This window comes from Emys orbicularis, chromosome 1, assembly GCF_028017835.1.
Source record: "Emys orbicularis isolate rEmyOrb1 chromosome 1, rEmyOrb1.hap1, whole genome shotgun sequence".
NCBI lineage: Eukaryota > Metazoa > Chordata > Testudines > Emydidae > Emys > Emys orbicularis.
Window position 1 is genome coordinate 30,667,298 of NC_088683.1, and position 288,358 is coordinate 30,955,655.

At 42.4% G+C, this 288,358-nt stretch overlaps 4 protein-coding genes across 4 annotated transcripts in view; 3 read left to right on the top strand and 1 right to left on the bottom strand.

Moving 5' to 3' along the window:
- The first annotated feature begins 661 nt into the window (after positions 1-661).
- PIK3CG (phosphatidylinositol-4,5-bisphosphate 3-kinase catalytic subunit gamma) lies at positions 662-36,517 on the top strand. The gene is made up of 10 exons (XM_065397542.1): positions 662-2,665; positions 5,011-5,076; positions 5,170-5,395; positions 9,990-10,093; positions 19,609-19,755; positions 20,601-20,691; positions 24,641-24,771; positions 26,423-26,534; positions 28,767-28,924; positions 36,236-36,517. Exons 1-10 carry the CDS (start codon positions 662-664, stop codon positions 36,515-36,517), a joined length of 3,321 nt encoding a protein of 1,106 aa, XP_065253614.1.
- A 34,135-nt stretch (positions 36,518-70,652) lies between these two features.
- Positions 70,653-229,775, top strand: PRKAR2B (protein kinase cAMP-dependent type II regulatory subunit beta). The gene is made up of 12 exons (XM_065419895.1): positions 70,653-70,943; positions 119,251-119,260; positions 134,421-134,456; positions 189,201-189,253; positions 190,644-190,727; positions 217,545-217,651; positions 220,090-220,243; positions 223,352-223,453; positions 224,148-224,222; positions 225,454-225,519; positions 225,709-225,847; positions 229,642-229,775. The coding sequence occupies exons 1-12, from the start codon at positions 70,653-70,655 to the stop codon at positions 229,773-229,775; spliced, it is 1,251 nt and encodes a 416-aa protein (XP_065275967.1).
- A 10,715-nt stretch (positions 229,776-240,490) lies between these two features.
- HBP1 (HMG-box transcription factor 1) lies at positions 240,491-275,063 on the top strand. The gene is made up of 11 exons (XM_065401890.1): positions 240,491-240,554; positions 248,514-248,706; positions 249,991-250,225; positions 251,493-251,625; positions 253,059-253,170; positions 253,258-253,370; positions 260,274-260,430; positions 261,989-262,133; positions 266,335-266,661; positions 272,460-272,601; positions 273,956-275,063. Exons 1-11 carry the CDS (start codon positions 240,540-240,542, stop codon positions 273,971-273,973), a joined length of 1,590 nt encoding a protein of 529 aa, XP_065257962.1. The 5' UTR covers positions 240,491-240,539; the 3' UTR covers positions 273,974-275,063.
- Positions 275,064-275,295: 232 nt separating this feature from the next.
- Positions 275,296-288,358, bottom strand: part of COG5 (component of oligomeric golgi complex 5) — a 367,764-nt gene continuing 354,701 nt past the window's right edge. Inside the window, exon 22 of the mRNA XM_065401879.1 lies at positions 275,296-276,058. Coding sequence (XP_065257951.1) covers positions 275,944-276,058 — 115 coding nt within the window. The 3' untranslated portion in view covers positions 275,296-275,943. The remainder of the gene's footprint in view (positions 276,059-288,358) is intronic.

Sequence of the window (288,358 nt, forward strand, 5' to 3'; positions counted from 1 at the left end):
AATAAAAATATCCTAACGCTTCATCATGGAGGGGGGAAATAATCAACAGTTTCGCTTTCTGTGGGGTCCACATAGAAACAATATTTGTTTCCTCTGCTACTATTAACATATTTTTCTCCGGAGCTTACTATGACATCATTCTGTGATACTGGCTCACTAACAGCAAAATGTCTTTTAATTGTTAAAATCCATTTGTGTTAATTTCAACATCATCCAAAATACAGGAGGGGAAAAAAATCAATGTTTGCCAAATTCAAAAGAGAAAATCAGTCGGAGCGAAAAAACATTGTCAAGCTTCTAGAGATCACAGTTTCTACTGAAGTCTGGGAGTTTAGGCCCCTGACGCCCTCACAGGATCAGGTTCACAATTCATAAAATGTATTTGAGTGGATAGTGTTCTGTAAATGCACAATTTTAATTAGTTATTGCTGTACCTAATGTTTGGTTTTAAAATTAATAGATTGATTCAAATAAGCCATCCTGAACAAAAATAGTTTTATATTCAGAAACTTTTGGAATATATATTGTATATGTAAAGGTTATGATTAATGCCTGTAGTTAAACTTAACAAAAAGAGCTAATGTGTCTGTAGAAGTACAAACACAGAAATTAAATGAGAAAGTGATCAAACATTTGTATGTTTTGCTAGATTTCTTCTGGCATGGAGTTGGGGAATTATGAACAGCCTGTTGTAATGAGAGAGGAAACCAAACGAAGGAGAAGAAGAATGAAGCCATATAGTGCAGCAAGTAATTTGTCTTCAATGGAACTGATATCCATTGAGTTCATTCTGCCTACAAGCAATAAACATACTAAAGTGCAGGAAACAATGTTACTTGAAATAGCTGGCAACTGTACTGTTGAGCAAATGAAAGCACAGATTTGGATGCGTGCAATAGAGATGAGCCAAACCACAGACTTTTACCATAAATCCACCCCAGATCAATTTATTCTTCAATATCAAAAGAAAGGGCAGTGGTATGAAATTTATGACAAACATCAAGTAATACAGACATTGGACTGCATACTGTATTGGAAAGTGTTACAGAAAAAGGTAGGCAAAATCTATGTGGTCCAGAAGCAAAAACCAACGGAGGCGGTTCAGGAATTTCAGACGCAGCTTAATGATTTAATTGGCTATGATGTCACTGATGTTAGTAATGTGCATGATGATGAGCTAGAATTTACTCGTCGCAGGTTAGTCACACCACGAATGATTGAAGTAGCCTGCAGAGATCCAAAATTGTATTCAATGCATCCATGGATTACATCCAAGCCACTCCCAGAATATGTGTTTAAAAAGATTACTCATAACAATATTTTTATAATCATACATAGAGGAACAACTAGCCAGAAAATTAAAGTATCAATTGATGACATGCCAGATATGATCCTTCAGAGCTTTTTCACAAAAATGGCAAAGAAGAAATCTTTGATGGATATTCCTGAGGATCACAGTGAACTGGATTTTGTTCTCAGGGTTTGTGGCAGAGATGAGTATATCACAGGAGAGACGCCAATCAAAGATTTTCACTGGATAAGACAGTGCCTGAAGAATGGGGAAGAGATCCACCTAGTACTAGATGACCCTCCTGACCCCAAGGAGGATGAGGTTCAGAAAGAAGAATGGCCCTTGGTGGATGACTGCACAGGTGTTACAGGATATCATGAACAGCTGACAATAGATGGAAAAGATCATGAGAGGGTGTTCACTATCTCTTTGTGGGACTGTAATAGAAAATTCAGGGTCAAGATAGTTGGCATTGATATCCCAGTGCTACCAAGAAATACTGAACTTACTGTGTTTGTTGAGGCTAATATTCAACATGGGCAACAACTTCTTTCACAGAGAAGGACCATATCTAAGCCTTTTACTGAGGAGGTTCTGTGGAATACTTGGGTTGAATTTGATATTAAAATTAAAGATTTGCCTAAAGGAGCACTACTGAATCTACAGATATATTGTGGCAAAGCACAGGCATTATCCACAAAGGTTAGCCTTCAGTCACATGATTCCCCCAACTCCGATTCTAAATGCAAAACTCAGCTACTCTATTATGTAAATATTTTGTTGATTGATCACCGTTCCCTGCTACGTAGTGGGGAGTACGTGCTTCATATGTGGAAGATTTCAGGTAAGGGGGAAGAGCAGGGAAGCATCAATGCTGACAAACTTACATCAGCAACCAATCCTGATAAAGAAAACTCAATGGCTATCTCTATTGTTTTGGATAAATATTGCCACCCAATAGCTTTGCCCAAACATAGGATAACATCTGACCCCCAAGGGGATAGGACAAGAGCTGAAATGCCCAACCAGCTTCGAAAACAACTTGAAGCGATCGTAGACACTGACCCACTTAATCCACTTACTCCTGAGGACAAAGAATTATTGTGGCATTTTAGATACGAAAGCATAAAGCACCCCAAGGCATATCCTAAGCTGCTTAGCTCAGTGAAGTGGGGACAGCAAGAAATAGTGGCTAAAACATACCAGTTGTTAGCTAAAAGAGAAGCTTGGGATCATAGCACTTTGGATGTTGGACTAACAATGCAACTTTTGGACTGTAACTTTTCGGATGAAAATGTAAGAGCAATGGCGGTTCAAAAGCTGGAGAGCTTAGAAGACGACGATGTTCTGCATTACCTTTTGCAACTAGTGCAGGTAAGGTATATTTGCATTCCTGAACATTAGTTTCCTTGAATATTTGCATGATCATTGAAATGTTCCAGTGTTATGAATGACCTACTGTTTGAAGTCTCCAATGTTAATCAAAACACTGCTAGTAAAAGGAATTAATAATATCCTTAATTCATTTACCTTTGTTATCATTCACATGTTGTGTCTACATTAACAGTCTTCTTCAAATTTCCCACAGTCACCTTACTACCAGTGTAGCTCTAATGATGGAAGCACATCCTAACCACTGGGTTTTCTAATCCTGCTCAGAGCAGGTCTAGATCACATGATAGTTAAAGCACCAGTTGTATAATGATCAGCAGAACTGCAGTCAGAGAGCCCATGTTTCCCTGAGGTAGGGTGATCAGATGTCCCGATTTTATAGGGACAGTCCAGATATTTGGGGCTTTTTCTTACATAGGTGCCTATTACCCTCCACCCCCTGTCCTGATTTTTCACACTTGCTATCTGGTCACCCTACCCTGAGGGACTTTTATTGACAGGATACCAGGGAATGTGGGAAGTTTGGCTGGAAGCAACACAGCCACGTGGTCAGAGCAATGCACAGGATTTAATAAAGTTACATCTTCAATGTAACCTGTATTCAGCTTCTCACTAAGTGATTAAAACATCAGTGGCCAGTCTGTACCAGTGCTCCTGCTATTGCTGCCACTGTTGGTAATGAAACAATGAAAAATTTAAAGAAAATGCTAGTTTAGACAAGGCCTGACCCAAAAGTTTTGGGTTGTGCTTAGGTTCTGCTTGCAGAGTTGTGTGAAGAATCTTTCATGCTGCTGTGCATGCATCTTATCTGGCAATACTATCAATCTTATACTTTCATGTACTTGTACTTCTCCTTAAAATTTAAAAAGTATAAAACAGTAAAATAAAAGGCAAGGCAAGGAACCATGGTTCTGAATCCATACATAGGATTTATTCATTCATAGAAAGTTAGAAAGATCAAAATCAGGGTTTTATTGGAAAGTGAGTTACAATCCTATTTGCTTGAAATATCTCATATATGGTCTCTTGCTAGCTGTTGTTGCTGAAAGCTTGAGATCAGTTATACGACAAAGCATTTCAGAGATCTGAGTTTGAAAAGAGAAGTTTCTTTCACTTTCACTATAGTTTGCTTTGGGGTGGGAACACTGCACCATTGCAACTTGCAGAACTGAGGGTATTATTGATTGCAGATTAAATTTGTAATAATGCAATTCTGTAGTGTAAATGCATATCCAGCTACTCTGGTCCTATTCTGCACCTTTCCATACCTGGCAGCTCTTTCTCTGTAAAGGTTATAAACTCCACAGCAGCAGACACAACTAAATATCAAGGAACCTATGAGCAAATTCTGCAGTAACATTGGGCATCTCCGTGGCAAGGGAGCCTGTGGACCTTGTAAGCCACACAGGTTCAGAGGTAGTTGCTGACTCCTAAGAAAGTGAAGTTGGCGCTTCCAAATTTGCAGGAGCAGTGCTTCTGACAAAGCCTCTGTATACTCTCCAGCCTCATCTTCACCCGTCTGGAGGTTGGGCTTCCCAGACAGGACGTATGCAATTCAAGGTTTGTAAATTTTAAGGCCAAAAGTTACCACTAAGATTATCTAGTCTGACCTCCCACGTAACTGCTACTCTGTACACTCTCCTTTAAGACAGCAGAGCTTACGGACAAGTAGTTGTTTGTTTATTTTTAACACATTTTTGCACCCAAATTAGGGGCTCAATTAATATGCAGGCTGACGGATACACGCGTGCATACAATGCAGGATGCTAAAATTATTCTTTGTGCATTTTTTAAAATAATTTGTTTCAAGACAATAAACATTAAAATGATTTTAAGAAGGAATAAACTACTGAGGTATTTTTAGTTTCTTTCAAAACAAAGGGAAAAATTCTGGGTTAAAACTTTTATTAAATTACAATATACACAATAGTTTAATGTAAAACAATATTAGAATGTTTTGTTTTATTGCCCCCGCATCTGAATCTCTGAGTACTGTCACTATAGTGCACCAACATTCATGAGTGTGAAGTTAGACTGGATGGCTTTTGTTTGTTAATCATCTGTCACAATAATAATGTCTCAAAAAAAAAACAACCTAGCATAGAATCATAGAATGCAGTGATCAAATCACATGCAAAGAAACATCAGTGCTTTTTCCAACTTTTTTTCTCTCTAAAGACCTATGCTTTTCCATAACATTTTTACTTTGACAGAGCTCTATTCTGTTGATGTCATCTGTAAATTACACATATAAGAAAATGCAACAAGGTATTATAAATATTTTAAATAAAATATGTATTTCTTTGATTTTTATATGCATTTTTTAGGCTGTGAAATTTGAACCCTATCATGACAGCGCACTAGCCAGATTTCTACTAAAACGAGGTTTGAGAGTAAGTACTTCAAAATGAAATAACATTAAAGTTACAGGCATTGTTAAAATTGACTGTTATGTATATTAATTTTAGCCTTTTCTCTGCCTTTAGAACAAAAGAATTGGTCACTTTTTGTTTTGGTTTTTAAGAAGTGAGATTGCTCAGTCCATGCACTACCAGCAGAGGTTTGCTGTGATCCTAGAAGCCTATCTTAGGGGCTGTGGAAAAGCCATGCTACATGATTTCATGAAACAGGTTCAGATAATTAAGTTGCTGCATAAAGTCACAATGGATATAAAATCAGTTTCTGCTGAAAAGTACGATGTCACCTCTCAAGGTATTTATTCATAGGTATTGCTTCATTTGTTATGTAATGTGTGTGTCTTTTCACTCCATGTGTATTAAAACCAAGGCAGCAAACAGTACTGTTTCTCTGTAATGTCCATAAGAGTAAATTACTACCTCTGCCTCTGAGCATTACAATTAATTCTTCTAAATAGCCACATAAGTTGTGGGTGTCAAAGAAGCCAATAATATATTCACTTGTGGAAAACTGCATTAATGCGGAGTTAAGGTTGGAGGCACTCAATGGTGCGCTGTGTTCCTGGGTGCCTTCCAGAACTCAAACGTTGTAAAACCAGGAAATGCAGAATTCAGGTACTCTAATATTCTTCTAATCTAAGGCATATGTAATGTGACAAGAAAAAACAAAAGACACATGCTACCATGAAATGAAGAGGTAGGATGACACCACACTATACAATCTTAACTCCTCTCTCCTTTGTGTATTACTGCAACACAGGTGCAAGTGCAAGTTAATGCACCTCTCCTGGTATAAACGAGAAGCAGTGTGTTCTCAGTGAGGGGTCCTGGGCTCTGAAATTAATTTTCCTTCTTGATTCATCTGAGCCATGGATGTGGTGTGACCTGCAGGTGATGCTGCAGATGTTTATGCAGACTTTTCCTAGAGAAGTGGAAGGTTAATTGTAGGGATTAATTAAGGAGCTGACTGGTAGGCTCTTGGAAGATGTTGCTTGGAGTTGGGAAAATTATTGGAGGTCTCGCTTTCTCTTTTCATGTATTTATTTATTTTTGAGAGAGAGAGAAATGATCAATTGGTATGAGCCTGGTTAGGTGCCCTGTTTTAATTACAATTTGTATTAAAGTTGTGTATGTGTTTTATTACGTGCCTAGCACCTGAGATAGGCACAGTGGACAAATTTGAGTGAAACCATACTTTTTTATCTCAATTAAAAGTGAATGGATTTTTAATTCAGTTCATTGATTTTATAAAGGATGACACCTTTCTTCAGATTTTATGGTATATTTTGCATATGCTGAAGAAGCACCCATAATAAAACATAATGTGAAGTCATATTTTTCATTAAGCCACTTTCTCAATATATCTCATAAACCAGTTTATGCTCCAAGCTAAAAGTCCTTAAACAGTGTTTTTGATTATAGTAAGTGCGAGGCTTCATTTCAAAAGTCTTGGATTATTCTTACCCAGAACGAAAGAAATGTTTACTTCATTTTTGAATATGCCTCCTGCTTTTTGAACAACTTTCCAGATACTTCATTCCTAGAGGAGAGAATTCCTTTCACTACTATACCTGCACCGTGACATCTTACCAGTTCTTTTTCAGCATTTACCATGCTGAATCAACCACCAATAGGAGCTTGTAACATGACTGGTTCCAACAGTTGGAAAACCCATTGCGAATAGTGCAACTTCATATCAATCCCAGAAAGTGTTCCTTCAGTCCAGAGATCCTGATGTTGTTAATTAAAAAGTAAATTCCAAGTTCCCTTCCATTGTGAATATCAGCTTTGAAATCCCAGTCCAACTCACCATCCTGTAAATTGATGTTTCCAAGATAAGCCATTACCGGGGCAGTCAGTTGTGTGAGTAGACCTGAAACAATGCAGTGTTCACCCTGGATGACCCAGGTATTTTTTCAGGTCTTGCTATGTTTTCACTTTTATCCTGCATTCCTAAATTCAGGAGGAGTTTTGTCATTTTAAAGACTGTAAAATTGGGGCCATAGTATTTAATAACCTAGACAAACCCTCCTGTGTCATGCCCAGTGTTCAACATGGTGTTTGTTTGGTTGTGATGCTGACAAACCCCGTTAAAAACTTCTACATTTTAGAAGAAATTTAATTTTAATTATTTTACAAAACACATAGGGAGGCTTCCCCAAACTTCTTTGATCAGAATATCTACTTTTTAGGAGGAAACTTGAAGCTTCTGCAGCTATATATATATAGAGAGAGAGAGCTTCTGAAATTTCAATCACAGCAATCAGCTTTATGTACAGCAAGTTATCTGTCTTATGTGATTTTTTTTTTTCTTTCTTTCTTCTCTTTTACTCTCTCCAAAAATAGTGTAATATATAACAGGACCTGAAAAGAGTACTTGGGTGACCAAGTGTGACTGCTCTGCATTTTTCAGGCCTACTCACATGACTGTTCCACTAATGACTTATCTAACTTGTTTTTGAAAATATGGGATATGTTGCCTTAACTACTGCCTTTGGAAATGTGTCACTGCCTAGCTACGCTTACTTGTTAAGAAATGTTTCCTAACGTTGTTCCCAAACTTTTTCTTCCTTTAACTTCAGCCTGTTGCGCCTTTTGCCCACCATCTCCATTGACTTCCTTTATTTATATTGTCAGTCTGAATTTGTTGGATCACGTCTTCTCCCTTTGGTCTTCTCTTTTCTAGTCTTATCAGTCTTTCAATCTTATCCCCTAATTCTTGTATCTCTGTTTTCACCCTTCTCAGTACTTTTGTTTAGTCCTTTTTTATCTTCCCTCGGTTTAGGTACACAGTATTCCAGGTGCAGTATCACCATGGCTATATCGGGTAATATTTCCCTCATTTTTCATGTCAGAATCCCTATGTTTACATCGAAATTTTTTTTTCTACAAGGGCAACACACTTTAATCTTATACTTGTTTTACTATCTGCTTTCATCCCTGGGTCTGCATAATTGCTTCCTAAATATCTTCAAAATAGATATCTGTACAATTGTTTCCTCTCTCTAGGTTCTAGTTTTGAGTTCTTAAACTAGATCAGCTGGGAAATCTTATTACTTATAGATACTTATGTTCTTTTTTTTTTTTTAAATCAACTAGTTCCAAACCTTTACTGTGCTCGCTTTAAGTAATTGGTATTCAGTTTCTTAATTATGTGGTTTTATATCAGATAGCTTATTGAAATTGACATGCTATATCCTGAGCACCTTTGTGTAGTAAATCAATAATTACATTGTAGAAAGCTATTAGATTTGAGAAGGCCTATTTTAATAACCCCTAGTTTGCCTTTAAAGAAAGGTGTCTAATTATAATGTTCACATATTGACTCCTTTATCTTGCACTCAGATATCCCAGAATAGGTATCACACTAGTCATCTGGTATTTTCTAGGCCTTTCTTTCCTAAAAGCCTCAAAGATAGGTGTCATTTGTTTTTGTTTTTGTTTTTTCAATTCCTGGGTGACTCTTAATTCACTGAACTTTATAGCAAAGATTTTGAGATTTTTCTCTGTTAGTATTTTAAAAATTCTAGGTGCAGAAATGCTGAGTCTAGCTTCTTCATTTTCCAGTGGTCCTTTGTTTCCCTTCTAATTTTCCTCTTTTTTTGAGGGTATAATTATTTATATAGTGCCATCAAGATGGTGGGGCGCTTGAATAGCTAGAACTTGTGCATATAGAAATCCCTGTCTTATTTTCTTTTTCTTTTAAATTGGTGTCTTGTTTGTTTAATATACAAGAAGAGTACTTCCCAGCATATTGCAGAGAGGGATTGTGACTGGCTAGCTAAGATGGAACAATGTGTATTTATTAACCATTCCTGTTTAAACTGAAGGATCAGAAATCTGGAGGGGCTATGAATGGATCTCCTAATTTACATATATGACTATTCAATGCCTTATTTACATAATCAGCAGATGTTCTGTTTGCTAGAATTTAAAACTGATAGAGCTGCAGTATGGAACATTCTTTAAGAATATAGTAATTGCTTTGCCCCTAGCTGGCTCCAGGTAACTGGTGGCTCCTTGAGGCTCTGCCCCTGGTTGCTTCTTGCCCTGGCCTGGATGGAGGGCTGTGGTCGGTTGCTCACTCCTGGTGCTGGCCGTTGCCCTGGACTGGGTGAGGGATCTGCAGCTGCCTGCCGTCAGTTTGGGGGATACTCTGACTGAGCTGCTAGCCCTTAGTTGTAACTATTCCTTGCATCCTGGCTTGTGAGGATTGGAGCTCTCGCTGTAACTGCCTGGCTGCTGCTGGAAAGCCTCGCGGTCACAGAGAGGGAGCTAAAGCACTGCCCAACATCACTATAGCTGTAGGTCCAAATCTGTGGCCAGGTGTGGTTGGGGGAACTATGCTCTAGGGAGGCTATGTCTCTGGCTAGAGTCTTCATGGCTTCAGTATTATTCACTCTAAGCATCCAAAAATCATGAGATTTGTTTAAAAAGTTGTGTTCTTGTATTTGTCTTCTAGTTATGAACCTTTAGGGGTCATGTTTTCAGGGGGTTTTTTGTTAATGATGAGGGCTAGAAACGTTTTTTAAATGAAAGCTGAGATTCTCATATAATCACCTGAGTCCAGGAGTTGGATCTTTAAAAAAAACACCAAATTCTACAAGACTGGTGGTAACATCATGAAAGTTGGTAACACTGTGACTGGCTCTCTATGGTTAGACACCCGAGGACATTTAACCAGATAGAGCATCTCTACCTATAGAATCTCCTTGGATTTCCAAATCTGAAGAAGCTGCTAGAAGGTCTTAGGAATAAGCAGTTCAAAAAGGTAGCTAAAAATAGGAGCCTTGCCTTCAAATTCTGAGACTTAAAAGGTCTAATTAATTGTAACTTTCTGCTTCTAACTTTTGAACCCAATAATGGTGATTTATTTTTTGCTATTACAGTTATCACACAGCTGAAACAAAAGCTTGAAAAACTGCAGAACAGCAAACTTCCGGAAAGCTTTAGAGTTCCATATGACCCTGGGCTGAGAGCAGGAGCACTAGTGGTAAATATATTTTATTATTTACAAATTCTTCATGGTTTGAAAATCTCTTATCTGCAAATATGTGTGATTTAATATCTGCCTCTTCAAATCATGTACCCAAAAGTCTTGACTTCACTTCTGCCATAGATATCCTCATTTATGGTTTTACCTCAGTTCACTTTGACAACCCTATCTTTTCTGTGGTTACTCCCCTTACCTATGACGGATCACAGACTTCAAACCTGGGTCCATGGGTCCCCAGGCAGCACTCAGGCCATGACTGCCACCCAGCAGCTCACCTGAGAAACTAGGGACAGGTTCAAAGAAGGTCTAGCTTGCAGAGGGCCCTGCCCCAAAACACTGGGGGAAACATCCAGACCCCCAACTGGCTAAGGAGCACAACATAAACCAGGAAGTAACAACAGGAAGCTGTGCGAGCAAGTAGCGGAATCCTTGGCTGGCTGTGACTACCTCTGGATTACCTGACTCCTGAGCCCTGCATTCCTTCCTGTTCCTGGTTCGTGTCCTCCCATCCCAGACCCCTGTCTACTCCCAGTTCCTGCTGTCCTGCTCTACTTTGGCCCCTGCTGCTCTGCCTTATCCCTGACGCTGTCCTCAGCTCTGATCCCTGGCCTAGCACCCGACTTTGTCTCTAGCTCTGACCTTCAGCTTCGTACCTAATGTTGTCTTTCGTTTTGACCCTCTGCTCTGACCATTAGGTCTGATTTCTGCTCCAACCACTAGGTATGACTGCCCATGGCGCAGTCATTGCACCACATCGTTGAGCCATTGTTGATACAAAAGTCTTCTCTGCCATTTAGAATAGCCTTTCTGTATCTCTTCAATATACCAAATTGCTGTTTTATTTCAAATCTCAGCTTAAAAGTTCTTTTCATTGCCTTTTCCTTTCTCTCTGCCTTGAGTTATTACCTTATTTTTGTAAGTATCAGTTAATTCTGCAAAGCATTTTAGGATAGAATTTATGTTGTGGTGATACAGAAAATATTCTATTGCACAGTGTAGGAAGAAAGGCACTGATTGGCTTTGTGTACACAGAAGTGTTACATTTATCCAAATGCAATAAAAGCAATCACAGTGTGGACCTTTCGTCTAACATAACTAAGGCTACATGTACACTACGGGGGGGGTCGATTTAAGATACGCAAATTCAGCTACGCGAATAGCGTAGCTGAATTCGACGTATCGCAGCCGACTTACCCCGCTGTGAGGACGGCGGCAAAATCGACCTCCGCGGCTTCCCGTCGACGGCTCTTACTCCCACCTTCGCTGGTGGAGTAAGAGCGTCGATTCGGGGATCGATTGTCGCGTCCTGACGGGACGCGATAAATCGATCCCCGAGAGGTCGATTTCTACCCGCCGATTCAGGCGGGTAGTGTAGCCCAGGCCTAATTCAGTCTCATAATCTATTTTGTGTAAAATGGCCAGTGGTGTAAAAGTCTCTTCATTCATACTTCATTAATGAAAATGTTGTATACTGTAAATACCTAGATAGACAGTAAAATGCCGGTCACTGCAACATGATCACAGACACGTGTCTACCAAATTAAGAGGTTGATGTGGTATGACTATAGAATCAATTAAGCGGTTGATGGGCTATTCAGATACTGTAGATAGAAGTCACAATTGGCTTGATGGCAATGTGACTTTTTTTTTAGACACTTTGCTGCCACAACAGCATTTGATACTGTCCGTATAGACTGTGAAGCTCACAACTCTACCAACACTTCCCTAGATAAGGGAAATAAGTGAGTTATAGGTGCAAATGGTGTGACATCAGAAGGCAGACAGACAGTTATTCACAAGCTATCCCTTCCTTTTATTCCTTGGACACTAAACTCAAAGTAATCTGTGAACAAAGGAATGTTTATTATAGTGGTTACTTTAGTCCAGTGTGAGTTCCACTTTCCATTCAAACTTTTGGGCTGAAATTTTCAATATTTAGTCTCAGCCCAAATGTTTGAGGCCAATTGGTTCAGTATTTTTAAAGTAATTAAGATTTAAGGCTGGCAGTTTCACACATAGCTGTAAAGCCCAGTTGATTTTGAATATTTAAGGTGCACTGAATTACATTAGCCCCAGCCTTGCATAAGCATGCTCTGTCCACGTGCTGTTCATATAGAACCTGATCTTTACATTCCAAGTTTATCTTGTCCATTGTCCCTAGCATCAGGGTGTTCCAGCTTATCTTAGCTAGCACAGACAACCTGATTCCAGCATACTGCTTGGTAAGCCCATATTTACAACTTAACCTTCCATTCATCTTCCCAATCATGCCCACTAAGAAATGAGGCAGGTTATGGCAAGCCAGGCCTACGTTTCCATTCCTTTAATTTTCTTGTTTTTAATGTTAGTATTTGTTTCATTTGTGTCCTATTCCACCTTTCTGTGCTCTTTTTTTCAAGTTTACCAAGCAGCAACACATCGTCAAAACCACAGTAGTTATAATAATTTGAACCACCGTTAATATTAGGCTCAAAGTACGAAGCAGGGGATGCAACTTCACCTCCGCAGGTAGAACCCAGAAGGATCTAATCCCACATTATAAGCTTGCTCTGCCTTTAAAGCATCCTTCAGTAATTTTAACTTTGCCTTTATTTTAATGACATTATGAAAAACTGGTACAAAATGTAAAAATCTTTCCATTTATCACCACGAGAAATTTAGGTGTCAAACAGAACATAGGCCAATTAAAATAACATTCCCTGGGTCCATACCAGAAGTGATCCTGTTAAGCCACCAAACAATACTTGTCATCACCAACATAGGCAGTTTTTACTTTACCAACTTCCCAGCATCTGAACTGTACTGTGCAATTTGAAGACTATTCCCCCAGATTGAACCCACATGCTGGCAACTCTTACTCTGCACATGTAAGTGCCCCCCTGGTGCAAGCAGCAGTACAAGTCCGGAGCTTTCCGGACTTTGCATTGTTTTGCAACAGAATTTGAGGAAGGAAAATAAAACTTCTTCCACGCCGGACGAGTTGTAGTGCTTTTCACATTTAACTTCATGTTATTGGACCTTGGTTAAATTTCTTACCCTGTACCAATTAGTATTACATCCCTTGTACCAAATTTTTAACATTTATGTGGGGATAAAATAGGGCAACCCTCTTTGTTCTGTCACTTAAGGCCTCTTTTACTTTATATAGTATGTCATTGTTTTTGCCTTTTATCTTTCATGTTCGGAAATTAACTTTATCTTGTACATAAAAAAAAATTACAACATCATACATATAAAATAGTTACAATTTCTTTATCAATAAATTGTTTGCTTTGTTGATTTTCAAAATACAGTACTCTAGATGCTAATTCTGGCTGAAACCCTTGCTCATGTAACGGTTGAAGTACTTCTGCTGCTAGTAACGGTTGAAGTACTTCTGCTACTAGCTTCTGTTCATATGCTTGTTCATGTTCCCACAGCCTTTCTATGTCAACCATTGGGGATGATAGCCTCTGGCCCCACCCCTTGTGCCTGAGACCCACCCCTTTCCCACCGGAGTCCCAAGTCCCCCACCGCAGCCACCGCCCCCTAACCTCAGGCCACCCCGCCCGAGCGCCCCCAGCCTTGGCACTGACCCCAGCTGCCTTGAGTCCCAGGCCACAGGCAGGCCCGCCCTAGTCCCAGCCCGCTTTGGGGAAGAGGAGCAGCCTGCCTGGGCTGGGGCCATGGGGGAAGCGGCAGGAAGCAGGAGATGGCCTCGGGATGGAGGATGGGTGGGGCCAGGCCTGGCTGGGGAGGCTCAGCCTCCCCGGGCCTGGTTTCAAAGTGATATACCAATCCCAAAAAGCTCAGCTCCCATGTCAGGCTCCCTCCAGGTTTCATTGCTTCCTGACCTTGGCAGACTTATGCATTTTAAAAGTTTACTTTTTTGTCCATAAAGTCCTTTCAATAGTTTTAAACCATTTTTGATCAAACCCCTGTGACTGCAGATTGGTGAAATTCAATGACACTTGGCACATTAATAAACTAAAATTTATTAAGCAATAAGACCTTAATTTAACTCTAAGCCATTAGTTGGATTTGTTTCAAATCTAGGCTATTTCAATCTTATATATAATTGCTTAGTTTTCCATTTACAAAACAACCTATATGGAAGTTTTACTTCCCAATGCAATTTATTTTACTCTATAATTAAACAAAACTTTTGGATAAAAGCATTAATGGTTAAGATTAATTTCTTATATTCACTGATCTTTCTTGGTGCTGGGTTGATTTCTGCTTCCAAAGCGCACAGCCATCTGAAAAAGGAAACACAACCTATTGTGGCTCCTATTTGGAGCCTCTATATGGTTTTAATTAAATAGCATGTCTTTACATTTGTTTTATCTCTCTTACAAAACACACTTCATGTACCATGGGAATCTTCCATAGTGCATCTCTCACCCTTTATTTGCCATAAAATCTTGTTAGCCGTATTAATTTTCACGTCAAGTGTAACTGTTTGTTTTGTGAATAAAAAGTTTCCATGTACCCCTATGAAAGCGATTGTCTGATTACTAGAGCCACCTTAAGGCTCAGTGTTCAAAACATTGCTACTCCTCTAACAATGCCTCCTGCCCTCCCATACACGCCTTTGCTGTTGCTCCAGAGGTGTACTGTCTCTTTAATTTTTCATTCTCACCCTGCAGCTCTTTCAGCTGCTGATTCATTACAAGAGGATGCAGAGTCTCTCACTACTTTCTTGGTTCTGGCCATCCCTGCCACAGCTGCAACCATGTCCTCTAGCCCTTATTTAAAAATATGTTGAACTTCATAAAAACATTGAGGTAACAAAGCCAAATGATACAAGCTACGTGTGTTTGGCTTGAGCGGGCGGGTTGGGGGAGAAGGATTTAGCAAAGACTACCAGCAAACCTTGGCAGCTGCTCAAAAGTGCCTGTCCGCTTTTGCAACTTTGAATGAAAGATTGAAATGGATTTTTAGTGGAATCTTTTAAAAGCCAATTAATTTTTTACGTACAAAGTAGGGTTTTACAAACCAGGAGTGTTTGTTTAGGTCCTTAAAACCTTATGTAATTACACAAATATATTTGCATTTCTTTTAAGTATTTTAATCAACACCACTTGTTTTGCTCTAATTATATTTTACAAACTGTACCCTGACTACATTCCCTACTTGTACATTTGGAGGCAGCTAAGTTCAAATGGAAACCCCTTATTTCTTTTTAGTGATTTTGACTAAATTGTTCATAGTCCAATGACTCAAATCAGAGGCCTTGGCTACACTGGCGCTGTACAGCGCTGCAACTTGCTGCACTCAGGGCAGGGCCGGCTCTAGGCACCAGCAAAACAAGCTGGTGCTTGGGGTGGCACATTTTTAGGGGCGGCATGGCCGGCGCCAGAATGCCGCCCCTAAAAATGTGCCCCGGCCGCCCTAGCTCACCTCCGCTGCTGCTGCCGCTCGCACGCCACAGTGCGCGAAACAGCTGATTCGCGCGCCGCAGCCGCTCGGGATCTCCCCCTGCACTCGGGGCCGGGGGTGGGGTAATTAAAAAACGGGGGCGGGGGGCGGCCAAAATTGTTTTTGCTTTGGGCGGCAAAAATCCTAGAGCTGGCCCTGGCTCAGGGGTGTGAAAACGCCTCCCCCTCCCCGAGTGCAGCGAGTGCAGCGCTGTAAAGAGCCAGTGTAATCAGTGCCTGCAGCGCTGCACACTCGCTCGCAGTGCTGCAAGCTATTCCCCTCAGAGAGGTGGAGTACTTGCAGCGCTGCGAGAGAGCTCTCGCAGCGCTGGCGGCGCGACTACACTCGCGCTTGGCAGCGCTGCCGCAGCAGCGCTGTGAATTCTCAAGTGTAGCCAAGCCCAGAGTGTCTCTCTGCCTACAGCAGTCCTTTACAATTGATTATTTACAGACCATTCAATGGCCATTCTCTCTCAAAATGACTGTAAAGATTCCTGGGGACAAAAGCATAGTGGTGGTAGTTGTCACCACCTGACCTCCCCTTGTGTAATTTGTTTGACTACCAGGGTTCCACCAGGCAAGACTGGACCAAGTTGTACTGCTGTAACCAGATTTTGTTATCAAACCAAGCATTCTCTTTTCCCTTACTGAATATTACACCCAATCCCTTTACTATACCGGCCTGCTTAATCCTTTCAGCACTCTAACATTTTTAACATCTGCATAAATATTCCCTTTAACCCCTCACTCTCTTTCCTTAAATCACTTACTTATCTCCCAAAGTGACACATTTCTCAGCCAATTTCTCTCGGGAATACGAGCTTATCTTTGTAATTGTTTGCATTCATTCTTTAGCTACACTTACTGTTGTCTTCATGATCTCCCATTGGTCTTATTCTTTAAAGTTTCAGTAGCATTCAACATACCTTTGCCTGCTCTGCCAGGCATTCCTTTCTATAGGAATCCAAAGTAGCTCCCTCTATTCCCTGTATGTTACTTAATTTCTCTTTAGGAGAGACTTCTGTATAATAATTTAATAACATGGTTTTTTGTTTCTTTTTGTTGCATTTCTTGTCTAACACTATTTATTGGAGTTCATTTATTTAGGGGAGTCCATAGGGACCTCCTTTAGATCTAACCCACTCCTCCAGTGCCCTGGAAAGCTGAAATTTAAATCCTTCCAATACCATTGCTAAACTTCTGGGTTGTGATCCTTGCAAGTAAAGCTACGTATATAATAAACTATACATTACCTGCTCCAGACAAATGGAATCTGAGTCACTGAACTGCTGTATTGGTGTTCTCCTGAGACCTCTTCCACTCAGTTCCCCAAGAACTCAGTTTGACTCCAGTCTCGTCACTCAGGTTCCTTTCTATGGCATACAGCAAAGCTATGTTGACGACAAGTGTAGGGGGTGAGTATATTATAGGGCATACCACACATCCAAAGTTACACAGCAAAACTTTACCTTATACAGTAACTCCTCACTTAATATCGTCCCAGTTAATGTTGTTTCGTTGTTACATTGTTGATCAATTAGAGAACATGCTCGTTTAAAGTTGCGCAATGCTCCCTTATAACGTTGTTTGGCAATCACCTGCTTTGTCCACTGTTTGCAGAAAGAGCAGCCCATTGGAGCTAGCTGGTGGGGGCTTGGAACCAGGGTGGATCGGCAGCCCCCCATCAGCTCCCCTAAGTTCCCTGTGCCGCAGCCTCCCAGCAGGCTATCAATTGCCAGGCAGTTCAGCTGTCCCTCCCCCCACTGTCGTATGCTGCTCCTGCCCTCTGCCTTGGAGCTGCTCCCCGGAGCCTCCTGCTTGCTGTGCAGAGGGGGGGTGGAAGAGAAGTTCTAATGTCAGGGTATCCCCCTCCCTCCCACTCTCACCCCCCCCCTGCTCCTGTACCTCTCCACAGAGCAGGGGGGGACACGACAGGACTCAGGATGGAGGGAGCTTGCTGGCAGCAGCTGCTGTCTCAATTTGCTGATCTACTTAAAAAGGCAATGTACTTAGAGTGGGGTCAGCGTACTTAAAGGGGCAATGCAGGTCTCTCACACACGGTGAGACACACATACACGCGCGCGCGCACACACACACACGTCTCTGTCTCTCTCTGCCATGCTGTGTCTCCTCCCTCCATTCCTGCTGCCTTGTAGAGTGTGAGGCTACATTAACAACAATGTGTTAATCCTCAGCCGAGGGCTCCGCCGAGTGCTAGTTCATCATTTAGCAGTAAGGCATTCCCTGGGAAATATCCCACCCTCTGACTCCACCACCTCAACCAAGCTTCACAATCATAATTGCTGTGTATACTATTAATTGTTTGTTTAAAACTTATACTGTGTATATGTGTGTGTGTGTGTGTGTGTGTGTGTGTGTGTGTGTGTGTGTGTGTGTTTGTATAGAGAAAGAGTCTCTTTTGTCTGGGGAACATTTTTTCCCCTGGAACCTAACCCCCCTATTTACATTAATTCTTATGGGGAAATTGGATTCGCTTAACATCGTAGCGCTTAAAGTAGCATTTTTCAGGAACATAACTACAACGTTAAGCGAAGAGTTACTGTATTCCTGCTTATCTTAGCTAGTACAGACATCCTGACTACAGCATACTGCTTGGTAAGCCCCTATTTACATCTTAACCTTCCATTCACCTTCCCAGTCATGCCCACTAAAAAATGAGGCAAGTTACTTACGTCAAGCCAAGCCTACAGAGAAAACTAAAGCATGAGGAGGGTGACTTGCTGAAAGTCTGTTGCAGAACTAGGAACAAACTTCCAATTCCCAGTCCTATGTTTTATCCATAAAAATAACTGGATTTTTTAATTTTATTTTCTAAAAGGGAAATTACTGAGGTGGTGGGAAAGTGTTACTGCAGTACTAAGCTTGGGAATACAAGCACTTAAAAATCAGGACGATCCAAAAAATTAAGTCGTCTCTTGCAACATTAATTCATCCATATCTTGCATGTATGTAGCAGTTCCTGTTTTCTTTGTGCAGTGTAAACATATTAACATTAACATATGCATATAAGTTTACATTGAAGAAGGCAATCAGGAATAATACATGTTACATGCCATATGTGCAATATGCCTGAATTAACTTTGTTGGAAAAACAGTAAATAAGTTTTCTGAGTTTCAGTGCTGGATTTCACAAGCTTGAAATTGCATTAACATTCTTTTTTTTATTTTTGTATTTTATACATAATTACATTAAATTACTTACCGCTGTCATACTGTAAGAATGTAGGCAACACATGTTTTGAGGGGTGGGTTTTGGAGGTAGGAGTTGTGGTTTGTTTGGGGATTTTTTGTTTTTGTTTTATATACGGTAAATACTGTGGTCCAGATCCACAATGTAACTAACTTACCTCAGCTGAGGATCTGCCCAAATACATGTTTCTGTGTTCTCTACCATAAATTGGAAATAAAATAAAATGCAGTAAACAACTAATAATTCTTAATATTGTAGAGACTTGATACAGATGTGTACTTACAATTGATCTAGCTTCAAATGCCCTCAAAGATGTAATTTTCTTGCTCAAAGTCTGTTCATGCTTTTTAAAATACCATGTTTCACTGATGTTTAAAATAGAATCAAACAGAATCCAGAGACATAGGACCCAATTCACTTACAATGAAGTCAATAGGAGTCATTTTTGGGGGGCGGGGTGGTGGTAATTAAATGTGTGTTTCTACTCTGCAAACTAACAGTAAAACTGCTATTGTGGGTTTCCATACTTATTGTCTCCCTCTGATTTCAGAATCTCATATTCTTGGTTCACAGTTTAGAAGATGGTGCTGTTTGTTTTTTAATGGCCAATTCTATAAATTTAGCCTGTACTCTGAGTCAAGCTGGGTTCTTTCCAGCTCATGCATCATCACTAGTATTAAAAATTCTGCAAGCTAAATTAGGCCTTCTGTGGCAACTGAATAACACCTTTCTCCCCCAACCTTTAAATGTGTTTCCACAGGCATAACGGATTTGAATTTTGTAAACAATGTGTTGATGATGCATAAAAAGCAATAGAATCTGCAGCTAATTCTATGTTAACTGCATTGACTCTGCTGTGCCAACAGGAGTCAAAAGCTTAGAAATGAATTCATCTTTTACAGATTGAAAAATGCAAAGTAATGGCATCCAAGAAAAAGCCACTTTGGCTTGAATTTAAATGTGCAGACCCCACAGCCCTATCAAATGAAACCATAGGCATTATCTTCAAACATGGAGATGACCTTCGCCAGGATATGCTTATTTTACAGGTATGATTGCTAAACTGCTATGTGATATGTATAAGAGCCACGTGAATAAAGTATTGTTTGGGGGAAAAAACCCTTTTCCTGTCAAAAATGTATGTAAATTGTATTTATGGTACACTTGGAACATGAACTTATTATTTATTAAATCATATTATGGTACTGCTCAGAGGCCCCAACCAGGACTAGGGCCTCATTTTTTATGTCCTATTGGTACTTTATATCACCTTTGCACCTCATTCCTCCTTTCCTAGTCCTCCTGCATGCATTTGGCTAGATGGTAGAATTGAGACTCTGAGTTTCTTTCATAAATTTCACACTTTCACTATCCTACAAAATTAATCTGTCATTTTGGCCATTATGATCCATTTCCCACTAAAGGAAAAACATATTTTTTGTAAACTAACAAAGGTAAAAGACACTGACAGATTGCATTTCTCCTGTATGACCTTGCTGGTTGGTCTGATGATGGTGTTCCAATAGACCAGTTTACCAATATTAGCATTTTCTGAGGATTTACATAGAAGTTGGTGTTTCATAATGTGGTCAGTTCTTGTCTGTTAAAATAGGGCATACAATAAATATGTATGTTTTATCAGGGAGAGAGACATGATGTGAAGACAGGACTGAGAGCCAAGAAGTATAACGTTCTAATTCCAGTTCTGCCACTGACTGTCTCTGTGGCCTCAGATGGATCATTTTATTCTTTCTGTCTCAGTTTCTCCATCTGTAAAAATGGGATAATCCTACTGACTTGTCTCACAAGATTATTGATAGGGTTAATCAGTTGTTTTGTAAACTGCTTTTGAAGATGGAATGCTGTAAAAATGTATATTGGTTTTTATGACTAGATTCTTCGAATTATGGAATCTATTTGGGAAGCAGAATCCTTGGACCTGTGTTTGTTGCCATATGGTTGCATTTCTACGGGAAATAAAATAGGTACAGTACACTTGATGAGATCAGTAGATTGCAGAATGTCATGGTGGTAACAAATCACAAAAATTGTACATAAAGTTTATATTGTATGTCTCTGTGTAAGTCATGGCTCTAGGGTGAGCCTTACTTTTGACCCCTCTCTCAGTCCCTCCCTGAGCATTGCTTTCAAGTTGATAGGTCCAGCATCTGCATGTCTCTGAGTGAAATCACCACCCGTGTTTACCCGAACTGGGTTTGGCCCCTGCTATACACTTCCCCTCGGGAGCTGTGATCAGTATGACAATGCAATGACACCAATCAGCTTCTTCAAAGCAAAGTGTTATTTATTTGTCCATAGATACACAGCAATCAGAGAAAGAAGGGTTAAAACAACATGAAGCCCATACACATATTATCTTACCAAAAGCTTCACATTTTCCCCAAGATGTTGGTAGGCCTGACATATCCTTGGTACCCCCACTCTTCTGGGAGCCAGGTTACAGTCTGTTTTTCTACAGACCCTGTTTTTCTCCGTCTCCCCTGAGCTTCAGGGGGTGTCTCTTTTTAAAACCAAACAGGCTTCTTTGTTCTTTCTGTCCATGCGCTGTCCCCCCCTCCCCATTGCCAAGGGAGTGTTGTGTCCAACTTTGACAGGGACAAAACTTCAAAGGCCTTGACACCAGTATTATTTGTTGAACAATGATGATGGGAGCTGTCTAAGGCTTGGTCTACACTGGTGACTTCTCCCGGCACAGCTATGTCACACAGGAGTGGTAAGAGGTGTGACTCCTTACTGACATAGTTATGCCAGCAAAAGCCCCTAGTATAGATGTAGCTATCCCAGCAAAACTGCACGTTTACTGGGATAGCTTGTTTCACTTGTGAGGATGGTTTTTACTATTCCACCACAAAATGCAGCTTCGCTGGTATAGCTACATCCACACGAAGAATGCTTTGCCAGTATACTTATACCAGTATAGCAATACTGGTAAAGTGATCCTAGTGTAGACATGGCCGTAGCTTGATCATCACTTAAAAGTTTTGCCAACTTAGCTATGTTGGTTAGGAGTGTGAGAGAAAAAAAAAGAAGTCACATCTCTAACTGACACATCTAAAAATCCCAGTGTGGACAAACAGTTAAACCAGCAAAAAGTTATACCTTTTGCGCTGGTGTCGCTTATTCCATTTGGGGAAGAGGTTTAAGCTTTGCTGGCAAAAGAAGTCTTTTGATGGTACAAGCTGCATCTCCACTACAGGGTTTGTCAGTATAGCTATACTGGCATTCCTTTTTAAGTGTAGACAAGGACTAAAGTAATTAACTTTGGTTTCCTGGAGACATGCAGAACTTCCCAGGATTGAGTTAACTTTTTGCATCCACATAGCAGATAACAGCATGATAGTAATCAAATAGGCAGAGGTCCACATAATATTCACAAAAAATAATATAGGTGTTTCCCACATTCTTCACAATACACTTTTTTTTTTTTTTTTTTTTTTTTTTTTTTACTTTCCTTTCCCCCCTGCAACAAAAACTGCCTTATAGGCAGAAAAATATGAAAGCAGTACTGCTAAAATTAAGAATTCTCTAAAATATCTCTAAAGTATTTTTTCTAAAAGCTAAAAATATGTGGCATAGAGAATATGTAATGTTGCAGTGGAAGGACTTCATCAAGATTGCTTTGAGGTCACCTGCATTACTCATTCATGACTTTGTGATTCCTGAGCAATGCAGCAGTCCCAAATTCATGCTTATTAAAATGCAGGATGTTGCAATATAAAGGGTATTTCTCTTTCTCGATACATATTATGTTTTTAAAATCAGAGATTACTATTCAAATTATATAAAATGAAAATCAAAGGAAATTAAACATGAATGATATGTGAAAATATTACTTGATACATGTATTTTAACATTAACTGTTAATGTTAAAATGTTTTCAAATTTTGCGGCCTCTTTGTTAGACCATTTTTTTTAGAAAACGTATTATTTTCCAGAAACTATAAGACTTAATTTTATTGCATATAAATTTATCTTAAAACTATCCAATAACATAAAAATAAAATTGCAGGGGGAAAAAATCTGCCATTACTCTCTCTTCTTTTATGGGTTCTTAATAGGCTCCCAATTTTTTATTTCAAGAAAATATATTCTTTTGTACTGTACTTCCTATATTCCCTTTTCCATGTGATGGATCTAAGAATTGTGCACCCCTCAATACCACAAAAAAGGACATTGTTGGTCAAATGAGGGGACAGTCTCAGCTCATTACTGTATGTTTTCTCAGGTTAAACTAGTGTTCTTCAATATGTGACTCTTTGGTGCACCACTTCAAGGTCTCCTGGAGGTTACATTCTTTTGGACCAAAATCATAATAGGCAAGTGGTCTGCCAGAGCATTCACTTGCGGATTTCCCCAAATCTCATTCTTCTCCCCAATGGTATTCAACATATATCTGAAGCTACTGTTTGTGAGCCAACACAGATTGACGTTCCAGCAGTATGGAGACTACTCAGATCTAAATTCCATTAACATCAAATATAAAAAAGAACCATCTTTCAGGTTTTTCAGTACCTGGATGGAGAGCAGCCAGCTGAAGCTGATGATGATTTTGGTGGGAAGAGGGAAGCACTTTGAAGGACTCGCTTCATGTGTAATGCCTCAATTTGCTGAGGGTGTCTTCTTTAAGATTGTTAAGTTTGCAGTCTTGGGGGCCTCTGCATTCCTCTTTGCTAATGAATGCCCAAACAGCCCGTGCTCTAAAAAACACTATCTTTAATGTATTGCTGGCCAGAAAGCTGCATCTTATTGTGTCAGACTCAGATGTGACCAGGGTGATCCATGTGCTTGTGACCACTGGATGTGATTATTGCTGATCATTATACCCGTGAATGAAGCTGCCAACTCTGAAGAGGCTCCATCTGTTACAAAGTGTAGAAAGTACCTGCTTAGCAACACAGGTTACCAGAAGCACATCAACCTGGTGCTCTCCTCTCTGCACTGCCTCCCTATGAAACAGAATCAAATTCAAGTGCTTTGTCCCAGCAATCAACACCCTCAATAGGATTGGCCCTAGCAACCTAAGAGATCACCTCTCCCTCCGACTGACCTCCCAGGATAGCCGTGTTCCACTGGAACCACAAAAGAGTTGACCAACAGAGGGAGGCTTTTGTACACAGGAGAGGGAACCGTCTTAATAGCTGGACTAAGAGACTGGAATTCACTTCCATGAGAGAGAAGAGTGGCTGTGAACATCACCATGTGCAAAGCAAAATACAAAATTCATTATACTTTAACTTCACTGTCTCGTAATAATTGTATTACTTTAAAAAAAATAACTACACACATGCTCAGAATGAAATAGTTATTTCCTCCCAGTAGGAGGATTTGGCCGAGAGTATGGGGGGAGGAAGAGATTGCTATGTTGTCTTTCTCTTATTTGTGAGGCCCTCAGAGACTATGGTAACAAGTGCAGGATAAGAACCTAGACAGATAGAAATGTGTACTCAGGCAGAGCATGCAGGATGCTGAGCACAGGAGTGTTCCCCATGCTGCCAGAAACTTGAGGCAGTGCAGGGAGCACAGCACAAAAGAACTGGCACCATCAGGAACTCTCCCAGGGATCGGAAAGGGAAAGAGAAAAGAAAAATATCCCAATATTCCTTCCTAGTAGCTATGTGTAAGAGCAGGGGTGAGGGGAGATAATGTATCAAATAGTAGCACAGAACCACAAAGCCATGGATGATACCCTGATATTACATTTGCAATATTTGTACTGTAGTGTTGCTTTGAGACATAATGACTTTGAATTGTGACAATGCAACCTCCTAATGTAAATATCTCAACAGAATATAAGACCTTCACTCTGTGACTTTGTGGTTCTATGAAATAATACGCAGACAGCACTGGTTCTATATATATATATATAAAGTGTTTTAGAAAATAAAATTCTTATTTTCTCCTTGTCTTTTGTAGGAATGATTGAAATTGTGAAAGATGCTACAACAATTGCCAAAATTCAGCAAAGTACAGTTGGCAACACAGGTGCATTTAAGGATGAAATACTAAATCAGTGGCTGAAAGACAGATGTGTGATTGAAGAAAAGGTGAATTCTTAGACACTTTTGAATTGGATTATCAAAAGCACCTAAGTGACTTAGGCGCACAAGTCCCATTGAAAGTCCCAAAAGTGTTCTGTAACACACACACTGCATCCTCTTTGTAAATTATTCTGTTTTGTTGTTGTTTTAAATTGGTTCACAGGTTTCATTAACATAGTTTGTTTTTCCTTTTAAAAATAAATTTTACTGTGTGTTGTAGCAGAACAAGAACTATGGTGTGTATGATGGGGTGTCATGTAACAGGGCAAAAGGAAAGCTAACAGTCATAATCCTGAGTAACAAGGTGCTTTTTTATCCCTTTTGTTGATGGTATTTGGAAGTGATGCATGGTGAGCTGATTAAAGCAAGCATTGTTAGGCCTGGTCTACACTGCGGGGGGAGGGAGCTAAGTCAGTCTAAGTTACGCAACTTCAGTTACGAAAATAGCATGGCTGAAGTCAACATACTTAGAGCTACTTACCGCGGTATCTTCACTTCAGTAGGTCGACTGCTGATGCTCCCCCGTCGACTCCACCTACGCTTCTCGCTCCGGTGGAGTACCGGAGTCGACGGGAGAGCGCTCGGCGGTCGACTTATTGTGTCTTCACTAGACGCGATAAATTGACCCCCGTTGGATCGATCACTCCGGAGGTAAGTATAGACATGCCCCTAGGAAGACTGTAAAAGGCAGCATGGTTTAGGGTTAAGCACAGGACTGGGAGCTAACACTGGCTTTCACACTGATTTGCGTGTGGCTTTGGGCAAATCATTAACCTCTCTGCATGTTTTTTTCCTCTGTAAAAGTGGGACAACAATATAAATGGAGCTCACAAATGTGTTGTGGTAATTAATTAATAAGGGCCTGATCCTGCAAGGTGCTGAGTCCAGTGTAGGATCCTGCTCTTAATGCCTATACCGTGATTTGAAGGTGAAGTGTTCTATATAAGCCAGTGGTTCTCAACCCGCGGTCTGCGGGCCACATGTGGTCCAATTAGCACACAGCTGCAGCCCAGCTGTGTGCTAAAGGTCACCAGGCCCTGTGGTGGAGTATGGTTTCCCGGCTGTCTGGCGCAGTAGGGTCCGGGCTGCCCAGCCTGGCGAGGATCCGAAGTCTGGGGCTGCCAGACGGCCCCACGGGGTACGGGCTCTGGGGCTGCCGCCCGGTCCCACATAGCAGGGGTCTGGAGTCCAGAGCTGCCACCCAGCCCTACAGGCTCCAGGGTTGGGGTCGCCAGCCCTGCACAGCGGGGATCCGGGGTCAGAGCTGCCCCCCGGCCCTACACAACAGAGGTCCGGTCCAGGGCTGCCGCCCGGCCCCATACAACAGGGGTCTGGGGTCCAGGGCTGCTGCCAGCCCCACACAGCAAGGTCTGGGGTCCAGGGCTGCCGCTCGGCCGGGTCCAGAGTCAGGGCTGCAACCCAGCCCTGCATGGCGGGGTCCAGAGTCCCTGCCCCCTGGCTCCCCGCCCAGAACTCCGCTCCTGGCCCCATCTGGGGAGGGGTCTCTGCGGGGGATTGAGGGGGTGCACTGTGGTTCTCAACCTGCGGCCCAGGTAACACATTGTGGCCCACATATGTGGCCTACAATGATAAATAGTTTGCGAAACACTGATATAAGCAATAGAATATTCTTACTTTTATTCTTGCTATTAATTAGTTTCAGGCAGCAGTGGAAAGATTTGTTTATTCTTGTTCTGGTTACTGTGTGGCAACCTTTGTACTTGGAATAGGAGACAGACACAATGACAACATTATGATTACAGAATCAGGTGAGGTTTTTTTATGAATGACATACTTAAAATAGGGACTGGGTATGTTTTATTAGATATGTTTTTTAACAGATATTTAATTAATATTTACATCTTACTCATAATTCATCATATTCCTGTACTTTTTATTTATTAACATTAGTATTTAAACTGTCTCACAGATATGTAAGACTGCACTGACTGGAAGTTACGATGGAAATGTTTAATCATGTAACATAAATAGGGTTGGTAACATTTTTATTGAAGTGCATAGATTCTGTGCTACTGGTATAGCTGTATGGACATTTATTTCAGCTGTTTTTCCTGTATATTTTTTTTAAATGTATGTAAAACCCAAATTCCAAAAAAGTAAAACAAAATCAACAACTTTAACACCCTAATTCTACCATCAGAAACATGGATGCAACTCTGGTTGAGCTTAATGAGCATAAGAACATAAGAACGGCCATACTGGGTCAGACCAAAGGTCCATCAAGCCCAGTATCCTGTCCTCTGACAGTGGTCAATGGCAAGTGCCCCAAAGGGAATGAACAGACAGGTTATCATCAAGTGATCCATGCCCTGTCACCCAATCCCAGCTTCTGGCAAACAGAGGCTAGGGACACCATTCCTGCCCATCCTGGCTAATAGCCATTGATGGACCTATCTTCCATGAATCTATCTAGGTCCCTTTTGAACCCCGTTATAGTATTGGCCTTCACAACACCCTTTGGCAAGGAGTTCTGGAGGTTGACAGTGCGTTGCATGAAAAAATACTTTCTTGTGTTTGTTTTAAACCTGCTACCTATTAATTTCATTTGGTGGCCCCTTGTTCTTGTATTATGAGAAGGAGTAAATAATACTTCCTTATTTACTTTCTCTATACCACTCATGATTTTATAGACATCTATCATATCCCGCCTTAGGTGCCTCTTTTCCAAGCTGAAAAGTCCCAGTCTTATTAATCTCTCCTCATATGGAAACCGTTCCATACCCCTAATCATTTTTGTTGCCCTTTTCTGAACCTTTTCCAATTCCAATATATCTTTTTTGAGATTGGGCGACCACATCTGCACGCAGTATTCAAGGTCGGGGCGTACCATGGATTTATATAGAAGCAATATGATATTTTCTGTCTTATTATCTATCCCTTTCTTGATGATTCCCAACATTCTGTTAACTTTTTTGACTGCCGCTGCACATTGAGTGGATGATTTCAAAGAACTATCCACAATGACTCATCTCTTTGAGTGGTAACAGCTAATTTAGACCTCATCATTGTATATGTATAGTTAGGATTATGTTTTCCAATGTGCATTACTTTGCATTTATCAACATTAAATTTCATCTGCCATTTTGTTGCCCAGTCACCCAGTTTTGTGAGATCCTTTTGTAGTTCTTCACAGTCTGCCTGGGATTTAGCTATCTTGAGTAGTTTTGTATCCTCTGCAAATTTTGCCACCTCACTGTTTACCCCTTTTTCCAGATCGTTTATGAATATGTTAAATAGGACTGGGCCCAGTACAGATCCCTGTGGGACACCACTATTTCTCTCTCCATTCTGAAAACTGACCATTTATTCCTACCTTTTCTTTCCTATCTTTTAACCAGTTACCAATCCATGAGAGAAAGCAGAATTGGGCTGTTAGTGAAATGGCTTGGTTTCCAATGACCTCAAGCATTTATATACCTTTATGAAAAGATCCTGCGGAATTAGTGAATATATAATATAGTGTATCTTTGTTATAGATATCTATATGATGGTTAAAAAATAACTACAGAAAGGGTTTTATTATGTATTAAATCCTAAAGGAGTAATTTCTGTGGAACCATGTTTGTTTCATCTCTATTGTATTTTATGGGGGCTTTTCCACAAGGGTATGGGGTGATATGGATTTAAGACACAAGTTTTCATGGTACAACTTTTTTTATCATGTGACTTGTCATGTATATGTTATAAGGTCCCAATAGTAACAATGCCACTAAGAGAAATGGATAAAGATATAGAAGTTCTGCCTGCTTATTAAGGGATGCAAAAAATAAATTTGAACGATAAATATTTTGCTGCGAGGCTATGATGATGTATAAAAAGGAGAACAAATAGTCTGTTCTAGTAAACCAGAGTTCTATTATAGTAAACTAATGTAAGATAAACCATAACAAGGTTGCTATCCATAGTATTATGGATGCCAGTGGAAATATTTGTCTGCTACTTATTTATCAGCCTAATCTTGAATTCTCTTTCTTATAAAGGTAATCTCTTTCATATTGACTTTGGTCATATTCTTGGGAATTACAAAAGCTTCCTTGGAATTAATAAGGAAAGAGTCCCTTTTGTGTTGACGCCAGATTTTCTTTTTGTCATGGGAACTGCTGGAAAGAAGACAAGTCTGCATTTCAGTAAATTTCAGGTAAGGAGTCAATCTTCTGATGTAAATAAGTTAAACAATGTTTTATTTTTTGAGACTAGCATTTGGTGCCTTAGTCTTCAAAATTTAAGACTTCCCTGTTAATAGAATGTATTGAACCAAAATCAAATTCTGGGCTATTTTATTCCTAAATTTATAACTAAATTATCAAATTACCTATATGATTATGGGAACTAGAATTCAAAAGGCACATACGGAGCTGCTTGGCACAGCATTACCCTGCAATGGAAATGAATGGGAAGACCTATTACTCTATTTCATGTTTTGAATGGGATCACCCAGTATCACATACCAGGATACAGTCCAGACTAATGAGCAGCTGTGTCACCCTTGCCCTGCAACCTTGGGTGCCTTACAATGCCTTGCTGAATTAGCTCCCACCTGGGCCACTCACAAACAGCCTTCCAGCATGCAAGCCACACCCAGAGTGTCTATGTGTAACTGCAGCCTGCCAGCCACTCTGGGTAACACTGTGGCTCTCCCCAGCCTTGGTTATACTGCCAGATGACCACAACACATCCCCAGTCCCAGATTTCCCCCCAGAAATGTATGTCCTGTATTGCCCAGCCTTTTCCTGAACAGTATGAAATATTTTAACTCCGTTACTCTTTAAACGGAATGATATGACATTTTATTATCTCAAATAATTATTCAGGCACTTAAGTTTAAACACATTGGATTAGATGATACAGTAAAACAAGTTTATTAACTACAAAGAGATTAAGTGGGTACAAGTAATGAGGTATAAAAGTCAGAAAAATAACTATTTCTGTTTGGGCAGGGCTGTGGGGTTTGGAACATATGTTAAAAACATCATACAGGGCAGTCTTATAACTTTACATATAATGTTGCCACACATTTTATCAGGACGATACTGACCATTACAAGATTTCAAATGATACCTTACAAGACATGTCTTGAACAAAATTATTACAATAGTGTTTAGGGTGTGAATACAGGGGTGTATTCTGTTAGACCCAGTTAATAGAATCATTTTCACTAGACCATTTATGTTTATTATTAAGTTTCAATATATATAAAATTAGAGAAGACTAATGGAATTTGCTAGAGTCAGCCATAGTGTGAGCAGGTGCTGTGCATACTTCTAACTGCTATGCCAGGACAGCTCATTCCTGATCTGCATGCCTATTTCAGTCCTGGAATTCTGTTTCTGAATAGAAATTTCCAGTTGTCCTGAACCATGGCAGGTTTTGTAGTATTTTTTTCATATGTCCTAAGTGTAGGATAGTGTTTCCTTCTCTGCAGTGCTATCACTTTAACAAGGAGGCCTTCCAAAATGGCTAAGCACATGACTTTGTAGTGTTTTATAGGACCTGCAGAAGAAAGATAAGATAATGGCTTCCAGTGCTGCTGCTGTGAGATGTTTAAAATGGGCATTTTTTGGATAAAATCTTCTATATTTGAACATATATGTGTTGTTCCGTCTTCAAATAAGCTTTTCTGGAACAAAATTTTCATTTCTAAACACAAGGCAGCTGCCATTTTCCAACCTGTGCTTCTAAAAGTAAGTGAGGACCCGCTGCTGGTTTTGAGCCTTTATTTTGAATCAAAAGCAGTTCCAGCATCATCTTAGTGTGAAAGGATTTCATTGCTCTAGCAGTGCAGAATTCCAAGTGACCTGCAGATCCACCATATTTGTAAGGTGATAGAACGTTTAAAAGTCAAACTATTGCAAAGCCTTTTATAAAGCTAGGCATTTCTTGGCTGTTGGAAGATAGGAGAGTTGAACCCCCCTCCAAAGAAGGATTTGAACCGAACATAGCTGTGTACCAGAGCAGAAGTGCTGTTGCAGACGCTGTGTAAGCCATGCATGAATGTGGGGTTCAAATGCCAGCGTGAATTGGTAGGTCATGTTCAGTTTGGAAGCAGCAATTAGATAGACAGCAAGAAAATATACCCCAAGAGAACTGTGAGAAGACATTGTAGCTACACTGTACTGCAATTCCCCAGTGTTGATGCACTGAATCAGTGTAAAGTGGCACATGGGACAGTATGACTTTCCCCGGGGTCTGGGAAGCTACACTACTGCAAAAATCCCTAATGAAGACAAACCTGAATTCTGGTGTGGGCCTTAAATCACAATCTTTCCCCCCAAATCTAAATTGCAGTCCTCTCAATCATACGGACATTGTTGCATGTAAGATGGGCAGTCTAATTTCCACTAGTGCCAATAACCAGATAAAAAGTAGTTAACCCGTTCATATTTTCTTGAACTACAATTCTGATAGTATAAACTGGTCAATTATTTATCTTTTCAAAATGTACAAGAGAGGGAGGATTTAGAGAGGTTTCTATAATAGAAAAAAAACGTAACTGCATTTGCAGTTCCGCAGTATTACAGTACTGTCTCAAAATTTCTGTTCTGTCAATGTTTTAAATGGCTTGTTGTCTTCAAAACAATAAAAAGAAAGTTAAAAATAAGGTGAGAACACCAAATAAGATACTTTTCTATACTAAAGCTGTATTTTTAGTTATACAGTTTTTTTAAAATGTGCAATATCTTTTTAATTTCAATAATGCTAGTGATCATGACCTTTTGTAATAGTAAGTGTTTCATTTGTTTGTGACTGTTGACTTTGCTTACTAGGTATTAATGGGAAAGGTTCATTATTGAGCCGTCATTAATTTTTAAGAGTACCTTATATTAATTTGATGTTCAGCCATATTGCAGTTTTATTCTTCAGAGAAATCTTCTGTAGTGTACTGTTCTGGTGTTTATTCCTCTTTAAAACTTCTGATTTTGCCCCTCTGTCAGTTGTTGAAGACCATAGCCACAGGTCATTTGGCAGATCTTAAAGAGGCTGTTAGTTAAAAAATAGTATCTTTGATAAAGAGTAATGCAACATAACATGCAACTAGCTATTACATTTCCAAAGTTACCAATGGCATGGCAAACGTATAAAGCTAGCAACAAAGACTCATGGTACAATATTGTCTTGGTCATTTCTATCAGAGCTTAACCTAAGTTTTGCATTTTGTATTTTCTGATAGTTATTTAGTGAAGTTAAGATGCGAAAGGCTATTAATTGTGTCTTGAAACTCTGTTTTGCTGAAAGCAATATTGACGCTTCTGTGTCTTTACCACAAAAGTTCAATTTAGAAGAGCAGAACTCAGATCTGAGAAGAAGAAGAATATTTTAGTGCCCTTGTAGGTGAATTTTCTGGCTGCCTTCAATGCCTTTAGAATTCTGTCTTTGTTCTTAATGTCCAAGAGGGTGCCAGTGGTACTGAATTTTTCTTTTCCAGCCTTTTTGGCTGGGATCTCACAACTCCTTTTCATTCATTCATTCATTTATTTATATATATATAAATAAAAATGAGGACTTCTTAAAACAAATCAGAGGTTTGGTCCTCCTTTAATTTGCAGAAGCCTTAAGAATGTCCATTTCTGGTTTTACCCTGTATTTCTAGCATCTTGAGCCTTCTGTCTGCCGGGTGTTTTTTTTTTTTATTATTATTATTATTAGCTTAGATATTTCACTCTTAGCATTTTGCTTCGCCCTGCAGACTTGATAATGCTGTGTTATTTTTCTAATATTGCCTGAACAACTTCCTCAAGAGATACCCTGTGGCTACCAAATCATGTAGATGATTGTTAGGAAAAAGTGATAGGGGAAAAATACAACTTGTCTTCATTTAAAAGTACTAATTTGTAAAAGAAATTGTGTGTTGGGAAGAGTGGGTTTGTACAGTGTACATTAGAAAGATGCCAAAACTTCTAAAACAGTGGCCCCCAAATTTTTCATGTCGCGCTTCCCTTACCTCTGTCCACCCCTCCACCACCTGGAGCCACAGTCAGGAGCCAGGGCCAGGCATGTGGCCATGGGTGTGTGGCATGGACGGGGTAAGGATGCCGGAGCCATGACCAGGCGCCAGGGGCTGAGGGTGGGGCCGCAGCTGGGGGGCGGGTCTGGGGCCAGGATTGGAGCTGTGGCTGGAAGCCGTGGCCGTGGCTGGGGGCAAGGCTGGAGCAGAGCTGGGGACAGAGCAGGGCTGGGTGGCACTCCCTCCCCACTTCCCATGGGGGCTGGCCGGGGCCCTGCCACGCTCACCCCCCGAATGTTCCTCTGCGCACCCTACAGTTTGGGACCACTGTTCTAACTAATATCTAACATAGCTTTTGGCCCTAAGAACTATCATTTGTCCCTTTTGTTGTGTGTTTGAGGGGATTTTTTTCTTTCTTGCACTATGTCTGTGTCTTCAGAGATCATGTCGCTTTATTGTGCCTGCAAGGATACCCTCAGGTCTGTCTATAGCCATGTACCTGAGGCAATCTTCTTCATGTCCTCGATGCATACATATGCTGTTTTCACCTCTGTCTGCCTCTCTTGAGAGAATAGATATTGGCATCCTTTGAGAGTGCCAATTCAAAACTCACTTCAGATTATACGTAGACAATTAGCTTTAGTAAGTAGGTGCAGATTCTCAGAAATCTCAGTGTCCTTAGACTAAACGTGAGACCTGATGAAGCAACTGTTTCTTTATGACACCATTGTTCCTCTGCCCCGGCACCAACAATATTGAGATATAACATCCAGGGGAAAATAGTCTCCCTGGAAACCAAATTTCTTTGATTTCATCAACTGATACAACTATAAAAAGTGCTCACATCTCCTTCAAGGGGAAATAAATACACATTAGTTTTTGTGCCAAAATTTCCTTGTTTGAAATTAATATACAAAAGTAGAATTTCCTCCTTTCTTGTGTCACAGAAAGACACTAATCCCCACAAAGTTACAGATGAAATGAGTTTTCTATTATAAACTCAACTCTGACCAACATAATCCACCCCTAACTTAGTCAGCACTAAACCAACTGATCGTAGATTTGACTGAAGAATGTATTTGGAAAAATTTAGGCAAATTGAGAGGTTTGGGAGATGAGGGTTTTTAAATAAATTCTCACTTCTGGAACATCTTCCTAACTTGTTTGGCTCTTGTCACTCCTACAGCTGTGCTGGGATCACTCTTTCCAAGGGATGCAGGGAATGAAAGCAGGATTTCCCCCTTAATGGTCATGGCTCCATAGTTACGTTTATTTGTTAAAATGGGGCAGGGGTCGGCAACCTACGGCACACGTGCCAAACACGGCACGCGAGCCGATTTTGAATGGCACATGGCTGCCTGCCGCGGTTCTGACCCCCAGCCTCACTCAGCCCCCCCGCCCACCGCTCTCCCCTGCGGGGGCAGGAGGCAGAAGCTTTGTCCTGCAGCAGCCAAGCTTTCCTCCTCCCCCGCTTCTTCCCCCAGCCGTGGTGCAGCCTGCTTTCCTGCCCCTCCTCCTCTCCTTCCCTGCGCCGGCCCTTGCAAAGGGAGGGGGGGAGGAGTGGCAGCGTGGCTACTCCGCAAAAGCCCCGTGGCCCCGCTCTCCTGGCCGGAGCTCCAGCCAGCGCGCGGCAGCCCCGCGGCCCGTTGCTAAAGTCGGCCCTGGGTAAAGGAGGCAGAGAAGAGGTAGGGACGGGGCCTTGGGGCAGGGGGTGGAACAGGACATATCCCTTCCAGCCCCCTGCCATGAGTCACTCAGGGCAGGGGGCTGGGAGCACCCCCACGAGCCGAGCACCCCAGCCCTCTGCCCTGCACCCCCCCACACACCCAGCCTTCTGCCCTGCACCTCCACACATCCCCAGCCCTCTGCCCTGACCTCTGAAGCCCCCCACAGCCACCCTTCTGGAGGTGTGGGGGGCTTCAGAGGTCAGGCCCCACTCAGCCCGCTGCCGGCCTAGGTGAACAGAACGCCAGGCTGGCAGCGAGCTGAGCAGGCTGGTGGCATAAGATCAGCATTTTAATTTAATTTTAAATGAAGCTTCTTAAATATTTTTAAAACCTTGTTTACTTTACATACAACAATAGTTTAGTTATATAATATATAGACTTATAGAGAGAGACCTTCTAAAAAACGTTAAAATGTATTACCGGCACGTGAAACCTTAAATTAAAGTAAATAAATGAAGACTCGGCACACCGCTTCTGAAAGGTTGCCTACCCCTGAAATGGGGTATCATGCTGTCTCTTACTAAGGACTAAAAAAACTAACCCTGATTTAAAATGAACACACACTCCAGTAGGATATTGATAGGATTTTGGAGAAAGTTACATGGAAATACTTTGATTGCTTAAGGAGCTTAAAATGACTTATTTTGAAATTTGTGGAAAGCCTAATCTTAAAGATCATTCATACACTTGGAAGTATAGACGTTACCATAAAATTTAACTTTGATTTTTTATTTTCTATTGCTTGGTTTTGTTTTGATTTTTTTTAATAACTATTACTTGGAAGGATTTTTTTACCTCTAAGCTATTGAAATGTACTCTCAATCTTAACTCTAGCATTACAGTGTTTTCTTGAATATGGAGCTTCATTGCATTACTTTGCTCAATTGGTTTTGAGAAAACTATTTCTAAAAGTAAATGTGACACAAATTTAAATAAAATGAAAATGTTTACTAATTAGTGTTTACTAATTAGTCACTTTCTATTAAATAGTCTTTTGATTCATTGTACATTTATCCAACCTATAAGAACTGTTTGCCTTTCTAACCTTTTTAAATGATGTACCAATGTAATTAGATGGGGTATATAGGTAAGTGATAAAGCAATAGTGATAGCAGAAAATATAGTCTTACTCCAGTGAGTTCAGTATGGCAATCAACACACACAACACTCCTTCAGCAAAAATGGTGCAACTTAAAACTAGAGCTGGTGAAAATGATATCTATCTATCAACAAGATGAAACTTAACAGTGTTCTCCATTAAACATGTAATCATCGCTGTAAAGTTTATAGATATATAAAGAATATATAAATATTCCCCCAGAAGTTCTGCTGAACTTGTTACAAAGTGAGCTTGTTTGGATTCTCCCATGATAAATGGAAATGCTACTGAACTTAGAGAAAGATGGTAAATTAATGAGGTTTCTTTCATTGTTACTGGCAATTATCACACATTAGGAAAATTAAACTTAAATCCTCTTTTTCACTAAAAAGCTTATGTTTGATTAATTTATGTAATGCTGTTACAAAAAGCCCTTTAGTTTTTGCAACAAAACACGGACCCATTCCTCAATAGCTACTAGTGCATCCAGAGCAATGGATGGGGAAGTTAGCTTAATGTTTCTGTTAAAATGAATAGTAGGGAAAATAAGTGTTAGCAATTGAACATGGTTGATTAGTACTGTGTATATCAAATTTAAGCAAGTTCCTAAATGAGCTTCCTAAAACCTTTTGTTTCAGTCTTCTCAGTCAGGTAACAACGAAACTTTCTTCCCTCGTATAGGACATTTGTGTGAAGGCTTATCTTGCTCTTCGACATCACACAAACCTGCTGATCATTCTGTTTTCCATGATGCTAATGACTGGAATGCCTCAATTAACCAGCAAAGAAGATATTGAATATATCCGGGATGCTCTAACTGTAGGTAAAAACGAGGAAGATGCTAAAAAGCATTTCCTAGATCAGATTGAGGTTTGCAGAGATAAAGGCTGGACTGTGCAGTTTAACTGGTTTCTACATCTTGTGCTTGGAATCAAACAAGGAGTAGAAAAGCATTCTGCCTAATGTTTCTGTAAAGTAACTATGGATATAACTAGAAAGTTAACAAGTCTGGGTGTTTACTTACAGCTTATTAGTAATTGAACTATCAAAGTTGCCTTTTAATTTGCTAACAGTTTAAATAGGACTTCTAAAAATGGCAAACTGCTTTGCCCTGAACTTCAAGAATGTCAATCTGTTTCTTACAGAAAAAAATGTTCTGGAGTTGCTGACATTGCAAATACTGTTTTTTATTTGTTAGTAGCTTTGCTGATGTGGCCTACAATTTTCCCATTTGTCTTCATTGTAGCTTCAGAAAAAGACAAAGCAGGGAGTGGAGCCTGGGAACTGAAACATGGGTGCCCTGTGACTTTCCCCTAAATTATGCATGATTGTCAGGCCCTTCAAGATATGGAGGATTTTTATTTATTTACTTTAAATAATCTGATTTGTAAGTGCCCCTACAGGATGTATACTTCTTCAGGAGGGCTTTATTACCAAGCATTCTTCAATCTCAGTCTCCTTCATCCTTTCCTTAACTCCTTGTTTCCCCTTGACCAGGCCTGAAAGAGAGTCTACGTTTAAAAATTAGATTGACCTAGCTACGTTGCTCAGGGTTGTGAATAATTTCATGCTAACCACCAGTGTAACCACAGCTAGGTCGACGGAAGAATTTTTCCATTGACCTACCTACCACCTTTGAGAGATGGATTAACTAAATTCGTGGAAAAAACAGTTGGTGGTAAAAAAATGGCTCGGGACCCATTTGTAAATGTTTATGGCTTGTTGTGACCCAGTAAATAGTCTGGAGATAGAGGCCCTGGGATGGTTTCAGTCAGATCCTGTCTCTTGGGGGGTTGGGTCCTACCCAGCACTCACCCCACAGTGGTGGCTCCTGCAGCTCCTGTGCTGTAGGGCTGGCTGAGCTTGGCTCTCGGCGTTGCAACCTCCGAGGTTGCAGCGCCACTCAGGTGTGGCCCCGCCTCCCTGACTGGATTAAATTTGTGTGAGTGGAGTTGTGACTTGGCTCATGAGGTTGCAGTGTCACTCACTCATATTTGGCCTACTTGGACTCCTGTCCTGTTGATAGCTGGGCCAAACCTGAGTGATGCTGGGACCCCCACAGGTTGCAGAGCTAGGAGGAGGGAGGCGAGCCCAGCCAGCCCTGTGGGACTAGAGCCACAGGAGCTGCCACAAAACCCTTTGAAACATTCTGGTGACCCAATTTTGTGTCCTGACCCAAGGGTTGAGAAACTGTGGTCTAGGAAGAACCTTACATTACCATTGGTGTAGCTTCCTGAACCATAAAACCAAAGGCCTAATTGGCCCTTCCACAGAAGTACCCACAGAACATCTCCTTTACCTTAAAGTTCCTGGGTTTGCTCTGATAATTTTCTTTTAAGTTTAAGTGTTTCAATTTTCATTTTTAAGTTTCTTTTTTAAATGAACATCCAATATATTATACTGAATCTTGATGCTTATATAGTTTTCTTGTGAAATTACTAGAATTCTGCCTATACATTAAAAGCTTTATAAAAGTAATTTCCTTGTTCCTCAAAAGAATCTTCTCTAAGAACAATTGACATTTTGCCAAATGTTTAAGAAGCCCAAAGGTTATTTATTCTTCAGTGACATATTTTCAAGTTATATCAATCAGGAACGAAATGTAATCTTTGAAATCGTGTATATTTTGCTATTTATAGTGTTCGTTTTATTTTTAAAGTTCTTTTAAAATAATTGACTATTGCAAAGCTATTTATGAAAGGAATTAAATTGTTTATTTTTAATTTAAGTATAAACTAAATCTAAAGACAAGGAAATACTGGGAGCAAATATTAGGTGTATATTTTTAACTATTTCTCTAATAGGATATCTGAAAATAATGAATTGATTCTATTAATATAAGAAAAAGCAAAACACAATTTATAGCATGAATTTTGCTTCTGACTTAAATTATTAAAATACTCTCCCTGCTGATTAATTGATTTTACCAAAGAGAGAAGACAGCTTACAGTATGGCCTATTTGCACTTGTGCCTATGTAATTGCTTCTTTCATTACATATTGACACGGGTTCTATGTTAAACTCAGATGATCAATTGGATTTGCTAATTTCTGTTATTGTTTGTATCCATCATTTCACACTATTGCTTAGATTTCAACAAGAACTACTGAGTGTGCTCTTAAAGAATTTGTAATAAATGTACTCTAGTTGGTATCTCAATTATGAGACATGTAGAGAATTTTTAGTTTTTAAAATGTAGGTGCTTAATGGGTTGCTCTCCACAAAGGTATTTTTGATGTATACGGTAAATTTTGATGAGGAGGTCCAAAATGCTTACATGTTATGAAATCATTTTCCATTCTGTCACATAATGACCCTGTGCAAAATGGTTTTAAAAGCATGCTGAGGTGTAAAATGTATGATTAGTATTGTGTCTGTAATGTGATATTCTTGGGTTTGTGCTCTATAGTCCTGAAATGAATTGTCTCTTATTTGATGATAAATCATGAAATAAAAAGATTTCTTTCAAAAATAAATAAATAGTCTTCTGTTTCTCCAATAATTCAAAAAACTTGTATGGAACTTCTTGAAGAAATGCTATTCAAAGCCCAGCTTGGAGGAAACTTTTATTCTTAAGTCTAAAACTCTGCAAACAGCCCTCCCCACCCTCCTAATTCTAGGGACTTTGTCAATATGAAACAAAAGAGAAGGCTCCAGTTTCATGATTATCCACCCTGAGGGCAAACCCCCATTTTCTAATGGGATTTTATAAACCCTGGTTCTGTTCTTTAAAGCAAACTTGATTTAAATTGTGCTATGATTTTAAATTAAATTCTCTGCTGTTAATATTAGTACCACTTGAGTCAGCAATATCTGAAACAATGGTTGCAATTTTGCCAGGTAATGCCATTCATAAGCAAACCTGTTCATGTAAATAAAGATCTAACAGCAATCTATCCCTGTGAGAGAAGTTTACAATCTACTACTAAGTTTAAAGCATGTATCAGCAGTTTATTACGTGCTACAAGCTGACAAAGAAGCCTTATCAATTAAAGCAATATATACTATGAAAACAGGATTTGAGGCTAGAATTTAGTAAAAAGAGTTATCTGAAACCTTACAAAATCTGTTCAGGCTATCCAAAGATTATGATAATACAGGAACACAGATCTTTGTTATACACAGACTTGTATGGGGGAGGGGGGAAGGCGGGGAGGGGAGCAGGGACAATTATAGCAGGAACTAAGGGAGAGACCAGAGAGAACATAGGGGAAAATCAAATCGACATCTGAGATGTCTGTATACTGATGTGAGAAATATGGGGAATAAGCAGGAAGAACTTGAAATGCTAGTTAAACAACTATACACGACTGGAATATTGGTATAGAAGGTTACAGCTTGCTCAGGAGGGACAGGCAAGGAAGAAAGGGAGAAAGGTGTTGCTTTATATATTAACAATATATACACTTGGACTGAGGTTGAGATAGAAATAGGAGACAGACTTGTTGAAAGTCTCTGGGTAAGGATAAAAGGGCTTAAAAACATGTCATGATAGGGGTCTGCTACAGACCACTTAACCAGGAAGAAGAGGTAGATGAGGCTTTTTTTTAAACAACTAACAAAATCATCCAAAACACAGGACTTGGTGGTGATGGGGGACTTTAACTACCTAGACACCTGTTGGAAAAATAATACAGCAGGGCACACATTATCCAACAAGTTCTTAGAATGTATTGAAGCTAATTTTTTATTTCAGAAGGTGGAGAAAACTACCAGGGGAGAGGCTGTTCTAGATTTGATTTTCACAAATAGGGTTGAAGAATTTGAAAGTGGAAGGCAGCTTAGGTGAAAGTGATCATGAAGTACATTCTAATACATTAGAAGCAAGAGGAAGACCAAGGACAGGATAGGCCCCTTACTCAATGACGGAGAAAAAACAAAAATAGAAAATGTGGAAATGGCAGAAGTGCTAAATGACTTTTTTGTTTCAGTTATCACCAAAAAGGTTAGTAGCAATTGGACATCTAACATAGTGAATGCCAGCGAAAATGAGATAGGATCAGAGGCTAAAATAGGAGAAGAACAAGTTAAAAATTACTTAGACAAGTTACAGAGTAGCAGCCGTGTTAGTCTGTATCCGCAAAAAGAACAGGAGTACTTGTGGCACCTTAGAGACTAGCAAATTTATTAGAGCATAAGCTTTCGTGGGCTACAACCCACTTCTTCGGATGCATATAGAGTGAAACATATATTGAGGAGATATATATACACACATACAGAGTGTATGTATGTATGTATGTATGTATGTGTGTATATATATCTCCTCAATATATGTTTCACTCTATATGCATCCGAAGAAGTGGGTTGTAGCCCACGAAAGCTTATGCTCTAATAAATTTGTTAGTCTCTAAGGTGCCACAAGTACTCCTGTTCTTTAGACAAGTTAGATGTCTTAAAGTCAGCAGGGCCTGATGAAATACATCCTAGAATGCTCAAGGAGCTGACTGAGGAGATATCTGAGCCATTAGCGATTATCTTCAAAAAGTCATGGAAGATGGGAGAAATTCCAGAGGACTGGAAAAGGGCAAATATAGTGTCAATCTATAAAAAGGGAACTAAGGACAACCCTGGGAATTACAGACCAGTCACCTTAACTTCAGTATCTGAAAACCTAATGAAGCAAATAATTAAACAATCAGTTTGTAGACACCTAGAACATCACGTCCCTGTGGCCTCCCACTTCCCGCAGCTCCCATTGGCTGGGAACAGCGAACTGGGCCACTGGGAGCTGCAGGGGGCCGTGCCTGTGGATAGTCAACATAAACAAAATGTCTCGTGGCCTGCCTTTGGATTACCCTGATGGGCTGCATGCCGAAGGTTGCCGACCCCTGGTTTAGATAATACTTTAGTCCTGTCATGAGTGCAGGGGACTGGACTACATGACCTCTCGAGGTCCCTTCCAGTCCTATGATTTCACCAAGAATATGATATTGACTTTAATGGGACCATCTACATGAGTTAAGGATTGTTAGAGCTAGCCCATTATTTGTAATAAGCATAATATACAGTATCAATATATAATTAACATAGTATACAATGTATTTAATATATTTCTGTACGGTATGAAGTTGCAAACAATTATTTTCCACATCCTTAATGCCACCATCCCTTTATCTAGACGTAATGGTTCCTGGTGGTGGAGGGGAATACTCTGTTGGGCTCACTAGGCAGTAATGTGTAGTCCTCCCTCCTCTCATGAGCTGAGACCCCTGCCTCCAGAGCACTTGGAGCTTCTGCCAGCCTGGGCAATGAGTGACCAGGAATTGAACCCGGATCTCCTCCATACAGACAGACCATGACAACTAGGTTATCTGGCTGGCCTGGCAACCATCTAATTTTTAAATAGTTGTGTATTTATGTGGTTGGATTCTACTGTTGCCTGCCAACCTTCAGCTTTCAGTCTCTCCCATTCAGCCATCCAGTTTGGCAAATGTAATTTTCTGTTTATCCCTGAATGAAGATAAAATATACACTTTGTCTTCTATGGCTTGAAGTGATTCCAACACGCTCAAAGAGATCCCACCTTCTGTTCCATTTAGGCCTCATTGTTGGACTGCAGAAGAAGGTAACACTTGCCACACTACTTTTGAGTTCTAATTATAATTTTTTTAACATCCTGTTTTTCATCATCTTAATACATATAATTGCACTTCCATCCAATACTATGGAAGCTGTAGACTGGTAAGATTCACCAACAACCAGATGAAGACCAGAACTGGAAAATAGAAAATTCTCTCCACTGCCAGGAAACTCCAAAGCAACACTATGTATGTATTGTCATTTTACCAGATTTCACACACATTCCCCTTCTGAGGTTTTAACCAGAAAGGGGACATTTTTACATTAAGGCATTGATATGACCCCCAGTACTATAGTACCTGTGCGGCGGCCGGGGAGCTCCCAGGGAGCAGAGCTACAGCTTCCATAGTATTGGATGGAAGTGCAATTATATGTATTAAGATGATGAAAAATAGGATGTTAAAAAATTATAATTAGAACTCAAAAGTAGCGTGGCAAGTGTTACCTTCTTCTGCAGTCCAACAATGAGGCCTAAATGGAACAGAAGATGGGATCTCTTTGAGCGTGTTGGAATCACTTCAAGCCATAGAAGACAAAGTGTATATTTTATCTCCATTCAGGGATAAACAGAAAATTACATTTGCCAAACTGGATGGCTGAATGGGAGGGTATTTTTCATGGTAAACCTTAAGAGGTGTGTACGAAATTTACTGTCCAGTGGATGTATCTTGCAAATCCACACATGAGCAGTCCCTTTGACTTTAGATTGTGAATTCTTGGTAAACTGGTTCCTTCGCTGGGGTTTCTTGCTGCTATCACAATATAAATACTAACAGTAATAATCAGGAGAGTAAAGCTGCTCGCATGCTTAGGATATTTGCGGGAAGAGGTTCTTAGCACCAGCTGCTACAGAATTGGATAAAGAGAGCCAGCAAATATGTTAAAAACTTTGCTGCAGGCCTATGGAAACAAGGCTTGTGCTACAGATAAGAAGGCCGTTTTTCCAGGCTGACACTGGCAGCAAAAAATGCTGCCCAAAGATGAGAACAAACTGAAAATATGAAGGCAGTTGCTATTAGCATCACATGTGCCTGAAGTATGCATGCTGAACTGTTAGAGGAAAGGGGTGTTAACTGATACTAAAAATAAATAAATAGACAAATAGAAATACATGTTGTTTTCTTGTTTCATAGCAAGAAATACCTTAAAGCAGCCCCAGGAGCACTATCTATTTTATCCAGCTTGGTGCCTTGGAAAGAGAGAGGTGCTGATGGTGAGGAATTACACACTTGATAGGGAAAACTGGTTCTTTGTGTAAAGCCATCCTAACCCCAGGAGGGAGACCTTATTTCAAAGAGTGTTACTGAGGTAGTATTTGAAGTGTCAGAGCCCTCCACAGGACTGTGAAGGGCAAGCACAATCCATCTATTTAATCCAGAGAAATTTAGAGAAAGCTGTAGCAGCTCTAGAGCGATACAAAAGACGAGGCTGCCACTCTGGACACAGCATGAGAACTGCCGGAACCACATGCAGGTCAATTTTAAGTAACAAAAGAGATCTGAGTGTGGCACAATGTGCTATCTAGTAAATACAATTGCACCCCAAACTCTGCTTTGATTTAAAGTTACAAAAAGGCCACAGATGCTTTTTAGCCTCTATGGTAACATCATAATTTACAAGTGCTGGTGGTGCTCCTAGAGCTGCAGTGTAAACAGTATTGGTGAACTTCTTGCCAACTTTATTTCACAAGTGTGTGAAGGGGCATACTGGAAACATGCCCATCTGCAGATACTTATCTGCATGTTTCCACAACATTTTGTTGTTGGCAGCTTAAGAGAAAACTAAACCTAATATTACTAGGTATGACCAGGGTAGATGAAGAGGACCCTTGAAGGGAGGAGAAAATGATTAAAGGTCCAAATTTCAAAACAGGGTGATGTGCTAATGTAGCTCCAAACAACTTGAACATTATTCTTCAAATTTTGCACAGACATTCTCCTTTGTCTTTTTTAGAGTGAATCTGGCTTTTTTCAGGCCGAACTAATTTTCCAATACAAAGTTGTAAGGGGGGTCTAAAAATAAGGTTTCAAAACAGAAACTGGTCACAACTTTGACTACGGGCAAGTTACCATCTCTCCATAATGCAAAGAAATTATTTTTACTTACTGTATAAATAACTTGAAAAATTCACTGCCACAAAATTATATTGAGGCAAAGAGCTTAATAATAGCATTCAAAACATGATCAGAAATTTGTTACTAATAAAAATATATGCAGGTACATTAGCTATGATAAAAATTATAAGGGAATATACAACTTCATGCTTCAGGATCTAGGCTAAATACTGAGTGTCTGGGTATGACATTCCGGGGTGTAACCTGAACCAGTGAGGGGCTGTCACTACCTGCCTGCAACGTTGCATGCCTCACAATACTTTGCTGCTGTAGCTCCCACCTGAGCTGCTCACACAGAGCATGCAGGTAACACCCTGTCTGTGTATAGCTGCAGCCTGCCAGCCACACATCAGTCACACGCTGGCTTCCACCAGCCTTGGTAACTACTTGCAGGGTGACCCCAATGCACTCCCAGACCCGGATTTTCCCCAGAAAATGTGTGTTCTGCACTGTCCAGCCCTCTCCTGTTTTTTTACCTATAAAGAGGGAGGTTTTAAGTGAGTACAAGTATAAGGCATTAAAGCCAGAAATGGTTACAAGAGAAATAAAGTGAAAACACTTTCTAAATTTAATAAACTAGACTTGGTTCTAGGTAAAGTTCTTACCACATGCTTCCAGCAACAGGGCTGACCAACTTTCAGGTCAGTATCTGCTCCTAAAGTCCATAGGCTGTTTCTTTTGTCTTCTTAGGTGGAAAAGAGAGAGATGAGTAGAGAGAGAGAGCTTGGAGTGTTTTTGCCTCTCACTTTTAAAGTTCAGTCAGCCTTCAAAATACATTTTCCTGAGGGTCACCCCTAGTTAAAGTTTATTCAAACAGTAAAGGAGGTGACATGGAGTCTGGTGGTAAAAGGGGCTGCATGCTGTTTCCTCTCACCTTTGTTTGGTGAAATACAGATTTTCCTTGTCTCCTGTTTTCCCCCTCTCTCTAAGACCCGGTTTATAACTTAGATGTAAACAAACACTTTGTTTATGACCTGCTTGACTAGTTCTGCCTAACTGGGGCTATGTGGATTTGAACACGTGCCACCAACATCATTCAGGGGGATTCATAACTTTATATATAATGGTGCTACATATCAATTTTACCATGATATTATTGACCAGTGAGTTATTAGTTTTCAAATAATGCCTCACGAGGCATATTTTTACAGATTATTACAATGGTGTGTAGGGTGTGTATTTGGGGGTACATTCAGTCACACTGGGCTTGGCAAGAAATTCTCCACATGGGCATGTTATTGTATTAATTCCGATTGTGGGGGGTATGTGTCTTCCTCTGAAATGTTTATGCTGGCCACTGTAAAAGACAGGATACTGGACTAGATGGACCACTGGTCTAATGCAACATAACAGTTTTTATGTTTAATTGTCATAGCCCTCATCCATGTCCCTGCAAGTCGCAATGAAATAACCAGGCCTCTTCAGGAAATACTTTTTCTCCACCCAAAGTTAGGCTTCATTCTGATGAATCTCATGACAGTTCATCAGTTGTACAAACATCACTATTTCCTGCTGTATATGCTATGCCTCTCAGCATATATTTTCATGTAGTTTATAAAATGTTCATTCCAGCTCCCTGGGGGGAAACACCCAGAAATCATAACAACATTAAAATATTTGCATTTGCCCAGAGTTGAAATATTCTAGACAGGGCCCCTTGTACTCTGTGGCACAATGGACCCAGAATCCATGGCAGGTCCCCTTCAGTTCCGAGTCCGGGAACCCTCAATTCCTTGACTGTGTTAATTACATTAAATTGCTGATTTTTTATAGTACATTGCTGAGTCTTCTCTAGCGGTGCAGTAACATCTTTTATGGAGCCCCTGGGTAAGGGGGCAAAGTTACTCCCAGTAAGGTTGGATGTTTGGGGTCCATGCAGGTAAAACACCTATCTGCTCAGAGTAGTATGTGGCAAGTGGGTAAAGCTGCATCCTTCCCAGGCTGGTAGGCAAGGCTGATTGGGCCTGAAGAAGGAGGATTGTGACACCCAAGGGCCAAGCAGATGGGCTGCAGATGCCAGGCTGAACGCCATCCTTCCTGAGCCTTGAAGTGTGTCAGGGGTTCTGGGGGAGGTAAGGAAGACAACTGAGTGGTACACATGTATCCATGGCCAGATTAAAACAGAAATACTGTATGTCTGTGCCCAGGGCCCTGGAGCCATGTGATTACATCACACTGTCAGCTTCCATTAGAAAGAAAAATAAGTTCCTAGCCCTCCTGGTTGTGGAGATTTTGAAAACATGACTGTAACCAATGCAGATCTCAGATTGAAGTAATAGCTCATGAGAGCTGTGATGGGGTCATCCTGAACCAGGGAAGGGAGTAGAGCAATACTGGGCTAGGGAGGCCCTGCCCCTCAACAGGTGCCAGGCATGTTCCCAGTGGGAAAACAGTTTAAAAGGACACTCATAGGTGAGGAGACAGGGGGAATGAGCTGAATGTGGCATTGGGAAGCCAGGCTGATGCTGAGAAGTGTTCCAGGAGTGGAAACAGCTTTGTGAAGGCTACTGTATCACCAGGGTCTTGGGATTCCCCTCTTCTTTAGGAGCTGAAAGTCCTAAAATAGATTTACTGGCTGACCAGGACACTAAGATACTGAGGAGAATCTGCTAAGCCAATGACTACCCCACAAACTGAGGAGCTCCAGTCTGGTAGAAAGTGACCTTGGGGGAAAATAATTTGGGGGTAGCCCAGTAACGGGGCTGAACACTTTGATAAACTCCTAGCGCCCTGGGTTGGGGCCTGGTAGAGTGGGTAGGCAGGCCTGGGTCCCCCTGCCTTGCTCCTTTGTAGTGACTGAACTCTGGGGGTTGATTGAGGCTGCAGCGGGGGACCCCACTGGAACAGACTGGCAGAAACTGTAAGGCTGTGAGCTGACCACTAAGACATCTGGACATCAGACATTCCTGCTCCAGAGGTGTAAATTGCTCTATTCATCTCAATGGGGTGTTAACTCTAAAACCCTCTGCTCTGGTGGGCCTTACCAGTAGAGGACTGTGTGTGCAGCAAGGGGGGGAAGAGGGCAGCAGGCCAGGCCCACCCAGCCACACAGGCGATACAATTGTGATGCTGAAGTAATTACTGAGATACCTCTGCCCCTTAGTTCCTGCTGTACTTGCGGCTTCTGAGTAGAGAGTGGCCCCTGCTGCCACTCCTGTGGGGAAGGACAAAAGAAAGTCCTATGCTGCTGCTATTCCAAGTAGGGTTGCCAAACCTCTAGTATTGTCCTGGAGTCTCCAGGAATTAAAGAGTAATCTTTAATTAAAGATTATGTCATGTGATGAAACCCCCAGGAATATGTCCAACCAAAATTGGCAACCCTAATTCCACGTGATGCTACGTGGGAGGTGGGGATGGGGGCCCGGTCATGGTGTGTCTAAGGCCCCAGGCTGCCTTAAACCAGTCCAATTTAACTGTACTCTGCCCAGTGCTCATGGCTCATTGCCTTGGCCCCTGGTTGCTATGTTCTCCCCTCAGGGGACACACCTTTAGAAATAGGCAAGGAAGATCCTGATGAGTCAGGAGAATTGTTCTGCTTTCTAGGGCTCTGTTAGGGCAGCTGCTTGTGTCACACACTCCCCCTTGTGGTGAAAGCAGCACAGAAAGGGAAAGTTGTAGCCAAGTTCCACTGGAGCTGACAGAACAAAGTGTCAGACATCTGGCTGCTGCAAAATTACAGATTCTGTGGCCAGAATATAGAATCCTATAGAAATTTGGCAACATGCCAAATTCTGTGGGGAAAAATGGCTTGAGTAGGAATCAGAAAGTCTGTGGGGCCCTGGTCATAAGAAGCATTTAATATTGAACTCTTGTAGGTCTGTAATAAGTAAAGAACATACATGGGAGCAGGATATTCTGTGCCCAGAGGGAAACAACAAGATGCAAAGTCAGAATCTGAGAAAATCCACCTCAAGATTTCCTCAGGTCCTGGAAACCAGCCTGGATAAATTTCCAGCCTCATCATCGTGGCCATTTTCCCAGCTTGTTGGCTATACAGATTGTCAGTACTAAAAATAGTCCTCATTGGCATGCTAGCAGGAGCTTGTCAAATGAGAAGGAAAGCAATGTGTCATTTCTGAGGAGGTGGATGCAATGTTTAGGCATATGGCACCAAGCCAGAAACAATCCACCACATTATGGCAAGCGTCCCACTATCTGCATCAATCCGATATTTAACTACGCTGACATATCACAGTTGTAAGCTGGAGAATATCTAGGAACTTATAATAATTCCTGTAGAAAAATAAAAAAATACTACCGTGTGATATAATGTTGGGTATATATTGAAAGTTCACTTGGGACTTGCTGCGGTTACTTTTAGACCAGAGAGAAACAAGCTCAGCTAAACTGAGGAACCAATGTAGTCCAAAAGCATGGTATAAAGATGGCAAGGATAGAACTCTTCCTGATCTCTTTAGGGAAAATGTTCTATAGCCCTCGACCTGTTGTTAAGAAAACTGTACATCCAGCTACTCTTAGAGTATATATGAGCTATTCTAGACATAGCATACCAGACAATCATAGCTGTAATGGTGAGTTAGTGTGGGCCTACTCCACAAACACTTTGTAAATCAATACCAGAAACTTGAGGAGACCTATGGTGAGCAAGGCTGGGTTGTGGAGCACCAACATGATATGCTTTGTATAGATCATCTTTCTCAGGAGATGGGCTTCCTCACTGTGAACAAATTAGATGCATCATGAATTTCTTGTCTTGGTGTAAGTACTCGTAAACTGAGTTAAAATGGTCCGACCTAGAGGTAAGTTGGTCATTTACCAAGAAGAATGACCAGAGGATCTGGCCAAAGTCTTTAAAGTTCACTCGAGCACACACATTCTTTCTTTTCAGAGTCCTCCGATCTTCCCCCAAATCTAATTGGTTGTTGCCTTATCCCAGAAACAGCTAGTTTAAACAAAAACATTTACTTTTAGAAATAATACCCTGACCCAGCAGGCACATGCATGGACCTAACTGAAGGATCATGGCCTAGGACAGTAGAGAAAACAAATTAAATCAGGGGAGAGACATTGCAGTGTAATCATAGGAATACAACAAATATATGCACAGATATCCCCCCAAAAAGGCAGAAGACCCTATTGATAAAAAGGGTTATGCATGCTTCCGGGAAGATTGCACGTAGCTTCTCATGAGGAAAGTGTTGTGGTTGCATTTGGAAAATGCTTTGTTCTTGTTCCCAAATAGGGAGTTCAGTTGTATTGAAATAATTAGGACTCGTTTTTTGTATGGTTTGTTTGTAACCTTCTTCATGAAGAAGGTATCCAGATCCTTTTAAGATGAGCAATTGTATCTGGATTATGTTTCTTTTTCCAACATGCAGCTAGGCAGCACCTTGCTACAAATGAGATAAGAAATACATTTTTCAGTGGGCCAACCCCTTTCAAAGGAAGACCCAGAAATATCACTAAGGATCCAAGGGAAGGTTGCATCTAGTGATTTCAAAGATACCCATCAGGATTTTGAAAACCACTTTTTTATTGACAACCATCCTGTTTTGATGGGTACAGAATTATGGCTGTAGCAGTCTCCTAATGTAACACTGACAGACCCCCATCATCAATGGGTGGGATCAAACCTGGGATCTCTAAAGCTTAGTGTATGAGCCTCTACTGTAGCAGACTCATCAAACTCTAGACGGTCTAGGTGCCACTAGAGGGGGACAGAGTGCCACACCAAGCAGGCATGGGTTACAGTCGTTCTTATCTTCTACCTCTGCTCTGAAGCTCAAATGTGGAAGAATAAGAACAGCTTGGCATCCTTCAATTTTCTTTTTAGTAGCTGAAAAGACCATAGGCTGGCTCATCCCCTGTGCTGAGGCCACTTTGCCACAAAGTGACTCTAAAGCTGGTGTATCTGGCTACTGGTGAATTCCCAAGTGAGGTGGGAGGCTTAGGTAGAGATTGGTCCCTGCTTCTGGAGTGCCCCTACATTCTAGAATAGCCTTTTGGAGCTGCATTTTATAGGAACCTCAAGCTGCAGATTGGCCCAGGATCAGAGAACGCAAAGGGGTTAAAATTATGGAAGGCCCAGAGATTGGGGAAATGCAACTCCTTCTCAGCTGGGGATGCTAAAATAGGTAGAATTGCCCCTTCAGTTTCAGTACACTTCAGTCACTATGAGGGATGTGGGTAATGCTCAACCTTAAAGCCTCCTTGGTACACCAACTTGTGAGCTGAGCTAAGAGGAGCTCTCCTTGGGCTGCCGTGCAGGAACTGGGCCCTTAGCCTTATCTCAAGAGCAAGACAATCAGGACTATGGCTTCTTAATGTATTAGTTGAAATTAGGCTTCATATAAGCAATCTGGAACATTTTGATGTAGAAGTGGACTTTGTAAAAGGGGTGTGTGATAGATTATGCATGTGTGTGTGATTCCTACCATGCTACAGATTTTCTACAAGTATAAATCATCTCTCCATGCCAGAGAGACTCTTTATTAAAGCAATGGAATAAAATAAACCCTTCAACACCACACAACTTTATCTACACTGCTTTAAATTCACATTGTAGTTTAATTTGCAATTGCTTTCCCATGTAGACAATCCCTCTAGCATCTTTAGACTGATATAACTGCATCCACATGAGGGGGGTTCTACTGTTTTTAGTTGAAACAGTACATCAATTTTGTGTGTAGACAAGCCCTTAGTGTAAATGAGAATCAGGTCCAAAGAGGGAAAGTCATCTCAGTGCCGAGGATGAATTTCACTCAAAGAGCAATGATATTACAGAATGAAATATTTAAGTGATTTTATCAGTTAAAGTCCCAATCCTTAATTATGCATGTTGTCCTATTGGGGCAGATGATCTTCTCCCTTGTTCACCAGATGCAGAGCCAGCTCATAGGCCTCCCTCCACACAACCACTTGACTTCCATGCAGGGGACATGTTGAGGGCAGGTCTGGAGCAGCCTGATATGCTCTGACCAGCCCCAACTAGTGGATGGTTCCTAGGGAATCGTACTCAGCTGGTGCAAGTCTGAGGAGTCACCAAACTACTCTAACCTGCACTCAGGGCAGTGACAGAAAATCATCCATGAGCCCCCTCCCCAGCAACTCCCATAACTTGCTACCCTCAGCAGAATCTGGACACAGCAGAGATTCTACCCCACTGATGTCAATGGAACTACTTGTATCATAGTGTACAGGTGCTGTGCGTATGAGTGATGTTGCTCTCTCATGACTAGTCCAGAGAGAGAAAAAGGGGCTTACCAGAGGTGACACTGAGGTTGGGGGGCACGTGGGTTTCTGCCTCCCATTTAGGTTTTCAAACTGGGGAATGTGCCCCCCCCAGGGAAGGCACGCCCCACAGTTTGAAAACCATAGCCTTCTGCCAGGAGCCGGTGGATTGGAAGCTGGTGGGAGCCATTTGGGCCCCTGGCCCTCCGCACTGTGGGAGCTGTGGCATTGGCTGGCTGCCCAGCAGCCCTTCCTGCCCTGCTCCTGAGCCAGGCCACCTCTGCACAGGCAGGCACTCCCCAGGCAGGGCAGGCAGCACAGCATGTGCTCTTGCTTCTCTCCTGAAGGAGCCCGGTGCCGGCTGACGGCCCCTGGAGCCAGCTCCTGCCTGCAGAGCCCAGCTGCTATGAGATGCTCCTTGAGGCACTCATTTGATACTTCCTTGGTGCTCCGGGCTCTGCTGCTGCTGCTGCTTCTCAGTCCAGATGTGATGCATGGTGTGGTCACGTGCCCCCCCCCCCCCCCAAACCTTTAAATTGTGCCCCCCCACCATCAAGAGTTACGCATCATCTCTGGGGCCTACTGTTACTGTCAGTAATGGGAGATTTTCTTCACCTCAAGAAGTGGATGAGGGAGTAGGCTGTAGTCCCAGCTGTATATATGTGGCTGTTGTTCTCAAAATATGGATTAATTATGGCATGAATAAGGATTACTTACTGGATTAGGCATTAAAGTGTTCTTGCAAAGTACTCTGAAACTGGAAAAAGCACTCTGTTGGAAATAAGCAGTAGGCACTGGGAAATAAAGTTTGGGCAATTAAACAAAGTATGTGTGTTTCCCATAGAACTGAATAAAAATAGATCTTACAAATGGTCATACTGGGTCAGACCAATGGTCCAGCTAGCCCAGTATCCTGTCTTCCAACAGTGGCAGATGCTTCAGAAGGAATGAAAAGAACAGGGTAATTTACTGAGTGATCCATCCCCTATCATCCAGTCCCAGCTTCTAGCATTCAGTGGCTTAGGGACACCCACAGCATGGGGTTGAGTCCCTGTCCATCTTGCCTAGTAGCTGTTGATGGAGCTATCCTCCATGAAGGTATCTAATTCTTTTTTTGAACCCCGTTATAGTTTTGGCCTTTGCAGCATCCCCTGGCAATGAGTTCCACAGATCGACTGTGCATTGTATAAAGTAGTTCCTTATGTTTGTTTTAAACCTGCTACCTATTCATTTAATTGGGTGACCCCTGGTTCTTGTGTTTTGTGAAGATAGCTTTTCCTCATTCACTTCCTTCACACCATTCATGATTTTATACACCTGAAAACAATAATAAAAAACTCATGGGGCTGACATATAAGGCATGGCTGGCACTGATTATATTCTATTACAGTGGCTAAACTTAGAATTTGAAAAGAATGCTAACATTACAGATGACATGAAAGAAAATGCTTTATAAAAAAATTAAAATCTTCTGTTTCTTATCAAAGTGGTAAAGTAGACTTGTTTTCCATATGCATTATTTATATTAAACAGGGAGACTTGACTGATTGCAAGATTTGAGGTATTTTATTACCAATATTTTCTAGATGTGTTTCTACAATATCAAGTACAACAGGGTTTCCAGATGCTGCCATAAAAAATAATAATAATAATTTCATATTTCCCATCTAATAATTTCTATATATGAAGAAGAGTTTTTCTGTTCCAGAATCTGAAAGGGGTCACTAAATTTAGATGGCTTTTTTTTTTTAAATCAAATCTAGATTTACAAACAATCCGCAATTCTGCATACTTGGCATTATAGTGTGTAACTCTGAACCATTTGTGTTTGGTCCCTTACAGTCTGCTGTGCTGAGTTGTATTGCACCATTTTATCAGGCTTAGGCCTGGTCTACACTAGGAGTTTATGTCGAATTTAGCACCGTTACATCGAATTAACTCTGCACCCGTCCACACCACGAAGCTATTTAGTTCGACATAGAGGTCTCTTAAATTCGACTTCTGTACTCCTCCCCAACGAGGGGAGTAGCGCTAAATTTGACATGGCCATGTCGAATTAGGCTAGGTGTGGATGGAAATCGACGGTAATAGCTCCGGGAGCTATCCCACAGTGCACCACTCTGTTGACGCTCTGGACAGCAGTCCGAGCTCGGATGCTCTGACCAGCCACACAGGAAAAGCCCCGGAAAAATTTGAATTCCTTTTCCTGTCTGGGCAGTTTGAATCTCATTTCCTGTTTGGACATCGTGGCGAGCTCAGCAGCACTGGCAACGATGCAGAGCTCTCCAGCCGAGATGGCCATGCAATCTCAGAATAGAAAGAGGGCCCCAGCATGGACTGATTGGGAAGTCTTGGATCTGATCGCTGTGTGGGGCGATGAGTCCATGCTTTCCGAGCTGCGATCGAAAAGACGGAATGCAAAGATCTACGAGAAGATCTCTAAAGCCATGGCAGAGAGAGGATACAGCCGGGATGCAACACAGTGCCGCGTGAAAATCAAGGAGCTGAGACAAGGCTACCAGAAGACCAAAGAGGCAAACGGACGCTCCGGATCCCAGCCCCAGACATCCCGTTTCTACGAGGCACTGCATTCCATCCTAGGTGCGGCCGCCACCACTACCCCACCACTGACCGTGGACTCTGAGGATGGGATATTGTCGACGGCCAGTTCCTCGGACATGTTAGCGGATGGGGAAGATGAGGAAGGAGATGAGGAGGACAAGGCAGTCGACAGCGCTTACAACGCTGATTTCCCTGACAGCTAGGATCTCTTCATCACCCTTACAGAGATCCCCTACCAACCGTCCCCAGGCGTTAACCCGGACACAGAATCAGGGGAAGGATCAGTCAGTAAGTGTTTTAAACATGTAAACATTTATTTTTAACAGAACAGGAATATTAACAATATTAACAATGGGTTTTTCATGATTACTTTGCCCTAGGCGCTTAACGTTTCGGTCCTTGGCAGTGCAACTACTGAAAAAAAATCTAACAATGTCCAGTTTAGCATGATTGTTTTGCCCTAGGCGCTCTACTGTTTAGTCCCTGCCAGTGCAGCTACAGTAAAATCCGGTCTATATGTCCGGGGATAGAGCAGAAATCCTCCTGGGACATCTCCACGAAGCTCTCCTGGAGGTAATTGGAAAGCCTTTGCATCAGGTTCCTGGGGAGAGCGGCCTTATTGGGTCCTCCGTGGTAGGAAACGTTTCCGTGCCAGGAGACAAGCAAGTACTCGGGGATCATCGCCTTGCAGAGCATGGCGGCATACGGCCCTGGTCTTTGCATGCTTTCCCGAAGCATCCGTTCTTTCTCCGTCTCTGAAATCCTCATCAGAGTGATGTCGCTCATGGTGACCTGCTTTGAATTAGGTAGGGGAATGTTAGTATTGGGACTGCTTGCCTGTTCCTTTACAGAACTGTAACCGACGGTTTAGAGCCACGCGGTGGAGGCGGGAGAGGAGCAGCATACAGGGATCTTTCCCTGGGACAGCCGCGAGGGGGTGGGACGGGGCAGAGTTCATGCTTGCCAGATTGCTGGCAGCAGGGACTGGCATTGCTTTCAATGTGAAAGGAGGCCAGTGCTACTATTAAAGTTTTAAGCAGCCACAAGTCTACGGCTTACCATGTCGGCCTGCTACACAAATTCCGGTGTCCTGCCCCGCTTCTCTGATCTGCACTGCAAGACCCCAGGCACTGAATGCGAAGGCCGAAAATTTGACCTTGTCCTGAGTGCGCATGTGATAGGTGCTGTGCATGGTCTTGTTCACAGAGAAAGACTATGTTCTTTGTTCACCCAAAATTTATCTTTCTGAGGAATTCACTCCCTTTTTCCCATCCCACAGCTGCGACTGTCTCCCGAACTACCCTGGCATCACACTCCCAGAGGCTAGCGCAGATTAGGCGTAGGAAGAAGAGGACACGGGAGGACATGTTCTCGGAACTTATGGGCTGCTCCCGAGCCCAGGCAGCCCAGCAGACCCAGTGGAGGGAGAACTTGTCCCAAATGCACCGATCACACATGGAACGGGAGGAGAGGTGGCGGCAGGAAGACCAGCAGGCGACTCAAACGCTGCTTGGACTAATGAGGGAGCAAACGGACACGCTCCGGCGCCTTGTGGATGTTCTGCAGGACCGGAGGCAGGAGGACAGAGCCCTGCTGCAGTCTATCTCTAACCGCCCTCCCCCGCCACAAAGTCCCATACCCCCCTCACCCAAAGTCCCAAGAAGGAGGGGCGGCAGAGTCCGTGAAAACTCTCACTCCACCCCTGCAGACTGCTCAAGTACCAGAAGGCTCTCATTCCCCAAAATTTGATAAGTCCTTTCCTTCCCGCCTCACCCAAGCCCCTGTCCCAGTTTCACCCCCCAGTTTCATGTGTAGTTGCTAATAAAAAATACGTTTCTGTTAATTACTGTTTCCATCATGTTCTTTTAGAGGAGAGTCTGTTTGAAGGGGGGGAAGGGGGTTGGTAATTGGACAGGACAGTCACCTTTACCAGGGTACAGACGCGGGGGCAGGTTCAGCAGCAGGGCACACACACATTGTATTCACTAGTTACCCTGGTCAGTCTGGGAGGTGGTTTTCATGTTCTCTGTGTGTGTGTGTGGGGGGGGGGGGGGGGGCGCTATGTGACTTTGTGGCAGGGGAGGGCGGTTAGAGACCTTATGCAGCGGTCCTTATCCTGGATCACAGAGCCACGCAGCAGGGGATCTGTAACCGTCCTCCCCCTGCCACAAAGTCACATAGCCCCCACACACAGAGTCCCGAACAGGAGGGGTGGCAGGCTCCGTTGAAACAACCAGTCCACCAGTGTGGAGCCTGTCATTCCTGGAGTTTAGAAGCGTCCTTTGCATCACTACACTACACCCGCTCCCCACCACAGTCTGCGTCCCAGGTTCAACACTTTCCCGCGAAAAGAGTAATAAAGAAAACGGTGTTCATTAACAAATTTCAAGTGATTTTATTTTTAAACGTGTGTTGGAAGGGGGGTGAACGGGGTATGTAACTGCAGAGGATAGTGAACATTTACTGGGTAAAGAAACGGGGGCAGGTTCAGCTTCTCTGTAAACAAACTTAATAGTCACAGGTTACCCTGCTCACTCAGGAACCTAGCTTTCAAAGCCTCCCGGATGCACAGCGCGTCCCGCTGGGCTCTTCTAATCGCCCGGCTGTCTGGCTGGGCGTAATCAGCAGCCAGGCTATTTGCCTCAACCTCCCACCCCGCCATAAAGGTCTCCCCCTTGCTCTCACACAGATTGTGGAGCACACAGCAAGCTGCAATAACAATGGGGATATTGGTTTCGCTGAGATCAGAGCGAGTCAGTAAGGTTCTCCATCTCCCCTTGAGATGTCCAAAAGCACACTCCACCACCATTCTGCACTTGCTCAGCCGGTAGTTGAAGAGTTCTTTTTCAGTGTCCAGGGCACCAGTATAGGGCTTCATGAGCCAGGGCATTAGCGGGTAGGCTGGGTCCCCGAGGATGACTATAGGCATCTCCACATCCCCAAGAGTTATTTTGTGGTCCGGGAAGTAAATACCTTCCTGCAGCCGTCTAAACAGACCAGAGTTCCTGAAAACATGGGCGTCATGAACCTTGCCCGGCCATCCGACGTTGATGTTGGTAAAACGTCCCCTATGGTCCACCAGTGCTTGCAGCACCATTGAAAAGTAGCCCTTTCGGTTAATGTACTGGCTGGCCTGGTGGTCCGGTCCCAGGATAGGGATGTGAGTTCCATCTATAGCCCCACCGCAGTTTGGGAATCCCATCGCGGCGAAGCCATCTATGATGACCTCCACGTTTCCCAGGGTCACTACCTTTGAGAGCAGTAGCTCAACGATTGCGTTGGCTACTTGCATCACAACAACCCCCACGGTAGATTTGCCCACGCCAAAGTGGTTCGCGACTGACCGGTAGCTGTCCGGCGTTGCAAGCTTCCAGAGGGCTATGGCCACTCGCTTCTGGACACTCAGGGCTGCTCGCATCCGGGTGTCCTTGCGCTTCAGGGCAGGGGACAGCAACTCACAAAGTTCAAGGAAAGTTCCCTTACGCATGCGAAAGTTTCGCAGCCACTGTGATTCATCCCAGACCTGCAGCACTATGCGGTCCCACCAGTCCGTGCTTGTTTCCCGGGCCCAGAATCGCCGTTCCACAACATCAACATGACCCATTTGCCACCATGATGTCCTTGGCGCGGGGTCCCGTGCTTTGTGACAGGTCTGTGCCACTCTCAGACTTCAGGTCCTCACCGCGCTGCCGTAGCCTCCTCGCCCGATGTCTCAGCATCTGCCTCTGGGAAAGGTGGATGATAAGCTGCGAGGTGTTGACAACGCCCATAACTGCAGCGATGGTCGCAGCGGGCTCCATGCTCGCAGTGCTGTGGCGTCCGCGCTGTCACTGACCAGAAAAGTGCGCGAACTGATTTCCCGCCGGCGCTTTCAGGGAGGGAGGGCGGGAGTGACGGTTGTATGACGACAGTTACCCAAAACCACCCTCGACACATTTTTTTCCCCAGAAGGCATTGGGGGCTCGACCCAGAATTCCAATGGGCAGCGGGGACTGCGGGAACTGTGGGATAGCTGCCCACAGTGCACCACTTCCAATGTCGACGCTTGCCCCGTTAGTGTGGACTCACAAAGTCGAATTACTGTCCTTAGTGTGGACACACACGTTCGACTTTGTAATATCGATTCCACATATTCGATTTAAGTAAAATCGAACTACTCTCGTAGTGTAGACATACCCTTAGCCTTTTGGAGCTCCAGGGACACAGCTTCCCTCATAGACAAAGGCCTAAAATTCGATAGACATAGCAACAAAATTAGCAACATAGGTAGTCGACCTAACCCCCCTGTAGACGCAGCTAGATAGACAGAAGGATGCTTCCATCGACCTCGCTACTGCTTCTTCGATAGATTGATTACCTACTGTGATGGTTCTCTGGGTGCTCAGGACTGTGAGTCACCTTGTTACCTGCTGCCTCCAGCAAGAAAGAGACTTGCTGGTGCTTAACTGGCTGTCAGCTCCCTGACACCATCAGTGTGTCAGTCACCCAAACAATCTCCGTGTGCTATGCCAGCCCATGTAGTGTTCATTCCCTTATCCACTGAACAATCACAGTAATACCAGATCTGCTATCTCCAAAGGAGCAGTACACCCACTAGCTTGTTCGATTCAACTGAGGATCAGCTCGTAACTTAATATCATAGCACTGAGATATAAACTTATGATCGTTTTCACTATAAATATATCAAAGGATAACACTTAAGAGATAGTAAGGATAATAGGAACAAGTTACACATAAAACAAAAGTATTACTCTCTTTCTACAGACTAAACTTAATGTAAACAAGCTAACCATCAGTCTAAAAGCAGTCTTATCTCACCTACATGTCCTTTACAGTGCTTCCAGCCAGGGCAGGTTGGGATCATATGTTCATTACTATCATTGCACTGCTCCATTACTTCCTCAGGTGCAGGATAAAGAGGTGTCCCTTTGTCTTCTCCTTATCTCCCAAAGTTCACTGTTTTCCCCTCACTGTCAGGTTTATCTGATATCATGATGATCTCATGTCCTCATGTTGTCTTTTGTATGTAAATGACATGTTGACTTACAGTGCTTAACTTACATGTGAACTGAAGTAGACAGGGAACATACATCCTTTGCTGGCAGAAACGTATTTATCAACACGATCTTAATTCAGACTTTTAGAAACATATTTTTAATATTTAACTTTTATATAGTGTCTGTACATACATTTCACAGGGATATCAATGGTCAGTGTGATCTTGGCTTTCATTTAAGATCTCACATGGTATTCTTTATGGATAAATACTATGAAAGCAGTGTAGTGCTCGGTGTAGTGAGTTTGTCAGGCCTGCCAGGAATTGCTGCTACAAACTGAACACTTTGCCAGTTGGCACTGAGGGATTCTTAGGGTCACATTTACATCAATGGAAAAACCCCGTCCACTGATGTCGGAAGTGTCTGTGCTACAGCAGCAGCACTGTAGCTATGCCACTGTAGCCGCTGTAGTGCAGACATAACCAAAAACAAACATCTGAATTTCTGTTGTTTGGCATCCACATGTCTTCTCTTCTAAGTTTTATACTTAATGCACAAAAGCTGTGATATAGCCCCACGTGTTAGTCTCAGAACTATCTAGCACAACATAAATTGGGGTTAAACCAGTAGGGTCGATGCAAGTGTGGAAGAAACACATCCTTTAATAACCTATAGACTTAGAACAGTGAAATGGTTCATTCCAATAATAAGATTGGCAATTTTCACAGCACAGAATTCTGCAGGTTTATGAGTGTCACACATCATCACTGCCCCAGTTCGGGAAACCACTTCAGAATGGGACTAAGTGTTCTGTTGAATTTAGACAGATGCTTCAGTCATTTACTGAATCAGGGTCTAAGACAGCCAAGCACAAATATTAAGTTCAAGTAAGTCATGTGCAGCAATTAAATTTCTAAAGAAAAAGTTAAATTTCCACAGAAAAAAATCTGTCTTCCCTAGGGGAGCATATCACTTAGAACGGCAAACACTTCAGCTCCCATTGGCAAGTTAGCTCCCAAGAAATCAAGAGCAATACCAGTAGTGCAATGGTTGTATGAAGGGAATGCTGGCAGACGATGAGCAATTCAGAACATGCATTGCATGTTTCTCTCCAACAGCTGTTTCCCCTCCTTTGCTCCCCATATTTGCCACACAGCAGATGACAACACGGGGTCCTTTGAAGATCTCAAAGCTAAACCTTGGGCTTTATGTAATACTAACAGACCAGAAGCTCAGTGGATCAGAGCACTAGATTTGCAGGGACAGATTTAATTTTCCATTACTCATGAGATTCCATTCCTCTTCCCACGCAAAACAAAAACTTATTCAAGCAAAACTATTCTTATTTAATGTAGAGAGCTAACTTGGGTTTAAATAGTACCTTAGGTATTTGAAAACAAGTCTGGTGGTGGTGCTGGTTTTGTTTTTTAAGCACATTTTTACCAGCGCTTTCCTCAAAATATTCCCTGATATTTCACAAAATCATAGACATATAACAAAGGGATTTTGCTGTCTTTCTGAAGCATCAGACTAGGTGGACCTGTAGTCTATGGCAAACTGTTATTACAGCACACATACTATTGGAAAATCATGGACTTTTAAAAAACCATACTTGAGATTTTCAGTATGACTAGCAACGTTAGGAGCCCAACTTGAAACACAAAAATGGTGTGATTTTTTTCTGAGAGAAGGTACCCAGAACTTTCTGAAAATCAAGAACTAGATTAATAGATTTTTAAGGCTTTCATTCAACCATCTAGCTGTCTGACCTCCTGTATATCACAGACCACCCCTTTAGTGAGCGCAATAATGTGAGCTGTTGGAACCTTATCTTCCAGAAACGCATCTAATCTTAACTTGAAGACAGCAAGAGATGGAGAATCCACCATTTCCCTTGGTAATGTGTTCAGTGGTTAATCACCCTCACTGTTAAAAATGTGTGCCTTATTTCTAATTTAAATTTGTCTGGCTATTGGTTCCTATTATGCCCTTTTCTGATAAAAAGCCCTTTAATACCTGGTGTTTCCTGCTTGCGAAGGTACTTAGAAACTACAAACAAAATACCTCTGTCTTCTTTTGATAAGCTAAACAGATTGAGCTCTGAGTCTCTCACTGTAAGGCATTTTCTCCAGTCCTTGAATACTTTTTGTGACTCTTCTGCACTCTCTCCAATTTTTCAGTGTCCTTTTTTTAAAAATGTGAACACCAGAATAGTATGCAGTATTCCAGGATCAGTCTAATCAATGCTGTATTCTGGGGTAAAATCACTTCCCTCCTCCCATTAACCACTGCCCTGTTTATACACCCAAGATTTATATTAGCCCCTTTTGCCACACAGCATCAATCTGGGAGTGCATGGTGCATTGTTTGTCCATTATGACCTCTAAATCCTTTTCAGAATCATTGCTTTCCAGGATAAGGTGCACAGGTGTATGGACTGGCTGTGATGCTTCCCAGGGTATCCAGGGTTGTGACGCACCTTGTCTTTAGCATGAGAAATTCTTATCTGTGCCTGCTGTGGATCAACTCCCTGAAACCACCAGCCTCTGGCAACACAAGAACTGCCTTCCAGGCCTCTGCAGGCCTCACTGTCTCTGTACCGGTAAGTGGTAGGGGCACACACCAACTCCCGAGTCCTCCGAGCATCCTTCTGGAATGCTCGACCCCTTTCCACTGAACACTCACAGAACTCTAAAGTCCGCTATTCCTAAAGGAATAGTACACACCAGCTTATAAGATTCAACTCAGATTAGGGTGACCAGACGTCCCGATAAAATTGGGACTGTCCCGATATTTAGGTGTTTGTCCCGCATCTCGACTGATGTTTGGTCGGGACGCAATTTGTCCCGATATTTCGCACTGTGGGTTTTGGGTTTTTTTTTTTGTTGCTCCGCCCGTAACTCTCCCCCCATGTGTCCCGATATTTTCTTCCTCTCATCTGGTCACCCTAACTCAGATGATCACTCCACTTAACACCCAGCAGTTTTATATTCAGTGAAAATAAGAATAAGTTTATTATCAAAGAACACAGATTTGAGTGAGAATATTGTTTCTAATATATAAAACCAAAATCCTAACCTGGTTTTTAGAGCCTCCTAAACTTAACTACCAAGGCATTCCTTTATCTCCTACAAGAGGAGTTGGATCAAACTGGCATTGTAAAAGACATTGTCATGACTGCAAGGAGACAAAGAGAAAGGTAAGGCAAGAGAAGTGGACAGAGCAAAGGGCACAAGATAGGAAGGATTAAGAGCAGAGATGTAAATAGAGGCATAGCAATGTAGAACCCTGAAGCTGAGGACAAACAGTTTAAATGTGATCAATGAACTATATCTACAAGTTTCCAAAGTTGTTGATAGAAGTGCAAAACAATGATAGATAAATTTGGGCTCTATAGGGCTTTTAAGTGGCTTTGGTAAAATTAAAATATCTTATCACAACTTTAGCAGACTAGGTGAATGACAGGATACCTGACTCTGTACAGTTGCTCCTTTTGTTGTTTGCTCGAGAAATATGTGGCTTCATGACTATCACTAGATCTGTTGATGAGTTTATTAGCTGATTCATTTGGAAGCCAGTGAGAGTTCCTTTGTACATCAAGAGAAAAAAAACAAACAAATGTGGTATTTTAAAAATGCTTCAGGAGGTCAAAAGTTACTAAGTGACTATTGTGCTCACTCCAGATGTGAGGTGCTTACAAACAATTGTTACATCATTAAGAGATTGCAAAGAAAAAATCTTCCATATAGCCGAAGAGATTTTGCAGTGCATGTAAAACATTCAGGAATGTTAAGGTTGACCAGTAGTGCCTTGTACCCTTTCAGATTGTGAAATGCACCTATACTTAAACCTCTGAAAATGAGGACATACAGAGTTAAGGTAAAATGAATGTAAACCTCTCTGAAAAATTGGAAATACAGCATTAAGGTAACATCTTGCAAACCATCCTCCCACCCCACGCCCAACGGCCTTGACTCTCCTCCCCGTAGAGTTGGCAATAGGCATGGAGACCAAACAAATCCTGACCTGTGCCTAGCAAAATCTGCCAATTTCTGTGTGATGTCCAACATAATGGTATATTATCACTTCTCTTCATATACTCTTATTATGTTAGGTGTCGACCTGGTGAGCCAGGGATTAGTTGCAGTAAATTGCCAGAACTCTCATTGCCATATGAGGAAGTGGAGCTGCAGCTAGAGGGAACAGGGATCCCTTTTGTTATTCTGAGCTGGTTATGGAGTGGGTGATCACAATGGCCCCTCTGCTCTTAAATTCTCATACTTTGTAGAATTGCAAGGTTGCTAATATGGCTGTCACCTAGTAGAAAGCCAGCAAGTGGAGGTAACAGTATGTCAGGAAGAAAGGGGAATGAATAGAAGTGCTTCACCAAGTTCTAACACTCACTCGGTCAGACACACTCAGTGCCCACCAGAAACCCACATCTGCACTGGCATGCACACAGTGCCATGCACCTTCTCTGCCCTCTGTGCTACACTATTGCTCTGGGGAGTTCTAGCCATCTGGTGGTTCACATCACAGTGTACCCATGGCTCAGTCAACGGTAACTGAAGGTGATGTCCCAGAGGGAAACTTTAGGACAAGGATAAAATGACGTTAACATTTGGCAAATCCTTGGGAGGGCTGTTTGCCCAAAGCCAAGTTGTCAAGTATAGGTCAGGCTTAGCTAGCTCATGTTTACTAAACTGTATGTCTTTCCTAGGATAGATATACAGTTTAGTAAACAAGACCTAAAAGTTTCCCCTCACTCTTCATGCACTGTCTCCATGATCCTCTACATGATCAAAAGAATACAATCCTCTGATCTCTGACAGGGACAGGTTGGGGCATTGTTCAAGGGGAGCAAAGTTAAGGCTGTGTGGCATGGGAGATATTACCTTAATTTTGCATTTTCTCGGTTTTAGACTTTTAAGTACGGGTACATTTCCTATTCTGAAACCTTTCAGATTGCTGGTCATCTTTAACTCCACATTAATGAAATTGTTGGACAGTGAATTTTACTTGTTTTTTGAGGAAGTGGTGGTAATGAAAGGGGCATTATTTGAAGGCAGAAAACAAAGGGTCTTCCTGGGAAATACCACACTGCCATTCAGCTGCCCACGTTAGCCTCGTCGTGGTCCCAGAAGGGCTGGAGGGACCGTGTGGAAGAGGGAAAGTGGTAACTGATGGCCTGTGAGGAAAACATCTACCAAATGGAGGCAATAAGGGGAAGGGGAGACCTATATTCCCTACTCCACTCCAATGGCTACTGTATGGGAAAGGGCCCAAGTCCTCAAATTTATATAGGTATATAGGTGCCTAACTCCTATTTGATTTCTATGGGACTTGAGTTCCTAAATACCATTAAGGATCAGGTCCAAGGTGCTCTGATGAATAGACTTATCGCAGAGGTTTGAAGTGGCCCATTCATTTCAATGGGATGTTCCCAGATAAATCAGAAAATGCCACAGAAATGAATGCAGCCTGCCAAAATAGCTTTGAGAGGTGTGAACTGACTCATTCATCTCTGTGTAGTCTCCTCCCTTCTCTCCCAAAGCCTATTCCAGCCCATGTTGTGGAATACCAATTTTCAGGACAGCCTCCCTATGCATGTGGATTTTAGAGCAGTCTGAATATGAAAATAATCTCTGGGGGAAGGGGAGGCTGTGCTTTAGGAAACCCAGGATCAAATGACTCAAATTTCAACTCTCCCCCTAGCCCTGATGTGGCATAGCAATTTTCGGAACAATCTGAAAATGCATATGAATTTTAAAGCACTTTGAAATATCAGTTCTTAAAGAAAAAGCTCTGCTCCTGGGGCAAGAGTTTCAAAAGATGACTTGCTGCAGTCTCCCACCCAAAGCAGATGGAAAGTGGGAACATGCTCAGCAGACATTCTCAGAAATCTGCGAAGGGCAGGACTCAACCTCGCAGTGAATGAGTAAAGCGAAGTTACAATGGCTGTAGTATATTGCCCTGAACTACTCCATGAATCTGTTGTCAAATGTATTGTTTGCTTGAGCCACCCTAGAGATCTAACTTTAATGCAAAATAACTTTTGAAATATTGCTTCCCAAAAGGGCCAGTGGTTGCCCTTCTCTTTTACGGACAGAGAAGATAGTTACCCCATTCTATGTGTCCAGGAAAGCAACTGAAGCAGTCACTGGGAGAGAGGAAGATGGTCCCAGAGAGCAGTTAGTGTTGGGGAGAGGGAAGGTATAGGGCCATCCCAGACCATTGTTCCTTTAAGGGCCTGGAAACAGTAGCCTTTTAGAGTGGATGGGGCAAGGAGCCAGGCTCTCAAGCAAAGAGCTGTAACAGACCCATATCCTGTGCAGATTTAGTATGGGGGCTGGGGAATATATAACACATACTGAGCAGTGGGTTAAACATAGAACTCCTACTGACATCTATTAGAGCTCCATGCAGGGCATGAGGAAAATATGACCCCTTTTCTTAACTGCACAGAAGCAGAATTTCAGACCTCTGGTATCCTAATGTTTGGACCTCATTGACAGTAAAAGCACCTCTGTCTAGAAATGCAACAATTCTGTTCAGGAGAATTGATTACTTTTAAACCAAATATCCCAAATAATAAGACCTGGTCTACATTACAAAGTTACGTCAATGCAAGGCAACTCACATCAACCTATTTGCGCACTCAAATTTGTTTCTGGCAATGCAGTAAAACCACCTCCCCAAATGGCATTGGGCCATGATCTACCTACTGAGGTCAACGCAATCTGAGTGTAGATACTGAATGACCTGTGGAGACCCTAACAGTCAGCCAGCAGCTGTCCCACAATGCCTCATTCACTGTAACAGTGACTGGTCTAGTCACAATTGTAAATTTCACTGCCTGGGATCACAGAAACCAGAAGGCATTCTGCCCTTCCTTCGCCCTGTTTAACCCCCCATGCCTGTTTTTGAAATGCCTTTTCCTGATTGCCCACCTTGGCAAGAACACCTAGCAACTCTCCCTTGTGTGCATCTGATCATACCAGCTCCATGCACTAGATGTGCTTCTGCTTGGAGTAGACGGGAAGTATTATATCTCCTGGGTCTGGGGGGAAAAGAGTTATGATCCAGCCGTAGAAACATGGACATCTATGGGCAGACTGCATAGGGAATGTAGTCAAAGGGGTATGCCAGGGATCCACAGCAGTGCCACATGAAAGGGAAGTAACTTTGTCAGGCATACCATAAAGCCAGGGAGGCCAGCAATAGTGTGCTGCCCTGCAGACCTGCTGCTTTTACAATGAGCTGCATGCCATAGAGGTAGAGGCCCCACCAGCACCCCACAGACCATTGTAAATACCTTGGAGGAGCCCAAGACAGCGACCCCCACCATGAATATGCAGGAGGAGGAAGAGGAGGAGGAAATGTGATGGGAAACTCCAACAATGCTCCAGATCAGGACCTGTTTGAGATCCTGCTACAGTCTAGCCAGTCCCTCTAGGCAAGCCTGGATGAGCCTGATGAAGGGAAGGACCTTAGGTAAATGTGTGCATGCAATTTTCCTTTCAACGTTTAACTTTGACAATGACACCCATCCCATCCCCAAGTTAACAAGAGAAAGGTATCAACTTTTCATTGTTTTACTGATAGGAGAAGAAATACAACAAACAAGGGTAGTGCTGGGATCTGCTTTTTGTTCCCCTATTGAGTTAGGTGGAGGTGGCCATGCAGAGCACTTTTTTATGTGAATAGGGGACGTCCTTTAAATCCTCCTGAGATCTCGATGAAACTTTCATGGAGATATTCTACAAGCCTCTCTCAAATGTTTCTGGGGAAGGCTGCCTTATTTCTTCCTCCATGGTAGGACACTCTCCCATGCCACTCTGCAATGAGTTCAGCTGGCACCAGTGCAGTAAACGTGGCATATGAGCCTGGGCAGCTTTGTGACGCCAGTAGCAGCTGTGTTCTCTGCCTTTGTGACCCTCAGCAGTGATAAGAGCAGCTAAAATCTCCACTGCCGGTGGAAAGCAGCGCCACTATTAAGTGCCATTGTCCTATTATTGGTTTCTATGGAAGATGGACTGAAAAGCCTTCTCCTCTGTGGGCTGTACTCACTGTGGCTGGGACTGGACAGGGGTCTTGTGCAGAGGTGCTCCAAAGCTGAAGTGTCAATAAGCATTTCTTAGTAAAAGTGTTTATAGGAATAAGGAGGAGGAAGTTTTGAAACGTAACTTTCCCTTTCTGTTGTGACTGTAAATCCAATGGCACATCTGTCTGTTCTTATCAACAGCTTCTGGTGTGATAGCCTTGAGGGATGCCACTTCCATACTTGCAGAAAGTCTGACCCTGATGAGGGGGAAAAGTAGGGAACTAGGGAGGATATGTTCAGCAAGTCATTGCTGCATAAGACCATGAACAAAGAGCTGAAGGAGACCAACAGCATGGAAAAGGAAAGAGAGGACAGGGACTAAGTCCCAGCAGTACAAGGAGCAGGAAATGCACCAGGACATAATGGGTTTTCTCAGGCAGCAAACCCAAATGCTGCAGACTATCTGGTTGACCTACAGGTCCAAAAATCCCAGACTCTTCTCCCTTTGCAGTCCTTGGAGTCCTCCATGGTCATTGCTCCCTGCACCTCCTAATGTACAAGGTGGCATCACAGAGCACATCACTACCTCTACCACTCCACAATGGGGTACAGCAAGGAGAACCTAGCTTTACATATCCTGAGCTGTGGAACAACTGGTGTATGTGTAGCCATAACACACTACAGTTGTTTACTCAAATGGACATAAAATGTTTACTTTCTAATTTTAATTTTTCATCCTATTACATTAAGGGCTTGTCTACACTTACATTTTATAGCGCTTAACTTGCTGGCTCGGGAGGGGTGATTCACCCCCCTGAGCGCAGCAAGTCTAAGCGCTTTAAAGCGCCAGTGTAGACAGGCTCAGCCACGCTTCCAGCGCTCGGAGCTAATCCCCTCATGGAGGTGGATTACCAGAAGCGCTGGGAGAGCTCTCTCCCAGCGCTCACGCGTGACCACGCTCACATTTCAAAGCGCTGCCGCGGGAGCGTTCCCACGGCAGTGCTTTGAAGTTTCCAGTGTAGTCATACCCTTAAAATGTGTAGGGATTTTTTTGCACGGTGATCTTCTGTATCATTATTTTCCACTCAATGTTACATTTTTGAAGAATCAAATCATTTTATCAGTTTGCAACAACTGTTTGCAACCACTACATGTAAATGTACACCAAGCACCCTATAATTAATAGCTTCAGGAACCCCCCCCGCCATCTTAATAAATGTACAGCAATCACTACACCATCCTTAGCAGCGCCCCAACCTCCAGGCTCAGAGAACACTCCATCGCAGAACTCTACTGTGGCTGACTGTTAAAAATGTTCTTTCAAAGCCTCCCTCCAGTGCATACACTTTTGTGGGGCTCTTGTAACAGTCTTTGGTGTCTGGCTATTCAAAGTCAACAGATAGCTTCTCACCCTCTACCTTCCATCCCAGCAGCAGCTTTTGCCTTACAGATATTATGCAGGATACAGTAGGCACCTCTGCCCGTGGGGATATTTTTCTTACCACGATCCATCCAGCGAGTAACACTGCCAGAGTCCCTTCAATCTGCTGAAAGCACATTCAACGAGCTGCTGAGCTCATAGTTGGATCTCATTGGTGCTATCATGGTGGTCTGTGTATGGCTTCATGAGCCGGGGAAGGCTGTGTTCTCTAGAATCACTATTAGCATTTCAATATCACCAATAGTAGTCTACTGCTCAGGAAATGTTCCTGACTTCAGCTTTCATAACAGTCCTGTGTTCTTAGAGATGTGAGTGTCATGCACCTTCTCTGACCTGCCCATTGTGATACTGATGAAGCATCCCCGGTGATCCACCAAAGCTTGCATAACCATGGAAAAGTAGCCCTTTCTATTACTGTACTCTGTGGCAAGGTGAACTCATGCCAAAATAGGGCTATGCATGGCCTCGCCACAGTCTGGGAACCTTAATGTGGCAAATACATCTGCTAGGTCTTGCATATTGCTGAGAGTCACAGTCCTGCATAGCAGGAGACAATTAATGGCCCTACACACTTTCATGATAATGGCCCCTATTGTGTTTTTTCCAACCCCAAAATGATTTCCTACTGACTGGTAGCAATCCTGTTTCAAGCTTCAAGAGTGTGATGGTCACTTGCTCCTCCACTTTCAATGCAGCTCTCTGGTGTCCCAATACTCGAGCACTCGGATAAGCTGGGCATACAGATCCAGGACTGTGGCCTTTCACAGCCGCAGCTCATTTCCCCAAACCTGCATTATGATACGATCTCACCAGGCAATGCTCATTTCTCAAGCCCAAAGGTGGTACTCCACTGTGCATGGGTGATCTGTGAATGCCACCAATAAACTTCAATTGTTCTTCACTATATCTCTCAGCAAGCTGTCCTCAAAGAAATCCTCATGTTCCCTGTTGTTTCAGTACTTCCCGATGGTCTGCAAATACAGGCAGATCGTGTGTTCTGGATTTGCACCATTCACAAGAATAGTGTAGAGGTCTGCTGGCTTCATGCTTCTCTCAGAACTGGCAGAAACCAAAAAGTGCTGCACTGGTTTGTGGAATTTTTAACAAACAGCATGAAAATTTGGGAAACAAATGGCATTATGAGATGGAAAAAGGAGTCAAGCTCTCAGCATGAAACTATCTTCCAGAGATCCCCGGGTGAATCATTACTATCCACAAAACATTGCAAAAATTTCCCCAAATGCACTATGCTGGATGGTGGCACATGGCATGCTGGGATACCTACCCATGGTGCACCACAATTTAAATTGAAACTATTAAAACAAGCAACCCAGTCAGTAGCTGCAGCACCCCCACACAAGCAGCCAGTGTGCATGGGCAATATACAAACTTCAGTGGCTGCATACTGACCTAACTTGCATAGACCAAAGCCTGGAGCACAGCCATGGCTTTACTGTAAGAGGGAAGGTGGAAAGGCCACCTGCCCCAGTAGCTGCACAACCCCTCCCTTTCCTTGGTGCTTTGAGTGGAAGATCAGACCTCCCCCCAAAGCCCCAAAGAGGAGGGCTCCCCCGTGGCTGTAAGCCCCCCTGCATCATTGTGTGCCATGCCCAGCTGCGGAGGAGAGCAAAGGCTGGGGCGGCCCTATCTCCCAATATCCTCCGGGATTAGGTACCTCTCCAGCCTGGCCAAACCCTGACCTCCCGCCGCTCCGACCATCCCCGGCTGAGCCCCCTGCCCTGCCGGCGGCGAGGCAGACCCCGAGCCGCACTGTCCCCGGAGCCCGATCCCTTCCCCTCTCTTGCCCGCCGATCCCGGGCCCGGGGGAAGCCCGGCCCCCGCCCCCGCCGGCGCAGCGCTCCGCAGTCCCTGGCGGGAGGTTGTCATGGTTTCCCGGGTCACATGCGTGCGAGGCCCCCCCCGGCGCTGGGGGAGGAGGCGGGGGCGGGGATGCTACAGTCACCGCCGGGGCTACCGCCGCCGCCGCGCCGAGCGGGCGAACCGAGAGCAGCCGCCGCCTCCCGGGCTCCCAGCGAGCCGCTCCCGGCACCCTCGGCGGCCAGGGCGGGCTCGGACCCCTGCGGCTCCCACCTGCTCCGGCCTGCACCCGCTGCAGTTCCCCGCGCGCTGCGGCCCCCGTTCCCGCCGCCTCGCCCCGGCCGGCCCCGGCATGAGCATCTCCATCCCGGCGGGGCTGACGGAGCTGCTGCAGGGCTTCACCGTGGAGGTGCTGCGGAGCCAGCCCGGGGACCTGCTGGAGTTCGCGCTCCAGTACTTCGGGCGCCTCAAGGCGGAGGCGGCGGAGAGCGGCGCCGGGGGCGGCTCCCCCGCGCCGGGCCATGAGAGGGGCAGCCTGGCGCCCCGCAGGGCCCCCACCAGGGGGGTCAGCTTCGCCGAGGAGCCCATGCAGACCGACTCGGAGAGCGGGGACGAGGAGGAGGAATTCGCCGGTAAGGGCGGGGTCCCTGGTAGCTCCGCGGTCGGGGGAGGGCCGGGCGCCCTCCCGAGATTAGGTGAGACGGGGAAGGGCTGAGTCCTCTCGATACCCCGGGGGCTGCTGCATGGGGAAACGCAGCTGGGGGCGGTAGTGTTTGAGGAGTGACCGGGAGACCCCACCCGGCCTGGGGGTGCCAGTAGTTCTGGTTTCACAGGACTATGTATTGCTTAGCTTGCTTGACTTCTAGATTCATGTCCCCTTCTCCTGAAGAGGTGTTGGGGCGGGGGCATGAAGCCCAGCATCCTTGCGCGCTTCTCCCTTGTTTGTTGTGAGGATGAGTGATGGGCAGAGCAAGGGGAAGGGCTCAGGACACAACTGTTAGTGTGCTTTGAGCCTTGTGTGCTACGGTAATGATGTGTATGTGTGTGAGTGGAGAGCGAGCGAGAAGGTGCAGTAAGTGAATCCCAGCTCACTGGTGCAGCAGGGCTGCATTTGAAATCATAGTTTATGAACCTTGACATGGTGTACTCTACGTTTTTTCTTTTGTTTGTCAAAGCACATAAAGTTGTTGTGGCAGATGCCGTATCTGCCCCTTCCCGCTTCAGCCTCGTTGTATCCCTGGCACTTTCTGGGGCTGCAAATACTAAACATGGTCACAATTGTATTATTTATTGCTGTTGAGTAGTACCATGTTAAAGACTGGAAAAAATCCATTTTCTTAAAAGATTGGCCCAAAAAGGAAACTGGGCAGGCAAGTTGTAGGGAGTATGCTGGCCAGAAGGCTGGAGAATGAATGGGAAGACGCATCCTGTCAAGTTACTGCTATTGGCAAGTTCCACCCCTTCTGTATTTAAACAAAATGACAGACAACTGAAGGTTAGCTTCCTTTCTGTTTGTCAAACTGAACTTTAATAACATGGGTGTCTCCCAGCCACCAGATATGCTGCATGGTGTATGTAAATGTAGCACTGCACCAGATTTTATATATATGTTGTTTATTGTGTATAGGCCTGCATTATGCCTAAGAGATGACATGTAATTTAAAGAGGGACTAATGATCCCTTCTTTGTAGTAGGGGTATTGGAAGGCAAAATCTGTATTTTATTGTTAATCAATCAAATAGTATATTGCTATTTCTGTTTTATGAATAGGCAGCAAGATCTAGTCAGTCTTTTGGTGCTTTCAGTGCTTTAATGCTCAAGGACATGTTGCTGTACAAATGCACTTAAGTTAATTAAGCATTTTACTTAGATGTGCTCCTGGGTGTTCCATAAGGTAGACAACCAGAGGTTAAAATCTTATTTCCTTTTAATAGTTATGTTCAAACTACCTGCACAGTAGGAAGGCCCAAAGAGTAAGCATAGCTGTGAGGACAGCAAAGAATGGTTGCAGTACTTCATTTCACTACAGGCTAATACCGATCCGCCCACAGTTAAAAATTCCCTTTGTGTAGCTGACAGGGTTTATTAGGAGACAGAGCATCTATCAAGGGGACAAACTGCAGCTGTCTCTGAAAAGGTGCCGAGCACTCAGACTACATACTGTGAACTAGCTAACTAAAGGGTAGATTGGTAGTGGTGATTTGAGGAGGGGTGGGGGGAAAGGGAAACAACATAAACATATCTTTGCTATCATTGACAGTTTTGTGAGAACAGTTTGAAAATGAAAAACCTTATTAGCTCATTGAAATATTGGTTCTTCCAGGTCGAGTTCAAGTTGTATTTGCATAGCCATATCCAAAAGCTTGCTGTTTGCCAGCTGAGCTGTGCTAGCTTTGTAAATAAATGAAATGTTTTTATATGCATTTTATCATTGAAAGTCAGATATTTGAGGAGGTGGAAAAAATAAATTAGCTATTTAAGGAGGTGGAAAAATAAATTAGCTTAAATAATATTTACATCTAAATTGGAAAGTTATGCTGCACATTAAGATATTCAACATCCTTGTAATCTTTGCCCCTACATAAATAGGGTTTGTAATTTTATAAGAATTTGTAGCAATTAATTGGGTACTGTAGATTTATGTAATAGTTTTGAACTCTGCTGAAACCATTACGTCATCTATGAGGTGAGCAAAAATCCTAAAACCATTGCTGAGACAGAATGATGAGAAAAATTAAAATATCTTCATTTCTTCATATTGAACATGACTGTCAAACCTGGCTCTCACTATGTTAAAAAGTCTGTTAGTTTAATCCATGGTAAGTGGACTGCTTGTATGTTATATTTATGGTAATAAATACAGCATTGTAGCTTGAATTTATTATGTGTTATACATGTAAATGTTTATAGGATATTTTAAGAAGCTTTCTAAGAATTGTAGTGAATATCCATAATCAACAATAAAAACATTTTATTTATGTTCAATGTTTTGTGATCTTAGAGGAAGAATGTCATTGTAAATAGTTTTGCTTAAAAAAGAGACTAACCAGGAATTATTTAACTGACTAATTATGTATAAAAATAATTTTGTAAAACAAAGCATATATGATATTTTGGAGTGTTTTTAAAGCCTACTTTGTACTAAGGTTTATAATCTGTATCAGTATTCCAAGCCTGGAGCAATGAATGGTTCAGGATCATAGGATGAAAATATTTTGGGAACCACTAGGCAGGGATTAATGAATCAGTTCTAATAAATGGTTAGTGGCTGGTTATGTGTAACTTTTTTTGTAAAAGTTTTACTTTTAGCATAGATGTCTGTACCTTCAAAATAGCACACATATATCTACACATTCTCATATTGATAACTGGATGCATAGAGGGATTTGTAGTTTAATAACTGTTTTATGGTCTTAAACATAAACTTAAAATCAATTATTTTGTAATACTTTACACTTCTGTAAGTAGCACCTTTGATTATTAACACTGGAAATGATTAGGAAATGGTCTGTTGTTTGTTTGTTTCCTTTGCCTTTTGCATCACTATTTGTATAGTTAGTCTGTTTCCCCTATTTGTGTGGGGCTTTTATACAGGAAGGAGGGGAGAAACATATTTAAACAACTGAGAACATTTGATGGCAAAATGACAAAAATTGCATGGGACTCAAGAGTAGGTGTAACACCTGAAAGTTCTGCTTTAAAAAAAAAAATCAAGTAAATGTTAAGTTGACAATGTTCCTTTTTTTCATTTGGGAATTCAAACTGAACATTGTTTCATTGTTGAGAACATGTAATTGCCATTGTCCCCCAATTCTTGTTTTGGATAAATGTTTCTAACTATCTAGGTACTTATGTGACTCTCATTCACTGTAGTATTTGAACACCTCATAGTCAATTAATTTTTCCCTTGCAGCACCTTTTGGGAGGTCGGAAAGCACTGTCCCATGTTATAAATGGTGAACTGAGCAATAGGATAGATTTGCCCACTGTCAGACACAAGTCTCTGGCTGATCGAGGAACTGAATCCAGGTCTCCTGAGTCTAAGTCCATTACCCTGTCCATTAGATCAGCCTAAGTTACCGAAATTAAATGAAATTTAAGGTCCTTACCTTGCAAGCTGTGGATCAGCTTGTGCCATAGGTACCTTTATTTTGAATGGATATCTGAGATATATGTGATTTCTTTAAAAAATAAATAATAAAAACATTAAACTGCATTCTCGTAAATTTAGTATACTTGAAGAATTGCTTGCTGAGCACACTGGCTGCTTTGCAAATTATTTTTAGATTTTATAGTAAGTATCTATATAACTATAATTCCCATCAATGCATATGAGTAAGTCCCAGTAACATTAGAAAGAATTATGTCCACATTTAAGGGAGAATTGAGCCTTTATTTTAATACGTTGCACAGATTATTTAGAGACTGAAATTCATAATAAATCATGTGTTATGATGTGCCTGTTGAAAAGTTAAAATTCTTCAGTAAATGTTGTTGGCTTTTACAAATTGTTACCATTTTTATTCTCTTTGAATTGTTCTGAAGTGCCAATGCTATTATGAACCTTATTTTGGTGGAAAATGACTTGCATCATTTATAGCAGCTGTTGTTAAATATTTACTTACAGCGATAGCGAAAGTTCATATTCAACCCAACCTTAATGTGATTTTCTACAGATATTTCTAGAGCCACTGTTGTTGCTTTCTTAGTAACACAATTGACATGAGTTATATATACCACTCAATATTATGTAGCCCTTTGGGATAATTTACTGAGGTATTTTAACAGGAAAAATGCTTCAGTTTGGATATTTTTCTTTCAAGGCTGACTTTGCATCTGCATATCTCTTATTTGCGTATGTTGCTATGAACACTGTTCCTGAAAATGTGAACTATAAAATACATTTAAACGTTTTAGCTATGTCCACCCTCTACGTCCAAACAATAACAAAATAAAACACTGTGCAAGTTAAACATTTCTACTGTATCTTACAATGTCATATGAAACGCACTTAATTATGTCACCTTTTTGTTTAGCTTCTAGAAGTGGTTAAGGAGGTATTTTCATGTTTATTAAAACTTCAAAACAGAGCAATTTGGTTGCAAAAATTACTTCAGGTCTGATATGCAGATATAACCTAGTTGTTATATTAGTAGGCATGAGTCAGTATAATCAAGTGGGTAGTGTAAACAAAACAACAATCTTTATATAGATAATCATAATGATATTTAATTATCAAATTGAGGACCATGTAGAAAGACTTCTGAATTTTGTTAGTGTAATCCGTAAAACTAGGAAAATGCTAATACATACAAATGGTGAAATATGTATTTCTATATATAGTTTAATTGAATTTAGTGCTTGTTAAAGCTCATTTCCTGAAGGCCATTGAACAAACATCAGAAAGTAATGTCTTTCAGTCATTGTCAACTAACTAAATTTGAACTGGTGACCTAGAGGTGAAAAGCTCAGTAGCCTATTACCAATTTACTGAGCCACCTAGTCTGTTGAAATGGATTCTTTTTAAATAAAGAGTTTCAGTTCCCAAAGTAGTTACAGAATACTGGTGTAAACTTATATTTTTAACTTAAATAAGTATGGTAATATCTACATGCTCCATTCAGGCCAGGGTAGGACTTCACTGGGCTAAGCCCTGCCTGTACAAACCTTAAGGCACCTGCCTGGATGTTGTCATGGGCACAGGTACTGACTTTTATTTTTCCAGGTCGGTGCTCAACTCCTGCTCCACCCTGCAGCCGTGCCCCCACTCCGCCCCTTCCCCCGAGGCTCCGCTGTTGCTCAGCCACTTCCCACCCCCACTCTGGCCCATCTTCCGAGGCTCCCCTTGCTCTGTCTCTTCCCGTCCCTGCTCCGCCTCCTCCCCCAAGGCCCTTGTCCGCCTGCCCCTCGCTGCTCTCCGCCCTCTCCCGAGTGCCTCCTGCCAGCCAATGAACAGCTGATTGGTGGCCCTGCGAAACAGCTTTGGCTGGTGGGTGCTGAGCACCCACTATTTTTTTTCCGTGGGTGCTTGAGCCTCCAAGCACCCATGGAGTTGGTGTCAATGGTCCTGGGGGATACTGAGAGAACAGGAAAGAAAAGATCCCTACTCTCAATTCTGGTGCCTGGACATGCCATGGCTTGGAGCAGCTGGGAACTGCAATGGCACAGGACATCCTGCTCATTCCTAGGCTGGATCATGCTCAACATTGGCGGAACCTTTGGGGAATTAAACTCTGAATCTCTAGCAAGTCTCTGAGCAGGTGTGAATTGTGATTCCCTCTCCCCCTCAAATTTGGGTAGATTTTCACAGGGATAGCAAAAGGCACACCCCTGACACAATGGCTATCACCTTGCCAAATTTCAAGTCCCTGTTGCAAAGCATGAGGGTGGTGGAGCTTTTCAAATAAATGGTTATCAGATTTTTTTAACATGGTCAAAACATATTATTCCGTAGCCTGGCTCTTAGAAAAAACTGAATTGTCTTCGCTGAAATTTTCCAGAAGAAATTCAGCCTGAGGTAGATACCTAGCATGGAAAATTTTAGCCCCAACGGTTAAAGGATAGCCAAGTTATAAGTAACTGAAAACAGGGTCTTACAATGGGAAGTATCAGGTAACCTTACTAATAGGCAGTGCTATCAGGGCAATCTGCTGTGTGTGTGTGTGTGTGTGTATGTATATATATAATATATATATATATATATATATAAATAAATGTTTGTGTGTCTATGTATGTATATGTGTGTGCATGTATATACTTACACTTATGGAATACATGGTCATGTAGTAGAAAGATATTGGTGGCATAAGCATGGGATGACTGCGCTATTCATGAGTGGCAATGAACAAACAAGTGCCAGTACTAACATTTATGTTACACCACACCACAAAGTATCTTGTACATACCAAATATATTACAGAGAAAATATATTTCATTGTTAGGAAAGTTTTAGCAAGTCTTTTTTTTTGTTTTTGTTTTAAATTACTGACTCTTGTACCACCCTTCTAAAGAAATTCCGCACTCGCTGGTTCCTGTGTTTACACTCCACTGTGCATTTATATGAATGAACAACACAATATCAGTTTTTATAACTAAACAGGATAACAATTTGTCCTTGAAAACTAGGCAAGTCCCTGTTGGTTTTGCAGAAAGCAATGTGTTGTCCTAGTTTTTGTAAACCCCAATAGACTGGATGCCCGAAGAAGCTGTCAGCCAGCAGTGCTCAGCCTCAGAGGCAAACCTCCGGTCTGTCATACAAAAACATTGCCACGCTCTACTCTATGGCCTCTCAGTGAGCATCCTCCTTAAGCCAGCTCCCTGCACACAGTCAAATCCTTGTGAAGTCTGAGACTTTAGGCACTGCTGCAAGTAGTGAGCCTAAAAGCATACAGCTATACTGCACATACCTATTAACTCAGATAGGGGCTTGTGTCTATGCTGCTTCTCATTTCCCCACGATCCCAAATGAGCATTGTATTGTAACAGCATTGTATTGCTCTGTGGCTCCATCAATAATGTCTCATTAGTCAGACATCCAAAACATCTATTCATTCAATAATTCAAATGATGCTACATTGTGCAGGAAAGCATGAAATCTAAGATGAAATAGGATGTAGACTGAAATTACAAAGATGTCTGGAATCTGCAGGGATAAAATACAGGGCTCACTGCATAACACCTTCTTCTGCAAAGTGAGTTGTACAGCAGCCATGATGATTTGGGGAATCTGTCTATGTACAACTTATGAATTCTGGTTGATGTTATGATATTGCTGTATTTTTTCAACGGCAGAGTATGTGGGAATCCACCATTTGCTGTCAGGGGCTATATTATGTATCTATCAGACCAGGTACAGTGGTTGGTCTTTAGACCTCAAGTGGTTACCTGTTCAGGTGGAAACATTTTGGGACAGTGGGTTGGCTTAAGCTGGGAGAAGCTAGGCCCTTCAACTTCTCTATGGGGAGTGGAGATAAAAAATTCCTAGCAGCAGAACAAAGAAACCTTCTGTTGGAAGTGGAACATGCAAACTTGAGGGACTCTCAGGGCAAGAGAGAGATTGCTTTGGGCATGAGAGAGGGGCATGCTTTCATAGCAGGGGGGCCCTGTTTAACTGCAGGACTGGCCAAGGTGAAAGGAAGCAAGCTAAGTTGGAGCAGCGGGGAGAGAGATGGCATGATTCTGAAGAGAAGTCATTTACAGGAGGGGAAACCTGGACTTTTTAGAGGACTCTTCCCTAAGCCCAAATAATGCTCTATAGTAGTGAGGAAACTGAGGCAGGGACTTGCATATAGGTGTGTTTATTATTTTGTCTATCCCTGTGTATTTCATGTGCTGCTAAGTAAAAAGTAACTTGCTTTAGAATCCTGTGCAGTCTATTGATGTGTTTGCTTTTGCTATCTTGTGTCTGAAGAGTTAAACTTGTGTCTGAAGAGTGAACCCAGAGTACCCACAAGGTGGAAGGAACACTGGGAAAAGTTGTGCATAAGCTACTGCGGAATCTGAGGAAGCCAGCACAAGTCACAGGGCCTAGGTAGTGGGACCACAGGGTCTCCGCTCTCAGGAGGGAGGGAGGGGGAGGCTGGTAAACAGAGGATCTGAACTCCGAGAGTGCCCCAGGGGCTAGTGCTGTGACTCTGTTCAGACTCAGAAAGCTTAAAAAGCACACATGACCCAGCGAGGTAGGCTCCAAATGCAACAGCCTGGTGAGTGCCCAGCCAGGAGGAGCTCTGCCTGGGCTGTGTGTATGTGACAGCAGACTTGCATAAATATAAGTCACCCCATTATCACTGCACCACAGAGGAATCTAGAGATTCCAAGTAGAAGGAGAAAATTATCAAGAATTATCAAGCAGAGAAATTCTGAATCTCTTTACTTGTTTTACTGTATTTTGGAAAACAATAGGGCAAAAAGCCTATTGATTGGAGTGAAGTGTTCATAAACATGCATTAATAACATTAAGTACTTTTCACTTGTGTGTTTGCATCTTAGACTGCTGTGCTTAATGATATTAATATTTACAGTAAATGGCCGGGACTAGAATTTGAGATGGAGAGCTTTTTGAGGTAAATGTTAGTGATGAGCTAGAGTTCTTACACTTAATTTGGCTAGCAATGCTGGCTTAAAAGGGCAATAGCATGTAAGTTACTGTAATCATAAAGACTTCATTAATTGAATGGCCTAGAAAATTATTGCATAAAATAGATTGTTTTTTCTTTTGGTTTTCAGAAAATAGCATGCTCCTTAATGGTTTATTTTTCTGCTTACAATTGTCCAAAATTTTTTGCTGATGACTTATCCCTTCCTTTTGAGGTACAGCATTACTAACAGCATCAAACCATGCTACGTCCCTACAACTCAGATGTAGATAAATTCCTTTTTATTAATATTTATAGACTCTCTGTAGTGTAACTTTTAATATGCACCAGACAGAAAGAAAACATATCACGTTCCCTGCTCAAGAAACCAAACTTTCCTGACCAAGTCTCAGCATAGACTATAAATAAAAGGTGTACAGAATACTCACTGTCAGGGTGGATACAGGCTGGAACCCAATATAGTCATCCAAAATTGTGAGCTCGAGTACACCGCCTGAGAGAAGGATAGGTGCTTGTATGGTTCTGTTCTGACTTGGGCTTTTGATATATTTTTTTTAAGGTGAAACATTCAGATCTGATATTTGTATTTTGAATTACCCTGGATTAATGCTATCTGTGTAAGTGCAGTAGTGTGAGCTTTCTCAAGAAGCCACTGGAATAGTACACATTCTGATTGCAGTGATCTTGCCCATTATATTTTACCCCAACTGTCTTGACCCACCTTTGCCACTGCATGGATGCCTTTGAGTTCTACCCGCTGCTGGTGGCATGGCTTTTCATTAGCACCCCCTGGTCCACAGGGACCTCTATCAAATTTATGCTGGCATAAGGCTTTGGTGAAACTGCCCACTAACTTTTAAGTTTTGTGAAACTGATTAAGTTTGACATAGCTGATATTCAGTAACCTGGCAGAAACATTGGTAAAGGAATTGTTACATTAGGTGACAGTCATGCTTTTTAAAGTTTTACCAAGGCTAGAGAAACTTGAGTGAGTACAAATGCTTTCAGTACTAGTAAGCTTTTTTTAAGCACCAGTCTTGGATTAATGATCATTAAAAATATTTTTGATTCCTTGTAAACTAGAATTCAAAGGCACCAGAGCCAATGCTTTTTTCAAATTATACACCACCATGTCTAAAATTAATGCAGGAAGACTTTAGCTCCTGTTGAACTTTTGCATGGACAAATGTGGCTTTAGTCTGCTGTATTCTAGCCCAGTTTTCTGTACCTGGAGTGGGGTATTTAGTTGATGTTGAAGTCAAGTAGTTTTTGTTGTAAACAAGAGATGCAACTGAAAACATATAAGTAGGAAGTTAAGAAAGTGAGTAACTTAATTTGTTTAGCTTTGGTTGGCTAATCACCAGTTTTCTCTGTCTGTGCCAGTGGGCTGGTGGGTTTTTCTAAAACAGAATTTGTATCAATAATGTCTCACGATTTCTTATGAGCAAGATTGAGTCCAAATATTGCTGATTCTGGGAGGAATCGGAATTATCCAAATGGAAAGTGCTAGCTGCTTCTTTCAGTCAGCAGAGAGGCACCCAGGGTGGATAAAAATCAATGATTTAAAAAAAAAAAAGGAGGATTTTTTTTATTTAAAATCCAATCTTTTTATTTAAATCGGATTTTTTTGATAAAATGCTTTTTGAGGAAAAAACCTATCTAAAGATAGTTTTAATTAAGATACATTATAGCTCAAAGATATCTCATCATGGAATAGTAATTATAAATTCTAATTCTATAGTATGAAACAATATATTCATGTAATGTTTAAGAAAAGTTTTGTAAATGAGTTCCAATAGTTCATGGATTAGGGACCCAATGTAATGGGGTTCCAGGGGCTTCTGTATAGATTATTTAGGTTAATCTTTCTATCTACCCAATGGGGCTCAGTGCTCAGTCTAGAAGATACCATCAGAGATGCTTAGTTTTGCAGTTCTCAAACTGTGGATTTGTGTCTCCAGAGATGACATGCTTGTTAACAGCAAAAATGTTTTTAAATAAATAAATATATAGAGGTGAGAAATAACAGACCTCAACCCTATTGTCCCTCTGCAAATCTGTGTACACAGAGTCAATCCCTTACCTCTCTCTAAAAGTGCAAAGTTTCAAAAAGTTCAATGAATAGAAAATTGGTGGTGGTGGAATAGATTTGGACAAGGAGGAGAAGTCTGGAGATAAATGTGAGAAGGGAGGGACAGGCAGTAGAAACAAAAGTGAAACTGTTTGAGCAGCATATTCCAGAAGTCTTGAGGACTTTCTGAGTGTAGCCTTCATTGATTTGAGATCTACCATACCATTCTCTCACTTGAAAGGAAAACCTATAATGGCAGCAGGCCGTAAAAGAGACCCAGTTTGGGAATAAGAACCATTCAAGGAATATATGTTTGCTGATGATGTTTTAAAGAAAGTCACACCAGTGAAGTGGTGGAAGTCACTTAAGCACTTTGCCCTGGTCTACACTACGAGTTTAGGTCGTTTTTAGCAGCGTTAGATCGATTTAACCCTGCACCCGTCCACACGACGGAGCCATTTTTGTCGACTTAAAGGGCTCTTAAAATCGATTTCTGTACTCCTCCCCGACGAGGGGATTAGTGCTGAAATCGACCCTGCTGGGTCGAATTTGGGGTAGTGTGGATGCAATTCAACGGTATTGGCCTCCGGGAGCTATCCCAGAGTGCTCCATTGTGACCGCTCTGGACAGCACTCTCAACTCAGATGCACTGGCCAGGTAGACAGGAAAAGCCCCACGAACTTTTGAATTTCATTTCCTGTTTGGCCAGCGTAGCGAGCTGATCAGCACAGGTGACCATGGAGTCCCAAAATAGCAAAAGAGCTCCAGCATGGACCAAACGGGAGGTACGGCATCTGATTGCTGTATGGGGAGACGAATCCATGCTATCCGAACTCCATTCCAAAAGACGAAATGCCGGAATATTTGAAAAAATCTCCAAGGGCTTGAAGGACAGAGGTTATAACAGGGACCCGCAGCAGTGCTGCGTGAAGCCTACCAAAGAACCAGAGAGGCAAACGGCCGCTCTGGGTCAGAGCCCCAGACATGCCGCTTCTATGATGAGCTGCATGCCATTCTAGGGGGTTCCCCTACAACTACCCCACCCCTGTGCTTCCCTCCTCCCCCACTCCTCCCGGGCTACCTTGGCAGTTATCCCCCCATTTGTGTGACGAATTAATAAAGAATGCATGAATTTGAATCAACAATGACTTTATTGCCTCTGCAAGCGGAGATCAAAGGGGGAGGGGAGGGCGGTTGGCTTACAGGGAAGTAGAGTGAACCTAGGGGGCGGGTTTTCATCAAGAAGAAACAAACAGAACTTTCACACCGTAGCCTGGCCAGTCATGAAATTGGGTTTCAAAGCTTCTCTGATGCACAGCGCGCCCTGCTGTGCTCTTCTAACCGCCCTGGTGTCTGGCTGCATGTAATCATCGGCCAGGCGATTTGCCTCAACCTCCCACCCCGCCATAAACGTCTCCTCCTTACTCTCACAGATATTGTGGAGCACACAGCAAGTAGTAATAATGATGGGAATATTGGTTTCTCTGAGGCCTAACTGAGTCAGTAAACTGCGCCAGCGAGCTTTTAAACGTCCAAAGGCACATTCTACCACCATTATGCACTTGCTCAGCCTATAGTTGAACTGCTCCTTACTACTGGCCAGGCTTCATGAGCCATGGGTGCAAGGGGTAGGCTGGGGTAGGTGCAACCACACGGTGCTGCCGACTGGGAGAGCAGCCTGAGGCAGAAGCGTCCAGCTGGCATGATATTCCAGGCAGGACTGAATCTCCATTAGACGAAACTTAAAGAAGAGAATGACCTGGAGTCATTCCCATTTTTGTCCAGGCACCCACGACCGACCTCACCGAGGCCGGCCCGGAGCACCCAGGGGACGACGACGACGGCTAGCAGTCGTATTGTATCGTCTGCCATCTGCAAGGCAAGGCAAGGGGATGCTGCTGTGTAGCACTGCAGTACCACGTCTGCCAGCAGCACCCAGGAGACATACGGTGACAGTGAACTGAGCGGGCTCCATGCTTGCCGTGGTATGTTGTCTGCACGGGTAACCCAGGAAAAAAGGCAAGAAACAATTTTTTGCCATTGCTTTCACGGAGGGAGGGAGGGGGGGGGGCCTGACGACATGTATCCAGAACCACCCGCGACAACGTTTTTGCCCCATCAGACATTGGGAGCTCAACCCAGAATTCCAACGGGCGGCGGACACTGCGGGAACGTAGGATAGCTACCACAGTGCAACGATCCGAAAGTCTACGCTAACCTCGGTACTGTGGACGCACACCGCCGACTTAATGCGCTTAGTGGGGACACACACAATCGACTATCAAATCGATTTCTAAAAAATCGACTTCTATTAAATCGACCTAATTTCGTAGTGTAGACATACCCTTTGATCCAAAGACTGTTGAAGTGATAATCTCACTTTTAACAGCAGTACAGGTCTGTTGCATCGTACGCGCATTTAACACACACAATTTCAGCTTTATGCGGTCGGGGGAAAAAAAAAAAAGCCGGCGATTCCACCAGCGTGAGACGCGAATCTGCTGTTCCCACTAAAATATTTTTTTGGGGGGACTTGACAGCAACAGCATGTCTTTAGGCCTGTGATAAGGTTCTCCCCTTTAATAACCCTGGAGGGTTGGCAACCCCCCCCCCCAAAAAAACAGTTTAAATAGTGCGTATGCCCCGGAGTGGGTGTGAGATGGGAGAAGCGAATCTGCTGTTTCCACTACAGTACTGCTGTTCCCACTACAGTACTCAGTCCCCCTGTGCCTCTCATACTGTGCGCATCTCACCGCGCTGAGTGAGATTCTACTGTGCCTGTACTGTTTAAAGATACAGTACGTATTTTTTGTATAACATGGCCCCTAAACGCAAGCCACCTACTTCATTTGGTGCTCAACCGAAGAAACAGCGATTTGTTCCAACGCTGGAGGAAAAACTGGCTGTGTTGGACTTATTGAGAGATGGTATGTCCATCGCCAACGTGGCGCGTAAATACAGCCGCAACGAATCTAGCATCCATGCCATCAAGATTCGAGAGAGAGAAATTCGTCAAGCCGTGCCATCAAGTGCTCCAGTAACTGCTAAGGTGACGAGCCAAGTGCGTGATAAGACTTTAGTGAAGACTGAAAAGGCATTAAACTTATAGCTGGAAGACATGAACCGTAAACGTGTGTCTATCAATGGCAACAGGTTGCGAGAAAAGGCTCTTAGCATCTATGCGCTGTTCAAACCTCCCGCTGAAGAGGGACAGCCTTCTGATAAGAAGGAATTCAAAGCCAGACAAGGTTGGCTTAACAGTTTTAGGAACTGATTTAACCTCAAAAACGTGCAGACTACTGGTGAAACTGCATCTGCCAATGAGGAGGCAGCAAAAGCCTACCCCGAACAATTAAAGAAAATCATAGAGGAAAGGGGCTATCTTCCAGAACAAGTTTTTAATGCTGACGAGACTGGGCTCTTCTGGAAAAAAATGCCCACCTGCACTTACATTTCGAAATCAGAAATACTAAGCCCCTGGCTTCAAAGCAGGTAAAGACCGTGTGACTGTGTTGCTTTGTGGCAATGCGGCTGGGCATTTAATAAAGCCGGGCTTGCTCTACAGGGCTGCAAATCCCCGTGCCCTAAAAGGCAAAAAGAAAAATCTCCTGCCTGTGTTCTGGCAATCAAATAAAAAGGCTTGGGTGACGGCAGCATTATTTCTGGATTGGTTCCACAAGTGTTTCATTCTGGAGGTCAAGCAGTACCTTGAAGAGAAAGGACTTGACTTTAAAGTGTTGCTGATCGTAGACAATGCTTCTGGCCACCCTGCGGCACTCCGGTTTACGCATAACGACGTTGAAGTCGTCTTTCTCCCCCCCAATACCACCTCCATCTTCCAACCTCTCGACCAAGCATCATTAGCTGTTTCAAGGCCACGTACACGAGGCTTACATTCTCACAGATCCTTACCGCTATGGATTGCATCACTTATATTAAACAGGCAATGGATGCAATCAAGCCTGAAACAGTCAATGCATGTTGGCGAAACCTATGGGAAGACTGTGTGAATGATTTTAAGGGTTTCTCGACCATTGACAAAGAAGTGAAATTCATAGTTCAGGTGGCCAGGCAAGTGGGTGGTGATGGCTTCATCGACATCCTTGAGGAAGAAATTGAGGAATTAATTGAGGGCCATAAAGAAATATTGGCTAACGAAGAGTTAGAGGAACTGATAAAATCGTCTACAGAAGATGAAGATGATGACGAACAGGAAGAACCAGAAACTTGGAATCTTCATAAATTTTCTGAAGTGTTCCAAGCAGCGAAACACTTGAATGATTTAATTTCTGAATATGATCCTTCTATGGAACGAAGCCTCAAAATCACACGTAGTATTACGGATGATTTGAGACCATACCAAGAAATGTTTGAGGAGCTCAAGAGACAACAGTGACAGTTGCCAATCACCATGTTTTTAAAGAAAAAACAACCAGCAGCAGCAGAGCCTACACAATCAACTTCTCGAGCTGAACCAGAGCCAACCACTTCGTCTACGACTTGCTCTCCATCACCCAAGCCTGGCCCATCGTCTTCTGGATCGACATCAAGCCCCGACGACTCAATGATCGTGTTGTCAGGGGAAGAGGAAGACTAATCATTGGCGTGTGTACAGTACGAGACTAGCAAGAATATCCAGGATAACTGGTGACTGTTCAGGTTTACAGTACTGTACTGTACTGTTTTCATTTTTTATTCTTTCATTCTTCTGTCTCTGTTATGTTATTAAAAATACTGTAAAATTATATTTTGCATATGTAGTCTTTATTACATACTGTACTGTACATTGCTGTATACAATACATAGTACTGTACAGGGTTGTAGACACAACTACTTTTTGGGTGAGTTAAGGGATTTTCAAGGGTCATTTTGACCGTACGCGATTTTCGCTTTACGCGCTGACTGCGGAATGTAACCCCAGCGTAAGATGTGACAGACCTGTAGCTTCTTCTGCCGGTATAGAAAGAATATTTTCTTTGGACTAATTCATTCCAAATTGAGAAATCGTTTGGGACCTGAAAAAGCAGGAAAGCTTGTCTTTCTTTTCCAGATTATGAACAAACAGGAAAATGAAGGTGAAGATGACTGAGTTAGCTGTAGAAGCCAATATTTAAAGTTTCTCATGTTGACCTGGCTGACATAGTTGATTTAATTTTGGTTTTTAAAAAAAATATTTCATTTAACTATTTTAGTTAAAAACAATTTTAACAAAAACAAACCTGATTTTAAAAAACTTGAATGTTTAACTAAATTCAAAAATTCATATGCTTGTTTTGTTAAAATATTATATATTTGCTGTTGAAGAAAAAAATCCAGAATACATAACGTCATTGTTTAATTGTTAAACAATTTAAATGTCTGTCTGGTGATGTTCTCCTCCGAAACAGCATGGCAAGAAAATCCTCCAAATATTAATGATTAACCTGTTGAATTGGAGATAGTTCACCTCCCAATGACTTCATAAATATCTTCTTCAATTATCTTTGGTAAATGAAATAACCAATCAATCATTTATTTTCTGATATAGTTGTAAAACTAATCTGAAAAGTTTTCAAAATAAATCACTTTAAAAATGTGTAGTGTGTACCTTCTGAAAATGAAACCTACATCTATCTCTGAGTTGTGAAGAATATGTATTAAGGTTATAAAACCAACAAGAATGTACTTTTATGTAGAAATCCAGGATTAAATGGAGTCTTCCTGACTTGTGATTTAAATCAATTTGATTTAAATCAAATCCACCCTATAGGCATCTATACTGATCCTGTTTCTTAGAGGAGAGAAATTGACCTATATGACAATGACAGATTGTTCTTTTTATAATACTACTTTTCTGTTGATCTTAAGTTTTGTATATAGTGCCTATCACTTCAATATCTAAGTATTGATTTTATTCCTTAAAACATGCTTTACTGGTTAAAAAAACATTATCATCCCTGGTTAGGGAAGAAATTAGTTATCTCAATCTAGTGCCTTGCTATTAATCATTCACCCAAAATGCCTTTTGGATTTAGGCTGAAATAGCTTCATATTTTATGATCTCTGGACATTACAAAAATGTGTGTGTACAACTAACATGACTAAAATTTAAGAATACACAGCTCTGCATAGCACATACAAATTGACACATATTGATATTCCTTTTAAAAACATCACAACTTAAAAATCACACTGGCTCAGTGGAATGCTGTGATAACATTAATACATATGGTGTTCTGTGGCATAAGTCAATAGATGCAGTGCTCTAAATGGCAAATGCTACCACTGCAAATAGCAGTAATATCCAAAAAAGCACATGATTGCTTCAAGCAGCATTAATTTGTGATATGCAAATATAGGAAAAAGGAGGTAGAAGAGCTTATGAGTACAGTAGACCCTCAGAGTTACGAACACCTTGGGATGGAGGTTGTTCATAACTCTGAACAAAACGTTATGGTTGTTCTTTCAAAAGTTTACAACTGAACATTCACTTAATACAGCTTTGAAACTTTATTATGCAGAAGAAGAATGCTGCTTTCCCTTTATTTTTTTTAATAGTTTACATTTAACACAGTACTGAACTGTATTTGCTTTATTTTATTTTTCTTTTGTCTCTGCTGCTGCCTGATTGTGTACTTCTGGTTCCAAATGAGATGTGTGGTTGACTGGTCAGTTCATAACTCTGGTGTTTGTAAATTTGAGGTTCTACTGTATCAGAATCTTGGATCCTCTGTTCCTGATATACGGGTGCAAGATGTATGGCATTCTATAATTCCCATTTGATAGCTAATTGTAGAAGGGCCTTTCTGTTCCAGAATTTGAAGTGGATCCTTAAAGGGAGACTGTCAATTTAAAATCACACTTCTGTCTGAAACTGTTTCATTGGGTACGTCTATACTTACTTCCTGGTCCGGATGTAAGTGATCGATCTTCTGGGATCGATTTATCACGTCTTGTCTAGACGCGATAAATCGATCCCGGATCGATCCCGGAAGTGCTTGCCGTCGACGCCGGTACTCCAGCTCAGTGAGAGGAGTACGCGGCATCGACGGGGGAGCCTGCCTGCAGCGTCTGGACCCGCGGTAAGTTCGGACTAAGGTACTTCGAATTCAGCTACGTTATTAACGTAGCTGAATTTGCGTACCTTAGTCCGAAGTGGGGGGTTAGTGTGGACCAGGCCATTCATTATTACAGTAACACCTAAGAAGACTGTAGCTGAAACAAAATAGATAAGGCAGATAAACAGTTTTCTTGAAACCTGGTAGTTCATATTGACATTGTGTTAGATAACTACAAAGCACACTGTAGCTACTGGGAATTGCTGTTTTAGGAGTTTGTATATCTCAAGTAATGTGAAATGAACTCTCACTGTTTCCGTTGTGTAACTATTTTGTTGTAAGAGTTTAAATTAAAATAGTCAGGTCAAAGTTTACATGAAAACATGGCTCTTCTAAAAGTCAGGAGTATAAACATAATTGCTATAACATTTACAAAACTTTAGGCATTACCATGTGTAACTAATACACTTGAAGACTAAAATCAGTCTGGTTGCTGCTGTATAAAAATATTTCTTTTTGATTTTAGAAAGATACAATAGGTCACAATAGAAACACATGTTTCATTTCAAAAATTTAAAAGCAAAGCCAAGGACATATACGCACTTGTTCCGGAAACTACTTTTATATTTACTTTTGGCTAGGAACTGACATGGTTTTACTTGTGTTAGATGTTCCAAGACAAAATAGTTTATAGACCTATTGAGTGTACTTTTTTTTTTTTTTTTTTTGTGGTGGGGGAGAAGGAAGCTTGTTTTAAAAGTATTAAGACTTCTCAGTAGTGCATAGTAAAAGGAGACCTGAAGTTTTTCAGTTCACTTTAACTTCAATCTCATGCTCTTTCATGTACAATTAACACATTATTGACGTTACCACTACAAATTTGTCTTTAGGCAGTGTCTCTTAATGTAGCTTAGGTTCGAGTTAAGGTTGTGTGTGTGAGGAATTGGATGAGTGTAATGTAGATGACTATATGTTAGAGTTGAAAGGCTGTTTAAGTTGTGTAGTCTGTCTGCAGTACATTACACACCACTGGTGGCAGCATGCAGTGCACGTGGAGCTACACACCACATACCACATCCACTCTGCAGTAGTCAGTGAAAGGCTCCATCAGAGGGAAGGCAGCAGGGAAAGGCTTCAGCAGCTCCACACTGCTGGAGCCTTTGACTGCAGCAAGGAAAGGCTCTGGTGGGGGAGGGCGCAGTGAAGGGCTCAGCCTTTCCCTGCTGAGGGGGAGGGCTCCAGCAGCAAGCTGGGAGAGCCTTTCTCCACTGCTGAAGTCTTCACTGTGCCGGGGAAGGGCTCCAACAGTGCAGAACTGACAGAGCCTTTTCCCACTGCCTCCCCCCTGCGAGAGGTTTCTCTGCTGCTGGAGTCTGTTCCTGTGGCAAGAAAAGGCTCCAGCAGTAGGGAGGCAGTGGGACATGAAACTGCTAAAAATAGCAGTGTAGACGGGGAGGCACGGCTTGGGCGAGTAGGGAGCCGTGTGGGTTTGTACTTGAGTACATACCCACACTTTTCAGGTGTGTCTTTACTCACCTAAGTCATGTCTCATGGTCTACACTGCTATGTATACCTAAGCTAGGGGAGCTATAGGGTTATGTATACCACATGCTGCCAAAAGAAGCATTCAGCGTAGATGCACCCTTAATGTGTAAATAAAATTTAGTATGTTGTTATGCCATAATATGTTCTTGTAGGAAGGAAAAGGGTAGTTTTAAAATTGTGGGACGTGAAGTAATTTTATTTTAAAAATTACTAAAGATGTTTAGAGAAACAAGAAATGGTAGGCCAGCTGTTACTGAGGCTATGGCTACACTACAGAGCACAGTAGTACAGCTGCACTGATGCAGCTGTGCCGCTGTAAGGTCTGTAGCTGGTCTAAGTTGACGGGAGAGAGCTCTCCCGTCAGCTTAATTACTCCAGCCCCCGTGAGTGGCGATAGTTATGTCAGCAGGAGAAGCTCTCCCGCCGACATAGCACTGTTCACACTAGCACTTATGTCGGCATAAGTTATGTCACGCAGGAGGGTGGCTAATTCACACCCCTGAGCAACATAACTTACATTGGCTTAAGCAGTAGTGTAGCCATAGCCAGTGTTTTTCTTAGTGCCTGCTCCAGGGTGTAGCTCCAACTATTTGGTGATGGGTTCTTTTGCATATCTGAGGGGCATCATGATCAAGACCAAGTAAAATAATCACAGTTATTAAACATGGCTATTTTATTGTTAAAGAAAGGAAAAGAGAACATTAGACAAAACAATACAAATGTCTGAACACAAACAATAAACTGGTTGCTTCTGTTACAATCTCTTCTGTATGTCTCATGGAGAGCTTTTAACAGAGATTGCATCTCTGAGAGTGAATACCTCTGGGGGTGCTTTCATCTTGACAAGGAAAGACCAAAGTATGCTATTTTCCAAAATTATTGTGAATTCAGTTTTAATATCTTATTAGATACTTAAAATTGTTTATATATAAGAAAAATAATTTGTTTAAGGGCAAATGAAGACTGTGTAGTTGTTAATAATAACCTAAACAGTTTATAGTTGGGCTAAGTAACCAATCTTAATTACATTCTATGAAATCAAAGAAGGTATTTAAGTAAGTTACTTAGAAGAAGCCATTTAGGGAGCTGTCTTAATACAGGCCAATTATGAATATTAGGAATCTTAAATTTAGTTACATCCTACTATTTCTCTGCTTACCAGTGTTTAGCCCTCGTCTCCTCTCTAGGAATTCATGGTCTACATGGTGATCAAGAAGAGAAACTGTTAGTCTTAAATTGTAAGAACATTTCAATATTCCAACAAAATCATTACAAGAGTTTTAAATCTAATCCTTTGGTAGTATCTCAGTTAACTTCCTCTCACTAATCCATATTGAAGTCTTAGGGAAGTTCTTGGATTGATTTCTTCTGGAGTTGTCTCTGTTTTTTGTTTTTTATCTGCTTGTGGCAGCTTGCTTGGGAAGTGCTGTTTTTGAGCAGGGTAGCAGAAGTTGTGTGTGAGGGGTGCTCACTTCAGAGTTTTTGTACCCTTCTCTTTCCTATTTTAATGAAATTATAGGAAAACACACCTCTTTCAGGCTTGTTTAGATTCCAAGTTAGTTGCTGTCACCCTTTCATTGGCTTCATGCCTTTGGGGTTGGCTTAGGTGACACGTTAAGCTCCTGAATTGCAGTCTCTTTGATAATATGCAACATTTCTTTAACTGCTTTGTTCTTCTTGTGGCAGAAAAGATCCAGATAACTGATAAAGTTAAGTTTAAGTTTCTTTTTATTTAGTCCAGTTTCTGCAATATTCTCTCAATTTTTAATATTAGAGTCTAACAGCAAATGAAATTTTATTTTCAAAAAGTCTCAATGCTCCTGTTCTTTATACAAAAGTTTTTAGTTCTCAGAGTAGTCTTTTTAATTAAAGAACTCTTACAAAGTCTTTAGCTTAAATAATTAAAAATTATTGACTTTGGAGGAATGATTCTTGTCTTCTGGAGTTGGTTGAGGGTTTGCTTGTGCACTGCTAGTAATTAATTAATTCTCCATTAGTATGCATATTCTGTACTTAAATGGCTTCTCACACTAGTTTAGCAAAGTCATTAGATTCCATGTTGATCCATAAAGCATTTTATCATAACAATGATATTAGGACCCATATTGGGAGCATTGCATTTAACTAACATATTTGCAAATATGCATTTCACAAAGGGGTTTGCTATTTCAATATTTAAGAAATAAACAAAAGTTTAAAACATTTCTGTGACGTTGCACCCCATATCTTCATAGTTGTATGATTATGATATAATTATGATGCATTTTGTACAAGGTATGTCTTGTCAGGTGTCTATGGAAAAGTTATGATTTGCTGAATATGATTATTCTATTTGTGGGCATGTATCATTTTTGTATCTGAAGTTATGGATATTGACTATGTATCTATTTCAAATGTGGTTACACCTAGGTAACACTCACCAGGCAAAAGGCTTCCAGTCTAAATAGCTGGTTGTGAAGGGCCTATTCAGGATAATGGGTCATTAGGGATTTCCAGGAAAACAATAGGCCTGAGGAGAAGCTTATCCCCCACCTGGTGAGCCTTTCTGAGAAGCTCCAGAGAGCCTGTAAGTAATGGCTGCTATGACTCAGCAAAGGCATGTGACCAGATCATATGACACTGAACTCCATTTTGATACCTGCATTTTTCCACAAACTTGTCTGGGAACTGAGTTTGGAACAAAGGGTTCCTGACATATGTTAAAGCTATATAAGGTGGGGTGTGACATCATCTAGGGGTCTCACTCCCCACACTAAGGCACTCCTGGAAACATCTGAGGAACAAAGACTGAACTGGGGGAAGTGCTGGTTCTGGGCTAAAAGGGTTTCTAGCCTGTGTATGGAAACCTGGTGGACTGTTTGTATCATCAACCAGGCTGAGAAATTGCTAATTCATATCCAATCTAGCTAGTATTTTAGGTTTAGTTTGTGGTTTTATTTATTTGCTAGTTAATCTGCTTTGATCTGTTTACTCTCACTTGTAATCACTTAAAATCTATCTTTTGTAGTTAATAAACTTGTTTTTTGCTTTATCTACACCACTGCGCCTTTGAGTGAAGTGTCTGGGGAAAAATCTCAGCTTGGTTAACAGAGGCTTGTTGCACATTCCTCACCACATTGAGGGAGGGGTGAACCGAGTAATAAATTCATACTGGTCAGGGTTTTGACCAGGGTAGGATGGTATAGCTCTGGGGTCTTAGGCTGGGGAGCTGGGGTTTATCTTGGCTGTAGCCTCTCTATTGTTGGTTCATGCAGTGGCTGGTCGAAGCCTGCATGTAACTGCAGCTCGGTGTGTCCCTGCCTGTGTGAATGCTGGTTGGAGTGTAGGCCCCGGGGGCTGTCTACAGTTTGTCACAGCAGCACAGTGGGAGAGGGAGCCCAGGCTGGTGAGTCAGAGGGCTTTGTGGTACCCCAGTTCCAGGTGGTACCCCAGTTCCAGGTGGCACCCCGAGGGGAACCCATCACAGTCTCTAGCTACTTCTGTTTCTTTAAAGTTTTAAAACACAAGCAGGTTTTCTTCCAAGAGGATGGGGGTTGGTAGAGCCCACTTTACCTTGATTTATTGCTTTGATAACACACTCTACATTCCTTTTTACAATTAGGCCTCTACTTAAAATGTGAATATTTACAGGGTTTGCCTTCTTGAGGTTCGCTTGTCCTTGCAAGATAGAAGCAGAAAACTTCTTTGATTAGCTTTAATATTTTTAAACATAACTAGCTGAACATATGTGCTTTTATTTCCAAACATCCTGGCTATAATGTAACTATATCTTAATATTCAGCAAAAGTGCAAACAAGTTATAATGACTTATGTTAGGATAATTTTATTAATATCATTTTGCATCAATTTTGAGGTCTCTCCTCCGCACTTGAGTGGTCAAATCCTGCTTGCCTTGCATGAGTAATTCCACTGTCTTCCAATGGACTAATTATTTAAATAAAATAAACAGGATTTGGCCTGGATGTCTTGTGGTATTTTAAAAAGAAAATTGAAAAGGCAGACACATTAATTCCAAATCACCCACACATCTGCAAAATTAGCTATAGTACATCTAAAATACTTTTTAAAATTAAATTTTAAGTTAATCTCATATGACCATCCACAAGTTCTCTGAAAATTATATGCATTTAAAAATATGAATATATTTTTACATGCCAGACTAATGAAGCTGTCATGGACTGTCAAATCAATGATGCATACATTTAAAAATGTGTTTTCATGATGCAGCATAATGACTTAGGGCAACTTTTTCCACATTCATGTGGTCATAAGAGATTTCAAAATGTGCAATAAAATTGTGATATGTGGGCCTGAATTAAATCCACAAAAGCAATGAAGCACATAGTTAAGGTGCAGGTTTGGGCTATAATGGAATGCAGGCCATATGGGGGCGGTGGTGCTGGAACAATTTTTATAGTGGGGGGTGCTGAAGGCGGAAATCATGTATTTGGGTTGTTATTACTACTTCAAGTCATGGGGTGTGGCAGCACCCCCAGCACCTCTAGTTCCAGCACCTATGTATGGGAGATTCTTTCCTAGGAAGCAGTGACTCTCAGTAAGATTTGTGGGTCATGGTAGATAGTAGCTGAACATGAGCCCCCAGTGTGACGCTTGGCCAAAAGAGCTAATGCAATCCTGGGATGCATAAAGAGGGAATCTCAAGTAGGAGTAGAGGTTATTTTACATCTATATTTGGCACTGGTGTGACCACTGCTGAAATACTGTGTGCAGTTCTGGTGTTTACAATTCAAGAAGGATATGGATAAATTGGAGAGGGTTCATAGAAGAGCCACAAGAATGATTAAAAGATTGGAAAACATGCCTTATAGTGACAGACTCAAACAGTCCAATCTATTTAGCTTAATAAAGAGAAGACTAAGGGAGGACTTGATTATACTAGGGCTACCATACGTCCGGATTTCACCGGACATGTCCAGCTTTTCAATCTATAAATAGCCGTCCGGGGGGGATTTCTAAAAATCTAAAAATGTCCGGGATTTCCCCCGGTCGGCTATTTATAGATTGAAAAGCGGCGGCCAAGCGCCGCTCGGCAGCCAAAGCCCCTTCCCGGCTCCCCCCATCCCCTGCAGCCTTAGCACGCTGTCCGGCCCGGCAGCTGTCTTCCCCCTCCTCCCCTCTCCTGAACGCTCCGCCCCCCTGCTCCTCCCCCTCCCCTGCTTCCTGCGAATCAGATGTTTGCGGGAAGCCTGAAAAGAAGCCGGGGCAGGCAGGCAGCAGCAGGTAAGCTGGTGGGGGGGGGGGGGGGAACGCGAGGAGGAGGGCTCCGGGGAAGCGTGGTGCGGCTCCCTCCGGCCCCGGCCGGCCCCAGCAGCTCCGGCCCCGGCCCCAGTGGCTCTGGCCCCAGCTCGGGCCCCAGGACGGCGGCCCCGGTTCTGGCCGAGCGCGCCGGCCCCAGCCCCAGCGGCTCCGGCCCGGCTCGGGCCCCAGGGCGGCGGCCCCGGTTCCGGCACGCTCCCGGCCCCAGCGGCTCCGGCCCGGCCCCGGCCGAGCACCTCCGGCCCGGCCCGGCCCCAAGCCCCATGACCCCGGCCAGAGCGCAGCCCGATTCCTGGCCATTTGTTAAAGCTGGCCCTGGTCAGGGGACAGGGAGGGGGGGTTGGATGGGTCGGGAGTTCTGAGGGTCCTGTCAGGAGGCAGGGAGCAATTGGATAGGGCATGGGAGTCCCGGGGGTCTGTCTGGGGGCGGGGATGTGAATATGGGGTGGGGGTGTGGTTAAGGGTCGGGGCAGTCAGGGGACAGGTAGGGTCCTAGGGGGGCAGTTAGTGGCAGGGGTCCCAGGAGGGGGCAGTCAGGGGACAAGAAGCAGGGAGGCTTAGATAGGGGGTGCGGTCCTAGGGGGCAGTTAGTGGCAGGGGTCCCAGGAGGGGGCAGTCAGGGGACAAGGAGCGGGGGGGGTTGGGAGTTCTGAGGGGGGCAGTCAGGGGGTGGGAAGTGGGAGGGAGTGGATGGGGGTGGGGCGGGGGCGGGGCTAGAGCGGGGCTCCTCCCCCTGTCCTCTTTTTTGATTGTGGAAATATGGTAACCCTAGATTATACTATATAATATTACACTGATAAAATATTAAATAATGGGCTCTTGAGCCTAGCCAAGAAAGGTATAACATGGTCCAATGTCTGGAAGTTGAAGCTAGACAAATGAGACTGGAAATAAGATGTAAATTCTTAATGATGAGAGTAATTAACCATTGGAACAATTTACCAAGGGTCATGGTAGATTCTCTATCACTGACAATTTTTAAATCAAGATTGGATGTTTTTCTAAAAGATATCCTTTAGGAATTATTTTTGGGGAAGTTCTGTGTCCTGTGATATGCAGAAGGTCAGACTAGATGATAACCGTGGTCCTTTCTGGCCTTGGAATCTATGAATCTGTTTTCTCCTTGATGGCCACCCTTAGAGAGAAGGATGCTTCAGCAGTTAGGGTACTAGTCTGGGACTGAGGAGACCTGTTTTCAATGCCCTGCTCTGCCACAGACTTCCTGTGACAGCATGGGCAAGTCACTTAATCTCTCTGGGCTAGATTCACAAAGGTGCTTAGGCAACTCACTGTCTTTTTAGGTGCCTGAGTCCAACACTTAGGCACAACTGACATTCACAAAACCGCTGCTAGCTAACCCCACAGGTTCCCATGGGGATTTAGGCACCAGAATTTTTGCTGGTGGGTGTGGTCAAAGCTGCCTAAATCCTGACACTGCTCCACAGCGAATGAGCTGCTCAGAGCCCCTGATCATGCCTAAACCATGGCAGGATTCTCAAAGTAGGAATTCCTCCCTCCTATTCTGCCTGTAGGGCCTGATCCAGTAGGCATGCTCCATGCATTCATCGCCTGCACAAAAGACAGCTGGGGCAACTAGGTCAGGCATGTATATGTGTTCCAGAACCCCAGTGGTGAAGGCACTTACCTGGGATGTGGGAGACCTGGGTTCAAGTCCCTGCTCTAAATCAGACAGAGCAGGGGTTTGAAAACAGATCTCCCCCATCCAAAGTGAGTGTCTCGCTCTGTTTTTTTCAGAAGGAAGGGCTGATCTGATTTAGGTGCTGAACTCCAGGAGAGGGTTTGTGGCTGATAATCCCAAGCGGAGATGGGCATCTCCCTTTGGCCCATCAGTCAGATGCCTAGGGCCCAGATCATTGTGAGTTGTGCACCTTGGGGCTGTGAATTTCACTGGACTGCAGGGTGCTTAGGAGTTGAGTGTTGCAACGCTCAGCATTGCAATGCCTAAATCCTCTTTGTAAATCTAGCTATCTGTACTTCAGATCATCCTCTGTAAAAAGGGAAGTACTGTTATTCCCGATCTCAAAGGGGTGCGTGAAGATAAATACATTAAAGATTGGATGCAGTATAGGTGTAGCCATGTTGGTCTTAGGATATTAGGGAGACAAGATGGGTGAGGTAATATCTTTTATTGGACCAACTTTGACTGCACAAAGCTCTTTTTCAGGTCTGGGACTGAAGAAGAGCTCTGTAAAGCTCGAAAGCTTCTCTCCCTTACCAACAAAAGTGGTCCAATAAAAGATATTACCTCACCCACTTTGTCTCTCTACATTAAAGATTGCGAGGTGCTCAGATACTAATCGGGCCATATAAGTATCTTATCTAGATAGATGCTGCAGTGTGTTTGTAATATCATACTTGCCATGAGATCTCTGTAATAACTAATGTAGTCAAGCTCCTGTTGATGCTAGACTTTTCTGAGAAATTTCTACCTATTGTACCCATCCTCCTGGCCAAGTGTAAATGGAAGATATGCTATTAAACACTACTTCTATGTAGACATCCAGAAGTCTGAATATTCTGTGAGAGTTATGAAACTTGTGAAAAATTTGTGAACCTGCATAGCAAAAAGTGAGCAAACTTCCTCAGTTGGTAGAGCTGATGTTAGCTTCATTTCTTTCAGTTATCTTTTCCCCAAATTTACTTCGGTCAATGTTTTAAAAAATTACTCTCTAGTTGTTTTAGAGGGTCTAACTTAAGACATTTTAAAGTGGCCCAGTTTTCAGAACGTGCCAAGCACCCAACCTCTGAAAATCATGTTCCTTTCCGGGATCTCAAATTGGGTAAAATCTTGGCCATCAGCCTTACTTGGATTAAATCTGAGCCAGCTCACCCTTATCCAGTTCTTGATCCTTGGAGAGCCCTAGCAAGATGGTTGGCAACCACATCATTAGTTTCTGATTGAACAGATATAGAATTGTCTTATCTGCACACTGGAGATTCTGCATGCTATATTTGCCATTTTATTTTCTGGTTATATTACTTCTCTTTGAATAGAAAAGACAATTCATAGATTCATAGATTCTAGGACTGGAAGGGACCTCGAGAGGTCATCGAGTCCAGTCCCCTGCCCGCATGGCAGGACCAAATACTGTCTAGACCATCCCTGATAGACATTTATCTAACCTACTCTTAAATATCTCCAGAGATGGAGATTCCACAACCTCCCTAGGCAATTTATTCCAGTGTTTAACCACCCTGACAGTTAGGAACTTTTTCCTAATGTCCAACCTAGACCTCCCTTGCTGCAGTTTAAGCCCATTGCTTCGTGTTCTATCCTCAGAGGCTAAGGTGAACAAGTTTTCTCCCTCCTCCTTATGACACCCTTTTAGATACCTGAAAACTGCTATCATGTCCCCTCTCAGTTTTCTCTTTTCCAAACTAAACAAACCCAATTCTTTCAGCCTTCCTTCATAGGTCATGTTCTCAAGACCTTTAATCATTCTTGTTGCTCTTCTCTGGACCCTTTCCAATTTCTCCACATCTTTCTTGAAATGCGGTGCCCAGAACTGGACACAATACTCCAGCTGAGGCCTAACCAGAGCAGAGTAGAGCGGAAGAATGACTTCTCGTGTCTTGCTCACAACACACCTGTTAATACATCCCAGAATCATGTTTGCTTTTTTTGCAACAGCATCACACTGTTGACTCATATTTAGCTTGTGGTCCACTATAACCCCTAGATCCCTTTCTGCCGTACACCTTCCTAGACAGTCTCTTCCCATTCTGTATGTGTGAAACTGATTTTTTCTTCCTAAGTGGAGCACTTTGCATTTGTCTTTGTTAAACTTCATCCTGTTTACCTCAGACCATTTCTCCAATTTGTCCAGATCACTTTGAATTATGACCCTGTCCTCCAAAGCAGTTGCAATCCCTCCCAGTTTGGTATCATCCGCAAACTTAATAAGCGTACTTTCTATGCCAATATCTAAGTCGTTAATGAAGATATTGACGATATTAATACATGGTTATTAATGAAAACTGATTTCTGTCCATGTTGCCACAATAGTTAGGAGCCTTTACTGAACAGTATGTTCTATTGGTCACACTTTATACTAAGGCCCCACTTGAAAATAATTTATACATAGAAAAGGGTTAATAAATTACTGTTCTGTGTGTCTAGATTGCCTAGCACAATGGGGTCCTGATCCATGATTGAGGCCACACTATATGCTGCTACAATACAAATAATAGATGTGTATTAAATGGTTAATCAGTTGTTAGAGTCCAACAGATCAATAACACCCATAACACATACAAGTCATGTCTGTAATGTGCTATAATATCTATTTATGTAACCCTTTATAAATGTACCCTTAATATAAAGGCTGATCTTGCTACCATGGAGGGATTTTTTTATTGCTTACAGCAACAAATAGGCTTTCCATTAATGTTTAATTCTATTCAGGAGATAAAAATCCCTGTCTAGCTCAAGTATGGAATAAAATGTTTGTTTCTACCACCCTCCAATCTGCTATTTATGTACAGAAACTATCCAAGAAAGATGTTTTCAAATGGATTCCCCTAATTAAGCATGCTCAGGGAGTCAGCTCAATAGTGGGTCTTTAAATCTGCTTGATAGAAATCCCACTACTGGTGAGCCACACGGGTTTTTTTTCTTGTCTTTTCTTTTTCTTAAGTATAACTTATTATTTAAAATGAAAATTAGCTAGAAAAGACATCTGGCAGTAGACAGAGCAAAATGAACTTGACTGTCTGGTTAGGACACTGGCTAATCCGTGGTTTCAACAGGAAGTTCTCTTTCTAAATACTCCTGTTGTGTGGTGGGCCAGGTTTTGGACTTTATAAATGAAGTGTAAAAGGAAGAAGGCTGAAGAGAATTCTTAACAAGAAATCTTTATCTTTGGTGCTCTCAGTAGGCTGCTTGGCAGAATATGATCAATGTTGTTCTACTAGATGATCAGGGGAATGGAGAGCCTGTCTTACAAGAAGAGACTACAAGAGTTTGGTTTGTTTAGCCTAGTAAAACGTAGGCTGAGGAGGGATAGGACTGCTCTCTATAAATATACCAAGAGAGGTAAACACCAAGGAGGTAGAAGAGCTATTTAAACTAAAGGACAGTGCTAGCACAAGAACAAATGGGTATAAACTGTGAGTAAGTTCAGGCTGGAAATTAGGAGAAGGTTTCTAACCATCAAAGGAACGAGGCTCTGGAACAGTTTTCCAATATTGTGATGGGGACAGTCCCAGATCACATCCCCTTGTGGCACAATGTAGATCTGCAGGCATCCTGCCTTCAATTGCCTCAGGATTCTTGCAATAATTTACTCACATGCTAGAATATTTAAAGTAAGATTCCCCCTTGAGGGGTCTTATTTATTAAATCTTCGCAGAATACAGATTCCTTGGCCCTTCAGTCCCAAACCCTTCTTCTCTTTGGTTCAGGAGTCCCACAGCCTCTCTCATTGGGGCCGGTGCTGTGCTTAGTGCCAGCTTTCCCCAGACCTTCTTTACAGAGTGCCCCTTCTCCTTAGTTCAGGGGCCCACAGTCCTTCATCTGGAGATGGTCTGTGCAGGCAGGCAGGCATTCTCTTCTCTGAGCTTTCTGCCTTCTCTGGAGGCTTCTCCTTTATTACAAGGCCTGGACTGATTAAGCCACATGACTTTCTGACTTGTCTTGTGGCTGCAATAATATTTCCTACCCAGGAAAGATAACTGAGTGGGTCACAGATGGGGCAGGACCCCGATCTCTTAAAGGGGCCAGTCATCCTGTGAAATCTAGTAGTGGGGCAAACAATCTAGAAATAGTTGTAAGATGGTGTTTGATAAATTTATGAATGGGATTATACGATGGGGTTGCCTGCAACTGCAGGGGACTTGACTTGATGACCCAGGAGGTCCCTTGCAATCATATGTTCCTATTCTGCATCCCTGGCAGCCTGCTGTGGTTTCCAAAATGGGGAATTCCATTAACAGTTTTTGCTTATAAAGAGGCTGTGTGTTTGTGTATGTTTAGGCTATGTTCAGGAAATGTGTTGTTTGTCAATTAATTATGGTCACATAATACAGTGAATGCTTAAATGAGAGGATGAACCTAGAAAAGCTACCTGCTCCTCTTCTGTTGATGTTTTTTTTTCTGTTAGGAATGGTTGAATTGCAGTCAAATAAAACCTATTTCTTCATAGTTGAGCTACAGTGTTTGGCAAAACAGTCCTGCAATAGCTTTAACTGATTCTTAATACTGTATATTCTGCAAACACAAGAGGCAGCCACCTGCAGTTTATCAACAGTATAGTCATAACCTAGACCAGTGGTGGGCAACCTGCGGCCTGGTAACATGGCTGACCCTTTGGGATCAGAAGAACATTTTGTATATGTGAGCAGAGTTTTTTAAAAAACTTCTCACTCTACTGGACCTAGGTGCTGACTGAGAGCCAAAGAACTGGAATGCAATAAAGGGGGTTTCTTTATTTGCTTCTTGATAACCAATGTGGGGAATCAGAAGCGCAGTTTATGACTGGTTGAGGAGAATAACTTCAGTGTTACCCCTAGTCTTGGGAGTATCTGCTCTCCCTTTTGCAGCCTGCCCTGACCTTGGCATTTCCATTGAGGGCTGCCCCAGGCACCCCGGGTCACACCGCTTACCAAATGAAGGAAGGAAAAGCTCCAGGAAGAGACGGACTGACAACCAAAATGATGAGAGCGGGAGGCCAAGACCTCTGGAAAAGCCTTGCTCAGAGATTTATCCGTTACTTGGAAATGCAGAAGATACTGTTGCTGGCACAGATGCCCGAGGACCGCAACAGGGGTTCGTTGCCCGGCGTGCTTCGCGCCAATAAACACACCGGGGTGGAGAAACAATCAAAGGTTTATTTGAGATCTCAAAGTGGTGCAAGGAGACAGGCAAGTCTCAAATCGAGCACACCAGCAAAAACAGTTTCTCTCTTCTTATACTTTTCACAACTAAGCCCCCCCTTCTCTCCCCCTGTACCACCCCCCCACTCCCCCTCCCTTCTCTACCGAAGACATGTTTATACATTTAAGCCGTTAAGTCATTCTAGGGCTATAAATCTAGCTTGTTAGTAACATTCCTCTAAACAATCATTTGGTTCTATTTACTCTTAGTTTACCACCCCTCCTCCAGCTAGAAACATGCAAACCTCATCATTATTGCTTAGGACCTGGTTATAAGCAAGGTCGTAATAGGTAACTGGTTATTTACACATTCCAATTCCTGTCCTTGGCTCTTGAGGCCGATTAGAGTTAAATATGGAAGGACAGAGTTTAAACATGGAAGAACTCTGGTTCATATATATATATGCCTAATAACCCCAACAATACCATTCAGCTGGAAGGAATCCACCACCATTTTGCTGTACAAGAAGGGCCATTATGAAGATCTAAAGAACTATCGTCCAATATGCCTGCTCTCACACGTCTACAAGCTATTCACCAAAATAATAACAAACCAACTCTCAGAGTCTGGGCGAGCACTATAAACCAGCTATTGGAGCACTCAAGGGAATACAAATTCCCTTTATGCATTGCCTTCGTTGACTATGAAAAAGCGTTTGACAGCGTAGAGATCAATGCAGTGTTGAAAGCCCTTGCAGAGCAGGGCATCAACACAAACTACATCAAACTTCTAAAGGATGCTCTCTTGTCATACTATTAAAGGAAGTAAACTCTGACTGCACTACGGATATAACTCTTTGACACTCCCCTTCGCATCCAAGTCAAAAAAGGTGTGAAACAAGGAGACACGGTTTCACCAAAACTCTTCACAGCCTGCTTCAAAATGGTAATGAGGCGGATGAACTGGAAGGGTGGAATCAGTGTCAACCGAGAGCAGTTAATCCACCTCAGATTCGTGGATGATATCATGTTGATTGCTGAAAACACTATTAAATTACAGAAAATGCTGCAAGAACTTGACACAAAAAACAGCCAAGTCGGAATGAAAATGAACTGCTCTAAAACTAAATTTATTTGGTTTGATGTCTTGCCAAAAGTCCAAATAATAGTCAAGGGAGAACAAATAGAAGAAGTTGAACAATACATATATCTGGGCCAAGAAATTAACATGCGCCGCGATCAGGACGGTGAACTTTCGCAAAGAAAAAAAATCTGGTTGGCATGCATTCAGTTCTATCAAGGATATCCTCCAAGGAAAAATCAACAAGGCAACATGCACCAATCTTTTCAACTCAACAGTACTGCCAGCAGTGTTGTATGGCATCAACGAAGGTGGGTGCTGATGAAGATAGAGGAGCAACAACTGTCCGTCATGGAGAAGGTGATGGAAAGAAGAATTCTGGGGATTTCAATCCATGACCAAGTCCCCAATGAAGTGATCAGACAGCAGAATGGAGTGCAGGATGTCCTTGTTGAAAGCAGGTACAGTAAAATGCGATGGGCCGGGCATATAACTAGGCTCACTGACAATTGATGAACTACAGCTGTCGCTGGGTGGTTCCCAGGGGAACTGAAACAACCACTCAGCCAACATGCAAAGAGATGGGAAAATTTTATCATGAAAAGGCATAGCTACACATAGAGAAGGAAGGCCAGGATAAGAGAAGAATGGAAGACGTGTTGTGATCGGCACAGTCTATATGTGAGCTGAAGGACTAGGCATGTTGTTCCAGTGTTTAACTACTCTGACAGTTAGAAAGTTTTTCCTAATGTCCAACCTAAACCTCCTTTGCTACAATTTAAGCCCATTGCTTCTTGTCCTGTCCTCAGAGGTTAAGGAGAACAATTTTTCACCCTCCTTCTTGTAACAAGCTTTTATGTACTTGAAAGCTGTTACCATCTTTCCCCTCAGTCTTCTCTTCTCCAGACTAAGCAAACACAGTTTTTTCAATCTTTTTTTGTCATAGGTCATGTTTTCTAAACCTTTAATAATTTTTGTTGCTCTTCTCTGGACTTTGTCCAATATGTCCACAGCTTTCCTGAAATGTGGTGCCCAGAACTGGATACAATACTACAGCTGAGGCCTTATCAGTGTGGAGTAGAGCGGAATATCTTGCTTACACCACTCCTGCTAATGCATCACAGAATGATGTTTGCTTTTTTTTTGCAACAATGTTACACTGTTGACTCATATTTATCTTGGGGTCTACTGTGACCCCCAGATCCCTTTCCGCAGTACTTCCTAGGCAGTCATTTCCCATTTTGTATGTGTGCAAGTACTTTGCATTTGTCCTTATTGAATTTCATCCTGTTTACTTCAGACCATTTCTCCAGTTTGTCAGATCGTTTTGAATTTTAATCCTATGCTCCAGAGCACTTGCAACCCCTCCTAGCTTGGTATCCTCCACAAACTTTATAAGTGTACTCTCTATGTCATTATCTAAATCATGTGTCAATCATAAGTGACAGGACTTTGCCAGTTTCGAACCAATGTAATTATTGTTATGGAGGATATTAAGTGTTGTGGGTTGGCCTTTGCTGCAGTTGAGGGTGGAAGCAATGCCATTTCCCTCCCCTTACTCCCCAACCCAGACATGTGTGATCCAAGATAGATTCCAAACAGGGATGGAGACTGTGTGTTTTAAACATGCAAGTACTGATTTATTCTAGTGACCACTGTTGTATGAGTGCAAAGCCGGGAAATTTAGTACAAGCTGAGCAATGTCTGTAGGTGTAGGAACACATGCAGCACATGAATATCCATCACAGTGGAGGAATCCTGTGATATCAGAGACACAGGGCAGCTAGCGCTGTATGTCTGTTTTTTTTAATGGAGAGAAATGTGTGTAGGGTTTGTTGTCGCTTATACTGCATAACAATCACACAACAGGTGAGGATTTGTTTAATTCTGTTCAAGCTGTTTTGTCTAATGAAGGTTTTGATATGACTCAGATTGTGTCAATTACAACCGATGGCACTGCTGCCATGATCCATACGCACCAAGGGCTTTTGAAACGTCTGCAAGATCTGAACCCCAATTTCATTTCCTAATAATCTACCAAACCACATTTTGTGCAAAACTGAACGATGAGTATGCTAATGTAATGTTAATGGTGATTAAACTTGTCAACTTCTTTTGGCCCAAGTTATCATTGCAACACAGACAGTTCAAAACCTTTCTTTCAGTAGTATCTGCAGATTATAATGACTTGTTGGTTCATAATGACATCCAGAGGGCAAGGCTAAGAAGGCTGTGGGAAATTTGAGTTTATGTGGAAGAATATCTACATAACATGCCTGGGAAAAAGGCAGAAGAGCTACATGCATTTTTGAGGGATGCCGCAATGCAAGTGTTACGCTTGGATTGCTCTACAGCTCTACAGCCTTAGCTAACAGCCAGTTGGCTTTTAGCTCATGCGGTAGAGGCTCAGGCACTAAGCTCCAGAGATCCCAGGTTCAATCCCGCCCGCCGATGACCAGGGTCTGTTGGTGTTACACAAGCATGAGCATCCTGAACTACTTTGTTGATTTGACAAGCCACTTGCATGATTTCAACGTAAAGCTACAGGGGCGAAATCACACAGCAGTGTCACTTCATTTCAAAACAAATGGAGTCTCTTCAAAAGTGATTTGGAAATTGGGGAGATGCTGCATTTCCCAACATTGCTAAGCTGCCGGGATACTGCAGATGTGAATCAGATGGCATCAACTCTGGACAGGCTTCTTCAAAAATTCCAGCAGAGATTCCAAGAATTGGAAAGTGTTAAAGACATTTTCCTGTTTGTAATGAACCCATTTTTGGCACTTAGTGTGATCAAGTAAAAGCATCCTTTCCAGATGTTGAAAAAGCAAAACTACAGCTGGAGGTTACTGATTTACAAGCGGATGAAGTGCTTAAGGTGCGGCATACTGACACTACATATGAAACTTTCTGGACAACTCTGGTTTTGCACTCCACATATGCACACTAGAGGAAGGTGGCATTTAACATTTTGACTATGTTTGGCTAGACATATGTCTGTGAGACAGCATTCTCAAAAATGAACAACATTGAGCTGCATAATTGCTCCATTCTGACTCATCTGTGCAATTGCCTCCATTTTGCCTTGACTGAACTCACTTCAAACTTTAAGGCCTCTTTCCAACAGAGGACCTATCACTTTTCCCACTGATGGCAAGTAGTATAATTATACATTATTCATGCATATTTTATTTTAAATTTGTATTGCCATATAAAATTACATTTTCAGTAGTGATAATACAGTTTTAACAGGTATTTCACAGTAAATATTCATGAATCTTTTGCTTAATACATGTGTAGGTGGGTGTGTATTTGTTATTGGAAAGACTTGATTCATAAAAGATAAAGCATTCATGTGTACTAAGTGTTATTTTCTTTCAAATTCTGACACTTATATTAAATAAACCACAAAAGGCTTTAAAGTTTTGAATGTTTATCTATCTATATACACGTTGCCTACAATAATGTTATTTGACAAAACACATTCAAAACTTAAAACAGTTGTCTGAAAGTCTTTTAATGCTAATATTTGCATCTGACATTTTATCTATGTACTTTCTCAAGGTTATTTTTAGATTATACAGTGATTTGATTTTTCATTTAATGCACTAAAAATGTAAGCAATAGGCCCTGGGTATATTATATAGCCTTGTATGTGTTCATTGAATAGGAGCAGTTGCCATGTGAAAATTGTTTCTCTGGAATCCAGACTTTGACTATACCTTGACCAAGAAATTTGGTCCTTTACAAAAAATAATTGATTACCCCTGGGTTAGACATAACCCCATGAGTTGATATGCCTCCCCAATATGCAGCTCTGTCATGGTAATATATTGTTTCTCTGGCACCATTTTATTCTTTTTAAATATAAACTTGCCATCAGATCCTCAGCTGGTGTAAATGGGTGAGGCTCTGTTGACTTCAAATTCTCAGTCTTAAATAGACTTATTTATACTAGCTGAGGAGCTGGTTCTGTATTTGTGTTGGCTACAGGATCATTCAGAGATAAAAATTGGCAGCAAACTGAAGAGTGCAGCTGGCATCCTTTCTACTACAGTACATTCAACTCTTCTGAATTAGATAATGTAAACCCAATGTAAACCATCAGTTTCCTTAGTGATAGCTCAGACCTTTTTATTTCCAGGTCAACTACTAGGGAAATGAAAGGACTGACTGTTCACTCCTACCTCCATGAATAATCATAAATATATTTTTAATAAGTTTTAAAACCCTCTCCTCTTCATTCCAGGTTATATACATCTGGGAGTATTGTGGAAGATTGTACAGAATAAGCATAAAGATGCTAACTTAGAATTTATATTATTTTGTGCCTGTCTAGGGAATATGTGGATGGGAGGGACTATAAGGGGGAAAAATAAGGAGGAGGGGGGAGACAGAGGTAAGAGATATTGACATTTGTAGAACAGAAATGCATTGTAGATTAAGTAAATTTAAGTTTAAATTAGGGTGACCAGATGTCCCGATTTTATAGGGACAGTCCCGATTTTTGGGTCTTTTTCTTATATAGGCTCCTATTACTCCCCACCCCGTCCTGATTTTTCACACTTGCTGTCTGGTCACCCTAGTTTAAATATTTGTAACTGTCATTGGTGATCTGTTTCAGGTTGTTTCGTTTTGCACATACTATTCAATTCCATGTTCATTCTGAGCTTTTATTTAGACTTAGCCAAATCAGAATGTAGCGGCTGTTATAAAAGGCATCAGATGGCATGTTAATGAAGCTAATTATGCAGCTGAGCACAAGGTGTCCATTCCATATGTAAGCATTCTAAATCCGGATAGAATTCTGTAGCAGGAAAACTATTTACTGTAATTGGCTGAGATCATTTCAAGCCAAAGAAAGAATAGGGAGAACCAGTTACATCATGGCTGAGGAAGGTGTTGCTATTTTACTCTGCAGGAATTTTTCTGTGTAGCAAACACACATATACACACAGTGTCAACCATTATATCTCAACCTTTATACCCTGACAGTAATGAATCATTATTGATCTAATATTAGTGTATCCTTAGTTTACCTACTGATATAATTTTTGGGAAAGAACATAAGTTTCCAGTATTCCACAAAATTTCTCCACCTCCAAAATATACTTTTCTCTTCTTCCATGCCTTGTTTAAGGTCATCCTTGTGACGTTGTGCAGTCTATATGGTTTTATAAAAACTTGATAATAAGTCAATATAATGTAACTGGGATAGTTTTAGAGAAAATACGGTAATAAGTGAATGTAACGTAACTGGGATATGCTTCATGCAAAAGGTCTCTTGTAAGGTATCATTACAAAGCTTATAATCTACTGAGTATGATCATCTGATTTGTATAAATGTACCAGTCTTGTATCTAAAACTAGAAATATAAAATTTAACTCTGAGGGCCTATTGTAATCATGTAAAGTGTGGGCCATGAGCAGGATCTGTGCACAGCTGATTGCTTTGAGATACTGGTAGTGATTTTAAGTGAGTTTTAAGTGTGGTGGCTGGAGAACAGACAAAGTGGTTATTGGTTTGTTATTTTCTGTTTGCTTATTTCGGGAAAGGGAAGTAGGGACAGAAAAGGAAGCAAAATAAGTAAGAATGAAGATCAAAAGAAGCTAAAACTACACAAGTTGCAAATTGCCCAGAAAGACTGAACAATGGGTGCTGGGAATGTCTCTGTTAACTAAGAAGCCCCTGAGCTGAGTGCATCTCAGTTTCAGTGAACTGCAGATGGGTGTGACCCAACCTCTGTCTGTGCTGAAGCTGACTGCAGTGTCTAATTTAGCAAGACAGGAGTGGAGGGGTGCCTGTTCTGGCAGGAGGGGGTCCTCTGTGGTATCCCAGCTCCTTGAGTGATGGTTTCAAGGGAAGACAAATGGAAATTGATGTACAATTTGCCCGGGAAAAGGCTGGCCTGGAAAAAGAAAAGGCTGCCCACCAACCTGGACTTAAGAGACAAAGCAATTAAGACCCAGAAGCATGACCTGGCTGTAATGGAGTGGAAGAGGTGCACAGAGACATGTATCCTGGAGCTGGAAGTTGGGGTCCTGGTGACTGCTGCGGTGGGAACAAACCCCAAGGACTCTAGCTGGAAGCAAACCCAACCTGAGTGAAGGGGGGGGGGGATTTTGCTGGCCAGCGAAAGGTCTCTCATAGCTTGGAGCTGTGAGCCTACAGCTGGATCAGGGTCTCTTTCCCTTTTGGGGGACACAGGAGTGTCTGCCCCATGGGGGAGCCCAAAAACGAATTTTAGGTATACTGCCTCCGCCATGGTCAGTGTCCAAGTCTCTGGCAGTAAGTTCAGGAGGAGGGTGTGACGTTGTGCAGTCTATATGGTTTTATAAAAACTTGATAATAAGTCAATATAATGTAACTGGGATAGTTTTAGAGAAAATACGGTAATAAGTGAATGTAACGTAACTGGGATATGCTTCATGCAAAAGGTCTCTTGTAAGGTATCATTACAAAGCTTATAATCTACTGAGTATGATCATCTGATTTGTATAAATGTACCACTCTTGTATCTAAAACTAGAAATATAAAATGTAACTCTGAGGGCCTATTGTAATTATGTAAAGTGTGGGCCATTAATGATGGTTTGGAATCTTGATGACTCCCATTGGCTGCAGATGGCTGTTTACCTGTGAGTCTCCCTGTATATGTGTGTGCTGGCAAGTGAGTAATGAAGTCTTGCAGTGACATGTGATCATGTCACCTGAACGGGAATCCATCTTTACCTGGTGCTTTTCCAGTGAGGGGGGGTGGAAACCCAGAGGGACAAAGGGTTCCCGCCTTATGCAAAAGATATATAAAGGGGTGGAGCAGAAGAGAGGGGAGAGGAGCCATCATGAAGAATCCCCTAGCTACCACCTGAGCTGGAACAAGAGCTGTACCAGGGGAAAGAATTGTGCCCAGGCCTGGAAGGTGTCCAGTCTGAGAAAAACTTACTGAAGCATCTCTGAGGGTGAGATTATCTGTATTTAGTTTGATTAGACATAGATTTGCGCATTTTATTTTATTTTGCTTGGTGACTTACTTTGTTCTGTCTGTTACTACTTGGAACCACTTAAATCCTACTGTCTGTATTTAATAAAATCACTTTTTATTTAGTAATTTACTCAGAGTACGTATTAATACCTGGGGGAGCAAACAACTGTGCATATCTCTCTATCAGTGTTATAGAGGGTGAACAATTTATGAGTTTGCCCTGCATAAGCTTTATGCAGGGTAAAATGGCTTTATTTGGGTTTAGACCCCATTGGGAGTTGAGCATCTGAGTGCTAAAGACAAGACACTACTGTACGCTGTTTTCAGGTAAACTTGCAGCTTTGGGGCAAGTGATTCAGACCTTGGGTCTCTGTTAGAGCAGACTGGAGTGTCTGGCTCAGCAAGACAGGGTGCTGGAGTCCTGAGCTGGCAGGGAAAACAGGAGCAGAAGTAGTCTTGGTACATTGGGTGGCAGCTCCCAAGGGGGTTTCTGTGATCCAACCCGTCACAATCCTACTGCGACTAGTAACATACTTTACTCAGATTCAGGGATTTTACTCTCACTCCTCACTATAAGCCCATATTTATTGTGGTCTCATCTAGTTGTGAGTGACCTTTTAACTGAGTGAAGAACAATATGATAGGATCACATAATGATAGTCATTTTTCTACACCTTAGATAAGTGTATTTTGTAATATTTTTCATTGCGTACTTGTTTATTCTGTACTTATGATTCAGTATCTTTATTAACTTATACTTTTATATGCTTTTTCTTTAATTTATGTATTTTAATCCTATTATCAGCACCCAAGTACTGTACTTTTTTCTTTTGACCTAGCAACATAGTCTTTCTTAGGTTCGGTCTAAGTTTAAGGGAAGTTCTAAGCCAATTTAGCTGTGCCTTCATGCTGGGTATAGGCTGTCGTAGGTGGCTTTTGCAGAATAAAGCAATGAAATGAGATGCTAACTTATGATAGGAGCAATAACAATGCCTATAGCTAAGCATGTACAGTAATTCCTCATTTAACGTTGTCCCACTTAACGTTGTTTCAATGTTACGTCCCTGCTCAGTTAGGGAACATGCTCGTTTAAAGTTGTGCAATGGTCCCTTATAACGTTGTTTGGCTGCCTGCTTGTAAGATTCTGTGGAAGAACAGCGACTTTACAAGGGAGCATTGCACAAGTTCCGCTTCTCCGCCTCCTCCCCCTCCCTCCCAGCGCTTCCCCCACTTAGGACTTTCTGGGAGGGAGGGGGAGGAGCAGGGAAGCGCCGTGTCTCTGCTCCTCCCCCTCCCTCCCAGAAAATCCCAAGCGCTGCTAAACAGCTGTTTGGCGGCACTTAGGACTTTCTGGGAGGGAGGTGCAGGAGCGGGGAAGCCAAAAGGCATTATACTGTATACTGTACAGTACTGTACTGTGGTTGGGAAGTGCCCCTGGCTTACCCCACACAGGCACAGCCCACTGCAGGCAAGGACGCTAGGAAGCACCTTTCGGCAGCGGCAGCTTCCCCGGAGAACAGGCTCGGATTTTGCCGGGAATGCTCCAGGCCTGCCTCTTCCTGTCCCCACTCCACTCCAGGCCCACCTCTTCCCACCCCCACTTCACCTCCTCTCCGGAGCACACCACATCCCTCCCGCCCAAAGGTCCTAAGCCACCAAACAGCTGTTTGGCGGCGCTTAGGACTTTCTGGGAGGGAGGGGCAGGAGCGGGGAAGCGCTGTGTCTCTGATCCTCCCCCTCCCTCTCAGAAAGTCCTAAGCGCCGCCAAACAGCTGTTTAGCGGCACTTAGAATTTTCTGGGAGGAAGGGGGAGAAGTGGAGACGCGGGGCTTCCCTGCTCCTCCCCTGCCCTCCCAGCATTTCGCGCTTAGGACTTTCTGAGAGGGAGGGGCAGGAGCGGGGAAGCTAGATGGATACTAGATTTTGTAAACCTTAAGTCTGTGAGAATTCTGTTGGCTCTGTATGTGTTCACTGCTTGGGAAACTTCACAGGTAGTGTGTTACATTTTTATAAGCTGAGAAGAGTGATGACTACCAAGCAGCTAGCAAAAGGGATCCTCCCTCCCCGTTTCCCTGCTATTGCTGTTAATACGTTCCCAATCAAAATGACCTATAGCCTAGGGCAGGGGTTGGCAACATTTGGCACGCGGCTCGCCAGGGTAAGCACCCTGGCGGGCCGGGCCAGTTTATTTACCTGCTGACGCGGCAGGTTCGGCCGATCGCGGCCCCCACTCGCCGCGGTTCGCCGTCCCGGGCCAATGGGGGCGGTGAGAAGCGGCACGGGCGAGGGATGTGCTGGCCGCGGTTTCCCGCCGCCCCCATTGGCCCGGGACGGCGAACCACGGCGAGTGGGGGCCGCGATTGGCCGAACCTGCCGCGTCAGCAGGTAAATAAACTGGCCCGGCCCACCAGAGTGCTTACCCTGGCGAGCCGCGTGCCAAACGTTGCCGACCCATGGCCTAGGGGATGGACCACTTAGCTGTCTTTTGGGAGACTATGCATTCTAGTCCAGTATTTTCCACTGGCTGGCTTTAATGTTCTATGTTTCATAACCCATACTTAGCTTCATATGTCCAGTCACTTCAGCAAAACCATGGAAATTAGACAGTCCCCAGATTATATCTACTGGGAAAGGGGCCAGTTTCCTAGCATTGATTATTTGTTTTCAGTGAATATCAGAACACCTATCCTAAGGATCTAGGGGCTTCATATAGTATTAGTAAATACAGCTCATACAAATTCTTAAATAGAAATATGGACTTCTGGTTAAGGAGCTGGAGTGGGACTCAGAAGAACCTGGCTCAGTTCCTGGTTTTCACACAAACTCTCTAAGGGTATGTCTATGCTATGATAAAAAGCCTGTGTCACAGAATCTCAGCTAACTCAGGCTCACGGGGCTTGGGCTGCGGAGCTATAAAATTGCATTGTAGATGCTTGGGCTTGGACTGGAGCTCAGGCTCTGAGACCCCTCGACATACCCTAAGTCACCCTGGGGAAGTCAGTCTCTCTGTGTCTCAGTTTCCAATCCGTAAAATGGAGAAAATACTTCCCTGCCTCACAGAATGTTGGGAGGATAAATTCATTTTGTGGGCAAGATGCTTGTATACTGTAGGTTTATGGCCCATACAAGAGCCTAGATAGACAAATACTGTAAGATAAACAAAACAACCTTCAAACAATTATGTTGGTCTGTTTTTTGTTGTTGTTGTTGTTGTGTTTTTTTTAAGAAGACTCCATCCTCTCTAATGATCCCAGCCACCCCAGAATTCTCAGGCTTCCTCAGACACCTGAGAGAATTGTTGGGTCTTGTGCATGTGCTGAACGTTTGCAAATTTGACTATTTCAGGTCTATTGAGAGTAAATATTAGGTGTACAAGAGGTACTCTTTGCTATGCAGATCCCAGGCCATTTAGCACTTTAAACCATAGGTCAAGACCAAAATCTTAAATTCCACCCAAAAACTACTAGGTAGCTAATTCAAATTAAAAATCACCTGTGCATATATGTACTCTTTTTGATCTAATTTAGGTATTTATATGTAATATATTTTTGCCAAGATACTCCTAACAACTGAAGAGCAGCTTTCTATATTTAGCTTAGTTTTTGAAAGATTTTAAGGTGATAGCCATGTAGAATGCATTGTAGCATTCTGATGACAAGGTGACAAAGACATGAATAACAATAGGGAAGCCTGCATTTGAAAGAAAAGGTTGCAGCCTTCTGACTAAACATAGATTGCAGGTGAGGGGGAAGCAGTTCTGGTCACTGCTCCTGTCTTAGGGCTAGTCTACACTTAGGGCATGGCTACACTTGCAGATGTAGAGCGCTTTGAGTTAAACCAGCCTTCGTAGAGCGCAGTAGGGAAAGCGCTGCAATCTGTCCACAAAGACCGCTTCAAGCGCACTGGCGTGGCCACATTTGCGGCACTTGCAGCGGCATTGGGAGTGGTGCATTATGGGCAGCTATCCCAGCATGCAAGTGACTGCAACGTGCTTTTAAAATGGGAGGGGTGGGGTGGAGTGTTACAGGGAGTGTGGTGTGTGTATGTGGGGGGAGAGAGAGTGGGTTTTTGGGGGGCTGAGAGCATGTCAGCATGCTGTCTTGTAAGTTCAACAGCAGCAGACCTCCCCCTCCCCCCCGCCTCTCTCTCTCACACACAGCATTCCACACTAATGGCTTGCATGCCGGCTGTCAGAACGGAGCTTTGAAAGGGCATTTCCGCATTCCTACAGGAGTTCAAAACAATGACAAGAGTGGCCACTTGACTTATGGGACATTTCCAGAGGCCGATCAGAGCGCAGTAACGCAACACCTCGTTCACACTGACGCCTGAGCGTTGTAGCCAAGGCGCAACAAACATTATTCCTCTCACCGAGGTGGAGTACCAGCAGCGCTGTAGCCGCGGAGTCAGAGCGCTCTACGTGCCTTGCCAGTGTGGACAGGGAGTGAGCTAGTGCACCTGGGGCTCCTTTATTGCACTGTAACTCGCAAGTGTAGCCAAGCCCTTACAGTGCTGCAGCGGCATAGCTGCACTGGTGTAGGTGTGCTGCTGTAGTGCTTAGTGAAGACTCTACCTACGCCCAAGTGAGAGCTTCCCCTGTTAGTATAGGTACTCCACCTCCCCGAGAGGCGGTAGCTATGTTGATGGGAGGAGTCCTCTGTTGACATAACGCTGTTGACACTGGTAGTTATACCGACACAAGCTTTACAGAAGAGATGAGATGCTAATAAAATCCCCCAGGCACCGGATGTGTGTAACAGGAGGTGCTGATGTAATAAATAAGGAGGCTCACATTTGGACCATCTCGTCCATTTACGTGCCCCAACTAGGTCTCAGTTGTATTCTCTTTAATGAATTAAACTTGTGGCTACTGTACAGAGATTATCAATTGTGGCCTAAAGTATTTTTTAAAAATAGGAGCCTAAAATTAGACTGTATACTCTTAAATGCTGAGCTCCCAGTAGCTTCCACTGAAATGAACGGGAGCTGCTGGGTGGTCAACAGGTCTGCAAGTTATGTCATTTTTTAGGCACCCATTTTCTAAAAATCTTGGCCTAAATATCTAGCTGTTAGGTTTGTGAAGGAAACCTTCCAAGTGTGGGTTTAAGCAATGTTGTTTCCTGGAGTCTGCAGATAGACAAACAATAGCTGTAAGGCAGGGACCCCCCAACTCCAGCCCTGCAGGGCGGCGGGAGACCCCTCCCAGCCACTGGGCAATGGGGTCCCTGCAGCTCCCAGCCATTGCCGGGGAGATGGGGCAGGGTGCTGGATCCTTCTCCCTCCCCATTTTGTCAGGGATGTTTTTAGTAAAAGTCAGGGACAGGTCATGGTTTCCGTGACTTTTTGTTTATTGCCCGTGACCTGTCCCTGACTTTTACTAAAAATATCCATGACAAAATCATAGCCTTAGTGATAATACTTGAATACATGGTGAATTCTCATATACTTATTGAGCGTGCTTGACAGCTCACACATGGCAACCTCAGGAATGGCTGGTGGGTGTAAGGGGCACTAAGTTCACCAGACTAGGGTTTCCTTACAATTCAGGTTTCGCAGCCAGTCTGTGAACAATCATTGCACAGGTTAACCTGTTGCAACCTCTGATATAGTTTAAAATTGGAAGCAGAGATTTGAATAACTTTTTTCCCATCAGCTAAATGACTTTGAGTGGTTCTTATGAGACAAGGACTGAGTACATTGGTATAAGCAGTAACGCCAGGATGAACTTATAAAGCAAAAATGTCTGACAGTGCTGTGCATCATAATGCGTGTTTCAGATAACAAGAACAATTAAATATAACAGCAAGCATTTTATTTAACCTACTTTTATATTCTGAGAGAGAAAATTAATCCATCAAACAAAATGTAAGTTTCTTGTTTTTAAAAAAGGAAAAAATTGTAAGATCTGCTTATGTGGAAACAAATCTGTTCCCCAAGAGCAGCATTCCCTTCCTATTGTTCTGTTTGCTCCTACAGCCACTTTCAGCATGTTGGGTTATCAGTCCAATACAAATTGAAAGCTCCTTCAGGCAGGGCTCTTGTTCCTTTATTTGCATGTAAAGTATTATGCACACCAACAGTTTTGAATAATAGCAGAAACTGTTTTTCACAGATAAGGGATGCAAGGTGTATGTGCCATTTTTTTCATTATAGTCAAGGTTAAATAACTAGCCAATTTGCAGCATAATGATTAGCTGCAAATATATGTCAAAAGAAGACTACAATGGAGCTGCTTTGTAATAGTATTTTAAAAATACAAGAATTTTAAAGTCAATATAGAATTGACTTTAATATACAAATTTTAAAGCTGGAATAATAAGTTGGAATCTTTGTATGGCTTAATGCAGGGGTGGGCAAACCTTTTGGGCCGAGGGCCACATCTGGGTGGGGAAATTGTATGCAGGGCGGGGGGTAGGGGGTTGGGGTGCGGGAGGGAGTGCGGGGTGTGGGAGGGGGTTGCGGTGTGCAGGAAGGGGCTCAGGGCAAGGGATTGGGGTAGAGGAGGGGTGCGGGCTGTATGAGGGGGCTCAGGGAAGGGGGTTGAGGTGCAGGAGGGGTGCAGAGTGCAGGAGGGGGCTCAGGGCAGGGGTGCAGGAGGGGTGCGGACAGCGGGAGGGGGCTCAGGGCAGGGGGTTGGGGTGCACAGGGGTGCAGTGTGCAAGAAGGGGCTCTGGCAGGGGGTTGGGGTGCAGGAGGGGTGCGGGGTGTACGAGGGGGCTCAGGGCAGGGAGTTGGGGTGCAGGAGGGGTGCGAGGTGCAGGCAGGGGGCTTAGGGCAGGGAGTTGGGTGGTGGGGTGCAGGAGGGGTTCGGGCTCCGGCACGGCGCAGCTTACCTAAAGCAGCTCCGGGGTGGCAGCGGCACGCACCGGGGCCAGGGCAGGCTCCCTGCATGCCTGCCCTGGCCTCACGCCGCGCCGCTCCAGGAAGCGCTGCGGCCCCTGGGGGAGAGGGGGCGGAGGGCTCCGCGTGTGCTGCCCTTGCCGCGCCTCCAGGTACCTCCCCTGAAGCTCCCATTGGCTGCGGTTCCCCGTTCCCAGCCAATGTGAGCTGCGTGGGGCAGTGCCTGGAGGCAAGGGCAACGCACAGAGCCCTCTGACCCCCCACCCGTGGGCCGCAGGGAAGTGGTGCCTGCCGCTTCTGAGAGCGGTGCGGGGCCCACGGCGCCACGGGGCAATCCCGCGGGCAGGATCCAAAGCCCTGAGGGGTCGGATCTAGACCCGGGCCGTAGTTTGCCTACCCCTGCCTTAATGTTTGCTGGGACGTCATGCTAGCATTTCTGTCCCCCTGATACCACAATAATGGGGTTAAACAGATAGACACAATAGGATATGGGACTTAAAAAAACAAGAAATTGCAATATTTTTGCTCTATCAGAAATAGACTATTTATCAACAGCTCTGTTCTTGCTGTTGTGTGGTGATATTACATACTGAAATTAATTTTCAAAAAATTTGTATTGAGAAAATTTGAATACTTTTACTCCTGGAGGAATTCTGTTCCAAAAAATTCCATGCACAGTATTTTAAAATTCTGCATAGTTTGTCAAAATAACACAATATACTCACTCCAGTTTCAATTTTTTTGGTAATTTATTTCAAAATACCTGTCAACAAGAATGTCAACAATACAGACAACAGCAAAAAAGATTCCCTCAGGAGTAGAGAGTTAAAGAAACCCCTAACAAACCAGTTCCAGTTGGGGGAGGGGCTGTGTGTGGGGGCCCCCAGAGCCCAGACGCCTGCACTCCCATCCCTCCCATATCGCAGCCACGGGGCATCCCCCGGCCCAGACACCAGCACCCTCCTCCCTCCAGAGCCCATCCACAGGGCATCCCCCGGCCCAGACACCAGCACCCCCAGAGCCTTTACTCCTCCCAACTTCTTTACTGTCCTGCAGGGGGACATGGTGCGGTGCGGCCCTGCCCTGCCCTTCCTCACCCTTTGCCAGTGCTGGCTGGGTCTCCCGGACCCACTCCCCTCCCAGGAGAATGAGGATCAAAGAGCATGCAGCCTCCAGCTCCATCAGGCTGGGCGCTCTGCTCACTGCAAACTGGGCTCTGCAGAGTCCAGCAGCTCCTAGTGGTGGCCAGCAATTCTGCAGGGGAAACACGGAACTCTGCAAAATTCTGCATTGTGCAGTGGTGCAGAATTCCCCCAGGAGTATACTTTTGACAAATGTCACTAGGTGGCATTGTTGCAGTCTTCAAAATTCTTTATCATAGTCTGAAAGCAAGCTTTTAGTTTTTGAAGAAATAATTTCCGACTAGTTTTTTTATGCAGTGTTATGCGGTGGTTCTTTAAGAGAAGCTGTGGCAGATAGCAGAGAGATTGCTATCTTCTTTGTTCTCTATATTAAGAGGCCATTCTTGGAATAAAGTAGCTTCCTGGGAAATGGGTGTTGGTGTGTGGACTGAGATTTCTGTAAGAGGGGATTTCTTGCATGCCGTTTCTGACTGCCTCTGTTTCAGGTCTGGTGTATATATATGTAAATAAAACAAGTTACACACAGAATACCCAGATTTGACATCATTCATTTTCTCTTTGACTGGAAAGCTACCCTGCAAGGTTGCAGAATTCTGCTACCACTCAGTAAATGGGAGATGCTGGTGTTAGAAAAATGGTTGACTGCTGTAGCAGTCATTTCATGTAATCGGAGAAATTAGAGCTTGAGCTTTTAAGTAATTGTGGTTATGAGGCTTCTCTTGGAAGACTATTCTGCAGTCTAATGGATTTCATTGTTAGGATTTTAAATGCCTAAAAGAAATGTAGTCTATACTACAAATTAATGGCTTATAAATTCATCTTAAACGTATTGAGCTATAGGAGCACAAAAATTAGCAACTCTTGGTTTTGCATGTTTGCCTTATTTTGTTGCTTATATTTGTGAAAATGTAGGGAGCTTGTTGATTAGGACACGCAGATGAATGAGGACAGAAACAGATAGATTTAAGCAGCAGAATGCAACTTTATGAACATAATACTGAGGAGGTACGCTATCTGCCATGTCTCCCCCGACTCTCACGTACCAGGCCTTTAAATGTGTCCAGTATGGGGGTTTTATGGTAGGAGTCCTATAATCCATAACTCAGGGTAGACTATCCTCAGCCTACCCCTATGTTTCAGCTCAATCGTTTTGATCCTCTCACCCTGCCCCCTGCAAGGATACCAAAGAAGGTACCAAAGAGACTGTGAAGACTTCCTGTCTCTCCTTCTCCCACAGTCACAAAGATCCACCAGTGAAATCGCAGGTCTCTTACTTCTGGGAGCTGGCTTTTTTGGCCTTTTCTCTGCACTGGACTGCAAATTGCAATGAACTAAACCTTTATACAAATTACTAATATTTCATGTATCAGAGGGGTAGCCGTGTTAGTCTGGATCTGTAAAAAGCGACAAAGAGTCCTGTGGCACCTTTAGACTAACAGACGTACTGGAGCATAAACTTTCGTGGGTGAATACCCACTTCGTCAGACGCATGTGGTGGAAATTTCCAGAGGCAGGTATAAATATGCAGGCAAGAATCAATAATATTTCATAGTCCTACTCCTATTTAACCTAACTGTGCCTCCATGCCGGTGTGAGGAAAGTGAAAGAACCCACCAAGTCTCAAATGGGGAAAAAATTCTTCCTGACCCATACCTACAGCATCCTAAAAACACAGCTTCTATACTACAACCACAGGGAGGGCGGGTGGGAAAGCTGAAATGGAGTGAGAGAGTCCAAAATACCCAGAAAAATGTTTAAATTAATGAGGGGAGGGAGTGAAGTGCCGATCAGCTCCTGTTTTCCTCTGTCCGGCTAATGGGAGGCAGAGAGTCTGTGGAGAAGAAGGGGCCACCATTGCATTTCCCCAACATGTACTCCCCCTTCCTTCCTTCTGTTCACCACAGTGCTGGTCCTATCAAGTTACCCTCCTGTTGAGCAAGGTAGCAGGTGTCTGTGCACCTTTTCTTACTCTGCTTCTTGAAGGAGCAGCTGATGTGTTGGTACGATGTCTTTAGCAATGTGAATGTTAATAAACATGTGGTGGTGGTGGTAAGTGTTTTAAAGTTGTAGGCTGACACTGTTTTTTAAAATTTGTTGTTACCCCAGCACATTCCACATAGTAGAGTTTTCCCCAACCAGCAACTGTTTCTCTTGCAACATCCAAATCAATTCCATCTTGATTTCGTTTTTCTCCCTCACACCATGGCTCACAAAACCAGGGCTCCAGCGTAGTCCTTACCTCAGGGGGTGGTTCCCCAACCTCTTTCTGCTGGACTTTCTGAAATATTTTTTTACAACATCTCATACAGTACCAAATCCATGCATGTGAATGCCCAGGCACATACTCTTCTTTGTCCCCAGCAGAATTAACTCTGCTGCTGCTCGATACCTCTTTAGCAATGAAGTCTTCTTGGGGAGCCTGCCCCAGCAGTGCTTCCTGTTGTAGTAGTGTCTTTCTTTGTAGGGAGCCATCTGGTGGCACTTTCTTATTGGTAGATCTTATCATTTGGGGGAGATGCAGCCCCTTTCCACTTTAGTGGAGAAGTTCAAGGATTGTTTCCTTATCACGAAACCCGACAGGAGGACTGTTATCCAAACTTTTGTCTTCAGTAGCAGAGTATTACATATATGTGCACATCAGCAGGACTGTGTTTTGCCATTTGGGGTAAAGATTGCTCAGGGCCCAAGCAATGGTTTTGTTTGTTTTTTGTTTTTGTTGTTTTTAATCAAAAATGTAAGCTTAAAGAACAAGAATGGAATCATCGTCATGGTAAATCACATCCTAAAGGGATGTATCCTCTTGGCAGATCAAGTGCCACCTGAATCAATCTCCGGGTAAGTCCTTAAGATGATCTGGCTGAATATTTAATTTCTGTCCATCACTGACAATCTTATCATGCCACCAAATCTTTTGCCACCCACATGATCACTGGCTGTGTAACAGCATTCCTTGGTGTATTCCATTTTAATAATATGCCCATACCAAGAAAGCCGCCAGAACTGAACCAGTACTAATGGAGATATTTAGTGGGTTCAACTTAGAATATCTTCATTTCTGATCTTGTCCTGCCACTTAATGTGGAACAGCTGACAAAGATGACAAGAATTGATAATATCAATCCAGTGTTCTTCACCGTCCTCGGTGCCCATGCTTTACTTTTGTACAATAAAGTTAATATAACTGTGGTTCTGTAGGTCAGCAGCTTTGTGGCAAGCTTGACATCACAGTGTCCACGCAGAGGCTGCTGAAGGGCCTGAAACATGACTGCAGCTTCTGATATCTGAATGTTCACATCTTCTGAGCATCCTCCAGCACTGTCTTTGAAACTGCCCTGATATTTGAGAGTTGCTCCCTGTTCAGTGTCCTGCCAGTTGGTTGTAATTTGGAGTTGGAGGCTGTTTGATGATTTTAATCAAAAATGTAACCTTAAAGAACAGGAACAGAATGATAGATAGGTAAATTTGGTGAGGTGTACTTATGAAATTTAAGGGATACATTTTATATTTGTAATATTACTGCTATAGGTTCCAAGTATCAGAAGGGTAGCCGTGTTAGTCTGTATCCACAAAAACAACGAAGAGTCCGGTGGCACCTTAAAGACTAACAGATTTATTTGGGCATAAACTTTCGTGGGTAAAAAACCTCACTTCTTCAGATGCATAGAGTGAAAATTACAGATACAGGCATAAATATCCTGGCACATGAAGAGAAGGGAGTTACCTTACAAGTGGAGAACCAGTATTGACAAGGCCAATTTAGTCAGGGTGGATGTGGTCCACTCCCAATAATTGATGAGGAGGTGTCAATACCCAGAGAGGGAAAATTGCTTTTGTAGTGAGCCAGCCACTCACAGTCCCTATTCAAGCCCAAATTGACGGTGTTAAGTTTGCAAATGAATTGTAGCTCTGCAGTTTCTCTTTGAAGTCTGTTTTTGAAAGTTTTTTTGTTGAAGGATGGCTACTTTTAAATCTGTTATTGAATGTCCAGGGAGATTGAAGTGTTCTCCTACTGGCTTTTGTATGTTACCATTCCTGATGTCTGATTTGTGTCCATTTATTCTTTTACGTAGAGACTGTCCGGTTTGGCCAATGTACATGGCAGAGGGGCATTGCTGGCACATGATGGCATATATCACATTAGTAGATGTGCAGGTGAATGAGCCCCTGATGGTGTGGCTGACGTGCTTGGGTCCTATGATGGTGTCACTAGAGTAGATATTGGGGCAGAGTAGGCAACGGCGTTTGTTAAAGGGATTAGTTCCTGGGTTAGTGTTTCTGTGGTGTGGTGTGTAGTTGCTGGTGAGTATTTGCTTCAGGTTGGGGGGCTGTCTGTAAGTGAGGACTGGCCTGCCTCCCAAGGTATGTGAGAGTGAGGGATCGTTTTCCAGGATAGGTTGTAGATCGTTGATGTGCTGGAGAGGTTTTAGCTGGGGGCTGTATGTGATGGCCAGTGGTGTTCTGTTATTTTTCTTGTTGGGCCTGTCCTGTAGCAGGTGACTTCTGGGTACCCATCTCGCTCTGTCAATCTGTTTCCTCACTTCCCCAGGTGGGTATTGTAGTTTTAAGAATGCTTGATAAAGATCTTGTAGGTGTTTGTCTCTGTCTGAGGGATTGGAGCAAATGTGGTTGTATCTTAGAGCTTGGCTGTAGACAATGGATCGTGTGATGTGTCCTGGATGGAAGCTGGAGGCATGTAGGTAAGTATAGTGGTCAGTAGGTTTCTGGTCTAGGGTGGTGTTTATGTGACCGTCACTTATTTGCACTGTAGTGTCCGTGGATCTCTTGTGTGGACTGGTCCAGGCTGAGGTTGATGGTGGGGTGGAAATTGTTGAAATCCAGGCGGAATTCTTTAAGGACCTCCTTCCCATGGGTCCATATGATGAAGATGTCATCAATGTAGCACATGTAGTGGAGGGGCGCTAGGGAACGAGAGCTGAGGAAGCGTTGTTCTAAGTCAGCCATAAAAATGTTGGCATACTGTGGGGCCATGCAGGTACCCATAGCAGTGCTGCTGACTTGAAGGTATAAGTTGTCCCCAAATCTGAAATGGTTGTGGGTGAGGACAAAGTCACGAAGCTCAGCCACCAGGTGTGCCGTGGCCTCATCAGGGATACTGTTCCGACAGCTTGTAGTCCGTCCTCATGTGGAATATTGGTGTAAAGAGCTTTTACATTGGGGGGAGGGATAGCTCAGTGGTTTGAGCATTGGCCTGCTAAACCCAGGGTTGTGAGTTCAATCCTTGAGGGGGCCACTTAGGGATCTGGGGCAAAAATCAGTACTTGGTCCTGCTAGTGAAGGCAGGGGGCTGGACTTGATGACCTTTCAAGGTCCCTTCCAGTTCTAGGAGATGGGATATCTCCATTAATTATTATTATTACATTCATGGTGGCCAGGATGGTGTTTTCAGGAAGATCACCAATGAATTGTAGTTTCCTCAGGAAGTCGGTGGTGTCTCAAATATAGCTAGGAGTGCTGGTAGCATAGGGTCTGAGGAGAAAGTCCAAATAGCCAGATAATCCTGCTGTAAGAGTGCCAATGCCTGAGATGATGGAGCTTCCAGGATTTCCAGGTTTATGGATCTTGGATAGCAGATAGAATACACCTGGTCGGGGCTTTAGGGGTGTGTCTGTGTAGATTTGTTCCCATGCTATAGCAGGGAGTTTCTTGAGCAGATGGTGTAGTTTCTTTTGGTACTCCTCAGTGGTATTGGAGGATAGTGGCCTGTAGAATGTGGTGTTGGAGAGTTGCCTGGCAGCCTCCTGTTCATAATCTAACCTGTTCATGATGACTACAGCACCTCCTTTGTCAGACTGTTTAATTATAATGTCAGAGTTGTTTCTGAGGCTGTGGATGGCGTTGCGTTCTGTACGGCTGAGGTTATGGGGCAAGTGATGCTGCAAGTGGGGTTTTTTTACCCACGAAAGCTTATGCACAAATAAATCTGTTAGCCTTTCAGGTGCCACCGGACTCCTTGTTGTTTTTGTGTATCACTTGCCCCATCACTTAACCTATAACCTCACTTCAATCTCCCTGGACACTCAATAGCAGATTTAAAAGTAGCCATCCTTCAACAAAAAAAACTTCAAAAACAGACTTCAAAGAGAAACTGCAGAGCTACAATTAATTTGCAAACTTCACACCATTAATTTAGGTTTGAATAGGGACTGGGAGTGGCTGGCTCACTACAAAAGCAGTTTTCCCTCTCTTGGCATTGACACCTTCTTATCAATTATTGGGAGTGGACCACATCCACCCTGACTGAATTGGCCTTGTCAATACTGGTTCTCCACTTGTAAGGTAACTCCCTTCTCTTCATGTGCCAGTATATTTATGCCTGTATCTGAAATTTTAACTCCATGCATCTGAAGAAGTGGGTTTTTTTTACCCACGAAAGCTTATGCCCAAATAAATCTGTTAGTCTTTAAGGTTCCACCGGGCTCCTCACTGCTATAGTTTGTTTCCTGGACTTATGAAGTGTATACATTTAGAAAGCCGTGCCATAACTAAAAAGGATGACATTTGGTTTTGTTTTAAAGGTTGTTTTTTTTATTTGCTTACATATTCACTTGATTCCCCTTCCTGTCTCTGTGTTCTGCTGTTTGTTGTCAGAGCCATCATAGTTCTTCACCGGGAAGACAGAAAGCAGCTCCCTCTAGACCTAACTATTCCCACGTTTGTCACAGTGTTGTTCTTTTTATACAGACTGTCATTGAATATAACAGCCAGAATCTGATAACTAAAGGGAGGAAAAGCCCTTTACAGTGAAGTGACTTCTTAAAATTTTATTTCATATGAAGATCCGTATTGGACAGTCTCGTAGCTTTTTTGTGTTAAACAGCATTTTTACCACAGCAGCTAGATTCTATAATCGTCCTAGATGTGCGGGTTTCTTGAGATGGTTTAGTAGATTTTAAGGCCAGGAGGGATAATCTAATCTCACCTCCTGTATAACACAGGCCATATTTCACCCAGTTACCTCCATATTGAGCCAAAGAACTTCTGTTTACCTAACACGTATTTTCCAGAGAAGTATCCAATCCTGATTTTGATTTGTTCTGATTAGTTTAGCTCATCCTAATTGTTAATCTGTTTTTATGAGAATTAGAAGACAAGCTGGTGTTAAATCGTATAATGTAAGAATTAAAGGGGTAGCCGTGTTAGTCTGGATCTGTAAAAGCAGCAAAGAGTCCTGTGGCACCTTATAGACTAACAGACGTATTGAATCATGAGCTTTCATGGGTGAATATCCACTTCTTCACATGCATCCGAAGAAGTAGGTATTCACCCATGAAAGCTCATGCTCCAATACGTCTGTTAGTCTATAAGGTGCCACGGGAATGTAAGAATTGTGATCGATATAACTCAACCGCTTTTCTGAAGGTTTGTGGAGCTCTGAGAAGTGAGCCGGGCTTGGAAACATAAAAGATGGAGCCCTAAGCACAACTAAGCCCCATCTAAAAGTCTGGCTTCTTTCTTGTTAATATGAAGTGAATTATCATGATGTAGTGAAAAAACTTGAGTAACTACTTTTAAGTCAGTGGATTTAAACCAGTGTAAAATCATGTAATGAGATCAGAAGCAGGTTCCTAAACTCTGGATAAAATTCTGGCCCTATTAAATGCACTGGCCCCATTGAAATTGATGGGAATTTTGCCACTACTTCACTGCTTGAGTATGACACTAAAATATGTGAATTTGAGCTGATGTTGTATACATAAATAGTGCCTTCCATCCACAGATCTCACGCCAATTTATAAATATTAAGCCCCTCAACACCCATGAAAGGAAGGTAAGCAGTATTCCCATTTTACAAACAGAGACATATTTGAGGGATCTAGAAATGTAAATGCTAATCTTTTAGTTTTCATTTAAAACAAAAAACCACCCCCAAGAGGTTTTCTATTTAAAGTGTTTCTAGCGCTTTGTTTTTTGAAGATATTCTTGAAACTGATTAGCTGAGATTGAAAGTTTTGCCTCTTGATGGTTCCAAAACATCTTGGGTTATTCACTGTTCTCACCCAGAGCAGTCACCAAGAGAAGGCATTTTGAGTTCATTAGATCAATGGCCACCAGTTCATTAACTTTTAATTGGCTACCTCAGCTGCCACTAATGGCAGTAGCATCACTCTCAGCCAGTTGTCTGCCGCAAACTTGGCCCTTTTGAGCAATTAAATTGAGGGGACCACAACAGGGGGCAGCTCAATAGTATAAGAACTAGTGAACTATATATAGGACTGGGAGCAAGGGATTCCTTCATCCTCTTATGATCTCTGACACTGACTTTCTGTGAAAAATAATTTAATTTCCCCCCCTTGGTTTCCTCTTCTGTACAATGATTATCTCACAGGGGTGTTGTGATAACCAGTCGATGTTCATAAAGGGGTATGTAAGTGTTAAAATATAAGGAAGGGTATGGTATTGATAATCCTGGTTGGTTCATTGGGTGATGGAAATGTTTTTACTAATTTTATATAATTTGCAGTTGTTTTTACAGTACATGATCCCACAGTTATGGATGGATAGATACATATTTAAGTTTAGCCTCATTTTCATCATTCCTATGGTACCAAATGTATCGGTGTACTTATTTTCATTTTTATCACCAAAATACATTTAAAAAAATTCTGTAGCTGTGCACAGTTGTCTGAATTGGGTTTTTCCAAGTGTGAACTTTGTATACAGGCAGATATATTTCCACGGTTTGAAACATACAATCATTATGTAGTTTAAAAAGAAAATGGTGTCCTTTAAAGCACAGTGCACTGTAAGCCAGACTGTCACACACACTGCACAGGAATTTATTTATTTCATAATTTAAAGTGAGAGACTTCAATAAAAACATGGTGCGGATAGCAAAATCTGCCTCTTTCCTGTCCTTTGCAGATGGTGTTCCTTTGTGAAAACATACAACATATTTTCGTTGGAGTAAAGCAGAATCTGAAAAGTCACGTTAGTATTTAAATGACATCATGCACTTAAATGAGATCCTCCTCTAATTGAAATACAATGTGCAGTTGTGGTAAGGAATTAAATCTGTTAATCAACAGGAAACATCAAATGGCACTAAAGCAAACTGGATGTATTTGCCACCCAAGTTGCTCCTTTTGGGGAAAACTCATTAACCAGATTTTACACACCTATGTTTGACCCCTTTTTATAATTATGCAGAACTCAATATACTATTTTGCTACTGCAAATCAATAAATATGCAGCCTTTTCCAGCCAGTTTTTGGTGTACAGTCAATTTGAGCATATCTTAGGGCAATATCATTAGAACTATTTGATAGAACCAAGGGTGTGTCTTCACTGAGTTTGGTTTCAGATCAGTTATTATATTGGTAGTACAATTATATTGGTAGTACAACTGTCTCTGCAAAGTTCCTCTCCCTGACCTGTTGAAACTCTTTTAGTAATGTCAGGGGACACTATTTTATGTCGTCTTAGCAGAAGGATGTCAGTTAGGTTTCAAGTGTTTTTGTGATATGAAATTGATTTCAGATACTGCAGCTACCCAAACAGTCATTAGATGATGGTTACTTTGGTGACTGAAATGGATTTGAACTGATAACTCTAGAGGCAAAAGGAACCAGATTCCATTTACAGATACTGTTTATAGATACTGTATTTTTAATCAGTAATGATCTGAAGTATATCACCTATAATTGCATTAGCATTTGGGTACATGAGAACATAAGAATGGCCATACTGGGTCAGACCAAAGGTCCATCCAGCTCAGTATCCTGTCTACCGACAGTGGCCAATGCCAGGTGCCCCAGAGGGTGTGAACCTCACAGGTGATGATCAAGTGATCTCTCTCCTGCCATCCATCTCCACCCTCAGGCAAACAGAGGCTAGGGACACCATTCCTTACCCATCCTGGCTAATATCCATTAATGAACTTAACCTCCATGAATTTATCTTGCTCTCTTTTAAACCCTGTTATAGTCCTAGGCTTCACAACCTCCTCAGGCAAGGAGTTGAATCAAGCACAGGTTGACTGTGCGCTGTGTTAAGAAGAACTTCCTTTTATTTGTTTTAAACCTGATGCCCATTAATTTCATTTGGTGGCCCCTATTTCTTATATTATGGGAACAAGTAAATAACTTTTCCTTATTCACTTTCTCCACACCACTCATGACTTTATATACCTCTATCATATCCCCCCTTAGTCTCCTCTTTTCCAGGCTGAAGAGTCCTAGCCTCTTTAATCTCTCCTCATATGGGACCCATTCCAAACCCCTAATCATTTTAATTGCCCTTCTCTGAACCTTTTCTAATGCCAGTATATCTTTTTTGAGATGAGGAGACCACATCTGTACGCAGTATTCAAGATGTGGGCGTACCATGGATTTATATAAGGGCAATAAGATATTCTCCATCTTATTCTCTATCCCTTTTTGAATGATTCCTAACATCCTGTTTGCTTTTTTGACTGCCACTGCACACTGCGTGGATGTCTTCAGAGAACTATCCACAATGACTCCAAGATCTCTTTCCTGATTAGTTGTAGCTAAATTAGCCCCCATCATATTGTATGTATAGTTGGGGTTATTTTTTCCAATGTGCATTACTTTACATTTATCCACATTAAATTTCATTTGCCATTTTGTTGCCCAATCACTTAGTTTTGTGAGATCTTTTTGAAGTTCGTCACAGTCTGCTTTGGTCTTAACTATCTTGAGCAGTTTAGTATCATCTGCAAACTTTGCCAACTCACTGTTTATCCCTTTCTCCAGATCATTTATGAATAAGTTGAATAGGATTGGTCCTAGGACTGACCCTTGGGGAACCCCACTACTTACCCCTCTCCATTCTCAAAATTTACCATTTATTATTACCTTCAGCGACCTCCTTACAATTTTTTGTCAAAACTGGGAGTGTATAACCACAGACAAGTGGGTACTGGAGATCATTTCCACGGAATATTTGATCCACTTTACCTCCCTCCCTCCTACTTCCTTCCCTTCCCTCCCTAACCTCCTTCAGGGATCCTTCTCGCGAGCACCTTTTACATCAGAAAACAAACTATTTTCTGAACCTAGGTGCTATAGAATCAATTTCCACTTAACACACAGGGAAGGGCTTTTATTCCAAATACTTTCTGATACCGAAAAAGAATGGTGGTTGAAGATCCATTCTGGATCTAAGGTGACTCAATAGATTCGGAAAGATACGTTTCAGGATGGGCAGCAATAATCCCATCTCTGAACCAGGGGACTGGTTTTCGTCCCTTGACCTACAAGATGCTTATTTTCATATCACAATCTACCCATTGCACAGGTGGTTTCTAAGATTCACTCTGGGTCAAGAACATTTTCAATGCAAAGTGCTCCCATTTGGTCTATCGCAGGGTTTGGCAACCTTTGGCATGCGGCCCGTCAGGGAAATCTGCGGGTGGGCCGGGCCGGTTTGTTTACCTGCAGCGTCCGCAGGTTTGGCCGATCGCAGCTCCCACTGGCTGTGGTTCGCCGTTCCAGGCCAATGGGGGCTGCGGGAAGTGGCGGCCAGCACATCCCTCGGCCCATGCCGCTTCCCGCTGTCCCCATTGGCCTGGAACAGCAAACCGCGGCCAGTGGGATCTGCGATCGGCCGAAACTGCAGATGCTGCAGGTAAACAAACGGTCCCGGCCTGCCAGCGGATTTCCCTCTTGGGCCGTATGTCAAAGGTTGCCGATCCCTGGTCTATCATCTGCACCCAGCGTGTTCTTGAAAGTCCCTGCTCTGGTAGCAGCACACCGTTGCAAACTCCTGAGTACGTTGAGCAATGTCTTTTGCCACAGGTTCTCGCCTTGCGGTGAGAAAGTCCAACAAACAAAAGTTCCTTTAATGTGCTTGTAGGTTAAGTATAAAATTAAAGAATTAAAGTTAGCTTATTGGTTAAGGAAACGTATATGTGTTGTAAAGAAAGACCCTGACTAGCAAGTAGAAGAAAGGCCTTGAAAATAATGAGTTGTAGGACCAAAAGGAATAAAGTAGGGAGGATATCTGGTCCAAAGAATAACTAATGAAATACAGTAGAACCTCAAAGATACAAATATCAGAATTACAGACTGACTGGTCAACCGGACACCATGTGAAATTAGAAGTAGCCAGTCAGGCAGCAGCAGAGATTAAAAAAAAGAAGCAGCAAGTACTGTACTGTGCCTGTATTGCATCTTAAAGGTAGGCTCATCTGGGCTGCCTGTGCCCACCCCACCCCCACTCGCGAGTGGGGTTGCCAACTGTCTAATCGCACAAACCCAAACATCCTTGCCTCGCCTCTTCCCCAAGGCCCTGCCCCTCCCATTCTCAGAGGCCTCACTCCAGCCCCTCTCCCTCCATCGCTTGCTCTCTCCCACCCTCGCTCACTTTCACCAGGCTGGGACAGGGGGTTGGGGTGTGGGAGGGTGTTTGGGGTGCAGGAGGGAGCTCAGGGCTGGGGCAGAGGGTTGGTGTTTGGGTGGGGGCTTGGAGTGTGGGCTCTGGCAGGGAGTTTGGGTGCGGGAGGGGGCTCAGGGCTGGGGCAGGGGGTTGGAATGCGGGAGGGGGTTCAGGGTGCAGGCTCCAGCCGGCACTTACCTTAGGTGGCTCCCGCAAGCGGTGGCATGTCCGGCAGCAGTTCCTAGGCTCACGAGCGGCCAGGCGGCTCTGTGCGCTGCACCTGCCTGCAAGCACCGTTCCCGGAGCTCCCGTTGGGCTGCGGTTCCCTGTTCTCGGCCAATGGGAGCTGTGAAGTCAGCGCTCGGGGCAGTGGCAGTGTGTAGAGACCCCTTAGCTGTGCTTCCACCTAGGAGCCGCTGCTGGACATGTTGCAGCTTCCAGGAATGGCGTGGAGCCAGGGCAGGTAGGGACCTGCCTTAACTCTGCTACGCCACTGGACTTTTAGCGGCCTAAAATCTCCTGAATTGGCTTCAGTAGCCTTCAGGAGATTGAGCCTGATTATGGGAGACTCCCGGCCAAACCGGGAGGATTGGCAACCCTACTTATGGGGCAGCCACTTACAGGAAGACACTGAGGCTGCCAGCTCAAGGCAGCTGGAGCCAGCAGAGCAGGAGCAGAGCTGGGGTCTGTGCAGCTTTCACCCTCTCCCGCCCATTCCGCTGGGAGAGGGATGTGCTGTTTTTAGCCCCCCTCCCCTGGCTGGGAGGGGGCCATGCTGTTCTCTCTCTCTCACACACTCGCTCACAGGAGCAAACTCATGCCGGGGCTGACTAGGTTGCTCAGCTGTTGCTGAATCGTGGCCTGGAGTGTTATCTGCTAGATCTGGAGCCCGAACTGCGCTTTGTTCAAAGTTATGAACATTTCAGAGTTACAGACAACCTCCATTCCCGAGGTGTCCGCAACTCTGAGGTTCTACTGTAAGGGGCAGTTTCTAAAAAGTAGGCTTCTGACCAATAGGGTTAACTGCAGATGGTTTTAAATTAAACAAAGAGTATCTGTCTTAAAATGAGCCAATACAGCCCTTTCCCATCCACAGCTAGTGTTATCCCCTCCTTGAACTCAGGTTCAATGAAAAAGCTGTTGGTCCTCAGAAAGGAGGAGAAGAGTTACAGTGGAAAGATCTTGCAAAGAAAGAAGGTTGTAAATCTTATCTGGATTAAGACTGGAAATAAGGGTGAATTCTCTCATGTTGTTTTTAGCTGAAGTCAGTAATTGGAAATGACATCACTTGTTTGTTAAAGTGTATAAGAAGTCAGCTCTTAAAGGGTTCATTGCTAATACCTGCCTGACCGGGCTGGAGCCAACCAACATGGGTCGAAGCACCCCTGGTTTAGTCTGTTTGCTAGAATCTTGATCAAATGCTTATAAATGGTTTGTTACTGTTTGGGTGTAGTAAATTGCTTATTAGTTAAGCTTTTGAGGCAACTGCATGAAGTACCATTTGGCCTTTGGATTTGATAAAGGAATTTATGGTTAAATTGGTGTTGGGTGATTTCCCATATTAATATTACTAATTTCCAATATTATTAAGCCCCTACTTGAATCACGGGATGATTGTCAAAAAAAATTGCAGCTGAGTTGTGGACAAGCCATGGAAAAGTAATAATTGGCGTTATTATTTGCAGTAATTTGGAAAAGGGTTAACAGCAACAGCCTGGGGCTGAGATCCAGGGAGGCTCCCGCTGTCGACTGCCTGGAGCTGAGAGCTGGGGGGTTTCCACCATCAAAATTCTGGTGGAAGCCTAATATTGCAGGAACTGCAATTTCCTCAATATCGCAAATTAAGTAGGGCCTTAAATATTATTAATAATTCCAACAGTGCCCCTCCCCTCTCCCACCACTGCACCCCGCTCACATTTGTTGTCCTTGGTTAACGAAGACTGAGTTCAGAGATACATTCGTGTGGGGTCACCCCCTACTCAGAGGATCCTGTCTTGGAAAAATGTACTGCTCTGGAAAGCGTGTGTCACCTAACATTTCTGGAGGAGGAGTTGTTGTTATTTCACCTAGATGCCCCAATCAGGGTAAGAACCCCATTGTGCCAGCTGCTGTACAAACATGTAGTCCTAATTTGTCATGAGGAGCGGACAATCTAAATCGAGAAAAGGTATAACAAGTTAGTGTGACTAACAAAAGGAGGGAAGAAGGAAGGGAAGATAAGAGTAAGAAAAACACAAGCATGTGGTTTCATAGGTTAGCTATGACATAACTTGGAACCATTTCGCAACTTCAAGTCTATTTTTGCATTATTTTTTAAAAGAGAGCCACAACATTTAATTTACATTGGGCAGGTGGAGCTCTGAACCTGGCCCAGTGATGCCTGCCAAATCCATTACACCCAAGATGAGATTCACCTCTGCAAAAAGTAGTCATTATTTCATCCTCTGCCCTCCACAAAGGTTTCTGCTGGGGTGGGGCTAGATCTAATATTTGCCAGTGGGAATGACTGAGCGAAGGCTCTGAGACTATGAATATTGTATACACCCCCACCTGTGCTGGTTGGTTCCTGACAGGCTGTTTTTCCTTGTAATGGAATTGTGGTCCCTTTGCATCACTGTAGTCTAGTCTCCTGGTACGCTTCTGGCTACTAGGATCTTCCACTACCATCTGTGAATTTGAACTAGAATGTGTAACTCTGCTCTTGTTCCCTCTCCTAACAGAGTTTGAGAGGCTGTTAGCAGCTCTATGGGATTCAGACTTTCCTATTTCTTAAGCAGTTCTTATTTCTGTGTGCATATGTCTACATTCAAGAAATGCTATATAAGCCCCAGTGAAATTAAGTGGAGAAAAAAATTCAATAAATTTTCTTCATTTAATGTTCATACAGAATGATTGAGAGGGTTTTATACAGTTAACCCTAATAATATAAGAAGGAATATTTATATAAAATAGGTGACTCCCACAGTTTAAAATACGTCATTCTGATTATCATCTCAGTCTCTCTTTCAGTTCTATTAAGATTTTAATAATTGATCTCTTAACCTGCAAGGGTTAGAGATAATTTATTATCATTTGAAATCAGATTCTAGTATGCATTTTGATGGTATAATATATAAAATATTGGTTTCTAGCTCTAGCAGTACTTGAGTGTGCTGGTAACACTAGGCAGGAATTGAAGTGGAGCCAACCCCCTCCCCCTGCAAGAAAGTAGTCAAAATTGTATACATCTTGCAGCCTGTCAGGGTTAGCTGGGAATCTCTGTTTTCTCAGTGTGTATAGGGCACATTTATAGGTAGTTTGTGAGTCACTGGTGCCTTGGAGCTACACATGGAGCTTTTTTTGGCATTGTTCTTGACTTATGTGAACAGATACTCACCTGTTTAACTTTTGATTCCTCAAGTGGCATTTCAGGTTGGCCCTTTTTTATGCAAGAGCATCTTTACATCTATACATTTTGTAAAAATAAAATCCACTCTATTAAATGTTTGCATCCAAGTTTGCATCGTTTGTAGACGTTGGCTTCTTGCAGTCCTAGTTATTTAAGTAACCGATGCAAATATAAAGTATTTCATAATGAGACATGGCAATAAGTACATGCATATAGTAATGCTTAAAAAGAGAGTGAAAATGATTTTTTAAATCTTAATTTCTTTAAATGTCAGTGATAACTGACCATAACACCTTTTGTGACTTTGTGTTCAAATATTTAGATTTAGAGAACAACTAGCATGTTTCTCTGAAAATCTACAGAGAATTGTTAAACAAAAGAATACTATTTTTATAAAGTGTTATTTTTTAAAGTTCTGTCTTTAAACCATTAATAAAATCTAATTATGTCTTTCTATTTTTCTTTTAGCTCCAGTGATAAACCGGTTCACTAGACGGGCATCAGGTAGGTTTGATAAAGTTGCATGTTTTCATTGGCCAGTATAACTATTGAAACATAATAATAATTATGGCTATTATGTTAAGTATGTTGTAACATTAATCATATGTGTTCACAGATAACTAACTTAAGTTTCTCTAAGTTAGTTATCTGGTTTGCTGAAAAAAAAAATACTGTATGTACAATGACTGTTGTTAAGATTTCAGGCATCCTGCGATTTCAGGCATCCTGCAATTCCAGGGTCACAGAATTTGCCATAGAATTCTCCCATTGTTACAGAATTGGTCAAGAATCTAAGCTTACTTTAAAAAAAACAGAAAACAACAACAACAACAACAAAAACCCCCGAATGTTTCTGGTGGTGATGGGTGCAAAGAAAATATCAAAGGATTATAAACCAACGTTGTTGCTCTGAGTTGGCCTGCAAGCTCTGAGATGCAATATTGTCAAGCCCGAGCATTTAGAAATCATGAGTTGGCCCCCCAAAAATGATGACATTAAAAAAAATATTAACTTTTGAGTTATTTTTATTTGTTGTTTGGGTTCATAGCCTTTGGGTTTCCTGTTTTCAAATGTTTCTCCACAGCCATGAAGGTGAGAAACTTAGCTTTAATTAAAAAAAAAAAAAAAAAAGTGGATTGACAAGCTGATGCTTTAAGAAAATCTCCAGTTATCATGAGACCTATAAAATTGTGAGCTGGCAACACTGGAGAGGTGAACTAGCTCCATTATCTCAGTGAGTTAAATTTGAAACCTAAAGAAAACAATACTGACACTTTCCGCTATGAACTATTTTACTGTTGATCATTTTAACTGAAACAGATAGTTTGGGAGTGTGGGATAAGCACACTGACACCCATGCTCCCTGTCCTGCTTCCAAAACCTCTAGGTTCTTCCCTGGCAACTTCAGCTATGCTATGGTCAGCACAAAAGTCTTTGCCATATTGAAAACTGAAAATGTGGGAACAGCATAAAATAAATGCAAAGTCACATGCATGTATGTTTGCAGGACTGGTGCCTGTGGTAAGTGACACACACATTAAAGAAAGATAATGCATCACAATACCTAGTTTATTTTATGTTTGCATTTGTAGTTTTAATTACATGATAATATTTCATGTACTCCAATATTGTATATTTTATCAAGCTAATGAACTGTTCGCAAATAGGAGCATTCACTAAAAGTGAGGAAAGATATTTTTGGTGCTACCTATAGTGTGTGATGGTTGGCAAGGGTATACTGTAACTTTTTTTTATCAATAGTTGACTTTTTAATGAATGAAAGCTGACTAGCAAAGGAATGACAGCTTTGTATTTTAATAGATGGGTTCAATTCAATAGAAAAAAGTGAGTTAATATTGTAGAGGGAAAAAATCAAAAATTACTTTTATATTATAACATTGGGAGGAAAACAATGGTTCGGGACACTTTTTTTCTGCATGCCTATATCTGAAAAACAACACTTTTTAAAAAACCAAACCAACTCTTGTGGGCCATGAATGCATAGTGTGCGTTTGTCTATTATAAAGAGAGAAAATGGAGTTATGCCATTTAGAAAAGTGATAACTGACAAAAACAGCTTTTTCTTCTTAAACAAATGTGACATTTAGTGCACTTGCATAGAAGCCTATGAACGGATTAGACTGTAATGACTTCACAGGGCCCAGAATGGTCTATTGTGTTAATGATGTGTGCATTAACTGTCTCTAATATGATCCTGGGAGTTTTGACTAGGTAAGGAGTTGAGAAAAGAACTCGAAGGCTTCAAGAAAATTAGGCCCATTTAAAAAAAAAAAAAAAAAAAAGCAGCACTAGTAACAATCTCTGTTACACCCCTATGTGGTTATTTTACAGTAACATACAGTATATAGCTACAATTTGCAGGACCAGCCTTATTATACTAATCATGGAGTAGTTATTTTTAAAACAAAAAAAGTCATGAAGAGTGATATTTCTTATTTTTATTCTTTAAATGCTCACTGGTGATGGAACTGGTATAGCATATTTTTTAAACAGTGTATTTGTAAAATATAAGGAGACATTGTATGAGGGCTGTTGCTGACATCCATACACTTTACAAAGACATTTTAAAATAAGTGGAGTAATCTTGAAATGCAATTTTTTGTTGTTGAGGCACCTTTTGGTGCATTGTGATATTCAAGATGCTCTTGCAGATGGAAAAGCCAGATGTTAATATTCCACCTACTGCAACTTCATAGAATTCAATAATTTTAAGTTGATTCATACTTTTAGGAAATGCTAGCCTGCCCAAGTGGGAAAAAATAATTATTTTTTAAAATATGGATTCCAATCACCTTGAGACATACTTTACCAGGACTAACTAATTTTAAGGTTCTGAACTCTGCAGGGTTAGTGACTTTTAAGTAAGTGCCACAGAAAGAAATCTACATCAGGCTTCTACTACTACTTTTCAGATCCTGGTACTCACCACAACAATGGATAAGTTGTTTGTGATGTTTCTATCATAATTATGAGATATTCCTTGCTATTTTAGTAGACTGAATAAGTTTCGGTGCCTTTGCTTAGCAGAGCTAGAAATTAAACAGCCAGAGATTAATTGTTGAAGCACCTGCTGATAACAATATAAGGCATTTATTATTTAATAGCTGTTCCATTAGCATACTGTGAATATACTAATATGCTATCAGTGTTCTATTTGTTCATGGAGGGCAGGTATATAGGAGAAACAGGAAGATGTAATTGTTCCTGAATTTTAATACTTAAAACTCAGTGAGATAAATAATGTATCTCTGTGCATGCGCACATGCACACAGTGTGTGTATAAATGTGATCTAGTGGAATGCTGGTTTAGTTATGTTGCACAATGATTTACATTCTAAAACCTGCTTTAGGTTGTTCATAACTTTCTGAAATTTTCGCTTCTTGGGCTGGAATTTTCTATTCTTGGTCTCTGCCAGAAAGTGGATTATTTTAAGGTTCAAGAGGAAAGTGATTTAGCTGCCTTTTTTGAACAGGCGGAGAGTGAAAAATACATGTTTCCCATTCCCTCAAATTCTTGACTTTTTACAAAATGGCCCTACAACTGGAACATTTGGTTGGTATTTTTTATTACAATAGTGCCTAGTTACTGACCAAGAATGGACCCTCTTGTGCTGTGCACTGGATAAACAGAGTAACAGACAGTCCTGGCATTGAAGAGCTAACAGTCTAAATAGACAAGACAGACACAGTTGGGGAAAAGGATAGAACATACAGGTAGAGTGAGCAGTTTGATAGCAGTAAACATCATGCTGCTTCCACAATTAAAAAAAAATGGACTGGGGTTTTGTTAGGAGGGAATTAGAAGACAAAGATGAGGGAGTGGGAAATACTGAAAAGGGTAGAAGGACAAGGCAGGATTGAAGAGGGAGAAGGGGAGCAGACAAGGAAGGTGAAATGAGGCTGTAAGGAAGGGAGCTAGAGGAAGTTGGAGTAGTCAGTCAATCAGCAAGGGGAGAGACTATCCAGAGCGAAAACTGTAGAAAGCTATTTGATAGTGTCATCAGTGTCTGTCTGTCCCTACTGCAAAAGCTCTGAGGCTGCTTGCATGTTTGCTCCTGCCGCCCTCAATTTCATTGGTGCCTGGAGTTGGGTCTTATTCAGAATTTTTCTTTGCCAAACCCAAGTGACTTGTGAGGTGGGACGAGCAGTATGAGTCCAATGACCCTGAGGGGAGTCATCCCTGCACAGTTGTGGTCTAGGCTGCTGGGAAGAGGGGTAGTCCTGTCTGGTCCCTTTCTTGCCCTGTATCCCCTCAATGCTTTTGTGCCTGCTGAGGTTAATTCTGTGTCTGCTCTTGTAAGCTTCAATGTTTTTGGACCCTGGGATTGGCTTCTCTTAGGAGATTTGAAATTTGAAATTTAGCATGGAAATAGCCCTCATTGAGGAGCAATAGCTTTCCTTGTTATGGAGGTTTTGATTCATCTGAGTAGGAAACCTGGGACTGGAAAGGCTTCTGCAGGCCTTTTAAGATCTTGTGCATACCTCAGCAGATGCCTCAGGCTCTTGTGCTTCAGCAACTTGGAAAGCTAGATAAATAGGTCATCTATTGCTCTTATGTAACACATTTTTAATTCAGAAGTTGTAAAATTGGAAAATACTCACTCTATTTAGAATGAATCTGAACTATAGAGCTGTCAAGGTTAGGTGACTTGCAGTGCTAGCAGAAAGCTTGTTCTTTAAGATGACATATACCTGTAAGGGTACCTCACTCTGGCAGTCTCTGAGGCTCTATAAAGAAGAAAATAGGACAGCTGGACATGATTTAAATGTATGTGGCACCTCAATGTGTCACTTGGACTGTGACTAACTGAAGTTGAAATACTAGAAAAGGACAACCATGCTTTCACAATGCTTTATTGAAAAGAAGCAGCTCTTTTGGAAAGTGCCTGTTTTATTCATCTGGTAATTACTTAACTGGCCTGTATCCTGCTTAGTCATTTACATACGGTGGTGAAATACATTTTTACAGTGTTTTTTTTTTGCTAGTAAGGTAAAAAAAAATGAAACCATTATAGTTTAAAATTTGCAAAAATGAGTTGATAGTGATTATTTTCTCATTTTACTGAATTGAAAATCAGTAATAAAAAAACTAAACACATCAAAGTAGTTCAATTTTTATTAAGATAGAATTAATGTTACATTGTCAAGGTAGTTCTCAGCATTTTAATGATGTGATAGTGTTTTCATGTACTGCTGCTAGTTTTCCTTCAATGATTTCCATGATAAGTGTGCCAGATATCCTAAGAAGCAATGAAGAATTCTTACTGAATTTAGTCTACTTGGAAAAACATGATATTAATTGAGGAAGATTTAATATAATTCATTCCTTCATGGAACTGGACATGATTTAAGTTTGGAACAATACAAGTGGTATTAAATGTAGTTGCAGTGAACTACAAGTGAATAACACAACAGTGAATAATGGCAAAAACTGATACTGGAAACCAACAATGGAATATGTTATTGGGGAAGAGAAGAAACCTTTGAACTCACAGAAAGTTGAAATGTTCTCTGTGATGACAGCCTGCTGGAATTAGTTGTGCTCCACTTATGCAGGCGGGGCACTCACTTCTTATGATAGTTTCAAAAAAGAGAAAGAAAAGAGGATAATTTAAATAAAATGGTCAGGTATTTTCATTAAAGGCAGAAGATGAAAATGTATTGGAACAAATGATGAATTAATATTGACATACTAAAGTATCTGTACATGCCATGCCTAGAGTGCAGGTAGAAGGAAGAACTGTTATATATTAAGCAAATCAAATTCTGATGTCTGGGGATGGGAGAGTGAGGAGCTTATTAATGGGCCTGTGATGCCAATCTCTTCTTTCAGGGGAATCATCGGATTCTTAAAGGTCTGAATTTTCTGTACCTTGGTATTTTAAGACAAGAATTCATGTCCTAACTCAAAGATGTCTGGGTTCATCCATGCCTCTCATATGCCTTTAGACACTACCTGGCTTAAATGCCCAATTCTTCACAATTTTATTTTTAAAGAGAGAGAGAGAGAGAGAGAGAGAGAGAGAATGAACCATTCAATTAACACACACAATTATTTTATTCAAAAAAAACTATTAAACACTAAGGCTTGTCTACACTGAAAATGCTGCAGTGACGCAGCTGTGCCTCTGGAGCGCTTCAGTGAAGACTCTACCTACACCAACAGGAGAGGTTCTCCCATCGGCGTAGGCATTCCACCTCCCCAAGATGCGGTAGCTAGGTTAATGGGAGAATTCTTAGTGCTGTCTACACCGGGGGTTAGGTCAGTTTAACTGTGTCGCTCAGGGGGGTGGATTTTTCACACCCCTGAATGATGTAGTTCTACCAACCTAATTTCCTACTGTAAATCAGGCCTCAGGTTGCAAAGTCAAGCACTTAACTGTTACAGTTAATTGCACTTGCAGTTGCCTTGCAACCTTAGCTTTAGTCCCTGGTGCTTATGCATGAGGACAGTCTTTACTTAGATGATCACAATTATTTTTTCCACAGGACTCTGTCTCATTCAGTGTACTGGATAGCTAGAGATCAGTCTGTGAAGCAACTGTTCAAAATTCTGGGTGAATTGGTATCCCACCCACCTCTGTCTGAAATAAGAGAAGAACATAATTTAGCATTTTAGGTAGCCACCTTTCTAGTCTTGACACCTGAAACAGAACCTGACAGATCAATTCTTTAATCAATTTTGACAGTTTCACACTTTAGTAAGGGATTTGAACAGTTTTGATAAACCAATTTGACAATTGGTTGATATAAATTTGAATCAAACTTCAACAAAATAAATACAGTATAGGAAGAGAAGGCTAGTTCCATAATTAAGTTGTTAAATTCCATTAAGCAAGATCAGAGCTAACAGCTTTCGAGACAAGACTTTAAGACAGATTTTTCAAATTAATAATAAATATGGTTGGTATTTATTCATAAGCATTAGTTTGCAAATATGAGAGTATTAGTATAACATCCAACAAATATACTAAGATCTCCTTAGTGGATACTGTAGAACAGGGATCGGTCACCTTTGGCATGCGGCCTGCCAGGGTAAGCACCCTGGCACGCCGGGCCTGTTTGTTTACCTGCTGCGTCCACAGGTTCGGCCGATCGGGGCTGCGGGAAGCGGCACGGGGCAAGGGATGTGCTGGCTGCCGCCCCCATTGGCCTGGAGCGCCAAACTGCAGCAAGTGGGAGCCGCGATTGGCCGAACCTGCGGACGTGGCTGGTAAACAAACCGGCCCAGCCTGTCAGGGTGCCTACCCTGGCGTGCCGCGTGCCAAAGGTTGCTAATCCCTTCTGTAGAAGATTTTAATGAATGCTAAATTGTAGTGGATAGAACACATGACATTATTTTTCTCTGATATATTCTCAGTTCTCTCAGTCTAACTATGCAGTTTTCCATATTAGCAACCAATCAGTTTGCTCCCATTACATTTAACATCCAGGACATCTCTTTGTGACAGGCAAAGGTTTCAGTTTTCTTAACAAGCAACTTATGTCTCAACCTGGGCAAACTCACTACACCGAATACATTATTTTCATGGTACTTATCCATGAAGCATAGCATGTGTGGTCTCTACTGAAAGCTTGTAACTTAATGATACTCATAAGCACTGTGAGATGTGTACGGGTACTAGTTAAGGAATAATGTAACTATATTGAAAATTATACCCTTATGGTCACCATGAAAGACCAACTGTAAACATCAAAATTAATTGGCAGGGGAAAGGAATGATCTGACATCGAGGGGATCACCCTGTCTGTGAATAAAGATAAAAGACTGATTCAGTATATCACAGGGTCGAGAAAGACATTCTGGGTCCATTCACTGAGGAGACTCTTGTTGAGAGGGATTGTTTCATGAAAGGTTGGATCCTGGTTCCTAGGAAGCCAGCCAGCTCTGCAACAGACTGAACTTTATGGGGGTGGAAAACCTATTTCATTAGTAAGGAAAGATAGCTATTAATAAGTGTAGGCACTAATTTGTGTTTTATATTGTAACCATTTTTCCCCATCACTCTCTCTTGTTGCTAGTGAAATCTCTATTCTTTCTTAGAGAAACCTTCTTTTGTTTTATTGTAAGTGCTCAGTAATGATTTAAGATAAAACTGGTAAACTGGGGTACACTGCTCCTTTGGCAGCAGAGGATCTGGGATTTCTGTGAGTAGCCAGTATCAAGGGCTGGATATCATGGGGGGAAAGTTTCAAGGGACTTGGACTGGGGTGCACCTTTTTACCCGGCAAGGCAAAGACTGGTCTGGCTTAGCCCAGAAGAGAGTGTTTGGGTGGCTGAGGCTGGTGGTGTTAGGGAGCTAACCTTCAGCTCTTGCCTACCAGAGGCAAGACTCCCTCTTACTAGAAGCAAGAGGTAATGACTCACAGTGCTTGAGTCACACTCTTGTACACCTAGCAATCATTAGCATATACTACTTTCCTCCCCAGATCCACCTTTTGAATGTCACTTTTACCATTAACTGGCAATATACCAGAGAACACAATAGCATTGCGGCGCAGAATACAGAGGTGCTCAAAGGAACTACAGTTCTAGGAAATAACCTTTAAATCCATTTATGCAAGTGCTTGTATTTTACCATTTGAGACTAATGAAACAAAACAGTTAATATGGATTAAATAAAGTTTGTATGTATAGCATTTTCATATGTAGACTGTATTTTAAAACACATTTTGGAGCAGATGGCTATTTTCAGTTCTTGTTAAATATTTCTGATTTGCTTTCTCTAATTTATTTCAGCATCTGTAACTACTATGGTCTTAATCTTAATTTTCCTACTAATTTATTCTTTCACAAATATAGTTAACACTTGCCCCTTGATAACTAATTAGGGAGAAACTATTATCTCTATCATAGTTACAGAATAAATGAACCACCTCTTTTAAGCCTGTTTGTAACATCAATTTTGCCAAAGCAGATCCATTTTGTCTGCAATGTCACCTGGTGTGATTTTTATGCTTTGGGGAAATTCCATAAATGAGGCATTTCACTTTTTGAGCACTTTCTCTTTATTGTTGAACAGTATAACTCAAATGGATTGGCCCTTAAACTTCAAATTTAAATTCAAATTTGGTTTAAGAGTCTGGACTTGGCAAATACTGATGTTTTGAGTAGTTCTGGGTAGGGGATGGGATATTAAGTTATTTAATGTCATTCCTGCATACATTACCATGTGCTAATTCATTCGCATTTTAGGAAATGTACAGTGGCTTGATGTTTGCTTCCTAAACACTGTCAGTTCCATATGCCTTATGGGAAGCATGAAGCCTTGAGCTACATATTTCTTAAATTGCACAGTGGTTTAATTAAATAACTGACGTCTCTGTGACAGGGTGCAACTCACCATGCTAGCGTCTCCTGCTGGCTGTCCCAAGGATTAGCTCTGCTAATCCGTGCGCCCTCTTCTAGTGACGTCTCGCTGCCATCACTTCTGCTCCTGGACCCATGTCGTTCCAAAGACCACAGCAGTACTGCAGTCCAACAGTCCAGCCACTTCCTCAGTGGCAAGTGGGGGACCCAGGCTGGCCCACTACTCCGAAGTTAGGCATGAGTCACCTGTAGTATCTGACCAACCCCCAGAATTGCATAACTTGTTTTTCGATTGTGGGTATTGGGTAGCTGGCCAAAGCTTGTACTTTTGTCCCGGTTACATGGTCTTGCTATTCCCGAATCTGCATTTAGCCGGGTTGGCAGTTGGGTTGGCAGTTGGGTTGGCAGTCAGGCTGGCTTTGATGATTGATTTTAATACCTCATGTGGCTGTCCCAATCTGGGCTATATAGTATATCGTCTAGATAAACTGTGGCATAGAGTCTGTGTGGAAGTAGCACTCGATCCACTGGCCTCTGAAAGGTTGCAGCCACCCCACGAAGTCTTAATGTCATGGTCAGAAAGTGGTAGAGTCCGAAGGGCATGGCAAAGGCTGTCTTTTCCCTGGACTCTGGAGTCAGCTGGATCTGTTAGGTCATATGTGCACAGGTACCTGGCTACCCCGAGTTGTTCCAGTAGCTCGTGCACCTGTGGCATGAGGTATGGATCAAACTTGGAGATTATGGTGACTTTCTGGAAGTCAATGGAAAACCTCATTGTGCCATTAGGCTTCAGGATGAGAACTATGGGGCTCTGCCATTCACTGTGGGATTCCTCTACTACGCCCAGATCTAGCATTGCATGGAGTTCAGTCTTGATGATGTCCCATATCATCTTGGGAGGGGGCTGATGGTCCTCCCTCACCGTCTCTCCATGGTCGGTCTCAATGCACTGATATGTCATGTGGGTAAACCCAGGAAGGGCGGAGAATACCTGAGGGAATACTTGTACCAGCTGATCCATCTGGGCTTTTTGTTCAGCCCCAAGAACTTCCCCCAATTTGACAGCGTTATTAGCCTCTGTTGTCAGAATCTTGGATGCTAGTTCAGGGTCAGTGGCGACGGGGATGATAAGGAAGGCTTCCCTGTCACACCAGGCCTTTAGTAGGTCGACATGGTAGACTGGGGTGTCTTTTTTTTCTTTTCCTGGATTTCGTATCTCATAGTTGACTGGGCCTATGCATTGCAACACCTCAAAAGGCTCTTGCTATTTGGCTAATAGCTTGGACTCTGTGCTTGGCAACAGCAGAAGAACTCAGTCCCCTGGCTTGAATTCTTGTAACCGGGTTCCACAGTTGTGCGTCATTACCTAACTTTGTTGGGCCTCCTGTAGGTTCATGGGCAAAGGCCCCCAATTTTTTAAGCCATTTGTACAACTGAAGGCCATATGGGACTAGGTTTTCTGCTCATGGTCCCTGGCTTTTCCAGGACTCTTATAATAAGTCGAGGCTGCCACGGGAGTGTTGGCCATATAACAGCTCGAAGGGGGAGAAACCTGTGGATGCTTGGGGAACCTCCTGATTAGCAAATGGTAGTGGAGGCAACAATTGATCCCAGTGTTTGGGGTTAGTGGAGGAAAACTTCAACATCCCCTTACGGGTCTTATTAAAATGTTCCAGTAAGCTGTCAGTCTGCGTATGGTAGACCAATAGTTTTTAACTTGTCTATCTTAAGGAGACTACATGAGTCCTGCATCAGGTTGGATGTAAAGTTGGGTCCCTTGTTGGTCAAGATTTCTTGTGGGAGGCCTACCCTGGCAAAGAGTTTCATTAACTCACTTGCTAGCACACTTGCATTGATAGAGTACAAGGGACTGTCTTCTGGGTGACATGTCACATAATCCACTATTACCGATATGTATTGATGGCCTGATGATCTGTTTTCTAAGGGGACAACTAGATCCAACCCTATCCTCCTCTCAAAGGGGGGTTTCTATTAAGGGCAGTGGGACAAGAGTTGCCCATTTGACCCCCTTAGCCTCAGAGTTGGCACTCTGGGCAAGACGCACAGTAGTCTGCAACATCCTGGAACACCCCAGGCTAGTAAAAGCAAACCATGAGGTGTTCAACAATTTTCTCCTGCCCTAGATGCCCTGATCCGGGAACCTCATGGGCAAAGTGGAATACCTCTTGCCTGTACATTTTGAGGACCAGCAGTTGGGCCCTACTTTCCCCAGTCTGTCTTGCTTGCTCCATGCAGTAAAGCTGTTCTCCCTGTAATTTGAAACATGGCCATTGTTTCTCTATGACTTTCCCCATTTACCATGGCTAATTGGTCATACATGCGGGAGAGGGTTCGATCTGCTTGTTGTTCCCTTACAAAACTGGTGCCTCGGGTTAGGGTATCTGCATGGTCATTATAGGTCTTAGCTTTGGGCTGCGGACTTGGTTGGGATGAGGGTTGGGGCCTTTGGTTTTATGGTCCCTGTCCGGGATTGTTGAGTTCGCTCACCTCCACCCACGTAGGTTCTATGGGGAATGACTCTGGTCCGGCAGTTATGCGTTTGCTTGTTTCACCAGAACCTCACTGAAGCACCCCCAGTCCCTGCCCAGTATAACTGGTCAGGCCAGCGTGGATGCTGTGCCCACCCATACAGTCACTGAATGTCCCCCCACCATCAGTTGTACTTGTTGTGAGGGGTAGTGCCTTTATGTCCCCACAGACACACTGGAGGAGGATCCATTCCTCCAGTGTCCTTATCTGGGTCTACAAGTTGCTGGCGGATCAGGGACTGGTTACATCCTGAGTCCACCAACCTTACTACTTTCTTACCCACACCAGGACTACTTGCAGTTCTTCTTACGGTCTCTAGATTCTGTGGGCCACACTCAGCCATAATCACATTCCATAAAGGGGCAGTCTCTACAGAAGTAGCCCACCTGTCCACAGGAGAAGCACTTCCCAACTGACGGTGCAGACGTCAGGCGGTGGCGTAGCCCGCCATTACCCGGTCTATCTGGTTTCTCTGGGGTCATGCGGGAGGTACTATTGTGGAAGACTTGGGGTCCTTTATGTGTGGTAGAGGGTTTTGCCAACCTCCTTTCTTTTTGTTCCGGCTTGGGGGACTTAGCTTCTTCTTGGCAATTGGGGGTCCTTTTGAGACCTTGTCAGGCCTCATATGCTGCATCACTGGTTCTCAGCGAATCTCTATCTCTCTGAGTCCAACCTCCAGATGTCTCGGGGGGATTGTAGGCAGCTTGGTAGTTTTCCATATGCCTACGGCATCCTTCATGGTCTCGGGTCAATGTCTTAACACTCAGGCCCATTCTCCTGCCTGTAAGATCTGCTCTATGAGTACGAGCTCTGCCACCTGTACCCCTGTCCAGGAGTCTCACTTCAACCACTTCCAGAAGGGATCTCTGAACTTCTGGGCTACTGTTTGTGGGTGTGCCCCTGGAAGGTATGCCTCTTCCCGGAACCGCCGCCAGTGAGTCTCCTTAGTGATGTCCAGGTAGTCAAGGATTGCCTTGTTTACCTTTGCATAGTCCCAGGACGATGCTGAGTTGATGCTGAGTCCAATTCTCAGTATGTGGTTTGGTCTAGTCCCGACAGGTGGGGTGCCACAACACAGCCCAGTGTTCCGGAGGTGTCGTGTTAGGGGGGCCAGGAATGGTGTTCGCCTTCCCCCCTTCCCCGCGCCCCCCCCCGGTCACCTTTTGAGGTTGGAGTGCAGACAGCATTTGTTGCGCTGAATTCTGTTGTTGCTCCTGCTGGTGTATGGCTAATTTCCTGTTGTTGCTGCAGCTGCTGTTGCTATTGCTGTAGGGTGGCCTGCTGCTAATCCATTTCTCGATCCATTTCTCAGGATGGACTTTACAACCCTGGGCCTCCTCTTGTTTTTTTTTCCTCTTCACTGCTCAGCAGGGCTGATCGAATGTTACAAGTGATGGAGAATGCAGGCAGAGTCCTTAGTGGTTCTTCTCTCAGGGAGTGGGGGAATCTGACCATGTCCAGTTAGCTACAGTGGCTGGTCACAACCCGGACCCCACTTCCCTACTACTTGCAGGGGGGTGGTTCTGCCCTTGTGGGCCTCCTTAGGTCTCTCCAACTGAGGGATCAAAATGAAAGTTACAAACCCCCACGCATTCAAGGATACTCCCTCCCTGCAATCCCAGCAAAGGAGATAGGGGTGGATTGGTGAATCTATGGTACTGCCAACGATCCAGCCCCAGCATAGTGGGTTTGGAGACATCACTCTGGCTGGGTCACTGAGACAGGCTTAGCCTATCTGTCTTACCCTGGGAGTCTGCTGTACCCTCAGGATTGGGGTGAAAGTTTCCTGCCTAGTAGTTCCCTCCACAGCTTCATGAGTCATTCCTGCAGTCTGCTGCTTAGGGCAATTCTGCTCCTTCTTCCCCTGCTGACTTCAGCTTCCTCCTTTTTAAAGGCTCCCTCCCTAACATGCATGATTTACAGGGCTGGAGGGGAGGTGGGGCTAGCCCTGCTGCAGGGCCTCTCTGGCCCCTTCCTTGTCCGTGTGGGGCGTATACACCCTGTCACAGAGGGAATAACAGAGCGATTATTGAGTGATCCATCCCCTGTCCAGTCCCAGCTTCTGGCAGTCAGAGCATGGGATTGCGTCTCTGACTGTCATGGCTAATAGACATTGATAGAACCTATCCTCCATTAACTTATCTAATTCTTTTTTTGAACCCAGCTATACTATTGACCTTCATAACATTCCCCTGGCAATGAGTTCCACAGGTTAACTCAACACAGGTGCGTTGTGTAAAGAAGTACTTCCTTTTGTTTGTTTTAAAACCTGCTGCCTATTAATTTCATCAGGTGACCCCTGATTTTTGTGTTACATGAAGGGGTAAATACTTCTTTATTCACTTTCTCCACACCATGATTTTATAGACCTCTATTATATCCCCCCTTAGTCGTCTCTTTTCTATGCTGAACAGTCCCAGTCTTTTTAATCGCTCCTCATATGGAAGCTGTTCCATACCTGTCATTAGTTCTCTGTACTTTTTCCAATTCTAATGCATCTTTTTTGAGATGGGGCCACCAGAACTGCAAGCATTATTCAAGGTGTGGGCGTACCATGAATTTATATAATGGTGTTATGATATTTTCTGTCTTACATATCTCTTTCCTAATGCTTCTTAACATTCTGTTAGCCTTTTTGACTGCTGCTGCCTAGTGTGGAGGAGGAAGGGGGCTGGAAATGTGGTGGGGAGCTCCAGCCATGCTCTGAGTCAGGACTTGTTCAAGACACTGCGCAGTCTTGCCTGTCCCATCAGGCAAGCACAGATGATCTGATGGAGGGGAAGGAACCTTGGGTAAGTATGTGCATGCATTTTCCCTACAATATTTAAAATTAAAGATCGCTCCTGGCTCATCCCCATGTTAACGAGACAAAGTATCGACTTTTCATTCTTTTATTCATATGAGAAGAGGTCAAGGTGCAACAGCAAGAGGTAGAGTTGGCATCTGCTTTTCATTCCCTGTTGGGTTAGGTAGGGAATGGCCATGCGGAGCACTTTGTTTATGTGAATAGGAATGTCCCTTTTATCTTCCTGAGAAATCTCAATGAAACTGTCATGGAGATACTCTGCAATTCTCTCCTGTAGGTTTCTAGGGATGGCTGCCCTATTTCTTTGTCTGTGTCAAGACAGTTTCACATGCCACTCTGCAATGATTTCAGCTGGCACCATTGCAGGAAACAGGCTAGTGGCATACAGGACCAGGCAGTTTCAGGATCCCTGTGTTCTCTGTGCCTTTAGGTATATCTACATTCAACTAAAAACCTGCAGCTGGCCTATGCCAGTTGACAGGCTTACGGGGTTCAGGTTGCAGGGCTGTTTAAATGCAATGTAGACTTCTGGACTCAGGCTGGAGCTCAGCCTCTAGAACTCTGCAAGTTGGGAGGGTCCCAGAGCTCAGCCTGCAGCCCAAGCCAGAATGTCTACACTGCAATTAAACGGCCCCACAGCCCGAGCCCCATGAGCCCAAGGCAGCTGGCGTGGACTAGCCACAGTCCTCTAATTGCAGTGTAGACATACTCTGTGATCATCAGGAGTGAGATATCAGCTAAAATCACCACTACCTATGGAAAACAGTGTCAAGATACAGTTCCATTACCTATAGCAGTGCCTATGGAAATAGAGACTGACATATTATAGCTTTGTGCAACAGAACAGCCTTCCTCACCCCAGTGGGCCATAATCCCCATCGCTGGGGCTGGAGGAGCAGTGCTGTGCTGAGGCATTCCAAAACTGAAGTGCCTATAAGCATTTCTTATTATGGGAATAAGGTGGAGGGAGTTTTGGAAACTTATCTTTCACTTTCTATTGTGACTGTAAATCCAATGGCACATCTGTCTGTTTTTACCAGCATCTTCTGCCCTGGCGGCCTTGAAGGGTGTCTCCTCCACACTCACAGAACACCTGACTCTGAGGAGGAGGAGAAAGCAGAGGAATAGGGAGGACATGTTCTGCAAGATCTTGCAAGTCACTGCTGCATCGAACCATGAATGAAGGCCTGGAGGGCCAGTATGACCGACAGCATGGAAAAAGCCCAGAAGTCCAAGCAGGACAAGGAGCAAGAGATACACCAGGATATAATGGGTCTTCTCAGGTAGCAAACCCAAATGCTGCAGACCCTGGCTGACCTACAGGTTCAAAAATCCCAGACTCTGCAGTCCTTGGTGAACATCATGGTCGCTATTCCCTACAGCCCCCACCATAGACTCAGAGACTCAACATACTATGTGGCATCACATACCTCCTTACTCCTACCAGGTCATGCTGGTGGACAAGGAAAACTACTGCTTCATGTACACTGAGCAGTGAAAACCACGGATGGTGTATGTGTAGACACAGAGGATTACATTTGTGCACATTGGACTCCCTTTCCAATTTTGAAGTTTCACCCAGTCAATTTGTTAAAAATGTGTATAATGTTGCCTGTGGTTTTTCTGCACATTGATTTTCTGCACTGTTTCCCACCCATAAAATTTCCATTTTTGGAGAATCAAATTATCTTTATTAGTTCATAATAAATATTGCAGAAAGCATAGTGATTGTCAAAGCAAACAGTACTTGTAAATGTACAGCAAGTGCCACAGAGTTCATAGCTTCAGGAAAATACCCAGTCATATTTATAAATGTACAGAAAATATTACACAATTCTTAGCAACACTCGGCAAGAGAACACTCCATCTGAGAACACTAATGTGGCTGATTGTTAAAAGTGCTCTTTCAAAGCCTCCCTCAATCGCATAGCTCTACATTAGGCTCTTGTAGTAACCCTTGTGTCTGGCTGTTCAAAGTCAGCAGACAGCCACTCCACCCTCCTTCCTGATGGCAGCTATCCCCCCCTTTGTCTTATATTATGCAGGACACTACAGGCAGCTGTAACCACTGGGATCTTTTTTTCACTGAGATCCAGTCTTGTGAGTAACTATCACCAGCATCCCTTCAATATACCAAAAACACATTCAACAGTCATTTTGCACCTGCTGAGCTGGTAGTTGAATTTTTCCTTGGTGCTATCCAGGTGGCCGGTGTTCAGCTTCATGAGCCAGGAGAACAAGGCTTAGCCTGGGTCTCCCAGAATCAGTATTAGCATTTCAACATTGCCAGTGAAAATCCACCTTTCTGGAAAGAATGTCCCTGCTTGCTGCTTTCTGGTCAGTCCTGTGTTCTTAAGGTGTGAGATTTATGCACCTTCCCTGACCAGCCCACCTTGATATTGGTGAACTATTCCCTGTGATCCACTAACGTTTGCTTAACCATGGAAAAAGTAGCCCTTTCTTTTGATGCACTCTGCGGCAAGGTGGGCTGGTGCCAAAATGGAGATTTGTGGACCATTGCCCCACCGCAGTTTAGGAACCCTATTGCTGCAAATCCATCTACTATGACCTGCATGTAGCTGAGTCATAGTGCTGCACAGCAGGAGACGATTAATGGCCCTACACACTTGTATGAGAACAGCCCCCACTGCGGATTTTCCAACTCTGAAATGATTTCTCACTGAGCTGAAGCAATCCTGTGTTGCGAGCTTCCAGAGTGATACTTGTTTCTCCACTGTCAAAACAGCTCTTATTCTGTTGTCTATGCACTGGAGGTGAGCTGGGGAGAGCTTGGCACACAGATCCAAGAGTGTGGTCTGACATATCCGGAAGTTCCGCAGCCACTGCTCATCCTGCATTATGATACAATCCCACCAGTCAGTGCTTCTCTTTTGGGCCCAGAAGCAGCTCTCCACCATCTGCAGCTGTTCCGTGAATGTCACTGACAACCTTGAATTGTTTTTCTTTGTCACCCAGCAAACTGTCCTCAAAGAAATCCTTCTGTCCACCATTGTTGCAGTACTTCCTGCAGCTACAGGAGAATTACATGTACTGTATTTGCAATCTTCATGCAAATAGAGCAGAACTGTGTGGTCTCCGTGCTTCTATCAGAGATGGTGCACATTGAAATGTGCCACTTGGGTTTGTGGGACCTTTTTTAAAAGGTGCGAAAACTATGGGATATGGACAGCATTATGGGAAGGAGAAAGTTACATGCTGGGAACTTAACTTCTAGCTCCCAAAGATCCCCGAGCAAGGCATTTGTATCCCACAGCACACTGCAAACATTTCCCCAAAGGTATTGCTTCAGATGGCAGCACGTGGTACATCACCCTTTGCATCAACACAAGTACTCCTGCTGAGATGTGCAATACCAATGCAATCAGCCCAAGGGTGCATGCTCCTGAGTGATATACAGGTGAATGCCAATGTAACTTGTGTTGACCAAGGTTTGTAGTGTAGACATAGTCAAATTTAAGGATTGAGAGGAAATGCGGTTTAATGAGTGGAGCCAGTATTTCTGGAATTTATATCTTGTTCTTCTAATGAATCATGCGATCGCCCCAAAAGCCATTCATACTCCTGCAGGCAATAGTTGTGTTATACCAGTCTGACGTAGTAGAGTTGTGAGGTTTTTTGACCTCCCCATGTAGCTTTTGTATGATAGAACATCTGGCACCTGCTAAAAGAATTAAAAACCAATTACTTTGAGTCCATAATAAAGAGCCCTTTTTAAGCTTCAGATCTTTCTGCTGCTTGTTGATAATGGTGGCCAAAGTGCTCTTCTCTCTTGTAAAGCCCTTTGGGGAGGTAATTTTTAAATCAGAAATGTGTGGTGTATGTTTGTTTTGCTTTTAAAATTAAATTATTCAAAACTGTGTTAGAAAAAGCACTTACACTGGAAAATCTGGGACAGGTGCTTGACAATTGCAGGTGCTAACTTTTATTTATTTATTTAATTTATTTATTGTATTAGACCAGATCATTTTACTATCACATGCTGTAGAGGAGCGGACTCACCCCTGCGGCGCCTCCGGGAATTAGCTCTTCCAGCGTCCTGGAGCGCCCTCTGCAGGCTGGTGATCCACCTGTCCTCTGGCCCTCGTGTCCCTCCCTGGACCCCGGTGCCCTTGTACCTGGGGTGCTGCCCTGTAGCAGTAACCCGTCACAGCTCTTAGGGTCTCCCTTCCCTGGGGAACCCCCACCCCACTATTCCCACCTTGCCTCAGTATAAGGCTACTGCCAGTCATCGTCTAGCCCCACACCCTGGGGCAGACTGCAGTATCAGCCTACTCATCACTGGCAAGGTTGTGTTTGGACCTGCTGGCTTGGCCTACCCCTGGGCTTCCCTCTGCAACCCCCAGTACCTTTTAGCCCAATGCTAGGCCACAGCCTAGGGCTTTCCAGGCTGGAGCTTCCCAGCTCCTCTGCCTTTCCCCAGCCCTGCTCCACTCAGGTACCCTGTCTCTAGCTTCCTGCAGCCAGGCCCTTCTCTCTCTGAATGCAGAGAGAGACTGTTCTGGGCCTCTGGGCCCACAGCCTTTTTATACAGGCCAGCTGGGGCCTGATTGGGGCATGGCCCAGCTGCAGCCGCTTCCCCAATCAGCCCAGCTTTTAGAGCTGCAGCCCTCTGCAGGGCTGCTTTTAACCCCTGCAGCTCTCTTTCAGGGCTGGTTTCAAGCCCTTCAGGGCAGGAGCGGGTGTCCACCCTGCTAAACATGCAAAAATTAATGGTAATAAATATATTATTTGTCTAAAATGCTTCTTCTTAAAGCAGCAAATCACAAAAGACTGTGTTCTAGTGGCAGTACAACCCTGTGTTAGGAGCAGCGTGAGATTGCATTGTTCCAGGGAGCAGTGAAAGGCATGTTGATGGAAGGGTCAGTTAGGGTTACCATATTTAACAAATAAAAAAAGAGGACCCTCCACAGGGCCCTGGCCCCGCCCCTTTCCCACCCCCACCCCCGCCCCAATTCCGCCCCCTCCTCCCTCCCACTCCCAGCCACGCGAAAAGGGCTGCCCGAGCGCTACCGGCTTCACGGTTTGCCGGGCAGCCCCCAGACCCTGCGCCCCCGGCCGGCGCTTCCCCAGCGCAGCGGAGCCCGGGAGGGGAAGCGCCCACCCGGGGGCGCAGGGTCTGGAGGCTGCCCGGCAAACCGTGAAGCCGGTAGCGCTCGGGCTTCAGGCAGCCCCCATGCCTCCGGACCCTGCGCCCCCGGCCGGGCACTTCCCCTCCCGGGCTCCGGCGGCACAGGGTCCGGAGGCATGGGGGCTGCCCGAAGCCCGTAGCGCTCGGCTCTTAAACAGAGCCGAAGAGTCAGGGGAGGAGCAGAGCCGCCGCGGGAGGGGAAGTGCCCGGCCGGCATTTTTCCCGGACATGTTCGGCTTTTTGGCAATTCCCCCCCGGACGGGGGTTTGATTGCCGAAAAGCCGGACATGTCCGGGAAAAATCGGACGTATGGTAACCCTAGGTCAGAGCCATAACTCTGCATACTCCCAGCCCCCTTTCTTTTGAGTTGTTTAGTTGGCATATTTTTTTAGTAGCTGTTGAGCTTCAGAGGCTGTAATTCTGGCCCAGTCTTGTAGGTTTACATTTACGGCCATAGACATAGTTTGACTTCTATATTTGCGTGTGTGTGTGTGTGTGGGGGGGGGTGAGGCAGTTCCAGTCAGGACAGTAGGGCATGTGTGGGGCGGGGGAGAGGGGACAAATTCCATGCCTTCCCAAGGCTTGCAGTTTGAGGGCAGAGATGACCCATATCTGCTGATAGTGGGGGTGTGGGGGGAGACAATTTAAAGGTGTGTGTGTGGGGGTCATGTGACTGTCCCACTCCATGTGTTACCTCTGGGTGCAGGAACCTTCCAGCCCCACCTCCCTGGCCCAGGGCAGCCAATCCTGCTGGCTCCTGGGGAGCTGGGGCCACAGAAGCAGGGTGCACATGACTCTGAGCCAGGGCCAACGCTGGCGGGGGAGACGGACGACTCACAGAAAAAAAAGTTTCTCTCTGGAGCTCCCGCGCCCTTGCGGACACCTCAGGGGTGCGGGCAATGCTCCTACTTGGCCTGAGCAGAGGGAAAGCTGCTCATGATGCTTTCCCCAGCGACCCCCTGCCCTGTGCCTGGCCCATGTTCTCCCTGCCCTGACAGAGTTACCTGCTACATGAGCTGCCGCCGCCGCCTCCGCCTCCCCAGCCGGGCTCTTGCAGGCAGCTGCCGCGCTGCACAGAGGCAGTGACCTGGAGCGGTCACCCTCACCCAGCAGAAGAAGTGGGTCCGTCCCGCCCCCTCCACTCCCTGTCTGGGCCTGGCCCAGGGCTTCCGCGCTCTCCCCACCTCACCCCACCCCACCCCACCCCACCAGAGTTACCTGCACTGCAGGTTGCCACAACCATCTCCCCGGCCAGACTCTCCCAGGCAGATGCCATGCTGCACAGAGGCAGCAAGCCTCACGTGGCAGGAGAAGCAGCTCCATCCCGCCCCCTCCGCTCCCTGCCTGGGCCTGGCTACTGGGGAGAGGGGCTGAGCGAGCTGGAAACATGCCAAGCCGGAGGTGCAGCATGAGGAGAACCAGAGCCCCTTTCTACTCCCCCGGCAGGCCGAGCAGAGAAAGCCCTGCAAGGGCAGTTCAGCGCTTGCAGAAATCAGGGGGAGGCAGTGGCACGTGACTGCATGACCCCAGCACGTGTTGCCTCTGCTTGCGGCGCCGTGCAGAGTACAGACACTGCATGCTCAGCTAGCACAGGTAGCAGCGTAGATGTTGAGGCACTGCTTAGGTGAGTAGAGCGTCCTACACACCTGAACCGTAGGGTATGTATCCTGCATAGCACTCTACAATCCCAAGCAGTGCCTCACGCATCTACACTGCTCTGTTTAGCATTGTGGTGTCACTTCCCTGCCACGGTGAAAGACTCCGGCAGAGGGGAAAGGCTCTGGGAGAGGTAGGCAGCTGGGAAAGGCTCCCCCTGACAGAGCCTTTCACTGCTGTGTGCAGCTTCACATTCCAATGAGTGTGGACACAGCCTGCCTTTCACTGTGGTATGTAGCTACTCATACCCTACATGCCCACCACAAGGGTAGATGAGGTCTTACATGAACCAAGAGCAGTAAGGCTCCTTAGTCCTTCTCTCTACTTATGTGTTCATGTACAGAGTGGGGAATAATCTATCCCAGAATACGTAACAGATTTACTGTGTGTGTGTAAAGCGGTACATATATAGCTTTTGGTATGAAATCTGGAAACACTGTATAAACTCCAAGCCTGAATATGAAGCTGTCTCCTGAGTTTTAAATCTTGAAGTTTCTCTGTATGCAGATTTTCCACAATGCACTGACATAGCTTGATGTGATTTTTTTTTTTCTTACAGTATTCATGGACTTAATGGTTCATCACTCATTAGCTATCTGAATCATGACTTATCTGCTAAAATACATTGTACTACAGTTTACAAGCAACAGCCAATACAGTTCATGACCTATATGAAAACTAGTTTTAAAGGTTTTCATATTTTTTTGGTCACTGACTTTCCCTCTTCATGTAATATATTTATATGTATGTAAAACATACATATGTGCGTGCACACACACACAGAGTAAACAGCATCTTCATTAAAACAAAAACAAAAAGTCCTAAAGGGGAAACTAAAACTAAATAATGTGTTACTCATATTGTACCAGTAGACACTGTAGATTTTTACTGTGGCTTGATGTGTATCATTAACAAACAAATGGTAACTTCCTATTCTGCATCTGTGAAATCACTGTTTTGTGCAAAATAAGAAATACTACATATGCTTTTGACATCTTGTATTGTTGTCCAGGTTTACTATGAACATGCCAAAATGAATAATTGCCACATGCCACAGTATATATTCAGTGAATAGTACAAAATTTTCTCATGAGGAAAAACATGCTTATTTGATACAGATCTAAGAAGAGCAATCCGATTTTGATCAAGACACGCAGCAAATGGATTTTAGAGCAGAAAGCTGCAACTTTATTAATGTTAAGCTTATAAATGGGAGGGGATGGAGGTGTTAAATCCCTCTTCCCTCCCAGCACTAGGTGCTTACTTGGGTCCAGTGGCCTGCATACCAAATAACCAATATTCAGGGTTGACCTCCTTCAACCAATCTCTGATGCTGGCCCTTTTGAGCCTCTCATCTGCACTGGACACAAGTCACGTGATGAAATTACAAACATACAATTTTTAATTTCCTGTCCTTTCTCCTTATTAACCTAAAAGCACACTTCCAAGATGCTGTGAGGAACGCAAAAAACAAAATAAAACTCTTGACATCTTGCCAATTTTGCCTGGGGGGAAACCCTTCCTGATCCCAAATACTAGTGGTTTGTTCAGATCCCCATACCATCTTGGAAATGCAGTTCAAACTATACCTCCATTGCAGGGCAGAGCAACACTGCAGCAAACTCCAAGCTACAACTTCAAAGCGCTGTCTACACAGCTATTTTTAGAGCGCTAGTGTGAACCCTGCAAAGCTCCAAGCAGCCTCCTTAGCCTGTACATTGTTTGATCCAGGGCAGAGTCGTTAGCTATAATGACTCTTCATTGCCCCAGGTCTGGTAGGTATGTGCTGAGCCTGCAGCCTGTGTCAGCAGGGGGTGGAGGCATTCCCTGATTCGGTTGTTTTATAATAACAACTGAATCAACCAGAATTAATAAGTTGTATCTACAGATTCTTCACGTCATCACAAGGAGATTGTCTGGTAAAGGAGTGCGTACAGAAGGGATAGTTTGGGGAGAACATGTGGGTTGTGCTCTATGGTGCATGGTAGTTGTGGTAGTGGTGAGGTGTGTGTCTGTGGGTAGAGTAGTAGAGGGTATGTATTATAAGGTGGCTTAGCTTTTCACTATTGTGTTTTTGTCAGATATGTGTTTATCAATGTTAACTGTTGCACAATAAATGTGTGTGCACATGTGTATACATATACATGAACAGTGTAGGACTCTTATGTTTTACATTTCCTGATTTTTTTTTTTTTTTGTTAACAGTAAGAATCTAGCTCTGTATTAACATAGTCTGTTGCCTTTGGTCTAGAAAGATACTGTATATTGAGCATTAAATATATTGCTTTCATGCTTTAGTAAACAAACAAACAAATTCGAAATAGATTTAAAAAAATACTTAGTGCTGTGTGTCTGTAGTTAAATAGTAGGTCCCTTCCAAGGTTATGGGATCCCATGAGCTGTATCTCTTCTTGCCCTGTACAGTAGCTCTTTTTTCATAATTTAGTTTTCTAATGACCATTAGGGTTAGCTTGCATTCTTCTTTGAATGCTTGCTCATGTCCATTCCATGTTAGGGGTGTACATGCCACATGCACAGTCTCCGGAGATTTTTCCCTCAGTGGTATCCATCGGGTTGGCTCTAGCGCCCTCATGTGCCACACGTTCATGTGCTGGTATAAGGGTCCCAGCTGGCCCCAAACCTTCTCAGTTCCTTCTTACTGCCCATGATGGTTGCTGGAACAGCTTCTCTTGCCTTGGCAAGGCGTTCATCAGTGGTTCTTGTTATTCCCTCCTTTCTTTATAAGTTTTGTTCTCTTCAGTTTATTTCCTTTAGTAGTAATGTAAATAATTGGACCCTCACGTTGTTTAGCGGGACATCCTCTGCCCTTGGGGCCAGGCATGCCCCTGTCTCCTGGCTTCAAACCTTGTGCCTCCTGTGGCAAGCCCATGCTGGTGAACAACCTGCACTCCAGCTGTCTGACATGTCTGGGGGAAGCTCACATTTGAGTGAATTGCCAGATCTGCCACCAGTTCAAGCCTTGTACGAAGGAGGACAGGGAGGCTAGGCTAAGGTCCATCCTGATGGAAGCTGCATTCAGACGGGCGTCAGAGCCAAGCCAGTTGGACATGACACCGAGTACCTTGACATAAGTGCAAAGTGCTCCTCCAGTGTCACGTGTCTCTCATACCGTTCCACTTCACCGGTGCTGAGGAAGAAGCACAAAAAGCAACGGTCCGAGAGGGGACGTTCCCTGGATCCAAGGAAGGACAAGCAAGGGGAGTGCAGCGGGGTGTGACCTGCATTGGGCCACTCCTCTACCCCCACCTCACAAACAGCATCGTCGACTCCGCCCTGCTCACAGGAGTCGTTGAGTCCGGTGCAGGACCAACTGCTGACACTGGGGGGACATTGTGGCCCCAGAAGGATTGCAGTGCCATCGACCCTGGAGGCATATGCTGTGGCCATCGACCCTGATGGGGTAAGATCTGGCACTGGTGAGGATGTCAAGCAGAAGAGAGCATGTTGCCCTGAGTTCCTATCTGGCTCCAGGTCCTCCAATACCAACCAGAGGGAAACTGACCCTACTGAGGTTGGCAAAAGCTTCCCTGATCTGACACCATTCCCCGGACCCTCGGTACTGGCCGGTGGAAGTGACGGGTATTGCCTCCCCTGGTCCCCGCAAGCTTACTTGTCATCGGAGTCAGAGGTGGAGTCATGCACCCAGCCAAGGGGCCGATACCAGTACCCAGCCTACATTCTGTTGGATCCTGGTGTGGGTGCCCCTCCAGGCGCTTGATCCAGTGGGCAGTGGCCTGTGAAGGTCCAATGGCCTTTTTTGGAATCCAGGGGTTTTTCCCCTGGTACTGGGACTGCCTTCAAGCCATTCATACTCAATGGCATTCGAGAGAAGGGCCCTTTTGCTGCACTGTCCAATACTCAAGATTTGGAGCTATGTGAGGTGGTCAGGGCAGAAGAAGAGGAGGAAGGCCTCCTGCTGATGCAGGCTTCCTCCTCCCCAGACGAAGACTGAGTCAGGATTGAGTGGCTCGGCACCTCAGAACAACTTTAGAGCTCACCCGGAGCTATTGAAAAGGGTAGCTTCTAACCTAGGGCTAGAAGTGGAGGTGCTTAAAGACTCCTCCCACAGCCTGATCGACAACTAGGCTGCGGCAGCCCCATCAAAGGTGGCCCCACTCTTCAAGTAGGCTGTTATGGGTCCAGTCAGATCCCTATGGCAGACCCCCACCCTCTCTTCCCCCCACTTCAAAAAGAGCAGAGAAAAAGTACGTTATTCCTGCCAAAGGGTAGGAATACATATATTCCCCTCCCCCTCCCGGGTTGCTTGTGGTCGCAGCAGCCAACAAAAGAGACAGGCAAGGGCAGCAGGGTGTGACCCCCAAGGCAAAGGACTCAAAGAAGCTAGACCTGTTTGATAGAAAGATTTATTTTACTGGTGGATTACAGCTCTGAATCTCCAACCTGCAGGCCTTGCTTTGGAGGTACAATTATAACATCTGGGACTCCATGTCTAAATTCAAGGACTCACTGCCCCAGGAGTCCAGACAGGAATTCTCTGATCTGGTGGAGGAAGGAAAGACTATAGCCAGGGCCTCCCTCCAGGCTGCCCTGGATGCAGCTGACATGGCTGCCAGAATGATGGCATTGCGGTAGTCATGCAAAGGTGCTCTTGGTTCCAATCCTTGAGCCTACCACCAGAGGTTTAGCAGTCCATTCAGAACCTTCCGTTTGAGGGAACTTCCCTCTTCTCAGAACAGATGGATGCAAAACTCCATGGCCTTAAGGATTCTAGGGCCACTCTCAAATCCCTGGGCCTTTATACCCTGGCACCTTCGAGGAAGCACTTCAGACCTCAACAACTGGTCCGCTTCTCAGCTCTGCCACCATGCCACGACTTGTTTAAGAAACAAAGCTGATCAAAGGCCAGTCCGAGGCCCAGTTGAGAGCCAGCATCGGTCTAGTCCAAGCTACCTTCTGAGCCCTGGGCCTATTGATAAATGAGCAGAAGTCAACTCTCATCCCCGTTCAGAGGATAGAATTTATCGGTGTGATACTCTATTCCACCTGGCCCAGGGCCTTCCTCCTGGAGGTTCGCTTCCAGACAATGTTGCCGCTGATGTTGCAGGTCAAGGCCCACCCTGTCACAACAGCTCGTTTATGCCTCAAATTTTTAGGTCACCTGGTCACATGCACTTACATGGCACAGTATGAGAGACTGCTTTAAGCTTCAGAGCCCTTCAAGCTTGGCTGGCCTCGGTGTACTGACCGAGCTGTCACCATTTGGACTCAGTGCTTACAGTTCTTGCCCTGGTCCTTGCCTCCCTCAACTGGTGGAGGGATCCCCGGTCGGTGGGCTTGGGCATTCCCTTTGTTACTCCCCAGCCATCAGTATCCTTAATCTCGGATGCATCCGATCTAGGTTGGGAGGCTCACCTGGAGTTCCTCAGGACTCAAGGCCTATGATCCCAGGAGGAGCTCTCCTTGCATATAAATGTCAGAGAGCTCAGAGCAGTCCACCTAGCATGCTAGGTGTTTCTACCCCAGATTGCAGGCAAGGTTGTGCGAGTACTTGTGGATAATGTGGCAGCTCTATTTTACATCAACAGGCAAGGAGGAGCGCGCTCGTCCACCCTGTGTCAAGAGGCTATTCGTTTGTGGAATTTCTGTGTAGAGCACTCCATCCACCTCAAAGCTTCTCACTTTCTGCGAGCCCGAAACACGCTGGCAGATCACCTCAGCAGAACTTTCTCTTCTCGCCACGAGTGGTCCTTTCACCCCGACATAACCAGGTCCATCTTCCAGAGGCAGGGGTTTCCCCCTGGTAGACCTGTTTGCAACCAGACAGAACAGGAAATTTCAACAGTTTTGCTTGCTGCATGGTTGCAGCCCAGGCTTGCTCACAGATGCCTTCCTACTCCCATGGATAAAACACCTGTACTACATTTTCCCCCATTCCTCTTGTGCACAAGGTCCTGCTGAAAGTAAGGCGGGACAAAACAAGGATTATTCTTATAGCCCGTGCATGGCTGCATCAGCACTGGTTCGGCATGTTATTGGACATGTAGGTAGCGACCCCATTGCCGCTCCCTTCCCTCCCCTCTCCTCCAGGACATGAGCTTGCAAGGTCATGACTGATTGCTCCATCCAAACCCCAGGACCTCCATCTGACTGCATGGAAGCTCCATGGTTAAATCTGGCAGAGCTAGCTTGTTCAGAACAAGTCCAACAGGTCTTGCTAGGTAGTAGGAAGCCTTCTACTAGAGCTACTTACCTCTCCAAGTGGAAGCATTTCTCGGTGTGGTCATCCCAGTGAGGCTTCTTACCTGCTCGGTCACCTCTCCAATCCATGCTGGACTACCTACTCCATCTGAAACAAGGTGTAACTTCGCTCCCACCCCATGTTCCTCCCAAAGGTGGTTTCGCAGTTTCACAATATTTAGGATATTTTCCTGCCAGTGTTTTTCCCAAAACCGCACAAGAATACAGAGGAGTGGCATCTCCACACGCTGGATGTTAGACATGCCCTGGCCTTCTACATAGAAAGGACCAAGCTGTTCCATAAATCTGTGCAGTTCTTGGTGGCAGTAGCAGAAAGAATGAAAGGCCTATCAGTTTTGGCCTAGAGCAGGGGTCTCCAGACTTTATGAAATGAGGGCCATATTAGATTTTTGAAGGGGCTTCGTGGGCCGAAGCAACTGTGAAAGAAATTAAATATATGCAAAATCGTTAAAAAAACAATACTACTCTACTGTGTCAGTGTTGCATTAAATTTTAAATCAGGTATAAAAGTTAATCGATGCAGGTACTGTGAAATCACACACAATATTTGTCAATACATTAAAAATCATTTCACATATTTTTTGTTTTATTTCTAAAAACTTACACATTTGTATCATACAAATACTGTTTGGTTCTATTAGTGCTGTAGTTAAAATTTAACCATTATGAAATTGTTAATTTCCATCTTCTTTACTCCATTTATTGGAGATGTAATTAAGCATCTGGCTTGTATTTTTACTCTAAGGCAGGGGTCCGTGCCTGCTCGGCTGCAGCAGCAACTCTCCCCTAAGTTGGCTCCCCTTTTGGGGGGGACACTGGCTCCCAGAGACACTCACCCCTCCACACAGTTCAGCTGAGCTACCCCCCACCCCACCCAACCTGTGCGAGCTGCTGTTGGTGTAGTGAAGCATGCTCAGTACACTGTAAGTACACATTTCTAGCAGAGCAGTATCCTTCACTACACCGGCAGCCCCTACCCCTGCCTGCTCGGCATGTCTACTCAGCTGCAGCCTGCCTGTTTGCTTCTCCCTGTACCTGCTCGGCTGCAGCAACGACTCTCCCCTAAATTGGCTCCCCTTTTGGGGGGGGGACACTGGCTCCCAGAGGCACTCACCCCTCTGCACAGCTCAGCTGTGCTGCCGCCCCGCGTGAGCTGCTGGCGGTGGCCCCTCCCCCTGCCTGCTCGGCTGCCTACTCAGCTGTTCGCTTCTCCCCTGTTGGTTGGAGGGCCGGACAAATGGAAGCCCCGGGCTGGATCCGGCCCGCGGGCCATAGTTTGGAGACCCCTGGCCTAGAGAATTTCATCCTGGATCACTTTCTGCATTCATATGTGCTATGAGCAGATGGGTGTCCCTCCGCCTGCCATCTCGATCACCCATTCAATGAGAGCTCAGGCTTCATGTGTGGTGTTCCAGCCCAGGTCCTGATCCAGGACATTTGCAGAGCAGTGACCAGTCATCGGTACATATCTTCTCCTCCCACTACACCATCACCCAGCAGACTAGAGGTGATGCCACATTTGGTAGAGCAGTGTTGCAATCGGGATGTCCATGAACTCAGAGCCCACCTCCTCAGGTACTTCTTGGGAGTCACCCAACATGGAATGGACATGAGCAAGCACTCGAAGAAGAAAAAACTGTTACTAACCTTTCTGTAACTGTTCTTCGAGATGTGTTGCTCATGTCCATTCCATGACCCACCCTCCTGCCCCTCTGTTAGAGTTAGCCAGCAAGAAGGAACTGAGAGAGTGTGGGGTCGGCTGGGCCCCTTATACCAGCGCATCAGCATGCGGCACCAGAGGGCACTAGAGCTGGCCCGATGTATACCATTGAGGGAAAAATCTCCAGTGACTGTGCATGCAGTGCATGCACACCTAACGTTAAATGAACATGAGCAACACATCTCAAAGAACAAGTTATGGAAAGGTTAGTAACTGCTTTTTTTCTCGCTCAATTTCTTTGTGTATTCCCCATTTCTGTGTCCACAAAGACATTACTTCATCTCGTCTCCTATGGTAGGTGTACAAATATGTAAATTCTTTTCTCTTGATTTTATTTTTCTACTTGTTGATATTTTTGCCAAATGTTCAGTTTGGTTTGATTTGAAATGCAGCAAGCAAATCAATTAGAATTTTTTTTTTTAAACCTTAATGTTAATTGGCTTACTGTGTGGTTTTCATTTGGGTTATTATAAATAATACTACAAATGAGTATTTTGATGATTTTATTGTATTTGGTGATCCAATGCAACAAAATGCTAGGAATTACAATTGGTGCATTGATTTTATTTCTTGAAAAGCGTGATGTCAACTGAACGCTTTATTAATGGGAGCCCATTGGGTTTCATAATCTATTCATTTTATTGTAGCATTCTTTGGGTCATGGCTAAGACAGCAAGAGTGCCAATGATAATCCCCAGTTTTGACATGCTCATAACTTTGTGGGAAATAACTTTTGGGATGAAATTTTCTCTACTTCATCTCTGTCCTGAATGGAATTATTTTTGAAAGTTGGAGTAAAATTCCTTCAACCATTTTGAGTTCTGCCAAGAGCGGAAGCAAAATCAGTGTTTCCATTTTTTTTAAATTGCTGTGCTTCTCACAGTTAAACCAAAATGGCTGAATTTTGAAACTTGGTATATGAAGAATCCCCCCATTAAGGAATATGGCCATAACTAAGTAGAAGAAAATTGGTTGGGTATCGTTATAATTGAGAATCAGTTACCATGAATTCCTGGTTTAAAATTTATGTAAGACTCACTTAAGGCCTAATCCTGAAAAGTGTTGAGCATCTCCCATTGACTTCAGTGGGAATTGAGGTTGCCCCATATCTTTCGCTCAAAAACATGCATTGTGCAAGAGAGCAGTTTTAGATGTTCATTTGTTCAGTGCACATTTTTCATGTCATTGGGCACCAGGCAGTATGAAGGATTTAAAGTAACTTAGGTTCTTCATAAATGTTGACTTATCAATGTATGTTATTACTGGCTTAAGCACTTACGGACTAACTGTGACTTTAAGAAACATATTTACTTGCATGGTACCAGTTAGGATTTCCCTTCTATTTTCATCCACTGTTACAGTGTTAGATCAACAGTAACTGGTGACTTCACCTGTGTCCTATATCTATTAATGGGCAAATCAAGACTTTTTAAATTTACTAGACTCCCTTTTAATTAAGCAGTATGCACCGTAGTCTGACTCATGGATCATCATAAAAACATTAGTGTGTGTGTCACTGAGTGGAATTACTTATTTTTATGGCCTAGTTGCCACCAATTCAGACTGATGGGTCCCTCTTTGCATCTGTGAGATAGGTAGTAAACAATAGGAACTATGCATTTCTAGCCAACCTTGCTATTTCCTTTCCTTCCATTTTTGAGTGAATATGCTCTGTAAAACATCTCCCTTTTGCTCCTTTGTGTTAGTGTGGTGAGTGCAAAGTGAAATCTACTACATTCATGGACACTAAAGAGCAAACACATAGCACTTTCAGTGATTAGGGCTATTCATGAATTGCACACTGCTGCTAGCATGCTGAACAGAACAAAGAAAGGTTACTCAGCAGGAAGGAACAACACAAATCTGGGACCTCCAGGCTAACTGAAGATCTGCATTCTCAGTAGACTTGTATGAAGAACTGTGTTTTTGGTTTGCTGCCAATTTAAAAAAAAATGGGATGGGAGGGTGGAGGGGGAAATCATTTTGGGTTAACCTGAAAATGACATTTTTCAACATTTTAGGCAAACTGAAAAGTTGAAAACAATTTCATTTGGGGTTGAACAAAATACTTCATTTTGACCAGAAACAAAATGTTTTATTTAGATTTTAAGTGCTTTTTATTTTTAAAAAAGATGAAAGATTTGCTAAACATTTGATTTTTTTTTCTTCTCAAACCACTTAAACATTTTGTTTTTAAAATGTTGAAATGAAACATTTAAACTCTTTTGGGTTTATTTTTTGCTTTTTTCCCCTGACAAGAACAATTAGGAAAAACGAACAAGAATTTGTTAAGTGTCTCCAAATCTGCATTTTTAACCTTAAAAAAAGTTTTGGCTGAAAAATTTTGCCCAGCTCTACATTTTATTTTGCGTTTTGTAATGTACTTGGAATAAAATAGATTGGGTACAGCACAAATAGCTGCTTCTTTATATTGCCTTGCCCTTTTGCCTCAACCCTAACTTGGAGGGATCACATCCAAGGAATACTGAAAGTTCAGTTTTCAGGTTAAGTCCTTGATTTCTTTGTTGTTATAGCCTCTCCCACAGAAAACAGTGAGGAAATGATCACTGTCCAATCTCCATTCCCTCGGATATAGGCATTGGGAAAATCATTAAGGAGTATTGGCTGAGTTAGTTCATTTTAAATTACTGTGACGTCTTTTAGAGTCTTTAGAAGGTTTAAATAAGTGAGTGTGTGTGTGCATGTATGTGAGCGTGCATGTGCACTCAGATGCCCAGAATTATTAAAAAGAAAACTTCATTTTATCTTTTTTTGATAGTCTGTCAGTTTGTTTCTTTAAGCAATCCTATTTTATTCATGTGTACATTAATCTATTGTATGCTTATCACAATATCTAAATATGGAGATAAACACTAAAATAGACTGACCCACAGGCCAAACAATATGGCTACACAGCAAACTGTTCTCCACTCACCACTGGTCCTCTGTCATTTAAAGACCTACATTAAAGAGAAGCATTTTGCACCGTGTGGCATTAAACTCTAGAAATTTATTCTGTATTATGGTGGATTGAAGACCCAGAGTGGTTGGGTAGTGCCTAGGTGAGGGAGCGGAGACCCTGAACCATGTGCACCCTCTTCTCTTGGATCTTTAAGCACCATGTTATGCATTTTCTTTTTATTATATTCTTACAGATATAAGGAATGGCTGGGGACTGCGGGGGACAGATGCACCACTATGAAGGAGCAGAGGCTCTATATATGGTGTATCCGCCATTCTCTGGATCCCACAGGCTACCCATACTGTATGTACAGTGCTTTTATGTAGTGTATATAATTTTATTCTGATATGATCCTATAGCTAACATACTTGGGTTCATCTTTATGGGGTGTATAACATTAACAATATGAATTAATTTCATGAGGCTGCAGAATAATTTTGAGGGCCTGTTGCAGTGCCAGTTTTAAGTCAATGGGAATCTTTACACTATTTTTACCAAATTTTTAGCCCCAAGGAAATAAAGAAGTTTTGTCGTTTTTTTAGGGTATTTTGTATAATCTTACTGAAATCCTTTGTAATTCATTTAAGGAACTCAGTGCAATACGTCATTGCATTTATGTATGTATGGTATGTACGTATTGTAGTGCTGAAAGAAATTAAAATATTATATTGGACTAGATTATACCAATTAAAACTATTGCAAATATTGTGAGGGGGGGAGTGATGGGCTCAGTGTAAAGATCAATTAACTGGTAAGTCCATTCACTAGGTTGGCAGGTACTTTTTAAAAATATGAAATCCAGAAGAATAACTTAAAAATAAAAGAACGTTTAAATTTGGTGAGCCCTGCCTTCTCTGTTCTGATAAAGGAGCTAAGATTTCAATTGCTGTCACAGACAGCAATTGGCAGAACATTTGCTATAGCTTTGGTTGACATAATAGGTCATTAATTAAGTTTTCTTAAACTGGAGAGGGAAGGTTTAGTAGTCCAAATGCTGGATTGAAGTAGCAGATTCTTCTTTGAGTAGTATCCCTATGGGTGCTCCACTGTAGGTGTATTTGTGTCCCCACACATCAGATTGGAGATTTTCAGTAGCAGTGTCTGTTTGGCTCCCATGTACGCTCTCCCCATCTCGTGCTCTGCCTCAGTGCTATTTAGTGTTGTGCAGGCAAATCACCCTCAGTTCCTTCTCAACCGCCTTGGGCCTGAGATGGGGCCTTAGCACAGTCTGATTTCAGAGTTCCTTATCTATATCTGAACTACACTATTAACTGAGAACAAAAGTAATAGAGTTAGTTAATTAGTGTTAATACTCCCCTCCTTTACTTTCAAATTTTTTTTCTTTATTTCGTTATTAGAATAGCTAACTTCCTGTCTTTAGTTAGTTCTTCTTTGTCTCTTCCCACTCAGGAAGTGAATCCTGGAAAGGGTATGCCCGGCTTCCCTGGGTTTAAACGTTGTCTCTCATGCCAAGAAGCCATTCCAGGTCAGCGACAGACATTCCTGTTGCATTCGCTGCCTCGGATAGTCAAAAACTCACTTGGCTGGTGGAAAGATCCTTACAATATCTGCACCGGGGCTCCCTTCACTCAACCACTCCTATCATTAATATGGATGACAGGTGCATACCTATTGGGATCGGGAGCTCACTTGGACACCTGCACCATTCAAGGCAAATGGTCCCCTTTTGAATCCACACTGCATATCAACTTGCTAGAGCTCAGAGAACTCAGGAATGTCTGCTTACCTTTCCTACCACTGATCAGAGGCAAACATATAATGATTATGACAGACAATTTCTCTTGTATATTTTACATAAATTGCCAGGGAGGAGCAAGATCACTTTCCCTTTGTTCTGAGGCAGAGGAACTCTTGAATTGGTGCATTTGTCACCACATCGACATCTCAGCAGCCTACCTCCTGGGCACACAGAACATTACAGCGGATACTCTTAGCAGAAATTTTTCCTGCAATCACAAATGGGAAATAGACCCCTCCATCATTTACAACCTATTTATACACCGGGGAGTCCCAAATATAGACTTATTCGCCACAGCTAGAAACCGGAAATGCTACTAATTCTGCTCCAGGGCTGGTCTGGGTCACCACTTTCTTGGAGATGTCTTTCTCCTCCAATGGAACAGAAGTCTCTTGTATGTATCCAAGGTTCAGCTCAAGATAAGAAAAGAAAGGGCCAGGTTATTCTTATAGTTCCACTATGGCAAGACAGACATGGTTTCCAGATCTTATTCAATTGGTGATTTGCGTGCCAATCACTCTTTCCCATACCTCACCTCCTCTCTCAGGAAGCCAGACAGATCCACCACCCCAATCTGCAGGTTCTCTGCCTCAAGGCATGGCTCCTCGATGGTTCCAAAGCTAAATGAACTGCTCTGAGGATGTAAAGGAGGTGCTGTTACTCCTCACTGAAACTACTCCTCACACGTACATTCAGAAGTGGAAGAGATTCCAACTCTGGTGTGACTCAAAACATGTTACCTCTACACCATCTCCATTACCACTAGTGCTAGATTACATCCTGGTGCTAAAAAAGTCAGGATTATCTCTAAGTTCCGTAAAGGTGCATCTTGCAGCTATCACTGCCTTCCCTCATCAAAGATGACTATTATTCTGTGTTTGTTCTTCCTATAACAAAGAGGTTTTTCTAGGGTATGGGTAAGCTCTTTCCACAAATCAGATGTCCTACGTTAGCATGGGACCTCAACCTTGTCCTCAAGTGCCTTACAAGGCCTCCCTTTGAATTTATGGCCACTTGCTCTCTTCTATACCTCTCTATAAAAAATGCATTCCTAGTGCCCATCACATCTGCTTGGAAAGTGAGAGAGAGAGAGGGGTGCTCTAATGGCATACCCCCCTTTACAATCTTTTTCAAAGACAAGGTTACATTATGACCACAACCAAAATTCCTACCAAAAATACCTTCAGACTTCCTTATGAATCACCTTATCCATCTCCCAGCCTTTGTACCCAAACCACACAGGGACAAAAGGGAGGCAACAGTGCACACACTTGATGTCAGGAGAGCATTAGCCTTCTATTTGGATGGGACTAAACCTTTCAGAAAATCTCCCAGACTCTTTCTCTCCATTGCAGACAAATCTAAGAGATCCCCAGTCTCTAAGCAAAGATGGATATTGGACTTCATTACCTATTGCTATCGCACTTATGACCTTCAGCCTCATTCTAGAGTATGAACTCACTCCCTGAGATCGAAGAAGAAAGGGTTACTCAGCTAGTGCAGTAACTCTGGTTCTTGAAGGTGTGTCCCCCTGTGGGTTCTCTTCTACCTGCCCTGCTCTCAGATCACAGAAAATGCAGAGCAGCGACTTGGACATCTGCTCATACATTTGCTGAACATTATGCAGTCACTCACTGTAGTAGGAAGAGAGCCTGAGATATAAGCCTTGTATCAGAAGCCTGGCCTGAGGCCTTAGCTAAAGTAGTGGTCAAAAGTTTGCTAATATAAAGCAAAGTCAGCAAGAGACAGGCTGTAAGCAGGAGTCAGGCTCTGTCTGCGCACACGCTCAGAGAGCCTGTCAAGGACGGGGCTGGTATTGCAAAAAACAAACAAACAAAAAAAACCCCCACACATTCCTAAGAGAGGCTAGGCACCGGACACTCACGCAAACACATTCCAGAAGGATGGTACCAGAATACCCCAATACTAAGTATGGTACAACCCCCCACTCCCAAATATAACAGGAACACGGCCTCTCTTAAAGATAAGGTCAGGATGACAGTATAATGGATAGAGATGTTTTGATTGAACCAATATGTACAAGGTAAATGGGTGGTAACAACCCATGTCAGGGGGCAGTAACTAACTATGTCAGAGGGGCAATACATAACTTGTTTGTATCGGTGTATCAAGAGGTATTTCAGAGGGACTGCCTTTGGTCAGCCTGGGGAGGGAATGGAAAGTCCCGCCACTCACTGAGTTGCATCCATTGTCACGGGCATACATGAGTTAGTGTAACTGTAGACATTGATCCAGGGAGCTAGGACCATGGTTCGTCGACAATAAACCTGAGCGTGTTCCTTCGTACCTTAACGGATCTTGTGGTCATTGGGTGGCACGCATGGAGTTGGCTGTGCCAGGTGTCTGCGCAGAGCTGGGACAGCACACAGGGAGAACACACACACAGCCAAACATCTAACAACACTCACCGCTCAGCTTCTGATGCCATATTTAGCTCCACTGTATTATCGTCAATATTGGATTTGATTCCAAAGTCCCACCCCTCCATTAGGGGGTATTGTTGTAGCATCAACTAGAGTGGAGCACCCATAGGGACACCACTCTAAGAAGAAAGGGTTACTCAGCTAGTGCAGTAACTCTGGTTCTTGAAGGTGTGTCCCCCTGTGGGTTCTCTTCTACCTGCCCTGCTCTCATCTGCTTCGGAGTTCTTATCAATGAGCTCTGTTGTAGAGAAGAAACTGAGGACAGTTCACCTGCACAGTGCAATGTAGCACCAAGGCAGAGCATGAGACAGGAAGAGTGCATGTGCGGGACGAATGTGGGATCTAAAAATCTCCGATCTGAGGCGCAGGGACATGAATACACTTAGAGTGGAGCACCCATAGGGACACAAGTCTCGCAGAACTACAGTTATTGCACAAGGTGAGCAAACCTTTCTTAATCTCAACCACAGGTTTAGGCAGGATTGAGTGAATCTTTCATCTTCTCAGGTAGATAACATTTGTTATATCTAACTGTCCATTTTCCTGAACATTTTACCTTATTTGTATGGACAATTGCAAATACATATTTACACATGGACTCGAGCCTCTGCTTCTTTAAAACTTGGCCCTCTAGTGGGCAGAAGAAATAGGAGGCCTGAATCATTTGACCTAAGCCAGGGAAAGTGGATATTAAAAGAAAGAAGAAGAGGGAGATAATATGAAAGGGACGAGAAAACAGAGAGAGGACAGTCAGTTTTTTTGCCATTTAAATGCTTCCAGATTGTACTTTCACTTTTGGTTTGAAAACAATAAAATTCTCTGGAGGAGCTTCAGGCACCTAGAACAAATAAGTGCTATAAAACCTTCAAATAAGTTTATCTGCTTTCATACCCTCTCTGCATGATAAAAAGCTGCTTTATTCTTTTCTTGCATTGTGCTTGGATTACTTTAAATGTGTTAAATAGATGTATAAAATAGTTTGCTTTGCTTCAGTAATATATGTAGTTTATTGGTGAACACATAATTGGCTGAAACTGTTGGATGGAATTGGCTATATGATCTGGAAGTTTGCAAAACTACCTTTTTTGTCAGTTTTGCTGAATTACATTTCCCTTACATAACATACAAAATCACTGTTAAGACATTAATCCTTTTGCATGGCAAAGGTATAATAGTGAATCTTTTATCCTGAACTTTTCCTGAAAGAAAGTGCAGAATATATGAAGAGGTCTTTTTATTCTCGCATATAGTTATCTTTTTATTTTAGGCAGTTTTATTATAATTGAAATATAGTTTCCTTTTACAGTTTGGCAAGTTGCCTGAAGAAGAGTACACTTCTGAGAGAGTGAAAAAAAACACATTTATTTTACAAGTAATTGTCCTATATACAGCATTTGTATTCAGATTAATTTCTATTCACAATATTCCAATCCTGTTACTGTGTTTAACACCAGCAATGTTTTTTTTCCCTCCACATTCTTTAGGATTAGCATAATTTTTAGATGTAAATCTAGCACCAAGTACATCCATCACTGAGTACAGTCTGGCTCATTCAGCTGGAACATTTTTGTTACTGTGCAGCACTGTGCTGCAGTATTGGTAACTTTTACATTGAATGATTATGTAATCATTAAACCTGAAATTTCCAGAACTGTATTTGGAACTGGAGGCAAATTAAAAGCAAGCTGTACTTCAGCACTAATATTTGAATTGCAAGATATACATGGAGGGAGAAGTTTCCCTTAGGGTTCATTCAAGCAGCTCTTGGAGCCTTGAATATTCCTCTTATTTTCTCTTTGTTCCTGTCCTTGAGAACCTCTCAAGGTTTCTTTAGTTGTTGCTGAAGAACACATGAGGGCACTCCCTCCCTCAGGACAAAAGGGCCAAACTCTAGGTCTGGATTCTACCCTACAAAGAAGGATGCTCTATTGTTAGAGTTCTAGGTCAGTTTTCCTGGAGAATGACCAGCTGGGAGGCATGGTTTCAGTCAGTCAATCTCTAGGAAATAGAAGGTACTTGTAGCTACTTTAAGCGATATGTCTGTGTATATTTAAATATTAAAAAGGACCTTAGGGTTTTTTCTGTTATATATGTGATATCACATGAATGTCATCTATCTGATCTCTCTTTTTATTGGGACCCCTTCACCATAATGTCTGAGTTTCTCTGTTGTATTACTTTAAATGGAACATATGGACCAAAGGTTTTAACATAACCCAGTCACTGTCCAACGTTAAACAATGTTAATCCAGGTTCGGAGTTTGGTATACAGAGACCTCAGCCTGCTTAATACCATAGCAAACACCATTACAGTCCTTTTAACCTTTTATTAAAGACATAGAAAAGAAAAAAAAACTTAAAGCATTTGAAATGTAAAGTATATTAAGTAAGGCTTTCATTTGTAGCCAATTAGTTTACTACAAAATCACTAGATTCAATTTAAATTAAAAAAAGACTACACATTTTAATAACATTTCATGTTCCCTTTCCCTTTAACTGGAGAGAGGTTTTAGAAGGAAAAAAATCCACGTTGTTTGACAGTCTCTTAGATGGTATCAAAGATGTAATAACTGTCCTTTTGGGTAAAAGAAGAAACTAGTTGAGATGAGCTGGAGTTGTTACTGCTGCTGCTAAAGTCTGGTCTTGTTTTATCTCAGATGGTGGTTCAGATTCAACCAGAGCTGATAACAGTGGTGATGTAATCTGGGTACCTCTCTCTTGCCCAGTCTGGTCAGGACATCTCTCAGGATCAGGATGATGAAGGCCCAGGAGACAGTGGGGGTGGCAGCCATGATGATGAAGCTTGCTCCAGTAGCCTCTGTATTCTCCCCCCCAAAAAAAGCTTTCTTTAATGACCATAAAGGGGATAATGGGTGGAATAGCCCATTCCCTCATTATTTTGTCCACCAATTAGACCTAATATCCAACACACCAGTTTGGTTCATTAATTTCTGGTTCTGCATCTTGTGTTTTTACCAAGCAGGATTTCAATATAGTCCTGGAATCATAGCAACTTGGCCTTTTTTGTTTTTGTTTGTTTGGAGTTATTTAGCCTGGCTGGCTCTTTGGCACCTATTTATAAATTCATTACTGAAAGCAATTTGACCTATTTTCCATCAACATTTGTTACTTTAGGTTATTGTAACATCTTACAAATTTTCATATACTCTTTACAATTGGAGTAAAGTTGTAGGAGAAGTTATTAGAATGCCTCCCAAATACAGTATTCTAAAATAGAAATAACTATATCTTTCTTCCTTTCCAGTCAGTAGGAGAAATGATTGGATTCATTTATATGTAGTTTTATTTTTAAATGAATGCATGCGTGTGTGACCATATGTATGTAAAGAATTCACTGAGGGATAGCTGAGATGAATAAGTGAGTTTTGTGTTCTGAAAGTGGCGAGTCTGTTTATTCAGATCTTTTGTGTGAGTGAGTTCCATGGCCCAGGTCCAGCTCCTGTGAAAGTTCTGCCTCTCACATTCATTTGCCTTCCCCTATTGGCTGATAGTTTCATTGTTCGGGTGGAATGTAGCCATCCTGGTAGGTCATGTTTATGGGAGGGAGAGGCAGTCCCTCAAGTAGCAATGGGCAATCCCCTGGAGGCCTTGAATATCAGATAGAGACCATGAATTGGACTTTGTATTCAATGAAGATCTGGTGCAGAGAGTGGAGCACTGAAGTGATGTATTTGTGGTGACTTGTGTTGCTAAACAGAAAGGTTTCTATGTTTTGTACCTGTTTGATCTTTTCCAGGGTGCATGGCTTCATAACTAGTTGGGAGCTGCAATAATTAAGCATAGAGAGACATATGCATGGATCACGATGACCATGTCTTTGCTCAGCAGGAGAGGGTGCACTCTCTTTGGTCAGTTTCAGATGGAAGTGGGTACTATTTTCACCTCATCTGTTAGGCACCCAGTAGCACTGGGAAGTCCAAAAGGACCACAAGGCTGTTGACTGTCTTGACAACTTGACAACTATATGCCCTGTGGAAGTGGAGAAAGGGATAAAGGGAATTTGAACGTAGATATCTTAGTCTCTAGGAATAGGAACCCCTGTCCATGAGTACTCTCCCGTGCATTTGCAATTGCTTGAAATAAAGCTGCCTCTGGCTTGTTGCTTCAAACTCAGAGTGAGGACTCGTTTTTCTCCCACAGCCCTCAGTAGTAAATAGGGTGACCAGACAGCAAGTGTGAAAAATCGGGATGAGGGTGGGGGGTAATAGGAGCCTATATAAGAAAAAGCCCCAAATATCGGGACTGTCCCTATAAAATCGGGACATCTGGTCACCCTAGCAGTAGAAGACGTTTTTCAAAGTGCTCTCCTTTTCCTGCTGACATCATTTCACTCTTTCCTGAGTTAATCTTTAGCCAGCTTCCCTTCAATCACATGGTGATTTTGAGTAGACACAGAGCTGAGAGATGGTGCTGTTGATGACTGGTGAAAAAGAGCCTTAGAACTGTCTGTCACTTGCATATTGCTGGCACTTCACCAGCCTCCTCCTTACAACTTCATGTAGAGTCTGGAAAATATGGGAGAGGGGAATTGAGCATTGTGGGACTCCATAAGATTTGGCGGTGGAGGAACAATTTCCCATAGTATCCCTCAAGCTCTGTTCTGAGAGGAAGAGCTAACACCAGTTCAGGCCATTTCTCCTATAGCCTCTTGGAGGCAGGACAGGAGTACTTAATGATCAACCGTATCAAATGCAGTGGAGAGGTCTAGCATGTTGAGTATGGCTGTACTTTCTTTGTTTATGGATAGAAGGAGGCAATTCATCAGTGCAACAAGTACTCCTCTATCTGTACTGTGCCCTGGGCTGAAGACTTACTGAGAGGAATTTATTCAGGGTACTGGCAGCTTAACAGGTGGTGTTTGAGTCTTCATTTTCCTCGTTTCTTGATTAGCTTGCTTTAAAAAGGGTGGTTAGACACTGGGTGGTGGCTTGCGAGGTCTCTAGTATTGAGTAATGGTTTCTTGTATATTTTAGGGTGGGTGACCCTCAAAACAAAAGTGGATAATTTTTGTTATAGGGATCCTAGGATTTCTCTCCTTTCTTGCACTCTGAGAAGAACCGGTATCAAATTTGTATGTGGATGCCCTGAATGTTGTGTCTCCATGACTATTTAGCAAATAGACCATACTCTTGGAAGGATTGCAATTTGTTTCTGGTCCAGCTCTTGGCTTGTTGGTGGCTTAAAAGGCCATTCCAGATATGGGTGAGCATGTCATATGTTTGGCTGTATTGGGTACTTCTAGAGGATTAATGCCTGGTGTGGTAGATTAGCCAATTGTTTTATCAAAATTCCATTTAGTTTATAATAAGAATTACTTACATTATTTTACCTTCATACGTGTAACCAACATTATCTCATAACGTTAATTTATATTTTGATTATGTCTGAGTAAAATAACATGTATTAGTTAACTAAGAAAAAACACAATTGTTATCAAACTCCTTTAGTTAAAAATAAAGCAAATTTTGTCAGCAAAAAGTCTAAATGGGTTTTCTGGAAATGTGGAGGAAGCAGCTGTTGAATATCAACTTGTCTAAATGTCTGGTGGAAATGTTTTTCTCAGAATGAATTTTGGCTTCGTGTCCTAATTGCTTCTTTGGTTGGGAGCTATTTACAAAATGTATGGTCCGCAGATCTTCGATACGGAAGACTGTTTGGAGGTGTTCCAATGTCTGTTCAGTGAAGGTGCCCAAAATCAATATTCTAAAATTCTAGTGATATTGTCAACAAATGTGTAAATGGAGAAAAATTCTTATTCCCTTTCCATGCCCCTATTTTAGCGAGGGCTGATTCTCTATATCTCTACATCATCCTATGGAGCCACATTATTCCATTTTTTGCCACTGCACTTATACTAAGTGTGCGGCAATTCTCAAAAAAGGGCAATATTTTTGAAGATAAAATTACCCTGCACATACACATGAAATAAGTGATATATTATTTGGGTCTTTAGATGAGGTATGAAGTGGAGCTGTCAAGTGGTGCCATAAGCCTATAAGCAAGGTGAAACAATGGTATCCCAAATGAGAGTGTCATTTTTTGCACAGTTCCAGAAACACTGCAAAATGACTATGACTATAGTATTTACTGTTTAAGTTAATTTCTACACCTTAATATGAAAGGTACCAGATGGTTAAAGCTACCAAATGATAATATATTAATAGATTTTTGTTGGTTTTACATGGGCAAGTATTTTTTTCAGAAATAATTAAGTTGCTTAGCATGTGGTGAAAATGGCAAATATCAGTGTTTTGCAAAATACGATCATGAAATGTTTTCACATTTCATATTCTTAATTGTCAACGCATTTCAAGTGATAATAGTTTTTTCTATATTTTCAACTGAAATTTGCTAACCAGATCAGTCTCACACTGAAGGCTGTGCACCAATAGCAGTAGATTTTAATTCAGTGACACTTTTGCACAGGTCAGTATTAGTGTTAGTGTTAGAGATGACAGTACACAGCTTCTTATTACAAATATGCAAAAGCTATGAGAGAAAGAGGTGGGCTAACAAGAAGTAGTGAAGATAAAGTCCACATACAAGTGCTTGCCTCTGCACTGAAGAGGGATGAAGAGTATGTTACAGCTCTTACTAGCCAGATCATCAACAATATGACAAACCCATCTGACTCTGAACCACATGCAGAGGTGCTTATTAACTAGTCTATCTACTAGACTGCATGTAGCATGAGTTGCACAAGAGAGTCTACTGAAAATGGCAGATGTTGGTGAACAAAGAGAGAGAGATGAGAGGAGCACTTGATTCTGATGGGACACAGCTTCTTCAGCCCAGTCAAGAAATCTGGCATCAAAACGATTGTTGACATAACCAATAAGACCAAATTTAAGTTTGGCAAGGGAGGGACAAATCACAGCAACTACAGTAACTCCTTGCTTAACGTTGTAGTTATATTCCTAAAAAAATGTGACTAAGCAAAATGATGTTAAGCGAATCCAATTTCCCCATAAGAATTAGTGTAAATGGGGGAGTTAGGTTCCAGGGGAAAATTTTTCACCAGACAAAAGACATTATACATACACCTCTACCCCAATATAATGCGACCCGATATAACATGAGTTCGGATATAATGTGGTAAAGCAGTGCTCCGGGGGGGCGGGGCTGCGCACTCCGGTGGATCAAAGCAAGTTCGATATAACACAGTTTCACCTACAACGCGGTAAGATTTTTTGGCTCCCGAGGACAGCGTTATATCGGGGTAGAGGTGTATATATGTCTTTTGTCTGGTGAAAAAAATTTCCCTGGAACAGCATTTTATATATATATATACACTGTACACAGCGATGATGATTGTGAAGCTTGGTTGAGGTGGTGAAGTCAGAGGGTGGAAGAGGGTGGATTATTTCTCAGGGAATGCCTTACTGCTAAATGATGAACTAGCTTTTGGCTGAGCCCTCAAGGGTTAACCCATTGTTGTTAATGTAGCCTCACACTACAAGGCAGCATAAATAGAGGGAAGGGAGACAGCATGGCAGACAGAGAGACACACACCGTGTGTGTGTGTGTGTGTGTGTGAGAGATGCGCATTGCCCCTTTAATTAGGCTGACCCCACTCTAAGTACATTGCCTTGTTAAGTAGATCAGCAAGTTGAGACAGCAGCTGCTCCCAGGAAGCTCCCTCCATCCTGAGCCCTGTCGTGTCATCCCCCCACCTATGGAGATGGGGTAAGTGGGGAGCAGGGGTGGAGGGGGACACCCTGACATTAGCCCCTTCTCTATCCCCCCCCCCCCCCCCCGCACAGCAAGCAGGAGGCTCCGGGGAGCAGCTCCAAGGCAGAGGGCAGGAGCAGCACATGGCAGTGGGGAGAGGGACAGCTGAACTGCCGGCAATTGATAGCCTGCTGGGCGGCTGCCGCACAGGGAATTTAGGGGAGCAGGGAGCTGATGGGGGGCTACCGGTCCACCCTGGTTCCAGGCCCTGACCAGCTAGCTGCAACGGGCTGCTCTTCCTGCAAGCAGTGGACAAAGCAGGCGGCTGCCAAAGACATAAGGGAGCATTGCATTGCGCAACTTTAAACGAGCATGTTCTCTAATTGATCAGCAACGTAACAATGAAACAACATTAACTGGGACGACTAAGTGAGGAGTTACTGTATCAGTCCAGAAATTGTTTTCTGCAGAGCCCTGTCCTTAGCAAGATGAAATGATCTTTCAATGGCAACGGTTCTTAGTCAACCAAAAGGACCAATCAGAAGAATAGACAAATTTGAACTAGGGCATCAGCTGGACTCTCAATCTGAAAGAATCCATGAAGCATGCAACAAAGAAACCACAGTGTACATCAGAGATGCCATGACTGGCATATAAATGATGGCTGAAGACAAACTCCATAGCTTTGATGAATTGGCTGCTGAATACTGAGGCAGGTCCTAAGAGGATTTGACAAAGTTAATCCTATTATAAAAATCTTTGATAGATATGACAACAGTAGCTCTGTGAAAACTGTAATAAGACAGCGCTGAACAGGATTTAAGATTGGATGCAAGAAATACCAGGTGATTGGTGGATGCCCTGTTGCCTCAATGCAAAAAGTTTCTGAACATGGCATCCAACAAGTCACTTGTAAATTCTTCTGTGAATATATGGATGCACTTGAGAGTGTAAGAATTCACCCAACACAAACACTCCTTCTTGCTGGAGGCTTTTCCAGTGGCAAAGTCCATAAACAATAAAGGTGTTGAAGAAGCCCAAGACTTCTACAGTACTCAGGAGGAAGCAGACACAAGGAAACTCCTGTGTGCTTTATGTGCCAGTATGGCTTTTGGTGTCAAAGGAACCATAGTAATTATGACACCTGGTATAGATGTTTTGGTCCTTGCTGTTCACTACTTCCCAAAAATGGAATACATTAGATAACGCTTCAGAGATCTTGCCAAATTGGGAGAGCATGAAGCACAAGCCACAATTTCTGCAGCAAGAAAGTTGGTAGCAATGCTGTATGACCAGGGCAAGAAAGAAAAGGAGGCCCACAGGGATCTGAATTGCTTGCGCCTCAATCTAGCCATTAAAAAGGACATGTCACTGGCTGAACTCCCACCATGTGAGGACAGTTTGAAGAGCATGTCAGAAGAGCATCTTGTCAAACAAAGATTTGAATATCTTCACACATAGATAAACCAGATATTCGATCACCATTGCAATATGGATGAAAAATGAGAATTGGTGAACTAATTCCTGTATTCTTCAAGGGCCCAATGGCACCTGAACTTCAAGACCTTATTTGTGCATGTAACAGTAGGGGTCACTGCACAATCAACTGTGTCTATAGTCAGAATAATCTTCCCTGCACAGAACTGTGTACATGCTAAGGCAATGAAGACTATGGTAACCCATGTACTCGTGACAGAGATCATAATGATGAACAAAATGATGATAATGGTGTTGACTAGAAATGTCACAAGCACTATTACATTTCAGTGATACTAGTACAAATTTCTTCTTAGATTTTTTTTTTAAACCCTTTAGGTTATTGATGTGATGGTTTGAGAAATCCACAAAGAAATCCAATTTTATGTCTTGAAATAACACATAGTCATTAAGCGACTAGAAACAAATGCAGATATTTCAAAGTGGTCATTTTAATGTGTTGATGGTGTCATTGTTTATCACTTTTTCTGGGGTAATGGAACCATTTGATAGTTCCACATCATACTTCATTGTTAAAATGGACATAATAAGCTTTAAAATGATGTGTGAGGTGCATGTGTGTAGAGAGCATACACTGTCGACCAAATCAGTGGTGTCTACCACTCACTTACACTCCTCTATCCTTGCTGCTGTATTTCAAGATTGCTGAACTTCAGTGTTGTGACGCTCTTTTAGCGATGGTGACCACCCTCTCCTTTTGCATGTTGCTTAGTCCTAGCTATATAGGAATGGTGTTGTGATATAAAACAGGCTCGGAACCCCTGCTCTGAATAATGGTTCCCATCCTCCCACATGAGGAAAACATGGATGACATTGTCTGGAATCTATCAATGGTGTTGCTAAATTGGGCAGAGAAATGCTTGTGGAGCAGTATGAGACATAGAAGGGCCAAAATACCAGTGCAAAACTAATTGTAAACAATTTAAGGTACAAAACACACAAATTACTGTCTTAAACAATGCCCACAATTTAATCAAGTTTTAAGTACATTAAAGCAAATTAATATTATAATGAAAAGTATTAGGCAAATTTAACTAGAGGTCTTGCTACCAGAGCCACCTATAATAAAATATAAACAATCATGCATTGCAAGCTTTCTTATAAATGTATTCTTTTTTCACCCTTCTTCCTCCCCAAATAAGAGGTTCCATTCTATTCCAAAGAAGTGCACACATATTATTCCTTTTATTGTTAATGGGTTTGTCATGGTTACATGGCTAGCTGCACCTTGCCTCCTTTCTGTATTTTGTGAGTGCAGGCCCATAGGTGTTAGCTCCTTACTTGTCACAGGGTGGAATCACACAAGACTTCCCCTCTTAGACCGGGACCTGACTACTGTACCTTCTATATCTGTGGCAAGGCACCTCTTTTCTCTCGCCAGCCTTAGCGCTTCCCTCTCAGGCAATGGTGGGCGTGGGTAATGAGCCCCACTCAGGCAGGGTTTGCCTTCCCCCTTCTGTGCTCCCTTGGTTTATTTTCAGGGTAGGCCTGAGGGTCGGTCGAAGGGTGATTTCCCCACCAAAAAAAAAAAAAAAAAAAAAAGGGAAACAGTCTCAAACAAAAACCCAGGCGGGTACCTTTCATTGCCCCCCTTGCTGGGGACAGGTGTCGTCCTGTTGGTTGCCTTGGGGTGTCAGTCCTTCCCCTAGCAGGCACTCAGTTTTGACTATCTCCGCTATGGGAAGGGGCACAGCCTCTCACCCTGAAGTAGTTTATTTCCCTGTTGCTACTAGCCTGGCAGCAGCTTGCTTGTCTTTCTTTCTTTCTTTCTCCCCCTCTCTCTCTCTCTCTCTCTCTCTCTCTCTCTCTCTCTCCCCCCCTTCCTTTCCCCAGAGAAGGGGGTTTTTAAAGGCCTCAGGCAGCCCTTAATTGGATTCAGCTGTCTGTAATTGACCTGAGGTAACCCCTTCTCAGCTTGTAGGAAAAAGGGCCTTTAACATTCTAGGGCTAATATATCGGCCTTCCAGGACTCTCTTGCAACCATCCGGCCTGACATTGTCACAATACCAACTGCTTGCCTCCCTGAGGGTCTGACTGGATTTTGAAGCACCTGCATTTCTTCCTTTCAGGAACCTGAAACCAGGGATATAGTGACCAACAGCCTTCTTAAATCAGAGTATTTTATTTAGTAGTCTGAACAAAGCATTAAAGAACAAATTATTTTAAAACAACAAACCCCCTGAACATATCTGTCTTACATAATGTTCTCCCTTCCCGTAATGGCCACCTAGGGAGGCCTATCTTCTTCTGACGTTCCCCATGGATACCTGCGTCTGACGGTCTTTTTCAGTCTGCTTCTCCCCATACCTCCAGGAGAGTGTGCTTGTAAATCCATCTTCTTTGTTTTGAATGAGGCTTATTCAAGTGTTGGTGGACTTTTGTCTTTACCGGGTCAAAACATTTAAGCAGGCTGGTAAGAGACTGAGCCAGAGTTGTTATAAAGCCAATAGTTCTGGGGTTGTCCCAAACAACTCTGAAGTGGCAACTGATAGGTGACCATCTTGACCTATCTTCTCCTTCCTGTCTTGATGAGAAATGCTTAAAACAAAATACTCATGCAGAAATCACCGTCCCAATAACCAAGCCAACATACATTATTCATAAATATTACAGAGCAGCTCCATATTCATTGCAGGCTTCCTTGCTCAGATCAGCCTTAGTTATCTCTCAAACTTCAGATAGCTCAGTGGTTTGAGCATTGGCCTGCTAAACCCAGGGTTTTGAGTTCAGTCCTTGAGGGGGCCAGTTAGGGAACTCAGGTAAAAATCTGTCTGGAGATTGGTCCTGCTTTGAGCAGGAGGTTGGACTAGATGACCTCCTGAGGTCCCTTCCAACCCTGATATTCTATGATTCTTACACAGTCCCTGCCTCCTTAACCCTCTCTTACCACAAAAACAAAATTTGATAATAGTTGGCAAGTTCTCTCATCATCTCCTTCCTTCCCATTTTCCAACTTGCTCATTCTTCACATTGGTCTCTGACTATGAGGCCTCCTTTTATCATCTGCATCTGATCTCTGTTCCCTTGAACCCATCACTTTTCATCTCCTGTCATCCTTGGCAGCTACCTTCATCCATACCTTTAGCCACTTTCTGTCCTCTGACTACTTCCTTCAGCTTTCAAGCATTCGGTTGTGTTGGATTTAAAAAACAACAACAAAAAACTCAATTTCTTTCAGTCCCTCTAGCCTCCCTAACTACTGCTTCCCTTTTGTCTCAAAAATCCTTCTAGATAAGTTAAAATGGCACTTGTCCTAATTGTTGACCTGTTTGCTGACTTAGTTCTACTGTTAGCTATTTTCTTTCTTTTCTCGACTTCTGTGACTCCTGTGCTTTCTAGGTTCTTTTCCTACCTTGCTGACTGCTCCTTCATTTAGCATCTTTAGTGCATCATCTGCCTGTTCTCTCCCCCTGCTTGTCAGAATCCTGTAAGGTTTTTTCTTGATCTTTTCTTCTACCGCTACATGTTCTTGGTGACTTCATCTGCTCTCTTAGTTCTAGCTGTCCCTTTTATGCAAATAATTCCCAAAGTTACTTTAGTTCCAGGTAGCCTGTCATGCATCTTACTGCCTCTGACATTTCTTGATTCTCTTGCCATGATCTCACACATGTTCTCTCCAAAAACAATTTTTTTATCTTCCACTACTTGTCCTCCACTTCTTTTTCTTTCTCTTAAGTTCACTGTCCTTACTGTCTGTCAGGTTTGTAAACTCAGTGTCCTCTTTTAATCTTCTGTCACAAGGGTGGCCAAACTTTCTGACCATCCGAGCTGCATACAATAATCTTCAAATGTTCAAGAGCCGCAAGACACCTGCCCTGCGGGGCGGAGCCTGCTGGGGCGCGGGGCTTCTGCTATGCAGGGTGGCGCCCACCAGGGTGCGTGGCTTCTGCCTCAACACCCCGCCCCCCTCATGGGGCTAAAGCCCTTAGTCCCACCAGCCTGCCGCAGGTCAGACGCCCGAAGCTTCCCCCCGCCAGTCTGGTAGGCGGAAAAGAGGGGAGTGTGGGGGGCTCTGTGGACTGCACTTTAACCGTAAAAGAGAGTTGCATGCGGTTCACAAGCTGTGGTTTGGCCATGCCTGTTCTATCACGTCCCCTATATCCAGTCTCTCATTAAATCCTATTGTTTTATGTGGATACAGCACATGTGTGTACACACACACACACACACACACACACACACAACATCTGGTTTAACAACAAAAAACAATTTGCTACGCTCCAGATATTTTACAGTCTAGGTTAAGACATGACATGAGTAGAGTTGATAGGAAGCACTTGTGGATTTAAGGGGAAGCAAGGATAGGTGCAACAGAAAACCACATGGTTGCTTTGGTTATTAATGTGAATGTCAATTTCTACTTCCTCATTAATGTAACAATATTTACCATTTTCTCACTCTCTCCACTCCTGACATCCTTTTCAGTTGTGGATATTTCCATTGCTAACTCTCTCTTGAGTCAATTGTGGGTGCTTAGCATCTCTGAAAATCAGATCACTCTTACTTAGGCTTGAAAATTTTGGCTGTAGTAGTTTTGTAGTAAGTGGTTAGATTAGTTTTCTGTTCTATTTATTGTAATATATTTGGTCATTAAATATAGTGGAAATCATCTAAATAGTTTGTTATGAACATTTACATTGTTCATTAAATCATGATTGTGGCAAATCCCAAAGAGACATGACCTATTTGCAAATCAAGCACCACTTTGCTCCATCTTAAGGTGCCCTGGTTGTATATACAATTTATGTCCATCTCTTGCAATCTTATTGCGCCACCAAAGCTTTTGACACCCACGTGATAGTTCAGTAAAAATCAACTGTCAATATTTTAATACTTTTTGGCTTTCAATTATTTCAACCATTTTATGGTATATAGTATTATTCCTGGGGGAATTCTATGCCAAAAAATTAAAAATTCTGAACAAATATTTTAAAATTCTGGATATTTTATTTGTCAAAATAACACAATATAATCAGGCCAGTTTCAATTATTTTAGTAATTTATTTCAAAATACGTGTCAGCAACTATGTCTGTAACAATACAGACCACAAAAAAGATTCAGGAAATGGTTTTTGACAAATAGACACTTTACAAAGCATATTAATACAGAATTCTGAGTAATAATTCATTGAAACTATAAAACAGAAACTTATTTACCATACCCTCCAGAAGCAGTGCAAAGACTTGGGGGTGTCGGAGGTAATGGATGAGCTGAGGGAGAGGGAAATCATTGCTGGGAAGGAGTCTGAGGGTGAACTTTGAGGGCTGTTGGATGTGGGTGGGAGAAGTATGGAACAGGGGTTTTTTTTTTGAGCAGAGAGAGATTGTTAGGGAGCCTCCCCCATGCAGACCCTAACTGATCCCTAGCCTCTCACATTCAGTCAGACACATCTGCCCCGTCCCCATATGTTCCTGCACCCCCACTCCCATTCAGCTCCTGCCCCAGTCTGTTCCCCCACTAGTCTTTCTGAATAGCCCCATGTGCCCCACACTGTCGATCTCCCCCCCCCCATCCCATTCCTCCTGACCTGGCCCCACAGGCAGGGCACTGTGAGGAAGGCAGCCTCTTTCTCTTCCCTATCCGCAGCTGGTCTGCTCCCGCCTGGGAGCAGCTGCTCTGTTGTGACATCACAGTGGCCCCTGGTGGGTGAAAAACATAATTGCAGCACCTTTCTGGCAGAATGTATTTTCTGCTTTAAAAAAAAAAAATCTGTGTGGCACATGAATTCTGCCCATGTGCAGTGGTGCAGAATTTCCCCAGGAATAATAGTATAAAAGTCAGTGATTCTCAACTTATTACACATTGTGGGCTGCATATGGAAAAATCACCCCCCCCCCCGAGTGATGTAACTTACATTGACTTAAAGCGGTATCTACACTGTGCTATGTCGACGGGAGACGCTGTCCCTTTGACTTAGCGTCTGCCTCTAGGAGAGGTGGAGTACTGAAGTCGACAGGAAAGTGCTCTGCCATCAACTTATCGTGTCTTCACCAGACCTGCTAAATCGACGTTGCTGTTCTTTCTGACTATAACTGCATTCCAAGGCCACTGCCCATGGTGTCTGTACACACACTACCTTGTGCGAGGAGTCTTGGATCACTAAGTGCTGTTATACACCAGTAATCAGTTGGAACCTTTTATATGATAATGTTGCTGCCTTAAATACATGTTACATAACACTACTCAACCTTTATCTTATAGAGTTATTTCTTGATAGTCATTTGATACAAGAAACTGAGTGATTCCTTTAGTAAGTGATAGCTCTTCCATTACACTAATGAACTTTTGGAAGTGTGAAATATGCTTTAATGGTTACTGTTACAGTTTTTATTCCATAATGAGGATATAATTTTAAGAGACTTTCCTGTGCAATTAATTTTATTGTAACTAATTCTTGTACCAAAATGTCTAGAATCAGTAAATAAATTGTTTGTAGTACTGTGAGCTGCAATTAACCACATATTTCTGAACAGATTAAAGACAAAGTATGTAAAGAGAATGGGGTGTGTGTGTGTGTGTGTGTGTTTGTGTGTGTGTGTGTGTGTACATTAAAAAAAATCCAAACTTGACAAAGTGGAAGTCAGAAACTGATAATAAATATTGCAAGGATTAAATGTAAACTATAAAGGAAGTATATTCCCTACTCTCAGTGTGGAGTAGAAAAATTATTTAAAATGATCAGCGTGATACACCATGATCTCTTTCTAATAATATTTTCTTGTGTATGCAAAGTATGCATAAATGTAGTGCTTACCAATGGTGAAAGCATGTTGACTTTTCTTTCTCCATATGTTTAGTGTAATGAATTACATACTGTCTCATTAATTATTTAGTTATTGAAGTCCTCTTAATTTTTCAGTATAGCAAGAGGATGGATAGCTACCATATAAATGGTATATATATTACCTTTTCTATGTTCTGAGTGTAAGTGAGCTATATATTTATTTTAATTTAGAAATTGATTCATTTCTGAAGTAATTTTATTTCCATTTGTTTTTATAAGATAGAACATACTGTATATAGCGATCAGTGAAATACTTTCTGGATTTCACCTTGAATGAATGGATGAACCATAATTTACAAAGCCCAAATCCTCCTCCTGGCAAGGCAATATATTTCACTTGTGTGCAATTCCCAGCATGTGTGGTATTGGTAATGTAATACACTTTAGTAATTCATATTTTTCTTTGGAATTTTTCTTTAATCCTAGCCTTTTTGATTTATTCAGGGTTCTGTGTGTTCGAATGTCCATCTCAGTGAATGAGCTTAGTGATACAAGATGGTACACAATTGGAAGATTTAAATAACAGTTTTACTTTGTCAAACTAAGCTGTGGGGGAAAATGGTGGCTGTCTATATTATGTTTCCTTTTAGTACTCGCATGATATAATTATACATACTATACTGTATCACATGAAACTAGGGATGCTTTGTAGAATAGAATGGCTAATGATGGTGACTATTACATAAAATGATGATCTGGAGTGAGCAGTAGCAGTGAATGTGAGTATGATAAAAGCTTCATGTGCTTTTTAACCAGGAATGTGGGATGAGCTAGAAAGGAAAAGTAATACAAGCTATCAGCCATGAATGGAATGAAAGATACCTAGGTATGACTTGGTCAAAAAAGAGCTCTAGAAGTGTATTCTGATCACAGATTAATAGTTGTATTGGAGTAATAGTGAGGAAGTGTGTAACTTGTCTGGAGTTCAGAAATGCACAACATAGAGAACCTTTAACACTGCATGGGCAACCTGTAATCCCATAGGACATAGTCAGAGCTGATTTGTTTGTATTGGGAAAACATGATCTCCTGATCATAATGGAGCAACTTTCTAGCAACTTTTCAGTAGTGACACTTTATGATACCACAGCATCAACTGTGTTCAGGAATGTTAAAACCATGTTTGCACATCATGACATTTCAAGGACTATAATAACGCAATGGACCACAGCTCAAGAATAGAGTATAAAATTTATGAATTTCAGCATAGAATATCTCGTCTTGAAATACCCACAAGCAAATGAATTAGTAGATTGCGGAGTCTATAGAGTGAAGAAGTAGCTCAAATAAGCAATTGATGGAAAAGAAATTGCACATTTAGTGCCATTCAACTACAGAGCAATGCTTCTGCAATGTTGAAAACCACTGGCTGAACAGTTATAAAATAAACATATACATATCTCAATTACAAGATATAAGACCTAACCAAAGGAAGACGGATAACTCTCTAGTCCTGGCAAAAAGATTGACAGATCAAAATTATAACAGAAGAACAAGGCCTTTATCAATTAATAAACCATAGATTCTGCATTGGCCAGAACAAACTACAGTTATTAAAGAAACGTCACATCATCAGTAGTCAGTTATGATGGAAAATGGAAACCATTTTTTGAAGGAACCTGCTAATGACCTAAGAATGAGACAGAGTGAGAATGAACATATATCAAGGAAGAGTGAAGGGAGAACAGATACACTAAAAGGACAAAAATACCTTAATGGATTGATCCAGCTTCCGGTTGTGTGAAGAGACTAAAAAGATTATTTAAAACATAGATAAGCCTAAATTCAGTTTTCTTCTCAATAGATCTAGAAGGCTGTTAAAACGTCTGAAAAGACTGACTGAGACCTGTTGATACTGTGATAATAACATAAAAGATATCAAGTTAAATAAATGTTTTTGTTAAAATCTGTTAGTGTAGAGAACTGGAGGTCGGGGGGAAATGGGAAGTGCGCTATACTGTCTATGCTGCAAGACACTATGCAGTGCTGCACTATGCTTCCTCTTGACACTCTAACTCTCTCACACACAGACAGACAGAAACCAGTTGCAGAGTATGAGACAGAGCATACAGCCATGCTAGATTTACAGCATATCACTACTGTTTACTTTGAGTTATTTTTAAGTAAATAGGTTACCCTAAAACCTGACTCAGTCATCACTGAACTACTACAGCTACCATAACACTGTTTATAAGAATATTTTGTTTATTTAGAGATACAATACTGTAGTTGTTCAACAGATTTAAAGTTTCCTTTTTATGGGCATATTTCCATTTACTTTGGACCCAATCCAACTGTAGTAAAATCAGCAGGAGGCTTTCCGTTGATTCCATAGAGAGTTGTATTGGGCTCGTTAAATTATTGAAACTGTAAAGTTTTATAAAATGGACATTGTAGGCAGTTTGTAGGGTGCCTAGCACAGTGGAGCTCCACACCTGGTTTGGATCTCTGGACACTAGTGTAATATAAATATTTAACAACAATAATATGCTTCATGAAATAGTAGCCCTTAACAGGAAAAGAATAGAGAGAAATTATCAGTTACTACAATTCAGTATTGCACGTGGTGTGTTTCCTATTATTATTTCTGTAAATGCTTATAGAATATGTTGCCTTTTGAGAATCAGCTTAAACTCTTCATTTTTGTTTTGTTTTAGTATGTGCAGAAGCTTACAATCCTGATGAAGAAGAGGACGACACCGAGTCAAGGGTATGTAACTCATTGGTTGAAATGCTTACCTCTCAGTTTTCAGACATTAGAAAAAAAAAAAAAAAAGAGGTCACTGATGATAGTAGTTATGGAACCAATGTAACTATTCTTTTTCAGTATTCTTTGATAGTGTATGAGACTTTGTTCCAAAGAACTGTCATCCCTTTAATTCCTATACTAGGTCCCTGTGTAGGGCCCAATTTTAAAAAATATTAAAAAATGTTTTGAGTGATCTCCCCTGTGATACCTAGTTTTTTGATGAGACCTTTCTTGTTCAATGATATATTTGCCCAAAGGGCCCTATGCTCTTAAAGTAGTCACTAAATAACCTTATAATTTTGCAGCAGTATCAATATCTTTCCAGGGGGGAAAAGATAAAATTGCATAGCTATTTTCTAATTTAGAAATGCAATAGTTATTTGTTTGGATTAACAAAACTAATATTTTTAACAACTCAGTAAGTCACCCCTTCAAAGGTATTGCATTTACTTTGAGGATAAAGTAGTGCAAGTATGATTTTGAGGCAATTTTTGAAGCTGTGCCCCATATCAGTTGATTGCAATATTTTAAAAGTAATTTAAAAGTGATACCTTACATATGATGTTATAGCTATGATGCTTCATTACACCTTCTTAAGACTGTGAACAAAACAAACAATTTGGTTGCCAATCAAGTTACTAAATTGGGATGGGTTGGTCTTCTTTTCTAATTTAGTATATCTGTACCTAGCTTGGATGCTATGCAGTTTGTTATTTACTGTGTGAAAATTCTGATGTAAATTAACCCAGCTCTGATGTACAAAGTGTTGGGAAATGATATGGGAAATACTCATGGCAAATAAAAAACATTTCCAACGGGACACATGACTTTGGTGTTACATATCACCCCAATATGTTTGAAAAACAAACTGAGAACAATAGTAAGTTGTTTTAGATAACAAAATTTGAACTCTCAAGGTATCCCATGAGGGTTTGCAAAAATGAATTGGATGTTAATGGTATAGTGGCTGGATAAGCACAAACAGATTAGTGCTGCTCTCCCTAATACTGTGATGCAGTGCTAAATCCCTGGCACCCATAGGCTTGGCTGTTCATAGTTCTGGCATCTCTGGGCTTGGTGCATCAGTTATGAACGTAAAAAATTGCTTGAGCCTTGGCACCTCTTTCCTTACAAATTAAGCACTGCTGTGGTGTAATGTCTTTATTGAATATGTACCCAAGTCCTTAGGGTTTTGAGGCAAGAATGCTGCCAAGGGTGTCATACTATTATATAAACTTTGTTAGCAGGGTTAGTTCAGAGTTTCAGCTATGTGCTCTTTTATGATGATCATTTTTAAGGTTCTGCATTGAGAAAAGAAAATTAAACCAGGAATTTCTATTATATCTTTCAGATTATTTACCCCAAAACAGATGATCAACGAAACAGATTGCAAGAGGCTTGCAAGGACATTCTTCTTTTTAAGAACCTAGATCCGGTAAGAGATTCTTTACAGTGAGCAATATTTAGTAGTGTCAATAAGATTGAATTCAGTTAGAGTTTGATATAAACATTCTTGCAACAAACTTGCATCTTGTAAGGCAGGGATCGGCAACCTTTCAGAAGTGGTGTGCCGACTCTTCATTTATTCACTCTAATGTAAGGTTTCGCGTGCCCGTAATACATTTTAACGTTTTTAGAAAGTCTCTATCAGTCTATAATATATAACTAAACTACTGTTGTATGTAAAGTAAATAAGGTTTTTAAAATGTTTAAGAAGCTTCATTTAAAATTAAATAAAAATGCAGAGTCCCCCGGACCGGTGGCCAAGACCCAGGCAGTGTGAGTGCCACTGAAAATCAGCTCGTGTGCCGCCTTTGGCACGTGTGCCATAGGTTGCCTAGCCCTGTTGTAAGGTAATAATAGATTTGCTGCTGCTTGTCTTGAGCTTTTTGTAAGCTGTATAGATGCACATTTCACAAAAGGAAAAGTATTATGAAAATTTGTGAGGTGTATACAGCACAGTTCTTTCCTTTAGTACCAAGTAACATAACACTGATATTGGGTGAAAGTGAAATACATTAACATGATTGTAAAATGTTTTGCCCTTTCAGAGGCTTATTTAAAAACTGTTTTAAGAGATTAAAAAGTGTTGATACATGTAAATGCACATCAATTAATTGCAAAACTTTAAGAAAGTTACTTCTGATGTTGTTTGTTTTATATCATCCAAAAGTGTGTTAAATGCCTCTCAGAAACCTCATAAGGTCCCTGCCGCAAACAGTATACAATCTCAGGCTTGGTCTAAGCTACAAAGTTAGGTTGTCATGAGTTGCCTTGTAATGACCTAGTTATGCAAGTGTCCGCACTCAAATTTGTCTCCTACCAATGTAAGCGCCATGTTACAGCAGCAGTGATGCCACCTCCCTGAATGGCATTGAGCCGTGGTTGATGCAGTGTGACATAGATTACACAGGGTCTACATTCAACCCTAACAGTCCTCCAGCAGCTCTTCCACAATGCCTGACACTGACCACTCTGATCACAATTGCAAACTACACTGGACAGGGGTCATGGAGAGTGGAAGCACCTCCTGCCCTTTTAAAATGCCCATGTATTTTTGAAATGCCTTTTCCTGATTGCCCAGTTTGACAAGCACACCTAGCAGCTCTCCCTTGTTGCGTGCAGTTCACCAGGCCATCTACACACTCCAGATACGCTCCTGCCTAAAGTAGACAGGAGGTGTTGGATCTCCTGGGCCTGTGGGGAGAAGAGGATGTGCAGGAACAGCTACAGACCGGGGGGGAGCAAAAAAAAAGGGGGGGGGGGCGGAGCAAAAAAAAAAAAAGGGAGTTTCAAAGGAGCCGGGGGCATTAGCAGGCCCCGGCCGTGCGCGCTGCCCTCCCCCGGAGCCTCCCGCCCCCCGGCCCGCCACGGGCATATGCGGCGCGCGGTGGGTCCGGGCGGGGGCAGCATGGAGCGGGCAGGGGCCAGGTGGGCGGCGCGGGCCGAATCCCCGCTGCTGCTGGGGAGCCCCGCGCCTCTCCCTCCCACTCGCGGCTGCGGCTCCTTCCCGGTGGGACTCGCCGCCTGCCGCCCCGGCCACATGCGGCGCGAGTCCCCCGCGCCTAGTCTCCCTCCCGCCGGGAAGGAGCTGCTGGATGCGCGCCGCATGTGCCTGGGGCGGGCCGGGGGGCGCGTCCCGCTGGGAAGGAGCTGCAGCCGCGAGCGGGAGGGAGAGGCGTGGGGCTCCCTGGCAGCAGCGGGGATTTGGCCCATGCCCCTGCGCCGCCCACCCAGCCCCTGCCCGCTCTGCGCTGCCCCCACCCGGACCCACCGCGCTGTCTCCAAGCTGCGCTCCCGGCCCCGGCCCTCGTGTGCAGCGGCCCGGGCAGGAGCCCTCTGGCGCAGCGGGGGGCTCAGAGCTGAGCCCCCCCCCGTCTCCCTCCCTTGCCAGCCCCTCTTTGCCCGCCCGGTGCCCGGGTGCTGGAGCTGACTCACCAGCTCCAGGATCCAGGCACCGCCGCCACCCACTCCCTCCAGGCTTGCGCCGCCATGCAGCTGCAAGCCTGGGAGGGAGGAGGAATGCTGCGTGGTTGGGGAAGAGGCGGGGCCAGGGCAGGGATTTGGGGAGGGAGCCAATGGGGGAAGGAAGGGGCGGAGCCGGGGCGGGGGGGGGGGGGGGGGCGAGAGTCCCTCCGGGAGGGCAAAATTTCTTGTTTGTCCAGTGTCCCGACCAAACATTCGTCGGGACGCGGGACAAAGAAGCAAATATCGGGACAGTCCCGATAAAATCGGGATGTCTGGTCACCCTAGGAGGAGGAGAGAGACAGACAGACAGAGACTGTGTGAGCTGGCTGCTGGGGAAGTCTCAGAAACCGTGCACTGTCTCTTTAAGAAAGGCACTCACTCACCCACCGTTCAGACCTCAGACCACAGCAGCTCTGAGTTCTCCTGAGCCAGGCTGTCCCCTTTCCCCTGCTCTGCGGAGACGGGATACAGGGGCAGGGGGAGGGTTGTCAAGACTCTACCACAGTCTACTCAGTCCCGCCAACTGAGCATGGACAAGCCTGATCCAGGGGAAGGAATTTCAGGTAAGTGTGTGCATGCTTTTTTTTTTTAAATAGTGCTAAACATGAAGGTGGGCCCTGGTTCAACCCCAAGTTAGCAGGACTCAGATACTTACTTTTCATTGTTTTACTTGTATGAGAAGTGGTAGAGGTACAACAACAGAGTTAGTTATCTGCTTTTCATTCCCCTGTAGGGTTAGGTGGGGATGGGACTGCAGAGCAGTTTGTTCATGTACATAGTAATGTCCCTTGTATCCTCCTGAGAGATCTCGATGAAACTTTTAGGGAGGATTCAGAGGGATGTTAGCCTTATTTCTTCCTCTGTGGTAGCACGATTTTCCATGCCAGTCTGTAATGACTTCGGCAGGCATCTTTGCAGTAAACAGGCTAGTGGCATATGGGCCTGGATGGCTTCAGGACACCACCAGCAGCTGTGTTCTCTGTGCCTTTGTTACCCTTGGGACTGAGATATCAGCGAAAATCACCACAGCCTGTGGAAAATAGTGCCAATATTTAGAGCCATTGCCATGTACTCATACTCATGGAAATAGGGGTTTAAGTTTATTGTTTTATGCAACTGAACAGTTCCCTCCTTATCCCTCCCACACTCCGGCAGGCCATACACATCATGGCTGTGGCTGGAGAGTGTTGCTGTGCAGACGTGTCTTGCTTCAAACTCTTATGGGAATAAGGGAAGGGAATTCTGAAACTTAACTTTTGCTTTTTATTGGGACTGTGAATACAATGATACATCTGTCTGTTTTATCTGTACTTGCTGCTGTTGTGGCCTTGAGGAGTGCCCTCACCACACCTGTGGAACTGCCTAACCCTGATGAGAAGAAAGAAGCGGGGTGAGCGGGGTAGGGAGGACATGTTCCCTGAGATCCTACAAGACAGTGCTGCACTAGACCATGAACAGGGGGCCTGGAAGATGAATAGAGGAGACAGCCCTGAGAAAGAAAAAGTGGAGAGGAGAAAGGCACAGAAGTCCCAGCAGGAAAAGGAGAGGAAGATGCACCAGGACATAATGGGGCTTCTCAGGCAGCAAACTCAAGTGCTGCACTCTTGTTGATGTACAGGTCCAACAGTTGTGGGCTCGCCTCCCTCTGCAATCAATGGAGAACTCCATTTCAGCAGCTCTCTATACTCCCTAACATTCCACATGGCATCATGGACCACATCCTTACCCCTACCGCTCCACACTGTGGGACAGTAAGGGAACCACAGTTTCACATACACTGACTTGTGAGAGCCCTGGCTGGTGTATGTTTGGCAGAAATGGATTTAAATGGACAGTACCGTTCTACTTTTCAAGTTCTGTTCTCTTAATTGATTTTATAAGTTTGCACTACACTGGTTTTTAATTGCACATTATTGTTTTGCACTGTTTTTGGTGGGCAATAAATGTTTATATTTTGGAAAAAAATAATCTTTATTACTTCATAACGTATACTACAGAATGCCTAGTGCTACTCAAAGCACATCTTACTTGTAATACAACACCACCACAGAACTCATTAGTGCAGTTAAAACCACAGTGTAATAATTATGAATGTATAGGAAGCACTGCATAATTCATAGGTTCATTAAAAGACTGTGTGATATTCATAAATATACACCAAGCACTACACAATTCCTAACAACTCCCAAAATTTCAGGGCCAGACAGATCACTGTCCAGCACAGCACATTACTGTGGGTGACCTTTAAAGTGCTCTTTTAAGGCCTCCCTCAGCCGCATAGCTCTGCAATGAACTCTAATGGCCCTTGTGTCTGGCTGTTCAAACTCAACAGACAGCTGCTCCACTTCCACCCCGGTGGCAACTTTTCTGCTTTTGCCTCACAGATATTATGCGGGACACAGCAGGCAGCTATAACCATTGGGATATTTTTTTCTCACTGAGTTCTAATCTAGTGAGTAAACACCACCAGCATCACTTTAATTTGCAAAAGCACATTCAACAGTCATTCTCATCTGCTGAGTGAGTTGTTGAATCTTTCCTTGGCTCTGTCAAGGTGGCCAGGGTACAGCTTCATGAGGAAGGTGTAGGCTGAGCCCCCAAGATCACTATTGGCACTTCAACATCACCAATGGTAATCCGCAAGTTGGGAAAAAATGTTCTCTGCTTGCTGCTTCCTGAACACTCCTGTGTCCTTAAAGGCGTGAGCATCATGCTCCTTCCCTGACCAGCCCACATTGATATCAATGAAGTGTCCCTGGTGATCGACCACTGCATGTATAACCATAGAAAAGTAGCCCCTTCTGTTGATGTATTCTGTAGCAAGGTGGGCTGGGGCCAAAATAGGAATGTGCATGCTGTCTATCACCCCACTACAGTTTGGGAACCCCATAGCTATATATTAGTCCACAATATCTGCCATGTGCAGGACAATCACGCTCCTGTGTAGCAGGATTAATGACCCTACATGCTGGCATGACAATGGCCTCACTGGATTTTCCAACTCCAAAATGATTTCCATCTAAGCTTCAACACTGCAACTGCCACTGGCTTTTGAACCATCAGTGCAGCTCTCATTCATTCTGGTGTCCATATGCAGGAGGGCTGGGGTGAGCTCAGCACACAAATCCAGAAATGTGGCCTTTCCCGTCCGAAATTTCTGCAGCCATTGCTTGTCATCCCAAGCCTGCATTACAATTCAATCCCACCAGTCAGTGCTCATTTCTTGGGCCCAGAAGCATCACTCCACCATCTGCAGCTGCTCCATGAATGCCAACAACCACCTTGAATTGTTTATCACTTTGTCCCTTAGTAATCTGTCCTCAAAAAAACAGAAAATACAAAGTTAAGGTATACCCCCTTTCCCACATGACAACCTTAATTCTACCTTCTGAACGATGCCTTGGCTGACCCCGAATGCACATGCTAGCATTCTGCCCTTCCAGATACTATAGAACACTTTAGGAACAGACTACATGAACCCTGTAGGGCAAAGTGTAAAAATTTCTCTTTGCTAAGGCAAAACTGAGGTTTAGGTCTGGCATAACTGACTACACCTGGCCTACTCTTGTCATATCACAGTGAGAACTGCTCCAACTGATCCCCCCACCATTCAAATACAGCTACACCTAACAGTAAAGGCAGCTGTGGATCACAATACAAATAGTAGTACATTCTCTTAGAACTTCCTCATGTCTACTTATTATGGCAGCCCCCTTACTGAACCATTCTCAGTGGCTATTGCCAGCTCCAGAGGGCAGAGCTTAAGCTGCATTGTGGAGATGGCCTGTACTGTAACACTTTATTTTCTGTATCAGAGGGGTAGCCGTGTTAGTCTGAATCTGTAAAAAGCAACAGAGGGTCCTGTGGCACCTTTAAGACTAACAGAAGTATTGGGAGCATAAGCTTTCATGGGTAAGAACCTCACTTCTTCAGATGCAAGAAGTGAGGTTCTTACCCACGAACGCTTATGCTCCCAATACTTCTGTTAGTCTTAAAGGTGCCACAGGACCCTCTGTTACTTTATTTCCTGTTTTTCTGAAGTTTAAATTTGCATTACTTTAACTCTTCCTTTCCTGGTGTTCAGAGGTTTAAGTTTAGCTGCCCTTCACATTCTGGAAGGACACTAGGCACCAGTGGGCAAACTTCCTTTTGTGTTAACCAAGATTTTGGGCATTTAATTTTACACGCATACAGGTATAATGCTTTGATATCTGCAGCCACTTTGTATAGACTGGGTGAATGTCTGAAGGGCATGTATCCTGTTACACAGTTAGCTTTATTTACATGTATGACTTATTTTATATTAAATTTATTAGGCTGTTTGATGTCAAAATGCACCAGATATGCCTCTTTGACATGACATTCAGTGTTGTGCTGTAGGGGGCTGTTTGGGTCTTCCAGGAGCTCCTTGTTAAAATTCTGTTGCTACCAAAATGCAAGGAAGGTCACGAGGATTTCCATGCCAGTGATGTAGTTTATCCCTTCCTGGATATAATTATATTATCTCTGTCAGGGATGACTAAGCTCATTATATATGCACATTTTACTTTAGGAGTGGACTGGATTATATTAAATTGCAAATATTCAAAAAACAAAAAATTCCTACACCCTCATGACATTGTCACTGTCATGCTGTCTGGACACCCAAAACTGGTGGTATGTTCTGTAATTGTATTTCAGCAACCCAGTAACAAATGTGAATTCCTGAAGTATTATAACAGTCTGACCATGGAATCACAGACAGTCCCCCATGGGCACACAAGTCACTTGGGCAAGCTGGACTTTGTGATAAATCGTCACTTATAACAAAGATCACAAAACATTAAAAATATTGCTCCCAGTCCCAAGAGACCAGTCACTTACTTCAGGTCAATGTGTACCTTAAATTTCACACCAAAGACAACACTTTTAGCCAATCCTATAGTAAACTAACTAAGGATTTAGTAACTAGGAAAAATAAATGATTTATTTACAGGTTAGAGCAGGCAACATCTGTACACAAATAAGTTACAGCCTATGATTCCAAAAGGTGACAGAGAGATGATAGTCTGTCAGCTCTGAATGTCTTTTAGGGCTAACCCAGCTTGACCCTGGGGATCTGCTTTTTTTCCCTGGCTCCAGCCCTGCCAGAGTCCAAACAGCAAAGAGATGAAAAATATTCATGTCAGCTATCTTTATTTCCCTCTTGACAAGCACTTCCTCATATAGCTTGTGTAGGGACAATTAGCAAAGTCTTTGTATCGTGATGCCTCACAATGGCCCACTTAGTTCTGACAGTCCTCCTTGATGGGTGAGGGAATCACTCCTCCTGCCTGAGTTCACAAGTTCAGAGCAGGCCTTTTGACAGTTATAAAGTAAAACGTACATTATTCCTTATAACGTGGGATACAGACATAAGTAAGATTAATGCATATAGCATCTTACAAGAATTGTATAAAGTCTAAAAACTAACCATGTCTTTACAGATTCAGCAGCTATCTTGAACAATATTAACATACAGGTGAGCTGGTCTGGATTCCAGCTATGCATTTGTCAGTGCTCAGATGATGCCTACAGCCTTGGCAGTAGCTGACACCTGGTCTGCCAGCATCACAGTCACTCCACCCCTAACTTTAAATTACACAGAGTGAACGCTGTATTATGCCAACATTTTTCAGAAACAAAGTATAACTGCCAGCAAAGTGTAGTTTAATATGTTTCTTTGCCAACTGCTGGTGTCTCTTCCTTGTATAAAGTTCTGGAAGAGCATTTCTGATGAAATGAGAAAGCAAATGAATAGTTACATTAGCTCATTCTGTCTGCAAGTACTGTTGGTATGCAACTACAGCGACAACTTTGGTGAAGACCCTTGTTAAAATATATATTTGTAGCACATCACTGCTGCTGTTCTTTATCTAAATAACATTTTGCCATTGTTCTGAGGTGAAACAAGTATTAGTTTACACCAGGGGTCGGCAACCTTTCAGAAGACCCTCTGTTGCTTCTTTCAGAAGTGGTGTGCCGAGTCTTCATTTATTCACTCTAATTTAAGGTTTTGCGTGCCAGTAATACATTTTAACATTTTTAGAAGGTCTCTTTCTATAAGTCTATAATATATAACTAAACTATTGTTGTATGTAAAGTAAATAAGGTTTTTAAAATGCTTAAGAAGCTTCATTTAAAATTAAATTAAAATGCAGAGCCCCCCCGGACCAGTGGCCAGGACCCGGGCAGTGTGAGTGCCACTGAAAATCAGCTCACGTGCCGCCTTCGGCACGCGTGCCATAGGTTGCCTACCCTTGGTTTACACAGTCAGTGTTGGAAAGTGCTGGGAGGAGCCAACCAGTTTGGCTTGCTTACACAGGTTGACTTCAAAGATGTTTGAAGTATCATTAAGCCTGCTTGGTGGAGATGTGCGGTTATTTGAGAGGCCGTTGCAGGTATCCGGGAACAAAGGTAAACTATGTGCTTAAGAGGGTTACTTAAGGAGAATATTAATTAATATTCAAGCATATTTAGGAGTATGAGTCAGCTGCAATTGGTATTGAAAAAGGAATATCTTTTGTTTTGCTTATAAGCAGATGTTACAGGAGGGAGCTAACAATTTTGGACTGGATTAAAGTGCTCTGTCATCGGTAATAAGAAACAAATGGGTAATAGAGGCCTTTGACATGTGAACCTTAAAGTCCCAAGAGGGCTATAAGGGCATAGAGTTTACGCTTAATTGTTTTGTGTATATAAAATGGGGGCGGGGAGCTGTGGGGGTCCTCCTGCCGCCATGGCAGACGGGGAGCTGCGGGGGTCCCCCTGTTGCCCACGGCAGCAGACTAGCCCAATTCAAGAGCAACACAGATTTCACAGATCCATGTGTTGTCTGAGTTAGAGTCCATGATTACAGCACATTGCTTTCGTCTTTCTCGCTTTGCATCCATCCTCTGGATCAAAGCTGCTTCATGTTCAGCTGTACCCGGTGCCAGATATTCCCTCCAAATTGGATGGGATTCTGCGTGCTCCTCCCAGCTTTCTACACTGATGTTGAATAACTTCATATCATATATTATATAAAATAGGTCAGACAAAGAACTTCGTGCTATGTGAAATTTTTAGGTATCTTAAACTCTACTTTGTAACTATTCTGTGCCACTCTTGTGATGCTTTCTATATTATTCAACTAGACTTTTTTTTACCTATTTTTATTGTAGTAATTTTTTTGTTTCTGCAAAACTGCCAGTGAAATGTTACTTCATTTAAGACTACCTGAATTGAATTTTTTCCTGTACTGTAAGTGATTAGATGGCGAGATGTATGAATGTTTTATTGTGAACAACGTGGTGAATGAAGGATGATCTGGCTATGAGATGGTAATTCTGAGATTTGTATGACAGTATGCAAGGAGAGGTTTGTGATTATAGATGAGGTATTGTGGATGGGAAGAAGGGAGTTTTTGGTGGCTAATAATGTTTTTATTTAATTAATATCTATTCAGCTCTTAATCTATTTTAAATACATTTTTATCTGGGAATTTCCTTTATTTTTAGGAAATATTTAAAAGCAACGATTCAGATTGTAAGGCCAGAAGGGACGAGTATAATCATCTGTCTGATTTCCAGTATAACACAGGCCATAAAACTTCCCCCAAAATAATTGCTAGATCATATCTTTCAGAAAAACATCCAGTCTTGATATAAAAATTGTAAGTGATGGAGAATCCACCATGAACCTTGTAAATTGTTTCAATGGTTAATTACTCTCACTGTTAAAAATTTATGCCTTATTTCCAGTCTGAATTTGTTTAGCTTCAACTTTCAGACATTGGTTATACCTTTCTCTGCTAGATTGAAGAGCCCATTATTAAATATTTGTATCCCTTATAGGTGCATATAGACTGTAATCATGATCACCCCTTAATCATCTCTTTGTTAAGCTAAATGGCTAGTATCAAGGAGCTCAATCAGTACAAGGCATGTTAATCACTGTTAATCCATTAATCATTCTCATGGCTTTTCTCAATCCTCACCAATTTATCAGCATCCTTCTTGAATTGTGGACACCAGATCTGGATTCAGTATTCCAGCAGCAATTGCACCAGTGCCAAATACAGAGGTAAAATAATCTCTGCTCCTACTTGAGATTTCCCTCTTTATGCATCCCAGGATCACATTAGCTCTTTTGGCCAACCGTCACACAGGAAGTTCATGTTCAGCTGATTACCCATCATGACCACCAAATCTTTTTCAGATTAACTGCTTCCCAAGATAGAGTGCACCATCCTGTAAATATGGTCTACATTCATTGTTCCTAGATATTTACATTTAGCTATATTAAAATGTGTACAATTGCCTACAATTTACAAAGCAATCCATATCACTCTGAATCAGTGACCTGTCCCCTTCATTGTTTTACCACGCCCCCAATTTTTGTGTCATCTGCAAACGTTGAGTGATGATTTTATGTTTTCTTCCAGATCATGGGTAAAAATGTTAAAACGTGGGGCCAAGAACTGATCTCTGTGGGACTCCACTAGGAACAGACCCACTCAATGACAATTCCCCATTTACAATTACATTTTGAGAACTATCACTTAGCCAATTTTTGATCCAATTAATTTGTTTCATGTTATTTTTATAATGTCCTGATTTTTCAATCAAAATGTCATATGGTACCCAGTCAAATGCCTTACACTGTAAATATATTACGTCAACTTTATCTTTATCCATCAAATTTGTAATTTCATCAAAAACAGATATCAAGTTAGTTTGACAGGATCTATTTTCGATAAACCCATGTTGATTTGTATTAATTACATTACCCTCCTTTAGTTCTTTATCAGTCAAGACCCGTATCAGTCGCTCCATTATCTTGACCGAGATAGATATCAGGCTGATTACCCAGCTCATCGTGTTTACCCTTTTTAAAAATTGACACAACATTAGCTTTTTTCCAGTCTCCTAGAACTTCTCCAGTGCTTCAAGACTTATTGAAAAAACAACATTAACGGTCCATTGAACTCCTCAGCCAGCTCTTTTAAAACTTTTGGATGAAACTCATTTCAACCTGCTGATTTAAAAATGTCTGACTTTAGTAGCTTCTGTTTAACATCCTCCAGAGATATTAGTGGAATGGAAAGAGTATTATCATCACCATGTGATGAGACTATATCATCTGGTTTTTTGGCTGCCTTCATTTCCCCTCTATACCAGGTTGCTTATTTTAACCAGCACAGATTTCTTCCTCTACTGTGGAATTGTGGCTTTTGGGGTATCATAAATGATTCCCAATTATCATTCACATTCTTCTGATTAAATTCTTCCTCCACTGATTAGGCTCATAATTATTTTCAGCTTTGTAAAATTGGCCCTGATAAAGCTGCAAGTATGTATATTACTGGTCTGAACTTGATTCTGCTTGCACATTATAAATGTGATCAAACCATAATCACTTGTACTTAAGCTGCTGTTCATTTTTAGCTCTGTGATCAGTTCCTGTTTATCTGCTAAGACAAAGTAGTTGTCCAGGAGATTGTTTAGAAATTCCAAGGACATTTTAGTACAGGCACCATGAGAGCTCCAGCACATGTCATTTACACTGAAGTCCCCCATGATCACGCAGCTTTTTTTCCGTACACATTGTAGATAGGTGCATAAGGAAGCAGTCTGTCAGCCACCTAGGATGAGGGTGGTCTAGCTTCTGATACTCTCCTGTTAGCTTCTTCTGTTTGTGGCTCTCAAGTTCATTAGAATGGCCATACTGGGTCAAACCACTGGTCCATCTAATTCAGTGTCCTGTCTTCTGATTTTGGCCAGTGTCAGACGCTTCAGAGGAAATGAAAAGAACAGGACAATTATTGAGTGATCGATTCCTTGTCTTCCAGTCTCAGCTTCTGGCAATCTGAATTTAGGGACACCCAGAGCATGGTGTTGCATCCCTGACCATCTTGGACCTATCTTCCAAGAATTGATCTAATTCTTTTTTGGACCCAGTTACACTTTTGGCCTTCATAACATCCCAAGACAATGAGTTCCACAGGTTGATTGTGTGTTATATGAAGAAGTACTTCTTTATGTTTGTGAAAACTGTTTATTCCTATCCTTTGTTTCCTATCTTTTAACCAGTTGCTGATGCATGAGAGGACTGTCGCTTTTATCCCATGACTGCTTTACTTTGCTTGAGCCTTTGGGGTGGGATCTTGTCAAAGGCTTTCTGAAAGTCCAAGTACAGTATACACTATATCCACTGGATCACCCGTGTCCACTTGCTTGTTGACGCCCTCAAAGAATTCTTATAGATTGGTGAGGCATGATTTCCCTTTTAAAAACGGTGTTGACTTTTCCCCAACACACTGTGTTTTATTTATTTGTCTGATAATTCTGTTCTTTACTGTAGTTTCAACCAGTGTGCCTTGTAATTGCCAGGATGGCCTCTGGAGTCTTTTTAAAAAATCGGCGTCACATTAGCTATCCTCCAGTCATCTGGTACAGAGGCTGATTTAAGTGATAGGTTATAAACCACACTTGTTAGTTCTGCAATTTCATATTTGAATTCCCTCAGAACTTTTGGATGAATACCATCTGTTCCCGGTGACATACTTCTGTTTAATTTATCAATTTGATACCTCAATCTGGGACACTTCTTCAGATATGCAACCTAAAAAGAATGGCTTAGGCATGGGGATTTCCTTCACATCCTCTGTGGTGAAGACTGATACAAAGAATTCATTTAGCATCTCCGCAATGGCTTTGTCTTCCTTGAGTGCTTCGATCGTCCAGTGGCCCCACTGATTGTTTGGCAGGCTTCCTGCTACTGATGTACTTAAAAACAATTTGCTGTTAGTTTTTGTATGTTTTGCTAGTTGCCCTTCAAATTATTTTTTGGCCTGTCTAACTCTACTTTTACACTTGACTTGCCAGAGTTTATGCTCCTTTCTATTTTCCTCTGTAGTATTTGAGTTGCAATTTTTAAGTGATGTCTTTTTGCCTCTAATTGTTTCTTTTACTCTGTTGTTTAGCCAATGTTGGGGTTTTTTTAAATCCTCTTAAAAATATTTGGGGTATACATTTAGTTTGAGCCTCTGTTATGGTGTTTTTAAAGTTTCCATGCAGCTTTTAGGCATTTCACTCTTGTGAGTGTTCCTTTTATGTTCCCTTTAAGTAGCTTCCTCATTTGTGTGTAGTTCCCCTTTTTGAAGTTAAATGCTACTATGGTGCATTTCTTTGGTATTTCTCTCCCTACAAGGATGTTAATTTCATTACATTATGGTCACTATTACCAAGCTGCTCAGCTATATTCACCTCTTGGCCCAGATACTGTGCACCACTTAGGACTAAATCAAGAATTGCCTCTCCCCTTGTGGGTTCCAGGACTAACTGTTCCAAGAAGCAGTCATTAATGGTCTAGAAGGATCATGAGTTGCTGAAGAAAAACTGTCCTTTGTCCCCAGACCTTCCTGCCATTCTGTTCACCTTTCTCCATGATTTTCTTTTCCTCATTTTGCTCCCTACCCTGGCTCTGAGTGCCTCTTTTCCCTCCCACTGTTATGCTGAATCCTACTCGATGCTGAAATCTTAAATTGTCCAAAGTGAGTGAAAGGTAAATGACAGGATGTCATTTTAACTTGTGAGCAGATTATGTAAAATTGTTGTTGAAAGGAAGAACAGAACAGAATCAAAGAACTGTGTGAACTGAGTCTTTTTGGAGTAAAGGAATTACTGATTATCAATCTTTGGTATTTATATGTCTCCCTCACCATAGTATCTGAGGAACTCACAATCTTTAATGTATTTATCTTCACAGCATCCCTGTGAGGTAGGGGACTACTGTTATCCCCATTTTATTGTTGGGAAGCTGGGGCACAGGGAGACCGAGTGATTTGCTCAAGGTCATACAGGAAGTTTGGGATGGAACAGAATTGAACTGAGATCTCCTGAGTCCAAAGCAAGAACCCTAATCACTGGATCATCTTTCCTATCGTGGTTTTTATCGTGGTCTTTTTCACCCCCCCAGGATCTCATCCAAGACTTCTGGTGCCCATGGCATCTACCTTAATAGTCAAGTTGGAGCCCAGCTCCTTGTTGCAGATTGGCTGGTGCAAGCACCATTTCAACTGTACATATATGGTAGTGCCTTTAAATCCAGGATATCTTGTTTTACATGAGTAGTAGGGAAGTAAATTTGGACTCATGGAAGTTATTTTCTGTCTTTGTACTGGTCATGACTTTCCATTCTTTCTATCCTGCTTGGGTTGAAAAAGTGCTGCCATCACTGGGTCAGGCATTGGGAGTTTGTATCGGCAAATTTAAATGCTGATGCTTCTTTGGGACCAGCTGGTTTAATGAATAGACGTGCAGTGGGGAGAGCATTGTTCTCTCTTTCCCCTTTCAGAAGGGCCCACGTTACCAAATCTATGAAGTGACATTAACAAGATACACAGGTATCCCAATGGTGGCAAATTAGTGGGCTCTCTAGTGTTCTAAAAAAAAGCAACTAAATAGCATTTCCAAAGGGCAAATCACATTCCATAAGCACTCTCCTATCTGAAGCAGGAGCCCCTATCCAAGGACTCCTGTTGACTAGGTTTTTAATCCATATAGAATATATAGCAAATACAGTACAAGTTTGGTTATGTTCAATGGCTGTTTATTATCTATTAGAAATTTCTTCACAGTCCCCTTGAGATAGAGTTACCATATTTATTTTCCTGACTTGAAAGGAAATTGAGACTAAAACATTATTTTGTCCATGCAGTGTGTGCATTCAGGATGGTACTTAAAACATGTGATACTAAGATTAGCTAGTTAGAAGGGCCAGGAGCGAAAACTTGTAATTTTTTACTTGACCTGGAAAAAAGCATCATATACTGTTCTAGGGAGATGTCACTAACAATAGAAAAATTACTATGTTCTAGGGAGATGTCACTAACAATAGAAAAATTACTATGCTATAGGGTTTTGCTGTGTATATTTCTTGTTTGTACTACCTATAACAGTGTTACTGAGCTTATACATACATACAATTTTGTTGCAAAACTAATTTTAAAAGAATCATTGACCTTCAGATACACCAGTTAGGTGTGAACATAAGCATACACACATGAATGGTAATTGTGAGCTGGGGGGTAGCAACCCGTCTTGCCCTGAGAGCCAAACTCCTGGATGTAAATGAGCTCTGGGGAGCATAAAGAGCTTAGAAGCTCTAAGCGAGAATTGCACAGCTCTACCGCATTATATTGCTAGTTTGACTTCTGTATAAGTTGCAGGTCAACTTTTGTGATGCAATTTTGGCAAAAAACATTTTCCTACAGGGCCCAGGCCTCTTTCAGTGCACAGAATGGATAGTGCTCGGTGAATGAGGCAGTTTAAGACTTTTTTATCCCCAGCATTCGGTATGTAACTCATGCCTAGTGTACTACACTTCATCCAGGTGCTGGATTGAATATGGGTTTTTAAAAATTTCCTCATGGCTTTTCTGTTTTCCTCATCACAGTAGTACGTCAGTACTTTGCAAATTCCTCTTCACAATACCTCTTTTTGAAATAGGGAGAGGTATTATTACTTCCTACTTGTATACAGTATTATTTTAAATTTAGACCTCTGCATATACTTCTGGTTTTTTTCTTTCTTGTTCAAGTTCTGACTCTTCTGAGTTGCTGCTGTTTCATTTTGTGTCTGTTTTATTGTGCAGGGACGCCGTGAGCCACAGACATATTTTATGTATGTTTAAATATAAAGTAAAAAAAACCCAAACTATGTAAAAGTAGTGTTACTAAGGTTGCAAAGTCAAGCACTCAAAAGCGGGAGATGCCAGTATTTAAGTTTCCCGTGCAGTGTTAATTCAGCCACTTGTTCACATACATAGAGATACAGTCCTAATTTAATAATCCTACACTAACTTTTCCACAGGAGTCCTGCCTCATTCACATTAAAGGATAGATAGTGTTTAGTGAATGAGGCAGTGGTTAAAAACCAAATACTGAACAACATTCAGTATATGTGTGGCCGATCCCTTATTTACTTCATGCCATCCAAACACTGCACTAAATTTGACAGTCATCACGATAATGTAAACTAATCCTAAGTGTGCTTATAACTGTACATTGTTGTCTTAATACAATTTCTAAAATGTGGCTATATGGGACTATATCAAGTGATTCTTTTATTCTCTGTTCCTAAAGGCACTAAAAAGTTGAAATGACAACACATGGTCCCCAATGTATCATGGATATTGATACACCTCTACCCCGATATAACGCTGTACTTGGGAGCCAAAAAATCTTACCGCGTTATAGATGAAACTGCGTTATATCGAACTTGCTTTGATCCGCTGGAGTGCGCCCCCCCCCCACTCGGAGCGCTGCTTTACCGCGTTATATCCAAATTTGTGTTATATCGGGTCGCGTTATATCCGGGTAGAGGTATATTTAGAAGTTGCACAAACTGTGTGCCCTCTGGGCATACTTGCCAAAAATACTAATTAACAAATTAAGAGGCATGCCTAACAGCCATTGGAAAAGTTGTGTATCGAAGTCTGTATTTACTTCACCATGAAGACTTCTACTTGGACAACTTATTTGGACAACTGTGCAAATTCTTTCTCCCAGCATAATTTTTGCCGAGTTTTAGACTATTCATTTTGTACAGTAGAGCATAACGTTTTGAAACAACTGTTTGAAGATGTTGTTCTCATGAATATTTCAATGCCAAATGCAACAGGTAACTTCTTGCAGTATGAGATCAAATATGATTTAATTTGAATCAAACAAACAATTTTGCCCCAGTGGATAAAATCAATTTGTGTTAGAATGGTTGTTTTTCCAGTGAGTCAGAGCCATTTTACTTCAGCATGCAGCCAATTTGCATATTGTGTGAATAGAGAACTAAAAATAAATCCTATGTTTTTTCAGTAGTTGTCAGTCATAATGACAACCACCTACATATTGAATGTTTCCTTAGTTCTGTGCTATGAGGTTATAATTACAGGGAATGATAGATTTTGATTGATTAGAAAGACAGATCTTGTATGTCATGAGATTAGAAGGAGTGCTCAAAGGCATTGTTAGACTGTCTACACTAGATATTTTTGTTTTTAAAATTTGCCACAGTTGGTACCTCTGTACAGCTCCGGGAGTTTTAGCGCTAGAATGGACTGTCTACCAGCACTTTAACCACTGTATTGTCTAATCCTGCTCAGAATAGGTGTAGATTATACAAATACGTGTGGCCACCAGCAGCTGGTGTACACTTGTGCTCCCACTCTTGGTACCACTGAAAGAAGCAATGGTGTGAAATTTTGAGAGAGAGAGAAAAAAAATCTAGTGTAGACACAGCCTCACTGTGCTGCTCTCTTTGCTGTCATCTGAAGTCTGTGATCCTGATTGATCTCACCCTCATGGAAATCAAGAGTCTCTCCACTGAAGTTGTAGTGGAGTAAAACTAGTGTAACTGAGACAATAATCAGGCTTTTTTTCCCCGTTATGTATCCAGGCTAATTATGGATGCTCATATACATTTTGCTTTGGAATAGATAGTAAAGTTACTTTGTGAATTCACTGCAATTTAACCAGTCTTTTTGCCTTCCCCTGCTATAACAAAGATTTTGGGGTGAAGTACATTAGCCACAACATTTCAGACAAAGACAATATCTTGGACAAGAACTGTAATATTCAAGTCCTTTGTGTCAGCCAGGAGTCTTTGTGCAGGAATTCACTATCAACTGTGGATGTGTTGCTAGGAAAACCTGATTTCTTCCCTATCCCTTAGTGTGAGAGGATGGCAATGATTCTTTCTCTATCAAAAAAGGGTATTTTTATTATTCTAAGTTATGCTGTCATGATAGAAACCCATGTTTCCAGTCACTTTCTCAAAAATGTTCCTTTTCTGACTGACATAAATACACTTATTCTCAGTCCAAAGTGTAATTATTTTTGAATGGCCTAAGAAATTCCACTGAGCTGTATTAATTATCCAAGTATGAAAACAAATACTATATAAATATACTAAATAATTCTAAATTATTTCAAATGCAGTTTTTCCTACTCAACGCACTTTGTAATAGAGCTTCAAATTTGGCATGTACATAGTTCTCAGCGAGGAATCTGTGCTTTGTTGTGTTTTTAACAAAATAACAAATAATGATGTGACTGCAAAAGTTGTTAAAATGGCATAATGTGCATGTTTAGTACACCATTTTCCTTAAGGAAATGTGTCTAATTTAAATCAAATCTATCATATTTGTAATGCTGCTGGTATTGTAGTATAGATTATCCGGATGCCCCAGCTACAGCATTCCATATAGCACATGTGCACACATTGCTATAAAAAGCTGCATCTGATTGTGTTTTATATGTATGTAAACACAAACTACATTAGAAAAAAACTAGTAACAGAGCACTTAAAAGTAGGAGCCACCAGAATTAAGGGTTGCCTGTATATATGCATTATGACAGTCCTAATTACACAGTTACATACTATTGTTCCCACAAGGCCCATGCTGCTTTTAGTGCACCGACTGGACAGTGCTCAGGGAATGAAGCAGTTCTGTTTTTTTATTATCACCATTCAGTGTGTGACATCTATGCCTTATGTACTACACACCATCCATAGGGTCCCCCACCAAAGGCTCTTAAGCAAAGTAAGCTGTCCTGGGATAAGAGGGAAGGTCCTCTCATGGATCAGTAACTGGTTAAAAGATAGGACACGCAGGGTCAATTTTCAGAATGGAGAGCAGTAAACAGTGGTGTCCCCCAGGGGTCTGTACTGTGATCAGTACTGTTTAACATTCATAAATGATCTGGAAAAAAGGGTAAACAGTGAGATGGCACAATTTGCAGATCATACAAAACTAGTCAAGGTAGTTAAATCCAAAGCGGACTGCAAAGAGTTATACAAAAGGATCTCTCAAAACTGGGTGACTGGGCAACAAAATGGCAGATGACATTCAATGCTGATAAATGCAAAGTAATGCACACTGGAAAACATAATCCCAACTATACATATAAAATGAGGGGGTCTAAATTTGCTGCAACCGCTCAAGAAAGATCTTGGAATCAATGAATAGTTCTCTGAAAACATCTGCTCAATGTGCAGCAGCAGTCAAAAAAGCTAACAGAATGTTGGGAATCATTAGGAAAGGCAGAAAATATCATTTTGCCTCTATATAAATCCATAGTACGCTCACATCTTGAATACTGCATGCAGCTCTGGTCTCCCCATCTCAAAAAAAAGATATATTGGAATTGGAAAAGGTACAGAAAAGGGCAACAAAAATGATTAGGGGAATGGAACAGCTTCCATATGAGGAGAGATTAATAAGACTGGGACTTTGCACTTGGAAAAGAGATGACTAAGGGGGGGGGATATGATAGAGGTCTATAAAATCATGACTGATGTGGAGAAAGTAAATAAGGAAGTGTTATTTAATCCTTCTCATACCACAAGAACTAGGGGTCACCAAATCAAATTAATAGGCAGCAGGTTTAAAACAAACAAAAGGAAGTATTTCTTCACACAACGCACAGTCAACCAGTGGAACTCTTTGCCAGAGGATGTTGAAGGCCAAGACTTTAACAGGGTTAAAAAAGGAACTAGGTAAGTTCATGGAGGATAGGTCCCTCAATGGCTATTAGCGAGGATGGTCAGGGACGCAAAACCTTGCTTTGAAGTGTCTCCAGCCTCTGATTGCCAGAAGCTGGGAATGGGTGACGGGATGGATCACTTGATGATTACCTGTTCTGTTCGTTCCCTCTGAAGCACCTGGCATTGGCTACTAAAGGCCAGATGCTAGGCTAGATGAACCATTGATCTGTCCCAGTATGGCTGTTCTTATGTTCTTATCCAATGCTGCACTGAATATGGATATTTTAATGGGCTTTTCTGTTGCACTCATCACGGTAGTCCTGAGTGTTCACAAGCATGAATTAATTAATCTTTACAACACATCTTTTGAAGGAGGGAGAAGTATTATTACCCCCACTTCACAAATGGGTGGTGTCAGAATCAGCATTGGAATTAAGTTCTCATTTGCATTCTGTGCCTAGTTGTCTAGAATATGGTGCCTCCAGGCAATTCATTTAATCTCTGTTTCCATCTTCCTATCTTTAATATGGGAATTATCATACATAATTATCTACCTCGCAGGGGGTACTAATACCCTTGCTTTATGCAAAACCAGTGCTCAGAGTGCTGACACTCTTTCATTTGTTGAACTGGGGTGGCATATAGGAAAGGCAATTAAAAACAAATGTGTGGACCAGTTGACAGAACAATGATACTATGTGAGTGAGCTCCTTCTCTGGGTCAGCTATTGAGGAGGAAACTTGGACAGAGAGAAGAAACGTCAGTACTGCATCAGCAACTAGCTGGATGCCACACTGAATGTGCATGTGCAGTTTGCAGAAATCTCTTTGTGTAATCTGTTGCATGAACTGAAGAATATGATAGAGTTGTTGAATTTAAAATATCTTCTGAATCTTGGAGAGAATAAACAGGTTAAGTTCTAAAGCATCTATCTAAAGGAAATTGTCTTCATAGACATTCTTGGCAAGATATTTAGAAATTAGAGGTCTTCAATGTATTTAAACTGTGAAACCTAAGTTCCATCTGTACATTTCTATATTTCTACTTGAGAGTTGATTTAATTGAATGTATCCCTTGATACTTCTGACTCCATATGTAGGTGGTAAAATAAAATATTTGCTGTAGTAGTGTCCAAAGCATAATTCAGACTGTCACTTTATTAGTCTGCTACATTTCTTTATAAACCTACTTATTCCATTAAAATTAAGTGGTGGTGTATCCAGTGTGTGAAATCCTACTCACTGACTGCACTAGTTAAGTCCAGGGTTTATCTATTCAATTGAAGCATTGCACACATTTAGGCTTGTTTCTGTCCCCATGTTATCTAGGCATCGTATGATTTACCTTTTCATAATGGTTTACAGTGGGTTGGAAACATATATTCCCATAAATTGGCTCCAAACACTAAAACAGCTAAGAAATATTTTGTCGGTGGTATAGACCTCGTTTTCTAATTTGTATACTGTATGTGATCACTAAGGGCAAAACTATATCCTCAGATATTCATGTACAACTCAGGTTGACGTGCATGGAAGCTATATGCAAGTCTCTGAGGTTAGAACGTGACCCTTGCATCTGAGAGGCCACAGGTGTAGAAAAAGGGAGGCGAGGCAGTTGCGCAGGAATGAAGAGAAATTAAGGTTGTCATTTAAATTGAGGAAAAAAACCAGGGTATCCATTAGGTCCAAACAGACAGAAGCAGTGATGTAAGCCTGGATAGGTTGAGGAGAAGGTCATTTTAGCAGGAATATTCTCTCATTCCCATGAGGCAAGATTTTAAAAATCACCACCACTGAAGCCATGAGAGTGGATGAGCTTTTGCCTCAGGGATGGGGTGGGAGAAGGAAAGGGCCAAAAATAGAACCTTTGGGGCCATCAACAGAGGGGAGAAGACACACATTGCATAGTATTTTTGTAGATGTCTATAGAAAGGGAAGGTTGCACATAGAGCCTTCCAGTAGATCAGCAGTTCCCAAACTTTATTAATTCACATTGTGTGTCCCCTTCTTAAAAAATTGTTATGAAGTGAATTGATGGAACATCAGGGTCATGCACCACCAGTGGCACACATGCCATAATTTGGGAACCCCTGCTAGATGCCTACAGGAAGAAGGGCACATGTTATAGATGATATAAATTAATAAAAGGAAAAGAAAACTCAATTTAGCTGTTGCTTCTGTATATGTTGGACGTAGAATTATAGAAGTACAAGACTGGAATGGGGCTCTTGAGGTCATCTAGTCCAGTCCTCTGCATTCAAGGCAGGACTAAGTATTATCTAGACCATCCCTGACACGTGTTTGTCTTGACATGTGCAATACTTTAAAAAAAAAGGTAGATATTCATATTTTCTGAAGTTACAGTATATGTAGTTAACATGGTGGGGCCCACTTGCCTCTCTTGAACGTCCTGGATCAAATATGTGCATACACCTGCTTTTTTTTAAGCTTTGCGCTGCTCACTGTGCCTCCTGTTGGCTACTGCCCTCATCAGGTGGATCTTCGGTGACGCAGCCCTTCAGCTGAGTCACAATTTGTATGCTAATAAAACAAACCCCTCCCAGGGTACAAGTCTAACAGGGCCTATCCCAGTACTCTGGTTATAGCCCCTCCTGGGCTTGCTTCCCAAACGGTCTCTCAGCCCCTGCTGGGCTCTCGCTTATCTTGTCCCTTTTCTGGTATGGAGCAGTGCCCCCAGGGCTTCCTCCCTGGGGGGGCTCTTCACCAGTTACCCCAGCTCTTCAGCTGAGTCCCTCTTTACAATTCAGTTCACTCCCTTTCCAGGGGGTTTCAGAAATTCCCACAAATGCTGACCTCCTTCTGGGTCTTTAGCCCCTTCTCTGGGCTACGTCCCTTCTCAGTGCTTAAGCCACTTCCCTAGTGGGTGGGGGTGGGGGGGAACCCAGACCCATCCACTACACCAGGTCCCAACTCAGGGATCCTATAAGTAGCAGCTGCCTCCCTTTACTGGGGCCACTTCCCCACAGCCCCAGTACTTTCATCTTCACCCTTGTCTCAGGGCTGAAGTCTTTCTTGATTCCCTTCAGGCAGCCAAGAGCACCTTTCTTGCTCCCCTGTCAGCAATTGCTCTGTCAAGTCCTGCAGCTAGCCAGGAACACCTTCCTGCTCCCCTGGCTCCAGCCAGCAACTGAATGTGGGCTGTCCATTAGCTCCTTTTTATATATGAGCCTGCTGGACTCTGATTGGCTGCTTCCCTGTAGCTGTTCTAGGCAGCCTGGAGGACTCACCTCTACTGCTTTTTCCTGGGGTGGGGTGTGGTAGGACCAGGAGGCCTCCCGCAAGGGGCCTCTGACTAGTATTCCCCTTCACAAGTTATCTATCTTCAGTGTGCTTCATCAATACTAATTATATGTGACTAATATTATGTAACTTCATGTATATTTACATGTGTATAGCTTCACATACTAATACACAAGATATGGCTATTGTATAAATAAATGGGGAATTTCAATATTGAAACATACTAGTTCAGGTGCTACTTATAGAAGTCAAGTAAATACTATATTGCCACAAATATATCTACCATTGTGTGACAGGGTGGGGGGGTCCCCATCCAGTGCAGCGTGAGTGCACGCCAGCCTTTAAGCTGTCTTCTGTCTCAAGACAGTGAGGCCTAGTGTATAAAGTCAATAGGCTCACCCTGGTCGGCAGGGCAGGGAGGCCTAGTGGAGGTTGGGCTGCCTCCCAGTGGTGGGTGGCAGCCTGGGTAGGGGGACCTGAGCCCTCCCTGCTCTAATGGGTCCCAGCCCAGGGCCCTGATAGTGGCAAGTGGACTCGCCACTTAGTCAGTGGGGATCCGCCCAAAACATACTGACTGCTGTAGGGACAATGGCTTGTCCCTCCCTGGGCTACTTCCTACCATCACTTCTGCAGTCCCTTGGTCTAGCTGTCTTGGGGATCTCTGGTTTCCTTGGGTTGTGCTGCTCCCGGGGGCTCTGACCTGCAAGTGGCATCCCACTTGGTGTCTGCCTGGGTCTCAGCACCTCCGGCTCCCACAGTCTGGGACTTCGGCAGCTCCCGGGCTGGAGCCTGCAGCATGTGTCCTTCCTCTACAGTGGTCAGCCCAGACTGAGCTCGGGGGCTGCTCCCCTTTATACTAGTGCTACACCTAGAGCATGCCCAGTAAAGAGTGGGGGCATGGCTTCCTCAGCCCACAGTTTGGAGTTAACCCTTCCCCATCCAGTGCGGGGTGAGTGCACCCCATCACACATTGGTTAGCAAAGCAACAGTTAATATGTTTTATGCAGCTGCAGGGGATGCCAAGTAATATATTGGGTATCACACCAGATATCAAGTAATCTTGCATTATTAAGTGAAGGGACGGTTTTGGAAAGGATTGTTACAGGGCACTGCATTAGGAAAGTGAACAACAGCAGTATTAAAACTGCAGGTGTGTCTTTGTGCTCTGAACACAATAGAAGGAAAGATCTGGAATTAAAAGTTGAAATACTGACTGAAAATCTCACTATTTTTCTGATAAATTGACAGATTACACTGCTCTACAGCCAAAATGCTTCTGAAATAAATGTAGTCAAACGTTACTAATTCTGGGTCACTGAGAACGAAAATGATGCTTAAAATTGTTGATTGGCTCTAGTTTTCAAGATATGCTATTGCGTCAGTATATACGACCCTTGACTTGGGAATGGCGGAGGATAAGTGAGTTATAAAGGGGAGGGATCTCAATTTAAACCAGAAATGACTAAAATACATCTTTGACTGCATCTATGAATAAATCTATGACTGGGTTTGGACAGTACTTGCTTTTTAGGCAAAACAATGAATGATGCAATCTGAAGCTGGTATTGCGTCATACATGATATGAATTGCATCATGTTATTCCTAGAAGTCATGGATGATGCAATCATAACGAAGCTTACATCACTCTGCTGAACAAATTGCCCTATATCAGCTCTAGAAATCATACAGTGTCGTGCTCTCTTATTTGTCAGTGTTTGATTTTGCAAAGGGACACATTTCTGTTTAGCCAAAGTGAGCAGAGATGCCTCGTAGTTGTGTGAACAGTGCAGATAACTTCTGCTGTTTTTGTGGTGAAGTGACTTTTGCATCACAAAAGCGCAGTATAATCACTATGGTTAAGAAAGCCTATCACCTTTATTTTGGCTGCAAAATTGGAGATCAGGACAAGAGGTGGGCCCCACACATATGCTGCAACACTTGTGCAACAAATCTTCGCCAGTGGTTGAACAGGAAAAGGAAATCTATGCCTTTTGCAGTGCCAATGATTTGGAGAGAGCCAACAGATCATACCAGCAATTGTTACTTCTGCATGGTGCCTCCAGTTGGGAAAGGTGTGTCAAAGAAGAAAAAGTGGACTGTGCATTATCCAACCATTCCATCAGCTATACGCCCAGTACCCCACGGAGAAGGACTGCCGGTTCCTGATGCACCAGAATCATTCTCACTTGAGTCAGACGAGGAAGAGGATGAAACTTCTGGTCCTGAACCATCAATGTCACAGGACCCACATTTTCTCCCATCCTCCTCCTCTGAACCACACCTCATAACCCAAGGTGAACTGAATGACCTTGTCAGGGATTTGGAACTACCCAAGAGTAAGGCAAAGCTGTTGGGCTCCAGACTACAGCAGTGGAATCTCCTGGCAGGTGATGTTAGGGTTTCCATGTTCCGTGACCGTCAAAAGGATCTTGTCCCATTCTTCTTCATGGAAGGTGATCTTGTAGCCTGCAACAACATCGATGGTGTGATGGCAGCCCTCAACATCGTTCACGATCCAGATGAGTGGAGACTGTTCATTGATTCATCGAAGACGAGTCTTAAAGCTGTTTTACTGCATAATGGCAATGTTTTGCCATCAATTCCAGTTGGTCATGCAGTCCATATGAAGGAAACCTATGACAACATGAAACAACTTTTGAGGTGCATAAACTATGACCAACATCAGTGGCAGCTTTGTGGCGATTTGATGGTTGTTGCTCTCTTGCTTGGTCTGCAGACTGGATACACAAAGTACTGCTGTTTTCTCTGCGAATGGGATAGTCGTGCAAGAGATTCCCACTACATCAAGAAAGATTGGCCACTCCGACAGTCTTTGGAGCCTGGGAGGAAAAGTGTTCAGCATCCACCACTTGTTGAATCAAGGAAGATTTTGTTACCACCCTTACACATCAAGCTGGGTCTGATGAAGAACTTTGTCAAGGCCATTGACAAAACAAGCAGCTTTCAAGTACCTCCGTGGAAAATTTCCAAGGTTAAGTGAAGCTAAGATAAAGGAAGGTGTCTTTGTTGGTCCTCAGATTCGTGAACTTCTTCGAGATGATGCATTTGACCATGCACTGCGTGGCAAGGAAAAGACGGCATGGAAAGCCTTCCAGTTAGTGGCAATAAATTTTCTCGGAAACAACAAGGCAGACAACTACAGGTTGTTGGTGGAAAACCTCCTCAAGGCATACAAAAGCCTTGGTTGCAACATGTCACTAAAGATACATTTTTTGCACTCTCATCTAGATTTTTTTCCACCGAACTGCGGAGCAGTGAGCGACGAGCACGGCGAGCGATTTCACCAGGACATTGCAACAATGGAGAAATGCTATCAGGGCAAATGGAGCCCATCAAAGCTTGCAGACTATTGCTGGACAGTGACAAGAGATGCTCCATTTAATGAATACAAGAGACAAGCCAAGAAGCGCCGAGTAGACACTGAATAGGACTAAACTATGTACATAATAGTTTTTTGCCTTTTGTTTCATAATAAATTTTATTTCTATAACCCTTTTGCTGATTTTTAAAGTGTTACATAAACAGGACAGGTGAAATATTATCATGTAAAGCAACCATAAACACATGAAAAGACCTAGGTTTACAATTTATGATTAAAACTCTACTATCTACACAATATACATAGACATAAAATGTAAAAACTGAAATATCTTAGAAACAGTAGCCAATCAGTTGTTTTAATTGTCATATTTGAATTCAGCACATCAAAATACATAATAAATAGCACATTTTATCTCTGAAGCAGACGACTTCTCAAAAATTGTAGACCAGTGTTATTGTAACATGAAAATTTTATATATTTCAGGTGTGCTATCATCATCTGAGCTGTGTCGAGTGCAATATTTGAAGACTAACTAGAACATTTAAACAGTTAATTTGTATTTTTGAGGGTGATACCATAAAATCAGAGCTTAATTTTCATCTTATGGGGTTTTTTGTTATTGTTTTTTTAAATAGGAACAGATGTCTCAGGTATTAGATGCTATGTTTGAAAAGCTGGTTGAAGGAGGGGAGCATGTCATTGATCAAGGTGATGATGGTGATAACTTCTATGTAATTGATAGGTGAGTGATTATACATTATTGTAATACAAGGGATTATGCACAATTGTATCAGTGAAAATATATTTTTGCATATACTTGCAGTTGAATCAGACAGGTGTGTGCATGTATGAAAGAAAATACAAAGATATTTTATCAGAGTTAAAGAGTGGTTGAACAATAGAGAGCAGTTAGTGAAAAAAATCTAGCCTGTTCTCACCTGTAATAAAATGTTTGCAAGGGAACATGTTACTGGTCCTTTAATGTAATGTTCTGTCACAAAGACTATTTGTTAACTGGAAACGGATTTAATGTAACAAATAATTGGAAAAGATTTAACATTCAATATTTGATTGAAATCTTATTACATTCTCAATGCTGTTGGTAAAGTTTCTTGTTCATAAGAATAAAACTTAAATTTTCAAAGAATTGCACAAATTTTAACTACACTTCCCATGTGGGTCTAATACTTCATAGTCAGATTAATAGGTAAAATGATTGCTATAATTGCTGAAACAGTGATTTGGGAGCCCCTTTTGTGTTGCTGCTGCTGTTGACCTTTGGTTAAATTCTTACCAAGTCATCAATATAGGTCAATGCACTAAACTAGTGGTTCTCAAACTTTTTTTTTCACGGACCACTTGAAAATTTCTGTGGGTCTCGGTGGGCCATTTAATGATCTTTCCAAATGTTGTTTGTACTGTTAGCTAACTATGGTAAAGCACTTTGGATAAAAGTGCTATATAAAAAAAACTTAATAAGAATTAACATTTTTTGTTCTACAAATAAAAGCACACAAATCATATTTTAATATCAGTAGTCTTATCTTTCTAATGCAATGGATGTAGCCTCTCCCCCCCACCGCAGCAGCCCCTGAGCTGGGTCTGGAAAGGAGGGGGGTCTTTCCCCCACCACAGCAGTCACATAGCTGAGGCTGGGAAGGAGGGCCATCTCTCCCAGGCAGCCACAGCCCTGGCGCTGGGGAAAGTCACCTCTTTCTCTGGCTGCCGCAGCCCTGCACATCCCAAATTCTCCCCACCCCCTCTTCTCACCCCACTGCCCTCTCCCACCTACCCCCTATTCCCCCCAAGGCCACCACCTCACCTTACCTGTGCGACTTCTCCAGGGTCCAGGCACCTAATTAGTAGGGCCATGCCTGCGCAGCTCCACTAATTATGTGGGTGGCCCTTCATTCTGTTGTTTGCGGCCGCCCAGGCATGCACCTTAGAGGGAACTATCTGCGGGCCACCTGAATGGAGCTTGTGGACCACTGGTGGTCCACGGACCACAGTTTGAGAACCTCTGCACTAAACTTTTTCTACCTTCTGTCTTCAGTTTCAGGTAGGATACAATGATATAGTCAGGGCTATTAATGCTGGCTTCTAGAGAGAATCCGCAGTGTACTCTGTATATCTCTGAGGAGACTGTGACACAGAGTTGGGATTCTTCACTGGAGGATACAAGTTTCTCTCATTTTTCTGGGCTTATGGCTTAGCCACTTCCTCTTCAGAAAGCTGCAGGGACTTCATTGAGTTCTTCCAGATACATGGCTGTCAGGTCTAGGTGACTCTGACCATCTGACTACAAAGTCCTTGACCATGAAGGGAAAGGAATTGTAGAGACATATGCATTCCATTCCAGCTTCTTCCAAAAAGGAAGGCTATAAATATTTGGCACTGAACAAGCTAATGACACAGCATCAGAGAGGGTGGCTGTCATATTTTACTTCTTTCTCAGAGCAACAACTATCGATAAATATTTTTGTGGGTTTGCTTTGATGTTTAAAATTAAAACTTTATATTAGATGAGGATACAATATTTTTATTTTGCATTTGTTACTCTTTAGATAAGGACTCACGGTATGTTTTGCCACCATTCTCACTAATGCAACTGTACATTGCAATATATCAATTACTGTTTTAAAAAACATTTTACGTGTGAAAGAACTTTTACATTTTAAATTAATTTAATCACAGAAGCATAGTTTTCAGAAACCATTTCTTTGTGAGGACTTTGCACATTACACAGTTTCATGGTTAAAAAGAAATTGTTAAATAATTTAGGCTCAAAATGTGTTCATCTTTATTTTTTAATAATTGCCATTTTGATTTTATTTATATGTAATTTATAATTGTAATTCCAATTCTGATTTTTTATTTTTTTTTCAAGTGCAAAGTTACCATGTCCTCACAAAGAAGTAGCAACTGTCCCCCTTAAAATAGCCACCATTTCTAGGGCATACACAAATAAGTGAGATGACCCTGCAAGCTACTCAGTATCATTTAACTGAACAAAATTTATATTTCAAGAGCAGTACCATCAGTGTAATGCGTGGTGCATAATCAACTTGGTAAACTAAACAAACAAGGTAGTAAACTAAACCAGCTAACTGCTCAGTAAGGAACATGGGGGAGTGGAAAGGGTGGATGTTTACTCACTTTATTTGTGTATTTTGTTAACAGAGGAACATATGACATTTATGTAAAATGTGACGGTGTTGGGAGGTGTGTTGGTACCTATGATAACCGTGGAAGTTTTGGTGAGTTGGCCTTAATGTACAATACACCCAGAGCAGCTACCATAATTGCTACATCTCCTGGTGCTGTATGGGGTTTGGTAAGTGAAATGTTTGTTTGAATGTATTTTTCATTAAAACATTTTTGTCTTTATATAAAATAATTTAAAATTGTATAGCTGTATCTACAGCTATTTGAAATTGAAAAATTGTCTTATAATTGGAAATGTATCATTAGGATAGAAGCCTTTTAAAACTTGCAGAAAAATCCTGGGCAAATACTGTCTTTTCTCAGACCCTGAACGTATGCTTTAAGCAAACTTGAATATTAAAACGGCAATTTGATATAAGAACCACAACAAAAGTAATTTTGGAAAATACCTCAGTAACTTTCAGAGCTTAGTTATCATGTTTCCAACTGTAAGAGACATGGCAATTATTTTGCCAAATAGTAAATATTTTCTTAGATCTCAAAAAACATGAATACATTTGGCTACAGTATAAAAAAATCCACATGGTGCTATTTGTTAAGCTTCCTATATCTGGAATCTGCACAAAAGGTATTTTGAGAAAGCTGTTCTACTTCAAGGCTTATATGTTGGTCTGGTAACTGATTCCAAGGTGCCAATTCAGAGCAGTGCTTGGTGTAGGGAAGAATAGGTGGCTTTCTGCCACCTTGATCCCTTAGACTGCTGAGCTTTCTACATAACTTGGAGCAGCCTGAATGATGCTCTAAATTACAATGGATTTTAATGGCCACCCAGGGCCATTATACTAGTGGGATTACAGTGCATTCCAGCCACATCCCCTTGAGTTGGGTGGTGTGAGAACAAGAGAGAATGACATACAGTTGGGTACCCCATCTTTCTGCTTAAAGGATTGTCCCACACCAGGGATTTCCCTTTGCCCACATAGGGCAGTTTTATGGTCCCTTTGTGCTGCTGAAGTGGTGCCAAGGATCTGGTCCCATGTGTTTGGTTTAGCTAACATGAAGCTCATTACTTGAAATAAATGTGCTGAGAACTGTGGGATGAAATGATTTAACTGCAACATTTCTGAGATAATTTTTTAATCATCTGAAATTATATATTTTGTTTTCCTGGAGTCATTTACTCCAAACTTGTCATACAAAGCTAATATATGTTGGTAATAAAAATAGTCTGCAATTGAGCCTGAAAGGTTAGGCAGCATGGGTAGGATCCATGAAGGGACTTGGGCGTTGCAGTGTGGAACGTCATGGTGCCTTATTTTTGGGTGCCTAGACAATTACAGGAACCACACTGTGATCCACAAGCGAACTTAAGTGCAAGGCTCCCTGTACAATGAAAGGGGAGGGATAGTCCCCTTAGAACGTGATCCATAAAAGCCAGCACGTTATGTGAGAAACAGCCTAAGCTAGCCAGAGGGAGATCCCGATGAGAGGGGTGTGTACTCTCATCGGGATCTCAGGGAGAAGCCCCACCCCTCTCTCAGAGATAGGCGCCTAAGTCCAGACTTCAGGGGTATGCCTATCTTTGCTTAGCGATCCAGGACTGGGAATCCCTCTCTTGGAGTCAGGCAGCTAAGATGCCTGTTGCAGGAATGAGTTAGGTGCCTGCCTTGCACCACACAAAATGGGGGTGGTGCCTAACTTGTAGCCCAGTGGTTAGCGCACTCACTGGGGCTGAGATGTGGGAGACCCAGGTTCAATTCTCCCCTCTCTGCCAGAGGGGAGAAAAAATTTGAACACATGTTTCTCACCACTTGGGAGAGTGCTCTAACCACTGAGCTGTGGAATATTCTGATGTGGCTCTCTCTTGTTGAAGCTGTTCCATTGTGGATAAATAATGAAAGAGTTTTTGGAGTAGAGGGACTGCACCCTGGGTCTCCCACCTCCCAGGTGAGTGCTCGAACCACTGAATTAAAAGTTATAAGGTGGGCACCATCATCTCCACCTCCTACTCCTCTGGTAGCTGGATTTTGAATAGGATCTGATCCAGTTGGTGGCCTGTGAGCATGCCTACTGGATCAGGACCCACATGCAACTTAGGTGAATGAGCACCTATCTTCCCCTGGTTTGGGGGGCTGGGTTAGGTGGGGTTAGGCATCCGGATATACATGCCCAGAGGCAGAAACAGAGGCACCAAGGGAACTTTTACTCTGAAAAATAGACACTGAGTTTAGGCACCTAGAGAATTTTGTGGATTGCAGTGGATCCAGAACTGGGATTTCGGCACCTCAATCTGGAGTTTAGGTACTTAAGTATCTTTGTGAGTTTGGTCTTTGTGTCTGGTTCCTAAACCTGTATTAGGTGGAATGTTGGTTCAAAAAAGGAAGGTAAACAGCCAATCTGCCTCAAAAATATAAAATCATAGAAATCTGAATAGGAGTCAAAAATTGAACCTTTTTATGGTCTGAAAGACTAACTAATTCTCTGTAATTAGTTAAGAAGGCTGGCTTGGGATGCCCTAACATTTAGTTGGATTACACAGACATTATTCATCCTTCTGAATTTGTAACTAAAACAAGATCTTAAAGGGACACTTAAAATCATCTTAAAAATTACATTTCCATCTGAAAGTGTTGTAATTGCTATTGTTACAAGTAACAATATAAGATTACTAGAGCTGAAACTGATTGCGGGGTGGGGAGGATAAATCACTTTTCAGTTTCTCATTTGTTGATTCATCAGCAGTTTGGGTAGAGTCAGTTTCAGTTTTGTTGATGTCCAGTTGTATTTCCTATCTCATGCATCTTGTTTGGGGGCAGTTTGTGTATATGCTCTTCCCTGGGCAGGCAAGAAGGCCAGTAACTGCTGCTGCACAGCTGAATCTGAAACTCAATAGGCAGCAGCTGTGCACAGAAGTAGGCAGGTGAGGAGGAGTGGGCACCACAATGTTTGGTGTTGCTCTCGGCCTGCCCAAAAAACCCTTGCAAACATCACCAAGGAAGATGAATTTTTAAAAGAGGAATAAAAAGATGGGCAAGAGATTTGATTTCAAAGATCTCTTATCAGAAAAATCAGTTATTTGAAATGATACAATTTAAAATATCAAATTTATTATGCCCCTTTTAATAGAAGGCCTCACTGAAGTACTTAAAAACACATAAAATTGCCCCTAGTGGCTGATTATAATTATTATACATTTTATCTATTTCTTTTATGCATTTTCCATCCTGTGCTAACATTTTCCTTTAATATACTTTTTTTCTTCTCTTTGTGTTTTCAGGACAGGGTAACATTCCGGAGAATCATTGTAAAAAACAATGCCAAAAAGAGAAGAATGTATGAAAATTTTATTCAGTCATTGCCATTCCTTAAATCTTTAGAAGTAAGCTTTCTATTGCATTATTTTAGTGGTTGTGGCATGGGGTTTTATCTTGGAATAAAAACTTCCTCTAGATTAAAATTTTGCACATCTTTATTTTTGGAGAAGGGACTTCTGAGGAAAAGTGTTGAAATTTCCAATTTGATCCCCCCCATTGACTATTTTAGTTTCTTCATAAAGCTTGATGCTATAATTTGATCCACACAGCAGTCCCCTAATCGGGATCTGCCTGGAACAGGAGTCTGCCTGTGCAAATCAACTTGTAGGATAGGGGCCATAGTACTGCAAAAGATTAGAATATTTTTGTGGTTTCCAGCCTTCCATTTCTTAAACTGAATTTTTGCTGGATATTAATAATGTGAATTAGTGCTTTGGGCATATTGAAAAAAGTGAATACTTCCATTTAAAAGATATATTTTTCTGCACACACATGCACTTTCTCCAGTAAGTATTTTGGAAGACTTAGAGCATGTAGATTTACCATACAAAAATAGAAACTTAATTAACATGTATGTTGGTAAACCATTCCCTGGAAAATTGTTAAACAGAGGTCTCTTTATCCCTTTATTGTCAATACAGATGGCTAGGGACATATTATACTGTATATAGGTCCATAAAAACAGGTATTAAGGTTTAGCAAAACATATGTTTAATATTTTTAGCAAAACATTTTAATATTCCCATTCTTTTTATAAAGCTATCTGAACGCTTGAAAGTGGTGGATGTAATAGGCACCAAAATATACAAAGATGGAGAACAAATCATTACTCAGGTATGGTAGTGTCTTAGTTGATTTAGTTTTTGCGTCTATAAGTAAAACTACTGTATTATCTATAATGAATCCATTCTTTTAAACTAAGTGAATCTCAGTGTAGTACACATAAAGGGAATAAACTGGTCTGAAAAAAATGGTGTAGTTTCAAAGAAATATGTTGTTATGATGATGTAAATTCCAAGTAACAATTTAAAGCAAAAAAAAAAAAAAGTTTAATACAAATACTTGGCAGGCTATTTCAATTAATTTTCCAGTGGCTTTTTTACCCTTTTATAGTTCCATACTGAGCATATCTGTGGTTAGTAGTGTGTCTCTTTGATGACAAAATGTAATTAATTCTTTCTGGGATTTGGAATGTTTTGTTAGCTTTTACAAAGCTGTAAATGGTAAATGCCTGTTGTGGAATATTTAGCCAGTGTCTGATTGGGGGTTTTCTTGCCACTTTAACAGCTACTTTATTTCATCTATTGTATTTTAAGAAACAACATGTTTGGTTGGTCTGAACAGAACAAAGTAAACTATGCAAATACTATAGAAGAGGAAGGCTTGTACTAGTAGGTGCTGAAAATGGGTCTTATCATTGAGTGTCTGTTTTTGTTCCTAAAAAAGAACAATGTGAAGATAATTCCATCAGGGTAGATTGCAGGCAACTCAGACTCTGTGTTGCCTTTGGACTTCCTTTAGATGTTGGCTTAAGCCTCTCCTATGCTTATTGATACCTGAGCATCCATGATAGGGAATAATTTTTGGGATTTTATGAGTTCAAAACCCTCTAGAACAAAAGAAGGTGGCAATTGGATTTCAGGCTGATTATTTCTGTCCACCAACCCAATTCTGCTCTTGCCCACTGATCCATAGGGGAGCAGCTTGTTTGTTTTTGGAGAATAGGGATAAGTATCCTCCAAGTTATCCAATATTTTCTTTTGCTTCTCTTGGTGCTTGATATTGTGTTTTGTCCATGGCTTAGAACTGAGGTCTACATGGAGCCAACTGTGTCATTTTATTTCAGGAGAGCTTGTTGCTCATCTCATTTCTGTATGGGCATTTTAATCCTTCTATGCCATGAGTGTGTATTTCTAAGTAGAATGTATTAAAGCATTTTGCATTAGGTACCAAAGGATTAGCTGTTAGCCTCTGGCTACATATATTTTAATGTATTTCTTACTGTTACTACAAAACTAAAAAGCAATATTCATGTTTTCATTACTTGCTTTTTTATTTTTAATAGGGAGACATGGCTGATTGTTTTTTCATTGTAGAATCTGGAGAAGTGAGAATTACTATGAAAAGGAAGGTAAAAACCCGAACATGAATTTAATTTTTCAAAATCTTGAAGTCATTAATATATTCTAAATGTTAAACAGCAGATGTCTCTAGTTCTCACTGCAGTTTTCTTTATTCTTTAGACATGTTTAAATTCCATTTTGAGTAAAACTGTACATTCAGCAAGTGTCTCTTATTTTTATCTTATCTGACTTTTCAGAATAAACAGGATGTAGAAGAGAATGGGGCGGTTGAAATAGCCCGGTACTCCAGAGGACAGTATTTTGGAGAACTTGCTCTTGTAACTAACAAACCTCGAGCAGCTTCAGCATTTGCTCTTGGCACTGTCAAGTGTTTAGGTACTGATTCAGTGATATTTCTGCTTGCTGTGACTAATATAAAAAGAATCTTTTTACTTATCAAAGGCTGCATTTATAATGTACTGTATGTTCCTTCATACCATAAAATCAGATTTCAGTCACCCAGTAGCATTTAAAACCATTGGACTGTTAGACTGTACTGTACCTGTTATAGTATTTTTCTATCTACACTAGAAAAATTACTTGTAATTGACAACTGTGTCAACCATGGACCTCCAATGTCTCCCCTCTTCAGATGGAATTGAAAATGGTTTCCAACTAGCGCAGACCGGGTCATAGTACTTTTAATCTGCATAACACTTAACAGACAAATAAAAAACTGTCCTTGCCCAGTGGTCAACCGACACCTAAGAAACAACTGCTTAATATAACCAACCTTCCATGCTACCTTATTTAATCTAACTTCCCATTTCTGAGTAAGTTAGCAAGTAGTTAGCAAAGTCTCTGGCTTTACCAGCCCATGTCACTCTGTCAGGTTTCAGGCTGAGGCACAGAGCAGAGACAATAGTGATTGTGTTAATAGAGAACATCATCTTGTCTGTGGACAAATATGTGTGTTTTCTTCTGGATCTTTGTGGCATTTAAAACAAATACTACTCCTTCTCCTTTGAGAGACCACAGTGGTGAACTGGAAAGATGGCTTCAATCCTTCACTGGGACTAGCCTCACAAGTTCATGATGGACAGCTGTTCCTCCACCTCCAGAGCCATCATCTGTACAATTCCTCAAGGGTCAGTCTTCCCTTCTCTTACACAGGAGTGGACCAAGACTGTGGAACTCAGTACTAGAAGTGATAAGTGATCACGAATGTCACTGCATTCAGAACTAAATGCAAAACTTATTTCTTTAACTTAACTTTCCTTCAATAATTTTGTTGTTTAAAAAAAAAAAACTGAACCTACATTCAAAACAAAACCATTAACTCATCCCAACTGAGTTGACATGGTTTATGGGTTATTTAGATGTTACTTAATGCACCCCTTAATGCTGAAATGTAGGATTCTTTTGTATGGTTTAAGGTTTAACTTCTCAATCACATCATTATATAACCCTTCCATTTTATTAATCTAACTACACCTCTACCCTGATATAACGCTGTCCTCGGGAGCCAAAAAATCTTACCGCGTTATAGGTGAAACCGTGTTCTATTGAACTTGCTTTGATCCGCTGGAGTGCGCAACCCCGCCCCCCCGGAGCACTGCTTTACCGCATTATATCCGAATTCGTGTTATATCGGGTCACGTTATATCGGGGTAGAGGTGTATTAGGAAAATTGTAAGATACAAAGGCAAATTTTGTATTCTTAAATGACAGACAGGCTAGCAAACAAAATGTTCTCTGTTTATTCACAAAGCTACTGGGTTTTTAAAAATAAGTCTCCCCAGCCAAACAAAGATAAACAAGCAGAACACTGGCTAGAGCACACAGATAATACCCGAGAAACCACTAGGATTACTGTTCAATAGGTTCAGTGCCATTAGACTCATAACTTTGAGCAGAAGATAAGAAAAGCAAAGGAAAAGAATAGATTAGACACCAAGATACCACCACCAAGTTCATTATAGAATCAGGGTACGTCTATACTTACTTCCTGGTCCGGATGTAAGCGATCGATCTTCTGGGATCGATTTATCGCGTCTTGTCTAGACGCGATAAATCGATCCCGGATCGATCCCGGAAGTGCTCGCCATCGACGCCGGTACTCCAGCTCGGCGAGAGGAGTACACGGCATCGACGGGGGAGCCTTCCTGCTGCGTCTGGACCCGCGGTAAGTTCGGACTAAGGTACTTCGAATTCAGCTACGTTATTAATGTAGCTGAATTTGCGTACCTTAGTCCGAAGTGGGGGGTTAGTGTGGACCAGGCCTCATAGTGGTAGAAGGGACCGCAAGGCTCATCTAGTCTAACCCCCTGAGGTTCCTTTTGGAACCTCTTATAACTATAGTCTGTAGAAAAGTACAGTGTGCTGTAGCCCTTCCCAGAGTTATCCAGTAGGTTTTGTATTCCATGAAATCTTAACTTGGAAAATGTTTTTAAAACAAAGTTCCCAACAACCACTGAATTCTCCTTGACAAACCTTATTTAAACGATCTTAGATATTTCACAAAGTTGTAGGCTATCATACTATGGTGATAGGCACAGTGTAAATACCTAGATAAATAGATACCCTGAAGAGTTACTACCTAATCTTGAGGATAGTTTTCAAACCTTTTATTTGCATTATATCCTACCCAGACTGAGGACAAAACTGTGCTGGCTGAACCATTTAAAAATATTTTAAAAATGGATAGCACACTCTTCTTGTGTAGTGTTGGATGGGTTTGGGTGTGACATCCATACACTGTTAGGTCTTGTCTACACACAGTTTTTGCACCGATTAACTGATTTAGACACCAAATTAGCTCAATCAATGCAACACTGCTAGCGTGGACATTCTTAAATTGGTGTAAGACTATTTTAAATCAGCTTAGTTTAATTCGAAACTGATATGAGTGTCCACACATAATTGCACTGATTTAACTAAGTATGTTTAAACTTCTAGTTAAACTGGTACAGCTTTGTGTATAGGCCAGGCGTTAGAATCATTCAAATGAAACGTACAGCGTGTGTTGCCTAACTATATCTATAGTAAGTAAGCAGCCATGTTTATTTTAGTGCCACAATGTGAATTTTACTATTTAATATATTGATTCATGATTATGCAATAGATACAGTTTAGATTGTAAATTCATATGGGCATGGGCATTTTCTTTTATCTGTCTGTAAGTCTCTATGCACATTTATGGTGCTGTATGAATAACAAAGATAGCAATTATAAAATTAACACTTAAAATCTGTGCATGATATCAAGCTGTAAATGGTGAGATTCTCAGTTTTAGCAAAGAGTGATATCTGAAGTAAAAACATTCAGGTATGTGTTAGCAGGAGCATGGCTCCAGCAACTTTTTGAAGAGAGAAAGGAAGTAAAGAGAATGAGACAACAGGAAAGCAGTTTTGATGGAAAGTATGTATAAATTACTGGCAATTCCAAGATAGCAAAAAATTGGGTGGCGGTGGTTTTGGGTGGCGGTGTTGTGTGTGTGTGTGTGTGTGTGTGTGTGTGTAACAGAATTGTTCATTTTGATGTTTTAGTGTAAATGTGTATTTTCCCATAAGAACTGCCATAAGTAACATATTAAGACATAAGTTGCAAATATATGCACATTTATGCCATAATTTGTACTACATAAACTTGTAGGAAAAATTGTGTGTGAGACTGAAAAAAATGAGTTTTCCTGGATATGGACTTTTTATTGACTTACTAAATTTTTCAGTACTAACCTAATAGATACAAAGTTAGTTCTAGACTTTTTAAAATGTAAAGTTTCTTGAAGTAAAAAACATAAATTATTGACTACAGCATTTTTAGTTCTCCTGATTAACACTCCCGGTCAACCAATATGGATAACTATACTTTTAAATTGTCATCCAAAGCCCGGATCCTGCAAAGACTTATGCATTGATATCAGTAGAACTATTCCTACTAATAAAGTTAAGCACATGCATGTTTGCAGGATTGGGGTCAAGGTATTATTTAGGTCTGAATCATATGGGGAAAGTTATCTCCAGCTCTACTGACATAGTATGGGCCTCATTGATGCCTTTCCCATTATAATTTAAAATTCTACACAATGAATGTCATAAACTCTGAAAATCATTTCTGCAGCTGATGGCCACATTACATTCTCTCTCTCTCTCTCTCTCTCTCTTTTCCCCCATCCCCTTTTATCTTAGTTATGGATGTACAGGCATTTGAAAGGCTTTTGGGACCTTGTATGGAAATTATGAAAAGAAACATTGCAAACTATGAGGAGCAGCTAGTTGCTCTGTTTGGAACAAACATGGACATTGCTGATCCCAGTGCATGAAATAAAGTATGGAACAACAAGATCTGTTGTGAGAAAATAGCACAGTAGTGGTTAGTCCACTGAGAACATGTCTATCTTCCTGTAGATGCCAAGCATTTTCTGTGATTTTAGGGTTTGGGGTTTTTTTTTTGTTGGGGTTTTTTTGTTTTTGCCTTTTTACATATTACAATGGATGTATCAGTAAACTAAATAGGGATTTAATAGACTTTGGTCCTGATTTTCAGAAGAGCTTAGCACCAGCAGTTCCAGTTAAAGTCAAGGGTAGCTGTAGATGCACAGCACCTTTTGAAAATCAGTTCTTTGTATACAGCATTTCATAAAGAATAGATTTTAAGAAAACACTATGCTGATGAATTTGTTCAACCAGCTTCTGTTCTATAAAATGGTTAAGATTTTCTGGAAAGACTGTTAGCTTGAATGCGATATGTTTAAAGTATTAATGCACACAGTGTTTATTAGTATTGATAATACAGAAGGTATGCTGTAGTTATCCATTTCTGCCTATTACAATTGTCATCATTTTATGTTGCAATTACTATAGCTGTATAAAAAAGAAATAACTCAGAATTCCTCATAACAATAAGGCACAACAATACATTTTATGTAAAGTTCATTACCCAAGTCTTATTTTAACATTTGTGATTTGGTATTAAAGTCCTCTTTGCTTAATATGTCACATTTCAGCAAGCCCACTTGGAAAATATTGTAATATCTTATGCAATTTAGGGGATTTTTATATTTTTGCAATAAACTGCATTTTTATTTGTTACATATACGAGGTATATTCCTCTGTTGAGAAAGCTGGCACATTAATCTTGATGCAAGCATGTTTTTTAAAAACAGGCAAAAGTATTTTATGTAGACAATTGTCACATTCTATCTAATCATGCATAACCTACATCATTTTCCTTCTAATTTCTTTCTTGTTTCAAAATGTATGCGTTTTGTCTTTTCCATATTTATTTTATGTCTACACTAGGGTTAATTTTTTGTCCTTAGAAATCACTTATTTTTCTCTGTTAAATCTTTCCCATTTCAAGTCAAATGTTCTCTGTATCTCTTTCTTCTTAGTAGAGTCTGACTTTATATATTACAGACCAGATTCAACTACTAAAGTGTTGAAAGCCATACTAAAATTTTTGGTCCCGGAAATCCTTACCAGCAAATCTGAGAAAGAATGTGAATCTAAAAGATCAATAATTTGAAAGGCTGTTTTATACATGTTTGGAGACCATGTTATTAAAGCTAACAGGTTCTGCTTTGGTCTTTAGAGACCAAAGGCCCCTAAGACATCATAAAAGACTGTCATTGCAGCAGTCGAAGGATGGGGTAAAGTTTTGCTCTGTGACGAAGGAGAAAGTATTATCTTACTTAAAATAAGAAAAAAGGATTCATTTCTCACTAGTAAAAGTCTGTAACTGGAAGTATCAGACACCATCTAATTCTCACATTATATACTGACATGTTTAGTGCTCCATGTGGAAAGGTAGTTCACATAATGACAAGTTGCAGTAGTTCTATCAAGACAGAACCAGAAGAGTTTCAACAAAGTTGCTTGATCCCTGTTTTAAACAAATGAAAAGTTACACCTTACTTTTCTTCTTAGACAATGACTTTTCTAATGCAATGTATTTGTGTTTGTCAGTTGGTATAATTATATATCCTGTAGTTATAGTGATCTGTTCTGACAATTTATACAATCATACTTGAATATGAAACTATGATTATACAATTCTATTACTAACATGTTGTAATTTATATCGTATAATATGATATAAATTATAAATGAACATTGTTAACAAAAACAGTCTCAGCAGAATTTACAAGTGTCAACAATTTTTTTACACAGCCTCCTGATATGAATAGTTGCACATATGATTGCCTTTGTACTTTTGATTTATTGAAAAAAGTGAAGTCTGTTATACTAAAAGGAAACATCAGGTAACCAAAATCTGTATGTCATTCTATATGCTTAATCTATAAAAGTTACTTATTTTTTGCACTAGCTTAATGTTATTCAGAAAAATGCTAATGATTACTTTTCTGATGATGAATTCCAATCAAGGCCATAAATGCTAGTAACAATATTTTCAATATTGTTTGTTATATTTAAAGTTTCCTTACAATAAACAACACTTTTATATGTATATATATATATATATGTAGATGTGTTCATTTTTATAGTTATAAGTTAATTATTTATAGCCACTTATTAACACATTCATAATTTTTAACACTTTTGTAGTGCTTTAAACCTTCGAAGAACTTTACAAACATTGAGACTCTTGCTCAGTTCTTCATGTATTGGGAACAAATAAAAGAGAAAAGAACTTGTACACAAACAGGATGTGTATATAGCAACTCTGGACACTCACTCAGTATAGATCAAATTCCAGGACATGGTCTGGTGATGGCTACTTTTAACCATTTTACTGCAAACTCATGGTCCTTTCTCCCCCACCCCTCCAAAAAACCTCCTTACCCAATTATAAACTGCAGCTAAATGTCAAATGCAAGAGATGTGATAACTATAAGATAAACACAAAATTTTGGGTTTAATGAGGCCCAGGGTCTGGCTCTGTGTTGCAGCAGGTTGTTGTAATGCTTCTGTTAATGGGGAAAAAAATCTGTGGGATTTTATTTGTTGGCAGATGAATTTTTCAACTTAAAATAGAGTGGGGTTTTAGCAGTTGAGTGCATCTCACTAAACATTAATAACATTTGATGTAGTTTTAATATAAATCATTATGGCACAGTCAACCTTAATTCTGGCATTTCCTAACTATTGAGTGCTTACCTTTGCAACCTATGCAATGTTATTTCAAGTTTCTTTAATGTAATCTTTTATAGTTTGTTTGTGAACCACTGCCCTCTACTGGATGGAACATCTGGCCTTTTACTCATTCTCTCTTCAGAAAAGAAAATAAGTTTGACTATAGAAAGCACATATCATTAGTTTATTGCTCAGGTTGTCAAATCAATTCAAATATTCATTTCAATAAGATTTAAATCTGAGGATTAGACTCATGGAATATGCACATATTCTCTCTCTCAATGTGTCATACATTTTGTGGAGTGTGATATCCAAGGCCCAAGTCTTACGGTCATATTCACTAGTTTTGACCTGTGCAGGAGTCTGTGTCAATGGATCATATTGCTGTATAAATTTAGAATTTAACCAGCACTTTTAAACTTAACGTCTGTAAAGAACTTTGAATCTTCACGGAATTCCTGTAAGATTTTGGGGAAAGCACTTTTATCTTCGGATAGAAAGTGTTATAAAAGGGGATAGGGATGAGCTCCATGGAAAAGATGATTAAGCATTAGGATGTATTGTCTTTTCTGAAGTGTCTCCACAGGGATGGAGGGAGGAACATGTGTCCCGCAACTGCCTTCTGGCCACTCTTCACCCCCTACCTTAGTGCTGACCTTACAGAGCCCTCTGCAGCATCTGGAGGAGTGGAGGAGAGGGTGCACATGCAGAATGGAGAAATCTGCATCTAAAGGGCTTCTGCCAACATGGATCTGGAGATAGATGGCAATCGAGACCATTATTATTATTTGTACTATGCCCAAAGTGACCTGGGAGCTACAGACCCATAAGAAACAGGTCCCTTCCCAAAGAGCTTACAACCTAATTAGACAAGTAACAGAGTGGGAGAGGGGAGAAGAAAAGCATGCAACATAAAAACTTGTTCTGTTTGGTGGGGTTGTTAAATTCATCTACTTGTGGGAATGAAAATTTAGCGAAAACTCCCTGATATTTTTTCCATATCCTTTCTGTCCCTCACACAGAAATTCTTTCCTGGTGGCCTTTCCCTTTAGAGCATGCACCTATAGAGAGCACAAACAAAAGTCAGAGAGAAGGTAGAGATTTAACATCCCCTTGCTAGTGGACCATAATTTCACCACTTAGCTATGGGGGGAAATGAAACAGAATATGACCCTTTCCCTAAATAGTGTACCAGACAATCGTCCAGGAATGTGTGTGGACAAGTTAGACTACAAAGGAGGAATCTGAAACTGCGGAGGGGAAAGCCCTGTTAAGCCTGGCTGTGTGAACATGAAGCAGCATTAGACTTTAGCAAACTTTGTCCTTGACCTCTCAAAAGTAAGACTGCAGTTAAATAGATATCTTTAGTTAAATTATATTTTATATCTGATAGGGCAAGAGCCTGTGCTGTACCTCCTCTAGGCATAGTGAACTTCAGTTTTCTAGGTGGTCACTCCAGTGCCTTTAGACACTGTATTCACTGTTAAAAAATGCTTCGTAGGGCTAGGAGATTAGGAGGAAATGGCTAGTGCAAAGTAAGGCTGCAGTCAGTAAATGGATCCCTATAAAGGAAAAAAGCCTGAAGCATCTGTATTGTAGAGTTTATGGCTGAGAAATAAGTTGCATTTAATTTATTCTAAATTTTAAAAAAACGGCTGAGTGTCTAGACTCTAATAATAAAGGGAATATTAAAATTGATACAAAACTGTGTAGGGCAAATTCCAGGAGAGGGGGAACAGTTTTCTCTTTGGAATACAGTACTATAGAAGTCTTTGAAATAAAGGGCAGCAGATCTAGACTTTTTCCAACAGATGGTCTTCCCCAGTACGTGCTGTCCAAAAAAATGGACCTGATGGAATTGACAAATGAAGGACCAGTTTCTTAAAGAAACTACTCTTGTTTGTTCTAGCAACATGAATCACCAGCTACTTCCAAAAGGGAACAGTGCAAAATTATATATTGAGACAAGCCAGGATTTGTGAAAACCATCATCGTTTCACTCCTTAGCCAGCTGACATAAAATATTTTAAAGCGGTCCATTGACCAAGTATTAAGCAGCTTGCACTTAGTTGCTCAGCTCTTCATAAAATTTTGGTTGACATTACAAGGCAAGAGAGGTACGCATTAGAAATACATCTGCTGATGAGCATGCCAATTGCAGTGTGGGATAATGTGATGAGAGATGCTATTTTGAATGGATTTTCTCCCTTTGCTCCAATTGAAAATAGAAATGTAATAATGTGTGCTGGTAATAAGAATCTTAATCTGAAAGGCATCTTTAATGTCTCAATTTTTAAAAATGGTTTCTTTAGAACAGTCCAAAACACACAATTAATGTGTACTGGTAGGGTCTACTCTTTCAGCACTTTCAGGAATTCAAAAATTCATGTAAGAATATTTAATTTATCAACAAAGTGGAAGTATTTTCTAGAGTAATGCTTCTATAAAATCTTTCCTATGCAAAAGTGTATAAATATTTAAGAAAAATTTTAAACTCTTAATATTCAGAATATTGAGAAAAAAGATCTCTGAGCTTGCCTATTGTAATATTAGACATTTAATATTATATTTCATTGTTCAGTATCTTTGGAGTTGAGTCTCAACATTTACTTTGATTATACACATATTCTTTTAAATAATGTCAGCTTTTCAAACTGAGGAAATGCCTGTAAAAGGTGAATTATTTTGGTATATAGTTAAGCACAGGTATTTTGAATTAGATTCTAAGACAGGGATTGGCAACCTTTGGCCCGCGGCCCGCCAGAGTAAGCCCCCTGGCAGGCTGGGCCAGTTTGTTTACCTGCCGCGTCCGCAGGTTCGGCTGATCGCAGCTCCCACTGGCCATGGTTCGCTGCTCCAGGCCAATGGGAGCTGCGGGAAGCGGCGCGGGCCGAGGGATGTGCTGGCTGCCGCTTCCCGCATCCCCCATTGGCTTGGAGTGGCGAACCACGGCCACCGGGAGCCGCAATCGGCCAAACCTGCGGACGCGGCAGTTAAACAAACCGGCCCGGCCTACCAGGGGGCTTACCCTGGCAGGCCTCATGCCAAAGGTTGCCGATCCCTGTTCTAAGACATCAGCTTTTCTACGCCGTTGTTTTTGTCATACAGTGTATTAGTCTGATGAACTCGTATAAAGAGTTTTATAATTACCGATTCTCACCCCCAGAAGATAATGCATGTTCCTGAAAGTGAAATACACCTCTACCCCAATATAACGCGACCCGATATAACACGAATTTGGATATAACGCGGTAAAGCAGCGCTCTGGGGGGACGGGACTGCGCACTCCGGCGGATCAAAACAAGTTCGAGATAACGCGGTTTCACCCATAACGCGGTAAGATTTTTTGGCTCCCGAGGACAGCGTTATATCGAGGTAGAGGTGTACCTTCAAATAAATCCATCTGGATTGAAATAATCCACCTTATTTTACTAATGGACAAGCTATCACTTCCCATAGATGACAAATATCAAGATTTCATTGCTTTACAATTACAATAAAATCAGGCATCTGCTTCCTACAGTCCTGTGTCTTGATGCTCAATAAGTAAAACTGGGATAACGTGTACCTTGATGCTTAGTAAATTATATTGTAGTCCCTGTGAAAGTTGCACTACACTATGCATTCATTTATTAACAGCCAGAAAATAGTATTCTTTTCTGGTGGCCATTACTAAGAAGTGGAACCACTTTTCTTTTAACGGCAATAAACTTTATCTAGTTCTTGCTCATTTTCTCACACAGCACTTTGCTAGTATATGTTAAGACAATGCATCATAGGCTATGCCTGAGAGATTCCTGTCTTATAGTGAATACAGGTTTTTTTTCTTTATATTTATTTGTGTGCATTCCCCTATTAGTTTCGTTCAGATAGTATGTTACCAAATTGTAACAAACTCTAAAGTGAATCGCTGTATCTGATTGGATAGCTGAGATGAGAGTGGGTTGGGAATGGAAAAGGAGGAATGGCATTAGTGGTTTTTTTTTTTCTGATTTCAGTCCACCCCCACACAGTCTCTGAGCTATTTGTTACTGAAGTTTTCATATCCTTATTAAGATACTGATGATGATTTTTAAATTGTCAAAACATTTCTGTTAGTATTAGAATTTTTAAGGTGAAGATCTGGTAGATAGGAAACAGCACTCGACCTCAGGAAATCTGGGTTCTGTTCCCACCTGTGCCACAGATTTCCTGGGTGACCATAGGCAACTCTCTTAATCTCTATGCCTCAATTCCCTGTCAGTAAATGGGGATGCTTCCTAATCAAACAGGGTGTACAGTGATGATAAGCTCAGTAATATATGTGAGGCCCTCTGATATAGATGGGCACTGCATAGGAACCTAGAAAGGGATTTTTTGTGTTTTCCCCCAGACTACATTTTGAGCCTCAATTACCACTGCCACTTTAAATGCAACAAAAGTGTTGTCTGATAATTAAAGCACTGGACTGGGAGTCAGGAAAGCTGAGGTCTAGTGTTAGTGCTGCCACTGACTCACTGTTTGACCTTTGGCAATTCACTTAACCTCTTTATGCCTCAGTTTCCACAGCTGTAATATGGGGATAATACCTTCTTTACAGGAGTTTTTTTGAACATTAATTAAAGCTGGTAAATCATTTTGAGATTTTAAGTTGAAAGGTGGTAGGAAAGTACAGAGTATTATTAAAGTCAGAAACCGAGCAAGAGCAAAATCATCACTTCTAGTCTTATGCTATAACTCAGTGCAACATCAGCTTGGTAGTGAAAGAGCTCCTGTGGCGAAAGAAGGGAAAAAGCAGCTGTTCACTCCAAGACTGGACAAAGCCCAATCCCCAGTGCAGGCTATTACAAAATGTGCAAAAGAAGCTGAACCTTACCAGAGAATGTTTTGTGAACAGAAGATGGTGACAGCGAACATGATTTGGAGTAACTAAATCCACAGGAGCAAAGGGTAAGCTTTTTAAAATGCAGTAAGATTAAGGAAGTGTGCATGTGTGCTGCTGATCACTTTGAGTTCTACAATGATACAGATTATGGAGTCAAGTATCAGAGGGGTAGCCGTGTTAGTCTGAATCTGTAAAAAGCAACAGAGGGTCCTGTGGCACCTTTAAGACTAACAGAAGATTAGTCTGTTAGATTATGGAGAAGATAGTTAAATCCTAGCATTCAATGGTTCTGTGCTATCTTGAACTGAGCCTCCTGCAATGTGCTCATTGGGATTCATCTAAAGCCCTGCCACTAGGCCTATCACTTTTTATGGCTGATTTCCTGGGCTTATACATAGGGTGCCCCAGCACATTTCCAGGATACCGAACATTCTGGGAATGGTGTGGGCCTGCCCCTACTGGGGCATGATTTTGCACACACAATGCGTGTGAGGTCAAAATGGGGGTGCCATTTTGAACAGCACTCTGCCCAGTCCCTGCTGGCATGACCTCACATGCACAGTATGCACAAGGTCATGGCTACAGGGGTGGAGTGGTGCACTCACCATTATGGCATCCCTCTTCTGACACCAGACAAAACCACACCCCGTTTTGTCTCAGTACTGGATGGGGACAAAAATTACAAAAGCAGGTCTGGTTAAAACTGCATGAGTGGCCTGCCTACTTATAGGCCCAAAGCCACAAAAGTATTTAAGCACCTAAACCCCAGATTTAGGAGTCTGAGTCTCAAGGTTTGTTGCCACTGCAGTAGGACAAAACTCCCACTGAACGATGTAGGTGCCTAAACTCACTTGGCACCTACATTTTCAGGGTAGAAGTTCCCTAGGCACCTACATTCTTGCTTTGTGGGCACACATACTGCTGCCTTCCTGTAAGCGACTGGATACCTACCTCCCACCTACGGGCTTCTCTTCATGTACAATGCTACAGCTGCGCAGCTGTGCCATTTTACTGATTGAGTGAAGATTCTTCTGTCGGCAGAGTTAATCCACCTCCCCAAGAGGCAGGAGCTATATCAACAGGTGAAGCTCTCCCATTGACATAGTGCTGTCTACATTGTGTGTGTGTGTGTGTGTGTGTGTGTGTGTGTGTGTGTGTGTGTGTGTGTGTGTGTGTGTGTGTGTGTGTGTGTGTGTGTGTGTGTGTGTGTTAGGTCAACATAACTCCGTTGCTCAGGGGTGTGGATTTTTCACATTTTTCATAACATGTAGTTATACCAATATAGGTCTGTACTGTAGATCTGGCCTAAGCCTGAGAGTGATCCACTAACTAATGAAAGATAAGTGGACCAACATCTAAGTTGCATGCATGGCCTGATCTGGTAGGCAGCTTCTGAAAATGTGGATAAATGCTTAATAAGTGGGTGAGAGAATGATTCTGCAGTCCAGTGCTCAGGGCACCCATCTGGGCCATGGGAGCCCCAGGCACCAATCACTCTTTCATTAGTTATCCAAAGTGGAACTGCTTTAAGAGGAGAGATTGAGAGAGACCCACATAAGACTATCCCATAGCTCAGTGGCTAGAGTACTCTCCCAAAAGGTGGGAAGACCTCTGTTCAAATTCTTTCTCTCCCTCTGCCCGAGGGGGGAAATTGAACCACATCCCAGGCAACTACTTTCTTGGCTAAAAGTTATAAGGTGGGGGGCAGCCAGGGCTGTCCTTACCCATACGCAAAGTACGCAGCTGCATAGGGCACCAGGAACTTTGGGGCACCAAATTCCCTGGTACCCTACGCAGCTGTGTGCTGCTCCAGCCCCTGCTCTGCCTCTTCCCCATGGCCTCCGCCCCTACTTCCCTGAGGACGGACCTGCACTCACCAGCGGCAGGAAGTGCAGGGACCCGGCCTCAGGCGCGCCGTTGGTGAGTGCTGGGGGGCAGTTCCCCCTGCCCCCCAAGCCAGCCCGCCCCCCCCCATGAGGGGGCTGTGTAAGGCCCCAGAATAGCTAGGGACGGCCCTGGGAGCAGCCACCATCTCTTTTCCCTTTTGTGTATAGTGAGGCAGCCACCTAGATCATTTTTGCAAGAATCACCTTAGATGCCTAATCTACCTGAGTTCAGGCACTGGGTTCCCATTTGTGGCTCATTAAGCAGACCTAGGTGCCTCCTGTAGCCTAGACACAGGCACCTGTCTTTATGAGTGGGCTAGGACTTAGAACACAATGCTCTCATGCGCATCTCCCAATAGCTAGCTTAAAATGGCTCTCTTAGATGCTAGGCATCTGTCTTTCCTCCCATACTGTACAAGGAACCTACATGCCTAATTCAGGCTTTGGGGAGTGCAGTGGTGTTCCTGTGATTTTTTTGTTTTACACATCTAAAAGTTACGCAACATGTTGCAATGCCAGAGTCCCTTTGTGGATTCCAACTCCATTGGCAGTTAGTTCTCTCCTCTCTTTGATAGCCGAGAGAGAGTCTTTAGAGCCTCAGTGCTCAACTTTTTCCACAAGGGCCCTCCCATCCCATTTGGCACCAGAGGAAAAGGCAACATGTGCCTGCCTCCCATGAACCCGCTCTCCCCCCAGCCTGGGAGGCAGTGAGCAGCACTCTGGCTGGCTGCACTAGACCTAGGTGCCCACTGGGCTGAAGATGAGCCACTGCCCCTTCAGCTTAGTTTCTCTCTGCCTGGGCTAGAGCCACCCGCTAAGTCTCCTGGGTAAAGTTAACCAGAGGGGCAGATACACGTGTCCCTATGACTCTTGTTTACTATCAGCCGAGCGCTTCGCGGGGCATTTTGGGGCTTGTTGTCCAGCTGCTGCCTGTTTAGGAGCCCACGATGGAAAAAGAAACTACATCTCCCAGAATGCAGGGACTTCGCCACTGACCAATCGGAACGCGTCTTTAGTGTGATTGACGTGCCGCTCTGTGCAATCGTCTGCGCAGGAAAGTCAAAACACGCCCGCCCTTTGCGGTGGAATCCTGACGGGCAGGTCAGAAGGCCAATAGCAAGGGGCCGTGCATTGAGTCGTGTCTGCGCTAGCCAATGAGGACGAATCCCATCGAGGGGGGGGGGGCGGGGTTTCATGGAGGGGGAGAGCGACCGGAGGGGGAATCTGCGGGGAATCTCGAAATGGCGACGGGTTTGGTAAGTGCTGAAAAGTTTTGGGCTGAGGCGAGAGGGGGCCGGGACGGGCGAGGGCGGCTGGGCTGGGGCAGGAGAGCAGGGGCTGCTGCTGGGGGAGGCTGTTGGTTCGGCTCCCCGCCTCCGGCTCGTTCCCCACCCAGCCGCGGGGTCCCGATTCGCGGGCTCCTGCCCAGGGCCGGGACTCGACTCAGCGCGACCCACATTCCGACTCGATGTGTCTGTCACGGGGGCGGGCGGGACCCTGAGCGCCCCCCGCCGGCGCTGCCGTGCAGGGGCCTCCGAGCGCAGCGGCCACCCCGCGGGGAGCGCAGCGGGGCGCCACCGAAGTCCTGCCCAAGTTCGGCGTCTGGCTGCCTGCCCCAGCCCCCGCCGGAGGCGCGGAGCAGCGCCGGTGCTGCGCTGTGTGGCCCCTGCACGGCGGGGGGGCGGCGATACTTGAACCGGAGGGGATCAAATCCGACAGACGGGCAGAGGGCCCCCGGGGAGCCCTAGTGCGGGTCCGCAGCCGCCGGAGGGGGGGGGCGCGGGGCGACCCCACTCTCCCCATCCCCCACCAGGCTTGTTGTTACGCAGTTTGAATGAATGGGCCTTGCGCGCATGCGCCTTGCTGGGCAGAAGTTTATAAACAAGGGCAGCTTCCAGGCGCTGATCACATGACCGGGGGGGAGGGGGGGAGAGGACTGGCAGCTGCGGAGCCCGTTTCCTCCCTGCAGCCTATGGCTAACAAACCCTCCAGCCAGGCCTTGGTCAGTCAGCGCGCGACTCCCTGCGCTCGCCACTGCGGGGACAGCCTTACCGGCGTCGGCGTCTCTCAACCTGCCCACTGGGCTTGTGGTTCGTAGCCTACATCCACGCTTCTTTGTCTTGTGATTCAAGGACAGGCCTTTCTACTGCTGTGTGTTTGGACAGTGGCTGGCTGCAAGTGCTGCTGCAGTATAAATAAGAATAACCCCAAATCCTGTTCTGGAAGTTGGTGGTTGCCTAGTGACCATGATCTAATTACATTTATTAGGGGCAAACAGAGGATAGTCCCAACCAGTAGTTTGTATAGAGCAGACCCTCCCCCCTCTTTATCTAATCTAATTGAAACGGGGGCTAGATCAGATCATCAAAAATTCAGAGATAATCTGGAGAATGGGAACGTGAGAGGACGCGGTGCCATCTAGCGGCCCTGGGAGAGATGGCCTGCTTCTGGACCTGTGTGGGCTGAGGTGAATTATGAGCAAAATTTAGACAGAAGAATGTGAATGGAAATTGGGGGTCTTAAAAGAAAAATTTATTAGCTGGCTGAAAAGCCATAAATGCACAGGACATCTTTGGGTGGATGATAATCAATGATTTCTTGGGGGAAAACAATTTTTGATGTTTATATTTGAATTAAATACAGGTATAGAGTGTTAAACTAGCTTTTGACAGTAACCTCTTCTGAAGGTGCAGAGAGATTATTTTCGTTTTAGTTTATTCAAGTAGTTTAGGTCAGTGGCTCGCAACCTTTCCAGACTACTGTATCCCTTTCAGTAATTGGATTTGTCTTGCATGCCCCTAAGTTTCACTGCACTTAAAAACTATTTGCATACAAAATCAGGCATAAACATACAAAAGTGTCACAGCACTGAAAAATTGCTTATTTCTCATTTTTACCATATAATTATAAAATAAATCTATTAGAATATAAATACTGTACTTACATTTGAGTGTATAGTATATAGAGAAGTATAAACAAGTCATTGTATGAAATTTTAGTTTGTACTGACTTCAACAGGCTACATAAAATGCACTAGTGTAAAACTAGGCAGCTATCTAGATGAGTTGATGTATCCCTGGAAGACCTCTGCATATCCCCAGGGATAGTTTACCTCTGGTTGAGAACCACTGGCTTAGGTCAATGACTAGTTAATTCAAAAACAACAAGGAGTCTGGTGGCACCTTAAAGACTAACAGATTTATTTGGGCATAAGCTTTTGTGGGTAAAAACCTCACTTCTTCGGATGCATAGCATAGTTAATTCAAAGTTAGGAAACCAATTCAAAGCTTGTTTTCCTCTTCCATCTGTGAATAAAAACAAGGTCTGAGAGAATGAGCTACCAGTTCTAAAATCTTGAAGAACATGGTGACCAGAAACAATCAGTTCAATTCACTAACTACAGATATTTCCTTTGTTTAATAAACGAGTTAGTTTTATATGTAAAACATGTTTTCATAATTTAATAAAATTTTATGTATCCAGTACAGCAAATGTTGTTTTATTTATCTTAAAAAACTATTTTAAAATGTTTCTGTGCATTTAATTGAGTTTTAATTCCCATCCAGATAGAGCTTGACACAAATCACAAGTAAAAAATTAATCGTCATCTAGGATGCATCATTCACTATTTTCTGACATGTAAAAAATTAAGAATCTGAATAGAAGTAAATTAAGTAGATTGCTCAAATTAATCTCTGTATATATATTTAGATATAGTTTTCTCCTGGTTAGCAAAAAAAAAAGCATGAAATTTAGTGTGTATTTAGGTGCAAATCAACATGTTTTAATGGTTACCAACCAAAAAGAACTAACCTTTCTTTAGGAAAATAACTAAAAAGTACAATTGCAAAACAAGATTAAAATCAATTATTTAACTCAAGGTTTTCTGCTCGCTGATTTAAATTATGATTATATTCAGTGATTTAAATCATTTTGATTTTAAATCAATCCCCCCGGACACTAGACGTTACTGAACATCCTCCTCAGTTATAATCAACTGAAAAGTACTTCATCTTCCTTATATGATATGAATACTACCATCCTTCTTCTTTCCAAATATAGAACAGAAATATTTATTGTACGCTTCTGCCTTTTTTGCATCATTATGAACACTTCTACCATCTCAATTTAGTACTGAGCTTATACCATTGCTAGGATTTCTTTTGTTCCTGGTATACTTAAACTCTTTCTTGTACTTAGCCTTGCCAGCCATGGAATTTTTTCTTAGGTTTCCTTATCAACATTACGCACTTCATAGCTTCTAAAATATGCAATTTGCTATCTATGTCTCCCTCTCTACATTTGTTATATATTGCTTTTTTATTTCTAACTGTTTCCACTGAACCAGGCCATGATGGGCTATTAGCCAGGGTGGATTGATTCAAAAAGTAAAAGTTTTATAACGGTTATAACATGAGTTATCAACATCAGATGTCAACATATGCAAAGTAAATATTCTTAAATAAAACTTTAGGTTCTCAAGCAGCATTTTTCTTAATTTGCCTGTCTGTAAATTTTGATTATTGTAGTTGGAAATATTTTCTAGTCAGTTTGTATGTGTATGGTCAAATCAACATTTACTGATAAAAATTGAATACTTCCAAGTCTAAAAATATGCTTAATCAAACACAAGTTATTGGGCTCAATGCAGGGATAACAGGATGAAATTTAGTGCCTGTGATACAGGAGGTCAGACAAGATGAATTAATGGTCCCTTCTGGCCTTAACATTTATGAAACTGTAATTCACACCTAGTCTCTTATCTAATATGTCTTCTAAAGCTTGGTGGTTCACTCGTGCAAAAGTCAAAATGAAAACAGTGTCCCAGTCCTCAGAAGCTTATAGCATTTTTAATTTCTTGCAGTAGGTAGACATGCTCCCCTTTCCTGTCCAACTTCCTAAAGACTTCCAGTGCCCCTTAAAATCTGGCCTATGAACTGCATGATCCTGGAGTAATTTGGGGGTTAAATAAAATGTATGAGCATGTACATGCAACTTTCATTTGGAGATAATTATGCTGTTATCCAATTCAAACAGGTAAGAGGATCCTATGTGTGGCATTTAAATGGTTTGTGTAGACTAGCACTTCTTTGACCCTCCTCAGAGAATAAAAGACAGCTTGTAGAATTGGATAAAGCCATTGGAGTTCAGTATGTCTAATTCTAAAATACTCTGTATACAGCATAATATATTGTTTTACTGGATTTTCTGAGACTTTGGCAGTTGGTTGAGGAAAAATAATGCCAAAAGGAAAACCACAGGATATAGTTTCACCCAAACATCCCAGCTCAATGTGGCTTTGGTAGATGTTGCTCATCTTTTACCAGAAGTCTCACTGAACCCCATTTTTTGAATAGAGATACTTATCCATTTTAATAGAAGGTATATATCCCAATAAATAAACTCATTATTAATTATTGTCAATTTCTTAAACATGAACAACTCAACTAATTTTTAAAAGTTGTGTTTATACAGTCATTCACATTTCTTTGTTGACCAAAGGAAATAAAATGTTGTTACAATGTGCTACAATTCTGTACTTCTAGCAAATATATTTATCACAAACGTTTTTGAGCATGAAACTGAATTAAAAAGAAAACCATCTGTACTCTCAGGCTAATTACTGTTTATTCCATGGCAGTAACATCCTAGGGGAGAGAAAAAAGCATATGATGTCCAAATCGGACTTTAATCTACCAGGATAAAACATTGCAAAATGAACTTGGACCCATTTTTTTTCTTTCTTATTTGTCGAAGGCGTTTCTAGACTTTTGCATACGAGAGATTTTTGTCTGGTAAAATTATTGAGAGCTGGAAACATCAACTCATTTGCTGACTGGAAAATGTATTCCTCATGCACCTTGTACAGGTTGTATTGGTCATAGGCTTTGAATTTTATTAGGTAAATTTTATTATGAACTTAGCATTTGTTTTAGAGAAATATTTTCCCTGTGGAGCAACTAACTCAGTCATTTTGGCAGGGACAGAAAAATCAAGGAGAAAAAAACAAATCCATGGAAGAAGAGAAGGAGGAAGCAGAGAGAACACAAGGGACAGCAAAACTAGGTGGAAGGGAGGAAAAGAAGGGCATAGACAGAAAAGAAGAGAGAACAGCCTCAAGAACGGATAGTGCTCTGATTTGTTGTGATCCCTTCTCCACCTCCCCATGAAGGGCCAGACCCAGATGGAGGATGGGGAGAAAAAAGCCAGAAAGAAAATAGAATGAAGGAAGGAAATAGGGATGGTAAAATAAAAATGACATGATGCATGTAGCACTTAGATAATGATGTTTATGTACATAAGTCACTTTCTTCTTCTGTGTAGTTCCCTGGAGAACACCCAAAGCTCTGTTAGAACAAATTCTACTTTCAGCTACACAAGTCTGAGTTGAGTAATTAGATTATAACTGACTTGGAAAATGTGAATGCATAGCTGAACAAATTTGGAGTGGGGAGCAAGGTGATGGCAAAATATTGATTAGGAGACTTGAGTCAAATTATTAATGCTAGACATAACTAGATTGACAAAGCAGGTATTTTTTTAAAATTGCATGCCACAGTTGCGGATTCTCTCCCCCTTCCCCCCCCCCCTTTTCTACCCCAGTTTGCCTTTTCAGGACTAAAATGTGTTGTGCAGCATAGATGTCTTTGAATTGATTTTTTTCATATATGAGTTCTTTTTAACCAAATTCAGGGTGTTGGCGCTTCCCAGCTATGTGATATCAAATAATGGCTTGTCTACACTGGTAAAATCATGAGGCTGCTAATGGGTACCTTAGACTAGCCAGATCTTTTAGAGGTGTTAATCTCAATCATTCCACTAATAATCTGTCAACAGGTGTGTCGGACAGACCAAATAATTCAGTAGCAGAAGACCATTATTGGCATAAGTTGTCAAAAGACAGCTGTCATCTTGGACAGCTTTTGGTTGTGATCGTTATCATTGGGTTTGGCATTATTTATAAAGTACTCCTTTCTTCTTCTCCCTTCACATTGTATGAGAAAAATTCATTTTTTTTAAGATAAATCCTTTTAATAAAAGTCTTACAAATTGGTATTATGTACAAGATTCTATCGCTGAGCATTTGATTAAAGTATAGAGTTTTACTAAAATATGAGCATGCAGTTCTATAACTTTAAGTAGATGGTAGTAATCAGTAATCACAGCTAAAGCTATAGGCCATTTTCAGACATAGATGTCTAAAGTTAGGCATCCAGGCCCTGATCCGTCTGGTCCATATAGTTGATGGGCATTCATTTTGTTCACAGATGAGATAGAATGAAGAAAACTGTTCCTCAGGGCAGCCTCCCTGAAACAAAGCATTCCACTATTCTGATGTTCTTCATTTCTACTGTCCTCGTTGGAGATGCAGCAGGCCATGCTTTCAAGAAAATTCTTCCAATAGGAATACAAATACTAATTTTTACTGATAGCTTCTGTGTTTTCCTTTCTATGACATTCGTGGTGAAACTGTTGTGGGGTTTGAACTGATGAGAGCTGAACAGCAGTAGTAGTGTGCTTCCTTGCATTTTGCTATGAATAAGGGATAGCTATATGCCAAAGTATGAGGAGAAGTTTGGGAGTGTAAGTCCTTGATGCTGTTGACCACAAAGTGTTGCTGACAAAGATGTGGTTTCTAGTAAGAGTGGATAGTGTTGCTCATGTGTCTGTGCAACTTTTTAATAGTATTGTACAACTCTGATTGAAAAAATGAAAAGACTCCCACTGACTCCAATGATAGCTGGATCAGGCCTTAAATGAAAGCTCCCTGTGGGTAGTTATTGGCAATTGTTCTTCTGCTTCTGAAGTCCCTCTTATGCAGAATTCCACGGGGCATTATTTTGCAATCCTTCTTGTTGAATGTATATGTGAGGCAATTAGAAGTCCTGTTTAGCTCTCCTCAGCTTGAAAGGACACAGATTCTACAGTAATATAAATAATAATAATAATTAATAATAAATGGTGAAGGATACTCATGGCCCCAAAAGTGCCTCTGCCATCGGGTTTCCCCACTAAAGAAAACATTAATGACTTAGTAGATATGCAAAAACTGGCCATAAATGAAAATAAGACAAGTGTGCAATAGTGTCAAATCATTTAATTGTGGTAGCGGAAGTCTATTTGTAGTGTGGTTGTGGTTGATTTTCAAAGGAACAAATGGGAGAGTTAGGCTTAACTGTCCTGTATGCCTTTGAAAATCTTCCCTATTATTATTATTGTCGGTTTTTATTATTTATATTGTGGTAGCATGAAGTGGCCTCTACCAGGTCAGGGCCCCATTGTGCTAGGCACTGTACATAGTAAATAACAGTCAGCCCAAAGAGTATACAATCTAAAAGACAGGGTGTGAGGTGGATGAAACAAGTTCATAGGAGGGTACGGTAACAAAAATAGGCTATTTTAGCACAGACTTGCTGCATGCACAGTTGATAGCCAGTGAGTTGCGGTAATCTCAACCACAACCTGCTTAACCATTATCAGATGGCAGTTTTCTATATACTATCAGATGGCAGTTTTCTATATACATAGAGCAGAGGGAAGATAGTCTCACTTCTTAATAGATTATTTTTCAAATGATTATAGTGCATATAGGGTGCACATTTAGTTGTCTTGTGTCTTGGAATTTTCTTTGTCAGTTATCCATCTCTTTGTATTCTATCCTGTTATAAAACACCCATGATTACCTTTTCAGTAATACTTTTTGAAAGTAGTCACGAATTATGTTACAGTGGCTTTAGTCCATCATTACCTGAAAGACCAGTAAATAAACCAAATTATTATAGCTAAAAAATAAAGTTTTCTAATCTTTAGGAAACAGCAGTTGTGCAGAATAACCACCTCCTCCTCTCACAGTTGGTACTAACATTTAGTAGTATTCATAGATTCTAGGACTGGAAGGGACCTCAAGAGGTCATCGAGTCCAGTCCCCTGCCCTCATTCCTTTTATTTTAAATGTTACAGCACCAAGATTTTAGGAAATGAAGAAAGCAAGCTGTCACTGTAATTAAAATGTGTAATGAAACTTACTAAAATTGGCTTTTTGTTCTCCACTACAACTAAGCATTTTGGTAATACAAGAAGTTAGATAAAAGTAGGAGATAAGATTTTGGATAAGGGAGGGCTTGGTGATAAGGCAACAATTTGTATGTGGAGCCACATGACACACCTAATATTTCATATTTTTTATGTGTGTGTAATTTTGTGTCTTTTCAAAGTCAGAAAATTTGAAGCATCCTAACATGGTGTGGGAAGTGAAGACGAATCAAATGCCTAATGCAGTACAGAAACTCCTGTTTGTAGTGGACAAGAGAACTTCAGGGATGAGTGAGTCATTGGAGTTACTGAAATGTAATGAGAACCTGCCATCTTCTCCTGGATATGCATCCTGTGATGAGCACATGGAGCTTGGTAAAGAATTTAATAGCTTTCTAAAAGTTACATAAAGGGCCCAGTTCCGTAGTTGCTCCATGTGTGAAATTCCTATTGAAGTCCATGCAAGTTACACACATGGAGTAACAACAGAATCAGTCAAAATTTTCCTCTTTCTAGGTTTACTTCTGTTTTTTATTAGTGCAGGAAATATGCATGGTACTATAGTTGATGTATCATGCCATCTTACAGTCGTAAGACACAATGGTTTCCCTGTTAAGCCCATCCACAGCTCCTGCCCCATTCACATACAAGCAGATGTTGACAGAAACTTGCTTTCTTAACTCTGGGCTGTAAGTTTCTGCTCACAACTTCCAGTGAAGTTCTTTTTGTTGGGGTAGAAGTACACAGACAAAGCTTCACATCTCGTCTCCCAGGTCCAAGTCCAAATGCAGATTCGGGCCTAGAGGAACATTTAGCTTCATTGCTATTATGCTCAAGAAAAGCAGTATATAAATAATTGAATAATGTGTAATTAATAAAATATTCACATTATATGAAGTTACACAGTAGTTCAGTACATGAAGTACAATAGTGTTATTAAATGACAGGAGTAGAGTGTATATTGACGTCAGTAAGAACTTAAATAACAAATGGGGGAGTCTGCTTTCGCAAGAATGTTTAATATGTAAAATGTGTAGGCTACTGGTCATATGTATGAATAACTGCTGCATTCATGGCTTCTGAAATATCTCTCTCCAGATTAGCTGTGAAACTTTGACAGAAATAGCCCTGGATGTTTATAGTTTTGTAGAGGCTTTCCTGTTAAAGCAGTTAGATTGTAGTGCTTGATATTCATTGAACATTTTAAGTGGTGTAGTGTAAAGACACAAAGTAACTTAATTTACTGATTCATCAGGCTCAGACGGATGCTATTTCCCCCTCCCTCCCGCCCCCAAATGTTGGTCTAATGAAACCTTAAAAATACTTCATCTGCTGTCAGAACCACTTTTGTATGTATTTATTTGTGTTCATAACTTGATCTCTGAAAGGATATGTTCAGTTTAGTTTTTTTATTAAAATTATTGCCTAAAATAAAAATAGGAGTTTAGAGAACCATTCTATAGTGTCACATCTGCAGCCCTATATAACTAATATAGATGTGATAAAGGAATTTGAGAAGCACAGATAATTGCTATTTAGTAGTTTTTTTAAGTTACTGTGTCCCTTCTCCTTTTGTTCACCGCAGATTCTTTTATCCACTATTGTTAAGTAAAATTCAGCCATGGAAATAAACATGATTTCTTGTGCACTTGTTTGTAGATGATCTTCCTGAACTACAGGCTGTTCAGACTGATTCTACCCCATCTGCGCTCTTTCAGCTTGGTACAGATGTTTCACATCAAGAATATTCAAGGCCTTCATGGAACCAGCATACCTCGAATAACAATTCAGAAAGTGCTTATTCTTGTGAGAATGGGGTGAGCTGGTTGACAGAACTGGCAAACATAGCCACTAGTCCACAGAGTCCTCTCATGCAGTGTTCTTTTTATAACAGGTACAGGCATTCATTTTGATTCTTTTAGTTCTAAAATATGCAATATTGTTTATGATGTTACAAACATTTCCTTTATTCCTCAGAGGACTCTGTGTCCCAACTGAAACTCTGAGCATTACTTATTTTAACCCTATTTTTGATCTTCCCATTCCTGCATGATAGCCACATTCCTTTCCCAGAATACAGCATGGGACTCCTTTTAGAGCCTATTGCAGCAGCTTCATAATTGTCTATATGGGATGAAGTTGAACAGTGCTAGGCAGTCTCTCACCACAAAGAGATCAGAATATACTCGTCCTGCTGTGCCGCTGTATGAGAGACTATAGGTATATCTGCATTGCAATCGGGAGGTGTGATTGCAGCATGTGTAGACATACCCAAACTAGCATTGATCTAGCTAGATCAAAGCATGCTTGAGTATGTTTACATGTGCTGCAATCATACCTCCCAGTTGCACTGTAGACATAACCTTGTGTCACAAACAGTGGAAGCATAGCATGAGAGCCAACCAGACTTGTGGCAAAGGGTGCTTAGATTGAAAGCTGCTCTGCAGGTTTAGTTGGAATCTGGGGTGTTGGCGTGTTTCTTGTGGCTCTCCGGTCTATGCAGCACGAGTCCTTCCACATGTGAGTGTGGGAATGAAGCAGCAGGAGAACTATGGCAATATATTGTATTTTTAGAATAACTTCTCATTTGGGTAAGGAATGATCTTGTCATTTTTTTTTAAAACTTTCTGCATTGTTATTGCCATGCATACCTGGTTGTATTAGAAATTGGCTGAGATGCTAAGGAAAGGTATGGACCAAAGTCATAATTACAGGAGAAAAACTGAAAATAATTGTGTGATGAAAGTGTGAAGACTTCTATGGGGTATGGTAAATGAAGTGACTTACGGAGTACAGATTGCCTAGTGACTGCATATGTAGAAGCTTAAGAACCTACGTTAAATCACTAAACATGGGTATTAAATTGCTCCTACAGAATGTGCTAAATGTCTGCCTATTTTGGATGTTCTGATTTAATGATAAATTCAACTGTGTGTAAGGGAAAGCTATGTGTGTATATGGCTGTCTGTGTGTAAAATGTGAACACAGGCAAGATGTTTATGCACAAAGTTTGGCTGTAGACAAAGAGTATTGTCTTTTGGATTGAAATTTATATATGAAAAATAATTGTAAAAGAAAATCTATTTAGAGTAATATTAGCATAATCTTGTGATGCCAAAATATCAAGTTTTATTTTAATAAAAGTTAATTTTTCATTGTAGATCATCTCCTGTTCATATAATAGCAACAAGCAAAAGTTTACATTCCTATGCACGTCCTCCACCAGGATCCTCAAAGAGTGATACCAGCTTCTCTAAGCATCACTTAGATGAAACATCAGTCAGACATGAAAGGGTGAGTTGTCCTGAAATGCTTGTTAAAGTATGTGAAGAATCAGGACAGGCAGGCAAAAGTTTTCAGAAACAGAAGAAAGTACAAGAATAAAAATGTATACATTCCTAAAATCCTTCCTATTGTAAGCAGGGCTTTGGAGCGGAGCCCGGAGCTGGAGCGCGGAGCAGCTCCGGAGCAGTGGAGCTGCAGGTTTTTGCCTGGAGCTGGGACGGAGCAGGAGCACAGCTCCAAAGCCCTGATTGTAAGATAGATTTTTTTTTTTTTAGCACCAGCATTGTGGTTGTACACGACACAAATATAAATCTGTTACCCAAAGAGATTACAATCTAAAACACATACAGAGTAGGTGTACTAGGAAATGCAGAAGAGGAAATAACAAGTTCTTGTTATTTAATTATTGTATTTTGAACCTACACGTGTTGATATTGTGAAAGAGGCGATGCCCCAGACCTTTAAAGATATGAACAAAGGACCAGCCTCAAGATTATGCTCTACATTGCCATTAACGTTCCCTCTAATTTTTTACGTCCATGTGCGGAATGAATTTTGTTATGTGCACCAGTATGTGGGAAGGGGCTCAGGGCTGGGGCAGAGGGTTGGGGTGCAGGGGGGGTGAGGGCTCTTGTTGGTGGTACAGGCTCTGGGGGGGGCATGAGGGGATTGGGGTGTAGGAGGGGACTCAGGGCTAGGGCAGAGGGTTTGGTGCGGGGGGGTGCGGGCTCTGGAATGGGGCCGGGAATGAGGGGTTTGGGGTGCAGGCTGCCCCGGGGCTGCTGTGGGGAGAGAGGACTTCCTCTCTCCCCAGCCCTCTATCGCCACAGCAGCTCGGGGCTGGGTGAGAGGCGCCTCTCCCTGACTGCAGCAGCTCTGGTGGGGCCGGGCCGAGGGAGAGGCGCCTCTCCCCGCCTGCCTGCACGGCCTTGAGAGGTTGCTGTGCAGCTCTACAGAGAACATAGATTGCCATGTGTGTTTTTTAGCTCTAACTCCTGTCTGTTGGTCTTTAGGTCTGATCCTGTTCCCACTAAACTCAGTGGCAAAACTCTCATTGGCTTTAGTGGAAAGAGTATGACGCCCTGGAGACTGACAACACATTTAGCCACATTGTGGGATGATGGGATGCATTGGGTATTGCAAAAGTATTCCCTGTAGCTGACTGAGGAATGGAGTTGAAGTGTTGTGAAAAAAATGGTGTCTAGACCTTGGCCAGAAAGATGATGGCTCTGTTCCTCAAATAGACAAGCATGAAATTGAGCACCGGTTCAGATTGACTCCCCCTTGCCTTGAGCCTTTGTATCCCTATTTCCAAGGAATCCTCATTTTACAATCCTCAGCTTGAAGTCAGTATGTAAAAGTTAAGCACATGCATAAATATTTTCAGAATTAGCCCTAAAGATATTTGTTAAATCATTTATATATTTTTGTTTTCTGAATAGGCAAGTAGTGAATCAGAGTCTGGTATTTTCTGCATGTCATCGCTTTCAGACGACGACGATCTAGGATGGTGCCACTCTTGGCCCTCAACTGTTTGGCACTGTTTTTTAAAAGGTAAAATAGCATTGATTGTAGGATCCTTTTTTTAATAACAGCTGCTTCTTTTGACAAACTTACTGACCTTTTCTTTTCAAATGTCAGGCACACGTTTATGCTTTCACAAAGGACACAACAAAGAATGGCAGACCGTTGAACATTTTGTTAGAGCTGAAGGCTGTGAAAATGAGGACGATCTCCTAATGGGAACTTACAAGGTAGTCCTTTAATGTACTGAATCCTTTACAGTAACCGTAGTACAGTGCTTATATTGTGTGCAACATTATCCACGTCTTGTTGCATCCGAAGGGTTCTTTTTTGGTAGATGCAGCTGTGTATTCTGCTTAGGTGTCTGTGTGCCCAGTGCACTGGAGCTGGATAATTTTGCCTAGCAGTACCCATAGAAGACAGGTGCTCATAAACCCTCCCCTGGCTATATGAGTCCGCGCTGCCATGACCCCCCTCAGTTCCTTCTTATCATCTGTGGCCGGAGTCAGAGCTCTGTGTGGTTCACAACCTCTCTATTTCTTAGTGACTTTTTCTAGTTTGTATATAGTTAATTAGTATCCTTAGTATAGTGTTAGTTAAATTTCTTGTTAGTTAGCTTTAGTTGAAGTATTTTCCTGGGGATGCCCTCACCAGGGTTTAAACATTATCTGTCATGTGGGGAAGCAATTCCTGTCAACAATCTCCACACGCGGTGCTTGCTGTGCTTAGGCGAAGCCCATGTCAAGGAGTGTTTGTTTGCAAATTGTTCACGACAGTGGATTCAGGTGGTGAGGGATCTTCGTCTAAAGCAGCACCTGCTTGAACAGTCCATGTGTCTTGCTTCAGCTCTGAGGCCTACATTGGATCAGGGGTTGCCTTTGGGTTCTGAGAGTGCTGTCTGGAGCTGGAGCAGACAGGGAAGTTGTTCCCCCTAAGGTGCGCCAAGGAAAAGATCACATAAGACCAGTCGAGGCCGTTCAAGATCATCTACGTCCTCCAGAAGGAGCGCAGACTAGCACAGTGTGAATGCCAATGTGCAGATTGGAGCAGTTTCCGTCAACCACTCCCGGGTATCGTGCAGGGAGGTCAGAGAACCCCTTACCATTGACTACGGTTCCAGCCCCAGGGCATCCGTTGAGTCCGGTACCGACAAGGGCAATGCTGGCACCGACTGTTTCTGCGCCGGTGGCCTATCAAGTGGCTCCTCTGCTTTTCTGTCCTGAGCTTGCCCTTGCTCCAGGCCTTTGCCAGGCTTGCGTTGTTTATAGTCCCGCTGGCTAGGCGGGCAGCTGAAACCTTTGGATCCATCGGCACCGCACCCCAGTGTTTCCCTTCTAGAGTCAGTGGAAGTGGGGCTGGTGCCAGGCTCAGCATCAGGGAACTCCTTCAGCTCCCCTGCCATTAGTGCTGCACTCACCGCCCTCCACTTTGGCACCATCAGTGACCTTGGGACTTCTGCCAACTTTGTGGTCAACCATCGCTTCTAGCTCAGGAAACAATGGAGGCATATTTGGTGCTGGTTGTAACATTTCCACCATCAGCATCATTTCCCTCTTCATTCTGGGCTATAAATGAGTCAGACCAGTTGCTTGCCCCCTCTGGGCTCGCTCCACCTTTATCTCCGGAAGCCCGGGATTCCTTGGTGTCCAGGTCGGTTTCTTCCTTCTTTCCATTACTTTACCAGCATTGGGGGTGGAGTGCTATGGTTACCAGGATTGGTATGCGACTTGTGGTCAGGATGGGGCCCCTGGCCTGGCACCTTCTGGCCACCAGTGGCTATACCAGTGGCCTGTTCACCTAGTGGCCACCTGTTCATACCAGTGGCCTCCCTGGAATCTGTGGGACGCTCCTTGTTTGCGGAGGTCCACCTCCTCATCTAACTCTAAAGCGAGATCACTGTTGATCTGCCACAGGCCCAGGCACCAGTGAACCTTCCCTTCCAGAGCCTCCAGAGTCGTCCCATCCAGGTCTGACTATCCTGGATCAGGATCCAGCTTTGGCAGTTAATGGCTTCATCTTCATCCCTGGACAATTCCACGGTTCCTGGCTCTTCCTCTCCTTCAGTACCAGAGGATTTCAGGCATACCAGGACCTTTTGCGGCATGTGGCTGCTTCCCCGCATATTGAAGCAAGAATTCCTTCAGGAGAACACCCATAAGTTGTTGAATATTCTGCTGCTATCTGCTCCTTGGAGAGTTGCCCTCCCTATTAATGATGTACTCCTAGAGCCTGCTAGGGTTCTGTGGAGCAGTGGTTCTCAAACTTATTTGATTGTGCTGCCCTCCCTTGTGTCTGTAGTAGTTTATGCCCCCCACCCTCACAAGTATGTATATCAATAGATGTGGCGGCGGTGCTTCACTTGAACCAGTTTTTGCTTTGTTTTTCACTTGAGTTTTTTTTCTTTCTGTTGCACGAATGAGCCAATGATCCATTGTAATAAGAGCAAAAGCAAAACCGCAATTGTGGTCCGTGCTTACAATTAAATGTGCACACTGTGTCATAGCAAATCAGTTAATGTACAGATAGCAATGACTTTGTATAATGCTATGCAAACTTAACAGAAATCCATCAAAATGCACAGCGCCATCTGAGGACCTGATATGTCTGGAGGAATTAGCTTCGCTAGTTATTCATTGCTGTGGGTAAAATGTGTGCAGTAAGGTTTTTTTTTCCCCCCCTCAATCTTCTCCCCCTCCCCCCAATACATTCTGTGCTCCCCAGCGGGGTCCACCACCCAGTTTGAGAACTTCTGCTCTGGAGCATGCTGGCTTCAGTACCTTCTATGAAGCACATGGAGAAATGCTACTTTGTTCCAGTGCAGGGATTTCAGGTTTTGTACTCGCATAGGGCCCCAAATTCCCTGGTTGTAACCACAGTGAACAATAGAGCCCAGAAGGGCGGATTTAAGTCCACTTTCAAGGATGAGGACATTAAATGGATGGACCTGATGGGTAGGAAGATTTAACCTCCTTTTCTTTGCAGATGCATATTGCTGTCCGAGTAAGACTTGTGAACTGGATGTCTGTGTCTTAAGTTTACAGACCAAGTGCCCAAAGCCTCAAGGGAAGAATTTTGGGTTTTTATTACCGAAGGCTGCTTGGTGGCTAAGACTTCATTGGAGTCCGTGCTGGACATTGCGGATACTTTGGCCAGAGTGATGGCCTCAGCAGTGACCATGAGAAGGACATCCTGGCTGCAAAACTCGGGCATTGCTCCCGATGTGCAACAGACCATAGAGGATTTGCCCTTTACAGCCAATATTCTGCACTCATTCAAGGACTCTAGGACTACTCTACCGTCCTTGGGGGTGTATATCCCGGCAGTGCAGAGGCACCACTACGATGGGTGGCAGCAGCAGCAAAAGTATCATTCGTAGTACACATTTGGGCAGCCTTTTGTTTCCCTAGAAAGGAGCATAGGTCCCAGAGAAAGAAGGCATTCAGGTGTGGGGTTTGGCCAGTTGACATGCCTTACCCTGCGTGCCCCTCCCCCCCCCCCCCCACTCCCCCAAGTGCCAACTTTCACTCTTTAGTCTGGAGCAGTGTTCCAGTTGTCGCTCCCTTCTCCCCGTCCCCTCCATTTGGGGACAAGCTAGCTTGCTTTCAAAATGCTTGGGACTTGATCACCATTGACAGGTAGGTCTTAAGCACCATCAAATCAGGCTGTGCCATCCAGTGCCTTTCCATTCCCCCCCCCCCCTCCCCCCGAGGGGACCCCTCTCATGAGATACTGCTCCTCAAGCAGATTCACTCTCTTCTGGCTTTGGGAACAGTGGAGGAGCTTCCTCCAGAACGCCACGGTCAGGGTTTCTATTCCCAGTACTTTCTGGTACCCAAATCCAAGGGAGAGGTAAGACCCTGTCTCAACCTTTGCAGCCTCAACAAATATGTCCGATACGTAGAGTGACCATTTGGAACTTTATCGATTATCCTCCCTGTGCTGTCTCAAAACGACTGGTTTGTTGCTCTGGACCTTCGTGGTTACGATTTTGCCAAGCCACAGAAAATTCTTTTGATTTGTCGCAGCTAAGCATCATTTCCCTTTGGCCTCTCTTCTGCTCCTTTTACTAAATGGTGACTGTCCCTCCGGAGGAAAGGAATCCACATCTTCCCATATCTGAATGACTGGTTAATGAAGGACAGATCCAGAGAGGAAGACGTTTCTCATGTCAGCACTACACTGCGCTCGCTCGACCATCTGGGTCTCATCCTAAACACCTTGAGAGTATTTTTGCTGTATGATTTCATTCAGGCGATTCACCACTTTTGCCTTAGTCTGCAGTCTCAGCCTTCCATGAGAGTTGGATGTGCCTGAGGCTCTTGGGCCACACATTTTCGTAGATGCAGGTGGCCCAGGTTACAAAGTTGCATCTTTGCCCCCTTCAGATGTGGCTCAGGACAGTTGACTATCCGATTCTTCACTCCTGGACTCGTTGCAGTGGTGGGCACTTCTGGAGAATGTTTGTCAGGGCATTCCCTTCATCTGGCCCTTACCAACCAGGTCTGTTCTCACCGATGCCTCCCTGATGGATTGGGGAGCACATCTGGGGTCGCTGAAAGTTCAAGGTCTGTGGTTGGAGCAGGAGTCCTCAGCATATATCAGCATTCTGGAGCTTCGGCCCATCTACAATGCATGTCACGCTTTTCTGGACTGTATCAGGGGCTCATGGGTCACATACTTACCGACAATACCACGATGTATTATATGAACAGGCAAGAAGGTGCATGCTCCAGGATGCTCTGCCAAGAGGAAGTCAGGTTGTGACAGCTCTGCGTTGAGATGAGTATTGTTCCGATAGCCAACCACTTGCCCAGTGTCCAGAATCACCTTGCAGACCATCTCAGCAGGAATTTTTACTTGAGTCACAAGAAGTCCCTGAAGACAAGTATCCTCCACATCATCTTTGCAGTGTGGGGCATTCTGACAATCAACCTGTTTGCTATGAGGGACAACAGGAAATGTCACCTGTTCTGCTCTCCAGGAGGCCTCAGTCCAGGCTCTCTGTCCGATGCTTTCCAGCTCAGCTGGCAGTCGGCTCCTGTACGTTTTCCCCTCAATCTCAGTCATCCCACAGGTCATCCTCGAGATGAAAGAGGACTAGGGCAAGCTAATTCTCATTGCCCCAGCGTGGCCAAGGCAGTGTTGGTTCTCTGATCTTCTCATGTTGTCAATTCAACCTCCCATACCCCTTCCTCTCCATCCCAACCTGGTCGCACCTTACGTCCCCCACTCAGCTCCCTGCATCTCATGGCGTGGCTGCTTTCTGGCTGAGTGAGGAGAAAGTGCAGTGTTCGACAGCTGTTCCAGATCATATGAAGGGTCAAGTGGTCCCTTCACAGATTATCTCTAAATGGGTAACATCCTGTATCAAGACTGCATATGAAATAACTTCAGCTATGTCTCCTCAGTGAGTGTGAGCTCATTCTGCAAGAGCGCAAGCAATGTCAGTAGCATTCCTTGGTGACATCTCAATATTGGAAATTTGCAGGACTGCTCCATGGTCGTCCATATGCACATTTATGAACCATTATGCCATTATCACATCTTCCAGAGTAGATGCAAGTTTTGATAGAGCAGTCCTGCAATTCTTGTTTAGGTAGACTCCGAACCCCACCTCCTGGGATCGGTACTGCTTCAACTCACCCAGGTGGAATACACAGCTGCATCTACTCGAAGAAGAAACTGTTACTTACTGTACCTGTGGTTCTCCCAGATGTAATGCAGTTGTGTATTCCACAACCCACCCTTTGTCCCCTCTGCATTGGAGTACGGTCTTGGTGTTCAGTGCAAAGGAACTGAAGGGGGTCGAGGTGGCGCCGTCTCATACAGCCAGGGAAGGAGCTATGAGCATGAGGTGTAAGTGCTACCCCCTCCCCCCCATGGTGTGACAGATTTTCGTTACCAATCTGCCTGAGGCCACAGTTGATCAGGCTGGGGCCACAGGATCTTTTTTGGGGAGGAGATGAGGCACACCAAGTGTCTAAATTTTAAAGCCTTATTGATAAAATAATAAAATAATAGCAAAGAGTACTGGGAACGCTCCCACGTCACTCAGGGGAAGAAAGAAAGCATTAATGCCCTAACCCACTTCCATACTCACACACGCAGGACCCAGACTGGCCAAGTCTGGGTGTAATGTCAGAAGAAGAGGGAGGCGGGAAGGTGGAGGGGAGTGCTGTCCTGGGTCCAGGCCGTCCAAGGATCCGCTGTGCTCTCCGAGTTGCTTCAGCTCTCAGGAGGGTTTTAAGTCCTGGGCTCCTTTGGGGGGAGGGAGGGGGGTTCATTCTGCTCCTGGTGCTCTTTGTGCCAGTCCAAACCGGCTTTCTGTGGTCTCTTCAACTTTCCCCAAAACACACTGGTTTCAGGGCCGTGAGACAGTTCTGTTTGTTCCTGGCTGGCCTTCACCATCTCGCTCCTTTTCCTGGCCCCGCATTTTGTTCAACAACTTTCCTTTCTCACGGCTGGGCGGGGTGGGGGTTGGACTTCCCCCCTTCTGTCTTGGCAGGTAGCAGCTGGCCTTGGGCTGGAGTCAGCTTCTTATCTTCGGACTGAGCTTGCTAGCTGCAGTGTTGAGTTTAACCCGTTCTCTGCTTTCTTCTTTCTCCCCCCCCCCCACCCCCCCTTGGCCTCTCCTACTCCTGCAAAGGAATCTTCCACTCTCCACTCACACACCTTTAACCCTCCCCAAAATGCTTTGCGATGCTTGCAACAATACAGCGTTGATCTACCTTCCTAGGGGACTCCCTAAGGGGAGGGGGCCATTGGGTTGTGACAGTGGGTACTGCTAGGCAAAATTCTCTGGCTCTGGTGTGCTGTGCGTGCACACACCTAAGTGGAATACACGTCTGCATCACATCTCGAAGTACCACAGTTACAGTAACCATTTCTTGTAAAAGATGCATATGGAATCTGTCCAGTGCTCATCACTATAGTGTCTGAGCACCTGAACATAAAACATCTGAACAGAGTACTTATAGATGTGTTCTGAATGTTGCATAATCTCTTATTAGCTTGTGGGGTTCTTCTAACTCTTTGAATGCTGGTATTTTTCAGTGTGCCAGAAAAATGATATGTTTGCAGTATCCACAGTATTAAATTTTTCTGAAAAATCTGAAGCATATGTGTGTTTCTAGGATTATGGTTCTGATGGTTTGAAGTTGATATCTCATGAACAAAGTATTTCATTTGGTGAGTCAGTATTGAAGTTGACATTTGATCCTGGTACAGTGGAAGATGGCTTGCTCACCGTAGAGTGCAGATTGGATCATCCATTTTATGTTAAGAATAAAGGTAGGAAAATATTGTATGTGTACAGCAAAACTCTCAGGAGTTATGTAATAAGTTCTTCTAAGACAGTATTTGTAAATCTCATAACCATCTCCCACAGTAGTTGAAAGCAGCAGTATTCCCCATTCACATTACTCTAAATCTGCTTGAAAGAAACACTGGAATTTGAACAATAAAGTTGGTAGAAATGTTGTATGTGTTGTCTCTTCTTGAAAGGTTTAGCAAATATGATAGAGAGCACAGAAAAGACAAAAAGAGAGAGAGAGCAAATAAGGGAGGCTACTTACACTTCCTATATCTAAATGTGACACTTAAGGCTTGGCTACACTTGCAAGTTAGAGCACATTAAATCAGCCCCAGGCGCCCTAACTCACGACTTGTCCACACTGGCAAGGCACTTAGAGCGCCTGGACTCTGCAGCTGGAGTGCTCCTGGTAATCCACCTCCATGAGAAGCATAACGCTTGCTGCGCATTGGCTGAAACGCCCCAGCGTCAGTGTGAACGAGGTGTTGCATTACTACGCTGTGATTGGCCTCCGGAAACGTTCCATAATCCCCATAAGTCACGTGGCCACTCTTGTCATAGTTTTGGAATCGGCTGCAGGAATGCGGCTATGCCCTTTCAAAGCTCCTTTTCTGACAGCCAGCATGCGTATCTGCTCCCGGACAAAGCAATCATTAGTGTGGAATGCTGCTTGCTGTAAGTGTGAGAGAGAGAGGCGGGGGAAGGGGGGGTCTGCTGCTGTCTGAACTTACAAGACAGCATGCTGACACGCTCTCAGCCCCCCAAAAACCCACTCTCTCTCTCCCCACATACAAACACAACACACTCCTGTCACATTCCACCCTCCCCCCGTTTGAAAAGCACATTGCAGCCACTTGCATGCTGGGATAGCTACCACAATGCACTGCTCTCTGTGGCATTGCAAGAGCTGCTAATGTGGCCATGCCAGTGCACTTGAATCTGACAGTGTGAACAGATGGCAGCGCTTTCCCTACTGCGCTCTCCGAGGGCTGGTTTAACTTACAGAGCTCTACATCTGCGAGTGTAGCCATACCCTTAAAGTTGGTAAAATGGTTACTTGGTTTGGTTTTCTGTTCTTTTTTTGCTTGGATAAAAAGCTTGTAAATGAGGTAAAAATGAACTATACCACATCAGTAATTACACAAGCAGAAGTTTCTGATTTTGCTTTTGGGGAAAAAGGTAAATAAAAACTTTATCTGGACTAATACACCGCTACCTCGATATAACGCCACCCGATATAACACAAATTCAGCTATAACGCGGTAAAGCAGTGCTCCGGAGGGGCGGGGCTGTGTACTCCGGTGGATCAAAGCAAGTTCAATATAATGCGGTTTCACCTATAACGCGGTAAGATTTTTTGGCTCCCGAGGACAGCATTATATCGAGGTAGAGGTGTATTTTAAATCCAGTTTTGGGAAACCCAGTTTTTCTTTTGTGCTCTCTGCCAGGCGGGATTGGCAGTGATAGATCTCTGCCAAGACATCAGAGCTAGAGCTCACTAGGCTATTTGTCTAATTTAATAATTTACCCCTGCAGGTTGGTCTTCTTTCTATCCAAGCTTGACTGTGGTTCAGCATGGCATTCCATGCTGTGAAATGCATATTGGAGATATGTGTCTACCTCCAGGACACCCCGACGCCATTAACTTTGATGATTCAGGTGTTTTTGATACGTTTAAAAGGTAACTTCTGGATAAAATGGCTTCATTGCTTTTCTGAAGAAAAGTTGCATTAACCCTGTGGACATGTAAGTCTACTAATATGTGAAAGATGTGCCCCAGGGAGGGAGAGGAATTATTTATGATGGTACAAGAGGGTATAAATAGGAGAGTAAGACTTCAGGCAAAATGTCAGAACACCTTTCTGATGGTGAAATCTGTTTGTCTATGGAATAGTCTCACAAAGAAAGTGGTGGCAGCCCCATTGCTTAGGACATTTCAAACTAGACCAGATAAAGCACTAGAAAATATACTGTATGGAACAGTCCTACACTGGGTGGGGGAGTAGCGTGGGCTGGATAACCTAATATTTGCCATTACAGGGTGCATTAGTTGGCTATTGGCATATGCTTCATATATAACCCACTGTCTTTAGCCATCCGAGCAGTTCCCCAGTAACCAAAGAACCAACCAATATGACATGGCTTTATTGCTCCTGGAAAATGGTTCCTTCATTTTAAATGTTGTCTGATCAGATTTTTGAGGATTCTGCAGAGAAGGAAGAGAGAAAATAGTTTTGATCAAACTGATTTTCCCATACTTTCTTCCTAAATTCCCTAGCTGATTTGAACCCCATCTTTATCCCCATTACCCCAGCAGCTTCCCTTTCAGCGGCAGATTATGGTCCAGTGATCACTTTGATCTTTCAGTTTCTATTGGCACTGTCAAAGTTTCCTGTTCCATTTTTTTGGACTAAAACTACTACTGAAAGGGCATGAGGGTTGTTGGGGATGAAGGAAAAATAAAAAACTGCCTGTCCCCTGTCTGGACACTTATCAGGCCCTGTCTAGTTTTTTGGGCAAAAGGAGGAAAGCAGTGAAGAGATCATGAGGCAACAGCTGCGGGCAGCAGGGCAGAGAAAGTTAAAAACAAAACACTCAAGGCCCCAGCTGTCCTGGGAGTGGGAAGATGGGGAAGGAGCAGGATCACTGGGAGACAGAAAGCTCCTTTCCACATTTCTCTGTCCCTCTTTGAGCTGGCAAGCTAGGCTGTCAGCAGCTTACCCTACCCTCTCCCCCTTTTGCAGTTCGTTACTCTTCCAAGCAGATTTTGGACAATGACTATTTCCCATCCCAGAGCACTAAAGGGAGAGAAGAAATCCCCTCTGTAGACAAGCGAGTCACATGGTATCTGTCTGATGCTACTTTGATCTTCTGTTCAGAACAGCACTTCCAGCCTGTATCTCAGCCAGGAAGTACAGGCAGGTGATGGAAATGCCCAATTCAATTTTAAAAATAAAATGATTGGGGTTTATAGATTATGCACATTTTTAAGTCAGTTTTGTGGTACAAGTTGGTATTTTAGAGTGATAATTGAATGGTACCTCCTTTTTTTTAAGGGCATAGGAACACTGTATTTTAGTCATTTATATTTTCCCCAGCTATGATCAACTAAAGGCCTTAGCACTTGAATGTCGCATAAGCAGTTAAGAGTGTCCTGAAACGTGGTGGAATTAGGCAGTGTTGTTGTAGCCATGTTGGTCCCAGGATATTAGAGAGAGAAAGGTGGTTGAGGTAATATCTTTTATTGGATCAACTTCTATTTGTGAAAGAGTCGAGCTTACTCAGAGCTCTTCTTCAGGTCTGGGAAAGGTACTCAGAGTGTCACTGCTAAATACAAGGTGGAACAGATTGTTTAGCATAAGTAGTTAACACCCTAAATGCCCCAATAGTAACTACGTAGGTGAAAGCAGACAGTCACTACACTCTTGAATTAACTCTCACAGGAAAAGGATAAAAGACAAAAACACCTCATCACCTGTGGGTGAACACTTTTCACAAAATGATCACTTTATACCTGGCTTCTCATTCCTCATCCTCAAAGGAAACCCGCCCAACACTTTCAAAAGACAAGCCTGGGAGCTTAAATCCATAACTTCACTAGACACTAAAAATCATGGACTGAACAGAGACACTGGATTTATGGCTTATTACAGCAACCTGTAACCCACTAACAACCTTCCCCAGCTGCTTCCCTTCCACCCCTTCCTTTCTTCCCTGTGACTGAGGGGTGTTAACGGGCCACTCCACCTCCCCGAGAAGCATAAGAGATACAGCGGAGTGGCTACGACTCTCCCCTGTGAGTGTGTACCAGGAATCAACCTGCAGCGCTGTACTGATCACCTTGTCAAGTGGCCAATCCTCTCCATTGTTGTGACCGTCTGCAGGCGTGCAGAAGTGCCGGTTTCAAAGCTCGTACCACAGAGAAAAAGCAAACAGTTTGCTGTTTGCTTTGAGTGAGTGAATGAATCAGCAGGGGGCCGGGAGTTCGGAACTTGAAAATAGAGTGCTGACACGATCCAAAAAGCACACTCTCTCCCCCCACACTCCCTGTCACACTCCACCCCACCCCCGTTTTGAAAAGCACGTTGCAGCCACATGAATACTGGGATAGCTGCCCATAATGCACCGCTCCCAACACAGCTACAAATGTTGCAAGTGTGGCCATGCCACTGCGCTGGCAGCTGTCAGTGTGGACAGACTGCAGCGCTTTCCCTACTCAGCTGTACGAAGACAGGTTTACCTCACAGCACTGTACAGCTGCAAGTGTAGCCAAGGCCTGAGTACCTTTCCCAGACCTGAAGAAGAGCTCTGTGTAAGCTCCACTCTCTCAGTAACAGATTTTGGTCCAATAAAAGGTATTACCTCACCCACCTCATCTCTAATGGTGGAATTCTCACACTTCTGCCACTAGAGGGTGGAAGATTATCATCTGTGAATTAAATAATGTATTGTATCTGTTAATTTTTCAATGAAAGTTGCTCTATAAGTACAAAAGTGTGCCTAAAGCAGCAGTTTGTGAAGACATTGTTTATAATGTTAGTCTCTGTGAGTAGTGTGTTTTTATATTTGCTGTTAATATAAAAAATTATAAATGAACTATAGGCTTTTTCTGGAAGGTTTATGGAGATGCTCTGTTTTTCATAATATTAAATACACTGAAGCATATTGTGTATAATAAAAATGTAAATGAGTAACACGTTTATATAGACTTTAGTCCTTCTTTAAGTGCAATTTTCAACACAACCTTAACGATGAAGTCACTACTGACTCTTCCATAATATATATTATACAAAAGTCTGTATATATCTTAAATGCTATACTAAAACTTCACATAAATACTGATGGGGCTTAGTGAGGGCTCGAATTGAAGGAAAAAAAGTACTCTCCCAGATTTTGTCCACAAACCAAACTCTTCCCACTTGCAACTTGAGAAACCTGAATCAGATGCCACTCACAGTAAATTGTGTAGAATAGATGTTCAAAATACGTTTAGCTATCTCTGCTGGGTTCCACTGGCCTCCTTAGCTGAATTCTTCCTCATTGGGGTTTGAGTAAGGCATGTACATTAGTGATGTAGGTATCTAAGCAGTCATTTAAAAACAATTGTTTCTAGATGTCATGGTTGTAAGGAAAACCTTGAAAAGGTGAACTGATGCAGTGATCTTTGCCTGAGTCTGCTGACAGCCTCTGGCAGAAGGAGCCACTAAAGTCAGGGAGAAAGCTGCCAGGCCGTACATACGTTGCCAGAGCAGACCTGGCCCTTATTACCATGTGGTGAGCTTTGGTGCCCTGTTGGTTTCTGCAGGATTGGCTCCCACCGGTGGAGCTCAGATGCCCTCTGGACTCCACTTTTCCTCTCTGGTCTTTGGGCTCTGAGTCACTTTGCGGGTGAAGTAGTGGTTGTACTCTCCCATGTGCTATTCACTCAAGGTCCTCAAATGAGTTGTCACTGCCAGCAACCATCACATACCAGGCCTTGAGTGCCTTGAGCGCTAACAGAGACAAAAGCAGAAGGTGGACTAACGTCCAAAGCAGAAATAAAAGAAAGTTGTTCCAAAAGGAGGTGAAATGAGACCAGAACTACAACTGGCATACAAGGGGAGAGTCAGTAATAAACAACCGCAGATCTTGGACAGTTGCCTCCCACCACCACATTGTGCATCTACCAAAGTTGTTGACTAATCTCTGTACCAAGTCCAGACTAAGTACATCACAGTTGGATGTATGTACGTTTTGGGTGAAGCACAAGAACTCTAAAAATGAACAGTGGAACAATTAATTAGGGATTGTTCAGGAATCAACATAGGTTTTAAAAGTAGGACCTGTAAATTTCATTCTAATTGATTTACTTTCTAATCAAGTGATGTATCTTTTCATTCTAGTTATGATTTTACACCAATGGATTCTTCTGCAGTTTATGTATTAAGCAGCATGGCTCGTCAGCGTCGCGCTTCTTTATCTTGTGGAGGATCGGGCAGTCAAGACTTTGAGAGATCAGAATGCAGTAAAAACTGTGTGGCTGATGGATCATCACAGCTTTCCTCCAGTTCTTTGTGTAGTAAAGCTGGCAAAAGCCACAGCTCAGGGACTGCAAGTACTATGAGTGCCACTTCTCCTAACAAATGCAAAAGACCAATGAATGCCTTCATGCTTTTTGCCAAAAAGTACAGAGTTGAATATACTCAGATGTATCCAGGGAAAGATAACAGGTAATGGTACTCAACTTCTTAGTTTTGACCATATAATTGATCTAGCAAAGTTTGCAAGTCCCATTTTTAAACTTATAGCAAATTAAGTTTTGCAAGTGAAATAAAATGTGTATGTATTGTTCCAAGAAACAAACTGAAAGCTGCTCACATAAGGCCAAACTTAAGAGGAGGCTTCAGACCTCAGTGAACTTGACAACTAGGGTCAGGGCAGAAACTGGTTTAATATCTACTTACTCTTATTGTACTTTATGTAGACTTTATCCTGCCCTCAGAAGCATTTCAGCAATGTTTGTGTGTGTGCAGTGCACGCAGACTTCGTACATTTTGGTAAGATTCGTTCGGGGGGGGGAAAGACTATGTTGTCCTTTCTGTGTTACAGTAGGGAAAGGGGATTTTTATATCTTGCCTCCCAGTCTCTGATTGTGTGTTGACATAAGATTGTAAGCTCTTTGGGGTAAGGAGTGTTTGTCTTTTTGTCTATACATCATCTAGAACAGTGTGGCCCTGATCCTTGATTAAGGTTTCTAAGTGTTGTTGTAATCCAAGCAATAATGTTTTATCTGTTCCTATGCCATTCTTTTGTTTGCACTACAAAGCTTGAAAAGTCACCAGTGGTGAGTAATAGGTAGCTATCCCTGGCAAGAAGGGTTAAATGGGTCTATGTTTTGATGTGTGTGTAAATTTTATTTATTTATATATGTATATACACACACATACATACAAACAGTTTATATATAATAAATGTTTAGACAAAGCTATTGATTATATATATAAATGTTCGTACATATCTGATATAAATAATATGTAAGTTTTTATATCTGTATATGTACATAGGTATGTTTGTGCATATTATTTATAAAATGCTTGTGTTTTTATATACAAGTTCTGAAAAGAAATCTTTTGCCTTTATATGAGAATAGAATCATTTCTTATACATTACAGTACTAAACCTAGCAAAAACTAAAGGTAACAGAACTACAGAAATGTAAATGGAGAGGATTAATTGGCTGCCAGCTTATATACAAGATGATGGTGGAAATGCTTTGACCTAGAGTTAAGAACAAATAATCCCTCTGCTCTGCCATATCATAGAGTTCCATAATGGGTATGGAGTCACTTCAATGATGCATCTTTGCAAATGTGTCTGTCTTCAGATTCACTAAAACTATCACTGAGAAATCAAAACAGCCAATTAGAAAAACATAATATAATTTAATTTAAAATACTGATTTCAAATGGAGCAAGCTGGAACTGCAGTTGGATGAATTCCAAGGAAGTTTTAACATTTCCATTTGTAGATTTAGGCTGAGAAAAATAACTGAAGATTAACAAGTAACTGACATTCTGGAATGAAACACCTAGGGCCTCAGTGGGAAATGCAGTGCATGGGAACACGGATATGCTTTTGTCTTTTAAAAAAACATAGTGCAGCATCAATCACTAGCTTTGGGTTTATCGATTCTACAAACTTGTGACCAGCAAAACAGCCTTTAGGCAGACTAGTGGAGTATTCACAAATTTGGATATGCAGAAGCAATCATATTTATTCAAATGTATACAACTGATCAAATCACTAAGAAAATTTTACAGTGTATGGTGTATGTTTAATTACAGCATAATCAAATCATTAATTTGTAAACTCAGGTTCTGACCTTCCATTGCAGTAACAGCTATGCCATTTTTGTTTGTTTTGCTTACACATATTAAATAGCATATGTGAACTGGCATTCCCAACTGGGTTACGTTTTTGGGGGTGGGGAAGGGGAACACAATGTATCCAACCCATCAAAGGTTAGATTCATCAAGGAGTTTAGGCACTGGGATGCTCAGTGTCTCAACACCTAATTTTTAGGCACTTAGAAAATCAGTGAGATTCACAAAGCTTGAGTTAGGTGCTGAGGCTTCCTATAGAATGAATGGAGGAAGCTAACTGCCTTAAATAGGATTCACAAAAGCCAGTGCACTAGTTGGCTCCCTGCCCAGTGTAGCCAATAGGAGTGTTTCTGCCTGACTCCAAGCTGGCGCGAGATGCCTCCCTCTGCTTGGGATTCTCAGTTGCAAAGCCTTTATTGGAGATAGGCACCTATGCTCTTTTTGCAAGCTGTCCCAGGGGAAGCAGGGAGGAGCTCTCTCGTAACTTGTAGGCCAGGGCTCAGGGTAATTAGAGTTATAGGATCAGAAGGACTAAAAGCTGGGTCTTCCACATCTTGGGTGGTTGCTCTAACCAACAGGCTAGAGAGTCATTCTTATGTGTTTGTGCGCGCTCTCTGGCACAATGACACTTTAGTTAATCTAACAATGGAACACCTTCAACAGGAGAAATCGAGGGAAGCCAGCATCCAAATATCCCCTAGTCCAGGGGTTAGGTCACTCACCTGACAAGTGGCAGATACCTGTTCAAATCCCTTCTTCAGGAGGTGGGGATTTGAACCACGGTTTCCCAGGTCAATGCCCTAACCACTGGGCTAAAAGTTATGAGGGAGCTCCTCTGCCTCCTGCCCCACAGTTGCATTAGGCCAAGGAACATGTATCAGTCACTGGTTCATGGATTACACTGGGTGTAGGTGTCTGGCTGCCTAAAGCGAGGCAGCAGTGCACATGCTCAGAGGCAGAAACAGCCAACTTTTACTGCAAAAACTTATGTGCCAAGTATGATTAGTGCATACAAGGTTTGGCAGAAGTTGAGCAGGGGCGTTTGTGAATACCTATGGGGCCTGATCCTGGAATGTAGGCACCTAAAGGGGCACTTAGACACCTAAGTCCCTTTGTGCCTCTAGCCCCAGTCTAATAAAATAGTGATCTGTGAAAACCCCAGTATATAGGGCAACATCCATTTCATTCTAAGGCTTGAGCAGAATGCTCCTGATCCAAACCGGATTTAAGATGATGCTTTAAGAGTTTCAGACCTCAGTAAGCTTGACAACCACCATGGGTTCATTGCCATGTATCCATAAGTGGATTTTATCCTGTATGCAAAAAAATTTAAATAATTTTTGAGTGACATGTAAGTTTTGAAAGTGGAACATATCTGAAATACAGCCACTCGTCTTTAGTATAATTGATGGAAACAGATACATAGGCTCAGATAACTTTAAATGTGTAGCAGAAGCAAATTTAATGGCTTGTTTAGTGCAGACTTTACAAGGGCTAGATCCCAAATTTAGACCTGTAATAATTCCTTCCTCTTCTTAATTCATCATAAGTAACCATGGCTGTTTGGTTACATAATCAGATGCCTTACTAGCACTTCAAAAGTACAGCAGATGCTTTTTGAGGCACCCTAAAGCCATGAGTGAGGGAACACAGGTTGGGGGGGGGGAGGGGCAGTCTAGTGAGGGATGTAATTGGACAGGTTTTTGCCTGAGTTACTGCTGTCCGTAGAAGAAATTTAGAAGAGGCTTAAAAGGTCATGGAACTTCACTAGCCAGATTTTTCATCTATCTCAGTAGTACTGGTTGGTGAGCAGCCATGCTCCATTTCCTCTTTCACATGAAGCTCTTACTTTTCCACCAGATTGCTGAAGCTCAAAAACCATATAGATTCAATACCTGCGTGCGCAGCTTTGTCTCTTGGAGGTATCAAGTGTCTTGGGCATGAGAGTGTTTTACCGGGCTGCCCCGTACACATTTAAAAAAACTATTTAGGAAGGTTTAACAAGTTTATAACTCCTTGCCCTATAACTACCAGAGACAAAACAATAGTCATTATACCAGTAACCTTTGGTTTAGAGAAACATGGTAAAGTACTAGAATCAAAAATATAGCGGTGGCAGGTCCCCCCAGAGGTCAGCTAGACTGTCCCCTCCGATGCTAAGGCTGGACCAAGTATACCTAGACCAAAGCTATAAGCAGGTAATAATCATATAATGTTGTTGAATATTAATATTCAGTAGTCATGCCTGGGTTGTTAAATATGTGTAAGCAGCAATTTCATCCAGTTTAATAAAATGACCAGAAACAGCATGGGTAGTGTCAGGCTGCTCACCCATGCACATTTTCATGCCTTTGCACTGTAAATGGAAGGTCTGACCCCCTTTCTCATTGGCTAATAGCTAGACCTGTATTTAATGACATGGTCACTATTTGTAAATCAATTTTCCAGCTTCAGCAGGAGGAGAGGGCAGTATTCGAAACAAGAAATAACTATTTTTTTAAACTGCAGTTTAGTTCCTTGAACTCTGTCTGGCTGAGATGTATATAATAAGTGGTTCAGCGATCTCCATTTGCCCTAATTAAAGTGAGCTGCTGTAGCATGCTTCCCATACATTGGGGAATATATAGATCCTCAGTATCTATAGTTGGAAGCCCTGTAGCTTGAGGTGACACCCTTTAACAAATTCTTCATTTAGCTGAGTCACAGCGTCCTCACTCCATAGCACTTGTACCAGTACTAAATGGTGGCTGTCTGAGAGGGGCAGCTTTTGGTGCAATTGGACCATATCTTGAAACAGAGATATTTATGAAACATTCTAACTAAACTAGTGCATGTACCTGTAGAACTAACCCTGATTACTTAACTCAGAAATATGAACCCTATCATTGAAAGACACAAATTGACCTACCTGTGTGGATTTACCAGAGACAGACTAATGTATGAGCCTTTGGTCTCAGGCGTCTTCAAAGCATCTCGCAATACAGGCTTAGTGATTAGTAGAGATTAAATTGAGCTTCCATTTTGCTCCCTGGGTGCTGCGTAACCCATAGGATTCTGGCTGTGGTAGAACCTTTCAGAATTAGTTTGTCTCCTTGTTGGTGTGGAGCAGAATGAACTACCTTGGAACAGACATATGTGAAACTACCCAGACGTGTTTGATGTTGCTGTGCTTTGCCTGATTTTATTAGGGGGCCTGTAAACTGCAGTTTACTGTGAGCTTTTTTACGGATAATGTGTGTATCATTGATAATTCGAGGGGGGATATCACTCATCCCATGTTTTCATGAATCACTAATAAAACATTCTCTGTAATTTAAAGAGGATTTATTAAAATGGTGGGGCTGTGAATTGTATTTTGTCTGAACATCTAATCACCATCATTTTGGAAACAGTTAAGCAATATGGCACAATGAGGGGAGATGTTGTCCAATGGGCATAGGGCCTATTAGGTGTAAGGTAGAGAAGTTTTTTTTCACGTTAAGCTTTAGGAAATAATCAAGGGGCGACTCATAACATGGTCCCTTACTGCTGTCCAGCCTAGAACTTGTTCAAGAGCGTAACAGTCTGAGCTTCCCCTCCCCACACGGGCTAATAGTGGGGGAACTCTGAATGCATCTACCCAATAGGTCAACCTGTCAACCACAGGGAAGCCCATTCTAGTGTGTTTTCATTAAACAAAATCTTTTGTTCGGTTGCAGTCATAGCAAAATCACTAGCCTAATTATGAGGCAGCATCTTTTCAGCAAGCCCTGCCATATCATCATCCCATAAAACGAGGTGAAAGAGAACAATTTTGTAAATATTGTGTGGTTGTACATAACGGGTGACCAACCAGACCAACCAGACTCTCAACTTTCCCACTTTGTTAGATTACAGTATGTGATGTTCAAACTTACTTTTAAATGTCAAAATATGCCCTTCTAGCCTTACTCTGTTTAACAATAGCTGGGGTCTTCCCTGTGACTATTCAGAGAGGCATAGGACAGTCAGAAATATGCTCACACACTGCAAAGAGGAAGTTGTTCTTGTGTGCTTTCATGTCTAACATTTTCTTTCTGATGACAGCCTTTTACAAGAGACAAGAAATGTTGTGGGATTTATAAGAAATTCCTGCCTTGACCGTTCTGTAAACATTTATTTTGCAGAGCCATAAGTGTGATACTTGGTGACAGGTGGAAGAAAATGAAAAATGAAGAAAGACGGATGTACACGCTAGAAGCCAAGGCTTTGGCTGAAGAACAAAAACGTTTAAATCCTGACTGTTGGAAACGGAAACGAACAAATTCAGTATGTTTTGTCAAACACTCGACTGCATTACATAGTTTACAAATAAGTTCACACAGTCCCATGTTTTTCTTTTTCTGCAGTATATAGTAATATAGTATAGTAGACCTCCTGCTCTCCTTTGTTGCACTAGCCCACACTTTCCTTTTGTTACGCTATAGCCTTTAACCTGCTGTTGCAGTTGCTGTCACAGTCTGTTCTGACTGGATGACAGAGGGCAATTGTCCTGTTTCAAAGCTGATGCCACTGTGACTATGTATTGGGTGGAAGCCACTCACCCTCATGTTACTCCTTAAAAAAACCCACATGAATTCCACTGGTCTGAAAAGTGAGAAGTTTTTTTCAAAGACTATGGAGTCTGTAAGGACTTCGACTTTAAGAGTGTGAATGAGACAGCTTTCTCAGGAGCATATGCGGATGTTGCTTTAGGGCTTAGACAGAAATGCTGCAAGAGCATGGTTGCTTCTCCACTTACTATTGTACATAGAGCCTTCAGTCCCTGGGCTGCACAAAGCACCACCAAATCCCTGATGGTATCACCAGGCTGGCTGCTTGTATCTTTCTGTGCAATTTATCATTCTAGCAGCTACAATGGTAGAACTAAAAGTAGAAATTGTGTAATAAGGCAACAAAACTTCATGTAATTCTATTAAAGCTTGCAGTAATCCATTATGGTTTAACTAAAGACTTCTATTTAGTAACTGTATTTTTCCCAGTAAGGTGGTCTTGGGAATCACAATGTGAGATTGCCTGTGCCATTCTAGCCTTGGGCTGGTAAGAGAGCTTAGTGTACGTATGCTAGTCATGAGGACCCAATTAAACTCAGCTGCACCTGTGCATTTGAATTGAAATAAATGGATTGTGTGCATGGAACTGAGAGCAACATTTCAGTCAGTCTTGGGTTGGCCTCAGCAAGGGGGAGAACTTGAACACACCCCTATGTGTTGAGATTTTTCCTGCTAATGCTTTTTGCGTGTGTAGCTACAATGGTGATGGACATCATAGAAATACCTAGGATGAACTACCCCCATGACAAAGCAGCTGTAGCTAGTGATTTGTGCAATTGTTACACCTTGCTTGAGGTTCGGAGCGCAAACAAGCTGATTCAAGAAACTCTCCAAATAACTATTTGGCTTCACTTGTTAGTCTAGGGACAGAGTTAATTGTTAGATCATTTTGCAACTACCCACATGTCAGCATGTTATTTTTTGCATGCACCTTGATCAGCAAATGCAAATATTTCTGTACGTTCTGTAAAAAAATAAATCCTTTTCACATCTCATATTACTTCTGCATCTGTATTTCTCTTTGATTTGTAATTACTAACGTGGTTTCTCTTTTGTTACTGTTTTTACAGGGCTCACAACAACATTAAATCAGAATTTTACTGTTCTTAACTATATTTACAAAACGGCTGACACATGATGGAGAGATTTATGAAGATCAAGGTCTTACCATTTGTTGTGAATTTGTGAGACCACAAAATACTGGCATTATCAAGTCAGAAAATGATTTAACATGAGTGAGGATTTGCTTTTTACAATAGAGCATTAAGTAAGCTAAAACTATCAACATTTTAAACCAAATTGCCTTATTTTTCTTCCAAACTTCATATATGTCTATCAGGTAATATAGGCTTGAAAATGGATATCCTGTGGTGCTAAGTAAATTAGGAAAAAGAAGAGGAGCTGTGTATAAATGTTTTATTTTTTAAAAATGTACAAAAAGGGGAATTTTAAAATATGTAACAGCTGTTTATACATTGATTTCTATTGCTGATTAATATGTATTGCACAAGCCATGTAATTAATTATGATTCTGGGAGCTGGGATTTCCTGAAATGGCAGAAAGCATTAGAGAACTCCCAGTCTGCCCCATGCCAACAAGCTACCAGATTGTGTGGTAAGTGGACAGTGTAGTGTACCGTAGCAAGAGAGTTGCCTAGTGGGGTGCCACATATAAAAATTATATCCACGATGTGATGTTTTTGCACCAGCTGACAATACTGTGAGCTATTATTTCCAATGGAAATAATGGCCTGGGCCAGGATGAAATGAATTAATAGCATTGCATTATCTCAAGAAAATATTGCAAATGATGATTGTCACCATTGTACTTTTAACTTTGTGTTTTGTCTCCTCTGCCACATAGTCTATGATTATATTTTATTTTGCCATAAGATATCTTTATGGTGGGGGCAAACTTTGCACTTACGTAGGTGCAACACTTGCACTTTACTTTTTTCCTCCAACTGTCTAAAATTAGGCCAGATACATTAAAATTACAGCTGCTTTTGCTGTAAACTTTTACAATCATGGCTGTTCGTTACTAAACAAGCAGTGTGGTTCTTTTTTAAGAATCACAGCTGCAAATTAATTGTTCATGACACATGTCTACAGGATGTTGCCCCTAAGATTTTTGCACACTATATTCTTGTATATTATTTCAAATAAATTTGTAAAACTTCTTGGTGGTGTTTTTTTTTTTATAAACTAAAGAAGACTAGTCATTAAGTCAGGCCTGCAGAAATACACATTTTAACTATTGCAAATCTGTATAAAGGCTTGTGTAGTTTCATAAAGAACCAAAGATGTAGAATATTTTTACTGCACACATCTTGTATGTTTGTTGCTTTTTAATTAGGAAGCTGCTTATTGAATTTTAAATATTGAATTCAAGATCAAAAGATAGTAGATGCTCTTTATTACACTTGTAGCAAAAAGATAGAAAATCAAAATTACTTCAAAGCGCTAACGATGCTGCAAAGAATCAACTCTACTTTATTTTGTAAATTAAATTTTTTTTGGTGATAAATAGTGCTTTTTACATGGAATGTTAGACAAACTGATCTAACTCTACTGAAGTTTAGACCCTTTCATTCTAACATTATAAAAAAAAGCTACCTTTCTGCATAACACTAATATTTAATCACGCTCTTTTTTGTGCCATATTTACAGGAAAATAGCTAAATGTGCAGGTATTATTTATTAGAATTCATTTACTGAAGAATATAGAACATTTGAGAAAGTCCTAATTTTTGTTTTTTACCTTCTAAATTCAGAAAGGATATTAGAAAATATTAGGCAAATATTGTTTGAGAATAATTTTGTGTGAAATTATATTATTCTATTACAATAAAACATTTCCTACTGTTTAGACAAAGTTGAGGAATACAGAGTACAAAAAGAAGATGTTAGAACCTTTATTAGACAGGGCTTTTTCTAATAGCACTTTTGAAAAGGATGGCATATTCGAAAATAATTATTTATATTAACCCTATAAGCATTCATCTGTCAGTGCCCAATTAACAATATAGAATTTGAGTAGCATTGGGGTTGGATGCTGTTACTGAAGCGTAGACATTGCTTTCTTCAGCAGTTGAACCATTATGGGATAGACTGGTGCAAACTCCTTTCCTTCTCTTGTTCTTACCGACTGAACATAAGCTTCCAGTGCGCCTCTGAGTTAAAAAATAAAAATAAAAAAAATAGAGGATCATTTTCATTGTAAAGACGTTAGATTAATTAATTAGTTAAGTCTATTAGAAAACAATTATTTGTGCAGCTAGATATTGGGACCCAAAGTAGATTTGCAAGCTAGAACCGGGAATACTAAAAAAGGTTCTTGACTGCATAAACACTGAACAGCCATCTCCGCTAAACCAATGTTTTCCCAAACTCAGCCCCTCCCCTCTCAAAAATCAGGAAAATAAAATTAGTCACAACCAATCCTCCAATCCTGTGTGATGTTAGACATTTTCATTTATGTATCTTCACAATCCCATCCTCCCACACCCATTTTATGAAGATCTACTTCGTCTCCTTTCAGCAGTGAAATAATTAGTGGCCATTTCTGCCTCCCAGTGATTGCTTCAGGCTCTCTGTAAACTCAGGCAGGCATGAAGTGAATGTGGTGTTCTCAACCAGAACAGCTAACTTTTTCTTTTTAATGAAAGACTCTGGAAAAAAATTGAGAGGGCTGTAGGTGGCTCCTCTCTGCTCCACCTTTTGGGAAATACTTTTACTGATAACACATTTTCACATGTATGTGTGCATTTCTACTGGATTTTTCTTATGCAACTGTCATGCATGTTGCCAGGATAAGTATGTAGATTAAGGCCAGAAGAGACCATTATGATTATGTAGTCTGACCTGGGTAACACAAGCCATAGCTTTCACCCAATAATGGGGTTGAACTAGAGCATATCTGAAGACAGAACTGGGTCCCGTGGGCTTGATTTATCAAAGGTGGTTTATTAATATTAAATGGTATGCCCTAGTTTTTAAAATAAAATAGATTTTGATTTTTACTGTCAGACAAGAAAATTATTAACACTACTTAAGTATTTACCAGTAATTCAATTTACTGTCAGACTCCTCTTTTTCTATCCCACGAGAGAGACAGATGGAACAATAGTGCCAACTATCCAGTAGCAATAAAGTTGAGAGTGAGAATTTACCTCTAAGCTCCAGTCTGATCCTCCCTTTCCATTAGACTTTACCATAGCAAAAAGGTAGAAAAGCTTAGAAAAATAAGCAGCAGTCCCCTTCCTCAGAGTGTGGATTAGGGAAGAGGAGATGACAAACAGTTACTAGTAAATAATTTTCCCTTGTTATACATTTCTTTTCTCTGATTTAGTAAGAATCAACTCAAGGCCAGTTGGTTACAGCATGAACACTTTACCTGATAGTGCTATTAGCAAAATTCTGCCCAAAGGCAGGTTGAGCCCTCAGCAGGTCAAGCTTTATGAATGAGTGCATGGCTGCCTTATTTCAGAAGCAAATGGCTCTGCCCTCACTGCCCAAGAAATACAACTGCCTCAGGGGATGAGGAAGGCTGCCCTGTTTTTTAAACTAGGCAACAACCTCCTTTATCCATCTGTTGAGGACAGACTTAGCAGCTCTATTTTCTTTATAGCATCCCTCAAAACAAACAATTAGAATAACAGATTTTTTAGAATGCATTTAATACCCACGGAATGCAGCTTTCTATTCTGAAACAGGTGGGACAGGGCAAGAGGTAGAGAGAAAAATAGGCTCACTGATATGGAATTCCTTGTTCACTTGTAATAAAGTCTAGGCCAGGGATCAGCAACCTTTGGCACGCGGCCCGTTGGGGAAATCAGCTGGTGGGCTGGGACAGTTTGTTTACCTGCAGTGTCCGCAGATTTGGCCGATCGCAGCTCCCACTGGCCGCGGTTCGCCATTCCAGGCTGCGGGAAGCAGCATGGGCCAAGGGATGTGCTGGCCGCCGCTTCCCACAGCCCCCATTGGCCTGGAATGGAGAACCGCGGCCAGTGGGAGCTGCGATCGGCCGAACCTGAGGACACTGCAGGTAAACAAACCGTCCTGGCCCACCAGCGGATTTCCCTGATGGGCCGCGTGCCAAAGGTTGCTGATCCCTGGGCTAGAAGATGGAACAACTATTTGTCAGGGAGGAGAGAGAGAAGCTGAGGAGGATGGGGAAACTTCGTTCATCAACCCTCATAGCTGACGTCACTACACTCATAGCATCCTTTAGGGTGATCCATTTGATCCATTTGAGAGGGAACTTGCCTAAAGGCTCAAAGGGAGAGGAATCCCATTGAACAAGAGGGAAATCCTGCTGAGGAGTAAAATGGGCTATAATGGTTTCACAGCCCACTTTTAGTGTAGTTGATCGTGATTCTGAGGAGGTAGAAGGCTTCACAGCCTATAAGTACTGACCTGGACTGTCGATTAATCGCAATTAACTCAACAAAATTAATCGCGATTAATGGCACTGTTAATAGAATACCAATTTAAATTTATTAAATATATCGATTTCAATTACAACACAGATACAAAGTGTACAGTGCTCACTTTATATTATTTTTTATTACAAATATTTGCACTTTAAAAATGATAAAGGAAATAGTATTTTTCAATTCACCTCATACAAGTACTGTAGTGCAATCTCTTTATCATGAAAGTGCAACTTACAAATGTAGGCTTTTTCTGTTACAGCACTCAAAACCAAAACAATGTAAAACTCTTGTAACCGGTGTCACAAGATATTTACGTGTCAGATGTGCTAAAGATTCATATGCCTCTTCATGCTTCGGCCATCGTTCCAGAGGACATGCTTTAATTAAATTTGAGACTGAACTCCTAGGGGGAGAACTGTATATCTCCTGCTCTGTTTTACCTGCATTCTGCCATATATTTCATGTTACAGCAGTCTCGGATGATGATCCAGCACATGTTCATTTTAAGAACACTTTCACTGCAAATTTGACAAAATGCTAAGAAGATACCAATGTGAAATTTCTAAAGATAGCTACAGCACTCAACCCAAGATTTAAGAATCTGAAGTGCCTTCCAAAATCTGTGAGGGACAAAGTGTGGAGCATGCTTTCAGAAGTCTGAAAGAGCAACACTCTGATGCGGAAACTACAGAACCCAAATCACCAAAAAAGAAAATCAACCTTCTGCTAGTGGCATCTCACTCAGATGACGAAAATGAACATGTGTCGGTCCTCATTGCTTTGGATCATTATCGAGCAGAACCCATCATCAGCATGGACGCATGTCCCCTGGAATAGTGGTTGAAGCATCAAGGGCCATATGACTTGTTAGCGCATCTGGCATGTAAATATCTTGCGACGCCAGCTACAACAGTGTCATGCAAACGCCTGTTCTCACTTTCAGGTGACATAAACAAGAAGCAGGCAACATTATCTCCTGCAAATGTAAACAAACTTGTTTGTCTGAGCGATTGGCTGAACAAGAAGTAGGACTGAGTGGACTTGTAGGCTCTAAAGTATTACATTGTTTTATTTTTGAATGCGGGGGGGGGGTTTGTACATAATTCTACATTTGTAAGTTCAACTTTCATGATAAAGAGATTGCACTACAGTAGCTGAATTAGGTGAATTGAAAAATACTATTTCTTTTGTTTTTCACAGTGCAAATATTTGTAATCAAAACAGTGAGCACTGTACACTTTGTATTCTATGTTGTAATTGAAATCAATATATTTGAAAATGTAGAAAGCATCCAAAAACATTTAAATAAATGGTATTCTATTATTGTTTAACTGCGAGATTAATCGTGCACTAAATCATTAATTTTTTTAATCACATGATTAATATTTTTCATCGCTTGACAGCCCTGGTACTGACATTTCTGAAAGTGGAGGGCTCTTTAACTGAGCAAAGGCATAATGAGATCCAATAGTTGGAAGCTGAAGTGACAAATTCAGAGCAGAAATAAAACGATGAAGGCAATTAACCATTGGAACAGATTACCCAGGGCTGTTGTAGATTCTCCATCATTTGAATTCTTTCAATGAAAAGAGGATGTCTTTCTAAAAGAGATGCTCTAGATTAACCAGAAGTCAAGGACTGGATGCAAGAATTGCTTGGTGAAATTCTACAACCTGGTCATGCAAGAGGTCAGACTAGATAATCATATTAAAGCCCTTCTGGCTTTAAATTCTATTGGTATGGAGAAAGTAAATTAGGAATTGTTATTTACCCCTCCTCATAATACAAGAACTAGGGGTCACCAAATGAAATTAATAGGCAGCAGGTTTAAAACAAACAAAAGGAAGTATTTCTTCACACAACACAGACAACCTGTGGAACTCCTTGCCAGACGATGTTGTGAAGGCCAAGACTATAACAGGGTTAAAAAAAGAACTAGTTAAGTTCATGGAGGATAGGTCCATCAATGGCTATTAGCCAGGATGGGCCGAGATGGTGTCCCTAGCCTCTGTTTGCCAGAAGCTGTGAATGGGCGACTGGGGATGGATCACTTGATGATTACCTGTTCTGTTCATTCCCTCTGGGGCACCTGGCATTGACCACTGTCAGAAGACAGGATACTTGGCTAGATAGACCTTTGGTGTGACCCAGTATGGGCGTTCTTATGTAATCTAACCAGGTAGATGACTAACTCTGCAGAGATACTCTCCACTAAGAGCTGAACATGTGACTTGAGTCAGAATTCTGCATGTATGTGGAATATGAAAATCCATGTATATATGAAAAGCATTGTTATGTGAATCATTATGAGTTATATGTATAACACATAGCAACTTGCAATACCAGGGTGCCTGAATTGGCATGAGTGGTGAGCACATAAGCAAATACAATAATACAGTGTAACACTGAAATTGTCTTGTGTGGTGTGATGCAATGGAAAATACACTAATGAGCTCACTGCTATTTACACAGTATGAACTTGAGGCAAGGTTGAAAGTGAAACACCAGTTCCTGAGAAAGGAGTTTGGGAATTTCAGGGAGACCAAGATAGAATCACCACCATGTTCGTAAGAGCTGCGAACCAAGGATGCTAAGGCCACCATGGGAGCCAATAACAGCACCATTGTCCTCTCCTAACTGATTTTCCTTGGAAGAAATGTTCGTAACATAATGGAGCTGAAAAATTAGGGAGTTTAATGCTCTTAGCATAACAAGACAACTGGGGGACAGAAACTGAAGGAGCTATTTTCATAATCAAACAGATACCAAAAAAGTTTTATCCCTTGTGTTCTGGGGTGGGATCTCTCCTGCTAAAGCTGTTCCATTATGTATAACTAATAGGGCTTGAACCTGAATCTCCCACAACCCAGCTGGGTGCGCTAACCACTTGGCAACAGTGTCAATTTTTTTCTCTTTAATAGGCATTGGGTATTGCAACACTTAAGTCCCTTTTGTGGCTCTAGCCCTTAGTGCTTTTGCCTCTCCCTCTGCTAAATAGGGACAAAACTATTTCCATATTTGTAGTGGTGACAAGAGGCCAAACTCATCAATGTTTGAACACTTCTTTGGAAACTTATACGGTGCTATATATGTTATATATGGATTTCCTCTGAGCTAGCAGAAGGGTACGTCCAGACTACCCGCCGAATCGGTGGGTAGTAATAGATCTATCGGGGATCGATATATCGTGTCTTGTCTAGACGCGATATATCGATCCCCGAACGTGCTCCCGTCGATTCCGGAACTCCACCAGGGCGAGCGGTGGTAGTGGAGTCGATGGGGGAGCCGCGGCCGTTGAGGACCTGAGGTAAGTCGAAATAAGCTACGTCGACTTCAGCTACGCTATTCCCGTAGCTGAAGTTGCGTATCTTACATCAACCCCCCCCCACCCCCCAGTGTAGACCAGCCCGAAAGGATGGATCACAAAAGCAGCTGTGTAATATTCAACACCTCCCTAGGAAAACCTGAATTCTGTTCTGTAGAACTCTGGCCTGAATGGAAAAGAAGGCTAAGTACAACTACGACTTGTGTAACAAATGCAGTGAGAGCAGCAATTCTAATGGACACCCCTGGAGTCTCAAAAACAAATTCAAAGAAATATTCCTTACATAATAATATCAGTGACAGCTGATATAGAAGAAGGGAACCACTGTTTTCAATACCTCACATTCATAAGCTGAGAATACAGTGGAGATATAAGAGATAACAAAGATGTCTGGAAAGTGCGAGATGAGATGCAGTATCCTGGGGAGAGAAGGTCCCTGAGGTCTGGTGCTCTCCCAAAATTACACATCTCACATGCTCCCGGAAGGAGATCAACAACTCAGAGGCTGAAGCCAACATTTTCAAATATAGAGGCCTTTAAAGTCAATGGGAGCTGCTGGACACTTGGCATTTTTATAGATTAGGTCACTTATGTGGGTGTCTAAACGTGAGTTTAGGAGCCCCATTTCAGCACTCACTGTTGAAAATCTTTGCCTAAGGAATTCAGAAAGTCCAAATAGGAAACGAGCTCAGATGTGAGCTTCCTGCCAGGGAAATTATCCCCATCCCTACGATGCAGTAGCCACCTCCGCAGTCAGATGCTCCCCCAACAAGTTGGAAGCTGGGTCTCGGTGCACAGCAGGAGAAGGGTGCTTAGGCAGTGGATTGAACCTAGCATCAGGGAAGGCAGGAATATGCAGTTTCACAGGAGGTATGTCCATGCAGGAAGGAGCACAGATGAGAGCCTGGTATCTCTCAGAGGCAGGCAGTAGACAACAGGCACAGAGATTAGGAGAAGAGGTTCTGAATTATCTCCATGGTGCTGCAGTAATGGAGACCCACTGGCCCAGGCTAAGAGAAGAGCACTGTGGCAGGCAAGCCAGAGGAAGTATAGCAAACCCATGCTGAGAGAGTGAAGTGCTGCAGAGAAAGGCACAAAACCAAATCTGAGGGAAATCAGCACCAAGGAGCAGGGTATTAACTCACCTAGGGTATGTCTATACAGCAGCTGGGAGGTGTGATTCCCAGCACAGATATACATACATGCAACTAGCTCTGCTTGTGCTAGCACCTAAAAATAGTCATGTGGCCATGGCAGCATGTGGTGGCCCCGGGTAGATACTCGAGTAGCCAGCCTGAGCTACCGCCTATGCCACAGCGCCAGCACTGCTATTTTCAGGTGCCAGCTCTGCTTGAGCTAGCTTGAGACATGTATGTCTACCCACGCTGGGAATCACACCTCCCAGCTGCTGTGCAGATCTCGCCTTAGTCGCCTGAGAGAAACGCAGAAGCTAAACAATGAACCTAAACTCCCTCAACGAAGGTCAAAAATTGGGCATGGGGTGAGCCCTACTGACAGCAATAAGCAGAAAGTTCAGCACTATTGAGAGAAGGAGACTGATCTGAAGCCTAGGGTCCTGCACTTACAGCTTGCTGGAGGGAAGGAAGAGAATCTGAGCACAGCACTGTAGCCCCTGAAGAGCTTGAGATTCAAGCCCTGCCAGGTGATCGCTGGGCTGCAGAGAGAGTCCAGCACTTCATTTTATTTACACATCGAAGACCAGAGCGGGGTATTGTACTCTCAGTTGCTGGGCCTTTTACAGAAGGAGCTAGGTTTCCAAGAGGGGGACTCGCTAGCGAGCTAGGTTTGTGTATGGTCAAAGTACCTCACAGATCAGCTCTTGCTGCATTTTCCAACTCCTTGCAGACCAGAGGTCAACCAACAGTACCAGCGTCTTTCCTGTTGAAGCCATGAAATACACTCAGGCTGTTGAACATCACATACACAACCTTGGTATCCTCTTGACAATGTGGAAATCACCTAGAGTGGTATACACAGTGGGGAGCTGGAGCCAGTTCCCACCGGTTCGCGGGAACCGGTTAAATTTAGAAGCCCTTTTAGAACCGGTTGTCCCGGTTCTAAAAGGGCTTTTAAATTTAACAAAAGCTCCAGCAGCTCCCCGCCCTGCCCCCGGCCCCAGCTCACCTGGCTCCGGCTCCGCCTCTGCCTCCTCCCCTGAAGGCTCCCCCTCCCGGCTTCCCGCGAATCAGCTGTTAGCGCGGGAAGCCTGGGAGGGCTGAGAAGGAAGCAGCAGCTTCCTGCAGATGAGCTGGGGCGGGGGGTGCGAGGAGGGCTCCAGGCGCCGCACAGCTCCGGCCAGGCGGCGTGGCTCCGGCCCGGCCCCCAGCTCCAGCCCTGACTCCGGGCCGGCCAGCGGCTCTGGCCCCCGCCCCTGCCTTCGGGCCGGCCCCCGACTCCGGACCGGCCAGTGGCTCCGGGCCGGCCCCCACCTTCGGGCCGGCCAGCGGCTCTGGGCTGGCCCCCACCTTCGGGCCAGCCAGCGGCTCTGGGCTGGCCCGCGGCTCCAGCCCCCGACTTCACCCCGGCCCAGCCAGCAGCTCCGGCCCGGCCCGCGGCCCCGACTCCGGGCTGGCCCCTGGCTCTGGGCCGGGCCCCAACTCCGGGACGGCCCCCAACTCAAGCCCTATTAGTTATACATAATGGAACAGCTTTAGCAGGAGAGATCCCACCCCAGAACACAAGGGATAAAACTTTTTTGGTATCTGTTTGATTATGAAAATAGCTCCTTCAGTTTCTGTCCCCCAGTTGTCTTGTTATGCTAAGAGCATTAAACTCCCTAATTTTTCAGCTCCATTTTTCAGCTCCATTATGTTACGAACATTTCTTCCAAGGAAAATCAGTTAGGAGAGGACAATGGTGCTGTTATTGGCTCCCATGGTGGCCTTAGCATCCTTGGTTCGCAGCTCTTACGAACATGGTGGTGATTCTATCTTGGTCTCCCTGAAATTCCCAAACTCCTTTCTCAGGAACTGGTGTTTCACTTTCAACCTTGCCTCAAGTTCATACTGTGTAAATAGCAGTGAGCGCATTAGTGTATTTTCCATTGCATCACACCACACAAGACAATTTCAGTGTTACACTGTATTATTGTATTTGCTTATGTGCTCACCACTCATGCCAATTCAGGCACCCTGGTATTGCAAGTTGCTATGTGTTATACATATAACTCATAATGATTCACATAACAATGCTTTTCATATATACATGGATTTTCATATTCCACATACATGCAGAATTCTGACTCATACTGCCTGTACTGCTATACCTGTCAGAAACCTGGACTCTCTTACAGGCACCTTGGAGAGGCTAGCGGGATTCTATATGCACTGTCAGCATCAAATCCTGAACATACAGCGGTTCGACTTTGTAAGAAATGCCATTATCTCTGAGAGACCTGGCCCTCCTCCAGTCGCTCACTACATTAAAAAACAGCATTGCTTGCTCTTTGGCCAGGATGTACTAAAACACCCCAACACACCATCCTCTGAAACTCTCCATCGGTGTATGAAACTCTCCATCTTGACCCAGCCTGGCACTGTTTGTGGGGCTGCCCCAGAGATTTGTGGATTAGCAGGATAGACCCAGTTCTGGGAACTTCACCTCTACAATGCCTGATATGATGCTATCAATAGAAGTTACTGTGGCTGGTGCCATGGTCCTCAGTAGATTACACATTTTTGAGGGAGAAAATAGAAGAGAAGAAAGCACCACACAGTAAAAGGACAGCCTGAATGGAACATAGAGGGAGAGCAAATGAGGCACTGAACTGAGTAACCATGGAGCCTGGGGTAGTCAGTCACCACAGCTACTTGGGGTAGCTCCTCTACAGAACACAGATAAGAAGGAAATGGTGGCTGGAGTACCAGGCAGTGCCTCCATCCCACTGCAGGGCTGGCACAAGACGCCCCTACTGGAACCAACGGACTGAGTTTGGGCAAGTTCCTTCCCTGGTCATGCACAGGAGCACATCAGATGGACATAGGAGACAGAAGTGTTGAGAGTCTCTGGGTTAGGCTTAAAGGGGTAAAAAACAAGGGTGAAGTCATGCTAGGAGTCTACTACAGGCCACCTAACCAGGTGGAAGAGGTGGATGAGGCTTTTTTTAAACAACTAACAAAATCATCCAAAGCCCAAGATTTGGTGGTGATGGGGGACTTCAACTATCCAAATATATGTTGGGAAAATAACACAGCGGGGCACAGACTATCCAACAAATTCTTGGACTGCATTGCAGACAACTTTTTATTTCTGAAGGTTGAAAAAGCTACTAGGGGGCAAGCTGTTCTACACTTGATTTTAACAAATAGGGAGGAACTCGTTGAGAATTTGAAAGTAGAAGGCAGCTTGGGTGAAAGTGATCATGAAATCATAGCGTTTGCAATTCTAAGGAAGGGTAGAAGGGAGAACAGCAAAATAGAGACAATGGATTTCAGGAAGGCGGATTTTGGTAAACTCAGAGAGCTGATAGGTAAGGTCCCATGGGAATCAAGACTGAGGGGAAAAACAACTGAGGAGAGTTGGCAGTTTTTCAAAGGGACACTATTAAGGGCCCAAAAGCAAGCTATTCCGCTGTTTAGGAAAGATAGAAAATGTGGCAAAAGACCATCTTGGCTTAACCACGAGATCTTGCATGATCTAAAAAATAAAAAGGAGTCATATAAAAAATGGAAACTAGGACAGATTACAAAGGATGAATATAGGCAAACAACACAGGAATGCAGGGGCAAGATTAGAAAGGCAAAGGCACAAAATGAACTCAAACTAGCTACGGGAATAAAGGGAAACAAGAAGACTTTTTATCAATATATTAGAAGCAAGAGGAAGACCAAAGACAGGGTAGGCCCACTGCTCAGTGAAGAGGGAGAAACAGTAACAGGAAACTTGGAAATGGCAGAGATGCTTAATGACTTCTTTGTTTCGGTCTTCACCGAGAAGTCTGAAGGAATGCCTAACATAGAGAATGCTAATGGGAAGGGGGTAGGTTTAGCAGATAAAATAAAAAAAGAACAAGTTAAAAATCACTTAGAAAAGTTAGATGCCTGCAAGTCACCAGGGCCTGATGAAATGCATCCTAGAATACTCAAGGAGCTAATAGAGGAGGTATCTGAGCCTCTAGCTATTATCTTTGGAAAATCATGGGAAACGGGAAAGATTCCAGAAGACTGGAAAAGGGCAAATATAGTGCCCATCTATAAAAAGGGAAATAAAAACAGTGGGGTTCCGCAGGGGTCTGTTTTGGGACCGGCTCTGTTCAACATCTTCATTAACGACTTAGATATTGGCATAGAAAGTACGCTTATTAAGTTTGCAGATGATACCAAACTGGGAGGGATTGCAACTGCTTTGGAGGACAAAGTCATAATTCAAAATGATCTGGACAAATTGGAGAAATGGTCTGAGGTAAACAGGATGAAGTTTAACAAAGACAAATGCAAAGTGCTCCACTTAGGAAGGAACAATCAGTTTCACAGAGAGAGAATGGGAAGAGACTGTCTAGGAAGGAGTACGGCAGAAAGGGATCTAGGGGTTATAGTGGACCACAAGCTAAATATGAGTCAACAGTGTGATGCTGTTGCAAAAAAAGCAAACATGATTCTGGGATGTATTAACAGGTGTGTTGTGAGCAAGACACAAGAAGTCATTCTTCCGCTCTACTCTGCTCTGGTTAGGCCTCAGCTGGAGTATTGTGTCCAGTTCTGGGCACCGCATTTCAAGAAAGATGTGGAGAAATTGGAGAGGGTCCAGAAAAGAGCAACAAGAATGATTAAAGGTCTTGAGAACATGACCTATGAAGGAAGGCTGAAAGAATTGGGTTTGTTTAGTTTGGAAAAGAGAAGACTGAGAGGGGACATGATAGCAGTTTTCAGGTATCTGAAAGCGTGTCATAAGGAGGAGGGAGAAAACTTGTTCTCCATAGCCTCTAAGGATAGAACAAGAAGCAATGGGCTTAAACTGCAGCAAGGGAGGTTTAGGTTGGACATTAGGAAAAAGTTCCCAACTGTCAGGGTGGTTAAACACTGGAATAAATTGCCTAGGGAGGTTGTGGAATCTCCATCTCTGGAGATATTTAAGAGTAGGTTAGATAAATGTCTATCAGGGATGGTCTAGACTGTATTTGGTCCTGCCATGCGGGCAGGGGACTGGACTCGATGACCTCTCGAGGTCCCTTCCAGTCCTAGAATCTATGAATCACCCAAGACTGAGGCTATGTTAAAAGGGTGTTAAAAGTGTATCTGAGACTCGTATAACTTGGTTGTATTAAGAGCTTTCAAACGACCAGAGAACTGCAGGTGAATGAGCGCAGTAGAACTCCCTGAGGTGCTCATATGCTTGACTAACACAGCTACCCCTCTGCTCCTTAAGGAGCTGTGTGTTTGGGGCAGTGCATGCACATGCTACATGAGAAGCAGGGGTGTTCAAAGGCCCAGAGGTGATGAGGGGAAAAAACCACTTCAGAAGAACGAGACACAAAATATTCACGTAAAATAGAGGTGAACCGTTCTCCCCGGCAGCCAGGACCTTTTCATCACCCTGGACCCAATACACTCCCAAGGCGGGATCCTGGACCCTGAAGCCAGAGAAGGCATCTCTGGTGAGTGCACATTTGTAACTACAGTACAAGGATCAATTTGGAGCGGGCAAATCTACTGTGGGGGCTGCTGTGATCCAAGTAGCCAAGGCAATCATTG

Coding starts and splice junctions, on each gene's coding strand:
- PIK3CG (XM_065397542.1), top strand. CDS start 662: ATGGAGTTGGGGAATTATGAACAGCCTGTTGTAATGAGAGAGGAAACC. Junction 5,396..9,989: donor GTACGATGTCACCTCTCAAG/GTATTTATTCAT, acceptor TTGCTATTACAG/TTATCACACAGCTGAAACAA. Junction 26,535..28,766: donor CATTATGATTACAGAATCAG/GTGAGGTTTTTT, acceptor TTTCTTATAAAG/GTAATCTCTTTCATATTGAC.
- HBP1 (XM_065401890.1), top strand. Junction 250,226..251,492: donor CAGTGTTCTTTTTATAACAG/GTACAGGCATTC, acceptor TTTTCATTGTAG/ATCATCTCCTGTTCATATAA. Junction 251,626..253,058: donor CATCAGTCAGACATGAAAGG/GTGAGTTGTCCT, acceptor TTTTCTGAATAG/GCAAGTAGTGAATCAGAGTC.
- PRKAR2B (XM_065419895.1), top strand. CDS start 70,653: ATGAGCATCTCCATCCCGGCGGGGCTGACGGAGCTGCTGCAGGGCTTC. Junction 220,244..223,351: donor CTGGTGCTGTATGGGGTTTG/GTAAGTGAAATG, acceptor TTGTGTTTTCAG/GACAGGGTAACATTCCGGAG. Junction 224,223..225,453: donor GAGAACAAATCATTACTCAG/GTATGGTAGTGT, acceptor TATTTTTAATAG/GGAGACATGGCTGATTGTTT.